The sequence below is a fragment of the Saccostrea cucullata genome, unplaced genomic scaffold, assembly GCF_032062105.1.
Source record: "Saccostrea cucullata isolate Sc308-1 unplaced genomic scaffold, CSIRO_AGI_Scuc_v1 ctg15, whole genome shotgun sequence".
NCBI lineage: Eukaryota > Metazoa > Mollusca > Bivalvia > Ostreida > Ostreidae > Saccostrea > Saccostrea cuccullata.
In genome coordinates this window covers 342,228-597,500 of record NW_026938676.1, presented here as the reverse complement: position 1 = coordinate 597,500, position 255,273 = coordinate 342,228, and the positions used below count along the sequence as shown (strand labels likewise).

Genomic DNA, 255,273 nt, shown 5'->3' with positions numbered 1-255,273 from the left:
CGCGTATCAACATTCCTGTCTCGAGAGGAGATCCCACGCAAACAATCAAAGCGGCCCTACAAGTACAAAGTGGGTGATAAAGTCCGCATTTCGAAAATATCATCCATTTTTGACAGGGAATACGATCAAAAGTGGTCTGGTGAAATTTTCATCGTGTTTCGACGTTTCCTGAGGAACGGCATTCCAGTGTACAAACTCAAGGACTACAATGACGAAGCCATTACTGGGACATTCTATCAACCGGAACTCCAAAAAGTGGATGTTAGAGACGAGGATACGTTTAAGATTGAAAAGATCCTCAAGACTCGTGGAAGAGGACCAAACAAGCAATATTTTGTGAAATGGCTGCATTGGCCAAAGAAGTTTAATTCTTGGATAAATGCTGATGATATGGCTGAATAATTTAATACAATTATCATTGCTTTCCTTGAAATTATTTGTATTCAGACTTATGTCGAAAATATTGCTCTTCATGTCTTGCAATAAAATATGAACAAAACCAATGTGTTGTTTTGATCAACCCCCGACTGATCTTTACTCGTTGGGACCTTCCATTTGATATGTTTTTTTCATTTGCACTTGATGAGCTCGATAGACCCCTGGGCTGAACATTACTTGTCAAGACCTTCCATTTGATAGGTCACAATAAACCCTTTGAGTTACCTTTTGATTTTACACTCGATGACCCCCGAACACCCCCGGGCTGAACTGTACTCGTCGAGACCTTCCATTTGATATGTCATACGACACCCTTTGGGTAACTTTTTATTTTACACTTGATGACCCCTGACCACCCCCGGGCTGAACTCTACGCGTTGAGACCTTCTATTTGATATGTCACACGATACCCTTTGGATAATTTTTGATTTTGCACTTAATGACCCCGGACCACCCCCGGGATGACCTCTCCTCGTCAAGTCCTTCCATTTGATATATCAGACGATACCTTTTGAGTAGCTTTGATTTGGCACTTAATGACCCCGGACTACACCCCGGGATGACCTCTTCTCGTCCAGACCTTTCCTTTGATAGGTCACGTGACCAAATATTCAAATGATGCCTTCTGATTGGTTGAAAGTTTGATGACGTCATTGGCGCGAAATTTGAATCGTGATCTATATGAGCGCCCTCCACTACTACTACTTCATAACAACTTCTTCATCCACGAATTCAAATCCCCACGAACTAAGAGTTTTGAATGAAACCACGATAATTTGACCCCACGAAAATATGTGATGTTACAGTAGATTAATCAACATTGTATGTTTACTTTTTCATTAATATTATTTACTTTGAAAACAAAAATAAATCAATCCGTTCAATCGTGAGCTTTTATGGAGATAAAAGTAATCTGTACATTTTATATTGGGAGAGTATATTATTTCCCATATACATTTATGGATGGCATCCAATAAATACCAATAAATTGTTGATACCGCCCTAGTCTTTGTATTCTAAGAAAATACATCATTTCGCAATAGATAACAACTCCCCCCACCAAACAAATCTGGGTAATACCTGCCTGTCTGTGGTTTTCTAAGACTATATGATTACCTATAATGAAGGAAATGGCAATTCCGAGCAGATTAAACCCAGATCCAATACTGGTAGCTGTCGTTCGTTCATGTACCGGAAACCAAACCGTGGAAACAAGAGGCGGGGCACCCATAGCAATAGGACCGGCAAACCCATTCAGTGCCTGCCCTATGTTGACAGTCCTGGTGAGGAAAATCTGCATGCAGTTTAAAATTTTCGTAGTTTGCATATGAAAAACTAGCAAGTAACTGTCTTTTCAGTGCTAGTTTCCTGGCTAGTGGTCGAGGATTTGCGTCAAATAGTATTTTGTAAATTTTTCGTAGTTTGCCTATGAAGTACTAGTAAGTAACTGTCTTAGCGCTAATTTTATGGCTGGTGATCGAAGATTTATGGCAAATAGTTTTTTTTTGGCTCTTTCTATCCGTCTGTTATGCTGTCCAGCAGTTTTTCATCAAAACCTTTAAATTTAAACTTTTGATATACAGACCTTCCTTTGGATACTAAAATATAAATGGGACATGGACATTGGAGTTTGACTTACATATTAGCAAAATTTTACCCTAATTTACCCTTGTTCATAATTTTTCAACGATTGGCAATGTGGTTTTAATTGTAAAGTTCAATTGACCAAATCTTTCTTTGGATACCATCATTTTTTCCTTGTTTTGTAAAACGTAAACAATTACATAACTATTGAAGAGTTGGTTCAAAGAAGTTCATAAATCATCTGGTTATTCTCTGTGACAAAATACTCTTTTGGATAACAACTCCTTGAGCTTTTAATCTCAACCTATATTGAGTTCATTGAACCTTCATTTGTAAAAACTTAACCGTGTCTGTAACCTTTGATGGGTACGTGCAAAGATATTGATATTTCTCATATCTATTTTTGCGACTTAGCCTTTCCATTGGTAACAAAATATTTTGACCTTAAGTCTTTGACCTTGGTTTATGAATTACTTTTGAAAAACTTAAAATATTAGCCATATTTTCAGAAAGATTGATGTAGGATTCACTCATATTCTCCTTATGACAAGACTTGTCTTGGTGAACTAAAACTTGGAACTCTTGATCTTGATGGTACATTGACCTACATTTGAAAAAACAAACTTTGGCCATAAGCTGCCATACGAGGGCAGAAGTGTTTCACATACACATCTTCTCTTAATGTCATTAGTACATTTATAAGGCATTTCGTCTGTTTTGATGGCTCAAATCAAATCACATTGATATTGATAGATTGATTAAATGTTTACCATGTGACATATGGGCGTTCGATTGTAATACATCGAATCCCCGTCCCGACTGCTAGTAGAAACATAGAAAGTAGGCAGGAAAAGCGTAATCCTGGAAAAAAAAACACGATTTGAGGAGAATCAAACACTATATTAAAAAATTAGGACAAATTAATTACAATCGTCAAATCCTAAAAACTTTACAAACCAGAAGCACCTCAACAATTTTTGTTTTAAAATATACATTCTGTTATGAATACCTTTTACGTCGGCGAACCAAGCTGCAAAAAACCCGGCCACAAGGTAACCTATTGGTCCCCAGTTTTCAAACAACGCGATGTCGCTATCCTCCCAATCGAGTGCGTCCTCGCTGGATTCCGCGATAGGTCCCCACGTGTTCCAGTAAGCCCCCTGAGTAAAAGCAAATAGTGAAAACAAAATCAAAATGTACCACCTCCGTCTGTAAATTTTCGTTTCATTGATTTGTTTCTCTTTTTCCGAGTCCATATTTTCCGATACCGAGCATGTAAGTTATGAACTTTTTCTCTGTCAGTAGTGATATATGGGGAACGTCACACACAGGAGCTACGGATACACAGGAATTCGTTATGTGGAAAATTGGAACCTAAGTACATAGATACGAAGTGTTATCTTAATACAGGTATTTTTTTGGCATAATGTACATTTAGTTACATTTCAAATCATGTTCGGCGCATGGAAAGGATCCATTATTCCATCTTTACATGCCGCGTTTTAATTTCTATTAAAATGACCTCTCCATTTACATTGATATATTGTTTCAGAGCAAGGGGGATCCAGCGGTTGGAACACCCCCATCCTATTTTTGCAGAGAAAGGGATTTTTTTAAATGTATATGAGTGTTTCTTTTAATAAACTGTTTAATTTAAAAGTTTTGACACCCTCCTCCTCCAACACTTTTTATTATCCGAAAGGTCAAAATATGCAAATTTACGAAAGCCCACTGAGCTCATTTTCGTAGGATAAAAGAAATGAATCTTCGCGTTATAACGCAAAACTTTCGCGAATAAACGCGTTACTTTCGCGTTATAACGCAAAACTTTTGCGACACGCGTAACTTTCGCGAGATATATAACGCAAAACTTTTGCGATGTAACGCGAAACTTTTGCGATATAACGCGTAACTTTCGCGATATAAAGCGTAACTCTTACACTTAACTTTCGCGATATAGCGCTTAATTTTCGCGTAATAACGCGAAACTCTTGCCAATAAAAGAATAACTCTCGCGTTATAACGCGACACTTTTGCGATATTACGCGTTACTTTCGCGTTATCACGCGAAACTTTTCACGATTAAACGCGTAACTTTGGCGTTATAACGCAAAACTTTTGCTGTTTAACCAAGACATTTGCTTAAGACTCAACTTTTTTTGGATTTTATAATCACGTTTATTCATTGTAATTATTATCATTGTAATGATAAGCGAAAGACTATTTTGATTTCGGACTATCACAAGCTATACTTTTAAGTTTTATTGCTATTGAATCTATCTTTACCGTCACAATTTGTCTTTCTCAACCCTTCAATTCAAAGTTTATGCGATTTTTCCAAAAATTGTGAATTTTAGGAAAAAATCACCCCTTTCCGACGTCATTTTTATACACCTTCTAAAGAATTTTAAATAATTTCACTTTATAAAGAACAAGATCTCAGAAAATTTACAAAGTGAGGTAAATTTGTCAATTGTGTCCCACCACATCTGTGAAAATTGGATAGCAGATTTTCATTTCACTTTAGTTGAGCCCCTGCGAGGTGAAATTCATAATTTCAGGAACTTTTATGAATCGTTCATGAACATTCATGATGTGTTCATGACTGGTTCATGACTGGTTCATAAAGATGGTTCATGAACTTTATTCATGAATATATTCATAAAATGTAGTTCATGAGCAAATGATGAATATATATGAATATTGGTAATTTTCATTTTAAAGACAGAAAAAATGTAGAGTTCAATGTATTATGAATGTTCATGAATTTTCATGAAGACTAAAATAATTGACAAAAATGATTGATAGAAAACACTCAATACTCTCATAATACAACTTTTGCATGCAGATGCAATTGTTGAACAAGCCCCTGGTATAATTTATAGTTAATAACATTCTTTCACCATCTGAAAAAATAAATCATGAAATCTCTAAACATTTCGTGTTTTTATTTGATTTTAATTAAACAAACAGTGCATCACCATTGACAGCATTTTTTTTTCAAATTCATTACTTGTGTTTCTTCATAATTTAAATTAAACAGTTATATTCATCAAGATTTACTTTGATTAATGTCGTTTTTCATCACACAACTTTGTTCGACCGAATTTTCTCTAACATCAAACTTTAAACAAGTTGTTCGAAAATGAAACATTCTGGAAAATGAACTTTGTGAGCTTCGTTAAAAACGTTTTATATATTTATTAACAACTAAAAAATTATATCACTTGTCTGTACCGTACCGTATTATTCCTGGATCGAAACGCTATATATACATTTCAATTTTGGTGCAGTTAACATGTCAAAAGTTTCCCTTGCTTCGTGCGTAACCGATAGAGCACAGACTGCATGGTTGTAAAGTATCTATGACATAATCCACATTCGTATTTTGTAGTTTTAATTCTCCTATGCATCTCCACAGCTCAGAATATTCTGTCTCAGGGCGAGAGATTGTTATTATCATGTCATAGGGGGCCGCTAATCTCAGCGAGATGGGTAGAGACTGAAAATTTGGACTGACGTCTACTACCCATCTCAGACTAGTCCCATACAACTACTACTGTTTCTTATAAGAATGATCTATAGTATGAATTATTGGAAACAGATTATTGTGGAACTCTTCAGCAGCGAAGGTTTAAATGAATAGCAAACAGCCATTATGCTGTTAGGAAAAATAAACAACTTTATATTTTACTGGATTTAAACATTTTAAAGGTAAGAAAGGAAATTTTTATAGTGATAGACACTTTAAGGGATGTTCAAAGGAAAAAGTTGAGGCGGGCAGATAATTTATTTCAGCCTGTATTTATTGAAACGAGCTGCCGAAGTCGGAGCAAAAAAGCCCGAATCACGTTGTATGGGACTAGTCTGAGATGGGTAGTAGACGTCAGTCCAAATTTTCAGTCTCTACCCATCTCGCTGAGATTAAGGGGGCCGCCATACTTGCTATACGAAACTAAAAGTCAATACATGTATAATTTATGGCGTAAAAAATTCGAATTCTTCATTGATAAAACTTATTTTGATATAAAAAATTGTATTTTCAGTGAAAAATTATTCAGATAGAGTTTGTAATTTTTTTTAAACAGAAATCTTGGAAATTCGAAACTAATGTATTTCTTAGCTCTACCGTACATTTTATAGGCGCAAACTTGAAAACGCGCGAGACGTTGGAAGTGGGAATTTGTAGAGTGGAAGAATCAGTATTTGTGATCTATTATTTGCATAGTCACTGTGCCGTTTTCGTATTGCATAATTTTATTTCGATCGGGTTCAATATTTTGTTTATACTAATTATGGTAGCCATGCGGTTTGCCTGGCGTTTTGGCCGTTAACGAGGCCCGATCTACTTGATCTGCGCATACGTTTTAACGTAGCGTCGACTCAGGCACGTCACAATACCCTTGACTGCCGTCACAATTGAACACAATAACGTCACAGTTAAAATGACGTCAAATTGCGCTAAAATGTTTCGCTGATCTTGCTTACCTGGTAGCGCTATAGAATATGCATTGAAAGCTGGCATTTCTATTATTTTTTTTTTAAATAATCAAATTAATAAACAACTTTGGAACCTAATTAATTTTGAGGGATTAATTTTTTGGTACAGATTCATTGATTTTATTCTGTTTTATTTCAATTTGTGAGTTTAAAAAACAAACACTGCAACTAAAAGTAAACGATTTTAGTCTTTCTCTGTGAACATGTTGAAGTGTTTATGCACACTCTTTTTATTGTGGACTTAAATATGCATGGATTATCTTCAGTTTTAAAAATAAAATATGTCTATAAATCATTTAAATTGAACCTCCGAAATATTTTATTTTTCTATATATTAGTAAAAATTGCAATTTTGTCGCCCTTACCCCCCCCCCCCCACCTTCCCTCCTCCCTCTACCCCTTTTTTCCACGTAAAACGTCGCGTGTTAAGAGAAAAATAAAGCATGGCGAGAAAATTATTTCATAATGTAAGAATTATTTATTTTTTTTTAGAAACTAATACATTATTGTAATCGTTTGTTGGCGTTATGTAAACCCATTGCGACCTATAAAATACGAAGTTGGATAGAATAAATCCAAATTTTGTGTTTTGACATGCCCCCTTTTCACTGCAATAAAGGCTACCTCCAATTTTCTTTTCATTTTTTATAAGAAGAATGAAAATTGCATGATATATGTGAAAAACAAAGAATTTCATCATGTATTTTTTTTTAATTTGTAAATTTCTTTGTTTATTGAATAGTTTTAGTATGTAATTGTGTATAAAAACACGAAAAATGGTCCATATCTTGACAGTGCCCCCATTTCACTACAATAAAGGCAAGATAACAAAATTTCATTCTAATTTTTCTAAGCATAAAACATACAAGTATATTTCTAAGAATTAAAAATTTTTATCATTCCGTTTTCGTAATTTTCAACTAGATCGGGCCTCGTTAAGTTTGGTGATGTTGGCCTCCCTAAGGAGTAAGTTTTATATTGTTTTACTTGAATTTATATCTAACTTGATCATCTGTATCTAACAGTATTATGCAATACATTTTATCATGTTTAAATTCTGCAACTACAATGTTTTGCAAAACCGCGCATTTCCAGCATGCGATAGGCATAGGCCAGTTCAGCTCACATGTTAAAGTTACGCATTTAATTTTGTATGATTGCTTATGATTTTTACATTTTGTCAAATTCTTATTATGCTTTTGTAATTTGTAGTTTTTCACCCTCTCACAAGGTGTGTCCAATAAACAGTACAGTCAGTGATCTTTGTCAACTTTTTAAGAAAATAACAGAATATGAAGAAGGAAGACTATATATAGGATCGATCTACTTCATAACTGGTGAGTGACAAAAAATGGAGGCAATCAGTGAGTCAGAAATCTGTCTGTAAATGTTACTGTCTATAGATAGTTTTCGATGGACCTAAATTTAGCAAGAGTTACTTCCCGTTGGCCGCCATACTGGAGGTCCAAATGCTCATATTTCTTCATTGTTCAACCAATTTTAAATTTTTTTATTTGCGATTTTGAATTAGGAATCATTATTTTTCTGAAGTATATAAATTTTTGAAAGCCTCCTTTATTTAAAAAAAATTATTTTATAAAGATTTTCCACCAAATATTTCTGCTATATTTTCTTAAACTTGGTAAGACAAAGAGGAAAATTCACCGAGTCGACCTCCAATATGGCGGCCAACGGGAGATAACTTTTGCTAAATTTAGGCCCATCGAAAACTATCCATTTGTAAAATAACAACTAATCAAAGCAAATTATGATAAATAATTTCTCTATTTTTAATGCAATTTTTGTCTAACTTTGCTTTGAGTTTGGATCCAACCATATAACATACATTGATTATAGACTGAGACTCAAAACATTCATAGGCCTGATTTATCTACAAAATGGCGGTTGAAGAAAATAGGCTTAAATTCCAATAAGAATGTTTTAATTTGGAAGTGTCTCTGATGCAAAATTAAATGAAACTAAAATGCAAGAAAATACAAAAAAGTCTTATGTTTTACAATCATGGGTACTTTCAGAAAATCTTTCTTTTTGAAGGAAAAAGAGAAGCAGTTCACAAATGTTGATGAGCAGAAGACAAGAAACTCGGCTGCACAAAAATCTGAGCTCTTGAAAAGGAAAGAAAAAAAGAAATGAAAATATGAATGATATTCAATCAAAGGATCCAAATGATGAAATTCTGGATATTCCACATGGAGAGACGATAAGGATTTTTGAATTGACCATCTCTGCTCAAACTGCTTGAAAGCACTGAAAACTGTTACCCTGGTGCTAAACAAACTTTTCTCCTAGACTGGAATTAAAAACTGTTCAATTTCTGGCATTAAAACACAATTTGAAACATGCTGAGGAAGGATCCCCCTCTCCTTTTGACCAAGTAAGGTTAAACATTCTGCAAAGAGTTGCATTTGAAATTTTGAATTGAAATTTTTTATACTTTTACCAGGAATGAACTACATTACTCATTTACTATGGTTTAATGTGTCAGAATTGTCTATTATAAGTTTTTTAACAAAGATTTTGTTGCCATGGTTGGAAAACAAACAACATTTCTGTGAAATCTTTCAAGATGCTGTATTATAAATCATCTACTGTTACTTTTTTAGCATGACTTCATGCATTTTCATGAATAAACATGAATAATAATATTGCATTTTTTGTTTACAAATAAGCAAGAATATTCATGAATGCTAATGGTTCATGAATTTTATTCATTCATGAACATTCCTGAAAAAATTCATCAAATTATTCATGAATAGTTCATGAAGATGCAATGAACTTATTATTGGACATTCTTGAAATGATGAATCTTCATGAATATGACTCTTCATGAATTATTCATGAAAAAAAATATTCATGAATATTCATCAATTTTCTTTCATGAATAAAAATTCATGATTTGAAAATGTCCAATAATAAGTTCATAGGATCTTCATGAACATTTCATGAATAAAATTCATGAAAAATTCAAGGAAATTCATGAATTATTCATGATCGTCTCGCAGGGGAGGTTGCGCCACGTGGTAACTCCATTCCATAATTGCTTACGAAAACGATGACAAATAAAATTTCAGAGTCAGCAAACTCTGCTGTGTACCTTCATAGTTTTGAGTTATAGCGCTAGTCCACGAACTTCTTTATAACCCCTCGGATATATAAATATTGGAAAAAAAATTTAGAGACCCTTCCTCTTCGAAAAAATTTTAATTACTAGTAACAATATCCAATTATAATTGTTATTTAAACAGCATCATCTGGCCCATAAGCTCATGAAATGATACATTGTTCACTCACTTTTAAGTTATGTTTCTACAGGATATAATTTTTAGTCCAAAATGATTGATTGTAGTGGAGATTTTCCTTTAAATATATTAAGTCTATTAAAGAATTTCTTGAATCTTGAAAAGATTGAGGGGCAATATGAACACCATCTATCCTTCTGTGTTCAATAAACCAGAAGTGAAAGAAAGAATTAGTTAGATTACACGATCAATACGTACTGGTTCCTACCGACAAAGCAGGTAACAACATTGTCTTCGTTTGTAAGGCTCATTATATGAATTGAATTCTAGATTAACTTGGATTTAATTCTACAAGCGGTAATCCTACTTATATTTACATCCACTGAATATTTTCTCCTTTAATTCTTAAGAAAATTCATTGCGTAAATCACTGCACGAACTACAGTAGGCATGTCGCCTATACAGATTTCTTGATCAGTGGCTGTTCCATCAATGAAACGTATAAAGGCGTTCGCATCATTAATACAATAATTAATCTTTTAAATCCTACTTTAATTGATTATTTAAACAGATATAAATGTAAACAATAAAATGCCTTTCTTTGTTTGTTATTACTGGAATTAACGGTAGCAGCTATTGCAGAAAAAAATTACATAACTCGCTTACGCGGGTTATGTGTTTTTTTTCTGCGACAGCTGCTTCCGTTAATTTCAGTAATAACAAAGAAAGACATTTTATTGTTTAAACACTCATACTTCCCTTTCTAAGGAAGAAATTCTTCAAAATCACCTGTCAGTTTTGAATACTTTTAATATTCCACAGAGCCAAAATGAATTTGAACTACCTTATATATATTGGATTCCGAAACTTCATGAGAATCCTTACAAACAAAGATACATTGCAGGTTCCAGTAAATGTTCAACCAAGCCTCTTTCTTTACTCCTCACTAAGATATTGACAGTAGTGAAGGAAAAACTTCAAGAGTACTGTGGAACTATATATTCAAGAAGTGGTGTGAATCAGATGTGGATACTAAAAAATTCTGAAGAACTTTTGGGCAATTTGAAATCACAAGACTTTACAAAAATCAACAGCTTAAAAACTTACGACTTTTCAACTTTATACACAACAATTCCCCACAACAAATTAAAATCTAGGCTTTTTGATATCATTGACAGCTGCTTCTTCAAGAAAATGGAACTCGTAAATTTACTTACCTTGTCATTGGTCATTTGCAAAATTATTTTGTTAAAATAAATTCTGATTGCACACATAAGTACTCTGAAGTTGACACCAAGAAGATGCTTGAGTTTCTGATTGACAATATCCATGTGGTTTTTGGAGACCAGGTATTCCAACAGTCTTTGGAATTCCCATGGGTACTAATTGCGCTCCGTTATCAGCAGACTTATTTTTATATTCATATGAAGCAGAATTTATGCAAAATCTTACGCGTTAAAAAAAAAAGAAAACACTTGCTGTGGCCTTCAACTCGACATTTAGATATATCGACGACGTATTGTCAATTAATAATGATAATTTCCATTCCTAAGTCGATACGATATATCCTGGTGAGCTTAAGATAAAAGATTCCAACAAAGAGTCCGACACTTCTGTTTCATACTTGGAAATTTTACTTGAAAAAGACATGAATGGTAATCTAACAACCAAGCTATATGATAAACGTGATGACTTTAACTTTTCTATCGTCAACTTCCCTTACTTATGCAGCAATATACCTTCATCACCTGCATACGGAGTATATATATCTCAGTTGATATGGTACGTAAGAGCATGCTCTACGTATGAACAATTTCTAAAACGAGGTAAATTATCGACAAGCAAGTTGATGAAACAAGAATATCAGCAGTCTCGTTTAAATTCATCATTTCGTAAGTTCTATGGTCGATACAATGACCTTGTCAGCAAATACAATTTAAAACTGAGTCAAATGCTGACTGACGTTTTTCATACCAATTGTTAGTCCATTATTTATACAATGAATTGACGACGGATTTTTTTGCCGTTATTTTCTTAATATCATGACAAGGAGCACACGGCGGGTGTGACCGGTCGGCAGGGGATGCTCACTCCTCCATGGCACCTGATCCCACCTCTGATGTTCCGGGGGTCCGTGTTTGCTCTGCTCTTATTTTGTATTGTTTTATGGACTTTGAGATCGAATACTGTTCGTTATCTCCATATCCTTCCTTGAATTTAACAATTGAAAAACATGTACAAGAAAGTTAAATTCACTTTATTAATTGGTAAGATTTCAAAATAAAAAAAATATAATTCTGATGACTAATGTATCCTATTGTCGCATCATTTCTCCAGATATTTTTTTTTTAAATAAGTTCCTGAGAGTTCCCGACTGTGTTCATGTACTTATCCATGCCAAGAAATCTCGTCCGGTTTACGCAGCGATGAAGTCAATAAAAGTGTAATTGATGCAAATCACCCGTATTCCCAAAACGCTGGCAAGACAATTTACGGCAGCAGATTTCAGGGGGGGGGGGGGGTTAGATCCTAGGTTTTCAGCTTTCTTAGTTAAAGAAAAATAAACTTGATACATTCCACCATTTATTTCTATCAGTGACATTTTTACATTAAAATATTTACATAGCCATCAGGTTACATCTAGGTATCACACCGGTAATTGTTTTCACTATAAATTTCCATATAGAATAAAAAATCGTAAAAAAAAAAAAGGTATTTGTTTACTTGAAAAAATATTTAGCAGGAGGTGTTAAACATTATTTGTCACAATAGCTGACACACCCTCACACACAAACGGTACCTACACGGCATTTTCTGACTTTTTCCATCTGCAAACAGGGCTACCCTCAAATCCTCATGTTTATAAACATTCCGAGTGCATCGCAGGAAACAGAAGTAGCCTCCTATGCCCGGAAAAAATATTTCCTGTCAAATTCCTTTATTTGTTCAAAAAGTACATAGAATTTACTAGGCACAGGTACCAAAGTTGTAAAAATGGCTTGGAAGAAAATAGAAAAACGTCTCAAAAGAAAGGAAAATTTGACAAGTTGATTTTGATTGGTCAATTACCGGTGTGATACCTGTACCCATTTAGTACTCCTGTTTAACCAGGAAATGATGTCTATTTCCGGAAATTTGGTACCCTTTTCCCCATAATTCGACGAGCGGTACTTCCACAACTGCCAAGTTCATCGAACTCGACGTTATTTTATACTAAGGAAAAAAACATTTATATGGAAATACGTAAAAAATTGAAAGACAGCTTATTTCTACTGAAGAATTAGTTTACTATAATTACTAGTTTTTAACTTTCCTTTTCTTTAATTTTTTACTTCTTTTTTTTTTTTTTTTTTTTTTACAGTATCTGATTTAGATGACCCCGCCCCCCCCCCCAAAAAAAAAGGTTTCTAAATAATTAGTTTTGCACGTATGTTTTAAACCCAGTAAAACTTAAGATCCCTCCCTCAAAACTTCTAACATTAATTGCCTCGCATATATGCCGGGAAAGGAATCACAGATTAACGCTAATTCGGCTTTTATTGGGTTCGTTCTCCTGATAGAATGCGTAGGTTTTCTTGGCATGGTGAAAGATCTTAAACCCCCCTTTTCTGTTTGATTGAATTCCATTGCTAATGCATCAAATTCTTTTGATATAATATATTTAGACATAAAATGACTTACACCGGTAATAAATTTGATTTAATGGACCGGGCGAAATGAATGAAACCTGCAGAACACCATAATATGCAGATAAAAGCAACACTCTCAAATATTTTCTGTGCCAAAATAATTAAATGTGAATATTTTTAAAAAATTCTTAAACGAGCTAAATTCAAATCACGACAAGGCCAAAAATCTTTTACATGTATCTCAACATAACTTTTCTGACTGATTTTTCTGACGGTGAAAGATCTTAACCACCCTTTTCTGTTTGTTTGAATTCCATTGCTAATAAATCAAATTCTTTTGATATATATATATATATATATATATATATATATATATATATATATATATAGAGAGAGAGAGAGAGAGAGAGAGAGAGAGAGAGAGAGAGAGAGAGAGAGAGAGAGAGAGAGAGAGAGAGAGAGAGAGAGAGAGAGAGAGAGAGAGACATTAAATGATCTACACCGGTAATAAATTTCATTTAATGGACCGGGCAAAATGAATAAAACCTGCAGAACACCATAATATACAGATAAAAGTAACATTCTCAAATATTTTCTATGCCAAAATAAATAAATTGGAATATTAAAAAAAAAAAAACACCTTAAACGTGCAAAATTCAAATCACGACAAGGCCTAAAAAATCCTTTAAAATAATACAGTGAAAAAAAATCAGTGAATTTGCATTTAGATTTAGCAAAATTGATTTGTCTGTTTTTTTTGTTGTTTGTTTGTTTTGTTTTTTGTTTTTTTTTTTTTTTTTTTTTTTTTTGAGAGAGGATCTCAAGCAAAAATGAAGAAATTATTATTTCGGTCTTCTTTAGAATATTTCTTTTAAACTCCCCATTATCTTATTAATGCAGACGAAATTCTACTGAGTTTATGATAAAGACATGGACATATAATCCTACACTTGGTTCAAAATAATATTTCTCTATAATTGATGACTTGATGCTATTGGTAAAAATTGAGGGCTAGCCAAGATAAGCATCGTAGCAGGCAGTTTGATATATACCTTAAGTGATAAAAGAAATGGTTGCTTTGCATACTTGAAATAAAAATACAAACTATTACAAAATTGTAAGTTACATGTATAAACACATAGATCGTCTCGTATCCTATTTTCGACCGTATTGTATTTTCGACCTATTTTTCCCAATCTGCTTCCCGTGCAGATACCGCATGGTAGAACATTATTTTCGGTTGCTACATTTAGAAAAATACCTTTGAAGCACAAATGTAGTGAAAATACCCAAAATAATTAATTCAACGGAATTCCCGCGACGGTTTTAGTCCGTTGTCAGAAATTCTAGTCTTTTTACTAATGCACATTTTATCTGTTGATTAATCAAAGCCGTAATCGGTTAATTACAAAGATTTTTTTATGACATTTTTTCCGAAAGAAAATTAAGATCTCTGTCAAAGAGACGCATGAATATTGAAATGAATGGGCGGATCAAACGAATTTTTTTCTTTCTTAAAAATGGGCACTTTCTTACAAATTTTTACTGAAAAATGCAACGTAATTTCATTGATTTTTTGTAGAAATGCACAGCTACTGACAGATGGGTTCAACCAACGAATAAATGTATTTGCAATCAAAGTATGCAACTTTTTCAATGTTTTTTTGAAAGACAGACAATCATATTTTTATTGTTTGGAATATCCAATGGATATTTATAGCCAATACTGATTTGGCATTGATACGATATTTAGGTCGAAAACACAAGACGCTAATATTTTTTTAAGGAAAACTGCACCCTCTCCATATTATGGCATATAAATAAAATAAACACAAAACTGCTATTTGGGTTATATCATTTTATTTATAGACACATATGCTAACATTTTAAGCCAATATTTTCTCAGATTCTATAAAGTTTGCAATAAATTAATAAATAACGTCTTATTATAATAAGTCTAAAATACAGGGGCGTAGCAACAGCAACCCCCCCACTTTTTTCCCCAGCCTTACTTATACTATACGAAATGTTAATTGAAAGGCTGGTTGCCCCCCCCCCCCCACTTTTAGTGATGTACCGAAAATGTAGTATTAGAATTGGTACTGAAAGTAGTTGTCACTGAGAAAAAGTTTACCTCTACCCCCCCCCCCCCCACCCCCACGAAATAGGATTTTCGACTTTGGGCAACTTTTCCTTTTTTTTTTCTTTTTTTTTTTTTTTTGCTTGTCAACTTTTTCAGGTAAGTAAAAAAATGTTTTCTCTGGCTGCCCCCCCCACTTTCAAAAACGATGCTACGCCACTGGAAAATACAATACGCCAGGATACAATATGTACATGTACTACAACTTCTAAATAAGAACTACATATGTACATGTCAATTCTTGCAGACATTTAATATTACAAAAATAAATATGTCAAGTGTAATAGCAAATTGGCTAATAAAACTTGAATGAAAAAAAAATTGACTAGTCATTGATTAATAATTTAAGGGGTCAACTGAGGTTTCTACTGTGCAATACTTTACCCTTCAGAGTAGAATACAATTTTTAGTTATTAGTAATAAAAAAACATTTTTGCTGAATGTTTGTCTGTAAAACATGTTTCTTCAGTGAAACAACAAAAGCATTGTCATAGATTTGTAAAATGATAATTAATATACATTATATATAAATACACTGTACGTATATTATAATATACATGTATAATACTAAATAACACCTGTAAAGAGGCATTAATTTTGTGTTAGAATACCTAGGGCACGGATGCACTTAAAATGCTTTCCAAATCACTTGGTTTCTATAGGCAAAAATTTGAGTTTTTTTAATTAAATTTATTTATTTATATTCCACATAAATTTTTAAAAATGTGAAAATCCATAAAAATATCAATATATAAATACTATCCTCATTAAAATATATTACGCACTGAAAACTGACTTGAAGGCAGGCAGAGAAAAAAAAATGCTATCATCCACTGTTCTAAAGAATATTATGCACTAAAATCTTCACTTACATCACCATCTTACTAGCAAAACATATAGAAGTAAAATCTTGAATTACAATCTTATACAATCTTATTAAGCAGTTACATTCTAACAAAATGTGAGCAATCAAGACACAATTATGAGTTTTCATTTACACATGAAATACTCAATTCATATATACAATATAGTACATTACACGAAAGACAAGAATACCATTATGTCTCTCACTATACAGAAAAGCTCTTAAGATGAATGACTAGGCTTCACACTTTTCTTCATTTTAATATTTTCCGTAAACACCTAATTTCATCTTATATAGTTGACATGCATGCATACTATATGACTAGCTGTTGACAAAATCTACAGAAACTATTCCACTTGGGTCAAAACCCTTGAAATATTATTATAGTGACCTGTTCCACATTATTGTGACCATTTAGCTTGGTAAGGAGATGTTTTAAGTAAAAAGTTTATATGTTAAAACTCGGCTGAAAAAGATGCCTGAAAATGTCACAAAAATCTTCCTCGTGTGAAAAAGGAAATTCACATACATCTGAAACCATATTTTACAATCAACAGTTTTAATCATAGTTTTTTTTTCATATCCTTTAAATATCCTCCTTTCCTTTGAGCATTTCTTCCCTTTCATCTAAAAATAAAACAACAAACAGATATTTTTTTTAAAAATCCTGAATTTGATGAAAACATTCATCAAATAACGAGACAAAAATTAACTTGGAAATTGAATTCCATAATTTGGTTTCCTATTTATGAGCAAAAGACGATTGGGAGGATTTACATGTATTATTAAGTAGTACTTCAAAATTTCAGCAATTTTAAATGTATGTTCATATGAGTTCCAAGGGACAACATCAACATGTATGCAAGTTTGGTCCTTTTTGGATCTATTAACTTGGAAAAGGATTTTCTTTTTTTAAAAAAATTTAAAATTATCAAGGAGTACCATCTATAAAACAAGTTTTTTCAGGGAGTTAAAGGGTAAAATACTTTTGATCTTTGGACCTCAAAATTAATGAGGTCTTCTCATTAGGCTATAAGTAGACAATACAGATACCCCCTACTTTCAGTGAAAACAGAGACGATAAGGTCAATCAAGGTTAATCACTGTACAAAATATACAAGCTATACACATGTACTGTGGAAGAGAGTTTGCAAAAAATAAAAATAGGAACTACTCATATTTCCCAGGACAGTGGGAAATACTGGTAATTCCTGGGAATTACTCAGGAAATACTGGGAAATAAGTAATAGCTACATATTTATACTTTTAATCATATTTGCTTGGGTCAAAACATGCATGCAGTACATCTTATCAACCAAGATATTAGTCTAGTCAATCCAGTAAAAATATTAACTAATTGCAACAGAATTTATTTCATCAAATTTAAATCATATTATATATGTGTTTGAATATATCAAAAGTTTAGAAAAATTTAGGAAGGGGAAATTGAAAAAAAAAAAATTATTATGATAATTTTGCTTTAAGATTTTATGTCACATTTCAGCTGCAGTACCTTCAAAGAGAGATAATAAATAATCTTCCTGTACGATGTAATAGCAGACAATTTTTTTCAGTTATTGTATTCTTGTAATGGAATAGGAAATAATCAGCCTAGCTGGTTAGTAGTGGTATCACATTTCATGAATCAAATATTTTGCTAGTACATGTACTTCTTTTTCAATAATCAACACAGTATATTCATATAGAAGTCATGAGTGTCCAGTGCATTCATAAAGAAGTCATGAGTGTCTTTTTTTCTGTATAAGTTACAAATGAAATTACATCCTAACATACCAGCACCCCCCCCCCCTTAAACACTATGACGCTGATAAAAACCCAAAGTCTCCAATTTGGAAGACCAAGTAATGTTTTGCATCAAAAAACAGAAATCAGTTTATTATTCAAAAGTTTAAACCCAATAGTGATCCCAACCAATCCTTAATGGGGAGAGGGTATGATTAGAACAAACTTAAATCTTCACTAACTAAAGAATCTTTCATAATTATTTCGACTACCTGTGGCTTTATTGCCCTATACATTTGAACTTACATTGTGGTCCCGCCCTATCCCCAGGGGTCATGACTTGAATAAAATTGAATCTACACTACCTGAGAATGCTTCCATATGAACAGGACTAATCATGGCTTTACTATTTTTGAAAAGAAGATTTTTTTTTTCTATGTTTCTATGAAAAACTTGGATTCCATGTTGTGGCCCCGCCCTACCCCTAGGGGTCATGATTTGAACAAAATTAAATGTCCACTACCAGAGGAATGTTTCCATATAATCATTCAAGCCTCTGCTATTCTTGAGAAGAAGATTTTTAAAAGTTGAATCTACATTCCTACCCCCGGGGGTCATGATTTGAACAAACTTGATTCTACACTACCTGAGGATGCTTCCATACAAATATGATCAATTATGGCTTTGTTATTCTTGAGAAGATTTTAAAAGAATTTTCCTACATAATTTTATTTAAAACTTTGGTCGGCCATTGTGGCCCCGCCATACCCCCGGGGGTCATGATTTGAACAAACTTGAATCTACACTACCTGAAGATGCTTCGATATAAATATGATCAATTATGGTTTTGTTATTCTTGAGAAGAAAATTTTTAAAGAATTTTCCTATACATTTCTATGTAAGTGGTCCCGCCCTACCCCTGGGGGTCATGATTTGAACAACTTAAATCTACACTATCTGAGGATGTTTCCCCGTAAGTTTCATTTTTTCTGGCACAGTTGTTCTTCAGAAGAAGATTTTTAAAACATGCCACCAAATTTTCATTACTTCCCTTTGAACAAACTTGAATCCCCTTCACCCAAAGATACTTTGTGGCAATTTGGTTGAAATTAGCCCAGCGCTTCTTGAGAAGAAGTCAAAAATGTGAAAAGTTTACAGACAGACGGACAGCAAGACAGACAGCTAGACAGACGGACGGACGCCGGACGCATTACTATAATCGTATAAGCTCTTCTGGCCTCTGACCAGTAGAGCTAAAAATGAGGTCTCAAAGATTTATAAATAAAAAGTTGGTGTGGCATTCCACCTCAAGCTAACCTTTACAACGTTTATAGAACATTAGTACAGCCAAGGCACCAAAAATCACTAATAAAACTCCAAGTCCAACCGTTACAGCTACTATTATAACAACTGGAGATCCATCATCTTTGTTTTCATCTATTGAAAATAGAAAAACTACATTTATTAGAGTGTTCCAATGAACAGATGTTGCAAGCTTTATAGTTTTACTAAAGATTACAAGGAATATTTTAAGGATGGTCAACTATTTATTTGCTACTTGCATTGTATTTAAGGCATTTGCCTGCAAAGAAAAACAGAATGCCCATAGCCCACAATGCTCACTTGAGTCAATATGATTCTGCTGATTATAACCAGCAGATTTTTTTCTATTATATATTTCTATGTAAAATGTTTATCCCTTTTGTGACAATCAGCACTCTACAACAATCCTTTTACTTAATGTGATCAGTCATGATGTACATGTGTAGATTTAATTTTTTTTTTAGTTTGTGTGGGAAGTCTGTAAAACTTGAACCATTGTGGCCCACCCCATCTCAGGGTCATGATTTGAATACACAGTATTCTTTAAAAAGCGTTCTGCCAGCAGTCATTTTACAGTAGACTTCAAAGGAAAATGCACAAGATTGTGGCACATTGTTATAGCTTTAAACCAACTCTCATTCGCGTGCGAGAAAATTTTGCACGGTTCGCATGAGTCTTGTCTCTAATCCTTCGAGACTGAATTAACAGACATTAGTTCCAGCAAAATGATCTTTAAGGGTACATACCTTTAGCAGGTACTTTGAACATCTGCTCCTCACAGTCACCAGCTGCATTACAGCATTTATATCCGACAGTTACACCTTTTGTACAGTCTCTTATCATATGGTAACCATTCACTGTTTGGCCTGTTTCTTTATTCTAAATGCGAGTGAAGATATTCATAAAGCTGATATGTTCCCCATCTATTATGATAATTTTAAAACATGTTCTTAATAAATGTTTCAAACTAAGTCTTTGATGAAATGTAGCTCAACTGGTGAAATTAAACAAACATTTTTATTTTATTGGTAGATTAATTTTATCTTTTATGCTACTGTAACAGTGTACACGTGTTCAGTAACAATTACAGAAAAATTTGTTTTAATTATTTATTCATTTACTTATTTATTTATTGTTTATTCATTAGCATCTAACATTAGAATACAACAGAATAGTTTCAATGCAAGGAAAAGATTGGAGGCATTGAGAATAAATCGTTCATCTTGCGTTCACCGTTCACTTTGCGCTTGCGTTTGCGTTCTGCGTTCACGCACCATTCTCCGTTTACACATTGTTCACCAAGTTGCGCTCAGCATTAACGCTTCGTTCACTCACCGTTCGCTCTGCGTTCGTTCTCGTTTGTTCAGCGTTCGTTCATCGTTCAGGTGGGAAAGTAGAACATTTCAGGGACTGTATAGTAACCATGGAAACATTGTTTATTGAAATCAAAAACAAAAACTCATGTATCTTAGTGTTGTCCACATGTGTAACAATAAGGGATGTCAAATTGGTCAATTTTTGATAATTGGTTACTCGGACATTTTTTCTGATCGAGTACCCCTGTACTCAGTAAAAGTGTACATACAAGTGTGCTAATTTTCTTGAGCCCTGTTAAGCTCTGTTAATTTTTCACATTCATAATTGTTTATAAACATCGAGTCCAATGGGAATTATTTTTGTACTAAATTTATTTATCACATAAACACAAAGTTAACGTCATCAAAATTGATACATCAAAAATTAGATATGGTTTTCAGATCTTGTTTAGGATCTACATGTATTTGATCAACCCAAAAGGAGTACAATCTGTTATGCAGGTTTGTGGTGGTTACACTTACGAAAGAGAAGAAACAGACGTTAGGATCGCTAGTCTAACATTTTTTCGATCATGGAGGTATATTGTTTTTGTCCTGTCTGTCTTGTTTTCGTTATTTCATATGTTAGTTTTTCCTCCAGTACACATTAAACTTACTGTATGTAAACTAGCTGATTTTCAATTTTTAAATCTTTTTCCTCCAGTACACATTAAACTTACTGTATGTAAACTAGCTGACTTTCAATTTTTTTATCTTTTTCCTCCAGTACACATTAAACTTACTGAATGTAAACTAGCTGACTTTCAATTTTTTTTTTATCTTTTTCCTCTAGTACACATTAAACTTACTGTATGTAAAATAGTTGACTTTCAAATTTTTTTTATCTTTAGTTATCTTGAAATATTTTGGAATTCTTCGCTTTTAAAGTGGGAAGCGGCATTTCTATGCATGTCCGATTTAACTGATGTATACTGATCAAATAATTTAAAAAGTATTTGGAGATAATAGACCATACTTAAACGATATTCACTGCAAGCAAATTAATCACTGAAGCCATCTTAAAATTAAGGACCACAATAAGCTTAAACAGCTGTATACCAGGTACTTCTCACTAATTACTGTGTATACCGGTACACAGCCACAGGCGATAACGGGCATTTTACAGGTGTGGATGATGACACACTAATTAGTGTATGCATATTTTCATTATTTTTATGCCCCCAGATTCATAGATCAGGGGCGTATATTGTTTTTGTCCACTCCGTCTGTTTGTCTGTCTGTTGTCAACTTTAACCTTTGCCATAATTTTTAAACAGTGAGAGATAGAGACTTCATATTTAGTATAAATACTCCACTAATTAAGATATTTCAAATGACACCAAGGTCAATCTCAAATATTGTTGTAATGCAGCTTAAACCGTGTTATGTAACTATCTAATAAGGGTCTGTCATCTTTATCATAAATAATAAGGAAACGGATTAGTATAAGTTTTTGAAACTTGTTTCCGAATCCTTTTTGATCTTTGTACTTCCTATCTGTATTTCTTGCTTGTCATGTTCAAATAAAATATGGTTTAAACTAAGGTCAATGACCTTGTGACCTTGACTGTGATCTACCGGGTATATGCTAAAAATAGCTTTTTCAAACTTTAGCCACTTTTGAACCATAGGAGATAGAGGCGTCATATTATGCATATGCATATTCAACTAATTAAGTTCTTTTAAATGACACCAAGGTCAATGACCTTGTGACCTTGATTGTGACCTATATGCTAAAAATAGCTTTTTAGAACTTTGTTGCCATCGGACACATAGTTTTTCAAAAACACATCATGTTTGATACTAGTAACAGAGTACCATTTTTAGTATTCGATACTCGGACGTTCGATCTTTGAATAAAGCTTGATACCTTTGTAAGCGTCCCATTTTCTCCGGTGAAACAAGTTGAAGTAACACATCCATCCTCTTCCATGGGTTTTGCAAAGCAAACATCTACAATTGTTAAAATCCTCAGATCAAAAGCACTCTGTGTGTGTCCAGAATTAGCTATGAAAATGATTCCAAATAAATTAAATTCCAAGTAAATTATTCCAAAATACTAATTACTCTCCAAACTTATCTTCGCTAGCCAAGGATTTCTGAGGTATTCTCCTCTCCTCATGAACCTTTGTCATACGGTGTTCATAGAAGTTGGGGTCTTTTTTTCGATCGGTAGACCAATCAGCAATTGTTTTTTTCTTTTAAATGACGATATTTGCTTTCGGGATACTTCTTGACTCATTAATCTCAGAGATGAAAAACGCAAGTAAACAACTATCCGTAAGATAACATGCGATTCTATGAATATAGATGGTGTCATCCAATATTTTCTAAATATGTGATTAAGAATCTATATTGAAGCTTCTGATTTTTTTTATAACTCAATTATTGCTTCTTAAATATTCTTGAAAAAAAAAACCTTAGACTTAATTTTTTTAAACACGCGTCCTTATTTCTGTTGATGACGCAATCTATGCGTACCCTGATTCGAGATCACGTGATGAAAACAATCCCGTCTTTTGACTTCACAGTATGCCAAATGTTCGTATCAGAAACCCTTGGCTAGCGAAGATGCTCCAAACTTTGCTTGCAAGGGAGGGGGTATTATAATGACACCAACATATTCCCTTGGTCTCATCAATATTTCCTTATCATTCTTGAATGAGGATGTGACTCTTCAGCTGGAAAGAAACTTGGATGTTTTGTGTCTAATTTGAGAAGTTTTTGGACAACACAACAGATGATGACTAAATTGACTAAATACAGATACATTTCAGTAGTTCTTCAATATATTTTCTTTTTAAAAAAACAAATTATTTGTACCTTTTACTGACAATTGTAGGAGATACTCAGATGTATCTTGTGTGACGTTGACGTAATTAATCACCAGAACATATTTAGAAATGTCACTTTTCTGCACATTCAGTAAAACTAAATTTCTTGGCTGCGATGCATTATTATGATTGTGGATGAGACGATTTTGGGCATCTCTGAAGATTTCAAACTTGTTTTCAGCCACAGTGTATCTGGCGAAGCTGGGATCCCCTAATACATCCTGTTTGTACCAAATATAGCTATCCACAGTACGGTCCTTCTTCTCGGGTAGATCAAAGGACAAAGTAACATTGTCACTTATGCAGCCAACGATGGTTTTTTGTATATCGGTATGTTGACTAACTACTGCAAAGAAAAATTAAAACAGATATTCTTAATGCTTTGAATTGATATACATGTATACATATATATCCAGAGGTCCATGGCCACAACACTCACCTGAGTCACTTTGCATCAGCAGATTTTTTAAAACCAGCGGCCATGACATTCACAATTTTGAAAGTTGCACCATTGCTCATTTTAACTATAAACTTATTATCATGCTTAGTTTGGTTACTTAATACCAACAAGAGGCCCAGGCGCCACATCGCTCACCTGAGCAAATCGGCTGGGAAAAAAGCAAAAATCAGAACAGAACTGACAAGAATCCCATGCGCAACATCGCTCACCTGAGCACTGTGGCTAGAAAAAAAGTAGAAATTGGTTTATTATTGAAAAGTTTAAATCCAATAGTATTCCCATAACCAATCATGGCTTTGCTATTCTTGAGAAGATGATTTCTAAAGAATTTTCCTATATATGTCTAAGTAAAAATTTGATCAGCCATTGTGGCCCTGTCCTACCCCGGGGGTCATGATTTGAACAAACTTGAATCTACACTACCTAAGGATGCTTCATTATAAATATGATCAATTATGGCTTTGTTTTTCTTAAGAATAAGATTTTTAAGGAATTTTCCTTTATATTTCTATGTAAAACTTTGGTTGGCCATTGTGGTCCCGCCCTACCCCGGGTGTCATGATTTGAACAAACGTGAATCTACACTACCTGAGAATGTTTACATATAAATATGATCAATTATGGTTTTGCTATTCTTGAGGAGAAGATTTTTAAAGAATTTTCTTATATATTTCTATGTAAACCTTTGGTCGGCCATTGTCACCCCGCCCTACCCCCGGGGGTCATGATTTGAACAAACTTGAATCTACACTACCTTAAGATGCTTCCATATAAATATGATCAATTATGGTTTTGCTATTCTTGAGGAGAAGATTTTTAAAGAATTTTCTTATATATCTCTATGTACAAATTTGGTCGGACATTGTGGCCCCACCCTACCCCCGGTGGTCATGATTTGAATCTACACTACCTGAGGATGTTTCCCTATGAGTTTAATCTTTTCTGGCACAGTGTTCTTGAGAAGAAGATTTTTAAAACATGCCTCTATTTTTTCATTAATTCCCAATTATCTCCCATTGAATGAGGGCGTGGCCCTCCATTTGAAGAAAACTTGAATCCCCTTCACCCGAGGATGCTTTGTGGCAAGTTTGGATGAAATTGACCTAGTGGTGTTTGAGAAGAAGTCGAAAATGTGTGTAAAGTTGACAGACAGACAGACAGCTAGACAGACAGACAGACGGACGCCTGACCAAATGAAAAGCTCACTTGAGCCTTCGGCTCAGGTGAGCTAAAAGGTTAACAAAGGGGAGACGGGGGGCTTGAATTTTAATACTATACTGGACAAAATGAGATAAGGATCATCAAATTAAATATGTTTTACAAATACTGTGTGATAGAAAACAGAATGCAGTTTTAACATGACTATCATATTTTATATTTAAACAGTGAAAAATTAAACAATGGATGTGAAATTGTTTGAACATACGCTATGAATTGTTCATTAGGGTCACTTTAGAATTCAGCATGTTGGGGTAGACCTGAAAATAAGATTTTTTTTTCAGAAGAGTCAAATTAAGTCACTAAAATGATTGCCAGTATTTTGTATGACGTCCCCGCAGACCCATGCTGCTCATCAGCCGTCCAAGGCTAGCCTGAGGGATCTGTTGCCATTCCACCGGCAATGCTGTCTGAAGCTCCCGTCGATTTTGGGGAAGTGTAAGACGAACTGAAATGTGTTGCTAAAAAACGTTCCAGGCATGTTCAATTAACTTCAGGTCTAGAAAACGAATTGGCGGGTCCATATGCTAAGTTGTTACACTTTCCAGGTACTTGTTTACGTTTGTTTACGATTCGGGCTCTATGAGGTCGAGCATTATCGTCCATTAAGATGAAATCCTCCCCCAGAGTACATGCAATACGTCTAACAATAGGATGGAGAATATCTTTTCGGTATTTTAAACCTGTCATGTTGCCTTCAATAATGTGCAGATCAGTTTTGCAGTCAATACTTATGCCTTCCCAAATCATCACCAAACCTCCATTTACTCTGTATTGCTCAGAAATGACACAATTAGCATATCTTTCCCAAATTGAAATGCAAACAAGTTTTCTGTCATCAAGAAAGTCAAAACATATTTTCGACTCGTCTGAGAAGAGATCAGAACACCAATGACGTTATTGCCAAATTTTTGAGTTTTGTTGCCCACTCTAGTGAGTCGATTTCTGCGGCACTCTAATTTTAATACAGCAAGTCGGCAAGCCTTGAGATTTTGCTTCTTGAAGTCTGTTTCAAACTGTTTGAGTAGAAATTTGTCCGTTGCTCTCTGATGCCCAGTGTTGAGCTTAAGAGCACTTTGGAAGCGGTGCGTCTCAGCAAAATTGGCCAAATAACGATCCTCATGGACTGCCGTACACCTTGGACGTCCAGATTTTAGCCTTTTTTGACAATTTTCTGTCTGTAAATATCGGTTCCATAACCGTTAATACCGCTTTGGAAAAGAAAAGTCTTTCTGCAACGTGACGTTGCGTTTTGCCAGCTTCCAGCATCCCAAGCTGCTGCCATGGATTGTTCGTCCATACTCATATGCCTCCTCATAGCGTCTTATCACCAGTTCTGGCCAGATATTCTGAAATTTTCTTATGTTCACGAAAGAAAACCCTCTTGAATACTTCTATGCTTTTCATTGTTCTACTTACTTTTTTAACGCCACGTACTTTCTTGACCAATATGTCCCAAAACTCATTAAACATGTGTGACTTAAATCGAATCGTGTTAATGACACGTTTTTTAAACTTCTTAAGCCTTGTTGTCACAGAAATTCATGGGTATGAAATATTATTCATGTGTAAAAATATTACCCCTACCTTATTTTGCCCAGTATACTTGAGAGGTGCCTTCATATTAATATAGCATATGACTTTGCTGTTCTTGATAAAAAGATTTTTTAACAAGAGGCCCATGGGACACATCGCTCACCTGAGCAAAATGGCTAGGAAAAAAAAGAAATCAGTTTATTATTAAAAAGTTTAAACCCAATAGTGGTCCCCAACTGTCCTTAACACCCTTATCCTCTGGGGTCATGATTTGAACAAAGTAGAATCTCCACTACCTGAAGATGGTCTCATAAAAATATGATTATTCATGCCTTTCCTATTCCAAAGAAGTTTTTAAAGAATTTTCCTATATATTACTATGTAAAACTTTGATCGGCCATTGTGGAACCGCCCTACCCCTAGGAGTTATGATTTGAACAAATCTGAATCTACACTACCTGAAGATGCTTCCATATAAATATGATCATTCATGCCTTTGGTAATTCTTTGTTAATTCTTGAGAAGAAGATTTTTAACAAATTTTCCTATATATTTCTATGTAAAACTTTGATCGGCCATCTTGGCCCCGCCCTACAGCAGGGGGTCATGATTTGAACAAACCTGAATCTACACCGGAGGATGGTTCCCTATAAATTTCCATTTTTCTGGCACAGTTGTTCTTGTGAAGAAGATTTTTAAAGAATTTTCCTATATATTTCTATGTAAAACTTTGATCGCCATTGTGGCCCCATCCTATCCCTGGGGGTTATGATTTGAACAAACTTGAATTTAAATTACATGAGGATGCTTCCCTATATGTTTCAACTTTCCTGGCCCAGTGGTTCTTGAGAAGAAGATTTTAAAAGAATTTTCCTTTATATATCTATGTAAAACTTTGTTCGGGCATTGTGGCCCCGCCCTACCCCCGGGGGTCATGATTTGACCAGATTTTAATCTACAGTACCTGAGGATACTTCCCTATAAGTTTCATCTTTACTGGCACCATGGTTAATGAGAAGAAGATTTTTAAAACATACCATCAAATATTCACTAAATTATATGAATAAGGGCGTGGCCCTACATTTGAACAAACTTAAACAAACTTAAATCCCCTTCAGCTAAGGATACTTTGTGCCAAGTTTGGTTGAAATTGGCCCAGTGGTTCTTGAGTAGAAGTCGAAAATGTGAAAAGTTAACGACAACAACGACAACGACGACAGACAACGGACAATTTTTGATCAGAAAAGCTCACTTGAGCCTTCGGCTCAGGTGAGCTAATAAGCAGTCTAAAGGAACAAAAAATGCATATCAACTATAATCATCAATATTATCATTAGTAATATTCAGCAATAATCAGTAGTGCACCATTTGGGGTCTCCAGGTAAATAACATTATAGTACTACTAAGACCACTCCCCCTTCTCAGGTAACCGTACGGTAAAAAAATTGGGTCTTTAAACACCCAATTTTATGTTAACGCCCCCAAAATCTACCTGATTCAAGATCAATAATTTACCGCCTGTCAATCATAAAAAAAACAATGGCTTCTGATTTGATTGACAGGTCAGCTACCTGTGCTTCTAGATGATCTGAGTTTGCATGTTTTAAAAACAATTACCTGGTCACGCGTCAAACGCTTTCATGTAACCGCATAGTATACACGCGGGTTAGAAAACTCCAATATGTTTGAATTTTATTTAAAAAAATAATTGAAAGTAGATTATTAAAACATTGACATTATATAAATGGTGCCTGTTTTGGAGGGTAACATTTGAAATTGACACCCCAAGGAAAACCATTGTCAACCGACGCGTCAGCGGAGGTTGACAATGGTTTTCCGAGGGGTGTCAATTTCAAATGTTACCCTCCAAAACAGGCACCATTTATTTTATTATACTGAATGTCTTATTTAAGGATGTCAGCAAAAAAAAAAAAAAAAAAAACGTCGATCGTCTTTACGTTCATGTATAGAAAGATTTCACACTCACCGGTTCACTATCTCCTTATTGTTTGTTTGATACTCGAATTAGAGTCATTTATCATATAAAGCTTCGTTATTTCTGGCTCGCAAGCATGTTTCCTACACTCGCAAGCATGTATCGTCTGTCGTTTGTTGTTTTCAAGTAAGCTTTATCGGACGCAAGCTTTTATTGACGTCAAGTTAATTCCGGTTCTTTCAAAACGCGCAACTGACGTTTTGAGAATTCTATGGTGAACCGTACGCGCATAATTTCCACGCATGTGGCATTACCGTTGTGTTACCCGTTGTCACGTGTGTTGCTAAGGCTCAGGGTAATCGAACGGATTGTTAACTGCGTCTAAACCAATCAGATTTTAGTATTTAACATAAAAGTATAATAATATAAAATATTTCTTTTCTATCTTCACTGCTGTTTGTTACTTGTAGGTGTTATATCGTCCACGTTATCTGTAGAAAAAAAGACCGCGTCCACAGAAACCGGCTCTATTTGCCGTAATTGGAAGTCCGACGATTTAAAATATTTTTTAAGAAATGGGATATAAGAAAAATATTCAGCACTAATAAACGGCATAGCATAGTTTTAAAAAGATGTTTTATTTTGTACTATGGCTACAATCCGCACGATGTTGTACAGTAATTGATGTCAGAATTAATGTTCGAATTTCCTCGCGTCTGTATATATACGTAATGAAAATGTGAAGATAATTAATAGTGATCGATTCTGAAAAGAAATCTTTCTAACAATAAAATTTTGTTAACTCACGAAGAATAAAAAATATGGAATATTTTGGAAACATTGTTGACCAGGGAAAAAAAAACATTCCGATCGCGGTAAATGCATGTTCACATGCACGACGGATAGATGGATCAATAATTTTTTTTTTCATTTCAATATTCAGACCTTTTAAACCAAGTGATTTCTTTTATTGAAGATTAAAAAAGATAAATATTATTGATTTGTAGTTTTTACTCGTGATTTTTTCTTTTATGTAAGGAAAACATTTTCTAAAACGATAAACATGTATCTTATTATTTTTTTTCCTTCAAAACATTACCATGATTACAATGAATGCGTTAAGTTTACAAATAAATTTCATATTACAATAATTATTTTACGTAGTTTCACTCAAAACCAGACACAAAACACGTAATGATGACCCCGATTACCAAACACAGACTTCCTGTGTAATGCTACGTATACACAGATTTTTGACATCTTGGGTATTGGGGGTCTCCAGGTAAATAACACCACTGTTACTTCGACCACTCCCCCTCCTCAGGTAACCATACGGTAAAAAAATTGGGTCTTTAAGTGTGTGCTTTAACATTCTTAAGATATTTAAACGATTAAAAGCTTTAGCATGAATATCAAGTATGTGGGATGACCATCTTACTCCTAAATGAGTTTGTGTTTCAACATTTTTAATAGTGGACCCATCTTCACCAAACACCAGAAAATGAATTATTAAATATTACAGAAGTAATTCAGTTTCTTTATTTCTTTAAGCCAACTGGCCCATCAGAGTTATACAACAAACATGATAGTAACAAAAAGAAAAAACATACAGAGAGAGTGAACGTAAAGAACACATACATGGGAATAATTCTATACATCAATTTTATTTTTTTCTTAACATTGTTGCTGCGTTCAAAAATTTGCCCAGATTTACGAGATCTTTAACATTATGGGAACTTAACAGCTGAATTAATTTAAAGACACTAGGCCTAGTATAATAATACTTTTTCAAAAATTTCTTTCTTATATCAATATACAATGGACATTTCAAAATAAAATGAAATTCATCTTCTATATCATGGAGATTACAACATGTACATAATCTATCATTTTTAGGTACGTTATGGTGTTTCAATATTCAACATGTGATTAGATAACCTGAATTTTGTTAATAGCTGTCTTAATTTTTTGTCAATAGGTTTTGTTAAATACCATTGCAAACAGAAATTGTCAATTAAATGTTGATATAAATTACACTTTGAAGAGTTTGATATATTTTCTAATATAGCTTGCCTAGAAACATCTAACAGTCGTTGTTTTATAATGAGATAAGATCTATCATTTAAATTATCTTCTGTCCAAAGTTGACCTAGACCTAAAAGGGACAATTCTTTTTTAATTTGTAAAATCCAAATGTCATTATGTAATACCATGCTTTCATAACAGGACTTAAGAATGCAATTTTTAGTTGTTCTCAGTTTGATCCAATATTTGAATATTCTTTATTTCATTGTAACTGCTAATGGAAAACGCCCGAGCGCCCGATTCTGTCTTTGTGTAACACAATCATTTCCGTGCGATATTTCAAGAAGATTTTGAGCTTACGCAATGTAATTTTATACCAAAAATCCTTAGGACCTCTCTCATCCCTCTCAAAGTGCCCCGCCCCGTTTGTTTTATTAGTATTTATAGTATTACATGTCGCTATTTTTAGCACAGGGGCATGAGGAGAGTTATTGCGTATAAAACAGGTTCTCGGCGGACTTTATGTTCTTATTACATCTATTAGAACTGTTTAAGGTAAGTCACTCCTGAAATTTGTTAAATCAAGGATTTTTTGAGAAGTATATTTTGGATAAGTACTCATAAAGTGTAACTCAAAATCGCAAAGAAAATAGGGGGTCAGTGTGCATCCTACTGATCTATGGTACATTTAAGTTGACCTTTTTGCACTTAAATTTCATCTCTTTGGTTAATTACTTTAACCCTTATTATATTTCATCAGATGAAAGCTTGGCAATAAATATAATGTTATTTTACGTAAAATAGTTTGAATAATATTTATCATTAAACAAATCTTGCAAATAAATGTGCGTAAATTATTGTGTGACCTTTTTGCACTAAAAAATAACATATTTTGGGTATTAAAAAGCTTAATAGGCAATAAAAAAATTTCTTATATCAAATTTTTTACGACTTAAGTGCTGATCAGTCACAAGTATCGAGTAGTTTAAAATAATGAAAGAAAAAGGTGGGGTCAGTGATGTTAATTTTGAAATATTTTTCAAAATATGTGATTTTCAGGCAAAAATTGGTGTAAATTTGATCTTGACCTCTTCAATATTTTTTCATTATTTGGAAAAGTTTGTTGAAGGAAGGTGTAAAACTAAAAATAAAAATTAAGACCTATATTAAATATGTTTAGCAATATCAAATATACTCCGAGATAAATTATGTCAGGCTAAATTTCCATTACATTAAATTTTATAAATGTGCAGATTTGCAGAATTTTCTGCTAAATATCCTTCCACCAAAAGAAATAGTCCCTCATAAATCTTGCTTCTTTGTAGATTTTTGAGCAGTTTTTTCGTTGAATGTTAAAAAATTTACATTGTTGTATTTAAAAATGTTATAAAAACCAAATTCTAATAAGTAGTTTTGAAGTAAAAGCTTCTGCGTAAACTTTTCTAAAAAGCTCACGAGTGACTTACCTTGATAAAGGCTAAATAAATCAAACACCATGGATTGTGTGAAATTTTGACAATACCGAACATGAATGTATCACGTTACTTCACTTCTGCATATACTTGCCACAGCATAGAGTGACTCCGTGGTCTTGTGGTATGTCTCTCGCTCCACATGTGAAAGGCCCCGGGATCGAATCTCGGACGATCCTTATTATTTTTTTTGTCCCCCGCTTGAAAAGTGGGGGATATTAATTTGGGTCTGTCCATCCGTCTTTCTGTCTGTCTGTATCACTTTCGTTTCCACATGATATCTCGAGAACCCTCTAAGCTTTTGCAATGAAACTTTGCATAGCAACTTCCTATGGACTAAAGAAGACCCCTATTGATTTTGAGGTCAAAAGGTCAAAGGTCAAGGTCATAAATTTGCAAATTCTGTCTAATAACACTTTCGTTTCCGCGCGATATCTCGAGAACCCTTTAAGCTTTTGCAATGAAATTTTACATAACACCTCCCTGTGGAAGATCCCTATAGATTTTGAGGTCAAAAGGTCAAACTTCAAGGTCATAAATGTATACATTCTGTTTGTGTGTAACACTATCGTTTTCGGCCGATATTTCAAGAGGATGTTAGCTTTTCCAATGTAATTTTATACCAAAAGTTCCTAGGACCTCTCTCACCCCTCTCAAAGTGTCCCGCCCCGTTTGTTCTACTAGTATTGATTATATTACATGTCGCTATTTTAAAGACCAAATTTTTTTACCGTACGGTTACCCGAGGAGGGGGAGTGGTCGAAGTAACAGTGGTGTTATTTACCTGGAGACCCCCAATACCCAAGATGTCAAAAATCTACATACACGTAGCATTACACAGGAAGTCTGTGTCTGGTATCAGGGCCAACATTCCGTGTTTCGTGTCTAAATTTGAGTGAAACTACTTGAAATAATTGAAATATTTCAATATAAAATTTATTTATAAATAATTTCAGCGATATCTTATGAAGAAAAAAATTATAAAGAAATATCGTTTTTATATTTTAAAAGATGACAAATTAAAGAAAAGAACACAGAGTAAAACTACAAAGTAAATATATCTTTTTTTAATTACCGGTAAACTTGTGTAAATATCAAAATTTAAAAAAACAATTTCATTCATAGGTAGGCCTATCTGTCGTGTGACAATGTACCGTACCGCGATAGGAATATTGCCTACGTTCTGATCAACAATAGTGTCGAAAATATTAACCATTTCCGGGTGTTCGTACATGTGATTAAAATTTTTTATTGTTTGCGAGATATTTTTTTTTTATACTTTTAAGAATTGATCTTTGGCTGTATATATTCATTTTTAATTTCGAATATTGGGTATTGACAGATGTTAGGAAATTCGAACTAAAAGTTACAATCTCGAAACTCGACAGCTGTTTCTGACATTTCAGAACTTTACAACGGAACATGGTATAGATTGTATTCATATATAAGTAGATAAAACATCGGATAAAGGAATTTTTTATCCGTGCCGTTTGTGCTAAATATCTTTTCCTATTTTTCATAATCCAATTTTAATCGGCAAATAGCTTTTCCGTGCACAGACTGGTCTAAATTCTACAGAGCAGATATCTTGGAGGACATATCGCTTAAAATACAATATAGCCGTTGAGATTAAAAGCAAATATTTTATGAAGTCATGTTTTATTTATCTACTCTCAACAGGGGCATGAAGGAGAGTTGTTACGTATAAAACAGGTTCTCAGCGGACTTTATTAAGGTCTTCCGTTTCCAACGGAAGACCTTCTACTGATTCTGTTGGTAAAGATTATTAAGGTCTTCCGTTTCCAACGGAAGACCTTCTACTGATTCTTTTGGTAAAGATTATTAAGGTCTTCCGTCTTCAGCGGAAGACCTTCTTGTTATTCTTAGGTTTCTTTTTCACTTTTATTATTAAGGTCTTCCGTCTTCAGCGGAAGACCTTCTTGTTAAGGTCTTCCGTCTTAACGGAAGACCTTATAGCGATTCTATTGTTTCTTATTATTATTATTATTATTTTTCTGACGCAATTTCTCAAAGACTACTGGATGGAATTACATGAAAGTTTCAGGACAGATGTGTTGTTAAAGGGATTTGATACATCTGAGAGATTTTTTGGAAAATCGCTTCCGGTGCCAAGTTACAGACCTTTTTCTGATTTTTAAAATGACATTTTGTCTACAGATTTTCTCAAAAACGGTAAAAGATATCAAGCTGAAACTTTCAGAGATTATAGATGATGATAAATACTATCCAGGACGCCACTTGTCGTTCGTCGTCATTACTTCCGGTTTCTACCGGAAGCCAATTTATAAAGTCCAAATTTTCAACTTTTTTTGTTTTTTAATATTTTTCATTTATTTTTGGTATGTTAATAGAAACCTTTTTCATAATGCTAACTATAAAATTTGTTTGAATATTGATAAAGCTTAAGTATAGATATTAGTATTTTAAAATCTGAAGCGGATCCAAGATGGCCGCTCTCTCTGTCAACTCTGACATTTCGCAATAGGGGTTTACTGAGGCAGCCGAGCGTTTGCTTGAACGAAAGTAACATAAGGACAAATGAAATGTAAAGGAATACTTGGATTGTCACGTCGTAGTTACGTTGCAATTCTGTGTCAAACGAAGTTCTTCCTAAACGTATTCTATAATTGGTTTTGGCTGGTTCTCAAAGTAGAAAAAGAAAAGACCAAATGAAATTCGATACCTAATATCTTCTAATTTGCACCACGGAAAAACAGATTTTTAATAATTGTTATAAGTAAGTTTTTCAAGAAAGAATGTCAATGAATACAGTAAGTATAAAACTTACACACTTTTTCCCCATGCACATTTGTGCCATATTAAACTAATAGAAAAGACAAAATAAGATAACCATTTCTTTTTTAAAGATTGCTTCATGGAGTTTATATTAAGATTATTGTCTCAAAGATCTTATTCAAGTTTTTCAGCACAAATGGTATCCAATTCCTTGATCGTCGTAAGGGGAGCCATGTTTTTCGGCGATACATTTCAACCTCATTATGAATGTTTAACTAATAGGGATAGTTTACTTTGACGATAAACAGGAAATTTGAAAAAAAAAGAAGATAAAATTCATAGCCGTTTCACTGCTTTAGTGTTACTAGCTTACATACTCTATGGCATTGTAAAATGTGTTAAATATGCTTTCTAATCGTCGAAGTTTAGGCTATATGAATGTTTTTTTTTTATTTCGTTGAAGCTATCACAGCTATTAAATAGAACATTCCAAAAAAGGCGCGAAGTTTAACTCGTGGCATTTGGCGCGAAATTATGAATAGTGACTAGCCTTCCATAATTCTAAGACAAAAGCACTGTTGTACAGAGGTATATACAAAAAGATTAAGAGCAGAGGTCCGAATAGCGTAATATTTAGCGAAATGGATTTTCATGCTCGCGACTTGGATTCAATCCCCCTTGTGTGCAATATTTCTTTTCACTTTTACAGCTCGAATTTTCGTTTTTTTTTTTCGGAATCGGGCGGAAGACCTCTCGTTGCTCGCAACGAGATCGTATCTAGTTATTCTTAGGTTTCTTTTCCACTATTTTTATTAAGGTCTTCCGTCTTCAGCGGAAGACCTTATTGTTTTTCTTAGGTTTCTTTTCCACTATTTTTATTATTATTGTTTTTTTTCTTACCGATTTTGTACGCGCGATTTCTCGAGAACGGCTCAATCGATTTTCATGAAACTTTTAGGTCTGATAGAACATCAAAAAATCTAGATATATATTTTTTTATTTGGATGACGTCACTTCCGGTTCGGAGTTTTCTGCGATTTAGTGATTTTAAGGGGGTCATTTTGTCCGGCAGTTTTCTCAAAAAGTACTTAACACAGAAGCTTGAAATTTTCAGTGACGCTAGAGCAACTTTTGGAGAAGTGCACGAAGTATATCACAACTACCGGAAGTACGAAGCGCCGACGCTCGCTATGGTCCGAAAATAGTCCTATCAAGAATTTCAAAATTTTAAGCACCTTTTCAACGATAACTTTTTACCTAGAAATATTTTGTTAAAGCATGTAGAACAAAAAAGGTGTAAAATTTCAAGATCTTTCAAATGACATTTTGAAAAAAGGCTGGCCCCTTAAATCAGGGGTCTTGAGGGGCCGAAAGTTTTTCCTTTATATCTGAAAAAGTATTGAGAATTTGTGATAGGTCAAAGAAGCAAAGTTGTTCAAAATGTCAAGCTTAATCTATTGAATTCGTCAAAATACGTCCGGCGTCGTCACTTCCGGTCAAACCGGAAGTAGTCGAAAAACGCGTATTTTTGCCGTTCTCGACAAGTTTTTTGGTAATATATGTCTCTGAGAGCATTAAAATTAATTTTCCGTTCGTCGTCGTCACTTCCGGTCAAACCGGAAGTAACAGAAAATGGCTTATTTTTGCAAAAATTAACATGGATTTAGAGGAATCAAACCGTTTTGGGACGTTATTTCTCATTTTTGTTAAAAATGAAAGCCACTTCCGGTCAAACATGACGGAAGACCTACTCGTTGCTTTGCAACGAGCTTTGCTCTAGTTATTATTATTATTGTTTTTTTTTCTTACCGATTTTGTGCACGCGATTTCTCAAAAACGGCTGGATAGATTTTCATGAAACTTTCAGGACTGATAGAACATCAAACAAAGCTGAAAGTAAATTTTTTGTTTTGATGACGTCACTTCCGGTTTTGAGATTTCAGCGATTTAGTGATTTTCAGGGGGTCTCATTGTCCATCATTTTTTTCGAAAATGCCTTAAGACAGAAACATGAGATTTTCAGCGATGATAGAGCAACGTATGCTCTTTTGTCACACACCACTCTTTTTCTCCGGAAGTGCCGCACGTCGGCGCTCGCTATGGCTCGAAAAAAGTCCTGTCGAGGTTTTAGTAATTTTTGACACCTTTTCTGCAATATCTTTTTACATGCTCACAATTTGTAAAGACATATAGAACAAAAGTTGTAGAGAATGTCACGATCTTTCGAAAAATATCAACGATAAGGGGCTGGCCCCTATAATAAAGGGCCAAAAGGGGCCGAAAGTTTTTCCTATTTATCTCAAAAAGTATTGAGAATTTGTAATACATCAAAGAAGCAAAGTTACTCAAAATGTCAAGCGTTATCTAATGGAGTCGTCAAAATACGTCCGGCGACGTCACTTCCGGTCAAACCGGAAGTAGTTAAAAATTGCATATTTTTGCTGTTCTTGAATAGGTTTTTGGGTAACATATGTCACTGTAAGCTTAAATCTTAATTTTCCGTCCGTCGACGTCACTTCTGGTCAAACCGGAAGTAGTCAAAAATAGCTTATTTTGAAGGTTTTAATGCAAAATTGAAATTATAAGTCACTGGAGTCTACTTAGCGAATGATTTCTTTTGTTCACGTCACTTCCGGCACATCCAGACAAAACCGGACGGAAGACCTACTCGTTGCTTTGCAACGAGCTCGGCTCTAGTTATTATTCTTTTTTTTTCTTACCGATTTTGTGCATGCGATTTCTCAAAAACGGCTCGATGGATTTCAACGAAACTTTCAGGACTTATGTAACATTACTTGAACCTTATGCATTTTTTTCCGATTTGATGACGTCACTTCCGGTTCGGAAATATTGCCGATTTTATGATTTTTGAAGGGTCAGGTTGTCTCCAGACTTTCTCAATAATGGCTCTAGATAGAAACATGAAACTTTCAGGTATGATAGACCAAAGTCTGTAGATATGCGTAACGTATTTCATTTTTACCGGAAGTGCAGTACGTCGGCGCTTGTTATGACCCGTAAAATGTCACCTCGCAAATTTCAAAAATTTTAACACCTTTTCTACTATTTCTTTTTACCTGGAAATATTTCGTTAAAACATACCGTAAATCTGGAAATTTTTACGTCGATTTATTTTTGCGAATTTGGGTCAAAAACCTGTTGATTAATTTTTACGCTTCAAATTTTTTGCGAATTGTCACTGGCGCTAAAAATAAAAATCACTGAAGATTCTCAAACCAGGTATTGTTTCAAATTAGTATGCACAGTTAGAATACCACCAATTTACTCGTAACGTGGCAAGAAATTGTAGAATCGCTCCGAAACAATTTTGATAAAATACATGTAAAAGGATTTGCACTGAAAATAACTTCGTAATTAATTATAACAAACATTTTAGAGGTTGTGTATGCCTTTTAATCTAAAATTTAATCCAAATGAAGTAAAAAATATAACTAATTTTTCTCAACGTTTATTTTTTTCTCACCTAAAATTTACACGCCGTGTTTACATTATGATTTGGAACTCTCTAGTAAATGCACTGAGTTCGAGTTATCGCCCGTGTTGATACACGGTTAGATAAAATAACAGTTCTCTCTTAAATAATTAAAAAGGGGCAAACCGCCTCAGTGCTTATCAAACCATCGGACAATATTGCATATAATAAGGGCAATTTACAGTCACGGGTAATTAACTTGTAGTTATAGTAGCATAAACAGGTTTCTTTTAAAATGACCAGTGCTTACCGACGCCTAATCTCTCAGTTAAAAAAAGACGATCTCTCAGAAAAAAAAATTCTTCACATGTTGATTTATTTTTACGAAAAATATTTTTGCGAATGCAATGCACGCGCAAATTTGCTAAAAATTTATCTACAGTAAAAATTTCCAGATTTACGGTATAGAACAAAAGAAGTGTAAAAATTAAAGATCTTTCAAATGATATCTCGAAAAAAGGGCTGGCCCCTGAATTTAAGGGCCTAGAGGGGCTGAAATTTTTTCCTTTATATCTCAAAAAGTATTGAGAAGTTGTCATACGTCTAAGAAGCAAAGTTGTTTAAAATGTCAAGCTGAATCTACTGGGGTCGTCAAAATGCGTCCGGCGACGTCACTTCCGGCCAACCGGAAGTAGTCGGAAAACGCGTATTTTTGCCATGCTTGACAAGTTTTTGGGTAACATTTGTCACAGGAAGCCTAAAACTCAATTTTCCGTCCGTCGACGTCACTTCCAGTCAAACCGGAAGACGCAAAAACTGGCTTATTTTTGGGTTCATTAACATAAATTTAGAGGATTTAAACTTGTTTAGGGCGGATTTCGCTCAAATTTTCAGAGGTTATAGACATTTATAAACTCTATCAGAATGCTGACTAAAATTTCAAAAAATCACTTCCGGTTTTGAGTTATTTCCCTTTAAAGGAAAATTTATAGGCTTTCGTTTCCAGACAAAGGCTCAGAGACGGCTGAAGCTGGAGCAGAAATTCTACTGATTTTAGATAAAAGAAGGATTGAAGTTGTGCACATCGGTTTTTGTTTTTCGATTTCTCTATTCAAAATGGCGCTATATAGGGGTCAAAAATTAGAACGCTTAAAAAAACACCAAAAATTACTCATATTTTGCTTTTCATCTAAACTAAAAATATTTTGTTAAAATATACAGAACATAATTTGTGCAGAATTAGAAGATCTTTCAAATGATATGTCGGAAAAAGGGCTGACCCTAAATCACGGTGTAGTACCTAAACGGTTGCTATCAGAAAAAATTGCGCGTTCTTTACTGCTATCTGAAAATTGAGCGGTTGCTAGTGGAAAAAAATGGACGAAATTGTAAGTATTTTTCTTCGCTGGCTCAGCAAAATGGTCAATAATTCAATTATTAAAGTTTAGCCGCTTGGTATTTCACCCTTACGGAACGTTACATACATTTTGAAACTAACATGTATATTTAGAATTTTAATGAATTGAAGGAATGCTGATATATAAGACAAAAACTGTCGAAAGCGTTGGACACATTTACATGCACGTAAGAAATATATTAAAATTGCGTCAAAAGTTTTAGATATGTGATAAAAATGAATCGACAGTTCGTTGTGTATTTGTAAATATTATTGGTTATTTTATATTATCATTGTCCGCTTTGATGGGTTTCTTACAAGCTAGATCGTTTTTATTAGGAGAATCTTGTGATACGGCTACTATTAGACACCGGCACCGGTTACTATTTGAATAGGTTTAAGTTTTCAAATTTCATAAAATCACATCCTCAATTCACATATGTTATGCAATTATAGTTCCTTAAGAAAACTAAATATACACCGTATATTCTTTCTTAATGATTGACTTGTCGTGTATCTTACTTTCGATCATATAATGACAAATTAATCGTATATTTATATGTATGTCGTAAATAGTGGAGTTTGTATGTACATGTACCCTGTACACATAGGCTTTGGAACAGGGGGAGGCTAAGCCTTCTCACTTTTTTTGCAAAGATACAGACATAATATAGGCACTGAAAACTTGGGCTAATCTTTTTTTTATTGGACCAGGTGTAGCCCCCCATCTTTCAATTTGCTTCCGACGTCTATGGCAATGCGCACACACAAAACTGTTTTGTGTTAGCCATTAAATCATGTTACCATTCAATTTATTATATTCCAGCTATGTTATTATGCCAGATTGATTAAATTTACGATATGGAATTTAAAAAAATCATAATTATCGATTCACAAACCAATAGAGATTATTTGTCTCAAATATTTACGCAACCCACCTCTACAAATTCAAACATAAACCTACAAATTAGCAATCTCTAAATCTGATTAAAAAAAAATATGAATTGAAAAATGAATAAAGCTCACATAAAGTTATAAAGTTTTGCTGTCCAACGTCGATAATTACTCAAGTACAAATTTTAATGAAAATACATGTATATTAAGTCAATTTACAAGAAATTCGACAGTAAAAAGAAGTGGAAAACATTAATATAAAAACCACGCTTTCTTTCGTGGCGGGGGGGGGGGGGGGGGCTTGTCTTTTCTTACCTATATACTAGTAATTTAAAGAACTCTTAAAAGCCTAATGGGGAGAAGGGGGTTGGGTGATGTTTTGAATATTGCATGTTAGTCGTTCAACGAACCAATGCATCACCGTCCTTCGAAAAAGAAATATGGAATTAGAAATATTTGACAAAGCCTATACTTTGACTTTTCTAGATATACTGTATTATACATGTTTAAGTGTACAATAACATGTAGGCTACAAAAATCCCCAAAGACTCTAACTTAAGAAAGGTTTTAAAGAAATCACGTTATATCGCGACTACCAATGAGTACCTCGCAGTTATCTAACTTACTACCGCTCTTTTGCGGGGGAGTCGAGAAAAGTCTACATTTCTGGGGGCAAATGACATTGGGTGCAAAACACAGTTTTATGTATGACGTTATCAGGACGTTACTTGGTGAGGGACAAGCAAAACTGACCCCTATAAAAAAATAAAATGGAGGCTTGTTACATAGACTTCTGCATATCAATGGAAAGATAAAATTGTGAATTTTGTAAATATCCAACTATAATACATTCATCAGTTACTACTAGAGGGTATTTGACACCTGAAATATGGGGGATATTGGGTTGTTTATGCATCCATTTTCAGTGCATCTCTGCATTTTTAACCCCCCTGCTCAACAAAAACAGAAAAAATCAGACAAAATAAGTTGTATGCATTTCACAGAACAAGTCCTAAGGCTTTCTTTTAGTGTGCTTTTAGGGTACATTTTCCACCTCTTGAAAGAGCTACATTACCTGCTAATTGACTCATGCAATTCTGCACATGTGAAAACCGGATGTTTTGGGAGTTATCTCCCCCTATTAAAAAGTCTCATAATTTTTTTTTTCTAAAAATGAATGCACTTTTTTTCTTTAAATATTAAGATAAGATTCTACTTTATGTGAATAAAAACAAAAAAGATGCAGTTTTCATCTAGACTCCTATAAATAGCAGGAAAATCCTTACCCAGCATGCTTCTCTCTGGGAAAAACCCCCTGGATTTTATACAAAACTGTGTTTAGCTACCATTGTTAACAGTAATGACAATCGAATGATTCGAACAATTTAATGCAGAAATCACGATGTTTTGCCAGATATTGAACTCCAAATAGTAGATCGTCAAATAAGGAAAGTTTAGAATATTTTATCTGCTTAAAAATGTGACGATTTCCAATGAAAATTTAACGAGAAGAGTCCGCTTAATTAAAAATATTGTTAAAAATGTGACAATTTAGGACTGGCTCCTCTCAAAAATATATTAGGCTGGTTCAGCGATTGCTTAGCGAGATATTCCACCAGGATTTTTTACTTATCTGTCCTTATTACCGTCTTCCTTGGAAGACGGTATTGTATAGTTGAAGTTTTTTACAGTCTTCGGACTATGCACTTCCTCTCTTTTGTGATTGGTAGAAAATGCATGATGAGAAAATTTTCAATTATTTCATTGGTTGAAATGCTGTTCAAGGCAAGGGAGATAACTTTCTGATAATCTAATTTTCGTACGACTTAACAATTTTGCAAGATTTTCAATCTTTAAAAAAAATGACAAAACGAACAACAAAATCGGCAGTGATTAATTCCTAATAACATGATTTTTTGTATAGCAAAAAATAAAAAGATCTCTTTAACTTCATTATAAATAAAATTTGATTTTTATTGCTCGCAGGCTTTAAAATTTGTCTTTATTCTTTTCCCCTTTCTTGTTTGAAGAAGGAAATGGAATCAGCCCAGGTTTGCCGCGAGTCAAAGTTTACGGAGATGACCGAGCGACAACCGTGGTAGGGCTAATGCCAGTAAAAAGCTAATGTAGAAATACAAAATCAAGAAATTCAAAAGAATTATACGGCCTGATAGGTGTAGATCAGTTTACAGTTTAAGATTGTTGCTAAAGACGGGAAGCTTTTTAAAAAAGCTCTACTTGTAAATGCTACAATGATCGATCTTGCATTGTATTGAATAGCACATTGCCCCCACCCAACAGACGATTCCTACCTCCTTCGCGAAAGAGTTCCGCTAAGTTAAGTAACCGCGATATATTATATGCTATTTCAAATTGATTTTCGTGAAGCTTTCTTTTTATTTGTGTAGCAATCCTTTTCGAAGATCAGCTCTACTTTGCAAAAATACGATACATTCGAGTTACAGACGCGCCCCTCCACATTTTGTTCCAAGCATAACCTTTACCTTCTAAAATGTTCATTGAAAGACCTGTTGACTTTCTTCCAAGCATAACTTTTACTATATTGAAAATTTTCATTGAAGCCCCCCTTTTTTATTGCAGTATAGTCAAAGAAGGGTAGGCGGTAGCGCGTGAGAAAAAATGGTACTGAAAGAAGTTTGACAATTTTCCTTTCTTTCCATGTCAGCCTTTTTAAAAAAGATTTGAATTTTTCTGCCCCCCCCTTTTCAAAATCGAAGTTACACCCCTGAGTTAAGATGGTAAAAGTCAACTGCATACTAGTATATAAACATCTTATTTCACATGCAATTTGGGATATTAAAAATGTATATTTTAGACATTTGCTGCCATAAGTTTGTTTCATATCGCTGTTAATAAGGAAAATTTTCAAATAGCAGCCGATGCGATGTTTTCAGTTATTAACCGGTGCAATATATGCTAAGACTCTGATAGCAACCGTAACTTTAAAATATCGTGTTTTATCCAAAAATCTCTTTTAGAATACCCTTTTCAATTTTTTAAAATTATTTTTAAGTATTATTATAGAGTGACGCATCTTCAAATACCAAAATACCCACAATCTGAATAATAGATGATTTAAAAAAGCATGAAAACTGGGTATTTATTGACTTAAGATTTGGTACAGGCTTCGGAAATTTTACTAATTCTAAATTATTAGAGGGTTATTCTGCAAATTACACATGACAACATCTATAGAAATACCTTACTTGTTCCGTGCACCCGGACTTTTTAGACACTATCTTGATTTGGGGTCATAATTTCACTGTTTTACAACTTGTTCTAAGAGTTTTCAACATTTTTATTTCTGCTAGCAGCCGTACAAATTTCGAATAGCAACATTGAACGCGGTTTTGTTCCGATAGCAACCGTTTAGGTACTACACCGTGTAAATTAAGGGATCTAGAGGGGCCAAAAGTTTTTTCCAGATATCTCAAAAAGTATTGAGAATTTGTTATACATCAAAGATGCAAAGTTGTTGAAAATATCAAGCTTAATCTAATGAAGTCGTCAAAATACGTCCAGCGTCGTCACTTCCGGCCAAACCGGAAGTAGTCGGAAAACACGTATTTTTGCCGTTTTTGACAAGTTTTTGCGTAACAGATGTCTCTGGGAGCTTAAAAATTAATTTTCTGTGCGTCGTCGTCACTTCCGGTCAAACCGGAAGTAGCAAAAAATGGCTTATTTTTGCATTAATTAACATAGTTTTAGAGGATTCAAAGCATTTTTGGGCGTTATTTCTCATTTTTGTTAAAAATAAAGCTACTTCCGTTCAAACAGGACGGAAGACCTACTCGTTGCTTTGCAACGAGCTTTGCTCTAGTATTCTTATTACATCTATTAGAACTGTTTAATAAAGGTTAAATTAGACAAAATGCATTGTGTTAAATTTTGACAAAATATCGAACGTGAATATATATACATGTATGTGACTTAATGTTTGTATATAATTTTCGCCATGATAACGCGGCTCCATGGTCTAGTGGTATGTCTCCCGCATGAAAAATTTATGAGGTCTGGCTTGTACAAACACATAAAGTCATCATTTCAGTGTGATAAATATTCCATATTAAAAGAATCATCTACACACATACAAAAGAATAATCAATCAAACCTTTATATCCATATTGGCATATTTTATTTGCTTCAGTATACATTTAATAATTCTACAATATCAGTCAAGAGGATCCGACCCCCCCCCCCGACCCCCTGCGAATGGTTTACTCCTTCCCTAAGCAAGGGACACAAATTCTCTGAATTAGCTTGTTAAAAAATACTCTTTTTTTTTTACTAAATGATAGTTTTCAGCATGTGAAATGAAAAATTTATGAGGTTATAAAATCATCATTACAGTTTGATAAATATTCCATATAAAAAGAATCTTCTATACACATAATAAAGAATAAGCAATCAAATCTTTATATGCATATTGACATATATGTATTTTATTTGCTTCAGTATACATGTATACATTTAATAATTCTACAAATTCAGTCAGGGGGATCCGACTTTTTCCATAAGCGGGGGACACGAATTCTCTGAATTAGCTTGTATTTACTGAATATGAGCCATTAATGGGTCATACTATGTTATCATGAAATAGTTCATAAAAATGAATACTACATTTTGGGCTAATTATTTTATGTTACTGGGGATGGAAGTGTTCACCAATAGCTAGGCTATTTTATGCCCCGGAAACCTGATAAAATTAGGGGGGGGGAAATTAACCTGTGTTTAGGCTGGCCCCAGGGTGTATGCACTGAAGGGTCGTTTTAATGCATAATTTTCAGTGGCGTAACTATCACGTTGTGATTTTTGATAGAAACAATTTTAGTGACATATGTTTTAGCTGACTTTAAAAATATACTCTTAATTTACTGTAATTACTTTAAACAACTTGAAAAACTTTAATTATGCTAATTACTATGTAACTCCGAATCCGCTGCATTTAATTTCCGGAAATATGCATAGCATTTCCGACATTTTTTTATTTCATTTCCGACATTTTTTGTTTTCATTTCCGACATATTTTTGTTTTCATTTCCGGAATTTACCTGTGCGGCAATTCAATGTTTTCTACGTAAAAGAAAATGGAATTTTAAAAGTATTTATGCCAAAATATTAATAAATTCATATGCATACATATAGCACTAAGTCTAGGTAAAAGAGTTTAATGAGCATAAAACGTGTTCACCATATTTAATGTGCACTAAATTAAATGTCAGTGACAGCACCATACTTATGTCCAAGCCACTAATAGATTTACAAAACTGGATTTCAATGATTTATTTATGATTTATTGCTTTAAAGTTTTCATAAGACTAGTAAAGTGATCAAATTTGTTACTATAGGTACTACTTATGTATTTGAAAGATGTCGGAAATGAAAACAATAAAATGTCGGAAATGAAAACTAAAAAATGTCGGAAATGAAAAGTTGATAATTACCTAAAATTCCGGAAATGAAATGCAGCCTCCGAATCTGGCAATTAATTATTTAATCAATTTACTCAACATGTCATGAGTTATTCCATCCAAGCCATCTGTCACTCATGCTCAGAATTGTGCTAATTGCCATTGTTATATGTTATTATTTATATGTTACACGAATCATTGTTAATCAGTTAACTCCTAGGCTTCGGATTGATCGGGTGCAATTTTTGGATTTCCAGAATTCACCCTACCGACCTAAGTTTATAATAAAGTGCTATTCCATCGTTAGCATTTTTATGTTTTATTGTTGCCGGAAAGTTTGACACTTAATTTTCCCCGGTGATAATTTGGTGGAGATATCCTAAGGGTATAACACCCGGTACTGCTGCTTATATTTTGTAGCAGTTGGATCCTGAGTACCATCAACTAAGCGAGTTCCCCCGAGACGACCTATCTTCAACAACACCATGCCAACCTGGAGAAAAGGACTTTACCGCTCCTCCCCAACATCTAACCAGCGCCATTGTCTTTCGCGTCCTTGGATCACACCAGGACCAGCACGAATTTTCTCGACACCAGGATCCTTTCCACGGTGCTATAGGTGCGGGAAATCCTACTTCCACGGCCACCTTTTCACGTGTCCAGCTACACGTTCCGAGTGTTTCGTGTGCGGAAAACTTGGCCATTATGCGCAAGTATGTTTTTCTTCTGCAACAACACCCACTGTTCCTCCCAAAGGAAATCATTTCCAGTGGCGTCCATCGATCACTCAACGATCAAAAAGGATCAAGCCAAAGGATCAGGACGGGCCTGCTTGAAGACAAACCTGGGAAACCCGTCTGTAGGATCGCCTGACAACAAGTCAGCAACAACATGCGATTCTACTGCAGGTGTGTGTTTTTCTCGGACTGCTACCAAATCTAGTCCGATGAGTGTTGCTGTTGCGGAGACGCAAAGGAAGAGCATACTTTGTCTGCAGACTAAGTCCGTAAGCAAACGGCGAAGGGATTCAAGAAGAATAAAGGATTATTACGATAGGTTGCGGTTAGTGAAATCCTTACCATTTCAAGAGCTAAGTTCAGAAGATATTTGCAATTTATTCAAATCAACAGCCCATACCACCAAACTAACTGCGTTGCAGAATGAAAACAAGCCCTTAAAGACAAAGATAAGTGAACTAATAACAAAATGTGAAAATCTCCAAACAGTGACAATCGCCCTCCATAATCGAATATCAACATTGCAAAGCAATCAAAAACCAACGAACAACGGAAATGGGAAATTCAACTCAGCTAAGCACGTTACCAAAAGACATCATTTTCTTCCGCTACCAACACCTACCAAGAATTACTGGTACCAACAACCCAGTGCTGCGCATTTCAGTTCCGGATATTCCTGAGACGAGGACGTCTCATTTTCCGAAGCGAGAGGGAATTATCACGTTGTGATTTTTGATAGAAACAATTTTAGTGACATATGTTTTAGCTGACTTTAAAAATATACTCTTAATTTACTGTAATTACTTTAAACAACTTGAAAAACTTTAATTATGCTAATTACTATGTAACTCCGAATCTGGAAATTAATTATTTAATCAATTTACTCAACAAGTCATGAGTTATTCCATCCAAGCCATCTGTCACTCATGCTTAGAATTGTGCTAATTGCCATTGTTATATTTTATTATTTATATGTTATAAGAATCATTGTTAATCAGTTAACTCCTAGGCTTCGGATTGATCGGGTGCAGTTTTTGGATTTCCAGAATTCACCCTACCGACCTATGTGTGCTAATTGCCATTGTTATATGTTATTATTTATATGTTACACGAATCATTGTTAATCAGTTAACTCCTAGGCTTCGGATTGATCGGGTGCAATTTTTGGATTTCCAGAATTCACCCTACCGACCTAAGTTTATAGCTACTCCATCGTTAGCATTTTTATGTTTTATTGTTGCCGGAAAGTTTGACACTTAATTTTCCCCGGTGATATAACTACAATGTACTATTAGGCACTTAAGGCACGTGCCTAAACTGAAGTTTTTCAGGGAAAAAAATTAAAACATAATTATAATAAAGAAAGAAAATCAATAGCCAAATATCATTTTCGCCGATATGAATTAAAAATGTCCTTGACAAGCTGTGGTACTGATAGATATTATATACATGTATATAATATTGCCAGGTCATGATGTGTATTTTTAAGGAACAATCAAACAAAAACTTTTGTCTTCAAAGTTGGATAATGCACATTTGTTAACAGTTTAAATTTCCAAGCTGGTGAGTCAGATGAATATAGAAATACATCTAGAAAAAAGCAACATTTAACTAGTATCGTTTTTCAAAACGTGTGTATGTGTGTGTGCCTGTGTGTGTGTGTGTGGGGGGGGGGGGGTTAAGAAAGAAATTGACAATATAACCTGGAAAAAAACTTTGACAAGCGAAAAGAAACCTCCTTGTTCTAAATGATTACGCCAAAAGAATATGAAAACTCTCCTAACTAAAGATTGCTCTGTAAAAAAAGTCGGAATGCACTTTTTTTTTTTTTTTTAGATTTTCTTCATTTTAAACAGAGATAGAATTTTGTTTTCATAGACCCAGAATCTGTTTCATAGAGCTCTCAAAATAGTGAAATTCATTTTCCGACCTCAGACCCCTTGCCGTAATTTGTGCCTATACTTTAACAAAGCCCTAGCTACACTACTGATTTTTTCATAATTAACATTGTTGAGATAATAATTGATCATATGATTTTCAACACGTTAAATTTTTTTTGATCTTTACTGATAAATCTATTTTTAGTTTTACACAGAATACTGAAATGAACATGAAACAAAATCCGATAGATGTCCGATTTACAACATATTTAGAAATGTACGTATTAGCCTATTTGACATACCTCTGTCTGCAAACACATAGAATACCACAAATAGGTACAGAAAATTCATGTTCATCGACATCATGTAGCTATCGTCGTGTATCCGAACTGTACTTGTAATCTTTCTCAACACTGTACTCAAGTCAGTTTAAGGATTTTGGGGTTTTCTAGAAGGGTAAATATAGTCATTATTCTGCCCTAGTTTGTCACTGTCATCGACTCAGTATCGACAGGCGCGGATCCAGAAATTTTTACCAGGGGGGTCCGCCTCAGTCATACAAAAAATACCACCCCCAGAAATTTCTTGACAAGCAAATAAAAAAAAAAAAAAAAAAAAACATAAACTCGCCCAAACCTATTGTTCTATTGACTCAAATATTTCACTTTTCATACCCATTTTAGGCCATTTCACACATATTCGCGTTTACCGGGGTGGGGGGGGGGGGTTGCGTTTCCCAGAGGGGGGGGCCATGGTAACCTTTTTCTTGTTTTAGTATATACTTTTTTTTCACCTGGTAAATTCCAGGGGGGGTCCTGACCCCCCCCCCGACCCCCCCCCCCTCTAGATCCGCGCATGATCGATAAAGAAAGAGGGATTGTTACTGCAGATTCGGTTTTGGTTTGGTTTCAATGTCATTAGGCCCCTAGGCCTAGCCTGTTAATATAAATTTTACTTCTAAAGTTGATTACTTTTGTCATTCAAGATTTTAAGGTTACATAAACATGAAGAGTGCACTGTCAGTAAAAAATATAATTATATTATATATATTATATATACATATATATATATATATATCGCTTAGAAGTTTAATACTCCTCTACGGCGGCTAAGAAGGGGTATTTATTTTCGGTCATATTGATCAAGGAATAGACGCACATTTTCAAATCCATACCCACGTTAAAGTTACTTGGACACAGATTTGAAGTTATTATTTTCTCTATAATATAACGACTTATATATTTTATATATATCAGTTGTATTTCAGTATACTTGCTAACGTCTATGCCTCTATGAAGTCAAACAAAAAGAATTCGTTGCAACACGCAGTGCGTGATGGAATCAGTTATTTAAAGGGTCATTACTCATTACCCCTTAACAAAGAGGACATGACTTTTTGTCATCAATTTCCTCAATAGATGAAAAAAAGAAACTAGAGTCTATCATGTTACTTACAAAGTACAAACTTTAAAATAATTTTAGAGTACACGTCATGCCAAGAAATCTCGTCCGGTTTACGCAGCGATGAAGTCAATAAAAGTGTAATTGATGCAAATCACCCATATTCCCTCCATTCCCCAAACGCTGGCAAGACAATTTACGGCAGTAGATTTCAGGGGCTGGATCCTAGGTTTTCAGCTTTCTTAGTTAAAGAAAAATAAACTTGATACATTCCACCATTTATTTCTATCAGTGATATTTTTACATTAAAATATTTACATAGCCATCAGGTTACGTCTATGTATCACACCGGTAATTGTTTCCTTATAGAATAAAAAATCTTTAAAAAAAAAAAAATCAGGTATTTGTTTACTTGAAAAAAATATTTAGCAGGAGGTGTTAAACACTACCTGTCGCACTAAATGACACACCCTTACACAAAAAACGGTACACGGCATTTTCTGACTTTTTCCATCTGCAAACAGGGCTACCCTCAAATCCACGTGTTTCAATGTGTTTATAAACATTCCGAGTGCACCGCAGGAAGTGGCCTGCTATGCCCGGAAAAAATAGTTCCCGTCAAAACCCCTTATTTGTTCAAAAAGTACATAGAATTTACTAGGCACAGATACCAAAGTTGTAAAAATGGCTTGGAAGAAAATAGACAAACGTCTCAAAAGAAAGGAAAATCAATTTTATATGTATGGACCTGCATTTGAATTTATACTAAGGAAAAAACATCCATATCATGGAAATACGTACAAAATTGAAAGACAGCTTATTTCTACTGAAGAATTAGTTTACTACAATTAATAATTTTTAACTTTCCTTTTCTTTAATTTACTTCTTTTTTTAACAGTATCTGATTTAGATGAACCCCCCCCCCCAAAAAAAAAGCGGGGGTGCAAAGGCTTTTAGATAATTAGTTTTGTGCCTATGTTTTTAACCCAGTAAAACTTAAGATCCCTCCCTCAAAACTGCTGACATTAATTGCCTCGCAAATGTCCCGGGGAAGGAATCACAGATTAACGCTAATTCGGCTTTTATCGAGCTCGCTCTCCGGATAGAATGCGTAGGTTTTCTTGGCATGCTGTCGTTTTAACGCGAAAGTATCACGTTTATTCGCGAAAGTTTCGTGTTATAACGCGAAAGTTACGCGTAATGTCACGAAAGTTTCGCGTTATATCGCGAAAGTTTCGCGTTAAAACGCGAAAGTTACACGTTTATTCGCGAAAGTTACGCGTTATTACGCGAAAAAATTATTTATTTTTAACCTTCGAAAATGAGCTCAATGGGTTTTTATACAAATTCAAGCAACTGAAAGAAAAGAAAATATTTAAGTATCGAAAAATATAACCCCCCATATGGGATATAAGAGTTTGATGTCAACAGGTTGCTTATTTGTCTTTCTTGTCATTATTTTTAGAGATTGTCTCCTTTGAAATCCGCTGTGTAATTTTGTGCACGAGTGTTGGGGACACTTACCTGGAACCCCCTATTTTTTCTTAAATTGCTCGATCCGCCCCTGATGCTATCTATACTTCATGAATCATACCTTCCAGGCACATAGCAACAGGAGGGGGGCAGGGGGACCTGCATTTTTCCCCCAACACTACTTTTACTATTGAAATTGTTCATTGAAAGGCTTGTTTCCCCCACCCCCTCCCACTGTTTACTAAAGTAAAGTTATATGAAGGAAATGTAGTAGTATGTGAATATATATGTAAGTATGTAGTATTGTATGCAAAAAAAAAAAAATGTGTATTTAAAGGAATTGGCATTGAAAAAAAAATTAGTGTAGTAAGCATAACAAACATATGAATTAAGGCTCTATCTCTAACGGTTCAAAATTTATGGCGAAGGTTTAAGTTGACAACGGACAGACGGGCCAAATACGATGGCCGATATCAGCCATGACAGTTTACATAAGGGTAGCGTGTCAGTGAAATGTTTCAAATGGCAGTCTAACCTTAATCTCAATAAAGTCTCAGAAACTGATCTTTCTCAATGTTAATAGTTCCCCCCTGTTGGTTGGTTGATCTTATCTTTTTGTTTTTATTTATTTATTCATTTATTTATCAGTCATTCCCGTATAATTCATAAAATGAAAAAAAGCTTTGTCGCCAATACATTTCAAAGCTATGGTTACTGATATTCAAATTATACCTGGACCCTTTATGTTAACATATTTTGTCACACAAAAAAACATTAGCTGTTATATTTTTTGTTATTATACTTTCATGTTAAATACTAAAATCTGATTGGTTTAGACGCAGTTAACAATCCGTTCGATTACCCTGAGCCTTAGCAACACACGTGACAACGGGTAACACAACGGTAATGCCACATGCGTGGAAATTATGCGCGTACGGTTCACCGTAGAATTCTCAAAACGTCAGTTGCGCGTTTGAAAGAACCGGAATTAACTTGACGTCAATGAAAGCTTGCGTCCGATATAGCTTACTTGAAAACAACAAACGACAGACGATACATGCTTGCGAGTGTAGGAAACATGCTTGCGAGCCAGAAATAACGAAACTTTATATGATAAATGACTCTAATTCGAGTATCAAACAAACAATAATGAGATTAGTGAACCGGTGAGTGTGAAAGCTTCCTATACATGAACGTAAAGACGATCGACGGTTTTTTTGTTGTTTTTTTTTTTTTTGCTGACGTCCTAAATCAAGAAGACATTCAGTATAATAAAATAAATGGTGCCTGTTTTGGAGGGTAACATTTGAAATTGACACCCCTCGGAAAACCATTGTCAACCTCCGCTGACGCGTCGGTTGACAATGGTTTTCCTTGGGGTGTCAATTTCAAATGTTACCCTCCAAAACAGGCACCATTTATATAATATTTTTTCTCCGAGTGTTTACACAAAAGGAAGCCCGGAATCGTGTAAAAGGCGATGTCGCCATCGTATACCTTGCAGTTTGAATGTACATTACCTGGTCGCATTTTGTTCTAAACAAACAAAAATTGTTTTGATTAATGAAGAAACATGTCAAAATCATAGAAATGAAACTTCCATTGATAAATGAAGAACGATTTTTAAGCAAACCTTTGATCATCGCTATCGCCAAATTTCACCTAACCTACCGTAACAGTGTTTGAATATTTTTTAAGATAATACAATTTATCGTTAGTACAGCTAAAACTGTGTTTTTGTGTCTAATATATGGCTACGTTTTCAGTACAGTGTAGAATATCTGTGACAAATACTTGAGAATTTTTTTCTTGAAATATCAACTTCAATTTTGACATGGGATAAAATATATATTTATACTTGCTAACTGCATCATTAAAAAGATAACTTTTTACGGAAAAATGTTTTTATTCATGAAAAATAATCGGGCTGTCCACATCACATGTTGGACGAACAGGACAGACAAAATCGGTTGTATCTTCCATCAACTACAATATAAATTGCAAATCTACATTTCTTGTGCTATATTCTAGGTAAGCAATTATGTTTAAACCTTTTGTCATATTTCAAAATCATTTAAACTCATTAAATTATGAAAAAAGTGACAAAGTGTTGGACGAACAGGGACAGACAAAAAGTCTATTTTTCTGTTCTCAGTGCTTTAAGGAAAAGTATTTTCAGCTTTGGAATTTGAAATATATGATGACCAAAGACATAGAATGCAAAAAAAATTGGGAAAAATTGATAAATAACACTAGTATGAAACTTTAAAATGTCACTTTTTATGTTGGACAAACAGAAGACAGATGTTGGAAAAACCTGGACGGACACTGAGGATTTAGGGAATTTTAATCTCTTTGTATTTTTTATTACACATAATAACTGAGGAAAAAACACAAAATGATCTATCTCCATCTAAAAGATATTTATTCAGGTAATTATTGACATAAATCTATATATAGCTGCTATGAAGTTCCTCTCAAGATCTTCAACTGTCTCTTTGGTAATATACTGTTAAAAGAAGAAATTAAGGAATTAATTAGAGGTAATCTGTAATCAACTTTTATAGATATGACCGAGATCATTAAAAAAATTTCACTCAAGTTTGCTGGACATTAAACATTAAGAATTCAATATAATTACCATAATAACATAGATATCTATAAAGTATTTGTCCTTGTTACGTCCGAATGGAAATCATTCTGTCCAGATTGAAAAATCATCGCTTTACTTTATATTTTGATGAAATTACGAAGTTATTTCAATCTATAATAACAATTACGGTAATGTAACATGATAATTCACAAGAATATGTGTGATGTTAATTAATTTTGGCGTCTAAATTTCATAAAATATCACATTCGGACGAACATTCGGACGAACACACATTCGCCCGTAACTTACATACTTCAGTGAGACGGACAACTATTTTTCCTTGCCTTCGTCCATCTTGTAAACAGACTGGTTTGCGGTAAACACGTGATGCAATCGTTTTCTACCATCTTATGACATGTATGTCGTAAAAGGGGCCCCAGAGAGGACCGTTGATTGAAAAAATCGGTATTTAATTTTACAATTTTCGCCCGTAACATAGGACAGACAAAGGAGAAGATTTAATTGATTTAACATATTTCACAGAAAAACAATGTTATCTGGATAGAAATGAATTTTATTATGCAAGAAAGTGCATATCTACAGCTGAAAAGCGGCAAGAAGCTTTAAACACGCATGCAACATCTGTCAATTTAATCATTTTTGGTCAGTGTAAATTGGACAGACAAGAGTTCGTCCGACACACAATTTTAATTTTAACTTTTATTAATTAAAGACAGTTTCCATGGCAACTAGAAAAACTGATTTTTATTGAAGAAACATCGCTAGTAAAATTAGCAAAAGAACTGTGTCTGTAGAGTAAGATTTAATAGGCTCATACAACCGTTTAATATAAGACCCTATGCAATGTCACATTTTACATTCCAAAAAAAGGGGAATGTTGAAACTAAAAATTGAATAATTTTTTTTATGAGTGACTTTGACTTATGAAATTGTGTTAAATATATTTCTAACCTGTAAAGTATATTATATTTGTGTCTCAGGTTTATTTATTTTTATAGAAAATTAGTAAAAATTATTTTTTCATAAGCCACCCTAAATTTACACCTGACTGAAAACATAGCCATATATTAAAACTTTAGCACAGAATCTTTTTTAGGCAAATCAATAAAACCGTGTTCAAAATTTTTAAAAATATGGATTTTTTTATAATGTCGCATATAAGAACCTAACCTACGTGACAGTGATTGTGAAGAAACAGAGGCTTTGTGAAGTACTATTTCAAGGCATTTGATTGACACCAGTGGGTATGTCTAGTAAACAAAAAACAAATGTAAGGAAAGTTAAACAACAATTCAGAAATAAATTAATTGTGTAAATACATTCTTTTTAAAGTGTGTTTGACACGTTTTACAAAGTATTTTTATCTCTTAATCTTCAAAACGAGTTTGTGTAACCTCCGTTACAATTTTGGAGCAATTTGTATACACTGTATTAACTTTTCTTTAAAAAGTGGTCAATTTATAATCAGATAAGGTCATTAATTTTCAAGATATATCCTTTCATTTTTCAAATCAAGTGGTCAAGTAATGTAATAATTTGTTTGCTTGGCAATATTCCTACTGGAAAATAGTGTTTATTTTATTATCCAAAAATTCTGTCATCTGGATTTACACATATTTAGTCAATATTCTTTATGTTTGCAGTTCAGAATTTCTTCTGTTAATTATAATTTAGTTGTATATTGATAAAGCTTCGAAGTTCAATATAATACCAGGGTATGACTTTTTTAGTAAATCGTTAAATCTATGTTATTTTCTGGATTTTCCATATGGAATACGTTGCAAATAAGTAGATCTACTAGAAACATAATTCATGACAAAAAAAGAAACAAAAAATATTTTGACCAGGGGTGTATATATGGGGGGGGGGGGGGGGGGGGGGGGGGTCCTGTCCACAAGCACCTGTGGTCTTGCACAGTATCTCGACATCACCAAATCAAGGCTTGTACATTTTGTCACGTTGCTTGAAGGTTAGACTACATAGAATGACATGTCTGATATCGGCCATCGTAGAAAAACAATATACGGTCCGAATCTATCGATTCGAGTGCATATTTAAAACAGGCTTGATCATAGGGCCTAACTTCCATAACATGAACGTTCAAGTACTTATGATAAGAAAGATAACTCCAATAAAAGATGCGGAGATGAAAGACCGCCAAAACGGCAGAGGTAAGCAGACTGGTAACTTTACATTCTACAGGGCACTTGGTATGAAAAAGCTGTATAGATTACTTAGTCAGGTAGATTAAAAGATGAAAAATATTTAGCCTATTTGCAGCAGCAATTCGTAGAATTTGTTAAAGACAGGGTTATTTATCTCTGAAGAGAATGGTATTAGTTGAAATGGCGGGTCATAACCGTAAGGTGTGAGTATACATGTAGGATCATTTTGATGTCATACAGAGTTAGGGTTAGGGTTACCAAAGAAAAGCACAAATCCTTATAGATATAAAGGCTAAAATCATGACACCTAGTGAAGTGTAAATTTAGGAGTTATCGCCCCAATATTGTGTTAGCCGAGCTGAGTACCTTCACACAAAGGCCGGATGCTCACCTGGTTATCGCTGTAATGATTTTTTGTGCATTATTTGAAGTAGTGGGGCATGTACATTGGATGACCTTGTTGTTTTGTGGTTAAAGAGGAAACCACACACACAAACTGGTTATTAATGAAACAAGCACCTGCAATACTACTTATATAATAGTGTTGCATTATGCATGTACTATGCCTAAATAGTAGGCAGGGTTTGACACATGGTGCACGAGCCGGAGGCGAGTGCACTATGTGTCAAACCCTGCCTACTATTTAGGCATAGTACATGCATAATGCAACACTATTGTTATTATTATGCTGACTGTTGTAATTATTTATGCGGCAATCCATTTGACTTTTTCCTGAAAACATCGGTGCTAACACAGCGCACCTGCAAGAACTGATTCAAAATATTCATGCTAAAATTGGTTGCATGCTTAGTTATTTTGATTACTAATATTTTCTCTAAATAAGCCGGGATTTTCTGTACCAAAGCAACTCATCTTTATTCTCCGTTGTGTAAGTAAGACTGATTTGTTTGCAGACGTCGATTCTCATTGATATTTTTTCTTTTACATCCTTCAATCAAGCGCTATATAAAAAAGCGTTTTAATGACCCCATGACATTAGTTCATCTGACGATCTGTATGTAATTAGTTTGAAACTTTGTTGTACACATTTATTTAAGGTTCCTTAGAATAATATAACGGTTTTCAAATAATATTTGTCTATTTTCTCCTTCTTGTGTCAATTGTATAAATTAAGTTTATATATGTAATAAAATTCCTCCAATCAGTGATCGTCTCTGTGGTGTAATCGATAAGGCATCGGACTGGCAACCGCATGGTCGTCAGTTCCATTCCCGGCGTGTGCATGGAACAATTTTATTCAGTAAATAAAGCCGTGCACTATTTCGACATAGTATGCTTACGCTATATAAATCCTTAGACCACTAGGGTAAACTGATCGCAAGTCGAACTTGACCGCGAGTCGAACGCATTTTTAACCTTGCTTACACCTTTCGATAAACAATAAATGGTAGGCAACTCTTGATTATCTGTCTTCTTTCTTACCCATCTAATCAATGAGAGTTGTCTTTCTTATGTCGAACTATTATATTAATAGTTCTAGATGCCGGGAAATTTGAAGGTTATTTGTCCGAATTTTTTGTCGTAAATGAATTATCGATGTTGTTTCCAAGCTCCAAACAATTACCAAATAAGCTAATCAATATTTTAAAATACAATTTCATGCATATATATAATTTTAAAATCTGTTTTTATATAGATTTGGATGCATAATTCGCAAATTAATCAACTAAACTTCATTTAAATTAATATTAGAAATGATATGGAGTCGAACACCGAAAATGATCGCAAGTCGATCAGTGTTCGACACCAGAAACAGTAGTAAAACTCCTCAAATAAGAGGAAATACACGCTTTAAAAGATTAAAAAAAATTAATTATTGGAATATATAAACGAATTAACTTTTTTAATGAATAATAGAAGATATAAATAACTTTTATTTTACCCTAAACAGGGGCGTAGCAACAAGGGGGGGGGGCAGGGGGGGGGGCCTGGCCCCCCACTTTTTTCCCAACCTTAAATATACTAAGGAAATGTTAATTGAAAGCCTGGTTGCCCCCCCCCCCACTTTTAATGATGTACCGAAAATGTACTATTAAAATTGGTACTTAAAGTAGTTGACACTGAGAAAATGTTTACGTACCCCCCCCCCCCCCCCCCCCCCCCCCCCCCCCCCCCCCCGAAATAGGATTTTCGACTTTGGGAAACATTTAACTTTTTCCTTTTTTTTTTTTTTTTTTTGCTTGTCAAATTTTTCAGGTACATGTAAGTAAAAAAAAATTTTTCTCTGGCTGGCCCCCCCCCCCCCTCTTTCAAAAACGATGCTACGCCACTGCTAAAGAAATTAAAAATACCACGAATACTTTAATTATTAGATGATTCAGACCATATTTTACGTGATCAAAATTTAGGACATTAGGCTATTTCTTTTGGCAGTGATGCCTAAAATCAAGTTTTAAAAATTTGTGGTTAAATCCTCACCATGGGATAGATCAAATTTTTCCGTTTTATAGTAATGTAAAAAATCTTGGATTCTTTTTTTTTTTCTCTATTGCCCCCTCCCCCGCCCTCTGGAGAATCTGGCCTGACAATGTTTTCATTGCTCTTTAGAGCCCAAGAATGTAACAGAAATTTCCTAATGTCAGTTACACGACAGTGAAAAGACATACATAGCTGAGTAACAAATCAAAAAGATCCGTAAGCACGAAGAATATTTTCAAATATAAATATTTATCTGTACTTTTAGTTTGAAAATGTTTACTGACAACTTTAGCTGCTACCCTACCCTAACGTTTATGTATCATGGTAAAAACGTCCTGCTGTACGCATTTTTTTAAAACTAGGAACCCCCCCCCCCCCACCACCACCACCACACACACACTTCTGATATTTCCAGGGTGGTGTTTGTGTAGTACTAAATATATCCTGTTCGCAGATTTGGATTGTAAGTAGATTTTATTTATTTAATTTTGAGATCGATCGCGTTGGGCTATCTTCACCTTTTTAAGGCAAGTTGTCATGATCTTCCCTTAAAAAAAAGCAACGATGTTGCAAGTATATCTGCGACAGTTCCTAGGGAAGGGGGGGGGGGGGGGACGAGATCTGTTGAGACTGATCTCAAGAAAATCGAGGCCGTGTCAAAAGATGAACATTTCAATCATTTAAAGAAAAACAAAAACATTGTAAACTTTTATGCACTATTGTTTTTCGTTTTATATATTCTGGTTTTATTTAAGGAATAACTGTCTTATTTTTCGAATTCATGAAGTGATCAATGGATTGGCTTGTGTGATAATTTGCATAAACGCCGAAGGCGTTTATGCATAAAATTATCACACAAGCCAATCCATTGATCATCTTCATGAATTCGAAAAATCTGACAGTTATTCCTTATATTTACATGCTTTGATTCCGCCAATCCACGGGCTCCAAGCCTGCTTCTCTCTAGGTGTTGTCTCGCCCTGCACGTGTTTTTTTTGGAACCGCGCCAAGACATTCATGAGGAAATCAATTACATTTACAATTGGTAATTTTATCTCGGACAAAGACATTGGAAATGTAAATATAAATATATATACTTGAATTGGTTTTAATTTAAAATAGTTATTCCTACCATAAAAGTTGTTGAATAATGAACAAAGTGAGTCTTGATCAAGTAGTAGTGCTGCTTAAATTCGTCTGAAACAAATACTTTATACAACGGTGAACAAATCATTTTAATTTTTTTGCCGTGACTTCAAATTAGATTTTCAGACATGTTTAACGGAAAATGAAAAAAAAAGTAAAACTGTGAAAAAAAAAACATACAGAGAGAAATAAAGTATAACCAACAGAAAGGCGGAGGGTGATTGAAAAATTGTGCAGTATAAATTTAACCATTCTACGATGATATAAACATATTTTACTAAATGTTTGGTATTCTGAATCAAAATCTATCTACAAGGGAAAGACTAGAGAGATTTTTTTAAAATAATTAAAATTCTCTTCAGAAATATGCCTATTTATTTTAATGTCATTAAAAGCCGTTTCCACCACTTAAGGTAAGTCACTGGTCAGCTTTTTAGAAAAGTTCACGCAGAAGCTTTTACTTCAAAACTACTTATTAAAATTCAATTTTTATAACATATTTAAATTCAACAATGTAAATTTTTTAACATTCAATGAAAAAACTGCTCAAAATTCTACAAAGAAGCAAGATTTATGAGGGACTATTTCTTTTGGTGGAAGGATATTTAGCAGATAATTCTGCAAATCTGCACATTTATAAAATTTAATGTAATGGAAATTTAGCCTCACATAATTTTACTCGGAGAATATTTTCCGTTTTGATATTGCTAAAAATATTTAATATAGGTCTTAATTCATATTTTTAGACCAAGTTTTACACCTTCCCTCAACAAACTTTTCCAAAAAATGAAAATATATTAAAGAAGTCAAGATCAAATTTACACCATTTTTTGCCTGAAAATCACATATTTTGACAAATATTTCAAAATTAACATCACTGACCCCACCTTTTTCTTTCATTATTTTAAACTACTCGATACTTGTGACTGATCAGCACTTAACTCGTAAAAAGTTTGATATAAGAAAATTTTTTATTGCCTATTAAGTTTTTTAATACCCCAAATATGTTATTTTTTAGTGCAAAAAGGTCACACAATAATTTACGCGCAATAATTTGCAAGATTTGTTTAATGATAAATATTATTCAAACTATTTTACGTAAAATAAGATTATATTTATTGCCATGCTTACATCTGATCAAATATAATAAGGGTTAAAGTAATTAACCAAAGAGATGAAATTTAAGTGCAAAAAGGTCAACTTAAATGTACCGTAGATCAGTAGGATGGACACTGACCCCCTATTTTCTTTGCGATTTTGAGTTATACTTTATGAATACTTATCCAAAATATACTTCTCAAAAAATCCTTGATTTAACAAATTTCAGGAGTGACTTACCTTAATATGTAATTTGTGCGACTCAGAATAAATGGCGTTCGACTTCATATCTAGCTGTTCGACTTGTGGTCGAATGTGTTCGACTTGCGATCTATTTAGTATCTCGGGCTTTTTCCTTTAATAACAACTGTTTCATTCGGTTGCGATAGTAAACAACATGCTTAAATGACGCTTTGGATACACATTTCGATACATCTCCGGGTTTATGACACGCATAATGCACCGTGTTGTCAACCTCGACGGCGAATATAAATGGGTGTTCGACTTGCGATCAGTTTACCCTATGCGAGAATAGTAGGGTATGGGTTATATAGAGACAAACTGACAGGAAGCATAATAACAGATAATACTGCCTAGACACCATATCATATGCTTTGCCATGATGGATTTCAAGATCAATGTGTGTACAATATACATGTATGTCGAGATTTTTATAATTCAATTCAATTCAATTCAATTTATTCTCTCAAAACCATGTAAATGGTACATGAGGTACAAAACATATAAAACATATATACATATAATACAGTGGGTCAAGCAGAAGGTGATAATTAAGGAGAACAGACAATACTATTAATTTTAGAAATAAATGTACATGTACATAATTGTTTCAAAGAATCAACATCATTTTGGCACATGATTTCACAAAACTTGATGATATTTGGATAAGAACAGAATTTTTGGTTCAAATAAACTTTTCTTAATTGGTTTAAAGCACTACATTCTAAAATATAATGATACTCATCTCCTATCTGGTTATTACTACATAAGCTACAAACTCTTTCATTTCTTTGAGTACCATTCCATCTACCTGTTTCAATTGGGAGGTGGTGATTTGTGGTTCTAAACTTAACAAAAGTTTTTCTGAATTTAAATGATAACATTGTTAAATATTTTTCGCACTCAAAATTGGTTTTAAAAATTCTATAATTTAAACTTTTTGAAGATTCTTGAACTTCACTATTCCACTTTTGAATATATTGATCTTTTAATCTTTGTTTGACTGTAGCAGTTATCCATTCTACATTATAAAAATGATGTTCGTGCTCATACCATATATTTGATAAACCACATCTATCAAAAATCTTTTGTACAAAGGATATCCATGAATTTTTCATTTCCTCTTTATCATGTTGTTTACATAAATACATATATACTATTCTACACAATTTGTTTTCTTTTCCATTCACAAGGTTTGCCCAATATTTTATCATTCTTGAGTAAATATTTATGTGTAATGGAAATCTACCAGTTTCTCCATAAATCATATAACTCGGAGTGCTACTTTTCAGATTCAATATATGTTTTAAATAACGTAAATGTATTTCACAGCCATATAACAATACTGGTAAAACTACTTTATCAAACAAATCCAATTGACATTCGAAGGGAAGATTAAACTGCCTAATTTTACGTATCACACCATACATTGCCTTTTGTGCTTGTTCACATAGGTGTTTTCTTGCTTTACATAATAAGAATGGTAATTAAATAAGAAGGTGTATCAAAATTAAATTATTATCAAAGATTATTTTTCCTGAAATGCTCAATTCATGTGTGTGTAAGACTGCATGGCACAATGGTTAGAGAGTCTAGAGTCGCAAAGTAAGGAGTTGATCCTTATGTCGTCCCAGGTTCAAATCCCACTGTAGGACGTGGAGACCCATCCTTCAGATGAGACCATATAAATCGAGGTCCTGTGTCGCAGTAGGTGCTGGCACAAAAAGTTTCTCAATTAATTCTGCTCAATGGCTCTCCATACATGTAGAAGCCCTCACTTGGCAGGTGGTGCATGGGGGTCTCCCTATGAATGAAAAATTCTTGAGAGGAGTGTAAAAGCTATATATGGCATTTCTGAGCTGAAAAATAAAAATACTAGATTAAGCATAGATTTAAATGGTATTTATTTTTTACGTTCAAATTCAAATTTTCACCTATTTTGAACTTAAATATCCCCACATTTCTATTAGTTAAATCGACTTTAAACTGTGTCTGATATTTATTTCTGAGTCGGAAATAAATCGGTTATTGGTTTAAATCTTTGATATCTATGAAACGCGATTGATTTAAATTGTGTAATTTACAGGAGAGTCTTCTCTTTATATAAAGTAACAAACCAAATAGAAAGATCTATTTGATTTTAGATAGTCGGAACTTAAGAAAAATACGCCATATATCACTTTAAACAACATACAAAAAATGGTAATTTAATTTTAAAGGAATGAATTTTAAAGGAATCTGGATCAGAACATTATCATAACCGGATTATATATGACTTTACATTCTCAAACATCTGAAAATTCATTTCTTTAGATAAAAAATTCATAATGTAATTTATCGTGATATAGGGAATTAAATTACTTTATGAACAGAAACAAAGATAAAGAAAAGATGCTTAGAGTCATGATGAAAGGGGAGAATATTCTGCATGTTAGCCACTTCATTGAAAATCTGAAACAGGAAATTGTTCACTTCAGACATTCTATATTAGCTTCAACACTCAGTCCTTTAAGCTAACATCTGTTAATTTACACAGTTCCTTTGTTACACACAGAGGCAGAAAACCACAGGTATGTACAAGATGTCTTCAATATTTACAGTTTTATGATATGGATAAATAAAATATCATTTGGCTTATATAATTTTTATTAGTTCAATCTGCACATAAAGGATTAAAACAGCTGATTTTTAGCTCTACTGGTCAGAGACCAGAAGAGCTTATGCGATAGTAATGCGTCCGTCGTCCGTCCGTCTGTCTGTCTGTAAACAATTTTTCAAAATGCTACTCCTCCTACAGTTTTGGTCTGATTTCAATATAACTTGGCACACAAGTAGACTACACAAAGATACATAATTCTGTGTATCGGTTTTTGATTTCGATGAACGGTGTTGCCTTGGTTACTAAAAATAGAAATTTCTGTGAATTTCTTTCAAAATGCTACTCCTCCTACAGTTTTAGTCTGATTTCAATGTAACTTGGCACACAAGTAGACTACACTAAGATACATAATTCTGTGTATCGGTTTTTGATTTCGATGAACGGTGTTACCGTGGTTACTAAAAATAGAATTTTATGTGAAATTCTTTCAAAATGCTACTCCTCCTACAGTTTTTGTCTGATATCAATATGACTTGGCACACAAGTAGACTACGCTAAGATACATAATTCTGTGTATCGGTTTTTGATTTCGATAAGCGGTGTTGCTATTGTTACTAAAAATAGAAATTTCTATGAAATTCTTTCAAAATGTCACTCCTCCTACAGTTTTGGTCTGATTTCAATATAACTTGGCACACAAGTAGACTACACTAAGATACATAATTCTATGTACATGTATCAGTTTTTGACTTTGATGAACATTATTGCTTTGGTTACTAAAAATAGAAATTTCTGTTAAATACTCTCAAAATGCTACTCCAAATACAGTTTAAGTCTGAATATAATATAATGTGGCATGCAAGTAGACTATACTAAGAACATAAAGAAACTTAATCAAGGATCATTATTTTTTTTTTATTGTTCTGGTAAAGTTTCAATTCCCAACTGCTTAAGAACTTTTCTCTTCCTTTGCTTTAAGTACAAACCAGTAGAGCTTCAGTCTCGACAGAGACTTCTGGTTTATCTAACATTGAGGAAAGAGAGATGGGAACCAATGTAAAAGGAGCAAACAAATCAGAAAATGGAGGTTATTGAAATGTTAATGATTTATATTCTATTATTTTATATTCTATATTAAAAAATATATTTCGATCCTTGTATGATCGCCACATTTTGTGCACATCTGTATTTCTTTAATCTTGTATCTCATTTATAATGCATATGGCTATTCAGGTGAATACTGTATAGAATTTGAAAGATCCTGATGTTTATATATTTAAGTATACCTTTGGTTGTATATGTGTGTAATGGTTTGAGCCGAGGATATATCGGCCTGGATAGCTCAGTTGGTAGAGCACCTGACTGGAGATGCAGGTGTCCCGGGTTCGATTCCTGGTCCAGCCATACATTTTCTCCCTTCCTGTTACAGATTTGGTGCCATTGACCACCCCTGGAATTGCAGGTGAAAGTCCTGCCAGCGTGGGTAATAAGAACTTGGGTTGTGTCTTCGAGGGCGAAGACCATTAAAGGGGTAGGAATGTAATGGTTTGGCCATGGATATCGGCATGGATAGCTCAGTTGGTAGAGCACCTGACTGGAGATGGAGGGGTCCCGGGTTCAATTACCGGTCCAGCCATACATTATCTCCTTTCCTGTTACATGTGTTTATTTGCAGGTGTCTTTTTTAGCTCTACTGGTCAGAGACCAGAAGAGATGCGATAGTAATGCGTCCGTCGTCCGTCTGTCTGTCTGTCCGTCTGTCTGTCTGTAAACAATTTTTCAAAAATGCTACTCCTCCTACAGTTTTGGTCTGATTTCAGTATAACTTGGCACACAAGTAGACTACACTAAGATACATAATTCTGTGTATCGGTTTTTGATTTTGATGAACAGTGTTGCCGTGGTTACTAAAAATAGAAATTTTGGTGAAATTCTTTCAAAATGCTACTCCTCCTACAGTTTTGGTCTGATTTCAATATAACTTGGCACACAAGTAGACTACACTAAAGTACATAAATCTGTGTATCGGTTTTTGATTTCGATGAACGGTGTTGACGTGGTTACTAAAAATAGAAATTTCTGTGAAATTCTTTCAAAATGCTACTCCTCCTACAGTTTTGGTCTGATTTCAATATAACTTTGCACACAGGTAGACTACGCTAAGATACATAATTCTGTGTATCGGTTTTTGATTTCGGTAAACGGTGTTGCCGTTGTTACTAAAAATAGAAATTTCTGTGAAATTCTTTCAAAATGCTACTCCTCCTACAGTTTTGGTCTGATTTCAATATAACTTGGCACCCAAGTAGACTACGCTAAGATACATAATTCTGTATATCGGTTTTTGATTTCGATGAACGGTGTTGCCGTTGTTACTAAAAATAGAAATTTCTGTGAAATTCTTTCAAAATGCTACTCCTCCTACAGTTTTGGTCTGATTTCAATATAACTTGGCACACAAGTAGACTACACTAAGGTACATAATTCTATATATCAGTTTTTCACTTCAATGAACGGTGTTGCCACGGTTATTAAAAATAGAAATTTCTGTTAAATACTCTCAAAGTGCTACTTCAAATACAGTTTTAGTCTGATTATAATATCCTGGCGTATTGTATTTTCGACCTATTTAGATGTAATTTATCAATTTATTGCAAACTTAATAGAAGCTGAAAAACTATGGGCTTAAAATGTTAGCATGTGTGTCTATGATTAAAATTATATAACCCAAATTACAGTTTTGTGTTTATTTTATTTATATGCAATAATATGGGGAGGGAGCATTTTTACCCACAAAAATATTAGCGTCTTGTGTTTTCGACCTAAATATAGTATCAACGACCAAACAGCATTGGCTTTAAATATCCATTGGATATTCCAAACAATAAAAATCCGATTGTCTGTCTTTCAAAAAAACATTGAACAAGTTGCATATTTCGGTTACAAATATATTTATACTTTGGTTTATTGCCCATCTGTCAGGAGTCGTGCATTTCCAAAAAAATTCAATGAAATTACGTTGCATTTTTCAGTAAAATTCTGTAAGAAAGTGCCCATATCTAAGGGAGAAAAAAAATTCGTTTGATCCACCCATTCATTTAAATATTCGTGCGTCTCTTAGATAGAGATCTTAATTTTCTTTCGAAAAAATGTCATCAAAAAATCTTTGTAATTAACCAATTAAGGCTTTGATTAATCAACAGATAAAATGTGCATTAGTAAAAAGACTAGAATTTCTGACATCAGACTAAAACCATGGAGGGAATTCCGTTGAATTAATTATTTTGGGTATTTTCACTACAGTTGTGCTTGAAAGGTATTTTTCCAAGTGTAGCAACCGAAAATAATGTTCTACCATGCGGTATCTGCACGGGAAGCAGACTGGGAAAAATAGGTCGAAAATACAATACGGTCGAAAATAGGATACGAGACGATATAATGTGGCATGCAAAGACTACACTTAGAACATAAAGAGACTTAATTAAGGATCATTATTCTATTTATTGCTGTTGAAAAGTTTCAATTCCCAATTGCTATAAGTACAAACCAGTAGAGCTTCAGTCTCGACAGAGACTTCTGGTTACAAGCTAGGTGTCGATCAGGTTACTGTTTAATAATATAGTCAGTGGAATTTTTCTAAAGTTAGATAATGAAAATTAAATTGTACATTAAATATTTATTGAAATTTACCGTGAAAGAGGAAGTTATGAAGATCAGTCTCAATTTATATTTTGGCAAGTTCATTAAATTTGACATGTATCAGGAAGCTATATTTATTATAATGCTGTTATCTTTCATTTTGGGTCATGCCAAGAATGTTATATGGCTTTATTTGTACATACAGAAATATACCTGTACATGTATTTCTTAAGCATAATTTACCCTGACACTTTTTTCCTAATTTATCAAATATTGACAGGTATTGAATAATTAAGGTCTTCCGTTTCAGACGGAAGACCTTATAGTGATTCTACTGTTTCTTTTTATTATTATTATTATTATTATTTTTTTTTTCCCCTTTTGTTTTTGACGATTTCTCAGAGATGACTGGACGGATTCAGGTGAAATTTTCAGAGATGATAGACAGTCAAAATATCTTTCAAATGCAGTTTTCAATTTTTCAAAATTCACTTCCGGTCGTCAGATATGTCCGATTTCCGGTTTTTTCGAAAAAAGTTTTGTCCGAGTCATATCTCAGAAACGGTAAGAGATGAAGACACCAAACTTATATGAGTAATAGATCTTGATAAGTAGGCAAAACCAATCGGGTTAAGATTTCCGGTCGTCACAGGAAGTGATCAAAGAAATGGAAAATTTCAACTTTTATTTTATGTAATGTTTTTTGAATAATATTATAGCATATTTTTTGTTGTTTTTAAATATTTCAGTACCACCGGAAACAAAAACGACAACTTCCGGTTATAAGAGAAAAACTGCATATTTTCAGTATTTTTCTTTCCCAAAAATATTTTTCATAGATAAAGTATTTGTCATGATTTTTGGACATGTTATTCAGACTGCAAATGTCTACAGTAACGTCAAATATCTTTGTAAAATTCACTTCCGGTCGCGTGATTTCCTTTCCTCAAAATGAGAACTTATCATAGCTAGATCTCGTAAACGGAAAAAGATTAAGACACCAAACTTATACAAATGGTAGATCTTGATGAGTAGGCAAATTCAGTTTTGATAAGATTGTCCGCCGTCACTTCTGGTCGTCACAGGAAGTGTTCTAGAAAATCAAAATTTTCAAATTTTCTTTTATTAAACTTTTTGGGCATGACGTTATACTATCTTATTTGTATTTTTAAAATACATCAGTACAACCAGAAACAAAAACGACAACTTCAGGTTTTAAGAGAAAAACTGCATTATTTTAGTATTTTTCTTTTTCCTAAATATTTCTTATACATGACTCATTTGTTACGATTTTTGGATATGTAATTCATACTGCAAATATCTACAGGAAGGTCAAATATCTTTGTTAAATTCACTTCCGGTTGCGTGATTTTCTGTCCTCAAATTGAGAAGTTATCATAGCTAGATCTCGTAAACAATAAGAGATTAAGACACCAAACTATTTCAAGTGGTAGACCTTGATGAGTAGGCAAAACCAGTTGGGATAACATTGTCCGCCGTCACTTCCGGTTGTCACAGGAAGTGATCAAAGAAATCGAAAAATTCAACTTTTCTTATAGAAATTTTTTGCATCACATTATAGCTTCTTATTTGTAGGTTTGAAATATGATAGTATCACCGGAAACAAAATCGACAACTTCCGGTTAAAAGAGAAAAACTACATTATTTGAATATTTTTCTTTCCCATAAATACTTTTTATAGTTAAAGTATTTGTAATGATTTTTGGATATGTTATTCAGACTGCAAATGTCTACAGTAATGTCTAATTTCTCAGTAAAATTCACTTCCTGTCGCGAAAATTCCTGTCCTCAAAATCAGAAGTTATCATTACAACATCTCGTTAACGGTAAGAGATTGAGAAAGCAAACTACTAGGGGTGGTAGACCTTGATGAGTAGACAAATCCTTTGAGTTTAAGATCATCCACCGTCACTTCCGGTTGTCACAGGAAGTGATCAAAGAAATCAAAATTTTAAACTTTTCTTTATGGAATCTTTCTTAGTAATTACCTTAATAGCTTTTTACTAGTAGTTTCGAAATATGTCAGTCCCATTGGAAACAAAAACGACGACTTCTGGTTATGAGAGAAAAACTGCATAAATTGAGTTTCTTACTCCCCCATAAATATCTTTTATGAAAATATCCTTCTTACAGATAAATAGAGGAGAACGGAAGACCTTCTTTGTTGCTGTAGCAACAAGAGTTTCTAGTTATAAAACTGTTCATGATTTAATGGATGAAAAATAGATTGTGACACATTGACAAGTAAAATTGATAAATTGATATATGTAGAACCTGTATGGATTTAATCATCAAAACTTGGGGAATATACCATATATTGATAACTAAATTATTTTATGATAAATATTTTACTGGTAATTGAATAAAAGAATTTTAACCAACTTTTAACAGTTTATAATTCAGTGAGTTTTTTTCCCAAAATCACTATGCAATATGTATATAATATATATTCAAATAACATATGATTTTAGATCAGGTATACCTTGTTTAAGAGGCCAATGTAAGTATCTAGAAACAATTTAGAATTACTTAAAAGTTGGCCATTTTTTTTTTCAGACAAAACATTTTACTGTAGGAAATTATAATAAAAGATTATATAGTCCCCCCATCTTTTGGTTCCATCACAGTTAAATAAAGGTATTGTCGTATGTTTGAGTCTGAAAGAAATTTGAACCTAACCCCATCCCCTCCCACCCCTACCCCACCACCATACACAAACGAAATAAAATTTTACAGTTTGGTTGGACAATCACCAGTAATTTTCCTTTTTTTTGGCTTGTCAAGTTTTGTTCTTTCAAATATTTTCAAAAACAATGCTGCATCACATACTAGCTGTTCATGTATATATTTTAAATATCATGACATAGTAAATTATTGTTGGAATTTTTCTGTGTCTGTATATTTTCTTTCTTTGACCTTCTTGTTAGATCTTTGATGCATGAAAAGTGCATAGTATATACATCCATTTTGCATAAAAAGTATTAATCATTAATATTTTATTAATTCAATTGAATGCCAATATCTTGGATTCGCCTTTAACAAAATCCATATAGCAAACGTCATAAACTTTAAAAATGCTAAGGCCTAGGGCACATTCACATGAGGATCGTAATTTGATTTGGAATTTTTTTAATGTTATATAAGTGTGATATCGATGTTTTACACACATCTAAGTTAGTAAACATGCCAACTAATATTTGATAAACATGGTTTGCAGAATGATATTCTTATGCAGTTGATAAGCTTGTTAAATTAATGTTCTGTGCTGTGTGATGGGGGCTTACAGTATTTTCCTTGAATTCTGAATTTATCATTAGAAAAAAACTTAGCTGAAATATACCTCCCATCTTGGGTGAAATATAAGCAAAGGAATTATTTTCTTTATGATCAGTTGATCCCCCCCACACTGTAACAGTCATTCTCCCATTTGCTCCAGGAGGGGGGTAATTAGGATAAAGTTCATCCAGGCTTTAGCACCTACCACTATTTATCAGAGTGTTAGGATTAACAAATCTCATTTGTAAACACTGTGTACAAGACCTTGTTTTGCCTGGGTGATTATGAAAATTCTGCCTCCCTTGAAGTTAGCATGAGAGGGATTTTTATTTGGTTTCTTTGCCAGCTTTATCATTTGGGCTGGTAATTGTTATATTTTCCCTCTCTCTTTGTGTTGGGAGTGTCAGTTTATGAGCTTGGATTTAAATAGGTTTACACCCTCAGGAGAATTTTTTGACGGAGATTTGATGTGATGTGTTATTAATGGTAGTTTTACATGTTGGAATGTTGGAATTGAAGATTTTCAGAGATGGTGAGTATTCTATAAGTATGTCAGTGTACTGAATAACAAAGCACTATAAAGTAAAAATGGAGCAAAAGAAATGGCTAATATCCTGGAACTTTTCATTAACAATTAGTAAATAGAAACTGTAAGTTTATCAAATATGTGCTGAGAATATTTGGATGGATGAAATTTTTCCTGTTCATGGCCTTGGAACAGTATATGTGCATTAAATTGTCCTTTATTAGATGCCGGTAATAGATAAGGTATAGAAAGTTAGGGGAGCATGGTAACACGGCAGATTTACCTATCTCAATAATGAGCTCACCTGAAGCTCATAATTAAAGGTGTTGTCACTGAACTTCATCTGTAAAAATGGAGGATGTGAAAATATCAGTGATGATTGCAATAAAATTTTAAAGGTATATATATAAAATTAATCTGATTTATTGTGTTTGTTGACTCAATTAATTATCTTCACAGAATAAAATGGACTGTTCTAATATAAACTAATTGTCAATTCATATGAATTTTAGATGTAGTAAGTCAATGAATTTATAGTTAGATCATGTAGATTGATTTTCAGATGGACTGATGTAAAATGCATGTTTTTCAAAAATCTGTGGTTGCATACTAATATGCAAAAAAATCTCGTATTATTTAATCAATTGACAGAAAAGAGCTATATAGCTAAAATATGAACAGAGAGTGTGACAACTATTGTAATCAAATTTTTTTTATTTCCTTTATTTTTTTGACAGGCTGTCATATGGCTTGTACAGAGAGCTGGTATTATGAAAATCCAGAACCTAATTATGACAAGACTCACTGAGGAAGTATTCAGGGCTCTAGACAGAAACTGTGGGCTAACATCAGGTCAGTATGCAGAATATTTGTATCAGTTGTACACATGCAGACAGATTTCAAAACATGTGAGGTTGAAGACTTGTGAGGGAACATGAAGAATGGGGGGCATCTCTTTGTTACAAGCCTAATTACACAGAAGAATGCATGCATGGTGGAGATTTCTGATGTGTGTACAACCTTTACAAAAGATAAATGTTTTTTCATGACGACTTATGTTTCATGTGGCCCGGCTATGATTCCTGCAGCTAAGGCTTCAAAAATAAGACTTCCATTCTTCATACTAACTTGTTTAATTATTTTCTTTTGCAATATATGTAGTTATGAAGCTGCATGTACCTGATAAAAACCGTTTAAAATTTTTCTACAGACCCTCCCCCATTTCAAATTATAAATGAACTCCCTTCATGGTTATGATTTGATATGCTATCTAATTATATACTTGTAAATGTGCAGACTCTCTTTTGGATTTACATCAAAATTACAACTTTCAACTTTTGACCATTTTAGCCATCACAAATATACTCAAATTTTTTGAAACGTTAAAATTATTAACATGATGAAATATTGAGGATTTCTCGGAATACATGTATACCAGCCTCTATCATTAAAGGACCTATACTTGGAGGTATGCCGCGTTAGAGTGATAATCCAATGGTAGCATGTAGCGAAGGAATAAGAAATCTTTTAGATAACTTAATCCATACAGGCCATATCGATGCATCCATTATTCCCAAGCCATTTTAAGCACCCGAGGACCATGTATCAAAGAGTAAGTAGATGAAGGGGGGCCTTGTCAGAGTATACTAAAAGACTTGTACATGTATGATCCCTGCTCTCATTTAAGCTCTACTTGTCTGAACTAGGGGTGCTTATTTGATAGTACAGTTAATTTTACCTGCCATGAACCCTAAATTACATACAGTAGATTAGCACATCAAAATCTACAATTTTATACAAAATAAATTTCCCAATTTACAAAATCATTTCCTTTATTGCATTTAGATCTGAGGTGCTTATAATGTACAGAAGTAAGTAGGATATACATGTATATTTATCATACATGAAAAAATTAATCACCTATATTTATCGGAAAGTGAAAAGCCATGCAAGCAGTACAAATTTCTGCTGAAATTGCAGAGATAATGAGAAATCCCTGCTAGATGTCTATGTTCACACGGCAGCCTAGCAGTGCCATTGATGTTTTCCTTCAAACTGATAGTTTTTATCAGGTGTAGGGAATTCTGACAAAATTCTGCAGCTCCTGACTACAATGTGTAATAAAAACCTTCATGGTCAGCAATTGATAAAAATATCTTGATTGTCATTTACTAATCTCCAGGAAATGAAAATCGACAGATAGATATATCTCAAGACTGCATATAAATACATGTATTACTTTATTTCAATAATTAACAGATAAGATTCATAAAGATACCCTCGGCCAGCCCGCTCGCCCTTTTGAAAAATGGGAGGAGTATAATGCAGGAATTGCAACTGTGTTGACATCTGCCAAAAATATTTCTTTTTACATTTTTTTTCTTTCAAGTAAGGCCAGGTAAAATTAATCTTTAGATTCTCATCCTAATTTGCAAAAAAAATGGGGCGGGTGGGCGGATTTTATTTTTTATTTTTTATAATTGTTAATTTATATATAGGCCTAAGTATCAACAAAACAATGGACGCCCCGTACACATTTTTTTCATTACCTTAATGCAAATATGAATATATTTAATTCTTTTCATATTCTTTTAAATATTTAAAGAAAATTTTTGCTTTAAAAGTTTAATATTTATTGTTAATTAACAAATTATCAAGTACACATTATACGGCACACCCTGAACAAAATGAGGTGGGGATACCAATAAATTGTGTATGCGTGACTTCTTATTTTGCAAAATCTATATAAATGTTCTAATAGTTATTCTACTGAAAAATCTAGGCCTTCTCTTAAGTCTGTCTACGATGTTGTAGATTTTTTTTTTATTTCAAAGCTAAGTCACACAGCTGGAGATCGTTATATAGGCCCTATAACTTGAATGACCAGGTGTCATTTTCCTCGTCTGTTTTTACTTAGTTACAATTTCTCTACATACTTGCTCCTGCCAGTGATGGTATCTATATGTGTTTATGCTATTTTTTCTTCTCTGCCTTCTCTATACTGACAAATTATCTTTTCCTTACACATTTAAACTGCTTTTATTGCCGATTTTCTCCATTCTTCACATGGCGTTTTTGCTATAAAAAGCGACACGCGACTTTTAATACAGACGGGAGATAACTCTTAAACTTTGACCCAAATTCTTACTGAATAAAAATACATGAAAATACCCAAAAAATCAAAATAAAATACATCGGGGCGGGACATTTTGAGAGGGGCGGGCGGGGATGAGAATCTAAAGATTAATTTTATATGGCCCAAACTCTATGCATTTATACAAGGAGAAAAAAAATGAAAGGAAAGGACATAAACAATATTAATTGTGTTTAAATATGCTTCATAAGTATACTTTAAACATTAATTATTTCAACTTGGTTAGACAATTCAGAAAATAAATAAAAGTAAAAAGAATCTCATTCTAAGGAGCCTAAATAAATTTATTACCCCCAGATCAGCAAAAATAAACGTGTAAAACATTATAGCGTCAATATTCAATAATTTTTACACTGTTAATTGAATTTTGAGGAAATTTACACACCCCCCCCCCCCCCCCACAAAAAACAAACAAACAAACAAACAAAGCATGATTACATGTTGTCTAACTGCTTCTAAATCTACCATCTTTCTGGTCTATAGAGTGATGATATCTAAGAAGGGGGGGTGTTCTTTTTAGGTCACCTGAGTAACTCAGGTGACCTATTGCTATCCGTTTTCGTCCGTCGTCGTCCGTCGTGTGTCGTGTGTTAACATTTGAACATTTTCAGCTTCTTCTCTATAACCACTGAACCAATTTCAACCAAATTTGGTATACAGCATCTATGGGTGAAGGGGAACAAAAATTGTGAATTTCATGGTCCCCGCCCCCCTGGGGCCTGAGGGGTGGGGCCAAAACCACTAAAATTAATGAAATCTTTAAAAATCTTCTTCTTTACTCCTGGACATCAAGCAAGGAAACTGTTGGCATGAATGTAATGAGCATTGAGTCCTCTACCAAAATTTTGAAATTCATGGCCCCAGGGTCAGGGGTTCTAGTGCTAGGGCGGGGCTCTATAGATTATATAGTGAAAATGCATTATTTCTTTGAAAATCTTCTTCTCTGCTCCTGGGTATTAAATAAACTAACTAAGCACATAGTTATGATGAGCAAGAGTGCCTCTTCCAGATTTGTGAATTTTATGGCCCCAGGGTCAGGGGTTCTGGTGTTAGGGCGGGGCTCTATATTTTATATAGTGAAAATGCATTATTTCTTTGAAAATCTTCTTCTCTGCTCCTGGGTATTAAATAAACTAACTAAGCACATAGTTATGATGAGCAAGAGTGCCTCTTCCAGATTTGTGAATTTTATGGTCCCAGGGTCAGGGGTTCTGGTGGTTAGGACAAATCTATTGATTATATAGTGAAAATGCATTATTTCTTTGAAAATCTTCTTCTCTGCTCCTGGGTATTAAATAAACTAACTAAGCACATAGTTATGATGAGCAAGAGTACCTCTTCCAGATTTGTGAATTTTATGCCCCCAGGGTCAGGGTTCTGGTGTTAGGGCGGGGCTCTATAGATTATATAGTGAAAATGCATTATTTCTTTGAAAATCTTCTTCTCTGCTCCTGGGTATTAAATAAACTAACTAAGCACATAGTTATGATGAGCAAGAGTACCTCTTCCAGATTTGTGAATTTTATGGTCCCAGGGTCAAGGTTCTGGTAGTAGGACAGGGCTCTTTTGATTATATAGTGAAAATGCATTTATTCTTTGAAAATCTTCTTCTCTGCTTCTGGGTATTAAATAAACTAACTAAGCACATAGTTATGATAAGCAAGAGTGCCTCTTCCAGATTTATGAATTTTATGGTCCCAGGGTCAGGGGTTCTGGTGTTAGGGCGGGGCTCTATTGATTATATAGTGAAAATACATTAATTCTTTGAAAATATTTTCCTTTGCTTCTGGGTTTTATTCCAATGATCCAAGTATATATATATATTGAAGAAAGGTGATGAAGAAAGGTGCATATAGCAAAGTGGGTTTTTTTATGCCCCCAGGGTCAAAGGGGGGGGGTTACATAGTCTGAAAATAAATTAATGCTTTGATTACATTTGCAAAATTTTGAAATATGTGGCCCGGGCCATGGGTCAGTGGGTGAGGTGCACAACTGGTTATAAAGTGGAAGTGCATTTTCTCTTTGTTACTCTGATCTATCTCTGGGGATTAAGTAAATAGAGTAAGCATGCTAAGTTAATAATTATGATAAGCAATGGCGCCTCTTTCAAAATTGTAAATTGTGAATTTCATGGCCTCCGGTTTAAAACATGAACCAAATATAATTGTTTGAAAGTTGTTGCACAATACTCAGGTGACCTATAAGGCCCGTGGGCCTCTTGTTCTATTTTTCCAACTCTACAACAGACAATACATCATGGAAAAAATCATGACAGCACTGTTCATTTTTTTACCTGCTTTAAATCACAAATTCTGTTTATCATGTAGTCTCAAAGTCAATTATATCATTGAAATGGGAAGGGACACTTGTTGACAAAGTCAAAAGTTGAGAAGAAAAATGTTTACACTGTAGAAATTTAATTGTAATTACTTTCATTTAACACAAGCTTAAAAGCTTTAAGCCTTTGTCCAAACAAGTGTATCCATCCAGAAGATTTTAACTAAATTGAAGATTACTTTTATTAGATTTTCCCAATGAATCGCTAAAACATCAACGGAGCATCACTGATTATTTATGTGTAAGATTTAAAATTGAAGTCATTGGTAAATCATTAAATGGACAACACAAGACTTTGATGAATGAAGGAATATAATATACACAGATTAAATAACATTTGAGTACACTCTGAATCAGAGCTTTCTCTTTTAGCCTCAGGAAAGTGACTAAGGGATTTAATCAACAGCAATACACCATCCCTGTGTACATTTAATTAGCTGCATGCTGCTTAATAGAAGGCTTCATTCCTGTATCGTATGGTATGTATCTGATTAATTCTTTATTAATTCTGTGTTTATTTATCTTTTCTAACACATGCTCATATGCTCAAGCTTTTTTAGTAAACTTTGCAGACTTTCTGTATGCCTATTAAAACTATTTGTATTGAAGTTTTCTACTCATGGGTCCTATGTTTTTTCACACGTAATTGTTATTCACATATTTTCACGAGAAATTTCCAAAGAAGAATTATATTAGAAATGGGATGTAAATAAGCCTAAAATTTCTTGTGATCAGATTGTGCATTGATATACCAATATATAAACAGTCTGTGAGTCAATTTTGTTCTAATCTGGACCCCCCCCCCCATCATCTCTTCTTTCTTTCTTTCACTCATCACATCTTTTCCATCTATCTTTATTTTTTGTAGGTTACATGTACTACATCTACGTTATTTTGAATTTGTGTACAGTGTACATGTAATCTTTAAAAAATGGAGTATGAAATATCCCTGATGTTAATGTTGTTAAAACTGCTTCTGAAGATTACAGGAGGTGGGAAGGGGCCTAGATCATGTGAGCCAACTACCCATCTCCCACCCCATTCCCTCTTTTGGATTGTCAGTAGTGTAAAAAAAGTGGGGGGGGGGGGGTCCAAAGAGGGTCCTGTTATAAAATAGAGAGGATTAATATCAGGGAGTCATGTATCTGATGAAAAAATTGCCAAGTGACTTAATTGTCCTAACTCCACCCACCCCCACCCTCTAACATCACCCCTGAAGAAACTTCTGGATCTGTAATATTACATTGCATTTAATGCTATAACTGGTAGCATTTATCTATATGAACATGATACTGGCACTTACAAAATATACTCGTATAATGATAAATTCTGGTAGATAGAAATAATAGGCCAAAAAAATTAACCCTGATAATGAGCTATACTTATGAGTAATACTGCTGCATGTTCATAAATTATGGTGGACAAATTGTGCACAAAGTACATGTATGCTTATATCTAATACAGTGGAGTAATTTGTATTTTATATATAATTTACACATAAAATATAGAAATGAAAAAACATCAGAAACCTATAGATAGTTTTAAATTTCTGTTAATTATCATGGTCATCTAATGGAAAACATTTCCACAAAAACTACCATATATGTAAAATATGATAAATATTAAACTTCAGTACAGTGTACATGTATTGAATCTAGAGTTCTTTGCTCTTTCAGTTGTCATTTGCACTGTACCTCTTTCGTTGACTTGCACACATAAATTTGAATGATCGTAACTTCACACCTTCTATTTTTTATTAATAATACTGTTATAGACAATTTATCATGGTGTTTCGGTCAGTTTATTAACATTACCCCATAGAATCACCAACAGGAAATATAATGTCCTGAATGAGGATGACAAATTCGTCTATTTTGATGTCCATTGTACTGACTTACATGACTTAGGAGGGGTGAAAATTTAGGTGGACAATTTAGGATGTTTACGTCAGTCATATAACGTGTTAATGATAAGGATTAAAGCAATATAGAAATAGTTCTTTCACTGTACATAGGTGACATGGAGATTTAACCTATCACACAGGTAAAGTTTACAAATTTGAAGATGAAAATTGTCATTTTGATTGGTCGATCCATAGAAAAGATAAGACTTTTCCTTAATTTCAGTTATCAGTGATAATTAATAAATAAATTATAATTAATGAGTATATAATGGAGAATGTATGTCTCTGCAGATGTCTGCTGAGTGTGATAAATTAATAATGAAAAATAATTTTCAAATGGAAATATGGGCCATATAACATGTATAATATATTTTGAAATTAGAAACTGCTTAAATTCATTCAGAATGCGTAAAAGGGTTTTGGCAATATTTATATATGTACATGTAGGTTAGCGGATGATAGTATCATGTTTTGAGTTTAAATCCGTGATTTATAAATATTGCTGTGAAAGGTTAGGCAGTAGGCTCTGTATCTTAATCAGGATAAGGATGATTTGTTACAGAAAGGGTCAATAGGTCAGAGACCTGGGGTGTAAGAAGCTAATGTAGAAGTCAAAGATGTTTAGAGCCCTAAAAGCTGTAAAAATGCCTTTATACACTGTAGGTGACGAGAAAAAAAGGGAACTTGTTAGAATTTAGGAACTGTGTTTTGTAAGTTATTCTTATTTTTACATACATGTAACAATTTCAAATATTACTTTTTATTAACAAAATATTCATTTGTTTGTTTGTTTTTTTTTATTTTTTTTTTTTTTTTTTCGTTACAAAAAAAAAAATAAAAAAAACCAAACAAACAAATGAATATTTTGTTAATAAAAAGTAATATTTGAAATTGTTACATTTATGCATCCTCACTTTGATATGCACTTTTGATTAATATTATACCTTCATGTGAATTATTTATATTTAGATATGATTTTTGAGAAATTTTTGTGAAAATTTAAAAACACTGTTACACTCTAAATAATGAGACCAATTTTAAAGCATATAGTTCATTAGAAATAGCAATTTTTAAGAGTCAACATTCAATTTGTTAAAGACATTGGGCATAATATATTCACCCCCAGAAATACTTGCACAAATGCTTGACACTTTAATTTCTAATAAAAACAGCATTAATTTCTAATAGAAACCATTATATAACTGATGATATAAAATTGAAAACTTAATTTATTCATTGAATAAATACTTCTTGAAAAATTTATTGTCAAATTGACTGTAACATTGCTTGAGATGCAGCAAATTTTCAATGTTACCAACAACTACAAACAGTTGTATTTTAGCAATATACTACCACAGGAGTCTGAAGTTTTTATCATTAAAAAAAAATCCGGAAAAAATTTTTTCCTGCTTTTTGTTTACAATTATTTTAAACTTCAGACTTATCCTATGATACTACACATAGGTATTATTAATGATGAGAAACAATTAAGGCATATTAACATTTTATTATATAATTGCTCTTTATATAAAAACATAGACCTAAATCGTTTTAGGTCTATGATAAAAATTAACACTCTCAAATAAATTACTGGGTAACAAGTTTTTTCTTATTTGCAAACATAGTTTTATTTGATTTCACACAATTCATTATTATAATAATGCAGTGGACCCTTAGATATCCGGATGCTTCAGTATCCGGACAACTTTTCATCAGAACAGAATTTTTGAAATGTTATTTTGTCTTGTTTAACTGGTAATTCAGATATCCAGATGCTTCACATATCCGGACAAAATGACTCGGAACCAAAGCGTCCGGATAAATGAGGCTCCACTGTAATTGTTTTAGTGTACATGTACTCAACTTCTACTCAATGTATCAGGAACTAAAATTTCACCTGTAAGTATCGATCTATCCACCAATCCAAGTCCTTTCTTTGCTGTATGTAATGTCAGTGTGATAGATTTTGAATTAATTCTTTTGATATTTATATATTTTATTTCTTTATTTGCATACCTTTTTTTATTTTGTTCATTGTTTACTTTTTTCCGCTGTCTTTTGTTGTGTGACAGCCAGTAGTGGAGTTATGGTGTAACAGTAACCACATAAATCAAAGGACATGACTCGCATAAAGTAATGTGGGACTTTTTTTATGAATATTATTGGGAAGGTCTTCTTTGTTAGTGTACAGAATAGTCACAGCATAGGATAGGGACAGTTGGCCAGAGGCCCTGCCTGGACATTACTGGACATGCTGATCGTTTGTTAAACATATGTCAGAGATGATGAAACAAGTTTTTTATGGAGGTATTTGTGCATTTTCTTGGAAGCCAACAACAAAGTTAATGTTACGTTAGACATTCTTCAGTTCAAGCAGTTTGGATTGTGACTTATTTTGTGCTCTGAGAAATATTGGTAAAATTGTTTTTGATTCAGTTTTTGAGAAATTTCTCGAATGGGATGAATATAAAAAACTTTACAGGTATGATTCAGTTTTACAATTTGCATCATGATTTTGTTCCAAAATACCAATTTTTCCTTTGAACATAATTGGTTCATTTTAACATTTAAGTTTCAGCTAACAAGTAATAAAAAGCAACTAAAAATTAGACTTTGAGTCTGAAAAGGATTACGTACGTTTACCTTTGCTTTACATAAATCTCGTTTAAGGTGCAAGCATTTGATTTTTTTCCTGCATTTTTTAATTTTGTAATAATTAGATTGCACTTTACCTGATTCCCTTTGAAAAACAACATTTTTATTCTTTAGGCATTGTACTAGCTGAGGTTGTTTTCCTCCTAAACATTTCCAGATGTTAACTGCATGAATATACATATTTAACTTATTTTTGGGTTGAAATGAATTTGAAAAATATTTACTTATGTATAAACATGTTTAAATTTGCTACATAACAAAATTTTGAACTCCCAGCTTGTATCTCAGATGGTACAAACATTTTCCCCAAAAGTAAAGGCCATTGTGACCATATTCAGGTTAAATGACTTTGGCCCATTAGCTGTAAATGATTGCCCATTAGATAACTCAGTTAACTGTCAAACCAGGTGCCCAGGGGTCAGTTCTTAATAACTTTTATGACTTGAATTATCCTAGGGTCATACACGATATTGATGAAATTGACAGCAAATTAACATTTTCAGTGCTTTTTGCTTGATCTTAGGACTGCAAATCTTGAAGGTTTGTGAGAATTAATCTAATTGCAAATATTTTCCTTTCATTAACTTTCTTTTTTGGTGTAAAATATTCAAGTGTTAAAGTTTATATTTCTTTCCTGGTAATATGCAGTGATCAATCATTCATGATTAATTGCTAAAAGTTCACCAAAGTCATTAGATGTCTTTTAAAGATGCATGACCGTGTGTTTATATTTGCGAGAATACACACTTTTTTTATGTTTTGATTTTAATTAGCCATAAACTTTGCCTTGTTTTTTTTATTTTCACCAGTACAAGCCAATGTTTTTATACATTGAAGAGGAAGTTTAGGTTTATATTTACACCTAATATTTAATTATGAATTGTGCACTGGATAATTAAAGACTATACATTTCAGGTATAATTATGGGCTTATAAATATATACATGTATGTAAATTATATATTGTATAAGCAGAAATTTTAGCGAGGATTCAATTCTGGCATTTTTTACAAGGGTGTTGTGATTGCTAAAATTTAATATGACCAATATTTGGATGAAATATAATTTTCTATTTTTCTGTTTTTTTAAAAAATGTTTTATAACTACCTGAGAAGAATTGATCTTTAAACCCATTATAGTATACCTACTTAACAGCTTTTGAATGTAATTTAAATATATCCTTATTATCAAATTTGTATTGATGTAAGATATTATGGTTATTCTTTCAATGGTAACTTTAAGTTACCTCCATATTGCTGCCAGCAGGGAAGAGTAGGAATGCATGCAAAGAAAAAGACAAAGAAATCAAAAGAGCATAAATCTCAAATTACCTGTTAAGCTCAACAAAGAGGAAGTTATACACTATATTGTATTACAGAAAACTTAGAATGAATGTTTACAACTAAAATACAAAGAAAAAGGAACATAATATAAGTATAAATCCTAACATATGTGTGACGTTGAGGAAGTATTCTCATTTATAAATTTTTACCTCCCAACATTGTTGTAGAAATAAGATAAGTAAACTAGGTAGAAAAACCTTTTCAGCCCATTATTATACGCCCGTCTTAAGACGGGACGTATTATGTTATAGGTTTCATGTCCGTCCGTCCGTCCGTCCGTCCGTCTGTCTGTCCATTCCTGTCCGGCTCATAACTTCAATACTATTAGGCCTAGGATTATCAAACTTTGTCAACTGATACTTCTTGGGTAGACGGTGTGTCGCGCGCATAGGTCGCTATGACCTTTAATTAAGATGCTATGGCCAAATATGGAAAAATCCTGTCCGGCTCATAACTAGTAAACTATTAGACCTAGAACTATCAAACTTGGGAAATGTATACATCTTGGGTAGAAGGTGTGTCGCGACTATTTCAAGGTCACTGTGACCTTTAATTTAAGTGAATTTTTTAAAAAACTAAGTTTTTTAAATTTTGAATTTCATAATCCTAAAAAATGTAAAGATATAGTTGTATCCTTATTAAAAAAGTGTTAAATCAAGAAAATACTTATTTTTTTCAGCATATACTTGACAGCAATCTATGACAAATATATTAATGTATGTTAGAAGAAATCCCATGTCTCCCATGAGTGTAATTATCAAGCACTGGTCAAGAGTTTTGATAACAGAAAGTTGCATGTCAAATTAGAGAGAAATTAATGAGTTTAGTGTGAGGAGCTAATTGGAGAGCATCGGTGTTATATATATCCCTTTGGGAATTAAGGCAGATGGGTAATCCTGTTGGATTAAAAATACCTCGTGTTGGCTAGCCAAAGTTTTAAAATGAATTTGATGAAAAGTAATTTACACTAATTTGATTTTGCATAATAAACTGATATGATATATAATATTATTAATTTAAAGAACTAATTTCATAGGATTGGAGTCAGCATGTCCATTTTCCATAGAAATCGCATATTAAAATCTTTCTGACATTAAATGTAAAAAAAAAAAAATCATTGAGTATTTTATATATTTTTAAAAATATTTTATGGAGAGTTCAGATTCATTCATCTATAGTAATGAGTAGACGAGCATCCAGTCAAAGATTAATTAATGAGTTCAATTTAGGAAGGCTAGCCAGCATCTTCTTATCTGTTACCCTTTGGGAATTAGACAGAAGAACTGCTGGTCAGTTGAAATAGCATATGTCATTTGATGGCCAGCCTTTTATTTTAAAAATTAATTTGGTATAGATTAAGTTGTTAAGACTACCGGTAATTTGATATTGTTTAATATGATGGGCATTTGACAAGGTCTAATACAACCAGTATAGAAATCTATCAATGATGCTATGATTAATGCCTACACCACAGGGGATGGATAAACAAATATTTTAAGGAATAGAAAAAATTATGGAAATTTTAGAATCAAGGTTGACATGATTTTCTTGCACTCTAAACCATTCAAGTTAATTTTAATTTTTTGACGGGCGTATCATGCTGTGGCGTGGCACTTTATTTTATATGACAGAGGTAATTTTTGAAAATATTTATGAAGCCCATTTTTACTTTCAATGACTGCATTTTATTGCTACAGATCAGCTTTACAACTTAAATTACACAAATTAAAGGAGATTATAATCTATTTGAAAAGAATTATGATTAGTGAAGGTGAAGCTTTCTCAAATGCAGATCAGATATGTTGGTACCTAAAGTTACCCCCCCCCCCCCCCCCCCAAAAAATGATGCCTATCAATTTTGCAATGTGACTTAAATTCAATCTAACATCATCAGTGATTATTTTTTGAATTTTCGCAAAAATTACATTGGTTGTTGGAAGTATTTGTCGCCAAGGACAGTACCAATTTTTGATGCACATTATATCATTTCTGTTCTTTGAAATCCACCTGCTCAAGTGTCTATAAAACAGACATTAGTTGATGTAAATTTCACATATTTTAGGGAATATTTCTTTGGAATTCTTAAGGCCTTTTCACAAGAAATACAAATGTGAAAAATAAAACCCTAGCACCACCTGTTAAAAGGTTATGACCAAGGTTAAATTTTTAAAGGTAGGACAGACTCTGGGATCAAGGTCCAAGGGTCAAGGTTGTTGGTTTCTGAAGAAAGGCCTTGTGTCAAAGATTACATATTAGAAGTATGAAAGCGCTGGTCCTTACCATTCAAAAGTTATAGCCAAGGTTAAAGTTTGTAAAAAGTAGGTCAAACTCCAAGGTCAAGGTCAAAGGGTCAAGGTTTTTGATATCCAATGAAAGGTCTTGTCACAAGGATTACATTTGTGAAGTATAAAAGCTCTATCCCTTACCGTTCAAAAGTTATGGCCAAGGTTAAAGTTTTTTTTCATAAGTACGGAAATGTCCAAGGTCAAGGTCACAATTGTTGGTTTCAGTTGAAAGGTCTTGCCACAAAGAAATGATATTTGAAATATGAAGTTCCTAATATTTAAAAATTTGGGCCAAAGTAAAAGTTCGGATTTTTTGTGTGTACTAATGGGTCAAACTCCAAGGTCAAGGTCAAAGGGTCATGGTTCTTGATATCAAATGAAAGGTCTTGTCTTGTCTTCAAGGATTAAATATGTGAAGTATGAAAGCCCTAGTGCTATCCCTTTAAAAAGTTTGGTCAAGGTTGTATTTTTAAAGTAGGTCAAACTCCAAGGTCAAGGTCAAAGGGTCAAAGTTCTTGGTATCCTATGAAGTGTCTTCTTACAAGGATTACATATGTGAAGTATAAAAGCCTTAGCCCTTACAGTTCAAAAGTTATGGCCAAGGTTAAAGTTTTTTTATAAGTATGGAAATCTCCAAGGTCAAAAGGTCAAAGTTAATGGTACTCAATAAAAGATCTTTTTAAAAAGAATACATATATAAAGTATAAAAGTCCTGGTATCTACTGTTCAAAAGATATGGCCAAAGTAAAAGTTTGGAAATTTTGTGTCAAAGTAGATCAAACTCCAACGTCAAGGTCAAAAGGTGAAATTTGGTGGTACCCAAAGAAAGGACTTGTCACAAAGAAAAATATATATGAAATATGAAAGTCATAGCTCCACTAAATCAAAAGTTATGGGCAAGGTTAAAGTTTTTGCAGACAAACAGACAGACAGAGAGACAGACAGACAGCTAGACAGACAGACGGACACGACAAAAATTATATACCCCCGAAACTTCGTTTACGGGGGGCATAATAAATAAATAATGGACAGTCTGTCCTGCTGATACTTTACCTAAACAGGTGCTTGTCCACAAACAGTACTGTGTTAGATCCACAGGCACTTGTTTTGGAAATAATTTTTAACCTATAGTTGAATAATAACACAAGGTATCTAACTCCGAATTACACTCAGTACCTCCCTCCTCAGAAACGCACTCATTTACAATTTCAGAGGAGATACAATGGCAATATGTTTATTATCATTGTCTATACGATAATTTATCTACACAACCATATATGACTTGCATGTCTTTGGTTTTGTTTATCTCCTAAACAGCGTACAACTCTGCTCACTGAGTGGAAAGTCAAACTAAACTATGAAACGGTATGTGCTAATCCCGCACAGAGATTTTGATTGGCTAAAAATCTGCATTTAAAATTACATTGATAATATGTGGTAGTGTTTTTATGGAAAATGAGACATAATCAAATTTTATTTATGCAATGCAATATTTAAAATCTGGAATTGAATTTTTTAACCACCTCATTTTTTAATTTTCGTTTTTGCCCAAGATTAGCACATACCATTTTGTGGTTTAGTTCGACTTTTCCACTCAGCCAGCAGGGTTTTGACGCTGTTTATGAAAAAAGACATGCATGCTGCATATGGTTGTGTAGATAAATTATCGTATAGACAATGATAATAAAGATATTGCCATTGCATTTCCTCTGAAATTTTAAATGAGTGCTTTTCTGAGGAGGGGGGTATTGAATGTAATTCGGAATAAGATACCTTTATTAGTACTATGGTTTAAAATTTTATTTCCAAAAAAGTGCCTGAGGTTGGATCCCCTTACACCAAACAGGTGCTTGTCCACAAATAGTACTGTGTTACCTCCTCTTACACCAAACAGGTGCTTGTCCACAAACAGTACTATGTTACCTCCCCTTACACCAAACAGGTGCTTGTCCACAAACAGTACTGTATTACCTCCCCTTACACCAAAAAGGTGCTTGTCCACAAACAGTATTGTGTTACCTCCCTTTATACCAAACAGGTTCTTGTCCACAAACAGTACTGTCTTACCTCCCCGTACACCAAACAGGTGCTTGTCCACAAACAGTACTGTGTTACCTCCCCGTACACCAAACAGGTTCTTGTCCACAAACAGTACTGTGTTACCTCCCCTTACACCAAACAGGTGCTTGTCCACAAACAGTACTGTGTTACCTCCCTAGTGGACATTACATGATCATTGGATTTTCTGTCTGTGGTGGTCAGTACATGATCATTGGATTGTCTATCTGAAGTGTGTCTGCTATGACACATTCACTGACTGCCCGGCAATACACATAACAAACGTAAGGTTATAGCTCCTAATCATCATAAAACGTCCATGTTAACCGGACGTTGACTGTGATATATTGGGTAATATTTTGTTATTATTCGTCTCTCTCTCTTTCGGTCCTCATGCAGTGTTCTGTAAATGATAAATATGACATGAAAGGAATAGCTCATAAATAAATGCTGTTCAAGTGTATTTATCTTTTTTAACATTTTCATTGCGGAACTAGATTTGACTAATTTTCATGTACATGTACCATCTTTTTCCAAGTAATATTTTTTTTTACTTTTAAATACAAGTCAGTTCCTTTATCCATTGGCTTTTAAGGGCACTTACAGAAATTAAAATAATTATGTTAATTAGAATGTAAAAGGATCTTATGCCCAGCATTAACTTTTAAACTTAATCCATTGTCCATTTTAAATGTATTCTTATTTTTTATATGCCAGATATTGTGGTTTTGCGATACAACTGATGAGCTACTTGATGCAAACTTGACAGATAGAAGTTAATACTTAAACAACAACTACATCCTGTATTTAAATTGTCATCATTTTTAGAGTGCATTTATTAAATTGTAATTAATTTAAATATTCTTTTTTTTTCAGAGTTAAACAATGAGCAGCCCAGAGTGGATGGTAAAGTTATACAACAATAACGCCACTGAAAACAATGAGGATTTTAACATAAGCCCTAGATAGGATGAATCTATTACGGATCACAGTCTCTCTGTTTGGTGCTGTGTTTTTGATTCTTTTTTGGTGCGATGGGTGTGGCTCTCTCCAGATTTCCTCAGGTGGGGATTTGAACCTTGTTGTCAACAAAATAAGAGGTCAGCTTTTACTGAGGCATTTAGGATTCAAACCTGGAAGATATGCAAGGGATACCTTTAATGCAGAAGTGAATGTTAGTGAAAGCTATCAAAGGTTAAATGGAACAGTTGTTTCAAATAGGACAGAAAATGTAACTAAAACTGAGTCAGTTTCTGTGCTAAATTCAACTTTAGTTCCAACATCAGAACCTGAGTCCACACCTGAGCCAACAAGAAAGAGTGAGCCAGAACCAACCTATGAACCAAGTTCAACTTCTGAACCTGTAGTAGAACCAAAGACAACAGCTGAAATTTTAAGTGAGCCACATTCCACACCAGAACCTGCGCCTGAAACCACCTCAGAACCAATTCCTGAACCAGAGGCATCCCTAAAAACAAAAAGTGAGCCTGAACCATCACCCAAGATAAACTCAACAGCAGAGTCTGTTTCAGAGCCGACATCTGAACCTAATCCATCTGCAGAGCCAGAGACTACAAGTGAACCTAAGCCTTCACATGAGCCAGTATCTACAGCAGAACCAAGTGTAGAACCTAAGCCAACACATGAACCTAAATCCACAGCAGAGCCTGTAAGTGAGCCAGAGTCAACAGCAGAACCAGTTCCAGAGCAAACTTCTGAACCAACTTCAGAACCAAGATCAACAGCAGAGCCAACTAGTGAACCTGTTGTAACACCTGAACCTAATCCAGAATCAAACACTTCACCTGAACCAACCTCTGAGCCAGAGTCAACAGCAGAGCCAACTAGTGAACCTGTTGTAACACCTGAACCTAATCCAGAACCAAACTCTTCACCTGAACCAACATCAGAGCCCAAATCTACAGCAGAGCCTGAGCTAACACCAGAGCCAAATCCTACAAGTGAACCAGAAATAACACCAGAGCCAGAGGTAACTTCTGAGCCACACCCTGAGCCAAATGCAACAGCAGAGCCTACAGGTGAACCTGTTTCAGAACCAACTGGAGAACCAGAACTGGTCTCTGAACCAACACCAGAAGCGGAATCATCCTCACCTGAACCAGAAGTTGAGCCAGAACCCGAGGCTGAGGGGGCAGCCTTTGCAGAGCCTCATCCAGTATGGGATGTGGCTATGAAAGAATGGCAATGGGGCTGGGAAATTCTTGTGTATTTCTTTGCAGCTTCGTTTCTACTTATTGCTCTCTTGAGCCTGCTAAGTGTTATAAGACTATGGAAAATAAAGCATTTGCTGAGTAAAAACTACTTCATGGTGCTAAACATTTTAATCATCTTCAAATGTGTTCTTCGGGCATTATATTTACTGATTGATGCTTACAATGTGCGTGGAACCTACCATCCTGTGTTGGCATATTTTCTCTACAGTACTGCCTTTCCATGTTTAACATCAGCGTTTAGTATTCTGTTTTATGCATTACTTCTTGCGACCAAAATGAAAATGTTGTCTTCCAAAATACAGAAGTCCTCAGTGCTTATTGGTATAATTGCATTCCACTTCATTCTCTCCATTTCAACAGATTTTGTCGTGGGATTTTTTACGGACGCTAAAATCATGCTTTTAATTTGCCAGTCCTTTTATATTTTATGGGGAATTATTTTATTCTTGGGATATATTTTCATTTTCCGAAGATTGCGTGAATCAGCAATAAAACGCCGAAAAACGCTTAAGAAGCATTCAATTTCTTATCCCTCTGATATTTCAAGGAAGTCAGTAGTTAGTTCCATGGGAAGTCTTCCAAGACCGAAAAAATCCAGAAATAAATCGACGCTGAATTCTGCAATTACTGTGACACTGGTTGCCGCCGCCTGTGGATTATTCTGCATTATTTTAGAATTTTTTGGAATTTTTTATGTCTTTCGAATGTTCACAGATGGGTACGTACCCGAACCTTGGCCCTGGTATGTGCACCAGTTCCTTTTGCGTGTGTTCGAATTAATCATGTGTGCAATAATGGTATATGTTGGTTCGCAACCAATAAAATACAACCGGAGAAATGACTCGAAGCCTTGTTATCTGTTTTGTTTTGTATTGAAAAAGTGCTGCTGTTCTAGTCAAGAAAATTCTGAAAACGACCAAAACACCTCATTTGGAAGTTCTCACTTCAAGAGTTTCTCAGATAGTGAGTATGATTCAAGTGATGCTAAAAGTTCAAAGAAACAGAGTAAAAATGTGATGGTTGAACAAAATGGAAATGGTCCCCAGCCCTGTAAACATACCCACATCGTGATCGAAGAAGGACTCGTGAGATTTCGTAGTGAGGATGAGCTGACGGACGGGGTATCGGACCGCGCCTCAAGCTTGCCCGACCTCCTCCATGGCAACGCCGTTTCTACCACAAATACTGGTATGTGCAATATGGCGTTCAGTTCTAATGGCAATGTTCCTGCTACAAATACGCCATTGCACCGAACGAACACCGAACCTTCCGAGATGATGGAGAAAAACTTGGGAAGTGTGGGGACCATTGGAACTATAGGGGCCAATATTCCATCAATAAATCTCGCTCACAGCTTGCAGTGGGAGTTTGACAAAGCGTACGACCGCAGCTTTCAGTTGGCAGACGACAATGACGACAAGCCACCAACATACGGGGAGGTGGAGATGCAGGAACAGGATGTGGATCCGCCCACTGATAAATCGGAATCTTCTGAGACTGATGATTCCTGTGGGCCTGTGTCCCCCACCCGACGCCCCCTCATCACAGGCGAGGATTCGTCAGCTGATGTTAGTCTATGAATATATTTATATGTTAATGCCATGTGAAATTGATTTTTATTTCCCATTATTTATTGATTTGAAATGAGATTTTTGAAAGAATTTGTGTTTAGATCTACACATTTTAATATATTTTGTTAGTTTCTTTTTTCACGTAGTAAATACGTGTGTCTGTGTGTGTGTGTGCATATGTGTATTTGTTTTATTGTTAAATACTAAGTATGTCCATGCCATTTTAAATTGCATCCTATGCACTCATCTACATAAAGTCTTAAAATGTGTTACTTACAAGTTCATTCTTAATTAAGTGCACAATTGTTAACAATGACTTTAATAAGAACTTGAATTTGAAAGTGTTTTTTTTAAAATGTATACTAGAATTGACTTTTATTAGAAAAGTAATTTTGTATCTACCTATAACAAGATGCAATAAAAAGTAAGACAGGAAGTTAGTATTAATATTTAAATGATGTGAGAGTGTGAAAAAAGTAACATGAAAAGAAATATTATCTTTGTCATTCAAAACATGCAGAAAAATCTTCAGAATTAAAATGATATTAACTATGTCTTGTAGAATTTTCTTTCAGAATGCCTGGTGCTTAAAGACGATTTTCCAGAAACTGAAAACTTAATAACTACATGTATGTGATAGTTTTGATATTCAGTCAAGGCATATAAATATCGTTGTATCTAGAGAGGCACATGGGCCTTGACGCTAGCCGGACTGTATTGGGGTTAGATTCTCAAGCTATGGTCATACTGGCCAAACCTCTTCCTCTTTAATATTGTAATTTTATCTAGATCTATTTGTGCATGCATGGGTAAAGAAAACTAGAGTGTTCCAAGGAACAAATGTGTCGCCTGCTTTTAGCTTCTTTAAAGATGTAACAAATGTAAGAGTGGTCAGCTATTTATATGTTACTAGGAAATCAGGATTTCATGCAAAACAATCCAGTAGCATGATAGTTCATAAATGTACAAAATATCCGCACATAGTATAAGACTGTGATGGAGTCTGTCAATCAAAAAATATGATAACCATCTCTTAAATGAATAATTAAGTTGAAATCATTATAAATATTTTTTGATCATTTTAAAGTTTTAATACGTGTTTCAAAGTCTAGATAAATGTTATCAACACTCGCCACTCAAAAGTCATATTATCTGGGGTATTCTTTATGAAATAGGTCAAGGTCAAGTGAATTATAACGTTGGTATTTTTCACAATGTTTTAAGACAATCAGTGCACATGCTAAATAGCAGAGAATTACCGGTACCCCATATCATGAAAAAAAAAATATGCTGTATATTGGCACTTAATTAACTTTAAGTAAAGTAGGTCAAAGGACAAGGTCAAGGGTCACGAAGTCGGTAACCATGGCAATTTACACAAATTAATACCATAGTGCCAAGCAATAAATATGCAAAATACAAAAACAAGTCCATATTTTGATTTAGTGGAGCTCATATTTCAGTTCTTGAGATACAAGGTATGACACTTTTACACAAAAATTTCAAACTTTTACTTTGCCATAACTTTTGAATAGGTATAGTGATCCCTTAGTGAACATTGACAGACAGACAGACGCCGGGTAAAGTGATCCCTTAGTGAACATTGACAGACAGACAGACGCCGGGTAAAGTGATCCCTTAGTGAACATTGACAGACAGACAGCCGCCGGGTATAGTGATCCCTTAGTGCTGCTCTGCTCCGCAGGCGACACGAAAAAAATTGATTTTTTAATCATGTACATGTAAATATAGACTCCCCCCCCACTGGCATATGGCCCCACCCTGGAGGCATTTCATTGAAACTTTTGACCCTTTGATCTTGACCTGGGGCTACTTTTAAAAACTTTTTTTTGGCCATTACTTTTTAATGTTCTTTCCTTTAAAAAAATCCTTGTCATGCATTGAGATTATATTACACACAATTTGTCAAAGTATTTTAAGATTTTACGTAATTTTGAGTTTATTTTTTATTTGACTTCTACTATTTTAAGCAGTCATTAAAAATGCAGTCTCTTGGCTCCTGGGGTACATTGATGATAAAATTCACAATTTATGTTTATCTTTTACCATATTTGTTTCAGTTCAATACTAAGAAGAAAATTTACCAAATAGTTTTCAAAAAAAAGTTCAAAATATACAATTGTCTACTAAAAACGAACAAGCATATTTGCACTATAGGTTCCCTCTGGTGTCCTGAAAATTATTAATATCGTTGATGTATATATTAATTATTAAACTAGAGAAATGCCCTTGCATGAAGACTGTAGAAATTACATTCTGTACATTGATATTGGGCCTATATAAGCCAGCTAGTGTGTTGGCAGACAAGTTTAACCACACTGGCCTAGCTGCACGTTTTTACTACAAACGTAGGGGTTCATCTCAAATTTCTGACAAGATAGAAACGCCCAGTGAATAGGTGTAGAAATCGTGCAGCTACATGTAGGTGTTTCCTCCTAAACAAAAATGTGGTAGCCCATTAAAGGACTTGTTTCTGTGAATATACAAATGTACCTGTAGTTTAATTACTTCTATTCATATGTCGACTTGCACTTAAAAAAAGCATATGCATTGATGCCTCTGCATGATAGACTTTTTTGGCGAAGGTTGAAGCTTATCAAGTGCATGTCATAATCAGTCGCGATGAAAAATGTTATTACCCAAACAAAGGACTTGTTCTCAATGAATATACTGTGTACCTGTGAAAAATACCGGTAATAGCCTAGGCACTAACCAAACATTCATGGCCAAGTTTAAAGGTTTTCAAATGTGGGTCAAGCTCCAATGTCAAGGTCAAAGGGTCTGTGTAAAAACCGACTCCAGTCAGGGCAGGCGTTGGCAATACGAAATACAATGGCCGATGTGAAATATGAAATTTCTATACCAATTTTTCAAAAGGTACATGTTCTGGCCAAAGGTTATTTTTTAAATGAGGTCAACTCGATGGTCAATGTCAAAAATTCACAATTGGTTGGTATCCAGAGGAAATTTTTGTCACATGGAAAACAGGTGTGAAATATGAAATCCTAGCACCAATTTTTCAAAAGGTACATGTTATGGCCAAAGGTTATTTTTTTTAATGAGGACAAACTCGAAGGTCAATGTCAAAAGTTCACAATTGGTTGGTATCCAGAGAAAATTTTTGTCACATGGAATACACCTGTGAAATATGAAGGCCCTTGTACCAATCTGACTAAAGCCAGACCTCTATTTACACTATTATTAGGGCTGACGTTCAAAAATTTGAATTTAATGGCTAACCCTACCCTACGGCTGATTTGTACTTTTTTGGTACCGATATATTGTAGCGTAATTTTTGCCCGGGGGGGGAAAATTCTATGGTCAAAATTTAAAATAAAAGGAGATCAAAGATCAATTAATGAAATCTGACCATGATTTTGTACATATAAAGACAAGTTCAAGGAATTCTTGAAAATAATGTATATTTGTGTAGGAATTTTATTTATTAGGTGAATATATTGATTTCATGGAAAAGGAGCGAAAAATTGAATAAGCATGCCCGTTTGTCTGTCTGTAAAATGAAAGGTTAGTCTTATAAAATTGATCTTATTTAAATTTGAAAGATATAATGCTAATGTACGCTAATGTACGTTATTCTTTACGTACAGTCACGTAATATTTAGTAAACAAAGTAAAAAAAAAAACAAGAACAACAACACTCAAAACCCCTACCACCCCCCGGAATATGACCATAAATTTCGCACTTTTTTAAATGTTATGTTTTTATTTAACCTTTTAAATCTGATTCTTTATTTTTTTTAAAGAAATCATTCGACGCCTTTTTAAAAGCTTTTAAAACAAAAATTCTTCTAGAGGTCATCTTTGCTTTCACACTGAATTTCAGTATTCTGGTCTCATCCAAAGGACAAAAATCAGAATATTTTAAGTCTAAATTTTATTCAATTTTCTTACAAAATAGGTTTTTATAAATAAATATTTTCTATGATTTGAATTTACGTTTAATTTGATGAATAAGCGTTAACTCATAAATTAAGCAGGTTACATGGTAGAGTTTTAGGGTCTTAAAAGATTTTAAACACGCATGGATGTTAAAGTTGCAATTCTTTGAAAAGGGGTGAGAATTAAATTAATGACGTAATACATTTGCTAGTGCTGTAATTTCTATTCATTGGTTTTCATGTATATCTTAATTGTTAACTGTTCAGGAATAGAGACTCTGTAAAAGAGATACACTGTAAAAGTACTTAAAACGGTGCAAAATGTTGATCACATGGTAATATTCACATTAAATGCATGTCGTGCATGGATTTTTTTTTTTCATCTGTTGACTGGAAACCTTATATCTTTGAATTTTGAAAAAAGGCTGATTGCCTAAGTACTTTGTCATTTCATTTAGAAGTCCTAAAAAGAATGTTTGAAACCCCTTGTTGTTTCTGTGGATGCTTAAAGATAGCGTCTTAGATTTCTGTCTCCATTGCAATTTGCACAATTAATTCTTGAAGCAAAACTGTCAATTCAATTCTTTCTCAAAAGAAAAAATATCGAAAAGATTTCTTAAGACAGAACAAACCATGAGTTTTCCAAGCAAAAACTTCAGTGGATTGCTATTACGGTTCCGTTTGATTCATATCTTCCTCTCTGGTACGTCTATTCAAAAGAAAAGATTAAGTACCGTAAGGACTTATCTGTAAAAATATGACACCCTTCTAAAGAATTATAGTAACAGAGTTCAATTTTTGGCAGTATGTACATGTAAATGGGGAAAAGTGTAAACAAAATATGTATCCCTTATTTTGAATAATGACAATTTTTAAATTGAAAAAATGAAAGTTACTTTCAAATGCTCATTACTTTAAATTCAAACTGAATATTAGCGTTATCTTTTTAATAATAGAAGCCAATTTGATATATTTAACAATATTTTGATCAAAGAGAGTGTGAGGATGTCTTAAAAAAAGTGCGGTTTATTTGATCAGAAATCATTGTCTTAGAAATCTTTCTAACGCTTAAGTAAACATTTGTTATTAACATCGCAATATTAATCATAAATTATTATACTGAATACATTTTATTGAAATTAACGCCGTTTCTATAACAAAACATGATTTTTTTTAAGGGGGGGGGAACCAGGCTAATATTTGATTAATTTTGCATTGTAAATTTAGATACCTGTAGCTATCCTATCACACACAAATTGGTATTCTTTTAAAATCAATAACTAATCTTTGAAAAAAAAATATAAGCTAGAAAAATAAATAAATTAAATAATCCCCCCTCTTTCAACTATCATCGCAAGTTAAAAAGAAATTTGACTTGAGAAATCTCTACGACCAGGCGAAAATGTATGAGGAGGGATGTCTCTTTTATAAAATATAACTTTCAGCCGTAGGGTATGCCGGTCCATTAAACTCGAAAACTAAGCATCTTTTTCTAGGATTGTCACTCCACTATATGCAATAGCGTAAATAGAGATCTGCCTTTAGTCAGATTGGCCCTTGTACCCGCTTTTCAAAAGTTATGTCCAATGTTTTGTTTGTTTTTTTTTTTTAAAGTGAGACAAACTCTTAAGTCAATGTCAGAAATATTCGTGGAAAGGTCATACCGCAGATCAGTATCGCTAAGTAATAGCACATATTATAAGGGCTGCGTTCAATATGATAATGGCTAACTTAGCAGGTATCTGATAGATACTGGTCGATGTAGCGTTTTTTTTTTGGGGGGGATAAAAATAATAGGCCTATCCCTATCAGAAAAAAAAAATTTTTTGGAAGAAAAAAGTTTATTCAAGCTAATAAATCTATTAGATATTACTTGTAAATTAATTCGAGTCTTGTGAAGTTTTTCCACTTATATCATTAAAGGAGGATTTCTTCCCAAAATATTCATTGTAAAATTGATGTTTTCACAGACTGAAGAAGACAAAGACCTACAGAATCACTAAGTGATAGTACATCAAGGCTGCGTTCAATAATGTAGCGGCTAACTCTGCTTATCTATTAGATACTACGCGCATTGGCGTTGGAAGCAAATTGAAAGTTGGGGGTAGGGAGTGCTGAGTGAAAGAGAAAAAAATCAAACCTACAAAAAAGGGGGATGCGCCAAATATTAATTTACAAAAAAGTTTATTCAAGCAAATATATTTATTAGATATTACTTGTCAATTGATATTTAATTTTCTAAACATTAAAATTAATTTGCATGTCATATAGGCAGGGACCTATATACTAGTATGTAGGTCCCTGATATAGGCGTTCGAACCGGAGGGGGGGGGGGGCTTGGCCAGTCCCGGGTTTTTTTTGGAAAAAAGTTGGACATAATATTGATAGGCATTAAAAATTTGGAAGTAAGTTTAATTAGCCCCCCCCCCCCCCCATTTTCAACAGGAAAGTTACCGTTTATGTAAAAAGGGGGAGGATTGAATGTTTGCAAAAAAAGGCACATTGAAATAATTGTAATCCTATCCCCCTCCCCACGAAATAGGATCCGCCTTTTTGTAGGTTTGATTTTTTTTCTCCTTCACTTAGCCCCCCCCCCTCCGAAATCTCGGACCTTTTCAAATATCAAAGGGATAGATCCGCCACTATATTTTGACGTTGAATTGTCTGGTTCTCTAGCAGTACGGGACATGTTGATAACGCACTTACAGACATGTTTTAGCACAGATGCTGTTTCCTTATTTAATACGTCCCTTGCTAAAGCTTTAGCACAACAGAAATAGAACCAGATTTTTCCTTGAAGAAGCCCTTAGGCTCATTCTTGTAAAATGCATAAGTCAGGGTCAGCGAACCAGGTTAGTTTTATTATCGAGGTCGTTCAAACGCTTTATATTGCTAAGTGTGTCATTTACCTTTGAAGATTGTAATCGACAATGTTGAACTTATGTTGCTGAGAAACGCTCAACGCACTTTGCTGGGATAAACAACATAGTTTTCGTATAAAATGAGGTGATTGTCTCTTTAATACACATGCAGAACTGACGTGCATGATATTTCATTTAAAAACTACAGAAAATGATGCTGAATAAATAGTAAATTTTTGCACAATTGAAGAATTCCCACACAGCGCGCCAAGTTACGTTTACTCGAATTTCCTCTGCTTGGCAAACAATCTTTAAAGATACGATTTTTTTTATCACGTGACATAAGTAATCAATTGTTCATTGATCATAAATGTTTTATTTTCATAAAACTATACACAGATTTCCTATTTTACATTGACAAGCCAATATTGTAAGAAAATATCGACAGAGAGACTGATTTTAGAATGCAAAAGTGTTCCTGAATTTTACAGAGATAGATAAGAAAAACATCCCAGAAAAAGTTCAGTCAAAGAATCAGCACCATGTTGGAGATATCAGATCTTTACAAGGTGACTGGCTCCAAGAAGGTCCAGGAGATGGAGAAGGAGCTGGCCATTGATCTCGAGGATCTGAAGAAGGACATTGAGGACAATATTGTGGACCACATACCGGTCAAAATGATCAGGTGATAATTAATTTTATAAGTAAGTAGACATATTGTAGCAGTATGGGATATATGGACTAGGGTGGGACGATTTATACCGATACTCCGATACATACCAATATTTTCCTCTAAGATACGGTTTACGATACAAGCATTAAAATATTGGTACGAAACGATACATGAACGACCTATCCAAAAATTGAAAATGAAAGTACCTGTCCTCAGAAAATGGCAGCTTGTACGAAGCGAAGAGATGATGTTCATATTGAAAACACACTTTAGAACTAATAATTAAGTCGTTGATTAGGGGTAAAACGTTTTCAATTTTAAGCAGCTTTGGAGGTTTGGACAAGAAAAGTTTAGTATGTAAAGCGTGCTATAACGTTACACAGATGTATCGTTTCCAGAACATACTAACAGCTCTTAACAAACTTGCAAAGCATGGATTCTCTAATTTCAAGAATTTGAAATTTTGAAACAAACTGAATTTTTTGTAAACTCAACTTGGTTAAGACTTTCAGCAATTAACAATAATGTAAATGTGATGCTTTTTAAATGAATTTTTAGTAAGTGTTCTTTGAACTTGTTAATAGAAATTTGGTAATATGTACATGTAATATTCTTGTTTACAGTTTTAGGCAACTGAAATTGATGAACTTCAAGTACAGTGTATTAATTTCAAAGCACAATTGATTTGATATAGAATAATTTGTTGATTTAATGTCAAGACAAAAAAAAATAAAATACTGTTTTTTTTTTATAGTTTCATAATATCGAGATACGTATCGTATTGTGTTAATATATCGCGATAGGTATCGTATCGCAAGAGCTGTGTATTGTCCCACCCCTAATATGGACCGTATATGTCGACCTGGGTAGCTCAGTGGTAGAGCAACCAACTACTAATGCAGGGGTTTCGGGTTCAATCCCTGGTCCAGCCATAAATTTTCTTTATGCATTTCTTCTGTCCTACTAGAAAACATTGGTTCAACTGAATTGGATCTAACTTCTGAGGTTTACTGATACTAAGAGGCAAACAAATGAATGATGATACAAAACACATATTCTGAAGAATGATATTGTTTTATTAGAACAATAATGATTTTTAAAGATTTTGTGAAGTAATATTATATAAGACAATATTTTCTGACAAAGTATAATTTTTAACAAGTTTAACCCCTTACCAATGGCATATATGTGTCATTTCTCGCAGAGAAAGGAAACTGATCATTGACCGCCTGTTACAGGTGAGGAGACATTCAAACTTTATCTACTAAAAATCTTCCTAGCAAACAATTATGGCAGTGTCACTTTGGAATGCTCTGTTTTAGGATTTTTAAAAAATATTATATATTTATACATGTTGTAATTTTTAAAAGCTTGTGTTAAACTTTGTGCACTATTTGACGATTTGCCATTTGAAATCAATCCAGGGGTAACAGTTTTCTATATGTAAAAATGCTAAATTCTACATGATACCTCCCAAAATCAGAAACACTTAAAATTGGTTTTTAAAAACATGTACAACATGCTCATAATTTTAAACACAACAATAAAATATTTTCTAATATATTTAACTAAGAAAAAAACTAGAATGAAACTCATTCTTGAATAAAAGGAATTTCCAGCATGATTATGGTGTATTTCGTTGCCACGGCAACTGAAATAATATTTTTATAATCATTTTCAGAAACTATACAATACCTGCTTTCAGAATATATATACAGTGGCATATACAAAAATTACAAGAAATACTCAAAAAAAAAAGAAATCTTAATATCAATTTGTCTAGAAATGCTTAAAATCTTTGCCATGGAAGGGGTTAAAGGTTTGTGAATTAGCCATCAGCGAAATTCACAAACACTTAGAAAAGCAGTTCTAAATTAACCATTGTTACATGTCTCTTTGAAGGTTAGTGAAGCCCAGCCATTAAAAATGCAGGCAGAGATAATGAAAGAAGAAATGATGTCAGCTGAAGAAAATGAATACTCCCCTAAAAGTCTCCCTCTCCTTTTACACCAGGTAAGAGGGCTAGTGTAACTGAAGCTCTCTGCATCAGTCATTGATCCACAAACCAAAGAGAATTTTTTAATCAAGTTTTACATACAGCTGTTTCATGTAATTCACTGTTTTATCTGTGTATTGTATGTGAATCCATTTTATTTGATTCCATCACTTTTATACAAAAATTATATAAATAAAGTTATAAACATAATAAAAAGAAAAAAAATATATTTGGCGAATATGAAAATGGAAGTTCCTCTCAACAAATATTTTTGGAATTCATGAATGTTTTTTTTCAATTTCAGTACTATATAGAGAAGATATACCAGCTGGTCCAGTGTAAACACTTACACATGCTGAGGTGGAAGCGCTTCTGTGAGCATACAAGTACTATCGAGTCTCTGTATCCCCATTACACTAAAAGACTCAAGTAAGCAACTACAGTAAAAATATTTTATACTTAAAAACAAACTACTAAACCAGGCTGAAGAAAAAAAAAAACCCCTTCTAAATCAGACTGGAATAAAAAACAATCTTCTAAATCAGACTGAAAAATGATTTTATAAATATGAAAGAGTGTTTGAATTGCAAAATAAGTATATTATATTTTTACTAGATTTTTATAAAACACATGCTGTTAATTTGTTTGTCATTATTTTGTGAATGATGGTGTTTATTTCCAGTCACATAATGGCGGAGTACCACGACAGTGTCCAGCGCGCTCACAGACTGAGCCTGGCTCGCGAAGACCTTCTGTGTGGGACCGAGCAGGTCGTTAATGAGGTCAAAATCGAGGACATTCTCATTTATCTCCGGTGGATGGTCTGTCACTTCCACTCCATGAAAAGAGTCAACCAGTATCTCAGGGTACATGTCTACATCTGTGTAAAAGATAAAGATCTTACCATTTATTGTTAAAATGATAATTTACTGCAAATCTGAAATTTTGTTTTCATGCAGAAAAAACTTTTTTATCTTTAGTTTTAATTACTATTTCTTAAACTTTGTAGTTTATCATGTACTTTAAATTAGCAAATACAGCAGGTGCTGTAAATGAAAGTGTTTAATGTTTATTTCTAGAAATTATTTCTTATAGGTGTTAAAATGGTTACCTCTAACACACAGAGCTGAGACATCTCCCCCAGAGAAAGAGAGGGAAGACCTGGTATGTATATGTATATTTATTTGTTCCTATTCATACATGTAACTCTTAAAATTTTTATACTTCTGTAAATTAAACACGGAAAATGCTTTTGTCATTATGATTTCTTTTAAAAAATTTCTTTATTCATGGATGCCTTTGTTAAAAAAAGATGAAATTTTATGGTTTTGAACAGGAGGAAGGGACCACCGCCTCTAAGATAGCCTCCAGATATGGTGACGATTCTCTGAGTGGACTGTTTCAACGGCCCAAGTCTGGAGTGTCTCGCCCGAGTTCTGCTGTGTCAGTCCAGGCCAGCGGACCCATTCCTACCGCCCCTCCCATCAACCCTGGTCTGCTGTCCACAAACCCTCTACCCTCCTCTGTATTTACAATGGCAGCCGCCGCTACCAGTAAGTTGTAAGATACACTTGCTGGTGTCTGTTGAAATTTTAGAAAATACATTGTAGAGCACATACATACCAGTTTTTACACATTATGAATGTGAAAATTTAAGCTTAATTGTTATTTAATAAGTGATTCCATGTAACAAGCAATACATTTTGTGTCATTTCTGTGTAGTTTAATGTATTTATGCTCCAGTAAAGTATTTTAATCAAAATTTATGTTTTAATTGTTTTAAGCATCATGCCTATGACCATATGATAGCTTTGACTGATTTATTTTACCAGGTGGTGGTATAGCAACAGATGAGTCGACTCAGGGACTGCCATTAAACGCTGTAGACTTTGAAACTCTTAAACCTCACCTCAGCTTCTTACTGAATATCTATGGCATCAACTATGTGAGTCAAACATACACTCCATCTCTTATTCTTTACTTACATTTTGGCCGACCATATTCACATTATTTGTGATTAGTTTGCATCATTAACACAACATGTATTAGGCAATTTACAATTAGGAGGCAGAAAAAAATAAATGATAAATTGCATGCTGTTGAAAAGTCCATAGAAAATAAAGATGTCACAAGAATAGGGGACTGCATTGTATTATTTGCTTATATTTTTTGACATGGAAACTGATATTATTCAAACTATTTTTTTTAGCAACAGAAAATGATTCTGTTAAGTACCACATGATATGCTATTCTAAGAATCTCTATATGTTTACATTTAAGGTCATGGTATCATTGCTTTTACTTTATTGCTGTGTTAAAGAAATACTGAAACCTACTGAACCCTCAATCAATTTACAGAAAGCTACTCTCAATTACTTTAAATAAAATTGTATTTTGCAGGATTTAAATTCCATCCATAATTCAGCTGATGAAATGGAAATGTATGCAGCAGTGAACAGAAAGTTTCAATCCCTCTTCAATCGTCAGGAAGTCATGAGAACGTTTAAGACCTACGACAGACTGGAGGTGATTCTTTAGGATACCACCACACAAAAGTGATGCTTGTTAAAGTGTCTGAGTGTTAGAATTTATAATCTGCAACAGTTAAATGTACTTAAGGTTTGAGTAAAGCTATGAATCAAAAATGTGTTATGGGCTCAGTTAATCGAAAATAAGGTGTAAATGTAGGTAGAGAATATTGAAATGAGGCCAGTATTGACCCACCTGGTTTGCTAGTTTTTCTTCGAGTTTCAGATACTTTTATTGTTGTTTAGAGTCAATATCCTTGAGGATGACTAAGCAAGAAACAAGGGAAAGAATAATTAGTATGTTAGGTGTACTTTTAATTCAGTCAGGTATAATAATGATATTGGTTGTTTTATAATAGCCTGGATATATTTCACATGGTCATGTACAGTACCTATATTGCCTGTTTTATAACAGCCTGGTCAGCAGGGGTGGGGATCTGACTCACCCTCCCATTGCCTGAGACAGGAGAGTAACTGGATCCCCTTTGTGACCCTCAAAAGCGAGAGTGACCCCCAGCAGGAGATAGAATGGACCAATCTCAGGCATCGTAACAACGTGGACGAAATCCTGCGATACATGGAGGCTTTCACATCCGTCAGTGACCCTCAGGTTTGTGTTTTGGTGAAATGAGTCACTGTATGTGTACTTTTATGTAAAAAAGAAAAGGGCTCCATACAACAATGCTTTGGCATGGACAACAATAAGAAATCATAAATACACTATATGTTTCATTAATGTATAGCACTAATTCATGAATATGCCAACAGCTAGATATTCAGTGATGGCGCTTTTTTTTTTAAGAAGCCAATGTATGTATATGAACAGTATGTAAGAATCTTTTTCTTCCATTTATCTGAAGGGTCTCTATTACGGCAGTGTCTCACTTTGATAATATTTTGTCTCATTCGCATTGTGTTAGTAATTTCAAGGTGATAATACAATGTAGCCAATAAAATGTGAATGAAAGAGGTTAACTTTTCATAATTATTGCTTTTCAAAATTCTTTGTGTTTTTTGTTACTACAGAAGGTTCAGGAGACGCTGAGAGACCACGCCACTATGGTACAGAATCCCCCGGAGCCACAGGAAGCCTCCGTCACCACCCACCGCTCACACAAGACGTACGACACCAAACAGACGTGGAGGAAAATCTACTCCAATCCCGACCTGTACGCAGAGTAAGGCAATCAGGATCCTCCTAATATAACTGTCAAAGTGTAGAGAGGGTCCATTTCAAAGTATATTGATGCTTACATATTGGCCGGTTCATAGAGAATAGAAATATCTATTCAGTATTGTCTTATTGTATTTCTATAGCAAAGTTAAATACTTGGACATTTTTTAAGTCATAAAGGAGGTGATTAATATTCTTTTGAGATTGAACACCCTGTAACATAGAAGAATGCTTATTTCATATTAGGGGTGTGAAAAAAAAAAATAATGAATGTATAGTGTAACTAACTTAATGTTTTTCAGTAATGACCTAGACGACAATCTCCAGGACGATGAAGAACTAGGCGGGACAGGAAGTAAGTCGGCCCGGGCTGTCAGTGCTCGGAGACGGAAGGACAGTTATGACTACAAAAGCACAGTTCAGATGCTGGGTGAGGGGCCACACAGTTTGTCACTCTTTTGTGTGGATTTTATACTGTGTTCCATTCTCATTTCATTGTCAAATTCTAATGAAATTTTCTTTTATAACAGTATAAATTAACTTTTTTTTGGAGAAATTAATTTTTGACAATTTTAGGATGTATTACATCAACTATAAAAATAATTTTGGGGCAAAACAAATTTGAAGGCTTATTCTGTGTATGTTTTATGCATTTAAACTTGTTGTGTAACAGGGTTTGAGGAGCTAAATGTGAAGTTTACAGGTATTTTATACAAAATATAGGTCAAGGAAAGGATTCTATAATGCATCTGTAGAAAAGTGATTAAAAAAAAACTCTGCTGGTTTAAGCTTTAGATTTCATGAAGTATACTTATTCTGATATAGAAGATAGACAAGATAAAAAAAAAACTAATTATCATTTAATCCTTACATTAATTTACAATTCATATAAAAAAAAGCTTCAATTAACAATTAATTATTGCATGATACATGGAATTACCAGTAAGGTGAAGGTTACATGTTAACAATGGATACTGGTATATAATGATAGGTTTATAAGCATGTGTATTCAAAATAGATATTATAGTAAAAATGGTAAGTTGAGGATACGGTTCACTTCTTAACCTTAATATTTAATTTTTAACCATATTCTTCATTTTTAGTGGACAATACAGCTCAAGATATTTGTAGTAAAGGTGAAAAAAGATATAAGTGTAACTTGACACTTTAGTGCAAATGGCACTTTTTTGCTAGAATTCTGAAAAAAGATCTTCAGTGTATATTAATCAGTACATTTTTGTATCCAGCTAGATATTTTGTATTTTCATGTTTGCATTTATAAGTTTAATGTAATTTATGAGCTATTTAAATCAGTTGTTGGGAAAGATAATGGTTTGTTCATGTTTTTTTTTTCATTTGTTTTGTACCTTGTCAAACTGGCTACACTTTACACACAATGCAAGTGTTGCTTTCAGACAATTGCTATGATTTTGCACTGAGTTTGAAACAAAAACAAAGGAATTCTATCTGTTATTTAAAAAGATATAATATTAGCACATTAGTTCGGAATACATACTAGCATATTTGTTGGCCAGAAAAGTAGATTTTTTATTGAAACAATCATACAATTTCTATATTTTATTAATTAAATTGAATTAGCTATGGGTATCCATTGTCAATTAAAAAAACATATCAGAATAGAAATATGTTTAAATGTGCTTTTAAATTTTTTTGTAGAAGTATAATCAAAAATAGTGTTATATGATATTGTTTAGTATGTCAAAATTATGATCTCCCTTTGTGGGTATGACTTACAGGTTTAGATGAGGGGGAGCAGGAAAATCAGGACCCCGCCTCCCTCCAGGGGGCGTTCTTGGCCTTCCTTCACCTCAGACACCTCAGGACCAGGGATCTACAGAGGACGGTAGGTGCCATGTCTAAAAACATAGTGTAGGAGATTTCATGCATCTGTTGTTTTAATAAAAAGTGTGAAAAAGAAATATCTATTTTTTACTTTATCGAATACATGTATTTTGAGTGAGATTCAAATTCAGTGGTTTTGCCTTAAAAATCAATATTTTTGGTAAGAAATAATTTTAGTGAATTTATACATGTAGAAAGAAACTAATTACCTCTACTGTGGAATATTGATATCAATATTTAAATGTTGGCAATTTCAACATCCTTCAAAAAATGGCAAAATTGAATCCTTGCTCAAATTTCTGCTTACATTTATAGAATTTATTCTTCTAATTAAGTGATCTTTATTCATTGATGAATTAATTCAGATAATTGTGATTTTTATTTTAATACCACTGCCTATTGATGATTATAATATAATTTTCAGGCCCTGAGTGTTTTTAATTACTTCCGTTCCGTTGAGAGAACTCTTACCATTAATGATGCTGGTCTGTCTCAAGAAGTGGGAGGATATAAGAAAACTAGGTAAATATGTGTGGTGATATCCAGAAAACTTGGTACACAGCATACATGTAAGTGTGGTAATATCTAGAAATATGGATTTATCAAGAATGTGGTAGTATCAAGAAAATTTGGTTCAATGTAAAAATGGTTATTTCCAATTGAAAACTACATTTGAAGTAAAATGAAATAGAGACTGTGTTTCTTTCCTATTAAAAATACCCTGTCCAGGTCTAGGAGAACTGGCTTTATGAAATTGCAGTAATTTCAAAGTAAACATTGTACATTTTTATTGTTTATTTCTGTCAAAAAATAAAACAGGAGAGCCTCAGAACATGATTAGACAGTGGCATATTTTAGCGGGGGTGGTGGCATTATTACCATAAAAAAATAGCTTTAAAAATTCCTTTTTGCAGATTTTTTGAGGATATGAGGAAATTGACCAGGTTTCGTCATAATGCATTGACTAGCCAAAAAATTTCTCAATGAATACATAGAATAATTGAGAGAAAAATATACTCAGTACATCAGGCAAAACACTGCTAATTGAAATAGTCTACTTAAATGATAATCACATTATAGAATTTTTGTAAAACTGTTTTTTTCATTTACATTGTACATTTTCAGTCAGCAGAACCACAGGAGAGCCACAGAACATGATGGGACAGTGGGCGGGGGTGGTGGCATTGGTTACCATGGATACATGCACAACACTCCTGCAGATTTCAATCACCAGTTAAACAAGACAAAATTAAATTTAGAAAATTTCGTACATCAGGCAAACACTGCTTATTGAAATAGTTTACTTAAAATCATATAGAATTTCTGTAAAACTGTGTGTGCAGCTACTTATATTTCTAAACATATCAATCTATACTTAATTTTACAAATCATGTCATTCTAAATTTTTGCATTCTCCCCAAATCTCTCTCTTTTTTTTAAATACTAATACTGGAAATTGAAATCCTCTACAAATATAATTTTCTTTCTTTCCTTGGATTTTAAATCAGCTAAGGATTTCCTAGGCTCTATAGTTGTAGAGTAAATTATGGATCTGAAATCTTTCTCTGATCAAGATGATTTTGGGTTTTCTATGACCTTCTCAATACATTTTTAGATCATTCTTTTAAATTCTTGTTTGTATTTGTCAGGTTGAGTGAGTCTGAGTTCATGGAATTCTCTGACATTGAGAACCATGATGATTTTTACACGGTAGAGGAGGGGCGAATCCATGTACAGGACCAGAGGGGGTACTACATTGTGTACGATGCGGCAGAAAATGACCTCAAGTAAGTAGGTCAGAGGTCACACATGTTGACAACATGAGTTTGGTTTTAAAAGTACAGCTTACTTCACTAATGTTGAATGACTTAAATCAAAGTGGTACAGCAAATAATGTTATGCTATGCCTGTCTGCAAATATTGGTTGATTTAAAATTTAATGTATATAATACTGTATTGAAGTGGCATTATGGTTAGTCAGACTGTTATAAAGATGTTTTATATACATTGACTAGTACTGATACACATTAATCAGTGTTCCAATAATAGGCATATGTATTTATTCATGTACATGTATGGATAAAGTATGTACAATATAATATGTGTTTTATTACTGTTTCATTTGAAAAAAAAATTATGCATGAGAGTTTGTATAGAACTCTGTTGTTCAAGACATATATCTTGAATTACTGATGTTAGGAAAATAACCCTAGCACAAAGAATGCATTAAATATCCATATGTCATATTGCACTAAATATCTAGTACATGTAAGAAACAATTTTTTTGTGCAGGAACATGGAGAAAGAGATTTTGTTGATAGCCTCCCACTATATAGAGAAGGATAGAGACCTAAGGAAAAAATCCAAGGTCCCTAAGTCAGCTCGAGAGTCCGCAAGGAAGAAGCTAGTATGTAATTCAATTCAAAATTTTGATTTGGCTATTTAGGAACCTGTATATTAATACTAGCTATTTTACATATGGTGATAAACTGTTTTAAGACAAGCACTGACTTTTGATTCCAGCATTCGGCCCCAGGAGATTTTGACATTGGGGAGTACTCGCATCAGGAAGTGGACAGGTTCGGGGTACTGATGGACCTTTGGAACAATCTCACCTGCTTCATGGAATGTAAAAGAGAGGTAGGGTATTAGTATTAAGGCTTAAAGCATTGAGATACAAAGACTAAAAAAAAAATGGAATTTAAAGGAGTTTAAAGCAATTCCCCAAAGAGGGGGTTAAGGAAGGACACCAGAATAATGGGGGGATTACATCATGGGGAAATTCCTCCACACCCATATATTACAGTCAACCTTGTGTGGCACTTGTAACTTGCAAATATGGGGGGTATTATATTGTAACTGCTAGTTATTGATCCACTCTATAATTATAACATCCCATTAATGGAGTTCCATGATGCTTCTTTCAGCTGTTGGACTGCTACGTCGAGGCCTATCAGCATGTATTTGACAAGGATGAGAAACGAGCCATGGCTCAAGTCATGATGAATCTCATTTACAGAAAGCCGAGGTTCGACTTTAAGGCCGACTACTTCATAAAGACCATCCGGGCAGAGTGTGTCATCCTACGACACATGACAACACTCATCAAGAACATCATGGATAAACAGGTTAATAGGGAGTCTAGCTCCTATTTAGAATTTGAAAAGATAAGTGTTTAATTAATATCAGTGTACTTAACATATTTGAAATTGAAAGGCAGTTGTGTGTTTTCATTTGAAAAGTACAGTTTCATAAGTAAGTCAACAGAGTAGGTGAATTTATTTTGAAATTCAGGAAATCTGATCTATTCCTGAGATGGGCCCTAATGATAGTATACTGAGCTGTGTGTTTGGTTTCAGATTGAGGAGCAGAGAGAGTACCTACAGAAGGTGTGTAGGGAGGGGGAGGAGTTTGGTCTGCCCCTATCAGTGGTCCCCAAACAACCCATTTCCATCAACCTCAGCAGGTATGTTACACTGCATGTCATTGGTTAGCTAGGATATTAATTTCAACAATATTTTATTAACTGATGTTATCGTGAATAGGACTGGGCAGCAGGCGCAGCCTATTTTAGCCCTCTCCCTCTCGGCTAGGATATTGAAATTATGAATGTATTACATTGCATGTCATTGGTCAGCAAGGATATGAAATCATGAATATATTACACAAAATGATTTCATTAGTCATCTTGGATATTGGAAACAAACATAAATCCGTTGCACTTTTTTAAAAAGTTTTGTAACATTTAAAATTGATTTTTAGGCCAGCTTTGAGGAACATATACATGCTGGAGTTCCATCCTTCCTTGTCCATTGCCAGCCGGGTTCCTGTGGCTCTGAAGTATGCCCTACAGGTAAGGCAAAGCTCCTCAGTTGATAAACATTCATCAGCCTCTGTTTTTGTACTGTATGCTAATATTTATTGTTTTATAGGAGTTGATACACATCCACCAGCCTAAGTCTGTGTACAGTATGGTGATGATAGAGAAGCGCTTGTTAGAGGTGGCCTGTAAAGAATGGGACCGCTCTGACAAACTGGACACCTACTTCACCCAGCAAGTCCAGAAAGACGTAAGATATCTTATAGGAGATAATATTTTACTTGAATGCATCATTATCAATAATCTATTCAATCAAAAGTAAAAATTGATACATAATTATTGACTTTATGGAGGATCTTATCTTTTATCTGTGTTGATTTTTTTCTATTCTAGTTATTTGCTGAGGTTTATGTGGAGGATCCAATCTTTATGTGTATGATGGCAAGAACTATGGTAGACAAAAAAGAAGAGGAGGGAACCAGGAAAAATCTCAGGGACAGACAACTCAGTATGATGGGTGCAGTCAACAGACTACTAGAGGTAAGGCTGCCTGAAGTAAGGACAGACAACTCAGTATGATGGGTGTGTCAACAGACTACTAGAGGTAAGGCCACCTTAAATAAGGAAAGATAACTCAGTATGATGGGTGACTTATTAATTGATTAAATAAAGAGGAAAATACTGTGTACTTCTCTAGTAAGTGTGATCTGTTTCATTAGAATTATTAAGTATGGTCATTGAATTTTTACTGATTCACATAAAAGATGGGAACCCTTTCTAGCAATACACATTTTTTGTGCCGTAAGACATAAATGATAAATATGTATTATTTTCAGACATTGACCTGCAGGCATCGTTTAATGGATGCAGCCCTGGAAACAGGCATTTTAGCTGGGGTAAGTCTCACATTCAAAGCTTAAAAGACTTTGATTTGTGTTCTTTGGTTAAATAAGTACATGTACTCATCTTGCCACTAATTAAAGTTTATATACACCATTGGAAATGAACTTCTGTCTGTTATTAATGTACCATTCAATGGATGAGTGCTACAATGTAATACAGAGAAAATGATCTGATCTCTGAAAAATTTAAAAATGTGCAGATCAGAGAGCAAATTACTGACACTGCTCTTGCCTATATTCATGTCTTAGTATGTCAGATGACTCAGAAATGTATTTATCTGACTACAGTGTAATACTGAAGATGTGAAAAAAGGGTCATGATTTCTTTCAGATATACAAGAAGCAGGCAGTGGAGATGGGATTCAGTGACTACCACATGTACATCAGGGCTATTCAGTTTGAATCAGCCTCCATGAAGGACGATGCTGGGAAACCGCCTCCTATCAGTATGTCAGATGTACAGGAGGACGATTCAGCCGTGTACAAGTCAGTGAAGTGTCACTATATCCAGATTTCTGCATGTCCTGCCCCAATATATTCAAATATGTCATCCTCCATGTACAAGTTAAATTTAAAAAAGGGGGGGGGTAAGAGTTTGAAGAAGTATGGTTTAGTTATGGGGAATTTCAGGATTTTTGGCTTAGCATCAACTACATAAACTCTCTCTTCCTTCCCACACATGTCAAAATACAAAATGGGGAGTGTTAAATTCAGAGGATTCTTGGATCAGGTGAATGTACTAATCTTTGCCTCTGTGCCAGTATGGGCACTGTATACAAAACAGGGGTGTGCAATTAGCATCGCCCGACGCCCGGGGCTACCACTTTTTGGGGTCGGACTAGTGATTTTCTGCATGGAGGTAGCCCGTCGGGCTAGTAAAAATTATAACTACACACGCAATACATGAAAAGCACAACCTGTATTTTCACTCGTTTTTGCTATCAAATTCCCAACCAGTGAAAATTTTTCTGACAACATGCTCCTACTCTCAATAAATCTCCATAATCTTATCTGTTTTGCAGCACTACCTGGCTTATTTACTTCCAAAAACGATCTTTTTTTCCTAATCCGAATTCCCTCTATTTTCTCGTTTATGGTAAATACATGCAGATATCTCATTAAATTATTTACGATCTCTCAATCAACTGAAAGATAAGTGTTTTATGACTCACATAAAATATATTTATAGTGTATTTAAGATGAAAACGAAATGATTTAAAAGCTAGTGCAATGTTCAGAAAAAGGGAAGATAATTTATCTAAATTCATTTTAATCTTCTTTCATTATAATTTATACATGATTTGATTTCATAGTGAGAATTAAACTTTGATTTTAAAAAGAATGACCTCAGTACCCTGACTTTTTCAACAATTAATTTCTTTTCAACGTATAGTTTTTTAATTTAATTTTTGCCCCATATTTGGGCTAGTAACTTTTCACTTGGGGCTAGTAACTTTAAAGCTGCCATTAGCCCGTGGGCTAGTTATTGATTTTTCTAATTGCACACCCCTGCAAAAAATGCAAGTTTAATCATCTTGAGGAAAGACTAAGATTTATAAACTTTATATATATCAAAGTAATTGACACAAAGGTGCTTCATATTTTGTACCTAACATCTATATTTTGTTTTGTATAGAATGAATGTCCCCCTCCAACAGCCACTAGCCATCAATGAGCTGGACGAGGCCCAGATTGGCAGATTCAGTTTTAGAACCAGGGAGGCCATGGAAGATGTAAAATTTATTTCATAATTTTATTTAATACTAAATATCATGTAAGTGGAAGTTTAAGCAAGACACAAATTTAGTGATTTCTCCTCATAAATTGCTTTTTTTGTAGCTAGAAATAATTTGAAGTTTTAAATGATCACTAAAGAAGCTTTTGCAAATAAAATGCTATTCAATTTTAGCGATCTCAGTACCTTCGCTTCTACTGCCAATTGAAAATTAAATTCTCGATAAAAATTCAGCTTATGCCGTACTTTTTCAAATATGGGAGTAATTTGTCTTCATCCTTCCAATACAGAAGGCTGTGATAAATCAAGACATTTGTTGATCAAAATTTTGGATTTAAGATGCAGAGTATAAAGATTACTACTATGTAAATGTTAATATTTATTATTTATCAGATATTACAAGGAAGTGGCCTTGAGAACCTGAAGGTCATTCTACAAGTACAGATAGTTCAGAAGAATTCCATTACCAGTGCTGTCCTTCAGGCCAGTGCATGTGTACCAATAGAAGAACCAGACTTACACAAAAGGTAGGCTTAATGTCGTTCTTACGATTTCTGATTATTCCTAGAGTGAGAGAAGAAAATACTAAACTGAATAGATATTTTATTTATTACTGACAATCCATCACAGTAGTGGGAGAGCCAGTCCATCGGAGACCAAGTCAGAAAAAAGTTCTGTCACCCAGATGACAAGTTTCTCTGGAGGGACTGGGGCCTCCACCCTAGGGGCAAAATTGTCACATGACCAGAGCTTGAGATTTGCCAGGTCCCCAGATGCCTTTGTTTCAATACAACTGGAAAAGGTGAGTTGTCACCCCTTTCTTAATCTTCAATATCGGCAAATTCATCATACATCATCATGGAAATAATCAGAAATAAGAAGTGGTTGTCAAAATCATTTTTAAACAGAATATAATATATATTTGATTCACTTTTATCTGAGACTACGTTTGAATCTCTCCTAGACTCCCAGCAGAGATCTGATGTTAAATGATTTTGTGAAGAAGAGAAATGAAATGAGACATGTTCTGATGAACCCAGAGGAGTCAAAGAAAGCCAAAAGGTGAGGTCTGATATAACTTTACCATAATATAAGTATTCATTTTCTGACTTTTCTTTTGGTTTGAGTTTATTTTTAGACTTTTGGTTAGAAATGCAGAAAGTTTTATTGAATTGGTCTGCAAAACTGCTAAAAGAATAGTGATATCTTCAGAATCAGAATATCATAATAAGATTTAACATGGTTAACAGTTGAACAGGCTTGCAAAAGCCAGTACTGCTGTATGAAGAATGAATCAGACTAACTTTGACTGTTTTTTCCAGATATTTAATCAAAGAGTTCTGTTACCGCTTCAACCAGAGAATGACCCAGTACAGTTTGAGGGGCCAGCTGATTGCTTACTATAACAGTATACTCAGATTGTTAAAGGACTTCCCCAACATCAGGTATTAATACTTTTACAGTAAAACTCAGTTGTAATGAAGTCATTAGGACCTATGAAATTACTTCGCTATATCCGTATATCGTTATATCGCTATAAGAAATTTGTTACATTTATATAACTGGAGATCCAAGATAACTTTGCTATATCCGTGAATTCACAATATCTGTGTTCGTAATAACCGAGTTTTACTGTACAATTACAATAGCATGCTCAGATTGTTAAAGGACTTCCCTAATATCAGGTATAAATACTTCTACAACTACAATAGTATAATCAGATTGTTAAAGGACTTCCCCAACATCAGGTATAAATACCTTTTAGGCTACTTGCAACAATAGGTATGATAAACCTGAGAATCTGTAAAATGATATATGATAAAAGTACGAGGGCCATTCAAAAATTATGCGGACTTGTTGCACAGAAAAAATATTTGACAACATAATCGGGCAAAATTTTACACATAATATAAAAGAATCTTTACTTATATGCCATTATGGTCTTCAAAATTTCATATCAAAGTGTTGTAAATTGATATCAATTTTGAGTGATTTCCAGGACATATCATTAAGTCACGGAGCAGCAAAATCGACGTCACAGGCATTATAAAAAAAATATGTGATTGAGCATTTATTTTTTCAACATTTTTCCAAGAGTACCTGTACAATTTGAGTTTATACCTTATCTACTCAACATCCAAACACCATTTCTTGTCAAGCTTAAAATCTATTAAACAAGTAAAGAATATTCTTTTTAGCTCACCTGAGCCGAAGGCTCAAGTGAGCTTTTCTGATCACATTTTGTCCGGCGTCCGTCTGTCTGTCTAGCTGTCCGTCTGTCTGTCTGTAAACTTTTCACATTTTCGACTTCTTCTCAAGAACCGCTGGGCCAATTTCAACCAAACTTGCCACAAAGTATCCTTGGGTGAAGGGGATTCAAGTTTGTTCAAATGAAGGGCCACGCCCTCATTCAAGGGGAGATAATTGGGAATTAATGAAAATTTGGTGGCATATTTTAAAAATCTTCTTCTCAAGAACCACTGTGCCAGGAAAGATGAAACTTAAGGGGAAACATCCTCAGGTAGTGTAGATTCAAGTTTGTTCAAATCATGACCCCCGGGGATATTGCGGGGCCAAAATGGCCGACCAAGGTTTTACATAGAAATATATAGGAAAATTCTTTTAAAAATCTTCTTCTCAAGAATGACAAAGCCATAATTCATCATATTTATATGGAAGCATGCTCAGGTAGTGTAGATTCAATTTTCTTCATATCATGACCCCCGGGGGTAGGGCGGGACCAAAATGGCCGACCAAACTTTTACATAGAAATATATAGGAAAATTCTTTAAAATTCTTCTTCTAAAGAATGACAAAGCCATAATTCATCATATTTATATGGAAGCATGCTCAGATAGTGTAGATTCAAGTTTGTTCAAATCATGACCCCCTGGGGTAGAGCGGGGCCAAAATGGCCGACCAAAGTTTTACATAGAAATGTATAGGAAAATTCTTTAAAAATCTTCTTCTCAAGAATGACAAAGCCATAATTCATCATATTTATATGGAAGCATGCTCAGGTAGTGTAGATTCAAGTTTGTTCAAATCATGACCCCTGGGGGTAGGGCGAGGCCAAAATGGCCGACCAAAGTTTTACATAGAAATATATAGGAAAATTCTTTAATAATCTTCTTCTCAAGAATGACAATCTTCTCAAGAATGACAAAGCCATAATTCATCATATTTATATGGAAGCATGCTCAGGTAGTGTAGATTCAAGTTTGTTCAAATCATGACCCCTGGGGGTAGGGCGAGGCCAAAATGGCCGACCAAAGTTTTACATAGAAATAGATAGGAAAATTCTTTAATAATCTTCTTCTCAAGAATGACAATCTTCTCAAGAATGACAAAGCCATAATTCATCATATTTATATGGAAGCATGCTCAGGTAGTGTAGATTCAAGTTTGTTCAAATCATGACCCCGGGGGGTAGGGCGGGGCCAAAATGGCCGACCAAACTTTTACATAGAAATATATAGGAAAATTCTTTAAAAATCTTCTTCTCAAGAATAACAAGGCAATAATTCATCATATTTATATGGAAGCATGCTCAGGTAGTATAGATTCAAGTTTGTTCAAATCAGGACTCCCGGGGTAGGGCGGGGCCAAAATGGCCGACCAAAGTTTTACATAAAAATATATAGGAAAATTCTTTAAACATCTTCTTCTCAAGAATGACAAAGCCATAATTGAATCATATTTATATGGAAGCATGCTCAAGTAGTGTAGATTCAAATTTGTTCAAATCATGACCCCCGGGGGAAGGGCGGGGCAAAAATGGCCGACCAAAATTTTCAAAGATATATATATATGTAGGAAAATTCCGTAAAAATCATTTTCTAAAAAATAGCAAATCCATGATTGGTCATGGGACTACTTTTGGATTTAAACTTTACAATAACAAGCCATTTTCTACTTTTTCCTACCCTTAGTGCTCAGGTGAGCGATGTGGCCCATGGGCCTCTTGTTTTGTTTTAAAACCAAAAACTGCAGGTATTTATGAGATATAGTTTGATATTGGTGACTCTCAATCACGTTCTTTACAGTCCCAATAAAGTTTTCATAATCTTCTTCCTGTCCTCCCATATAGCCTTTTTACAGAAGTCTAACAGTCTAAAATTTCAATTTGCTATTTGTGGATGAATGTCACAAATACCCTAGTTTGCTACATGTTTTATTATGCATAGAAAATTGATGAGTTAAATTTTGGATTCTGCATGCTTTTGCTTCAGATTTTTTGTCGTGCTCCATATCTCTCCATCAGCGATATCAACATATCGAAAATTTTAGTAGATTTTTTTTAAATACAGAAATTTTGCCCAAAATTTATTAGAATTGTTAAAATACATATTACTGTGAAATTTCATAACTATATGACTTCTATGTATGGAACTTTCTCCTTAAGTAAAATATATTTTGCACTTATTCATGTACCTTAAAATGATTTTTATCAAAACAAATGTTGTCAAATGCTTTACTCCAATTTCCATCTACAAAGAGAAAGAAATTTAAGAGGGAGTTATTTAATTGACAGGAAGACCTACTTCATGGTTGGAGATCCACATGAGAAGAAACAGGGCACCAACAACATAGAGGGCCTCACACCAGATCCAAAGTGAGTATTTATCAGTATGGCATATGACTTTAAATTGTAATTATAATGGGCAATTATATGTAGCATATAAATAATATGTGCCGGTACATTTCTCAGTCTTTTTATAATTCTGTTGTATGTGTTAATTCCTACAGCTTTTAAAATTTAACTTATTGAAAACCATGTTGAACTTTGTAAAATATAGTCAGATAGTGAAATCTTGTTTGGCAACCTTTTTACTTTTCCTGAGATTGCATTTAATTTACTGTTTTACTGTACAGTTGTTTCACTGTAATATAATGATTATAACTTTCTCATATAATTGCTACAGACTCTGTACATTGAATAAGGTATATATATTTAAAATTAATTGTAAAGAATTACTGTCGGTCATTTCTGAGTTCATAATACTCCATACAGACAGGACAAGAAGCGTCCGCGTCAGCTCTTAACCAATGACGGCCAGCACGTTCTGAATCTGTGGTTCATCCCTCATCACACAGAGGCCCTGGTCATGTTTAAGAATCTGTCAGACGACAAGATTGTGCGAGCTCTGTCCTTCTCTCTCTCCATCGTGGCCTCCATACACGACATGTTACAGTACCTGTGTGCTCACTCTCGGCTTGGTAGCTCCCACGCTCGACTTGGATCTCAGAGAATGGAGTTTGTCTCGGCAGACTGGGGAGGAACAGAGGGAATAGGTGGGTCATGTATTATTTTGCCTTGCATATTCATATTGTATAGTACATTGAAATGTACTGTAAATATGTTTATATTTCATGATTTTTTCTATGTTTATTCATACATTTCATTATGCTTTTAATATCAATGACACTGAATTTCCCATTATCATGTTTGTTTAATTTTAGAATATTATTCTTGAAAATCAAAGAAATTCATGGTAAATTATTTATGACATATAGTTTGAATAATCAAGGTTTAACTATAGTTCTTTACTTGACACTAAATGGGCTTAATCATGAAAATAATTAGTCATATGTACAGCACGCCAAATTCACAAAAATGATCTAAACATAGTTTCACAGTCGATAAACTAGGTTTATCGCTTTTAAACCATAGTTTACAGACTGTAAACTTTAGTTAACAATGTTAATCTATATTTTACATCTGTAAACCACAGTTAGCGCTATAATCTATGTTTCAGAACCGTAAAGTTTAACTATTCTGAACACTGACAACAACAATCATTTCGATTGCAAAACATAGATTATCTGATAAATACATTTTCTTGATTTATAAACACAGATACTTGTTTCGGGAATAAATTTTAACCCATAGTATTATAATAACACAAGGTATCTAACCCTGGTTTACAACGAGTACCCCCCTCCCTTAGAATTGTGCTCATGCATTTACACTTTTAGAGGAAATGCACGGGTAAACTGTTAACACCTTTGTCTTCTACGATAATTTATCTGCACAACCATATCTGCTGTTTATAAAATTACATCGGAAAAACATGAAAAATAAGACACTATGAAATTTTATTTATTCAATGCAATACTTAAAATCTGGAATTGAATTTTTAAACCCATGCATTCTTTAATTTTTCTCTTTGCCGGAGATTAGTACATACCGTTTTATGGTTTAGTTCGACTTTTCCACTCGGCGAGTAGAGTTTTGATGCTGTTTACGGCGATTAAAAAAAACAAAGACAAGCAAGCCATATATGGTAGGCCTTTCAACTGCCGCTAGGGGTCGGTGTTATGAACGATAACTCACTGCTGAAACTTGTTTAGAGCAGGCTCGGGGTATCTAACTGTTTACACGCAAGGCAGTTTTTAGCATTTCCCAAGTGTTTCTTTGCTCTCAGTAGAATCCAGTGGTTTTAAAATTTAGCACCAATGTCAAACTTATTTACTGTATAGTTGCAGACACCGGTTTACTGCATATAATTAAAATTTTTAATTAAAATAAAAAGTGAAATCTACCCTCCTTCTCAGTTCTAACCTAATTAAATTTTTATGCTCGGTCGTTCCCCTTTGTGCTTAGTAACACAAATAAGATGATCAATTGTTGTATTTACTTGTAAAAATATATATATTTACACAGGAAGCGAAAAAGCGCGAACACAAAAAACATGACATTAAATTTTATTCTTCATTATAATCGTCAAAGAGAGTTAAAACTATTGAATATAGTCTGTTCCCCATTCATTTGACCCTGTTATTTCAGGTAGAGTGAAGGCATTCTCTTTCTCTTGGTCAAAACTTTTTGTGTACAAAACAATGTAAGGAACCCTTTTGTGTATATAACAATACCAATGCTGAAGCAGCCTATATGTCATTCCTATAAACGATAACTCATAAATCGGCACTAAGTTGGTCATTTTTTACACCTGAGTTACCTGTCCTTAAACACAACATCGGAAAAGTCAATTATAAATGATTAAACTTTTTAATGATGTAATTAAAAGTATGCATAAGTTATTATCTTTTTTGATAATTTCATGTACCTATAAATCTATCTAAACAATGTTTTTTACCATATGTGCAACTTGAAAAATAAGTTGAAAGGCCTATATATGGTTGTGTAGATAAACAATTGTAGATGACATACTATTAGGTATAAACAGTTTGCCACTGCCTTTTCTCTGAAAGTGTAAATGAGCATGATTCTAAGGGTGGGGGGCACTCAGTGTAAATCGGAGTTAGATAGTTTGTGTTAATATTATACTATAGGTCAATAATATATTACAGAAACAAGTGCTTGTGTTTGTAAACTATGGTTTACAACTCTTAAATATAGTTAACTATCTGATAAATATAGTTTCATGATTTATGAAACTATGATTAACAAATCTTAACTATAGTTCATGGTTATAAATTATAGTTTACAGATGTGAATCTATGTTTATCAACAAAATCTATTTTTAACGTTTTATTACAGACAGATAAACTTAGATTAGCATTTGTAAACTATAGTTTACAATTGTTAAATATAGTTTTACAGATGAAAACTCTAGTTAATGAATTGTTAAGTATTATAGTTAATGCTTTGTAAACTGGAGTTTTCAGTTGAGAAATCTAGTTTATCAACTGTGAAACTATGTTGAGCTCATTTTAGTGAATTTAGTGTATGTGCCTTACATAAATTCAGGTACATAGTAAACATTAATACATGTATTTTTTAATGAATAAAAACCCTCTAAGACCCCACTCAGAATTTCAGATTCCTTATTTTAGTCTACTTGTGTGCCAAGCTATATTGAAATCGGACCAAAACTGTAGGAGGAGTACATGTAGCTTTTAAAAGGAATTTCAAAGAAATTTCTATTTTTAGTAACCATGGCACCATGGACATTTAAATGGATAATCAAGATACATATATATCAGAGACAGTGTATTTATTTGGCAAGGAAATTATAAGTAGAATAAACTGAACCAAATGTTTTTATAGAATTTAACTTAAAACATGAACATTTAATTGTATTAAGTAAAAACATTATATATATTTAAATGTAAATAAAATTTTCATCATCACTAAATCAGCAAGGCCATTGACAGTCAAAATTATAAATATTTAGGATAAAATTTGGATGCAAATAATTTAATTTTCTTGAAAATTACAACATGACTAGTACGTCATAATAAAATTAAGACTAGGGCCTTGGTTTGTTTTACACAAGGATTCAAATTCAGAAGACACTGCAAAAGTGTTTGACTGAGACATTGTGAGAGTTTGGTAAATTTATGTTCTCCTGGCAGTAGTTTTGTCCTCTGACTCTATGCACCAGATCTGTGTATCAGGAACCTATTGAAATGAAATTAGTCAGTTATGTTGAGTCATACAGTGGATGATATTTTCTCAAATGTAAAATCTATTTTTTCTTCTTATTACCTGTAGATATGATTTAAAAGTTTATCATAGTTGGAATTTTTGGAGAATATACTCAATCTCAAAATTACTGGTTTGTGGGGAAAATAATATCATAATAACGATCCCTCACTGCTCATTGACACTAAAAGCCTGAGTAAAGATATAGATTTAATTAAGTCCTACATTGGCATTAAGTGTAACCTAATGTAAAGTAAGGGATATTTTAAACTAAAACAATTCATTTCAAACTTGAGAAGTTTTTGATTTAAACAATACCTGGTCAGTTTGAGGAAGATTAGAAGGGTAACGAGGAGCCACAGGTTCTCATTCATCAGAGCTACTGCTCCATTATCAGTTACTGGTAACTGTGTGGTTGTTTCTGCAGCAATCCCAACGATTTTTATTTCTGGGGGTAAAGAAGGCATCCTCTAAAAAATATATTTAAAGTGCTATATAAATAGTTTAGATTATTTTTCGACCTCTATAAACCATCAACCTACACCCCAGATATAAATGTTTGAAAACATTTTTCTGTCAATTCAGGGGCGTCGGCAAGTATTTCACATTGGGGAGGTGAACTAGATCAATTAAAAAAGAGGAGTCATAACTAAATTTTTGTGACATAAAATAATTTAAATTTCTTGCAAAAGTCTTGATATTTCACCCCTTTCAGTCAATAGCCTAGAGGTATACTGTAAAAGCGCAAATATTTTTGTGGGATTAAATTTTTTTATTATGTTGTTAACAATTATGAACAAAATTAAATCCCACACAAAATTTTTAATGACTATATATTGAATAGGATTACATTCAAAACAATGAAATTGAATGGATTGCCAGTCAAACTATTTTTGATGACAAATAAACGAAATTTTATTCCAAAAGAAATATGTGCTTTTACAGTAGTAGAATTAAACATGCAACAACAACAAAATGAAATGCTTCACATGTTTCTTTTTTACTAAAATTTCTAAAAAACAACAACAAAAAAGAAAATAAAACAAGATGTGTTTGTGAAACACTGATGCCCCCATATGGTAACATAGCAAAGATTAAACTTTTCTTAAATGCAAATTTAATATTGGTACCAAAAGTAGCGTATTCTCACTGGAAATACAATTGTGAAATATGAAAGTAGACCAAGGTTAAGATTTTTTTCATGAGTACGGAAATCTTCAAGGTCAAAGTCAAAAGGTCAAGGTAACTGGTTATTGGTATCCAATGAAAGGTTGCCCATTGAAAGGTTAAAACATTTTAAAAGTAGGTCAAACTCCAAGGTTAAGGTCAAAAGTCTTGCTATCAAATGAAAGATCTTGTCACAAGAATTAAATATGTTAAGTACAAAAGCACTAGCCCTAACCCTTTAAAAATTATGGTTAAGGTTTGCTTTTTAAAAGTAGGTCAAACTCTAAGGTCAAGGTCAAAGGGTCAAAGTTCTTAGTATCTAATGAAGGGTCTTTTCGCAAGGATTACATAATTATGTTCAGTTTGAAAGCCCTATCCCTTCCCGTTCAAAAGTTATGGCCAAGGTTAATGTTTTTTCAAAAGTACTGAAATCTCCAAGGTCAAAATGTCAAGGGTGTTCAATGAAAGGTTTTTAAACAAAAAATACATATGTGAAGTACATGTATAAATGTCCTGGAATCTACTGTTTTAAAGATAAGGCCAAAGTAAAAGTTTGGGATTTTTGTGGAAAAGTGGGTCAAACTCCAAGGTCAAAAGATCAAAGTTGGTGGTACGCAAGGAAAAGTTTTGTCACAAGAAATACACATGTGAGATATGAAAGTCATGGCTTCAGTAAATCAAAAGTTATGAGCAAGGTTAAAGTTTTTGCTGACAAACAGACAAACAGACAGACACGATAAAAACTATATACCTCCGAAACTTCGTTTACAGGAGAATAAAAAAAAAACAACAACAACAAAACTGGGACATTTTTTAAAAATTAGCAGCTAGTTTTTATTATCCATACTGTATAAACCCTATTAACTGCTCAAGACGCTTAGAAAATTGCAAACGGGGCTGTTATTTTGGTATTCTCTTTATAATATTTAATGTCGTGTAAACAATAGCTTTCACACTTTGCCACTCCATTAAACAGTTGACCACAAATGCCTTTATTCTTGCTGCTCCATTGACCACAGATATTGCAAATACAAATTTTGTGATTGTGCATTTCTCAATTAAAAGTAATTTTTCTAATAATTTCATGTTGGGGGGGGGGGGGGGGCAAAATTTTTTGTGTGGCGACTGTCGCCGCTTTGCCGACACCTCTGCCATTATTTTGTACTTGGGAACAAAAGCCAGTTTGATTATTACATGTGTAAGGGATCCAAAGTCAAATTTTAATTTGTTAAATTAAGTTAATTAAATTTTAGCTTTCTCTTGAGAACAGCAATATCTTGATTTGCAATATTTAATTAATATATGGAAACATTGCTGTGTATAGTTTCAATCCTAGATGGATTTCTGCTATTTTTAAGCCATGCTTTGTTAAGCAATGTGGCCCATGGACCTCTTGTTTTACTATACTAACACGCAAAAGAAATGCAACAAACAGTAATCTACAAATGTTTGAATTTTATATCTGATGATTTTCAAAAAAAGAATACAGTAAGGCTAAAGTCACTTTTCAGAACAGAAGAGATTTGATAAAAATGTTAAATGTTTATCTTTCACCTTTACTAAGTAACATACATGTATGACTGTTAAAACACCCCCCTCCCAGCCATTCAATTACAACGTGCAAGACTGCCCTAAACAACAATTGCAGCTTAATTTCTACAATACAATTGGTTAATCAATATTGGGATCTGATCGAAGGAATTATTCTTTGCAATTTTAATGCCTGTTTTTCAGATGATTAGGTCGAATTTTCTCTAACTTAGTGCATTGTAAAGTAACTCTTTGACTTCTAGTCCAAGGAATATCATTTATGCATATGATACGTAAGACCCTGTTGAGGCGTAATGTAGTGTATTTTTGCATCATCAACTCTCCATCACCTTTACTTTCAGATTTTCCAGCTAGAGCAATGGAAATGCGTACTTAAGTCATTTTAAAGAAGCCTTAGCCTCATTACAGGAAACAAAAGATTTTATTTTTTGAAATATTGCTGCATTAATTAAGATGAACAGTACAAACCCTTTAAATTTTATAATATTGCCAAATGTTTTGTTAAACAGGCAATTTTTGATTTCTGTCAAGCAGACTCAAACTTGACTTCCGGTTATGGTATGAAAATCGTTCAACCGTTAAATTCCCGATATTTACCCAATTTAAGATATCCATAATTTTAAGATACCAAATTCTTTACTTTACATAATTATTTCCCTATAAAGTTGGGTGTTGCATTTCTTTTGCGTTTCAGTATATAATAATTTTAATAGCGATGAAAAAGATAAATCAAGAATGTGTAAATGATAGTATTGTTCTCCTGTCTACCTCCAAGTCAATTTTCAAAAGTTAACATATTTGAATGATTTTTCACATTTATATAGATTAGATATTTATAAATATGAATTTCCATAAAGCATTATTCATTTGGGAAAACAAAGAGAGATAACTATAATTTTGATCAAATTTGCAGTTTTCACAATAGAAAGCAATGGAAACTATGTATTTCTATAACATCTTCACTTCTCTTCTTGCTTGATAACATCTATTACAGTACTGTTTCAAAACAGTCACAGTTTTGATGTGAGGAGAAATGATAATTTTATGGCAATGACATTTATCATCTGCCTTTTTTTCATTCTATTAAATTACAATGATATGCTCCATGAATAATTCCATTGTAGAATTTGATTTGAATTTGAGGTGGAAACTATGATCTAGTGTTTAAATGGACATGGCACAGATTTTAATTTTTGTTCATAATGCTTTATGCACTGGTACCTGCCAGGTTCATGAAATTTAAGCCACGAGAGGAAGATTTCCATTTGTGTAAAAACCAAGTAATATAATATCTTTAATCTAAAATTTGCAGATTTATGAATGCCTCATATCATAATAATTTCTAAACAACTATTATTATATTACTCCTTACCTTTTTGTTAATGAATTAAACGTAAACCTTAGAATTCAACAGCAGGGCGTGGATTTATTTCCGTGTTGTTTCTTTAAAAGGCAGAAGCGATAAATAGATGACAATGTAAAATTTGGAATTATTTTTAGCTCACCTCGACGAAGTCGAGATAAGCTTATGCTATACCCCCGGCGTTGGCGTCGGCGTCCCAGGTTAAAGTTTTAGGAGCAAGTCCATTCCCAAGTAACTATAAGCCCTACCTGAACCAAACTTGCATGGATGATGCATCTAGGGATGTACACTGCCAGACTTGCTTCGGATGCTGGATCTGACCTACATTTTCTAGATGAGTGACCAGGTTAAAATTTTTGGAGCAGGTTAAAGTTTTTGGAGCAGGTCCATTCCCAAGGAATTATAAGCCCTACCCGGACCAAACTTGCATTGATGATGCATCTAGGGATGTACACTACCAGACTTGCTTCGGATGCTGGATCTGACCTACATTTTCCAGATGAGTGACCAGGTTAAAGTTTTAGGAGCAGGTCCATTCCACAGGAACTATAAGCCCTATTTGGACCAAACTTGCATGGATGAAGCATCTAGGGATGGATACTACCAGACTTGCTTCGGATGCCGGATCTGACCTACATTTTCATTACAGTAACTATAAGTCCTACCTAAACCAAACTTGCATGGATGATGTATCTAGGGATGGACACTACCAGACTAGCTTCGGATGCTGGATCTGACCTACTTTTTCATTCCCAAGTAACTATTGATAAGCCTCTACCTGAACCAAACTTGCATGGATGATGTATCTAGGGATGGACACTACCAGACTAGCTTCGGATGCTGGATCTGACCTACATTTTCATTCCCAAGTATCTATAAGCCCTTTTTGGACCAAACTTGCATGGATGATGCATCTAGGGATGGACACTACCAGACTAGCTTCGGATGCTGGATCTGACCTACATTTTCATTCCCAAGTATCTATAAGCCCTAGCTAAACCAAACTTGCATGGATGATGTATCTAGGGATGGACACTACCAGACTAGCTTCGGATGCTGGATCTGACCTACTTTTTCATTCCCAAGTAACTATAAGCCCTAGCTAAACCAAACTTGCATGGATGATGTATCTAGGGATGGACACTACCAGACTTGCTTCGGATGCTGGATCTGACCTATATTTTCCATACAAGAGACCAGGTTAAAGTTTTGGGAAGAGATCAATCCGAATGAACTTGAAGTTCTTGATATCTGCAGTATTAACAGTATACACTTATTTAATGACTACGAGGTAAACAGTCAAAATGTTGTCCCGAGGTAGTGGGGGGGACCTGGGAAACTGTTGCCTGAGGCCAAAGGCCAAGGGCAACAGTTTCCCAGGTCTCCCCCACTACCGAGGGACAACATTTTGACTGTTTCACTGAGTAGTCATTGAATAAGTGTTTTATTACCTAACCTACTATATAATTAATTAAATTGGAATAAAAACACACAAACAATCAATAAAAAAGTTTTCACAACTGTTTATTCACATACTTGTCTATTAATTAGCTGAATACATAATATAAGGATTAAATTAATATTTTTAATTTAAAGTAATACTTACATGTGACTTAATAAATTGATTGTTTGTGTGTTTTATTTAAATTTGATTAATTATAGAGCAGGTAAATAGTGATGTCGTGATCATCAAAACGCTTGAATATCACGATGACGCTTTAAACAGTCAACAGTTCATTCTGTGGCCCGGTCAACAGTTCACTGTTTCATGATCACGCAAAAACAAAAAGTAAACCGTGAAACAGTTCAAAATGCCTAATTATAATTTATATAGTAGGTTAGGTAATAATTATGAATATTTGTTTACACTATACATGTTTTTCATGCTACTCGCTTAGAAATGTGTATATGCCATGAAAGGGGTTAAACGGTTAAACACAACTTGCAAGAATATTGTTGTTGGGATGAATACTAAATATTAGGAAAATATGATGTGAGATTTGCATTACTTAAACTGATAACATTCGTCGAGGTGAGCTTCGTAATCTTTGATTACCTATGTTTAACGTTTAGTTTAATCTTTTTAACTATTTTTGAAATCACAGTTTGAGTTTTTAAAGTAACACGATTACCTGACTTGATGATAGTTTCCTTGTTTAATCACATTCTTTTAGGGTGCATGCATAAAAACATATTGCTCAGATTTCTGAAAATAAATTACTGATTTTAGGTAACCCCACGAAAACCAGAATAACTTAATTTGCAAGCATATAAATGCTGCTACATGATTATGTGTATATTTATTCGGAAACAACTTTTCTGTAACACATTCATCCCTGAGTGAGTAAATAAATTCTGAGGCAGGATATATAGTTTACGTATATTACATTCTCGTATTGTGTTCCATTCAATGATTTAGATTATTCAAAACTTGCATGCAAAGATTCTTATATATAATTTCTATATAATAAAAAACTTTCAAATACTTTTTGAAATACCGGTATTTCGACTGTGCTACAGGCCTTCATCAGTAGTGTTTATTTGACAAAAACAAACTGAAAGTGTTTTATTCTATTTACAAAAAGAGACTTTGGATTTCTATTAAATATATGATTATCTTTGTCTTAATTATCAGTAAAATACAATTAGCTAGGTATCAGTTTTCAGAAACTCCATAAATCTTTTGCAAAATGGAAAATAACCTGTTCATTGTCATACTAAACTTTTTATTTGTCAAGTACAGCCTAGTTTTGTAAGCTCAGTGTATTTAGTGATTAGTACTTGATTCCTCTAGTCTCTGATGCTATTATATTTTAGGTGCGGAGTTGCGTGAGATACAGAAGCAGATAGAGAACCTGCCCCACCCCACAGACCCCCGGACGATCGCGGACTTCCTGGCCATGAGACGAGACGTCATGTTCCTGGAGTTTGACACCGCTGTCAGACACTGCATGATGGATACATTCCTATCAACGGGGAACGTACAGTCATTCAGTGTAAGAAACTTGACATATATCATTGTTTCATTGCAAAAAGTTCTTCAGATATCATTCAGAAACGATTTGCTAACAGAAATACAGCTAGACGGATGGACAGACCGACCCAAATTAATATCCCCCACTTTATGTAGGTGGAGGACAGAAAAAAAATATTTGTCTTAGAGAAGCAGGTCTTCTGAATATACATTTGACAGCAACATATTGTTTTTCCCTTTCACTGAAGTCTGTTATATTGTAGTCCTTGAAAAACAACATCTACCATGCACTGCCAAACCTGAGTAATGTCCAGAGACCCACACTACAGGCCATGTGTCTAACTGTACCAGAACCACTGGAACCACGAGACTTCCAGGCCAGGGAACTGTTCCCATGGAGATCCTTCCTGGGAAGGTAGAATATTGAAGATTTTAAGCAATATTAAAGAAGTGAAAAAAACATAAATCTGTTAAACGGGGAAAGTTGCAGCCAGTTTGAATTTTTTTGGGATTTTCTACCATAATTGATCATAAACCATGATTAAAATAAAATTTATTTAATTAAAAGAAGCAGACATACTGTATTCTAATTAGATTATGAAGTGTTTGTTGTCAGTACAATGTATGTTCAATATGTACAGTTTACTATGACTTTACTAGGAATGGTCCGTACCCCCTGATGTACTACCAATGGCACATGATAGAACACTACATACAGCTGTGTCTCTCCGGACTTAAGGATGTCGACAGGTTTGGGATTTTTTTTTTTTGATAGCTTGTTTAAATGCTAAAAAATATGCAAAACAAAAAACTTTAGACTACCAGTAATTGCTTTTGGCTCTATCAGGTAAATAAATGAACATGTACATGTATATCTAAAAATATATAAGATTAAATTATACCTTGTTGACAACATGAAAATTAAGTCTTGTGCCACACAAATTAATAAATGTGACAATGTTTCTGATGATGTGTGGTATGTAATCTAGCTCCACTTTATTTTTAGACATGTTGCTAACGGTGAGATACTGGGGGTGAGCTTGTTGATGGAGGATGTTCTTCAGACAGGCTATCAGGATATCTCACATCTCAGTGATTCTGACGAGCTCGATACAGCGAGATCTGAGAAGAAAGAAGGCTCAGTGACGACATCCCGAGGGGCGAGCAGGCTGGACATACAGACACCCACGGGCAGCATTTCCTCAAAAGCAGGTAGGGGAGGAAGGGGGCTAGGAATTAGTCCAGATAGTGCTTTAAAGTTGATTTAGAATTAATGAAATTGATAATTTTGAATAAAAAATTGTATGTGTTTATATTCCTGATCAATGTAAAATTTTGTATTGTCTTGCACAAAAATTTCTTGTGAATGTAGTGTGTTGCATGTTTGCTGATAGTAGATGTATAAAGCATTAAATTTAGATCTTTGTTCAGTTCTTAGATTTGCATGAAACAGTACCTGTCATTTATCTGACCTCTACTTGAGATATTATAAATCTTTACTAATTAAGCACCCAATATTTTTGTAATTTGTAAGTAAATTAATTGTTAATCAATTTACAGCCACTAAGTACCTTATTTATATCCAAAAAAATTATCTTATGAAGATTGTAATCATTTTTAGATGCCTTAATTCATATTGAAATCATGAATATTTCCTTTTGAAAATTGATCTATTTGTAAATTGTCATTTGTAATTAATTTTATGCTACCTTGCTTCATAAATTTCTGACAACCATAGGCTGGACAGCTTTAACTGCTGTGGTTGAGTTTAGAAAAAATGCACATATCCACAGAAAAGGAGGTATCAGTAATTAACCGTGTTAATTAAACCAAACTGATTAGAGACTAAGGGCAGTAACTCTAGCTTGGTGAAGGAATTTCAATGACAATATCTCCTGTTTGGAACTCCATATTTTATTTATCATCTTTTCCTTGATATTTTGCATTTTTATTTGATTTTAATTGAAATTCATTTTTGTGTGTGAAATCTGATTCTGAAATGTATCGGTAATATATGACAACGTTTTTCACGTTATGAAATATGCATATGCTCTCTCTCTTATTTATATGTAGTACATGTACTCAGAAACTTATTAATCTTCTCCTCAATAGTCAAAAGATTAAGCCTTTGCTTTAGACATTATATAGCATTTTCATTCCTTTTGTGGTCATATCTAGGTAGAATACTAAATGTTTAGTACTGGCTGTAAGCTATAGTGCAGCATTACATTATATATATCAGTAGTAACTTTGTAGCTATGGGTTAGAGTTCTACAAAAAATAACTAATGCATCCTGAGTTAAGTATGATTTCTTAATTTTCCAGTAATGCAGACTTTTTGTATGTTTTTATGTTAAAGACCTGCATATGTAAAATTTTAACATTGTGTACTTGATGTTGTTAAGTAGTCTGGTTTATCAATCAATATATTTGTCATACACATTTCAGAGAGCCCTAAGAGCTTGTCTCGGACCAAGGAGCCAGTGGAAGCATACAAACTCCTGAAATTCTTCCTCATCCTCTGGAAGTGTCTGGAGCACGCTAAATACTCCTGGGGCAAGAGAAAGCTGTTTGTAGAGGAAATCAATAGACCCTCCCTCTTTAAAGAATACTGGTAAGTATAAGCATGACACAAAATGACCAAAGCTACATGTACATTGTACCAAATGGGATGGACTGTTTAAAAAGATGAGATTTTTGTGTGCAAGCATAAGGTTAGTTAATTCTATTCAGGACCCCACATCAGAATTCAGGCACCCTCTAATTTATACCCATGTCTGTTCATCTGTCAAATATGTTAGGTAACATATGTACGATGGGGGTTAGGTTACTAGTAGATTTAGGGCTCACAATGTCAAAAACCAAGATCAAATGATTGAACTTGTAAAAGAAATTTCAATAGTATTAGCTATGGTTATGTACATTTTCATATCCTTGAATATCTGATTTATTTTTAAAATTTTTTTTCAGCAAAGTTTACAAAACTGAGGTGCTATTACCAGTCTTACAAAGTGTTGCTCGAAGACTGGGTCAAGGTGAATTGTATGAGGGTATTGCCATGGAAACAGACCCACTTGTCATGCCTAAAGGTGCTTCTGAGATTGAAATCAGATCCAAACAGGTAAATAGAAATTTTTTAGGAAAATTTAGTATTTTTTAATACTTTTTGCTCTTCAAGTCTACGTTGAAATCATCTTTTCCTTACTTTTTAGCCCACCTGAGCCGAAGGCTCAAGTGAGCTTTTCTGATCACATTTTGTCCGGCGTCCGTCTGTCCGTCTGTCTGTCCGTCTGTCTGTCTGTCTGTCTGTAAACTTTTCACATTTTCGACTTCTTAAGAACCGCTGGACCAATTTCAACCAAACTTGCCACAAAGCATCCTTGGGTGAAGGGGATTCAAGTTTGTTGAAATGAAGGGCCACGCCCTCATTCAAGGGGAGATAATTGGCAATTAATGAAAATTTGGTGGCATGTTTTAAAAATCTTCTTCTCAAGAACCACTGTGCCAGGAAAGATGAAACTTATGGGGAATCATCCTCAGGTAGTGTAGATTCAAGTTTGTTCCAATCATGACCCCCGGGGGTAGGGCGGGGCCAAAATGGCCGACCAAAGTTTTACATAGAAATATATAGGAAAATTCTTTAAAAATCTTCTTCTCAAGAATGACCGAGCCATAATTCATCATATTTATATGGAAGCATCCTCAGGTAGTGTAGATTCAAGTTTGTTCAAATCATGACCCCCGGGGGTAGGGCGGGGCCAAAATGGCCGACCAAAGTTTTACATAGAAATATATTGGAAAATTCTTTAAAAATCTTCTTCTCAAGAATGACCGAGCCATAATTCATCATATTTATATGGAAGCATCCTCAGGTAGTGTAGATTCAAGTTTGTTCAAATCATGACCCACGGGGGTAGGGTGGGGAAATGGCCGACCAAAGTTTTACATAGAAATATATAGGAAAATTCTTTAAAAATCTTCTTCTCAAGAAAGACCGAGCCATAATTATCATATTCATATGGAAGCATCCTCAGGTAGTGTAGATTCAAGTTTGTTTAAATCATGACCCCCGGGGGTAGGGCGGGGCCAAAATGGCCGACCAAAGTTTTACATAGAAATATATAGGAAAATTCTTTAAAAATCTTCTTCTCAAGAATGACCGAGCCATAATTCATCATATTTATATGGAAGCATCCTCAGGTAGTGTAGATTCAAATTTGTTCAAATCATGACCCCCGGGGGTAGGGCGGGGCCAAAATGGCCGACCAAAGTTTTACATAGAAATATATAGGAAAATTCTTTAAAAATCTTCTTCTCAAGAATGACCGAGCCATAATTCCTCATATTTATATGGAAGCATCCTCAGGTAGTGTAGATTCAAGTTTGTTTAAATCATGACCCCCGGGGGTAGGGCGGGGCCAAAATGGCCGACCAAAGTTTTACATAGAAATATATACTAGGAAAATTCTTTAAAAATCTTCTTCTCAAGAATTACCAGGCCATAATTCATCATATGTATATGGAAGCATCCTCAGGTAGTGAAGATTCTAGTTTGTTCAAATCATTACCCCCGGGGGTAGGACGGGGCCAAAATGGCCCACCAAAGTTTTACATAGAAATATATAGGAAAATTCTTTAAAAATCATCTTCTCAAAGATAGAAAATCCATGATTGTTCATGCGACTACTTTTGGATTTTACCTTTTCAATAATAAACCGATTTATACTTTTACCTAGCCACAGTGCTCAGGTGAGCGATGTGGCCCATGGGCCTCTTGTTTATTTTCTTACATTATTACCTGTTATTATCTTACAGAATATAATTTAATTTCACGTTACAGCTTGTGAAGTTGTTGGAGACGTTTGAGTGCCACATGATCACAGAAATTCGTAAGAAGATAGATAAAGAAGCAACTCTAGCAACCGCCGAGAGAGTGCGAGTGGAGAGCAACCTAGCAACAGATCTGTGGAAGAGACCTGTAAGTTAATACTCGTTAACCAACATAACTTCTTGTAGATTCATGAATGACATTTTTCAAGGCAAAAAAAATTAATCACTAGTTTCTCAGGCACCACCTCATCAGGTCAAGAACTGCAGCATTGATCAATTTTAATGTCATCTAGAAAAGGGAAATAAAATTTTCTTAATTGTAAATGTATTAAGAAGCATGAAAATGTATTGCAGAATCTTTTGTCAGCATTACCTTTGGGCATTAATACTTGTTTTTGTCCCGTGAGCAGGTGATGAAGGAGAGTTTTACCCTGGCCAAACCACTGATTGCAGAAGATTTTGTCACAAAACTCAAAAAGAAGATGAACGAGACAGAGTCCGGAGATTTCACCATCCGCCATGACGACCTGAATGAGTGTGTCAGTGAGCTGGCGAGGAACATCATGACAAGGGAAAGGCATAACTTTGACAGGTACGTCGTTCTTATGGCAGAAGATGGTCAGTTCCTTTGATTTAAATTCTAACCGATGGTACTTGAAAGTTCCATGTCAGAAAATATGTTAGCCTGGCCCATTTTGAAATTTTTAAAAGGCTAAGTATTTAGATTTTTTTTTAATTTTGATTTTTTATTTTTAACATACACTGTTTTTTTGTTTTTTTTTTTCCTCTTTCAGCTACACTATGTATTATGAAAATCTGCTGAGAGTCCATCATACTCTTCTTTATTCCAAAGAGCAGGTACAGCTTCTTTTAATTTACCAACTCAACATTCATTCTGATATGCACTCTAGCTAAAACTCGACTTTAGCTTTAATTTTCTTGAACTGTTTGAGAAGTTTGTGTATTCATCGGTTAATTAGAGTGTAAAACTTTACTGTATGCTGTGACCATTAATGGACTCTAATATGTGTTTCAGGAGGTCAAACATCTTCAGGATGCCTTGAAAGCCGTTCAACACGACACAATGGTGGACGTCCAATGTCTGCTAGGAACACATGTCCATGACCTTCTGCAAGGTCAGTAGTCAATAACTTCTCTTCAGAAAAAACTAAAATTTTTATCCAAAAAATACTACGAGAAATTGTAAATCTAGAAATGTTTAATTTTTTTTTTACAAGATTAATATGCATGCAAGTATATTGATTTATGTTTGCACACAAAAGGTCATACATGTTGGGAATTGTATTTTTATAGAGGTGACTGCCCTGAGAGCTAAAATTCACGAGATGAGAGAGAGCTCTATGAGTATGGAGCAGGACTGTCGGGAACGAGTGAAGGAGGAATACAGAGACCTCATCAAAAACCTGCTGGAGGCCTCCTCAGTGGTCAAAAACAAACTGGACGAATTCAGGTACAATCCAGCATTTATTGTCTTGATGGTTCAAAACTGGACAAAATCAAGTACCACTTAACATTTTAATATTATCATAAATGGTAAAAAACTGCGTCCTTTTGATTTGTGTTTTTTCTTGTTTTAATTTAGATGAACGCAGAAAAAAGAAACTTTAAATGGCCTAACTAAATGTTGACTTCTTTTTAAGAAACGAGTTATTTGATGATGTTTGTGAGAAGATAGAGGAGACCAGGAGAGAGGCTTTGAGAGAAATGGACGAAGCCAAGGAAAGGAAGGACGGTAAGGTTCAATTAGTGGAGCATAATTAGATCTCTGTGTAGCTCTTATACTCAGACTGGAATTGAAATTGTTTTTAAATTTTGGCAAATTTTAATTTTATGTACATGTTTATATATATATATATACATTTAATGAAAAGAAAGTATAATTGGACATTTGGTTATGAGCAAGAGAAAATTAATCATTTTCAAAACTGTTCAAAGGAAACTACATACACAATTATGTTTCAAGAAATAATATCTTTACTGTTATTTCAAATTCTTTATTTTAATGTTTATAATGAAAACATGAAGTAACTTCCTGGATATATATTAAGATTTGAGAATTTGTAATTGAGATTTTTATTTGTATTTTCCAGATGATGATTTGCTACAGAGGTATTTAGCTAAATCTGAGAAACTGAGAGAACACGAGAGTACTAACTACAACCTGAGTCTAGTGGTCAACAAAATGAAAGTGGTTCAGAAATGGAGGCAACAGAGTCTTCTAACCAAAGTCCAACAATCTGTAAGAAAAACACAGAGTAACAAATCACTGTATCATTGTGCTGATCTGTTTGTCTGTCTGTCTTTATATGGTTTTAACTTGACCACACCTTAAACTTTTGTAAAGGTCATACATGTGTGCTTGATTTATGTTAAGTAAAGGTCATTTTAAGAGGTAGAATGTAATACTTTTATTTAATTTCAAACTTGCTGGCTTCTGTCAGGAGCAGTGTTTTACATGATATATCTTGTTAAATTAGACACTAAATCAAGTATAAACATGCACAAAGTATACCCAATTGTAAAACAAGTAACATTGATATTGGATAATTTCCATTTCATTAGACAGTATTGTAACCATTGTCTGTCTGTCTGTCTGTCTGTAGGTGGCTAACCTGAGGAAGCAGGCTGAGATCAGTCAGAAAGAGAAGACACAGGCGGACATGTTATATGAGCAAGAGAGGATCTCACTTTACCAGCAGCTGGACCAGATCAAGGACGCGCTGAAGGTCGCCGAGAAAGAGTGTCACGACATCAGACAGAAACTAGAGAAAGAGGTCAGTCAGGCCTAAAGTAGGTCAGGTATTTGAATACGTTGACAATTGTTGCATTGATGATAAGTTGAAATGATGTGACAGAAGCATATTTTTTGTAGCAATTAATACTGAACAAGAATCTTGAGTTGATACAAAAAAAAACCTACAGAAGCTTGATGTGTCGCTAAGCATTTATTGTTTTCTGCAACCAGTGGAAATTTTTATTCTGTTTGGATTACATGTGTAAGTGGGTCTTTTAGTTAATAAAATTGAATTTTACAGCTAAAAGAGAAACAAGAGAAGACACATGAAGCCCAACAAAGAGCTCGCAGTCAAAAACAACTAGAGATGGCTAAACAGGCTAATATAGAAAAACTTGTAAGTCATCAATACATAGGGCTCATAGTCAGAAAGAACTAGAGATGGCTAAACAAGCAAATATAGAGAAACTGGTAAGTAGTCAATACATAAAACTCATAGTCAGAAACAACTAGAGATGGCCAAACAAGCTAATATAGAGAAACTAGTAAGTAGTCAATACATATTAGGGTTCATACTGTGAAATCACTAATTTTCGTTGGGTTTAATTTTCGATGTTTTCAAGGCAAGGAGAGACCACGAATTTATGACCACCAGGAAATTTAAAATTTAATATACATTACTACTAAACATTCTCCATCCATGAAATCAAGTCCCCACAAACCAAGATTTTTTCCTCAAACCTTGAAAATGTTACCCCATGAAAATATGATTTTACAGTAGTCAGAAATAACTAGAGATGGCCAAACAAGCTAATATAGAGAAACTGGTAAGTATTCAATACATAGAACTCATAGTCAGAAACAACTAGAGATGGCCAAACAAGCTTTTATTTTTTATTATATAGGATTTATTCAATACCAAGAAAAAAATATATTTCTACATTTAATGTTTTTGTCTTTGTTAACAGGAGGTGGAGTTGAAGGACAGAGACACTAGACTCCGGATTCTGTCAGACGAGCAGGACAAGGTGATTCGCATGCAGCATATGCAACAGGACAAAATCCGCAAGGACATCGACACTGTCAGAAAACAACTCAGTCACGAACGGTCACTCAAACTGGACGCATTTACCAGAGTGGACGATCTGCAAACTCAGGTGCTCATGTCACTCTTTATGTAGATTTTAAAACAATTCCTCAGTAAAATAAATGAGTTTACTTTAAAAAGCATAAGAGTACATGTTTATACATATAACAACATTACAAAATTGATGATGCATTAAATGTTAGAAATTTGCACATTCACATGGTTAATTGCATTATAGATTAATGCAAACTGAAGAAGTCATCATTTGATTGTACCTGTGAATTTCATCTGATTCTAGAGAAGCTGTAGCTTAACTGTTTTTATTGACAAAGACATTAATCTTTCATATTTTTAACCTGTTTAGGTTTGTTTTAGATAAACTTTGTTATATTATATTATAGGTGTATGATTTGGAGAGTTGTTACATTAGCCGAACCCAGTCCTCAATGGCAATGTCACCCGCACCATGTAAGTTTGGTCATTGATCGTCAAATACACATTCCTAAGACCAGACCTGTGCTGGCTCATCAAGGGATTGCACCGCTTTTGTCTACTTAATTAATGGGGAATAAAGGATGTGAAATGCTTATACCATATAATAGATTTTCTTTGTATGAATTTCTCAGAGAGTCAAATTTCTACTAAAAAATTTACATGATTCTGTATGATTTGTATAATTCACTTTTTTCAACTTGGGTTTAATGAAAGCATTGTTAAGGTCATACGCAACGTAGTTTGAACATTATTGGTTCTTCCCTGGAGTTGAAGAGTTCCACTAAAAGAAGGACCTGTGTGCAATACTTTTAAAGCTTATATATGGATTTGTACACCTCTTCTAAAACAAATTTTTATGGGGAAAACATCTGGAATTTATGTTTTGTAATTTTTGTAAATTTTTCTTTTGAATAATGCAAAAGTTTTCATAATTAGATATCTTCCAAAAACCCCTGGTAATGCATGCTGATTTTTTGTCTATGAACATCTGATGGCACTATCATCTTAAATTAAGAATATCTTGAAAAGGTATCAGTAGGTAAGGTACGTTGCATATGTCCTTAAGATGTTTAGCTGAATTTTAATCCCCATGCAAATAGAGTACCATGATTTGATAAACCCTTCAAATATTTGGAAGTTAGCGATGATTGTTACATTTAATTACAGCTAAGACTCGATCACGCATTCAGTCCGCTCAGAGAACGAGAAGTCACAACACCCCTACATCTAACTGGCCACCCCCTGTTATGTGGCCTGCCAACCGCAGCCTGACCCCAGGGGCTCCGGGGGGACCACCAGTCAGTGAGGAACTTTATCTGGAGGAGAGGAAAATACAGCGACCTAAAACTGTAAGTCCAGGGAATAAATCTGTAAAACTCACTTTATATGATGAATTTATAAATCTGTAGACCCATGTATCAAATTAGATAAATCAGTGGGGATTTTTTTAGTAACAACTTTTTGGATCAATGTAGTAACTATGATAATTATTACATTAAATTTAAATGAAAATAATGTATGTGTAGAACATACATGTACTTTGTAAAATGACAAGATGTTGTCTTTGTAGCAATAGCAGATATTTATCCAGTAGCTAAACTACTATACAATTTAAATGGATCTTTCTCTTTTTTTTGATATTTTGTTGTGAACTTTTTAGAGTATTTTGCAGTTGATACATACTAAATTTTCCTTATATGATAACCTGTTTAGGTCCATGGGAAACTTAGACATTCAATTTCAGAACAGGTATATAATTGTCAGGTGTACTGAATGGATTGTATAGATCTTAACAGGGTGTCTGTATATTAAAAATGTACATGAGTTTGCATGTTATTGTCATGTAATGCTATAATATACATGTAGCTTATAACATTGTCAGCATGGCATAACATAAGAGATCTGATTAGCTTAAAATTAGCATGCATGTAAGTTAATGATTAAACCAAATATTTGGCATGCGTAACAGTTTTCAAAGACATGTAAACAATATTTTATATATTACAGTATCTTACTTATTTTATTTGATTTTTCCCCTACATCATAGGTAAAGCATGACATTACCTTAAAAGAACCAAAAATTTTCCTGTTGATGACATTGTTTTCTTTTGAAGTGCATACTGTATGTGTTCATGTACGTAAATTGACCTATACATGTATTCAACATTTTTGCAATCATTGGATACTGAAGGGCCACCATAATCATGAGTATTTAAGCACTACATACAATGTATGTACATTCTGTGTATTATTATTAACAATATTTATGAATTACATGTTGACTGCACTAAAGCTGCTGAAATGAATTAATAATAAAGTCCTTTTTTTTTAAGTTCACATACAGTAATAGGGACTACCTTGTTAGATTTCCACATTGTTGTCTTTTGTCTTCTGTCATTTAGAAATTGTATATTTGACTTTGCCGGCTTGGCTTAAAAGATCTTGAAACAACACAGTGAAAGCCATTCAATAAAAAATATAATTTCATATTCACCATAGTTCCATAGGTAGAGATTAAAGTAATAAATTATCCACTCGTCTTGTTTCTCAGGCTCATGTTTTAATGGCTAAAAAATACCGCTGAGTGAGTATGATTAACTCTTCTAATGTTGATTTCTGTTCCTGATGTTCAGATTTAATTTGTTCTTAATGATATATGAAATATATTACCCTTTTGAAATTGATTTATAGCAATACTTTAAATCATAAGTAGCGATTAGTGGTTTACATATGATAAAAATTTCAAAAGGAAATGAAAAATATCTCTAGTCACTGAATAGAGTTTAGAGCTATTTTAATATCCTATGTAATCTTAGGATTATATGGTGCTGTAAAACAATAATCTGAAACTTTTATTATGGTTGTGGATTTCATTTACACATATTTATATCCACTGAAAATTTTTTCCTTTATTTCTTATGAAGACCATTGCCATTAATCAGTGCATAAATGACATTAAGCAAGCGATGTGCATAGATGACTGCTCCATCAGTTATGCATACAATGACATATTCATCTATAATACATGTACAATATTTAAAAATATTTAATTTTACTATCAATTGAATGTTTTTTTCTTACAGATGTAAATAAAACAAAAAATGCCTTTCTTTGTTAGTACAGGAATTGACGTGGCAGCTAATGCAGAAAAAATAAAATAACCTGCTTATTTGGGTTACTGTAGAAACATAAATTTTCATGGGGAAAAAATTTCGTTGTTTTGTTATCCACAATATTTTTGTGGGGATTTAATTTCGTTGTTTTGAAAGTAACCCTATTCAATATATAATCATATAAAATTTCGTGTGGGATTTAATTTCGTTGATAATTGTTAACAACGAAATAAGCGAAATTTAATCCCCCATGAATATTTCTGCTTTTACTGTATGTTTTTTTTTCTGCAACAGCTGACATTAATATCCATACTAACAACCAAAGAAGGAATTTTATTATTTAAATAAACATCATTCTTGAAGGACATTTGTGCAAATTAGTCTATGTTCTTCAAGTTCTTAAAGGCTATTCAATGAAAAAAATTTCAGTCAGGTCTAATTTTGCTCTGGATAATTACTGTATATTTCTTTTTTCCACAAAAATTATATAATTATGTTATATGCAAGTGCACAAATTCTGTGTTCTCTTTCAAAAGACCACAATAAATGAACTTGCAGATTTTAATAGAGGAGAGAGAGGGAGATAACAAAAGTAATCTATCATTCAGAAGTGAAAATATTTATTTCTCCAAAATGATTGTGTAAATTTGATTTGAATAATTTGCATCAATGTCCCTATAGAGCCAAAGTAATGTTCTTCTAATTGCATGTACAGTTTTTAATTTGTTATGATTTTAAAATATAAACATATACTCATTAATGTTCTTTTATATTTCATGATTTGACTTATTTTTTCCATCTTAAAACCATGCAGTTTGTTTTGTCACTGAATACAAGACAGAACATAAATTCATTTGATACAGGCACTTGTTTTAATGCAAAAATGTTATTGAGCTGTTAATAATGTTTTTAAGGGATTTCTTTTTTCTGAACATGAATGATATACTGTATTAAGGACGTTCGATCCTGAGATTTTGAGTAGATTTGGGTCATGTCCTTTATTTTTAAAATTCTGCATCATTTTTAAGTTCTAACATTAAATCTGAATTCTACAATGCAAATTGAACTATATTCAATGAAAAAAAATGCGATTAAATTTCATTCAAGTAGAATTAATCTAGGGACTATATTTTGTGGCGGAAGGTTTTTAAGACAAAAATGACCAGTTTTTCCCCTTTTGAACTATAACAGTACTTTTAATTTTGGATTCATATTTCTCCATGCTGGTTGCACACAAAGCTGTTTTTTGCAGTAAAACATGTTATGCAGGTTATGAAATATCTATTAAATTATTTCTTATGAATTTTTTCAACAAAGTGTGACAAATATAGTAAATATATTCTGAAAATCCGAGGAAAAATTGAGTCAATTTTAAAATTGACACTTTTTTAGTAATATTTGAAAATTAACATCATATACTCCCACTTTTGATGTTCTTTTCTAAATATTCAAGATAACTTTGACCTATTTGCTTAAAATCAGAAAAAGTTTAAGACTTTAAAATAATTTTCTTGCTTTTTAAATTTTCAATGCCAGAAAAATCACATTTATTAGTGCAGAAAGGTCAAATAATTGATTATGCGAAGCAATTTGAAAATTTTTCTTAATCACAATTTTAAAGTGTCTTTTTTTTTAAAGAGACTTAGAGTTCATTTTGTTTCATGCATTAACTGGATAAAAATATTGAAGGGAAAATGTCGAAGATGTAATTTTCAATTAGACACAAATTTCAGTGCAAAAAGGTCCTATTAAATGTACTGTAGATCTAGCGCCAAAAGAAGCATATTGATCCTTGTTTTTTGATTTAAATTTTAATTAAGCTATTTATGTAGAAACTAAAAATATACTTGGCAAAAAAAAGTTTAAGACTATAAATATCAGGATCGAACGTCATTAAGGCTTCTGGTTCTAACAAAGATAATATTTAAAGCCATATCTTGAATTGTCCTTCAGCTAACTTCTAATAGACTAGCAGCATTTCATTTAAACTTTTTTTAAAAAGATAGATGTCTTAATTTACAGGATGGCTCTTAGGTTGCATTGTTGATAACATTTAGTTGTTACAGCTTCAGTTAACATTTCATAGGATAAATACCAATGTAACAATGTTTAATCATTACTGTTTTATACTTCTTGATTAAGACATCTTGCAAACTTTTTGAGATGATAAACAAAAATTTATAGCAACAAGCTTTAGGAAAGAATGTTTTCTCCTGTTAATCTTATTTTCAAAAATATTTAAAAGCATAGATGATAATATTAGACATGAAGGGCTAAAAAAAATTATAATAAGATTTTCTTAACTTCTCTAAGAGTGAAGAACAGATATGATCTTGTCTAATTCTAAAATGTGAAGTAATATTAATTTCTTTTTTAAATTTTTGTTAGGTTGGTGGTAGACTGCGGAGTAGAATTGCAGAGCAGTTGCTGAATGAACTAGAACTTGACTCTCATAGAACTGTAGTACAGTTAGAGGAACTCCAGTTAGAGAACAGACCAGGTTCTGGACGCAGAGATACAGCATACTGAAAACGAGACTGTTATCTGAAAGAGAGGCTGTTGTTCATTGTCATATAAAATTAAATTTTGCTATGATTAGGTGCAGTTTAGTCTTGTATTTTTTTTTAATAATAAGTAGGATAAAGTTTGTATGATTGTGTTGTTTTTTATCATAAGAAAAGTGTAGTAGTTTTTATATTTTCTTTAAGATTCAACATTTAACTTTGGGTAAATGATTGTAAAATACCATAAACAAAAAAATTGTTCTTGTTTCAAACTGTATGAGAACAAAGCAAATTGTTATGATTAAGGGATTATATTGTGTTCCCTTTCGCATTTGTATGAAACAAATCTTAAATACATGTCCAATATCTGTGATAAAAATCCGTTTTTAACTAAAAATATACAAATAGGTTTTTTTTTTATTAAACTTTTGATTTTTTACAATGTTTTATGTTTATGCATATTGTAATTCTTGTATGTGATAAACTTTTCTCTACCATGGAATTGATTATGCCAAATAATATTTATATAATTTTATTTATTGCAAGAAATGTATTGTTTTTGCTATATTTATTATTCCATGTTAGAGAGAACTGCTGTTCGATTAAGTTTTTTTGTCCTGTTACACAATCTATTTCAGAGTCTCTATTAATTCCAAGGCTAAAGTGTACATTAATTAATGCACAAAAATTGCGACTTGTAATTCATTACAAAAATATCCGTCCACTCTTTATATATTGATAAAAATTAGTCAAATAAATTTATATTTTATTGATGATTTTGTGTACTTTAGTCTGATTTTATCAGAGTTAAGAAGATGACCAAGGTTTAATATATTGTTGTTTAATGTCATGCAAAAGATTCTGATTAAACACAAAACTTTGCGCTAAAACGCAATTACTTTTGTGTATAAATGCAATAATCCTTACTTTTATAAGGATTCGGTTTTAAATACAACATTACTGTAGATGAATAAAAGATTAGTCATCAGTCAGCCAAACCTTTAATTACCAGGATCTAGAACTTAATCTAAAGCACGGTTTAAAAAAAAATAAATTGGTTACAATGGAAGCAAAGAGAGTTTCAATAGTTTCTAAGAGAACTCAAGACCACTCCTAAAGTCTACCTGATACTTTTGAATATTTTTAGCTGCAAAGCTGAATTATCATTTCCTTTGTGCTTTTGTGTGTACAGGCGATTTTTTGTTTAAAAATTAATACCAGTCCTCTATGCAAATTCTGCATCTTTTTTGCAAAATGTTCCAGTTTTTAGCTCACCTCAACGAAGTTGGGGGGAGCTTATGTGATACCCTCGGCGTTGGTGTCGGCGTCCCAGGTTAGGTTAAGTTTTTTGGAGCAGTTTTGTTTTTAATTACTTCTGTGTCCTATACTGATTAGACATGCATGGAAGATGGTTTTAGTGTGTTTTATTGTACCAGACAAAGTTTCAGATGCTGCAATTTCAGCAAAGGAATTACCAGGTTAATGTTTTTGGAGCAGGTTAACATTTTTGGTGCAGTTTTTGGTGTGGGTTTCATTTCCAAGTAACTATAAGCCCTATGTTGACCAAACTTGCATGGATGATACATCTAAGGATGCATACTACCGTGCTTGCTTCGGATGCTGAATCTGACCTACATTTTCCTTGAGTGAACAGGTTAAAATTTTGGTGCAGGTTTCATTTCCAAGTAACTATAAGCCCTATGTTGACCAAACTTGCATGTATGATACATCTAAGGATGCATACTACCAGGCTTGCTTCGGATGCTGAATCTGACCTACATTTTCCAGTTGAGTGAACAGGTTAAAGTTTTTGGTGCAGGTTTCATTTCCAAGTAACTATAAGCCCTATGTTGACCAAACTTGCATGGATGATACATCTAAGGATGCATACTACCGGGCTTGCTTCGGATGCTGAATCTGACCTACATTTTCCAGTTGAGCGGACAGATTAATGTTGTTGGTGCAGGTTTCATTTCCAAGTAACTTTAAGCCCTATGTTGACCAAACTTGCATGGATGATACATCTAAGGATGCACACTACCAGGCTTGCTTCGGATGCTGAATCTGACCTACATTTTCCGGTTGAGTGATTAGTTAAAAGTTTTTGGTGTGGGTTTCATTTCCAAGGAACTATGAGTTCTTTAATGACCAATCTTGCACAGATGATACATCTAAGGATGCATACTTCCAGGCTTGCTTCGGATGCTGAATCTGACCTACTTTTTGTGGATGAGTGAAAATGTTAGTTTTGAGGCATGTTTCATTTCCAATAAACTATGAGCCCTATAATGAGCAAACTTGCATGGATGATACATCTAAGGATGCACACTAATGGACTTGCTTCGGATGCTGAATTGGACATACATTTTTCAGATAATAGACAAGGTAAAAGTTATGGTTGCAGGTCTATTACCAAAAACTATAAGGCTTATATAACATTGTATAAACCAAACTTGCACAAATGCTGCATCAAGAGATGAAAACTCTCAAATTTGCTTCAGATGCTGGATTTTCATTACATTTTCATGAAGAAGAAGTAGTTTAAATTTTTTATGTAGGTCTATTTCAAAGTATCAGATCAAAATTGCTTTTAAAAATATTTTCATTTTTGGAATGTATACTTTTTGTTGGTTAATTGTGTGACTTTGCCTTACTTAAAGACAACATTCGTTGAGGTGAGCTCTGTAATCTCTAATTACCTATGTTTGAGAATTGTGATAAAACAATGGCATCTGTACAACCAGAATATGTTAAAGGTACTAACAGCCAACTACACTCTTGAAGCTGAACACAATTCATAAAAAGAATTTGTCATATTTAATTGGTCTTTCACTACATCTGAGTGCCCCTATGTAAAGCCACTCACATAGTCACAGTTCAGTGTAATCAATTGGCATCACAGTGTAGATGGACTATGCTATACAGCACTGGGGATCAGTAGCGACAAAAATAACTATGAGTGACCTGGTACTTCTACTTATATAGGAGAGTAAGAAACCAAAGAAACATACAACAGATAAATAGGTCAGAACAGTACAAAAACAAAATCACATGACTGCAACAAAGGTAATCCAATTCATGCCAATACCTGGACAATTGGGCAGTCAATTGGGACAAATGCGAACAGGATACTCTGATGCTGATATCCCAGATAGTATTAATTATTGAAAATGGCATATGCCTATATCTGAGTTGTGTTCAGCTTTAATGTCAATTGTTTAGTCAACCCATTTTGGCTCTTTTAGGGTCAATTGAATAGTGCTTGTGTATGTATATATCATCAAAGCTTCAGAAAACTTACATTTTTTCACAATCTAGGGATTCATTGTACACAATCGAAATCAATCAGAATTTTTTGTTTTTGTTTTTACCCTAATGAGTATTTTTGGTAGTGTTAGTTTGGTGGTTTTTCAGCATTTTAACAGCTAATTCCCCCAGTTGTTTGATGTCGTTTGGAATATCCTCGTCTTCTTGAGCTTCACGGGGTACAATCTTCACAGATAGATCTTTTATTTTCTGTCAAAAGAAAAGAAATAAAAGTTAAACTACATGTATAACATATCTGTAGATATATATGAATAGATATTGCATCCATAACAATGGTGATATTAGTTTTAATCAACAGCTATACCTAAATGTAAAAATAATGTTCTCAATATCAATGTAACAAAATTAATGTTTACATTTGCCTCAATGATAACAATGATGGACAATACCCTTATTAATTCGATTGAAAAAACAAAGTAAATACCCTTATTAATTCGATTGAAAAAACAAAGTATGTACCCCATTCTCAATATTGAGTGAAACAAGATTCGTATCCAAACACCCGTGAACTAGATCTCGCTCATGCAAGAATTTCATAGCCTCGGCCAATCGAAGGATGATGAATTTCATGTCCGGTACAGTAAGCTTGTGATTGTGCATGTAGTCAGAGAGCGTGACGAACAGTGGGGCGTTTTTACCGATCACAAAGAGCTCGTTATCGCAGAGGTCGGTCAGCGTCTCTGTGGTAGCTGTAAAAAAAAGTTCTTTATGTAAAGGATAATAAAATTAGAAAACCAGATGCGAAATGTAAATGGACACGTTATTCTCAAGAATGATTTACATAATGATATAATATTTATTTTTTAAAAGAAAATGTTGGCAATTGCTATAAAAAGGTTCAAAAGCCAAAAAATTCTATCAAGTTGTAACACTTCATATTTTTAATCTTCATATTCTGAGTAAATAAAGATGTTCTTTCCCAATAATTTAAAACTCCTCCTTATTTTGCTAATAGCGAAGTTCTACAAAAAATGCCTAATGTATTTAAAATTTACAGTTGTTGGTTATAATTGTGCTGCTATTACTTACACAGACATCGAGATATTGTTCTCTTTTTGGATGACATTCTTGTCTCAACCTAAACAAAATAATATCCATTATTAATATTTAACTGTGTATCTATATAAAGAATCGTCTTTTTAAAACGTATCTAATAAAAATTTTACTGTTAAAAGACACAGTCAACAAAATGAAGCTTTCTACAGTTACATACACGTTTTTTACTTATTACTTGCCCTTTTCCTTAGGTTTGCAAAGGAATAGAGGAATGGATTTAAAGCTGAATTGATCGGGAGGATAAAAACGGCGACCCAGGCATACACCTCTCCAGATATCACGTGACCCTTTAAGGCAAGTAACCCTGAAGTACATAGAAAACAGTAATATTTCTTTTATTACATAGTACAATGACACCAGTTTCTATGAAAATCATAATACTTTATGTGTTCTACCAAAATATTTGAAAATTCACGTGGCATATTACCCATAATTCCAACTGGGAACCAGCAGACAAAGTCAGACAAAACCACAAGAAATAGCCCTCGGGCGATAGCCATATCCTGGTTCCTCTTTGTGGATTTTATTTTGGTAGTTGTTTGTGAAATCTCTGTGTATATCAGACATTGTCCTAATGCAATAATCACAAATAGAAGGAAATTGAGTATGATGAAGATTGCAGTGGAGTACTCCCATCCAGCAGGTCTGTCTCTGGTTAGAGGTAAAGCCAGGCAGACGACAGAGCGAGAGTAGAACTCTCCTTGAAAGTATCCTCCTGGAATCAGCGGAATGGCTGCCATACCCACGGTAGTACTCCACAAGACGCCAATACTAAATATAGCTCTCTTTCTGGTGAACCTAAACTGTCCAAATGGAAATTTGACAGCGATGAGGCGATCAACGGTAATCAAACATAGCAAACAGACCGAAGTCTCACTCGAAATAGTAGCAAGCATACCAGCTATTTGACAAGTTATACTGTTTCTCCAATGCAAATCATTCCAGATATATCTCCCGCGATAATGTCCATCAGCCGAGGCTATGATTATTAAGTAGACACCCATTAGAAAATCGGAAACGCTCAAATTCGTGATGAAAATTCCATGGCCTTTTTTCAGAGTTTCTGAGTCGAAAAACACTTTGAAAATGAAGACTCCAAGATTTCCCAACAAGGAACTAAATCCCATGATCCACAAGAACGTAGAAAGGATAGTATTTTTCATGAGGTCATCACAAGAAGAGAATTCATCAGCATTTGGTAGGCATTCCTTGACTGACTGAGGCTTCAGACAACAGAATGCATAGGAGTCTGTGTACAACTTCTCCAGTTTCGAAAGCCCATAAAAGATTTCAGATGAAAAGTCTCTAATTTTATTGTTTCGTAGATCCAACACTGATAATCCAGACAAGTTTTGAAAAGCATAATCCGAAACATAATGAATATTGTTTGATGACAAATTCAGTAGACTAATGTGTTGTAGGCCCACTAAAGTATCCTGTTTAATGGACCACAAATTGTTACTTATTAAAACTAATTTAGGTAAAGTCTTCAATCCTAGAAAAGCCGTATCTTCTATTTTATTTAGATCATTCCCCTCTAAGTTCAGCACTTTCAGAGACACTAGTCCAGTGAAGGCATTGGAATATATATGGGTTATTTTATTATTTCTGAGATCAAGTATCAAAAGATTTTGCTGGTTGACAAAGGAATATGGCTTTATTGATGTCAAATTGCAGTCTGTAATAAATAATCTGATTAAATGAATGAAATGATGAATAGATGGCAAACCATTGCTATAATCATTTCCACTAATGTTTAAAAACCTCAACTCTTTTGGAAGCCTTTCCGTACTAATATTCTGAAAACTTCCAAGCATTCCAGAAAGGCCATCACAGATATTCTCTCCCGGGCACGTGATATTACAAAGTAGTTCGTCGTCTCTGATAGGGCAGTGGGGGATATTGTCACATAACCTTTGTGGATCTAAGCAGACTTTGCTCTTTTTACATCTGAATAACCCTGGACAAGATCCTAAAAGCAAACAGTGGAAATTTATAAGAAAAATATGGAGATAACAAAGAAAATTTAAGCTCAGAAGTCCATAAAACTATACGAAATAGGAACAGAGCAAACACAAGCCTCCAAAACCCCAGAGGTGGGATCAGGTTTCTCGGAGGAGTGAGTATCCCACTATATATCATGTTAAATTAGAAAGCTGTATAATAGTTTTCAATTTACCACACTGCATTTCGTCGACTCCGTTTTCACAGTGCTTCTCACCATCGCAGATAAATCGCGGAGGAATACAAAAACTTCCGGGACATTTCATATAACCTACAGGACACTGTGTGGAATCTAAAAGATAATAATAAATTTTACAAAAGGCTTTTATGTAGACATATATTCCTGTTTATCTTCAGGTGTATAAATTTGACTGAAATATTACCGCAATCGTCCAAATGGGACAAATCTCGACAGCCAAATATATCCCCGTTTTCACTGTAATCAAGAATACATCGTGTTGACATTGCCACAATCTTTCCCGTCCGACAAAGAAAATCTTTGTTAACATCGTCTGTCTCTGTAAAAAAATCAAATAAACTTATTAGTGTTTTTTTTACAACGGAAGTTATATTTGATTTGTAGCTTATATTATTTTAGTTTATCTTTACACGTAAAGATGAACGCGACTCGTGAAGGCAAACGCCATTATCGATGTTACTATCTACAATATTAGTACCCGGGTATACTCTTCGCATTTGTCACACCTGACTGCTTTATTGTCATGGGAATCGGTGTGGAATGGCGATCCGTGTTCGTGCTGGGTATCTTGTATTACTTTTGATTTCTTTTTATTGCAGTTACGTATATTTGTGTGCTTGTATGTGTACTGCACTGACACATGCAACTGTTAGATGTTCTTTTTTTTTGGAATCTCACTCTCATGCATTAGAAGACGTACAAATTTTTGCTGCTGCCTATTGCTGTATAGCGTTCGTCCGTCTACATCGGTGACATTTGATTACACTGAAGAATGACGTAGTGAGTGGCTTTATATAGAGTCCTTCAGATTTACCGAGAGACCCATCGAATTTGGCGGAAAATTCCTTTTACGAATCGTGTTCAGCTTTGAGATAAAATTATATGAGCATTCGAAAAAGTATAATTTTCCTTCATTAACGCAACTAAACCATATATCCCTTACACTTTTTAAGGTGGATTGTATAAGCTCCATAGTAATATTATGCAAAACGAATCATTTTAAAGAGAGGAAATTGTACTCTAACAATGGATACAATGGTAACGTTTACCTTTGTGTTTGCTTTCTAATCAAATTGCCTGAGCTTCATTTGAATGTTATTTATCACCAGGTTACAAGACAGACATATACGTAAAAACTCAATTATGAGAAAAAATACCTTGCGTGCAAATAAGAGGCCCTATGTTTACTTTCACGAATTTGTTCTCCCCCGGGCGATAGAAGAACAGTTTCTGGATTGGTAGGAGTGAATGGTTAGTGATAACACCCGAATCCTCCCTTACCTCTGTGGCCTCAGCACCGTACCATTCACCCATAGTGGAATTACAATTGCACCTGCATGATTTTAAGGGAAAAAAGTATTTTTTTATGCCGAGACTTCATTTCTATGAAATAATTTTCAATTTTAGAATTAGTGATTATTTTAAAGTAGACTCATTACCGGTACATGTATGAAGATACAGAAGAATAAGGGTTTGCCGAGTCAAAGAATACTTATTACTATGTTCAAAGGGTTTGGATGCCCTACACATTATTTAATTGCGAAGGAATTTAATTTGATTAAAGTTTCTAACTACTCACTTTACTTTTCCTTCTTCACATTTATTCACAAATGGACATGAACAGTTTTCAGCAGCACTATCCAAAGATTTTGTGTGAATATGAGCTCCGTTTTCGCCTTCCCAAAACACGTCTAATTTATGGTTGATGAAATGACAACGTATTCTTAAAGCCTGACTGCATTTATTGGTATTCTTTAGCACTGATATTTGTCTTTTATTTGCAGAGTACTTTAACTTAGCATCAACTTCAAGTAGACTAGAGAACAATGTTTCTTCCTCGGAATGGTGTATTATCGTCTGCACTGTGACGTAATTGTCAGACTTTTGAAATCGACACTCGGCTCTCGTAGGGCTCAAACCTAAAATATTAAAACCACCTGATTTTATTCCCATTGACTGTAGTTCAAAGGAAGACAAAAACTCTAAACTTAAAAAGTACGTATAATTTATAAAAATCACAACTATAAATTAAATTTAAATGAAAATATTTGAAAAGATTAATTTTCAAAGAGAAAAATTTATTTAAACATAAAGTATTTTTGTAAAACACCGGAACATTCCAACTTTTATCGACATACTCTAAACTTAAACTGGGATTTGTGACTTTGTCATATAACTTTTTCAAACAAAAAGAACTGAAGAGCAGGTTTTATAAAGATGAAACCACCTTCTAAGCCAAGATGAACGAGATATTCCTTATTCTTCCTCCCTCCCAATCCTCTCCAATCTCTGTATCTACCTTCTAAGCCAAAACGAACAAGATATTTAAGGAATCACTGTCTAGTTAGGAGGGTATGTCAGGGGCATCAACAATAGTGGGAAACATGGGATAATTTGCATAACGGGCGAAGCCCGTTATGCTTAAATTATCCCATGTTTTCCACTGTTGATGTCCCTGACATACCCTCCTAACTAGACAGTGATTCCTTATATTTCCATTTCATTGCGAAATAAACTTGTAGATTTAGACTTTAAAAAATGTAGAGACAAATTTGAATTACATGAGGACTCCCATGTCGATTTCAATAGTCCTCGCCCACTGATGCCAGACACAAAAGAAGCCGCACGAGATTTACATGCATATTTGGCCTCCTTAGCGTTAAGCACAAAGACAGATGCGCACGAGATTTGCATGCGTATTAGGCCTTCTTAGCTCCTGACCTATCGACCTGCCTAATTTACATTCCGGTGGTATTATCAAGAAATCAACTCCGCTTTCAAAGGGTTATCACAGATAAAAAAAATTAGAAATGGAAATATTACCAATTCTCTCTCCATCCCAATCCCCATCAATCCCTGTAACTACGAGGGGCGTTCAATAAATAATGTCATTGGGGCTCAGAAAGAAGCAAACGACGCTTTTCAATGATTTAGTCTTCATAATTTTACTTATTAATCTCTTTTAATTCAAACACATGTCCGTAACATTTTTTATACAATTTCTGATTGTTTTTAGAACTCATTTTTGGGTATGACCCTTGGTATACTGGAAAATGGCAGATCCAATGATTTCTTGGATTTGTTTTTTTCCTTCTGAAAGGTTTTTTTTCCAAGTTTGGAAATAGAAACAAGACAAAAGGTCAAGGATCTGGCAAATATTGTTAATGTGAAAAAACATTAACGTTATGTTTATCCCGAAAACCCCTTTACTCTTTAGGGCATGCGGGTTTGAACGTTGTCATGAAGAAATTCAATGTAGTGGATTCATGATTCTGGGTCCTTTATCTGGTAAACCTTTCGATTTCATTGCAAAAACACTGCTTTCTAGACATCTCCAGATATTAAACTGTCTCCCGGAATACGAATTTGAACAACAATACAACTAATATTTAAAAAGATTACATATAAATCTGTCTTTGTGCTCATGCATACCTTTGCTCTTGACATACCTTCGCCATTTTTATCAAGTACATCTTATGTTAAATTTTGTTTTAATGGTTTTAAGCAATAGATTCATGTTCCAATATCTGTTTGAATATAAAACAAAGGTGGATCACTACAATTACTGATATTTTAAAATAATTGCTAAGACTTTTGTACACGCTGTCGTTTTAACTCATTTTTCAAAATACAAGGTGACATTAGAGTACCAAGCCTAATTACTGTTAAACGTTTCTTAAAATCAGTGTAAACTACTCCCGATATGATGTCTATTAAATTTGCTATGTGTCTTAAAGTCAATCATACAACATCAAATATTATTTGTTGAAAATTGGCAAATAGTACATAAGTTGTTATAATTTTTGTTGGTAAGGAGAGTACCCATTTTTGATGCCCATTATATAACTTTTTATCATTGAAAGCCACCTGCTCATTTGTCTATAAAACAGGCATCGGTTGCTGTAAATGTCACATATTTCAGTGAATATTTCTTTGGGATTTTTAACAAGTTTTACAGCAGCTTTAATGTAGCTTTTATTTTCACTCTAGTTTACTGATTCTTTACCATTCATTTATAATGCAGTGTCTCGAATAGCCATTGTTTCCCAGCTTTTCACGAAAAAACTATGTGATGAAAAGTGGTCTCATAAACTGTTATAAATTCATTAGAGATTCAATAATGAGAGAAAGTTAAACTTTATGTCATATGACGACTATGTTGTATGTCATCGAGCTAATGACATTATTTATTGAACGTCCCTCGTACCTTCTAAACCAAGACTAACGAGATATTCCCCATTCTCCCTCCGTCCAAATCCCACCAATCTCTGCAATCTTATTAAAATTAGATGTCAGATTGCATACTCGTTTCACTAATATCTAACAACATCCCTTTGAGGGTCACACCAGAAGAACAGCTCTAGACTTACATGTGTATTTGCTTTAACATTGTACGCTGATTTTGCAGGCGACGAATTGATTAGTTGATAGAATTTGACCTCTGACGTGACCCTCAATGGGATGTTGTTAGATGTTATTGTAGTGAGTATGCGAGCGGATCTAATCTTATTTTAATTAGATTGCCAATCTCTGTTACTACCCTCTAAGCCAATTCTAACGAAATATTTCCCATTCTCCCTCCCTCCCAATCCCTACAAATCTCTGTAACTACCTTCTAAGCCAAGACTAACGAAATATTCCTTGTTCTCCCTCCGTCCAAGTCCCCACCAATCTCTGTTACTACCTTCTAAGACAAAACTAACAAAATATTTCTCATTCTCCCTCCCACCAAGACCTATCAATCTCTGTATCTGCCATCTAAGCCAAGACTAACAAGGTTTTTCCCATTCTTCTGTCCAATTCCCATCAATATCTGTAACTACCTTCTAAGCCACGACTAACGAGATATTCCCCATTCTTCCTCTGTCAAAGTCCAACCAATCTCTGTAACTACATTCTAAGCCAAGATTAACAAGATATACCCCATTCTCCCTCCGTCCCAATTCCAATCAATCTCTGTAACTACCATCTAAGCACAGATTAACAAAAAGTCTTCATTATCAGTCCGCCCCAGTCCCCACCAATCTCTGTAACTACATTCAAGCCATGACTAACGCGATATTCTCCCTCCCAACCTACCAATTTCTGTAATTACCTTCTAAAGCAAGACTAATCTCGTAATCTCTGTAACTAACTTCTAAGCCAAGACTAACGAGATATCCCCCATCCTTACGCCGTCCTAAGCCCCATCACTAAGATAAACAAGATTTTTCCAATTCTCTCTCCGTCCCAATCCCCATCAATCTCTGTACCTACCTTCTAAGCCCAGACCAACGATATATTCTCCAATCCCCTTCCGTCCAAATCCCCATCAATCTCTATAACTACCTTCTAAACCAAGACTGACGAGATATTCCCCATTCTCTCTACATCCAATCCCAACCAATCTCTTTAACTACCTTCAAGCCAAGTCAAACAAGACATTCTCCATTCTCCTCCGCCCAAACCCCACCAATCACTGTAACTACCTTCTAAACCAAGACTGACGAGATATACCCTATTCTCCCTCCGTACCAATTCCCACCAATCTCTGTAACTACCTTCTAAGCCAAGACTTATGAGATATTCCCCATTCTCTCTCCGTCCCAGTCCCCACCAGTCTTTGCACGTCTCCTGGACATTGTCCTCACAGTTCTGAGATTCGTCCTCAGCGAAGAATCCACTACAGTCGATAAAACCATCACACACCTTAGAGGGATGGATGCAGGTCTGATCGTAACATTCAAATCCATGTTTACAACCTTCTGAAAGTTGAAAGAGGTTTGTATCTGTATCTATACCTGTTAACCGTGAAAACCCTAAGAAGTTTCTTTAAAAAAATGTTTTGATAGACACAAGAATCTCACCACATTGTTTTTCATCGCTTTCATCGACGCATTCTGGTTTCATATCACAGAGGTTTTTGGCGGGAATACACTGACCACTGGAGCATTTCCATTCATTTTCTGTACATGGTCTTGGAACTGTGTGTGTATTTTATTGAAAATAAAAGAGAAGGTACCCTTAAGTAAACCATAATAAGGCAGATATTGCAGAAATTGACACGATGGAAATTTGCATCATATTTGGTTGCAGACAATTAACACATAAGTTTCATTTCTCAAGAAGAATCTTTTCAATCTTTAAGGCAATATATTAATAAGCACTACCAAAATTTACAACTATTCAATATGTTTAATGTTTTATGTTCTTCAAAATTATGATGTTTAATAATATATCGTTTAATTTTTCCACAAAAGATGGGCGTATTTGGTATATGTTCTGCAGGAATCATTTGAAGGAAACATTCATGGTTTAAATGTCCATGATTTAGTTGGCTGACCATAGCTGGTCAGATTGTAAAAACAACCATAGTATTTTTTCACTTAGTTTGAAATACCCTGCCAGATTGTAACATTTATGACAGTTGTCTTAGGATGTCAATAACACAGTAATGCTTTACAAATATAAACAACTATAGGGCAAAAGGCTTAAATGATACATGTAAGTGTACATATACAAGTGTACATATACATCAAAATTTATTAAGGAATCACTGTCTAGTTTTGAGAGTATGCCAGGGCATCAACAATAGTCGGAAACATGGGATAATTTGCATAACAGGCGAAGCCCGTTATGCTAAAATTATCCCATATTTCCCACTATTGTTGATGTCCCTGGCATACTCTCAAAACAAGACAGTGATTCCTTATATTTCCATTTCATTGTGAAATAAAATTGTAGACTTAGACATTAAAAATGTAGACTAATAGATTTAAATTACACGAGGACCTCCATGCCAATTTCAATAGTCCTCGCACACTGACGTCAAAGACAAAGGCAGCCGCACGAGATTTTCTTGCATATTTGGCCTCCTTAGCGTCAGACACAGAGACAGATGCGCACGAGATTTGCATGCGTATTAGGCCTCCTTAGCTGCTGACCTATCGACCTGCCTAATTTACATTCCGGCAGAATTATCAAGAAATAAATGCCCAAAACTTTCAAACAGTTATCACAGAGAAAAAAAAATTAGAAATGGAAATATAATAGAATAGACGATTGGAATTGATTTCGCTCTCGGTTCAACTGAACCAAAATTTACGTAATTCAAAATTTAATAAATCTGTACATAAAATGAAACTGACAAAAGATTGTTTGCAATAAAAAAAAAATAACGCCCCATGCTAGATGCAAACGAAAATATTTTTCACTTCTAGTCAATTTTACTGAGCTATTATGATCACCGCTACATAAAAAAGAGGATTTTGAAATGACAAAGAAGCACCAGATTTACACAGTTGAATGGGGGGGGGGTATGTCTCTGGGTCTTCTCTCCATTTTTTTGCAAAGGTATGTTCGTTTCTTTGAATTAACACACACTCAATTAACGTTTCAAAATCATTGAGAGAAGACCCAGAGATAGAATTTTTTAGAAAAACGTATTTAAAAATGTATATTTTTAGCAAATCAAAACTCAGTTTCGGTAAAATATTTTCCTTTCCCATTTCACAGGAACCCGATCGATAAATTAAAAAAAAGTTAAAATTTCATGTGACTCGTTGATAAAATTTCACTTTTCAAGTAAGCCCAGATTCCTGTCGAATGCTAATCAAATGTGTGCCCTTTCTTTCTAGAATATGTCGAAACTATGACTCTCACAGAAAAGTTTTCATCAATATGCATTACAAAATGAGGACATAAACTTACTGCAATTGGTTTCATCGGAGTTATCTGGACAATGGCTGACAAAGTCACAATACAGACTGATAGAGATACAGTCACCACTGCTGCATTGGAACTGAGTCTCCGTACATGTTGTAGCTTTGTTTATGAAAAAAATTAAATTAAAAAACATGAAAAATAACAAGACGCCCTGTATATTACAAATATATAGAAAAACTAAACAAAAAAGAAAACTACTGGTATGACCTGGAATGGATGATAAATTAAGAATATACTTATATTATTTTTTTAAAAAAATGATATAAGCTTACAGCAGTTGTACTCATCTGATCCGTCAAAGCAGTCCTCTATTCCGTCACACACAAACAATCTGCTGATCAGTTCTGTGTTCTCACACTGGAACAAAATGTTATCCAGATCTGCTGACCTTGAAACAAGAGAACCATTTCCCCACCAATTCTCTCGACTGATAGTTTCTGAAATATGAAGTTAAAGACAAAGAAAAAGTTATACTAGTTAATATGTACATTAATTTTTTTTTACAACATAATCAAAACACTCAAATTTAAATCTTTGCAATCAATGGTTTCGAAGCAATGATGTAAAAACAATGTAAATTTTCAATTGGATTATTTTGACATATCTACGATATGAAACTGAAAGACTCACGCAAATCAAGGTCATTTACAATATTATACGAAAATCTTAATTTCTTACAAAAAAAACTTTATATATTTACTTGCTATGCAATTCTCTTTGTCAATTGTTTTTAAAAATATCACCTTGATTGCAAATCGTGATACATTTTTAAGTTATAGGCAATACCAAAAAAAAAAAACAACTTTGTATAAATATAATTATCAGTACACAGTAAGAATTCTTCTGCCGATATACAATATAAATTAAACTAATTGTAGAAAACCTTTAATTTTCTATAACTTCAAAACGTCAAGATATATGGAATTCCTAAGTGTTTCCAAAGGTATTTATTGTGTAAAATAATTGATAAAGAAAATAGGGAATTAAAGACCAAAATTATAAATAAAAGGATTTTTGAATTGAAAGGCTAAGTGCTTCAAGTGTAAATAATATCAGAATAAACGGGATATATGTAATATATTTACCTAAACTTTGATGGAGGTCTACTTCACACATATAACTCTGGATTTTATTGTAAGCACATGCAGTGTCATGCCAATCACTCAATGAATGTATGCTGTAAAAGTTGATACTGGTACATCGCTCATTTTGGACGCCATTTGGTTGTCTGTTCTTAATATCATCATCTCGATACCTATCAAATAGAACAAATGAGCAAAGGATACTTTTAATACTTTCAAGATTGTAGATATGATTTCAAGCTAGACAAAACAGATTGAAAACTATGTAATATATGCTAAAATGCTAGAAGCACTGTTACTGAAAAAATAATATAAAGAAAACGCAACACGTTCATGCACAAAGAAACAATAATAGAATAGATCTATATTTCAGTAAAATCTGGCTTTATTTTATTACCATGCAGTGAAAGTTAAAGGGTTTCCATCTGTCCAGAGATATTTCAGCTCATGTTTTCCTTCTGAGTATTTCTTTTGAAGACCTGGAAAATATTACAATTTAGTTCGGCATTGACTTGATTGCTTGCACACTGTAGCCATCCGATTGAAGCTTCCACTGCTTAAGGTTTACGTACCTATGTAAATTTCCCAGTCGCCTGTGATATTTACATCGCTCTTGACAAGAAAATGAACGTAGGAAAGTTCCCTTTTTGAAGAGATGCTAACAAGGCTGCCATTGAATTGTTCACACTTCCGTTTCGCTTCCGGCCAAGTGATACCCATGCCATCAGTGAATATTCTATAGCAGCTTCCATTGTGGTAATGCCAATCATTTAAACATTCTAAAATAAAAAAAAAATTATTCACTTCTAATCAATGATTGCTGTTATAAAGAAGAAAAAATCAAGTCATTCTTCCAAATTAAAATTGCATACCTTTATTCCTAACATCTGACCATGTTTGGGTAAAATTCATAAACGTATACATTCCCAAAAATCCTTGACCCTGAGTATTCTCATTTCCAGAGCGAAACTCTACTCTCATATGGTGCCATCTCGATGTAATATTCCTATAAGGTCTATTTTCCTTGCAGAATTTTCCTAGTAACACCTCCCTTCCATTCAAGTCGATATCATAAATTGCAATATATGACTTAGAACAAGTGTCGTCTCCATTAATAACATCTAAATTAACAACATTCAGTTCTACGTATTGTCCAAATGTTCCAGCTATGTTCCATGTACACGTTTCTCCTGCTTCGTATGGAGCGGGGTATCTGTCTGTCGCTATATAGGCTGTCTGCAATGTACAACTGATTATGCACCCTTCTGTAGCCATCCCACATCCGGGTCTCTCTGTATATGAGAATGCATTTGTTTAGAATGTTGACGAAAGATTATCTTACATTACTATTAACAGTTTTCATAGATTAATTCAGATATTGATAATGTTAAATTGTATGACCTCTTCTGACATTATTAATAAACTTGTTGCTTAATTGAATTGGCAAAGAGTAATGTTTGCTGAAAGAACGAGTAACAATTATTTGAAGTTTACCAACTGAGAAATGCTACCTGATTTTGTAGCTTCTATTTCAAAACTCTTTTCTAATTGTGATACAGACATCTGGAAACAAGACACCAGTGAAACAGATACAGTTCTCCCAGAAGAGATAAAGACGGTATCCTGGAATTTATCTTGTGTATCCGCGGTGATCTCTAAGGTACTCAAATCGTCATGTATAACTATTTGGTCTTTGCACCTTCCTGGATTTATATCAAACATCCCCAACTAAAATGTAAACAAGTGTCACTATCATCTAACGTCCTACAAGAGTCGTCTAATATACAGAACAACATACATATTTGCTTCATTCAGAAAAAGAAAGGATCTTTTAAACGTTCTTGTTAATTTTAACTAAGAAATATTTTCCTTTATTATAGCTCGAAATTGAAAACAAAAAATGAAAACAACACTTAGATAAATACATGCATTTGAATTAAAAAGAAAAGATATTCACCTCTTTCAATTCTATTTCTGTTGTTGTTTTAGCGAGTTGTAAATAGACCATTTCCAGCCTGACAAAATTAGAATACCCGGCATATATACTCCAGGTACAATTCAGTCCTTGTCCATAACTAAAGGGGAACCCTGGTGACCGGATAATGGACTGGTTCGTCCTTGTTAAATTTATTGAAAATGAACATTGAGCTATATCCATTGCCTCTGAAAAGAATTTAATTTTTTTGTAGTTCATTTAATGTGTTTTACCACATATCAATTTTCATTTTATTCTAAAATTTCATTTGAATTCGATATAGAAATACTACAAACTGTGACACATATGTTCCGTATTTGGATATTTCACTCCAAAACGATTTTAAGAAAATAACATAAAAATTTGATGATAAACGTGACAACTTCATCATTTCTATCGTCGACTTCTCTTGTATATCTAAACCAGCATTTGATGTTTTTAGACACCTGGTTTGTATTGTTAAAAAGTTTGTTTGATGTTATACATACCTGTGGAGAATGTTTCACTTTTAAGTGGACGTCATCATTTACCACAGAGGGACTGGAAATTTAGACTTATGCATGGTTTTCAGGGGCTTATTTTAAAAATGAAATTATGACTTAGATCTAAATTTTGAATTGTTTACAAACTTTTGTAAAATTAATGATTGTGTTTAATATTGCTAACGTGAAATTATCTTACTACTTTTTTTTTTTAAATTAAAACAATTTTAATATATGTAAATTAGAAACTTGTGAACAGAATTAAATTTTGGTTTTAGTCGCACGTTCTTTTGTAAAAAAAAGACCCCATGGCCATCCGGCAGTGAGGATAGGAATTATTTTTGTAAAATAGCCTACTGCGGGACATCGGTTTATGAAGTCTCATCTGGGGGACCATCTTCCATGTTCTTCAGTGGGATCTGAACCTGCGACATAAGGATCAGCTCCTTACCAATCGGAGTATGGAGCAAACGCTGAACAACCTCTTCTCGGGGGGCGGGATCAATGAGCATTTCAGCTTCATTATTGTTCGTTGATATGGTGTTTCAAACTTTCGTATTTGTCATTTGTGATTTTACTCTTGTTTTTTGTCCTGTTTTTGTTTTTCATGAAAAAGTACCGGTATTTTCTTAATTACGTAATTTCCCCTTTTGTTGGTTCCTTAGGTTTTCTTTATCTATTTCTCGATGTATTTTTATCTTCGTTTAGATTTTGAATGCTTGTTTTTATTGTTTTCTATTGTACCAGTATTTTAAATTATCATCCACATGATCCTTATTTTTTATGGGTAAAAGAAGTTACACTGTACTTAGTTTTGCTTGCTTTTGTCAGAACTTTTTGCTTTTAGAATTGTTACGCGTTTTTAAATTTTGAAGAGTAACCATCCATATAATTTACTAAGTTTAATCTAAAATCTTTTTAATAATGTAAGCTTTATTTCAATATTTAAAACTGCTAACTCAGAGTTTTGCTGTTTAAAATATTGGTGAATATAAACTGACCTTTGAAGCAAAGGCGATGTGCTGCCTGATTAAGGATTACACCTGTTTGTACCCAAGCCGATTGTCTGGTTGGATGGTATCTATCTCCAAAACTTAGTGAACATTCCGTACGGTCTGAATATATTTGAAACGATAATGCAGTACCGTTATTACTTAAACAAAACTGCCTACAACCCTCGATAGTGGAGATATTCCGTACAACGTAAGGAGAATTATCTTCTTTTTCAAGCCAGAAGGAAAATCTTTTCAGTTCCTCAAATCCATAGTCCACGGTACCTTTATGACATCTGATATCCCTCTGTACTGCAAATGAAATTTGAATTTTCATATTTAAAATAAGTTCAAAGAGCCAAACAAATAAGAAATTCATGACTACTTTTAGGCTACTTAATATTAATACCAACATCAATGCTCGATTGTACATATAAAACGCATGACTCTTTTCTCAGAATTTTAGTACAAGTTTTTCAAATAAGGTCAAATATGTTTGTTTTCAAACTTATATACTGATTATTAATTAAGTCTAAATGTGTTTAAAAGGACCTTTTTCAAGCTCGTTTATTAAATTTCTAATGAATATTCTGTTGGATATAAAAACAAGTTAGTTGTGGATCTTTACATTGTTTTTGGCAGCCTATGATTTCTGCCTTGAGACACGCTTGTTGGTCGTCTGCTACGGATGGATGTATTCTGATGTATCTTGCCAGAATATCCCCATGAAACATAAACGTCTGTGGTGTAGTAGCTGCTACCGTATTATCAATGAGAAAAGTCTGGAAAAAAATAATAAAACAAACTCGAGAAAAACATAAATTCATTGAATCAAAAGCCTGCGTTTTACTCACCGATGATCTAGAGAAGTTAATATTTTTGTACCATTTATTTACAGTAACCTTGAGAAATGAATTATTTCTCTTAAAGTTAGCATGTTTACTTTTACAACTCCGGGGGAATCTTCATAGCGATTTATTGTTTTTCTTGTAACACCATAAGACACTGTGAATGATTGGATGTATTTTGTCTCCTTTCCCGATACCCAACCTTGTACTGAAATCCCCTGCACGACTGTCGGAACAATCAAATCAACCTGCAAACAACAAATAGACCAATCAAATTTCGATTTATATATAACAAAGATCTTTATCAGTGTAATTGTTCAACTTTCATCACCGGAAATTTCTGAAACTCTCTATAATTGTTTCTCACAATACTGAAATTTATGGCAATTGGCCTTTTTCCATGATTCCTAGCTGGAAAGCGAATTTGTTATCTTACGTTTGCATTGTCATCAAAACGAAGTTTGTGACGATGAGTACAATCGTCTTTCAAAAAAATATCCTAATTTTACGGGACATTTGAATTGTAGGTAGCATAAAAAGAAAATATGATGACTAAAGAATAGATACCGGGTGTGACCCGTCAGCAGGGGATGTGCACTCCTCCTGGCACCTGATCCCACCTCTGATGTTTTGGATGCCCAGGTTTGCTCTGCTCCTACTTTGCATTGTTTTATAGACTTTTGATCTTGAATACTGTTCGTTATCTTCAAGTGTTTCATTACATCTAAGCATAGAATTAATCTTATATAGTAAATAAAAACAGACCCATAACAAGTTGCCTTTAAAAGATAGCTATTGGCGACCAATAAAGGACAGTATATATCTCATTTACTCACAATACAATTTTTGCCTAAAAGATTCAGCCTATCGATTTTACCAAAGTCACTGTTGATTATTTTTACTTATTAATTTTGTGAATTAAAACACACTTTGGCAAAGTTCACTATAGTTGCATATATATCGAAACAGATTGAAACACCCATACGATGACGTTTATGTCACCAGTAGAAAAATGTGCTGTTGCAAAATTGTCAAAAAATTGCTGATAATATATCATGAAGAAAATAGAAAAGGTACGCCTATAAATAAGTATGATATTGCCAATTAGCAAGACATATATTGATAGTCACATACAGAAAACCAGGGTGATTTATCCTTCTTTGTTGCACACCATCCAGGGTCTGAATAATACAATCGACCTCGAAATGAGAGTGGCATTACTTCAACCCCTTCCGTGTCATCAGATGATGATCCCAGCTGATAGTCATAGATGTTACCAGAGGCCATTCCTAACGGTCTCCCACAGCTTGTAGCTAAAACAGAAATTTCACACGGATATACTTTGAATTTCTTATTTTGATATTGTCTATTAAATTACAGATATTCAAAGAGAGAAATTGTCTGCATTATGATAGTTGTTAAACTTGTGCATGAAGAATTGCTTTATGTGATGAAATACGGAAATAACGAAACGAACAGTAGTCAGACTCAAAATTATATTTAAAGAAAAGTAACTGAGAGCAGAAATGGAATCAGGTGCCAAGGAGAAGTTAACATACCCTGTTGATCAGTGTGCAATTTAAATACAATTTGTATGAAAAAGACTTCAGTCCGCATTTGAAAGCTTGAATTCTTTTAAATGAGCCTTCATAAATATACACGAAGTGAATCCAAAACAGCTATCAAGCTAAAATAAAACTTAATTTATTATTACAGATTGCAAGCAGAGCAAGGTCCTTCGAAAAAATCAAAGATGGGTTAAGGTGCAATGGATGTGCAGCTCTTAAAAACAAACCCCTTTAAAGTATCTACTCACATCTTCCTAAAATAACTATCTCGTTAATTTCTATTTTATAGAAATTGCCTGGACTATGATCTGGTTGTGTGAAATCAAAGTTCCGGATGGTGACGTATTGACCCACCACCGGACGCCTGCACTGATACCGGAACACTCTGGAGTATCCTGGGAGTCTGATGTCGTCACATCGAACGGCGCCATAGTTAATGAAATCCCACTGATTCTTACTGACGTAGGTCCCAAGGTATCGCAGATTATGAGGCATGTAAGCTAAAACATTGCTTGCAAATGTTTAAAGAAACAATCTTTTTCTGAACATTCAGTCAAATTTGAAATACAATTATAGTTAGTCAAAAAGAAAGCTTTTGTACATTGAGAAAAGATAAATATAAATTTGAAAATATATGACCACAAAAAACGCAACAAAATTTTAAGAAAAGGGAGATTAAATAATTATATGTATAAAAATAATGAAGATATGATTTCTTTATTTTCTTAAAAGGACTAAGGTCAAAGATGAAATAAATTAGAAATTTAGCTTACTGGCATATCTGTAAAGGAGTATAGCATGAACTTCAATATGTTCCTGCAGATTTACTTGATACCACGGCTTCAACAAAGGTCGGTTAGAAAGAAACGAATTCTTAGTACCTTAAATTAAAAAAAAACACTAGATTAATGTCTTTATAAATAAGTTAACTTGTGAAGGGAAAAAGAGATCAATAAACAATTTGAGCTAATTACCAATGAAACCGTCTACTGCATAATCTGCATTGTTTCCGCCATCCTGTTGAACACTTGTGAAAGGTTTGAATTTTCCAAATTCTCTCAAGTCCCTTTCTTCCTCTATAAAATCAACAGATATCAATTCCTTTAATGTGCTACAAAGACGTAACCCTGATACGGTTTGAAGCTATTTTAAAGAAAATGAACGTAATGATGGCAATTAGCAATTAATTGAATGCATCTTTGCTTATTTCTTGCTTAAGTATTGTTTTGAAAATATTGAATAAAGATGATATGCACCTCAAGACTGTAGAAAATAAAGGCATTATAAAATATCTGGTAGGCTCTGTAAGCTTTGCTTGCAATCTACATTGTATAATTGACTTTTGACATAATCGCTGTTAGATTCCACGAGTGACATTTTTGGTGATTCTTAATATTAAAATTTGTAAATGTACAAACCACACTTTGGGACATTGCATTTTTCTCTGACGCTTGGATACTCCACCAGGCATAAAGGTTCCCCTGATTTGTAAGAGTAGTATTCATAGGCACGGCAGTAATTCTCGTCAAACTCGTGATACGCTCTCCTGCTGTTATGATAAAATGTCTCAGACGACTCTGTCCAAATCAAACACGTCTTTCCGGAAGCGGAAGTATTGGCTCTACCATTGTATGAGTTTCCGTAGTCCGTATCATAATAACATTCACGTTCTGTAAAATAACATAATAAAACATAATTTCATTAGTATGGTGCACTTCAATAAATAACGAGAATGGACTTATTCCACGTTTGAATAACCAAATTAGAACGTTTTAAAATGTTACACAAATGCAATTTTAGACTACAAAAAAATTTTTAAAGACAATGACGTTTTAGGTATTTTTCATGGTCTATTATATATGGATCAAGAACACGATTTTTTCTCTTTTTAAAAATCAAGTCAAACAAGCTGAGCTAGGATGGCTTTAACTAAAATTTTCGTTAAATATAACAAGGGTCATTAATAGGTTCGTGCAATGTGATTTGTGGATTATATTCGACTATTTTCACACACATTTGGCACTGTTAATAGGTTAAAAAATATAAGTATTATTTGCAAAAATCTGTAACTTGTGAAAGATATACCGAATGTCACTAGTCATGCCCGTGGAAACAGTTTCAAAAGAGTATGCGAGGGGAGGGAGGCCCCCCCCCCCAAAAAAAAATCTTAATGACCAAAGATGCTGCATGTGTCCACAAAGGCAAGGTATGGTTATCTCCAAATTTGACCCTTTATTTGGTGTAAAAACCAGAAGACAGTTAAAAATTGTGATAGAAACAAGCACTCATTTTGATTTAAAACTTACACAGAGGACACAAAAGGGTTAAAAGAAAGACAATTTCCCAAATTTTCTCAATACTGGTGGAATTTCTTCAAATTTGAGATAGTTTTAACTTGAAAAAACATAGCACACAAGCTATATGAGATTTTATGCACAACATGCTTCTGATAAAAGTGTATGAAATATATTAAGGCAGATAGTGAAGCTTGTGAAACAAAATGTGCCGTAAAATCTATGAAACTTTGCATAAAAAGAAGAAAATTAGGATATTGACATATTGTCTGACCTTCCTGAACACTATAAATCCCGTAACAAGAACAAATACTTATTTTGTGACGGGGGTGATAATAATTTTTTTATTGATAAACTGTTGTCATTTGAAAAGACACCCTAAACTAGAGACCAAAAGGGGTCTTAGCCTATCTTGTCCTTTGGTAGAGAGCCTAGCTGGCATACAAACTGAAAATATGTTGTCATTAACACTCTAGGCATAGAGGCTGCATTACTAAAACTTATTAGAATAAAAATGCAAATAAGAGTCACTTTAGATCAATTAAAGTTTTTTTTTAATAAAAATTGCCCATGGATAAATAGGTTAATGGCACCTTGTGCAATTCAATTAAAATACAATGCAGAAAGAACATTTCAATTTGAGACATAATTACGATTTTAGGGACTTAAAATAATGGTCGTTTTGGAGCGTGATTCGTTTATGTCAGATTTCTAGTAAAAGATAAGCATTTGTTCTATAAAACAATGCAAATGGTTATTTAGAAATATCACATCCCATCAGGTATTTCTAATCTGGAAAAAATATCAGATATGAATTATATAATCATACATATAGATAAACATATAAAGTATTTGATTCTATATTGTTGTGCAAAGAAGATTGCAAAACAACATACATGTATTTGAGAAGTGGTGTAATTCAGTTGTGGATGCTAAAAAATTCCAACAAATGAAAATTTCGTATATCGCCGACGTATTTTCAATTAATAATAGTTTTTTTTTTTTATAATTCTTATGTCGACAAGATATATCCCGGTGTGCTTGAAATAAATGATACCTATTATTAGTCCATTATTTACACACTGAATTGACAATGGATTTTCCGTTATCTCTCGATAATGACATGGAGCGCATGGCATGTGTGTCCGGTCGGCAGGGGATGCCCACTCCTCCATGGCACCTGATCCCACCTCTGACGTTTTGTAGATCCGTGTTTGCTCTGCTCCTATTTTGCATTCTTTTATGGACTTCTGACTTGAATACTCGCCATATAATTCATCACAGAATCTGACATATCTGTACATATTTGGATATTATACCGTATAAGTGGAAATTTTAGCGAGACGCAAATTTAGCGATTTAACCTTAAAAATGGGTAATTTATTTTTAGCGAGATGTAATTTTAGCAATTTTTAAAAAGCTCTCTAAAGAACATATTACAAATATTTATTAATTAGGATATAAAAATACTAATACGGTAAAAAAAGATGTTTATGGTGTCTAACAATGAAGCTTTGTGATAAACATGATGACTTTAACTCTTCAATCATCAACATTCATTACTTATGCAAAAATATATCCTGATCACCTGCTAACCGGGTTTAAATCTCTCAGTTGATTTGATAAGCTAGAGCATGCTGCACTTGATATGTACAATTTCTAAAACGAGGTAGGTTATTGACAAACAAGTTGTTGAAATAAGAACATCAGCTGTCTCGTTAAAAGTCATCATTTTGTTAGATCTTCGGTCAACACAATGACCCTAGCAGCATATACAATCTTCCATTAAGTCAAATACTTACTGCCGTTTTTCATTAAGTCAAATACAATGAATTATCGCAGTTTTTTATGGTAATTTTAAGGTCATTATTTAAACAATGAATTGTTTAAATGACTTCCCAGCTTGAATACCGTTTGTTATTTCCATTTCTTTCAAATAGTTATTTTGTCGATCATGAAATGGAAGAACAGAGTTCCAAGTAGCCTGTAAACTGGTTTTCTTTTAGAAGAACTAGGGTGTGTGACCTTTCGGTTTAGGCCTATTTGAAAGCCAAGGAAAATTTGGATGTTTATAAATAGGTGTCGTATATATATTGCTCACTATGCCTATTAAATGGGTCCACACAAGGAGAATTGACACCTATATATAGATTTGTTGACCCACCTTTAAAAAATGGTTAGGTTAATTTTTTAGGTAATTGGATTTATTAAATTAATTCCTGTCAATATGATTAGCTGCTTTTAAATTATTGTTGACAATCCAAAATTTATATAGTTTAAATGACTTTAAGTAAATTGTAAACTTGAGCTTGAATACTTTACTGTGGAGTTTGCTGAATAAGTCGTTTAATTATTTCCATATTCTGTATTTCTTTCAAATATTTTAAAAGTTTTATATTCTGCACCTTTTACTTCTGAACCTCTCTTGTCATGTATATATACAATAAACGCTATAAAACATATCAAAGTGGGAGTTTAAATAGTTTACCTTTTGGTATTTGTGGGTATTGTTAAATCTATATAATTAAGTGTAATTACCGTATGGTTTATAATAGCAATACGCTATGCCAACTGAATCATTAAATGCCGTTGTATTAAACAAGGGCAGTGTCCCCTTATACTCCCATTTATCGTTCTCATTGTTCATGTAGAAATAATCCTGCTGTACAAACATAGATTCTACCTCCTGGCAACCGTCTGCTGACTGACTCTGTAAAATAAAAACGGGAAAGATAACTAACAGTAATCGATCCCAGACTATTTTTCAACAATATAAATCTATAAAGAGGGCAAATACGTATAACATGGACCCCTGGAAAATTCAGAGGTGGGATCACGAGTGCCTAGGAGGAGAAAAAAAATCCCCTGTCGACAGGTCATACCCTCCATGAGTCCTATGTATTACCAGGTAGACGGAACATTACGTTGTTAAAATCAGTATATATATAAATAAAGGTCTAACAATAGCTATGGAACAAGTCAGCGAACCAATGATAAAAAATATTTGCCAACGAAATCTTTATAACATCATAGAACGAGGTGGGTTCTTGAAATCCCTGGAAGATCAACTTATCTGTTAGTAACCTGTCTCGGTTTAAAAACGGTTTGTTCTCGAAACGTGTTCTTGAGTATCGGATGAGTTGGAAGAAGTAAATTAAGTAAATATTTTGCCATCTATATACTAATTCAGAAGAAATTATTAGGTAAAGTTTTAGTAAATATCTATGTTGTTGATATACCGAATTTTCTTTGAAGCCGAAGTAACTTACAACAGTCAATAAATGAAAGCATTGAGGTATGTTATGACAAATTGTAAAGTAAAACTTATATTGACGGTATATTGTGAATAGCAATTCATTGGATAAAAGATTACTTTATATAGGTCATTATTGTCCATGATATAAAAATTATCAGCATTTACCTGAAACAGAACAAACGGGAATTCTGATGGTAGTTTTATTGATGTCCGGTAATCTTCATCTTCTCTACAACAAAATTTCAGCATCAGACTCATGTTGTTTCCGGTCTCCCCTGGAATAACGCCCCCTATATCCTGCAGTGTAAACTGATAACCAGATATTGTCAAGCTGCCATTAGAAAACCCTGTGAATAAGAATAAGATATAGTTCATTCTTATAAATAAAAGATCTCGTTCAATTGAAAAAGGGAACATTTCCTGTCAGGCATTTTATTGACGAAAAATAATTAACTTATAGATTTTATTAATTATTACATTTTCTGATTAAGTAGGGAAGATTGCATCCACTGTTAGAAAGTGCTTTAAAGTTAAAGGTTCACCTTTAATCAACCGGAGAATTTATTTTACCAACTGGTAAAGATTTAAAGTTTTACCAACTGTTCTAACCTGGTACATGCTATGACACCAGAAAAGACAAATTCTTTTTAAGGAAAAATCATATACGAAGGCTGTTCAATAAAGAAAGTCCTCAGTTCTCAGAAAGAAACAAAAAGCTTTTTAATGATTTAATCTTAATGATTTCACATAAATATTGTCTTTTAATCTAAACATATGCCCGAAACATTTTTATCCAATTTCTGATTGTTTTTAGAACACATTTTTGAATATGGTCATTGGAATACTGGAATATAGCAGATCCTATAATTTCTTCGACTTGTTTCTTCTTTCTGAAAGGTGTTTTTTTCAAGTTTGGAAAATGAAACAAATCAAAGGGTTAAAGATCTGGCGAATATTGTTGGTGCGACAAAACATTGACGTTCTGTTAACCCCCCCCCACCCCCCAACCCCAAACTCCTTTACTCTTCAGGGCGTGTGAGTTTGGAAGCTGTCATGAAGAAATTAAATGTAATGGATTTCTGATTCCTGGTCCTTCCTCTCATAAACATTCTGATTTTTGGGGGGCAAACATTTTGCTTCCTAGACTTCTCCAAAAATTGAACTGCCTCCCCAAATGAAAATTTGAACAACATGACCTCTAATATTTAAGAAAAAGGCATATAAAACTGTCCTTGTGCTCTTGCAATTCTTTGCTCTTCACAGACCTTTGCTGTTTTTGTCAAGTGCATCTTATTATTAATTTGTTTTGATGGTTTAAAGCAATGGATTCAAGTTTCAGTATCTGTCTGAATTTCAGACAAAGATGGAAAACTACAATTTCTGATTTTTTAAAATAATTGTTTAGATATTCTTACACGCTGTCGTTTTCACTCTTTTTTCAAAACATAGGGTGACCATTGGGTATCAAACTATTTGACAGTCAAATGTTTCTTTAAAACAATGTGAACTATCACCAAAATGATGCCTATCAAATTTGCTGTGTGTTTTAAAGTCAATCAAACATCATCAGTGATAATTTGTTGAATTTTGGCAAACAATACATTGGTTGTTGCAAGTCCTTTTCGCCAAGGAGGGTACCCATTTTCGATGCCCATTATATAATTTTTGTTCATTGAAATCCACCTGCTCATGTGTCTATAAAACAGACATTGGTTGCTGTAAATTTCGCATATATAAGTGAGTATTTCTTTTTGGTTCATAACAAGTTTAAAAGCAGCTTTAATGGAGCGTTTAATTTCACTCTACTTTGCTGATTCTCTACCATTTATTTCTAATGCAGTGTCTCGAATAGCTTTGTTTTCCAGCTGCTCTTAATGAAACTATGTGATGAAAAGTGGTCACATAAACTGTAATTAATTCATTAAAGATTCAATCATGAGAGAAAGTGAAGTTTAATGTCAATGATTTCTATGCTGTATGTCAAAGAGGTCAGGACATTATTTATTAAACAGCCCCTGTATCTGTTTTTTTTGCTTTCTTTTGTTTTTATTGCACGAGGCAAAACATCATGAATACAACGCATTTAATTTCACTTACAGGACCTGTGTTCTGTAAACATACTGACGAGATATTACTAATAATAAATTCAACTAGCTTACCTTGAGGGCATATGTTGCTGAAACTGTATATACAGTACTGCCCTTTGGGCCACTCAGTTGTTGTTTCATTGTCATCTCCTTGATCACTGGTTCGATTTTTCACACAAAAGTTCATTTGAATAGCACGATAATAGTAAGGTCCCAGTATGTTTGGCTCTATGATGCCATTGAGGAGGTCTGGGTCTTTAGTGTTCCAGTACTGTCGTTGGGCGGAGTCCGGGAGAGTCAGGTTAATGTAAGATAAGGTCCAGCCTCTGTCTTCAGTCTCAGGACAACCGAACATTGAGGCAGGGAGGGCATATGTCCCATCTGGCCAGTTGCTGTTCTGAAAACCTGCAAATAAAGGTTTTAAAAGACTCTTAAATCTTGAAATGTTAAATTTTATAGACTTTTAATGTAATTCTGTGATATTTTTTCCTTTAGATATATAAACAGTTGAGCATTCTTAATAAATATTTAATACATATTTTTATTTACCATTTTACTAATTATTTCTTTGATTCTTTAGCTTTATAGCCCTCGTTAATCTAAACGTCCGCAATCAAACTCGAAAACGAGAGTGAGGGTACACACTACACAGCATCGAAAAAATAGCGAAAAGTGATCCACTTGTGCACCCAGCCTCCATGATAGCATTATGCCTAAGGATTGTTTTCTCTGGCAAAATTTCCAATCGGGAATGTTTTATTTGTCATCATGTATTTTGATACATCTTTGCAATGTTCATCTTTCGTCTATTATTTATTAAAGGGTTATAATATATCTGATTAATTTATATTAATGGGTACTTTTTAAAAAGAAAAAAAAAACAATTGGGGAGTGCATTGCTATAATATATTGTGCTTGTTTTGACATCCATTTTTGATTTGTTAAAGATAAATCTTACTATAGTTTGAGCGCAGAGTGTATTCTATGATATATTGTTGCTTTATTTGATTGCAAACACCAAGGTAACATAAAGTTTGAAGATAACAGACTAATGGCACACAAGCCAATGTAAAATTTTCTGAATGTGATATATTCTTTAAAATTCGTTACATTTAATGAATTTAGAAAAAAACCCATTATCATTAATTCACCATTTACACTTCCAATTCAGCAGCTGACCTAAATTCAATTTACTGTTGAGACACCAATTTTTTTGTTGTATGGTCATAAATTTACATCTACAAAATCTGTTATAATGCTCGAGTATAAAGCGACCCATTAATATTGCATTAGACCATGCAATCACCTTTCGGACCCTGACCGTGCTTGGTACTATTGAAAACACGATTTAATAGATCATTATTTCAGATATTTATGTTCCATCTTATTTTCAAATTTTCGAATAAATAATTTCAAGAACTGCGATATCGGTTTATCTGATGAAATAATGTCAGATATCATCGGTTTTGTCACATCAAATGTCTACTGATTATATCTATCTTAAGATATTTGAACAATAATTTTCTGATGGTTATCATAAAAATCAAATTACATTGAAGAACGTTTAACGAGCACCATGCGTACGGTCATTGACACGTGCGCATTTTTTTTATTTTCATTTACATTCAATTTAGCAGATTTTTAAAGTGTTCCAACTTTTCATAGTATAATCACTGACGGAAAAATGTTGTCAAGAGATATTGTGATTATTGCAGCACGGAGAACGGGGCTCCTCTATACATATAAGTATAGGGATTGAGAAGTTTTTTCTTCAGAATTAAAGGTTAACTACACTGTATACATAAAAAAGATACCGTATAGCGGGTTATTTAAGCGGGGTGTTAATATTGGCTTATTTTGGCGTTTTGATTACAGCCCGCTAAAATTTTAAACGCTAAAATATTCAGTACTCTTCTAAGTGTTCATTTACAAAGAGCTGAAAACTTGTGTCCGCTAAAATAAATTAGGCCAAAAAATTATTGGCATACCTTAGAGCAGGCAAAACGCCAAATTTTACACCCGCCAAGAAAGCCCCCTATACGGTAATACATCAAAATGTTCTTTCCCTTTATAAATTACAATATACACAATGTATTAACTTCCATGAAGTACATCTTTTTAATATATAAAGTTGCTTATCAATTATCCTTAAAAATAACGACAGGTCCCTTAATTTAGAACATTAAATTTTACTTATCGCATAAAACGGACGGTGCACAGGTTGCGTTATATACCTATTTAGTCAAAATATATTTTGCCGATAGGTGATCTATGTGTCTGATTTTAATTTATATTTTATGCAGTGTGGCAACGCACTTTGAAAAAATTACGCACTTTGAAAAAATTTTTCAAAGTTATTTTTCCTCAACGCACTTTGAAAAATTTGTTCAAAGTGCGTTAAGAATGCATATAAACATTTTTTACCATGGAGGCATTTAACGCACTTTGAAAAAAATATATGTATGAATATAAAAATTCTTGACTTAGATTTTAGTAATGGAGGAAATCAAATTGTAATAATTGTATCTTTCGAAAAACATAATTAAATTTACATGAACTCATTTAACCTCATTGAGAACAAGGAGAAGACGAGTGCTCTCACAGGTGCATGTACATAGCCGTCGGTAGCAAATAAAAGTTGACCCCACAGTTAAGCCCCAATTTTTAATGCATACATGTATAAATTATGTATATCTTTGCAAAATATTAATGTGCCTACATGTAACCCCACTTTCCGGTACTGATGCCTATGCTACACCCAAATGCATGTATATGTGTTTGCATAACTGGTATGACGTTGAAAACTTTCAATAAATTAAAGTTTACATAAAATACATGCAAACTTGAAAAAAAAAATTAAGTACAGTAAAGCATTTAAGCGAGAAAGAATTTTCAAAGTATGAAAAAATCAAAATCGCTCACTTTCACATCCTGAAGTGACCTCTTCACAGAAGAGTTATCAAACAGGTTCAATTATTTACCATACCTAAGATTTGCAGGAATGTTGATCCATTTTTTTCAAAGTGCGTTAATATGGTCCATATTAACGCACTTTGAAATGAAATTTTATTTTTTCAGAGTGCGTTGACTTGGTCCCAAAATTTAACGCACTTTGAAAAATTTTTTCAAAGTGCGTAATTTTTCAAAGTGCGTTGTAACAATGCAGCCATCAGTTATTTAAAGAATTGATAAAGTTCAAAAGGGTATCGTTTTTGATCAATTTTCATCTTACTCGAAGCTAAGACTAGCCAAGACTAATTCCCAATGTTGTTTTTTTCCCGGGCGACAATTCATAACTATATCAAATGTTCTCTTGTTTATAATAGAAACACCTTAAAGGGCGAAACTCGTTATACTGTACCAAAAGGAAAATGTGTAGAAGAATGCGCATATTTTGTTTTGTTATCTGTGGCATATATTAGTATTACGAGTTACCCATTCATTGGAGAAACAGTTGTCTATGATATCAAAATATATAAATTTTTATTTATCTGACTTCAACGTTTTCAATAAAAGCTATTTGAAATTTTAGAGGATCCACGTCTGATTTACACCGCTTCTAGAATATTATAGCCCAGAACGTCTGTAGTTTTTTTCCTTCTAGAAGTGTAAGAAGAATAAATAAAAGCTTGTTAGGACCTTTTTTGGACCCAGCAATGTTATTAATTAGGTTTTTTTATAAAGTGTTGGAATCTAGTACATGCATAGGGTAAACAATCTTACCTTGGTTCAATGGTATCACTTAGTATACCTTGTTCACTGTTAAAATTATTAAGCATCAAATGTGACCATGAATAATTTCTTCCGTAGTTTGTTTGTTTCAAAATGCAGCTTTAAGAATGATTCTTACAAACAAAGACGCTATCGCTAATTACATGCCTTGTCTATCATTATTGTTGATATAGTCACTCTAGATAACTTTTACATCCCCTCCAGGTTAATAAGAAGGAAGGGGATATAGATAGATTGTATTGCATTTTGCCTGTTTTTAACGAATCTTTAATATGTATCACAAACACAAAATTCATTCTGACATGTTCGGGCCTTCTTTTTCATATTCAGCCCTATGTTTGACAGAATTCATAACTGTACTTAAAGTTCAAAAATGTTGAATGATTAGGAACATTCCGCTTTTACATAGGTACTATAAATTAATGAAATCTATGTCGAAATATACCGAGTATACAACCCTTATCTATCTTTATGTATTGAAATTCATGAGACAATTCAGGATAGCATACCCGAAGCTTCTCCATCATATCTGGCATGTAGTGCAAAACTTGACTTTAGTACACTTGTGAAATAACGTATATATAAACGTATGAATTCTTTTTAATACACATATCTCATAAAAAACGAATATGTTATTCTTATTTCTGCAAACAGAATAATAAATAGATTTTTTTTTCATTTGTTGATATGTTATTCCATAACTGTGCACCTTGATTGTGAAGCTACTTTTTTACTCAAAATTTTCTTTTCGTTGATGATTGCAATTAAAGCACAGAGTGTGAATCATTTCTATGTAGCACAAAGAGAACCTAGGGATTTCATACCTTTAAAATTAGTTTGATAATAAAATGCACCTATTCAATGTAATCCATTACAACATTTCATCATCAATACTCCAGCTTTTCAAACAACTGTGGGTTAATGGTTCTCATCGGAAGCTGCTTCAGGACTAGTTTTTGAAGATACTCTGTTTCAATGCTAGTTCTTGTTACATATCACAAATCAGGGGATAAAGATAATAGTTTATCCAGGGCAGAATAATGTACAAATTAATAAAAACAAATACTAATTACTCTCTCTTATTAAGAGATCTAAAGTTTCAACTTGTGTAAATATTAGAGCACCATAGCTTTGGTCTCGCACAAATGTTACATTTATTCAGGGGACAGCTTTTTCTACATAAATATTCGCAATGGACCAAATTTCTAAAGAATATTATGGAACGTTCATTAAGCAATATTTTTAAAGAGGAAATACAAATTTGGTTAATTAAAACTTCCGTAATAGACCTAACAGCTATATTTTATTAACAGAAAATCTTAAGCATGTTTTCCTGCTGTCTAGATGTCTAAACCAATGTTTTTTTTTAATTGTATGTACTCACGTTTTTCACAGAAAAATCCATAATAGTTTGAGGAACAGTTACAATGGCAGCTAGTTAAATCCAGGGTACCAGCGTTCTGACATTCAACGAAGGGACAAACTGTAGAAACAACAAAATATCTCTAATTATCATGCCTCATGCATAAAAGTCTACAATACTCAATCAAAATCTCTAATAATCATAATTTATCGTCATCAGGCATAGAAGTTTTGGGTGTTTTGTGCCTCACAATTTTCCAAGGCTTTTGATGGTTTTTTAAAAATAAAATTATCTCTTCATTGTACTGAACATATTTAACATTCTCGCTATCTCTCTCTTTGATGATAATATAAAACTTTGCATATTTCTATGAAGTGATAGCGATATTCAAATATATATTATCAAAAATTCATAAAAACCTACCTGGTTGTTCCCATTCGGACACAATATAGCCAGATCCAAGATAAACGAGCCCCAAACTCAGAATTACTGCCAGCATCTTTAAATTCTGTCCTCAGGACAATTGTTCTGAAACAGAACCAGAGCAGAGAAAATTTACCGAATAATTGTTCCACTTAAATAAATTGCTCGTTTAAAACATTGTAATTAAATGTGTATAGTACTAAATACATTTAACGAAATTCACGTCCAGTGGAGCCAATACTATAGTGATGAATAATTTAATGACAATTTTGTCAATAACATAATGAGCATATTTCTCATAGGAGGGGTGATATAACAATTCAAATTTTATCTGCAAGCTGCGGTTGGGTAAATCCAATGTTCCATTAACTTAAATGTGTGGCTAATACAAAGTGTGGACGATGTTCAACTGCTAAATGTAGAAGGTGCGTCCAATGCTGATCTTTCTTACCTCAGAAAATGGTCTAAGTAAAGTCGCATTTAGGTTGCAATCCATTTCAAAGGAGAGGAACTACTATGTAATACAGGGCAAAAGATCTATTTAATTTAAGAAAACTTTTGCTTATATTCTTTTTCTAATTTCAAAGCTTGATATTTATATTTAAAATAATGTGCATTTAATTTGGTCACAAAAGCATATTAAGTCAAACGGGTTTCGGGATAAATAAAGTTTTCATGCTTTATTTTATGTTTTTGTAGATAAATGTTTATTTAGATCAACAACTTAATGCGATTAATAATGAAAAAAGTTAAATGCACAAGCGATTTTCCAGTTGTTACTTCTTTTTTTTTTTTTTTTTTTTTTAAAAAAGGTAAATATGCTCTTACGGTCTTATTAAAAGAAAACATATACATGTATTATATTCATTGATAATTACTTACATATCTTGTTACCTATAACTTAATTTTTGTAATGCATGCATTCAGTTTCAAAAGACCATACTAAATATTACATTGATTTGTGACTTACCGTAAAGTTTAAGCATAATATACAAACCCATGTGCCATCTTCTCTAGTATCAGTTGACATCAAGAAAGTCTTGCACGATCACACTCTCAAAAATGATACATCATCATCTCTTATAAATATCGACAAGTTGGGGGTTTGTGGTTATAAGAATGAATTTGAAATGATAATCAAATATGAAGTTAATAAATTTTAAGTGTATAGATTAAAGCACATGTTGAATGATTTTCGGAAGTCCGAATTGCGCGATGTAGTACGTTCAATTGTTTGCAATAGTTACCCCTTGAGGATTTTTTTCTCTCACCTAGCCAAATCTTTGTATTTGAATTAAAAAGCACTGTAAAATGGGTAAAGTCGTAAATAATTTTTTATTCGTTGAAAAAAAAAAACCGTGCATATTAAATAAAATTAAAGGACAAATCTATTGTACACATGGAATTGCTTATACTATTTTTTTCTTTTTCAAATCAAATTTTTACAACTCCCTTCCCCAAAAGTGGGTTTCAGTACATATTGTAAAGCTGGATAACAATAATTTGGGTTTCAGTACAAATTTTACAGTTGGATCCGGAATATAATGAAACTTGAAGTCATTTCATAGCAATTTTTGGAAAATCATGTGCAAGGTTAGATGTACTATTCATAGTGCATTTTCATTTTTATAATTAAGAGTTTTTAATGTTTTTCTTTTATAATGAATTGCTTTTTAGAGATATATTACGAAACATCTAATTTGGATCAAGGAATTCAATTTGACTACATTACGCAGTAATGCAATTAAATATATTCTCAACTGGCACATAAACCCAAATTTTTGAGATTAAAAACATATTTTTGTATCTGTTTAATTAGCTTTTTAAATCATTTAAATTCCCTAAGGATGGGGCATATATTATAATGAATGTCGTTATAATTTCATCCACTCTATGATTATCTATCTAAATGATGATAGCTGGGGAAAAACAGAAACAATATATTCTGTATTATAAAATACGTGTTTTATATGATTGTATGTAACTGGTCCTAAGTATCTAATGTTTTACTGACTATTTTTAGGATTTTGATATTTTACGTGCCAGGAAAATGTCAGGACCGGTGCCATAACAAAAACTGGGAAATTGCCGCCTCCACCTGGAGGCGGCATTCAATGGTTAATTTTAGATGCTTGCAAATTGAATTAAGGAGCCGACTGGGGTTTCCATTGCACAATACTTTGCGCATCATTGATAAATGAAGCGTATTTACTGTTTTAGAGCAACTTTTTTCACTTAAAATTTAACAAAATTAAGAAATTACATGTTAAAAGTCTTAATTACAATTTTTATTACTGATTTTTAAAAAGAATTTTTTTAACTGGTTGGTAGATTAATTGACGTCGTAATAGTGTGATTTGATGAAGTAAATGAAGGGGAAATAAAAATGTTATAAAAAGTTTTAAACATATGCTTTTGAAATTTAAAACATAAAAATTTGAGAAACTCTTGGTCATTTTCTTATTTCTTTGTACTAACCCTTTGTATCAGTAATATTTTGCAGTACTACATAAAAACAAGAAAATGAAATGCGCCCTATTGAAATCAGTGGTATAATTTTGTGTTTCTAACATATACTGTACATTACTTATCAACTATTATAATCTGAACAAAGAGTCTGTTGTAGTATTTGAATAATTTGCTTTGAAATGCGAAAAATTGGCATATGTATATTCCTATAGTAAATGTACCTGCATTTTCAGACGGTCCGTCTAAAATACCTGGTCGGTAGATTTTCTTCAAACTTGGCATGTACACTGAAGTCAATGTAAGTAATATACATTATAGAATTAAAGAGTTTCTCTATTGTAGTTTTCGCAAAATAAAACCCCAGTCGACTCCGTTGAATCTCAAACTTACAGTTTATCAACAGAACACCACTTTTAGTAACTTTTTATGGTTCATTTATATTTATACAATCCGATGAAAACATTTTATCAGACTGATAAGATCTGTTTTCATTTCGTGAATTTTAAAATCTTGAACACTTTTTTAAATGTAGAGTGATGTTTTTAATCGATATTGCATTGTGCCTTGATTTCTGATTTTGGCATTTATATTATTTCGGTTGGCAAGTATCGAAAATAAACTTTCGTTCGAGACGGCACATTTCCAGTTTTAAATTTCGTAATGGTTCTGACGTTTTCCTGGCACATAAAATATCAAAATCGTAGAAAAGCCAGAAAAACGTAAAATATTTCGGACTTGTATATAACCTGTCTTGAACATGGCGAAAGCGCTCGCAGCAAATATTTTATTAACTTTTTTGATTTTTATCTTTAAATAAACACAACAATACTGCACCGGTCTTCCACTTTGTTTACGATATAATATATAAAGCTTGTGAAATATATAAAGCAAAAGATAAAATAAAAAGAAAAAATATAAAATAAAAGTTTATTGCACAGTTTCGATTATTCAAAATTGTATGGCAACTCTGACATAACTTTTGAACCAACATTTGTACAATTTACAACAGTTTCTCATATTGTCAAGAAATGACTGGCATATTAAACAAGGAGCACGATGACATTTTTTGCGATTGGGTCATTTCCACAAAAATGGCATTGCATTTTTCTGGTGAAAAATGTTCTATGTCCTGGAAGAAGTATATATCTATCCAAAAATAAAATATGCAGCATTTCTCAACTGAATTTAAGAATGCGTGATGCACAAATTGATATTTTCTTTAATCGCTAGAATTCGAAGTACATAACTCTAACATTCAGTGCTTTGTGATATTTTCTTATGGTAGTTCTTGAGCATTTTTAGAGTGATTTCCCCCAGTTGTTTTATATCTTTTGGGATTTCGTCATCTTTTTCAGCTTCTTTAGGCACAGTTCTGATATACACGTCTTCTATTTTCTACAACAAAATTTGTTTTGAACATCTGAGCATATATTATTTAAACATATTTCAGTTCCTTAGAACATAATTTGCCAAGTTAGAAATTCCTTTTAGCGTAATAGATATATACAGAGATAATTCGAACTCGTACTTATGAGCAAAGTATTAGTGGTCAAATGACAGTAAGTGAATATATACAACTTTTTTAATTATTAAGCTGGCAAAAAATCATAGTCAAACTTAAATGTATACCTTGTTGACAACATCAAGCAAAACAAGATCTGTGTTTAAGTTTCCATGAACGAGATCGTATTCATGTAGAATCTTTAGAGCTTCAGCCAATCGGTAAACAACAAGCTTCATTTCCGGTACAGTAATTATTCCCTTCTGTAGCTGATTGGATAAAGAGACATACACAGTGGAGTGTTGACCAATCACAAACAACCTGTTGTCACACAGCACGCTAACTGCTTCCGCTGTAGCTAAAAACAAAATAAATACGGCTAAATATTTATTTTTCTGTATAATACTTGATTTGAGATTTCTTTCTTTGCTCAAAGCTATATATGGCGTATCTGATCTAAAAATAAAAATACGAGATTAAGTGTACTTTTATATAATCTTTGTTATTTACGTTCAATTTAAATTTTTCACTAATTTTAAATTAAAATATCCCCACGTTTTAAAAGTAAAATTGTCTTTTAACTGTGCCCTATATCTAGATAAGAGTCGGAAATAAATCGGTTTTGTTTTAAATCTCTGATATATATATATTGATATTGATATCGATTGATTTAAATTGTGTAATTTTCCTTAAGTCCTATCTTTATAAAAAGTTACATAACAAATAGAAAGATCATATGAATTTTACTTAGTCTGAACTTAATATAAAAAATACGCCATATATGACTTAAAGAAAGATATTTAAAAAAAATATTTTTGATGATTTAAAAAAAAATCTATGATTCATCGTCCTTTTAAATTCTTTAAATTAATGTCTTAGAAAAATTCTAAAACGTGCTAAAAATAGACTTGCAGTGGTCCTGCATTGATGTTTTCTTTTTTGATGACATATTCGTCTCAACCTACAAATATATGTAATGATGTCCAAAACAATTTTTAAAAAAATTCACCTTCTATTACTATATGTTAGTAATATTTTATAATTAATATGTAGTATTATTAGTATTACATGTAGTATATTTAATATTCTGAATATTTTATCTTATTGAATAATATTAGATATACAAAAATAAAAAAAAAATTACATTTTTAAAAACGCTGCAATGGATTGTTTTCTTCTAAATAAAAAGCGTCCTTATTCAGGTGTACTCACCCTTTTTCTCAAATTAGCAAATGAATACAAGAATGGATTCAAAGCGGAATTAATTGGGAGTATAAAGACAGCGACCCATGCATAGACCTCTCCTGATACCACGTGGCCTCTTAGAGCCAATAAACCTGAAAGTCAATAAACTGCTTAGAATCATAATTATTAACTAAAATATAAAATATTCATTTATAGACATGTAACGAGATACGGGACCAGCACATTACCCATAATTCCAATGGGAAACCAACATATGAAATCGGTGAAAATGACAAGGAAGAGTCCACGGGCAATGACCATGTCTTGGGTTTTCCTAGTTGATTTTATACTGCCAGTTGATCTTGATATTTCTCTGTATATCATACACTGTCCCAACACAATGACCACGAATAGTAGAAAATTGAGTATGATGAAGATTGCAGTGGAGTACTCCCATCCAGCAGGTCTGTCTCTGGTTAGAGGTAAAGCCAGGCAGACCACAGAGCGAGAGTAGAACTCTCCTTCAAAGTATCCTCCTGGAATCAGCGGAATGGCTGCCATAGCGACGGTAGTACTCCACAAGACGCCAATGCATGAGAGAGCTTTCCTTCTGGTAAATCTAAACTGGCCTAATGGAAATTTGACGGCTATTAAACGATCTATTGTCATCAGGCATAGTAAAAGAACAGATGTTTCGCTTGAGATGGTAGCAAGCATGCCAGCTAGTTTGCATGTTGCGCTGTTTCTCCACTGAATGTCATTCCAAATGTAACTCCCACGATAATATTTATCAGCAGAAGCTATAATTATCAAATATACTCCCATTAGAAAGTCTGACACACTTAGATTAGTTATGAAAATACCATGGCCTTTCTTTAAAGTTTGTTTATCGAAAAATACTTTAAATACAAATACTCCAAGGTTTCCTAACAAAGAACAAAATCCCATAATCCACATACAGGTCGAGAGGAATTCGTTTCTCATCAGGTCATCGCAAGATGAGAATTCATCTGCCTTTGGTAAGCAAACATTCACAGTTCCTGGTTTTAAACAACAAAATGCGTATGAATCCGTGAATAATTTTTCCAGTTTAGATAGACCATAAAATATTTTGGCTGAAAATTGCTTTATTTTGTTTTTTCTCATATCTAAAACTTTCACTTCAGACAAGTTTTGAAAAGCAAAATCCGAAACATATTCAATATCATTGCCAGAAATATTTAGTAGGTGAACGCTCCGTAAACCAGCAAAAGTACCCTCTCCTATATTCCACATGCGACAATTTGTTAAATAAAACTTTGGTAGTTTTTGTAATCCAACAAAAGCAGAATCTGATATTTCAGTTAAAAGATGATTTCCCTCCAAGTTCAAAACTTTTAATGATACCAGTCCAGTAAATGCATAACTATATAAATGAGTGATTTTGTTATTTCCGAGATCAAGTACCTGAAGATTTTTCTGATTAGCAAATGAATATGGTTCAATAGCTTTCAATCCGCTATTTGTTATAAACAACCTTACTAAATGAACCAAATGTAGCAAAGATGGCAAACCATGCCTAAAATCATTTTCACTTATGTTCAAAAATCGTAATTCTGCTGGAAGCTTTGCAGGACTTGTGTGCTGCAAATCTCTACAAACGCCCGACAGACCGTCACATTTACACTCATCCGGACACGTGATCTGACAAAGAACTTCATCATCGTGAAGAGGACAGTGGTGAATGTTGTCGCACAGCCTTCCCGGATTCAAACAGACTGTGCTGTTTTTGCATCGATATAAACCAGGACATGTTTCTGAAAAGAAGAAATATTCTAATCTAAAGACTTAAATGACGATTTTGTATTTTAGGATTTAAAGAAAACAAAAGACAATGTTAGATTTACCACACTGCATCTCATCCACACCATCTTTGCAATGCTTCTCGCCATCACAAATCAAACGTGGAGGAATACAAAAACTTCCCGGGCATTTCATATACCCTGGTGGGCATAACATGGTTTCTGAAAGATAAAATGGTTTTTTAGATTGAAATTTAATCAATCACATTCCAATCACTGTCTGAAATGCTACAATAAGGCATTCAACAGGTTCTCATTTTCTTTTTACCCTTTAACCTCTTGTTGTCTTTCTTTTAAAGCATCATTTGCCTTGTTCGGTGACTATGAAGTACTTAAACTAAAATATACACACATGTAGTTGTCGAAGCCACAATAAATTAACAAGAAAGTAATTATTATACTCTGGTCAGTCTATAATGACAAGAACACCAGTGCTATCCAAAATCATTACAATGGTTGTCCGGTAAAATCGTGGGCAGGTTGTCTAAAACATAACATAATCAAAATTGTATTTTTTTTAATTTTTCGTCAAATGGATAAACACGAAAAGGTTCAAATAAAAATATGGGATCATATATCATGCGTGTCTTTGCCTAAATGAGAACATCACAGTGTCTAAATGGACTTTGTGTTTCTTTATTTGATAAAAAAGAAATGAAGGAAAACTTCATTTAAATTTGAAAAAACGCCGATACATATCCTTTATTCCTCTCCTTAAATTCATTGTATAGATTATCAAAGATTGCAAATCTCACATCGACGAATTTATCTAAAGTACAGCAAAAATAATATAAAAAAAAATTTGTAGCTAGTGTGTATTCCAAGTTCAATATCCATATGCATGCAAGTTTGGTTTAGGATTTATAGTTACTTGGAACAACCGCTTCAACAACATTAACCTGTCACTCATTTGAAAGATGTGGGTCAAATCCAGCATCCAAGCAATTGTGGTAGTATACTTCCCCAGGTGCTTCATCAATGCAAGTTTGGTTCAGGTGGTCTTTGTAGTTACTGGGGAATGGCTCTTCTCTAAAACCTTTAACCTGGTCACTGATCCAGAAAAAGTAGGTCAGACACTGCATTCATAGTAAGTCTGGTAGTGTCTATCTTTGGATCCATCTTCCATGTAAGTTAAAGTTACTTGGGAAGAACTTGCTCCTAAAACTCTAACCGGGACGCAGACGCTAATGCAAACGCCGACGCTGGTGGCATAGAATCTACTAATAAATCCCCTTACATTAGTACATTATGGATGTTTATGTATATATACAACTTCTGATGTCATACTAGTCACGTTTCCAAAAACTACCAACGGCCGACAGCTTTTGAAACAAATAACCGCTGCCTTGCCCGATTTTGATCTCTTGTTTTCGTCGACCGACCAATTTTGTTTCCATGGTTCCAAGTTATGATTTTTTCTGTGTCGGTGACCGATTTCTTCAATTGAAGGAATTCCTCGACCAATCTTCAATCATCGTCGGACCATCGGCGGTCAGTTTTTGAAGTCGGTTGTCCGTTGTTCGACAATAAGGGGTTTCCAAAACTTCGACCGACGGTTAAAATCAATTTAACTTCTTGCTCAGTGATCGATCATCGATCATTTTACCTATTTGGGATACTTCACACAAACAAAATTTTGATGCATGGACTGATAAATATTTATTAAATGGAAATGACATAAAGATAAAGATAAATCCGTAAAATGTTAAGAAATCGTAAAATTTTCTTTGCTGCATAGTTATGCGCCTTTTTATCTCTTTCTTTGTAATTTTTTAAGATTGTGTGAAAAATATGTATAAAAATCTGTGTAGAATTCATATTTTCTGAATTGTCCTATAAGACACTCTAGCTTTTCGGGTGGTCTTATTGCATGCAATCTTAAGGTATTATACTGACATACCACAATCATCTAAATGTGACAAATCTCGGCATCCTATGACATCACCATACACGTCATAATCAAGAATACAGTGAATTGAAAGTGGTTCAATTTTCCCAGTACGACAAAGAAAGTCTTTTGAAAATTCCCTAGTCTCTGTAAAAAGAAGAATTTTAATTTGCTAATTTGATGTTTCTGTGTAGAGACATTTTCTCTCTCTCTCTCTCTCTCTCTCTCTCTCTCTCTCTCTCTCTCTCTCTCTCTCTCTCTCTCTCTCTCTCTCTCTAAAAAATAACAACATCGAAGTTTAAGTATGAAATATAAATCAGTCAGCCAAAATAAACGACAGTTTATAACTCCTAGCTTTATACATGCGCATTTTGATATTCTACAGTTGATTGAAAAACAATGTTTAAATTATACCAATAAAGGAGTACTGTAGAAAATTTTTTCAATTAATTTATTAAAAACTTTATTTGTCCTTTATAAATGTATAAGCATATAGTAAAAAAAATCCGCGTAGTTCAAACAGAAATTGAGATTCCGCTATATCTGTACATAAAAAATTTCAATGAATTAAAAACTTTATACCTTTATTACAATTAAAAACAGTTCAGATCTTTCTATATCTGTAATAAAAATAACCATACCTTCAGCGCATATAAGGGGTCCTATTTCTAATTTCACGAAGCTATCTTCTCCTGGACGATCTATAAATAGTTTTTGGACAGGTAGCAATGAATGGTCAGTTATAACTCCGGCATCTTCTCTTACGTCCGTAACTTCAGCACTGTATAATTCATCTAATGTTGGGTTACAGTTACATCTGAAAAAAAAAAATTTTAAGCAATTTAGAACATCTGATAGTTTTTTATATATACGAGGGTCTCCTATTTTGTACTGTGAAGTATGACCTATGTCTGAATAAATTCCTACATTTTGTTTATTGGTATGTAAAAAATCAGGTCCATATAATAAAATCTTGAAAATTTACAACGATTTTTACTATGAGGTCATGGAATTCACGGAGCAATCACTTGACGTAAGGCGACGTGACAACCCGATTTCAACCGGTAAAGTTCTATAAATCTTTCAATTCTTCAGATTTTTCTTATCTATTTTCTACTTTAAAATTGAATATCTATATCAAGACATATTACTTTTCTTTTATATAATGTCTTTTGTACTGATTCAGATATTATTGAGATCTTTAAAAAAGTCTATGCAGTTAATCGATCAGGTATGGAAACTATGCAAAACCATATAGGCGCAACGCAACGTCCATGCGATACGGGGGTATTGAAGTATCGATGGAGGCAATCATTCAAAACGTTAATCCTTCCATTCTTATGTAGCTACAACCATTTGAAAACTTGTCCTTTGTAGGTGTAGGAAATTCCCGGCAGCATCTTGAACATTTTAATCTCTTTTTAGACATTTTCCAGTCTGCATACATAATTTTTACATAAAAAATGACGTTCCGATTTTTGGCTGTGTTTTTAAGCGTTGATTTAAAAACGGCTATAAAACAGTCATATACCCTCCAATTTAGTTCAAAATTTTTCCCAGTGACGTTTCATGAATACTATAGCGGCAGGTAAAATATCATTTTGCGGTACAATTGTGCAATTTTTAATTTTAATAAAGATTCTTTGTGATGTAAACGTGCCAGAATTAGCATGCTCCGTGAAGCAAGATTTATCAAAATAAAAAAGCTGTATATTTTTCAATAATCATCGGATAGCAACAAATTCTTGTATATTAATGGGAAAAAAGGTAAAGATTTTATCTGCAAAGTTTGTTTTTAGCGCGCTCACAATAAAACTTGTCCGCGAACTTTTCTAACACCCCTCGTATATATTTCTTTGAAGCATTAGAATTTTCTGTTTAAAATCAAAGGAGTGATTGATTAAATGTTTTTTAAGTCTCATTTGAGAACTTTTCACTCCTACTGAAACACCTCCATAAACAGTTAATGAGCTTTTAATTTACTTTTAAGAATCTTTAATAGACACTAAGGCTGGAAAAACGTTTTATCATGCTGTGATCTGCGAAAAGAATATACATATACTTCCAAATGTATACATGTATATACATCAATCTCTAGGTCCACAGAGCGGTGTAACCTTTACCTACCTTGTCTTTCCTTCTTCACATTTATTGACAAAAGGGCACGAGCAAGATTTTGATGAAGGCCCCAGACTTGAATAGAATAACTGTCCATTTTTCCCTTGCCATCTGATGTCTTTTGAGTATACATAATGACACGAGATCCTTACCGTCTGGCTGCATTTATTTGTCTTTTTTAGTTTCCATATTTGTTTATCATGTGCAGTGTATCTGAGTTGTTTATCTACGATTATTAAGCTTGAGTATATTGTCTCCTCCTCGGAATGGTGTATTAATGTTTCCACAAGGACACTTTTATTTAGTTCACGAAATCGACACTCTACGATCACTGGAGAAATATCTAAAAACAACAGGATACAGATAAAACAGATCTCCCATTAATAATACCATTTAAAAGGCTTGAAATATTTTTTTTCTAAAGGGTCCACTTTAAGTACACTAAAATGATTTCTGAACTATTATTTGCAAGTAGAATTATAAAACAGTAAGCAAGGTATCCATTCAGATTTTATATGTTATGAATGACACTATAATTATCAAATTACCCCTAAAGCCAAGACTAGTCCCAGTCCCCACCAAACTCTGTAACTACCTTGTAATCCAAGACTAATGAAATATTCCTCATTCTCCTTCCGTCCAAATCCCCACCAATCTCTGTAATTACCTTCTAAGCCAATATTAACGAGATATTCCCCATTCTCTCCCGTCCAAACCCCCACCAATCTCTGTAACTACATTCTAAGCCAAGACTTACGAGATATTCCTCATTCTCTCTCTGTCCAAATCCCCATCAATCTCTGTAACTACCTTCTAAGCCAATACTAACGAGATATTCCCCATTCTCTCTCTGTCCAAATCCCAACCAATCTCTGTAACTACCTTCTAAGCCAAAACTTACTCTCTCTGTCCAAATCCCATAATCTCTGTAACTACCTTCTCTCTCTGTCCAAATCCCCACCAATCTCTATAACTACCTTCTAAGCCAAGACTTACGAGATATTCCCCATTCTCTCTCTGTCCAAATCCCCACCAATCTCTGTAACTACCTTCCAAACCAAAACTAACGAGATATTCCCCATTCTCTCTCTGTCAAATCCCAAACAACTCGTTAACTACCTTCTAAGCCAAGACTAACAAGATATTCTCCATTTTCTCTCCGTCCCAGTCCCCACCAATCTCTGCACGTCTCCTGGACATTGTCCTCACAATTCTGAGATTCATCTTCAGCGAAGAATCCACTACAGTCGATAAAACCATCACACACCTTAGAGGGGTGGATGCAGGTCTGATCGTAACATTCAAAGCCATGTTTACAACCTTCTGAAAGTAGATATATAATCATAATTTACATGTGTTAAAAATATAAAGGAATGAGGAATCGTAACATTCAAAACCAATGCATTTGTCTGTAAAGTGAACATTTTTTTTACAAAGGACGTATGTGTGATACTATGAAATCTATTTCTATATGTATTTATTCGTTTTTATTTATTTTTCCATATCGTTTTGAGAAATAAAATCTTAAAATTTGATTAAACAAAAGTTTGATTACGCATCTGGGTTGAGTTGCCTGAGTAAAATTTTATTCTATGATTTCATTTGATCTTTAATTTGATTGGTAATTTCCTATTTTTTCATCAAATAATACATTTTCATTATAAGTATAAATTTACCACGCTTTACCTATGTATGTCAGAGCAGTAATACGTTTTAAAGAAAGAAGTATATTTATAATCCAGTGTCTATCATACGCATCTTATGGTATGTAACTTAAATATTCGATTATGTGTATCCTTACCATATAAAGATTTGATGTACGTACTAATTTTGATTGCAAACGTTTTACTTCATTGTATTTTTGCATTCAAAGTTGTAAGTGAAATCATACTGAGTCTGAAAGATTTCAATTTTAATTGTTTACAGTACACATTTTTTTCATAGAATTCATTTTTTCTTAAACGTTTGCTGTAGGTAAATTATTTCATGTGTTATTTTCACAATTTCTGTAACTTTGACTTATTATATACTTTGTTTATTTTAGCTCAATGCCTTTATATCTTTAATAAAAGCTGAAAACATAACATCTGCCTAACTGCTCGGTTACTTATGATCTCTTGAAATTAAATATAAACCTATTCTACATACCACAAAATACCTCATCACTTCCATCAAAACAGTCCGTCTTCATGTCACAGCGGTCAGTTGCAGTAATACATTGATCATTCTTGCATTTCCATTCATCGTCATTGCATGGTCTTCTTACTGTGAGAAATACATTTGAATCGTAATAAGCCATAAATAGGTACCCTACTGAAACAACTTAGAAAGTCTATGCAAACATAAAATTTCGTTACTTTTCTGATCTTGTTCTTGTTTGTCAAAAAAGTTTATTGTGGAAATAAATATTACAAAGAACAAGGTACAGTTTCAATTAGGGATGTCAACGAATATTCGAATATTCGAATATTCATTCGATGAGTTGATATTCGAATGTAAATTCATGACTCGAATATTCGTTTTTAAGCATTAAAAAGAAAGAAAAACCTGGCAAGTTTCATTATAAATTGAATCTAGTTTGTAAAAAATTAAATGACACTCCTCTTGGATTACCTTAAAGGTGTAAATAGTGTATCTGTTTAAGTAATTCATTCATTTGTTCACTTAATTAGTGGTCTAATTGTGCCAAGTACTTACAATCAGCTTGTATTGTTGTAAGGACACAGTTTTCCAGTAAACACATGAATCCCTTGTTTATGTAAATATCATTAAAATAAATTATCAGGAAAGTAATCAGCAAAAAGTGTTAATTTTTCTCCATTAGTTAATTGTTCTGCTTGGTAAAAATTTATAGGAGTTATCAGTGTTGACTTTATTAAGACGGTCAACTAATTTGAAACATACCAAAAGAATCTTTAGAATTTTCAAAAAAAAATCATTACATTTTGGATGTGTACAGTACTGTACATGTACTCTTCATATAATAGATAATTAAAAATATATAATTGTGTAGCATTTATCAAACTCTACATAAGTTTTTATTCCAAGATAATGGCATAAAACCTATACTGATTGACATATATATTTTATAATGCAAGATATTTATTTTATCGAATATTCGAATATATTCGAATACTCCTATCGAATATTCGAATATCAATTATTAAAAATTTTGACATCTCTAATTTCAATAGAAATTAAGCCCGGTCTTTTTCTAAAATATGAAAGTGATATGAAAAATCTAACTTTATTCTTTCTGATTCATAGGAATTCTATGCAATAAAAATACTCAAACCGTTTTGCTCATATCATCTCCTAAGTGCTTATTGTGGCGTCATTAACTTGTGTGTTTTCCCGTATTTTCTTTATAGTTGCAGAAGACATAAATTTTCAGTGATATTTTCTTGCAGAAAACATACAGTGCCACCGTCGCCCACAAAGATTTTGAGATATGTCCTTTTTCGAAACAGTTTACATAATATATCCAAAAACGGTGGCAGACCCTATTTTCTAAAGGAAAATAAGCACAGAAATTAGTTGTTCTGAGGCTTTTCTGCATTAAACTTAGAAATGTGCCAACTTAATGACGTCATATTTCCAAAATGGTCCTAATTTATGCCATATTCTTTAATGATTTATCATATGCATCCACTCAACTCCTGTTCAAATTAAATTTTTAGGGTACAATAAAGCACAAAACTGCACCTTTTTCTTTGATAAAAAATTCAAGCAATGTCAAACAATGTAGCAAAGGATTTGTTTTAGACATTCAAATGAATTACTAAGACATGAGATCAGTGCATACGTACTACAGTCTGTTTCATCAGAGTGATCGTCACAATGGTAAACAAAGTCACAGTACAGACTAATGGAAATACAGCCTCCATCAGTACATTGAAACTGCTGACCTGTACACATGGAAGCTGTGGTGAAGAGCCATAATGCTGATTTAAACGAAAGATTATTCTTGCTTAAAGGTCAATAGAACCACCATAATATTTTTTACGAAATGTTAACTGAAAACGAAGTTGATGAAATTTCTGTAATAACAACTAATCTCTTAGACTAAATTTGATCGTACTGAGAGTATTCTCTTGAGAATCAAAGAAATTGGAGTATAAACACCATATGCAGGTGATAGCAGAATACATGCGTTGACGATGACAAGATGGAACCTTTTGTCATAAAAATTAGTGGTTACTTAATTGGCCTTTGTCAGCTATATTCAATAAAACATCCCAATATGTAGTAGGTGTGGCAGTGTTTTTATTTCACGTATACCGAATGGAATAATCTACTGTTAATTGATTAAACGTCGCCTATATAAGTAAATGTCGAGATGAAGGCCATGTCGGACAAGCGTTTTCTTCTTATGACGTTTTGGAATATTAAAACAAAATACAGAACCAAATTAAAGGAAAAAGATTAAGACCCTTAAACCATTCGTGATACCTACAGCAGTTGGACTCATCCGATCCATCAAAACAGTCCTCCATTCCGTCACACACAAACAATCTGCTGATCAGTTCTGTGTTCTCACACTGGAACAAAATGTTATCCAGCTCTGCTGACATTGAAACAAGAGTTCCATTTCCCCACCAGTTCTCTCGACTGATAGTTTCTTTAAAATAACAATATTTAATGCATATATATATATATATATATATATATATATAATATATATATATATATATATATATATATATATATATATCCAAGATAAACAAACAAGTTTACGTTTAATTTTTTACACTAAGCAAAATGGAAACATTATATATATATATATATATATATATATATATATATATATATATATATATATATATATATATATATATATATATATATAGCATCCAAGATCCGGTGACAGGTTTTAACTGCTATAACGGTCATTATAACGACAAAAGAATTTACGAAAAGCTGATTATTGACGAGAATGTTGAAACCCCTGTAACATCATCTATTTGTCTCTGTTATCTGTACCTTGCCTCAATTAACAATTTTTTTTGTACTCAGTAAACCCTTTTAATTAACGGACAAGTCGGTGGATATAACACCATGCAGAAGACAGCAGAGTATAACAAGTTATATAAAGAAGGACGACTATTGAAATGTTGCATTCATCCCGTTTGTTATAAAATTTAGTTGGTAATTAGCCTTAGACGTTCATAGTAAAACGACGTTAAATATGAAACAGATTTGACAGACTTTGTGGTGTCTTTTTATTATCTCTAGCTTATTGTGAAATATCAAGTCAATATATGAATAGAAATAACGATTGTTAAGGTATGACACTCGTGAAATGTTAAATCTAGAATTTTTTGAGAAGTAAAATTATGAAATACAAGAGGCCCATGGGCCACATCGCTCACCTGAGTAACTTGGGTGATGCAGTTCTTTACCAGATTCCCCCCCCCCTTGCTATACCTATCGTGCCCCACTACCCCCTTCCCTTTCATGATTTTAAAACTTTAGAATCTACCCTACCCCAGAATGCTTCCATATAAGTTTCAGCTTTCCTGGCCCAGTGGTTCTTGAGAAGATTATTTTTAGCTCACCTGAGCCGAAGGCTCAAGTGAGCTTTTCTGATCAAAATTTGTCTGTCGTCGTTGTCGTTGTCGTTGTTGTTGTTGTCGTCGTTGTAAACTTTTCACATTTTCATCTTCTTCTCCAGAACCACTGGGCCAATTTCAACCAAACTTGGCACAGAGTATCCTTGGGTGAAGGGGATTCAAGTTTGTTCAAATGAAGGGCTGCGCCCTTTTCCAAGGGGAGATAATCATGAATTTGTTAAAAATTAATGGCATTTTTAAAAAATCTTCTTCTCCAGAACCGCTGGGCCAGGAAAAATGAAACTCATATGGAAGCATTTAGTGTAGATGCAAGTTTGTTCATTCATGACCCCCGGGGCAAGGGTGGGGCCAAAATGGCCGTAAATATTACATAGGAATATATAGGAAAAATCTTTAAAAATCTTCTTCTCCAGAACCACTGGGCCAGGAAAGATGAAACTTATGTGGAATCATCCTTAGTGTAGATTCAAGTTTGTTCAAATCATGACCCCCGGGGCAAGGGTGGGGCCAAAATGGCCGACCCAAGTTTTACATAGGAATATATAGGAAAAAATCTTTAAAAATTTTCTTCTCCAGAACCAATGGGCCAGGAAAGATAAAACTCATGTGGAAGCATCCTCAGGTAGTGTAGATTCAAGTTTGTTCAAATCATGACCCTGGGGCAAGGGTGGGGCCAAAATATACAAGTTTTACATAGGAATATATAGGAAAAATCTTTAAAAATCTTCTTCTCCAGAACCACTAGGCCAGGAAAGATGAAACTCATGTGGAAGCATCCTCAGGTAGTGTAGATGCAAGTTTGTTCATATCATGACCCCTGGGGCAAGGGTGGGGCCAAAATAGTTTTACATAGGAATATATAGGAAAATTCTTTAAAAATCTTCTCCTGTGAGAACCACTGGGCCAGGAAAGATGAAACTCATGTGGAATCATCCTCATTTTTAATTTTTTCAAATCAAAACCCCCGGGGCAAAGATGGGGCCAAAATGGCCGATACTTGTTTTACATAGGAATATATTAGAAAAATCTTTAAAAATCTTCTTCTCGAGCACTGTGCCAGGAAAGATGAAACTCAAAATTAGGTAGTGTAGATTCAAGTTTGTACAAATCATGACCCCCGGGGCAAGGGTGGGGCCAAAATGGCATCATGTTTTACATAGTATATTAGAAAACTCTTTAAAAATCTTCTTCTCGAGAACCACTGGGCCAGGAAAGATGACATGTGGATACATGTAGTGTAGATTCAAGTTTTTTCAATAAGCTAGGATCAAACCTTTTTATAGGGATATATAGGCAAACTTTTTAAAATCTTCTTTTCAAGTACTTCAAAGCTATGATTAGTGATATTTATATGGAATCATCCTCAGGTAGTGTAGATTCTAATTTGTTCAAATGATGAACGCCTGGAGGGGGGGGGGATAAATTCAAGCCCGATGTGCTCAGGTGAGCGCTGTGGCCCCTGGGCCTCTTGTTAAAGATTTGTTCTATATATTTCTTTGTAAGACTTGGATTCCCTATTGTGGCCCCGCCCTTCCCCTGGGGGTCATGATTTTAACAATTTAATATCTACACTATCCAAGAATGCTTCCACATAATTATCATTTTAACTGTTTTGGTTAAGATTTTTAAAGCTTTGTTCTATGTATTTTATGTAGATGTAACTTTAGTGGCCCCGCCCTATCCCCGGGGTCATGATTTTAACAATTTAATATCTACACTACCCAAGGATGCTTCCAATAATATTTCCTGGCCCATCATTTCAGAAGAAGATTTTTAAAGATTTGTTCTATGTATTTCTATGTAAAACTTATTGTGTGGCCCCGCCCTGTGTGTCATGATTTTAACAATTTAATATCTACACTACCCAAGGATGCTTCCACAAAAGTTTCAGCTTTCCTGGCCCAGTGGTTCTTGAGAAGAAGATTTTTAAAGATTTGTTCTATGTATTTCTAAAAACTTGGATTCCCTATTGTGGCCCCGCCCTTCATGATTTTAATAATTCAATATTACACTACTGAAGGATGCTTCCACATAAGTTTCAGCTTTCCTGGCCCAGTGATTCTTGAGAAGAAGATTTTTAAAGATGTGTTCTATGTATTTCTATGTAAAACTTGGATTCCCTATTGTGGCCCCGCCCTACCCCCGGGGGTCATGATTTTAACAATTTAATATTTACACTACCCAAGGATGCTTTCACATAAGTTTCAGCTTTCTTGGCCCAGTGGTTCTTGAGAAGAAGATTTTTTAGTGACCCCACCCTATTTTTGTCTTTTCTTGATTATCTCCCCTTGTAAGGGGACTTGGCCCTTCATTTTAACAATTTTGTTTACCCAAGAATGCTTTGTACCAAGTTTTGTTAAAATTTTGGTTCTAAAAATAAAATGTGAAAAGTTTACAGACATCTATATTATCAGAAAAGCTCACTTGAGCCTTTGGCTCAGGTGAGCTAAAAAAAGTAGGGGTCAGAAATCATAACGGAATATAATCTCCAAGTAAAAGTATGTGAGGCTAAAGTTCCAAGAAATTAAATTTAATAAATGTGCAGAATTTTCTGTTAAATATTCTTCCATCTTTAAGAAATAGTCCCCCATAATTTTGCTTCTTTGTGGATTTACATTGTTGAATTTAAAAATTTATTTAAAAAAATTTTAATTAGAATAAATAGTTTTGAAGGAAGAGGTGAACTTTTCTAAAAAGCTGACGAGTGACATACCTTATAATTGATATGATGTATTCAGTATTTCTGAATATCGAGTTCAAACTACGTTTTCGAACTCTTTCGTCACCGCATGTAGAATTCCACTCTAAAAATTGTTTCATAGGAATACAAAAAATGATAATTATGGAGCATACATTTGAACTTACTTCTATTATATTCAACATCAATTTCGCACATGTAGCTTTGGATTTTATTGTAAGCACAAGCTGTGTCATGCCAATCATCCATTGAACGAATATTATAGAACTTTATACTGGTACATAGCTCATTATGAACCCCATTGGGTTGCCGGTCCTTAATGCTGCCATCACGAAACCTAAAAATTAAAAACAGAAAAATATTTTAATACGATATTGTGCTTAATCTCATGCACACTGAGGGCCATAGAGCAGTGATAATTAGGCAAGTGTCAAAAAATATTTGAAGTTTTTGCAATTTTGAGAAGACAAAAGTTCAAATTAGAAAAAAATAAACTAGATACGATCTCGTTGCGAGCAACGAGAGGTCTTCCGTCTGATTCAGGAAAAAAACTTGTAAAATCGAACTAAAAAGTGATTCAAAATTTTGATCACAAGGAGGAGTGAATCTAGGTCGGCAACGTGAATGCGCCTTTTTTTCTCTCTTTTCTCCCCAACGCGTGAACCATTTAGCTATTGGAAATACTGCTTTAAATATACTTGTGTATACTTTTGCAACAGTACACCTGTCTTGGCGGGCCATATTCATAATTTTGTGTCAAACGCCACGCGTAAATATTCGCACCTTTTCTTTGTACTGATCTATTAAAGAGGTGCAATAGCTTCAATGAAATTAATTAAATAAAACATTCTTATCACCTTTATTTTATTTCGGCGTTAGGAAAGTATATATAACACATTGTACACATTACATATCGTATCTAGTCCAGTAACACTAAAGCAGTGAAACGTAAATTAAGTTTTTTAAGATTGACACTGAATTGCAACGTACTACTACGTGAGAGTCCAGGTAGTTTTTTGCATTTCATGTACATTTATGTCAGAATGGTTTAATCAAACGCTCAGCTTCCTCCATAAGCCCCTACTCGCGAAATGTCGGAGTTGACAGAGACAGCCGCCATCTTGGGCCCGCTTCAGATTTTCAAATATTAATATCTAAAGTTCAAACCAATATTAAAACAACTTATATAGTAAGCATCAATAGAAGTGTCTCTATTAATAGTCCAAAAATAAATGAAAAATATTGAAAAACAAAGAAAGTTGAAAATTTGGACTTTTTGAATTGGCTTCCGGTAGCGACAGGAAGTACTGAAGACGAACGAAAAGTTGCGTCCTGGAAAGTATTGATCATCATCTATAAACTCTGAAAGTTTCACATTGATATCTTTTACCGTTTTTGATTTAATCGTGGACAAAATGTCGTTTTAAAATCAGGAAAATGGTCAAAACTTGGCACCAGAGAGGAATTTCCAATAACTGTCTTGGAACTTTCAAAGTATTTTACAACACATCTTTCCTGAAAATTTCATGTAATTCTATCCAGTAGTTGTCGAGAAATCGTGTCAGAAAAATAATAATAAGAAGAAGAAGAAGAAGAAACAGAGCAATAACTATAAGGTCTTCCGTGAAGACGGAAGACCTTAATAAAATACACATGCATTTATCTAAATAATGGTAAAATCCCGTATAGCGGTTTATTTTAGCCGGGTGCTAATTTTGGCTTATTTTGGCGTTTTGATGATAGCTAAAATTTTGATCGTTAAAATAGTCAGTACTCTTTTTAGTCTCTATCTGCAAAAAGCTGAAACCTTTCTTCTGCTAAAATAAATTGCGCAAAAAATATTCGCATACTTTCAAGCAAGCAAAAGCCAAATTTTATACCCGCCAAGAAAACCCGCAATATGGTATTAATGATGATCCAATGTGAAAACAGTTTGGAAAAAAATGTAGGTTGTCTTCCATCGGGGGGTTCGAATTCACAGCGGGATGTGGAGACTGGTCTTTCGGATAAGATGGTATAAACCGAATTCCTGTGTTGCAGTAGGCTTTGCACGAAAAAGATCTCTCACTGCTCTATGGCCCTCAGTGTGCATGAGTATAGGTATAAATTTTCAGACCACGACTGGCATATTGGAGCGTCTCCATATGAGTGAAAAAAATCTCGAGAGGGACATTTAACAACAATCAAACAAACAAAATGTACCAGGCAGTAAAAGTAAGGGGGTTCCCATCTGACCAAGTATATTTTAGTTCATCTGTTTCTTTAGAATATCTTTTTTGCAGACCTACAAAAACCAGTCAAAAGGTGAATATTATTGATATTTGACCAACGTTGAGTTTGAAAATATATCAAAATTGAAAGACATCTGACAAAAATACCAATATATATCTCCCAGTCACCGCTCACGCTTTTATGGTTGGTTACCATGTAATGTACATATGCGAGTTCTTGTTTTGAAGCTATGCTGACAAGGCTTCCATTCTTTTGAATACAGTGTTGATTTGCTTCAGACCATGTGATACCTACGTCACCTGTGAAAATTTTGTAGCAACTACCATTCCTATAGTGCCAAATTCCCGGACACCCTGTAGATGTATAATAATAAAATAGTATTAAAATAAGCCAATCAAACACAAGAAAATTATTGTAAATAATATAATGTTTCAAACATCATTGGATCATTTTCAATTTAATTATCTATAATTGAAAAAAAAGGATGACAAATGTTTCTTTATCTAATTTCGCTATATCAACCTACCTTCATGTCTGATAATTTGAAAGTTTTGGGTAAAATACACCAACTCGTAGAATCCCAAAAATCCCTGTCCAGGAATCTGGTCCGTCCTTGATCGAAATTCTATTCTCATAAAATGCCATCTAGAAGTAATAATCCTAAACGGTCTATTTTCTTTACAAAATCTTCCTATCAACTTTTGTCTTTGATTCAGGTCCGTGTCATATACCGCAATATATGAATTTGAACAGCTTGCTCCACCATTTACAATGTCTAGGTTAAGTATCGTCAGTTGTACGTATTGCCCAAATTTTCCGTCGATTTTCCATGTGGCAGAATCCCCTTTTTTATATGGAGCTGGATATAGATCAGTTGATATGTAAGCTGATTGCATTCTACACCTAACCGTACGCCCTCCTAAGGCCATTCCACACCCTGGTTTATCTATAAAAAAAAATCAAAGATATCATGCAACTGTGTATTGAGAATAAACTTAAACAAGATGACAAAATTCAATCAAAACCTACAACCGTAGTATTCATATATTGTATTTACTGTCTTTACTTCTTATGTTTTTTCATCAATACCTGATTTCGTGACCTTTATTTCAAAGATCTTTTCTAGCTGCATTGTAGACATTTGAAAACACGATTCTAGAGATACAACAACACTTCTTCTTGAGGATATAACTACTGTGTTACGAAATTTATCCTGTGAATCTGATGTAATTACAATGCTGTTGGTAGCTTCTTGTATAACTATCCGGTCTTGACACCTTCCAGGATTTATCTCGAGCATTCCAAGCTGCGATAAGGAGACGATTTAATTTTTTATTCACTAAAATCCTTCATCATATAATCATGACACACATAATGAAGATGATTTAAGAAAGTGTTTTACAGAAAGAAATATATATTGGTACTTCTATTAACATCAGTACAATGCATCAAACTAATATAAATCATTCACATGATCTTTAAAAAACTAAATAAACTTTACCGAGCTCTGACTGATCTTATTATTACCTCATTTAACTCCATTTCTGTTGTCGTTCTAGGCAGATGCACGTAAACAATTTCCAGTTTTATGAACCCTGAATCCCCGGAATGAACATTCCAAGTACAATTCAGCCCCTGTCCATAACTAAATGGAAAACCTGGCGACCTAATATATTCTTCTTCACTTTTCGATACGTCTATGAAATATGTACAAGGATTGACCTCATAAGCATCTGAAAAGTAATTTTTTGTGGCCATAGTTTATTTTCTCATATATTCTATAAGCAATTTTATATTTTTATTCATGTATAATGATAAATGGTTTGCTATATAAGTTCATATCTTTGACCCCAGAAAAACAAACACTGGGGGTACCCATAGACATTAATTGGTTTTCTTACTTGGTTTTTGACCCTTGAAATCGAAAACAATATAATAATGGCCTTTCTAGGACATACGTGGAGAAAAACTAAGAAAAGGGGTTTTATTTAAAAACTATAAATCGCAACGTGTAAATATATGTATTTGACATTTTGACATCAAACGGGTCAGTCTAAGGTCAAAGGATTTGTGATAAAACTTTCACTTACAGTGAGAGAATTAAGGCAACCTCTTTAATGAAATATTCATAAATTTATTTTGCTCCTTTTGATTTTGACTTAGGAGAAACTTTGCAACTAATGTAAAAAGGTACTTACCTTTAAAGCAGAGTCGATGTGAAACAAAATTAAGCTTTACACCCGTCTGAACCCAGGCAAACATTCTTGCAGGGTGATATCGGTCTCCCAAGCTTAAAGAACATGCTTGATCCGATGTGTACTTTTTAAAGGACAGAGAGGTGCAGTTGTTCTTCAAACAAAACTGTCTACAGCCTTCTATACTTGATATATTTTTATAAGATTGTTGTGTATTCTCTGAGTTAAGCCAGAAAGAAAACCGTCTTAATTCTTCAAATCCAAAGTCAATCGTACCATTTCTACACTTTATATCTCTCTGCACTGTAAACAAATTGAATGCATGTTTAAAGTTTACTTCATTATTCTTGATATCAAACTGTAATAACTTCTTAAATTGGGAATAATTTACATGAATGACTTAGAGAATTAGAAGAGAATACAAATTTGTTAAGACATATTTTTATCAATAAATATGGTATAAGAAAAAGCTTCTTTTTAATCATCGTATTGTAAAATTGATATTATAACCCTGCTTAGAAAGAGGTGTGGGGGGAGGATGGTGGTGGGGGTCTTCGTCTGTCTGCACGTCAGTCCATCCGTCCGTTACACTTGAGGTCACACATATCTTCTTACATAATGCCATTATGTAAGACTTATTTTACTTGATCCGACACATATTTCCCATAGCAAAACAAACCCAATGCCATTGATTCTTGAATACTGAAGGGCATCCATCTTTAGAAATAATCTTTCACAGAATCTCTATTACACAATGCCATTGTGTACTCTTACTTTTTGATTGGAAACTTATTCGTGTTATTACGGATCTCCCATTTGAAAACATGGACTTTAAATTTGCCATTACAAACAAATGGAAGTGGGTATCATTTAATGAGCTCGCTGCTCGCGGTACGACATGTTTCGGTTCAAATTTACTCCTGCTAGGTTACAAATAAATGTGTTGTTAGAGATAAATAACGATACTTTACACTGTTTTTGGCAACCAATCACTTCTGCCTTCAGACATGCCTCCTGACCCTCTGCTTGTATTGGATGTATTTTTATGTATCTTGTCAGGATTTCATTGTGCAGTAGGAAGGACTGGGGTGTGCTTATCGGTATGCTATCATCAATGTTGAAAGTCTAAAAAGACAAAAACTAGATAATGCTTCATATGATATAGATAAAACAGTGAGTTATAGTATTCAATTATACTTACGACATTATAATTACAAAAAATTAACTAAAACAATTCCTACAGGACAGACAAATGAAATTACAGGTAGACACTGGTATTAAAGAATCTTCGTGTTTATATGATGTTACACATGTGATGCAATTAACTGAACATTAGATCGTGAAGCAAAGACAACTGTTAATAGAAATTAATTAAATCGCCCGAAAAAAAAATTACATTTATTATTCATAACATCATAATCCTCAATATGTAATTGAAGGTTAAATACATATATATATCATTTTACTTTCACAATTCCAGGTGAATCTTCATATCGTTTTATCTTATTTTTCGTTACTCCGTAGGACAATTGGAATGATTGAATGTATCTGGCTTCCTTTCCTGATGTCCATCCCTGGACCGATAATCCCTGGACAACCGTCGGGACAACTAAATCAATCTAATCAACAGAAAGAAGGTGGACCATTTTATTGTTGCTTCAACAAATAGTCTATTATTAAAACAAATACCATTTCGTAGGCTATTACTTGTGCACTCGTTTTCCCGATCATAACAAGGAGCACACGGCGGATGTGACCGATCAGCAGGGGATGCTCACTCCCCCAGGGCACCTGATCCCACCTCTGATGATTTAGAGGTTCATGTTTGATCTTTTCTCGATATGTACTGTTTCATTGGATTTTTGTTCGTTATCTTCATTTTTACCTAGATTTTGAAATAAAAGTATTTAACACATTAGTTTTAAATATATTTTTTCATTGACTTTAACACATTCTAACTAATAAAACATATTTTGACAATCATGCTTGAAAGTTTCCTTTTTTCTGTCACGTGATCCTGGACTTAACAGTCTAAGCCATAAAACATAAAATTTATTAGATTCATATTATAACAAACCATAAACCATGGCGATCTTTCTGTTTTCTGAGCACACCATCCTGGGTTTGGATGATACAGTCGTCCTCGAAGTGGAAGAGGAAGTATTTGTCCACTCTCTTCATTTATAGACGAGGCTTCTAACTGATAGTCATAGATGTTACCTGAGGCCATACCCAAGGGCCTACCACAAGTTGTCTCTGCAACCCACAATAATTCATGTAATAATTCGCTTATAACTTTGCTTGCAACTCTTAATAGTGGAATTGTATTACTTTGACTATACTGTATAAAAGTGTCGGATGGGGCAACTATGCAACTGCCATTTCTCCTCATTCTATATGTCTGAATGTTACGGTATTTGGACTGCGTGGTATATCGTAGCACGCAAAATAACTTCTCAATGGAAGTTTTCAATCTTTTTTAATCCCAAGTCCGACATATAATTCCTTTTATTTACTCAGAATGTCACATGCAATTTACATTACAATGTCTTTTTTCTTCAATATAAATGTAGCACTTTGGGCTGTACGGACCGTTGATATCTGCCTGTGTAGCTATAGCTCAGTGGTAGAGCACCTGATTAGTAAAACAGGGGTCCCTGGGTTTGATTCCCGGGCCAGACAAAACTTTTCTATGCATTTCTTTTCTACTTCTATATTTGATGTCAAGTGTGGGGGCCTTATGCAGATTATTTGTAGTTAATAAATATATGGAGATAACGAACAGTATTCAAGCTAAAAAGTCCATTAAACAATGCAAAATAGGACCAGAGCAAACACAGACCTCCAAAACATCAGACACGGGGTCAGGTGCCATGGATGAGTAAGCATCCCTTGAATAAGTAATCCTGACATTGCCTGTGAACTTGTGTCGTCGAGGTCGGATATAGTGATAACCCCAGGACTCATAACAAAGTTTCAACAAAAACTAAACTCGCCTTGGTTTAATTGATATATTGCAGATAAAAAATAAGTTAAACGTTATTTGTTAAAATCTGCACTGTTCAGGCTTCTGTATGGTATTACATACAACTTACATACGATGTCATAAAACGTGAGAGCCTTGTCACGCCTGGTTTGAAGAGGGTATAAACCATGCACTGAAAAAGTATTTGCACCCGTCCCTTACAGTATCATAGTTATAGAAGTATAATAGTTTTCAAAGTGTATTATTAAGCCTTAGAATGAGAGAGGGTATATTCACCTTTTCCTAGAATTTTAATCTCGTTGATTTCCATTTTGAAAAAGTTGCCTGGATTATGGTCTGGATGTGTGAAATCAAAGTTCCGTATGGTGACGTATTGACCCACCACCGGACGCCTGCACTGATACCGGAACACTCTGGAGTATCCTGGGAGTCTGATGTCGTCACATCGAACAGCGCCATAGTTTATGAAATCCCACGGATTCTTACTGACGTAGGTCCCAAGGTATCGCAGATTATGAGGCATGTAAGCTTGATGAAAACAATGATACGCATGGGGTAACAAAAAAATTCGAAATAATAATATTGCGTGTGTGTGCTTATTCCTTAAATTCAGTTGCTAAATTTCAATTTTCTATTGTAAGTTAAATATGTTGATACATTAATGGTCTAGTAGATGTTCTTTTAATCTTTCAAAGATCACCATTGAATTTTTTTTTTATCATATACATGTATGACCACAACAGAAGAATCATGATAAAATGTTTAGAAAATTCGTATATTACGTTATGAGCATATAATTATTCGAGACATTTTAATGATATAATGCATGTTGTAAATTTAAAAAATGCATTTTATTTCAAAGAACACAATAAAATCTAACAGAATACTAATGCGGAATAAACTTACTACTAAGACGGTAAATAATTATAGCGTGAACCTCCACGTGTTCCTGAAGATTGATTTGAAACCATGGCTTCATCATGGGTCGCTTTGAAATAAATGAGTTCAGGGTATCTGCATTATGATAAAAAATATATTTATATAACACAAAATTAGATCATCTTCATTGTGGTATCATAAAAAAAGTCATCATTTACCTATCGAACCATCAACTGCATAAATTGCCTCGAAGTTTTCGTCATGTTGAACACTTTTATAAGATGTAAACTTTCCATATTCCTTCAAGTTTTTATCCTTATCTAAAACAGATTATAGTATCATACCCAACAACAATTTTTTTTCATAATTAATAAAGAATAGAGCGCTATGTTTAACAGCCCTTTTTTTTATTTTACCACAGATTTAAGGCATTAAACTCACCACATTTTCTAATTATGCAGTATTGTCTCCAGTTTGGTAACTTAACAATGCAGAATGGTTTCCCCGATTTGTATGTATAATACTGGTAAGCTCGACAGTAATTTTCATCGAACTCATGATACGCCTTCCTGCTGTTCTTGAAAAGTTCAAAGCTAGATTTTGTCCAAGGTAAGCAGGCTTTCCCTTTCTTTGAAACATTGGCTCTTCCGTTGTAAGAATTTCCAAAGTCCATGTCAAAGTAGCACTCACGGCGCGCTGTAATAAACAAAATTCTGGCCACTCATTCCTATCATAGTAGTGTAGCTTTCATAGAAAAATAAATTAATTTGTATGTGTTCTGCAACATGTCTGTACAAAGTGCATCACCGCACAATCATATTGATAATATATATGTATTTTACTTTCGAAATATTTATAGATAAGTCACCAAAAATAGTGCTAAAAAGATACCAAACCAAATAGATTCCACATATTGAGCTTGTAACAGTAAATTAAATGAGGTCATATACATGCAGCAGCATACCAAAGATTTACCCAAATTAACATTTGATATTTTATCGAACACAAGTTTAAAATCTTTTATATCATATAAAAGCAATGTATTACATATAATTACCAAAAGGTTCGTAGTAGCAATAGGCCACGCCTACAGATTCATTTAATGCTGTTTTGTTAAAGAACGGTAACACTCCTTTGAAATTCCACTCATCGTTTTCATTGGTCATATACAAATAGTCCCGCTGTACGATCATAGACTCCACCTCCTGACAAGAATTAGCTGATGAACTCTAAAAATCATACCATACTCAACGCATGAAGATTAGTATGGATCAAATCTATACATTTAATGAAACATTACCATTGATAATCCTGCAAGCTTTAGTAATTCTTATCGACTTACCTGGAAAAGAACAAATGGAAAGTCTGATGGTAGTTTTATTGGTGCCTGGGTATCGCCATCTTCTCTACAGCAGAACTGCAGCATGAGACTCATATTGCTTCCGGTCTCCCCTGGAATAACGCCCCCTATATCCTGTTTTGTAAACTGATAACCGGATATTGTCAAGCTGCCATTAGAAAACCCTGTAAACAAATAAACAAACATCGACTACTCATTTTTAATTCAATTATATTTACAGTGCACAGTAAGAAAATGCAATGTATTCTATAACAAAAACCGACTAGGTTAAATGTTTAACTTTATTGCTTGGATAATAAAGTAAATGTAATAAATAAAAAAAACACATATATACCCCTTTTCAATTCAATTCTTTCAGTTTATTAATATATCAAATAATCCAATATGCCCCATCATTTAGAATAATTCTAAAATTACAGTGTTAACGAAATATATATGATCAGAGAGTTTGCGAACTATCTCTATATTTACAAAACGTTCATTCAGATCAGAAAGAAACTTTGCCATATAGGGTATAGTCATATGCATGTTCTATAAACATTATATGTAATGTAATGCTTTGCTCATTATTGTGAGGTCACAATGTGAAAATGACGTCAATATGTAGATCCCTTGTGACAAACATTAGTTGACTCAGTCGTGCTCGAGCAAGGAACGGCTGTAAATTTTAACGTGATTAACTTGGGAATTCCTTTGCAATGGTAAATATTAATCTGTACACTGTTTATGAAGATAAAAGACTTGCCAGAAGTTCAATATATTTGATTGATTGTTTTAGAAGGCAGGGAGATGGTTAAAAGGATGTTTGGTCTCTTACCCAATGAAAGCAAGTTGGTGAAGAGATGTGGCCTTTGTTACAGAAATGTTAGAAATGTGTTATGATACCACAGAATCTGACACACCTGTTTCATACTTGGATATTTAACTTGAAAAAGACGTTAATGGCAATCTAACAACCAACCTCTATGATAAACGTGATGACTTTAACTTTTCTTTCGTCAACTTCCCTTACTTATACAGCATTATACCTTCATTACTTGTATATGGAGTTTATATCTGTTGATACGGTACGCAAATGCATGCATGCTCTTCGTATGAAGAATTTCTGAAACGAGGTAAATTACTAACAAACAAGTTGATGAAACAAGAATATCAGCAGTCTGGTTTAAAGTCATCATTTCGTAAGTTTTATTGTCGATACAATGTAAGCAAATACAATTTGTCGCTGAGTCTAATGCTGACTGACGTTTTATACTAATTGTTAGTCCATAATTCATACACTAAATTTACGACGAATTTTTCTGTTATTTTCCGATCATGACAAGGAACAAAGGCAGAAGAGACCGGTCGGCAGGGGATGCTCACTCCTCTATGGCACCTGATCGTATCTCTGTTATTTTGTAGGTCTTTGTTTGCTCTGCTTCTGTTTTGTATTGTTTTATGGACTTTTGATGTTGACTACTGTTCGTTATTTCCATATGTTTCATAATGAAAGATCGCCAATTTACAGTTGTAGTTGAATATCTTAACAATAATATACTGATAAGCAAATTAAACAGGGTAACAAAGAATTTGCGAAAAATGTTTGACTGCAAGACCGAAATTACGAAAACTGGAATCTTGCTGTTAGTGCATTAAAACCAGTGCTCAGAATTACTCAACTATGAAACGTATTACGCGACGCAGGGAAAGTGGTTGAAAGTTAAAAACACGTTCATGGTAATATCATAACAAAAATTGCTTTAAAAATAAGATTCTAATATATTTTATGGATTTGCACTATTCGGCTTAGAGAGATAGCAGATACGAGCGCTGAGGATAAGATAAATCTACTTACTGGTATATGAAAAGATGGATTTGGTTAAAAGGAATTAAAGATGCAGACCGATGGGAGCTTAACTTTAATCTGGACAATTCCCAGAGATAAATCATTTAGTCGGACAAAGATAACGAACGCGAGCTCTAAGGATAAAAGTAATTAAAGAAATATTAAAATATGCTTATAAATGTAGCTCAGTGGGACTTTTTTGTCTCTTTCTGGTTGCAGTGCAACATTAAAACCAATTATAAGTAGTTATATTTCTAATAAGCTATATTTTGTAAAATTATTTATTGAAATTATAAATATTAGAAATAGATTGTTTAATTATAAAGAGTATTATACAGGTTGGGTAACACGCAGGGAACCTGTAATGCGCTGAAATGTGCAGGAAGAGGATAAATAAATCCGAAAATCGGATAAACTTTGTCTGGTCAGGACCAGGGAATTGGAGGAAGGTTTTCCCTGGCCCTTCAAACACGTTCATGGTAAGACAAATAATAGAAAACCCAAAAACAAATTTACAAAACAAATAGAAATCCCAAAAACAAAAATTTCCCCACAAGAACATTTTAATTGTTACGAAAGTAATAATGACAAGTTTGTCAACGTTCTTGTAACAATTGATGCACTTGAAGTATATCTTTTCTCAATTAACAATATTATTTTTATAATCAATAGATTTAATCAAAAATTGACTTAATTTTGAGTGTTAATCCACATAGCATATCGCAAAAATAGTTCCTGGAATAATTGTTATCTATTTTTCGTTTTTGTCTGACGAGATATTACTACCAATGTTTACAAACAGACTTACCTTGAGGGCATATGCTGCTGAAACTGTATATACAGTACTGCCCTTTGGGCCACTCAGATGATGTTTCATTGTCATCTCCTCTATCACTAGTTCGATTTTTCACACAAAAGTTCATTTGAATAGCATGATAATAGTAAGGTCCCAGTATGTTTGGCTCTATGATGCCATTGAGGAGGTCTGGGTCTTTAATGTTCCAGTACTGTCGTTGGGCGGAGTCCGGGAGAGTCAGGTTAATGTAAGATAAGGTCCAACCCCTGTCCTCAGTCTCAGGACAACCGAACATTGAGGCAGGGAGGGCGTATGTCCCGTCTGGCCAGTTACTGTTCTGAAAACCTGCACAAAAAAGATGTTATTTCAATAGTTTACCTTGTAAAATACTGTAAAACAATCATGTTAATGTACAAGAAACAAAAAAAGTAAACGACAACTGCATGTTATAAGGAATATTGAAAAATATAGAGATAACGAACAGCCTCAAGTCCATTTTAACAATACAAATCAGAAAAAGACGGATATCCAAAACATGGGATCAGGTGATCACATGAGATTAGTGAAGATTCTCTGCCAACCGGTCACACCCGACGTGTGCTTCCTGTCATGACCATGGAATAACAGAGAAGTCCGTAGACTAGTCAATGTGTAAATAAAGGAAGATGGGAAATGCAAAAATCTAGATGTAGAGAGCAAACCATCCTTATACAATTCAAGTGAATATTTTTATGATTTTGACACTTATAATTTATGAAATACTAAATATTGGTTCTGATTACATTGACCTGTGATATGCAATTAAGATTTCAATGATATTGAGAAATCAATCGACACCATTAAACAAAAGACCCATTGACCTTACCGATTACCCAAATAATACAGATAATACAATATAGTAATGAAAATGTGAAGATAATGAATAAATAATTTTCGTTTGACATATTTCTTCTACGTGTTATTTCACATGGTCGCCATCTTTGTGGTCAACCTACAAATTTTTCCTCTTTGTCTTACCAAATTTAAATGGATGAAGCAGAAACATTTTGGGGAAAATCTTTATGGAATAAAAATTATGAAAAAAGGAGGCTCTAACATATGTATAATTTTCAGAAAAACAATGCCTCCTATTCCACAATCGCCAGTATATAAAGTTTAAGTGGGTTGAATAATGAAGGAATATGAGCATGTTGACCATCAACGGGAAATAGCCTTGTTTATTTGGACCCGCTGAAAACTATCTATAGTAATCGATCTTTAAAAAGCCTAAAAACAATATAGATAGGTGAAAATGGCAAACGACAATGATCCCTGAAAATTTTAAAAGTAGAATTAGCTGTCTAGGGGGAGTAATTATCCTTAGCTGACCAGTCAAACCTGCCATTAGTCTGATCAGTTAGAAGGAAATTTCCGTAGTCAATTTAGTACAAAAAACAACGGTCTAACAATTGGTATGAAAAATGCCATCCAAAATTCGACCCCATCAATAGTCAGCTTTCCTTATTTACGAAGCGATAATCCCAATATCACCTGCTTATAGTATTATTGTGTTTATGCCTCCTATCTTGGTTTTAGCTCCATTCTTCAACCCTCGAGGTGGTATGGATTATGAAAGTCGCAATTGTGTACCTTATTACCATTAATGACATATGCTAAGATTGGCTGAAATTCAGGAATTTAATCTGTAAATGTTAAATTTTCATTTGATACTGTATATGATTTTCAACGCCATTTTAAACAGCATTTTTAAAATGAAATATACGATGTTTGAAAGAAGATTATTCAATGATTTGGATACTCACTCTTTTCGCAGAAAAATCCAAAATAATCTTGTGGACACACACATCGACATGTTGTTTGATCGAGTAATCCTTTATTTTGACATTTAACAAATGGACAAACTGAAAAAAAAAATATTCATAAGAATTATTGCAACATCCTGTTAACCTATAAAGAGTCCAAGCAATAATAATAACTGGTGTTTATTTATTTAATTTAGATGGCTATTCTTGCAACAAGTTTTGGTGAACAAAGAAAAACTGCTGCTTCAAAATTTGTCAACTGAATAACAGTGTGCTAATTTCAAAAAATCTAACTTGAATTATTAATTTATCCATGTGTTTGAATTTAATAGGATAATTTGAGAATTACATTTAGGTCATGAAACATTTATGTTGGAAGTACAACTGTAAAGAAACATTTTTTTTACCTGGTTGCTCCCATTCGGATACAATGTAGGTCGCTCTAAGATGGAAAAGTCCAAAGATCAAAACCACTGTCAGCATTGCAACACAAAATCTGTAGAAACTAATCGGAACATTTATCTTGCTGCTGAGGGCAATTTGTCGTGTATTTGAATGAGATAATAGTCGGATGATTTCATGTAATATGCTGTTTGCATTAATAGATCTTGGAGTTGATTAGTATTATAGTCGTGATATAGCAGTCCCATAGAGGAAAGAGATTCAAAACATGATTTGATAATTAGTTCAAATTGACTTTCAAAGTGGCATTGCACATGTCTTATACAAGCATGAAATGAAACATATGGAGATTACGAACAATATTCAAGAAACATTTTCCATTGAAGATGTAAGGACAAAATTATATTTGTTATAGATTTTGACAATGACTGTTTCTAATGCCGTGTGCAAACATTTTAAAATTCCCCATTTATCTACGCATTTTCTCCAATGAAAATTTGATATTGAAACATTATTAATGTAATTATACATAAACATTCAAGTGAACATTTATACTTACATTTACAAAATATAATCGGGACTAAACCAATTTTCTTGTAGCTGAAAAATATGCAAATCACGGCAGTGTTTCTTAGTCACATGGCTCATGTTGCATTGAATGAACCAATATCACACAGTGGCCAAGTCATTTACTTTCCGCATGACGATTTAATTTTACATATGTAACTAAGTTACGTTGAATACATAGAACAAAATATGTGATGGTCACACTTTGTATATCAGATTATTTTTTTTTCTTAATTTTTTAAATTGATCTTGTCGCCTTTGTGAAAAAAATTTATCATGCGACTTTTTTTACTATTGATTCTCCATAACCATTTTTTTTTCGATAACTCACAAAAATTCTAAACTTGACCACAACATTTATTTCAAAATATAATTCAAATATTTTTTTTTATTTTTTCTTTAATTAAACTAATAACTCAAATGCTGATTGATAAAATATCATTTTAAAAAACATATTTTTTAATTATAGTTTGGTTTTACATGTTTAATTCATCCTGAAAAAAAATTATTCGTCTCCATAAAATTAACAAAACAAGAGGCCCAGGGGCCACAGCGCTCACCTGAGCACATCAGGCTTAAATTACTCCACCCCCCCCTCAAGGCGTTCATTATTTTAACAAACTAGAATCTACACTACCTGAGGATGATTCTATATAAATATCACAAGTCATAGCTTTGAAGTACTTGAAAAGAAGATTTTAAAAGGTTTCTCTATATATCCCTATATAAAACTTGGATCGGCCATTTTGGCCCCACCCTAGCCCCGGGGGTCATGATTTGAACAAACTTGAATCTACACTACCTGAGGATGATTCCACATGAGTTTCATCTCTCCTGGCCCAATGGTTCTTGAGAAGAAGATTTTTAAAGATTTTTTCCTATATATTTCTATGTAAAACTTGGGACGGCCATTTTGGCCCCACCCTTGCCACAGGGGTCATGATTTGAACAAACTTGAATCTACACTACCTGAGGATGATTCCACATGAGTTTCATCTTTCCTGTCCTAGTGGTTCTGGAGAAGAAGATTTTTCTTATATATTCTTATGTAAAACTAGGGTCGGCCATTTTGGCCCCACCCTTGCCACAGGGATCATGATTTGACCAAACTTGAATCTACACTACCTGAGGATGATTCCACATGAGTTTCATCTTTCCTGGTCCAGTGGTTCTTGAGAAGAAGATTTTTAAAGATTTTTCCTATATATTCCTATGTAAAACTTGGGTCGGCCATTTTGGCCCCACCTTTGCCCGGGGGGTCATGATTTGAACAAACTGAAATCTGCTCTACCTGAGGATGATTCCACATGAGTTTCATCTTTCCTGGTCCAGTGGTTCTGGAGAAGAAGATTTTTAAAGATTTTTCCTATATATTCCTATGTAAAACTTGGGTTGGCTATTTTGGCCCCACCTTTGCCCCGGGGGTCATGATTTGAACAAACTTAAATCTGCTCTACCTGAGGATGATTCCACATGAGTTTCATCTTTCCTGGCCCAGTGGTTCTGGAGAAAAAGATTTTTCCTATATATTCCTATGTAAAACTTGGGTCGGCCATTTTGGCCCCACCCTTGCCCTGGGGGTCATGATTTGAACAAACTTGAATCTACACTACCTGAGGATGATTCCACATGAGTTTCATCTTTCCTGGCCCAGTGGTACTGGAGAAGAAGATTTTAAAAGATTTTTCCTATATATTCCTATGTAAAACTTGGGTCGGCCATTTTGGCCCCACCCTTGTATATCATTTGAACAAACTTGAATTACACTACTTGAGGATGCTTCCACATGTGTTTCATCTTTCCTGGCCCAGCGGTTCTGGAGAAGAAGATTTTTTAAAAATGCCATAAATTTTTCACAAATTCATAATTTTTTCCCCTTGGAAGGGGGCGTGGCCCTTCATTTCAACAAATAATTCCCCTTCACCCAAGGATACTTTGTGCCAAGTTTGGTTGAAATTGGCCCAGTGGTTCTTGAGAAGAAGATGAAAATGTGAAAAGTTTACGCCGACGCCGACGACAACGACGACGACGACAGACGACGGACAAATTTTGATCAGAAAAGCTCACTTGAGCCTTCGGCTCAGGTGAGCTAAAAATATTAATGCTACAATTTAAATGATTTGTTTCAATGTCGTCATTCAGTGCAGAGATAGAGAGTAGAAGAATAAAACCTTTTAAACAAGCATGTCGAATATTATACTCACTGTTTACTTTGTTATGGGTGATTTATTTCACAATTGGACTTTATTTGTATTAATTCTGTGCGTGCTATGAACTTTAAATAAGTGCTCTTAAAATGTAATGAATGAGTGTACTATTATTTAGGACAATGCTCAAGTAAGTGTGTCATATTTTCTTGATCATGACACGATTACAAACAATAAACACTTTTAATACAATGTTTATAATTCTTTCATTTTGTTACCAGTACAAATGAAAATACCTCTCACGTGCATTGCTTATTTTTAGTGGGGTTTTTTTCAGTGTTAGTGTGTGAAGCACTGACTTTTTACAGTTGACGATTTCTTTTAACAATTTACTTCCCAGACGTAATCTATAACAACATATCAACTAACATCACTAGAAAAAAAATAAGGCAGCTGCCAAGGATGGGGCCCTGACTAAGCTCCTTCTAAACAATGATAATTATGTCCCTATAACATCACGCAGGATGTTATAAATTATATAGAAAAATTAAGAGTATAAATATTTTCAAAAAAATATATTTATACAGTATACATCTTGAATTAAGGTAAAGATTATAATTTCAGTGTAGTTGTCAACCAAGGGAGCCATAAATACGTTTCACAGTCTATTCATTCCCCCCTTTTTGACAGCACTACTGGAAGACAGGTCCCTTCCCAGTAGTATTTATACAAGAATAAATAATTTTCACATTATTTTGAAAAGATTTTGAAAATTCCTATGCTCGGTGTTAACGTCAAGAAAGCGTAATACTGAAGTGTAGAAACATATTTATTTTTTTTACATGATTGTATATATTGTATTCAGTTTTACTTAAGACTCTAATCTACATAACAATTTATGTTTATAAATTCTATATGCCACAAACGTAATATTATGTAAATTTAGGGATCTAAGTTTATCATTTTTTTTTTCATGGAAAAAACAACAACAATATGTTTCCACTGAACTTTAAATGATAAAAAACTGCTTATAGTATTTCATATATTAGACACATTATCAAATTCAAAAATAAGATGTTTCGCATTTTCTATTTTGTTACAATGTACACATATAGAAGATGTATCTTATTTTCACTTACTCACATAAGCATTGTTACATATTATATTATTCAATAATTTGTAGCTAAATTCTGCTATGTGTCTATCTCTTATGTCAATAATTTTACATTCATAAATATTTTTCCAACTCGACTCCTCAAATATTCCAAAATCTTAAGATAATATTGCTTGGGCATTTTTACACCCTGTATCATGTACGGAGGCTCAGAATTGATATTAGATGAGGAAACCTTTCTATCGGTCATAGGTATGATGCTAGGGGCCTTAACATGTGAAGTTTGGGGGTTAAGGGTTGGGTGGTTGTCGTTTTCGTCCTAAGCAACTTATTTGTGCTTTGAAATACCCACTTATTTTCGTTTAATTTCATTTTGCGCAAAATATTTATATGGTAAAAGAGCTTCCGTACATTGTCTTAGTGTAGAAGTAACCCGACAACTGCAAAAGTCGGCGATCCTCGTAAAAGTCCATTAATCGTCCAGGCTGACTTTCGTCATTGTCAACTTGCACATTTCTGTTTAAGATCTCTGTTAAACAGCAGTAATAGACACCCGCAAAATTTCCTTTAAAATAACGAAAATTGTCAATCCTTCAAAATAACTTGTTTTACAGTAATTATAAAGTCTAGAGATAGACATCACATTAATTTCAAAAGAAGAAAAAAAACATGTTCCTTGTGTTTAAAAGCTTCCTTGCTGGAGGTTTGGTTGCTATTTAAGGGGGCTGACCGTGGTTTTATTGTGTGAAAACTATAATAGCGAAACTCTTCATTTTATATCATATTTAACTTACATTATCTACAGTGTACATGCCAAGTTTGGGGGAAATTTACCGTCCAGGTATTTTGAAGGACCGTCTCAAAATACTGGTACATTTACAATAGGATTATATAGGAAAATGCCAATTTTTAGCACTTTAAAGCAAATTATACAACTACTACAATAGACTTTTTGTTCAAACTATAACAATTGATGAGTAACACTATATTATACAATATATGTAAGAAAGACAAAATTCCACCGTCTTTTTACCGGAGGTGGCATCTAAAATGCCAAAAATTAATAATTTTCCTGTTTTTATAGAGTACTACAGAATATGAAGGGCACTAAAGATTTCTATGAAAACATAATGAATATAATGGAGATATACTCGAATTTCTATGTTATAAATTTCAAGAGCGCATATTTCTTACTTTTTCTTTAATAACATTTTTATTACCCCTTTCTGTAAGAGCTTCGGGTGATCATAACGTCAAAAACACACTGTAATGACGTCATCCTACCTATCAATTGCAAAATCGGTTAAATAATCAGTTATATAAATTTGCAATTACATTTTTATACCTATAATTTCTTAAATTTGTTTAATTTTAAGAATTAAGTGAGAAAAGTTGCTTTTAAACAGTAAATACGCTTCATTTTACTATGATGCGCGAAATATTGCGCAATGGAAACCATAGTTGGCCCCCTTAAGTAAAGTGTTTAAGTCATTTTTAGGAGTTTATTAACTACATTCAATGGTAAAACAGGGGGAGGTGTTGACCCGTGACACATTTCCACCAAAAAACAAAGCTGAGTCAATCCGGTAACCCTATGCCAATCAGATTGTTTATTGTATCGAATATTGGTCGTATAAAAATGATAACGTCATAAAATGTACGAAAATGATTTCAACTGTGTGTTGTGTCACTTTGGTGATTTTTCAGCATTCTCAATGTTATTTCTCCTAGTTGTTTCATGTCATTTCGTATATTCTCGTCCATTGCAGTTTCATGTGGTTCTATTTTTATAGATAGATCCTTAATTTCCTTTGAAAAGATAAAAAAATAATATAGTATGAAGCAATTATGAAAGCTACGAACTTTAAGTTATACAAAAGGATGGAGTATACTACTAGCAATTTATAAACTAAAAAAGACATGCAGGTCGATTGGTAATTTAAACGTATACTGAATGCAACCTTGAAAAAAACCCATTCAAATCTATTCTTGGAGCTGGTAAAAGGAATACACTTATTGCTATGCTTTGTGAACTTGGTAGAGTACATGTACCAATGTATTGTTCAATAATCTAAAGTTTAATATCCTATTGACATATATTAGAAAAATTATTTTTAGAATGGGTAGGAAAAGAAAATAGTGCAGAAAAAAATTACAAGTTCCTTAATTTGCAAACATGTATAAAAATTTGAAGTTGTACTTAATGTAGCCTCATATTTGTTGATAAAGAGTATTTTCCTAACAAAATAGCTTGGTAATTATAATTTATCAAGAAGATTATTTTTTGTATTATAATGCCATAGAGAAGTCTAGAATTCCCCTACTTTCATTTTTATAGGTTCCCGCAGACAGACGCATTTTGCCAGAAAACGAATCTGACATGCCATCTTCAGATTTTTACCAAGGAAAGACAACTTGATGTGCTTTGATTTGAGGGGTCACACACTACTGAACAAAAGTAAGGGACATCGCTATGAGTTGAAACGTTAATATTGTTGTCTATGTGAAAACTAGTGGTTTGAAACCATATGCCAGAATCATCTTTATTACATTGAGCATATGATGAATTTAAAAATCTTAAACAATCTGACATCAATAATAGGTAGAATACTATTTAATTTTCACGAACAAATTATACCTAAATTTACTTATCTGTAAAAATTAAATATGACCATGTTTAAAGGATTACCCAGAAAACTTATCAAAAAGCATTTTTGCCAATACTAGAATACAATACACCACGAAGGCCAAACATATGAAAAACTCAAATATAATCTATGCTTTTAAGTTTCCTTTTTTTACACGTAAGATCTACCAAGAATTAAACATACATGTAGCAGATATGAATATACAAATGTTAATGGGCAAAAGATTGCTTTAGAAAGATAATGAAGAGAGGAAAACTTTCTTCCTCTTCCTCAGCGATTATGTGATTTTTTTTTATCAAAATTCTTCATTAGGAGAACAAAAACCTCTTGAAAATATTAGAAAAATGTATTTCTAATTCAGCTGCTCTTCAGTCTACTCCTTAATTTAAATCATATGTAAATTGTATTTTTTACGCTCTACTTTAGCATTAAGCTTTAAAGATGCATTATCATAATAATGTACTATAATACCCCCTACTAGTACTACAATATATGCATCATCTATACCTAAACATGTTTATGTCTGTAAAAGTTCTCTTAGTTCACCTATATTTTAGGCCTTCTTATGTTTATTTCCTTTATGCCAATATGGACACTGGATTAGTAATAAAACATGTCTTATGTTATATTTACCCCATCCTCAACATCCAGTGAAACAAGACTCGTATCCAAACACCCGTGAACTAGGTCACGATCATGAAGAAACTTCATAGCCTCAGACAATCTTAGAACGACAAGCTTAATTTCCGGTAGTGTAAGAGTGTGATTCCTCATGTACTCAGACAAGGTGACAAAAAGGGGAGCATTTTTACCAATTATAAACAAATCATTCTCACAAAGTTCTGTATAAGTCTCTGTCGCAGCTGAAAATCATAAATGACATACAATTGGTTGGTTTACAAATTGTTTTCTTTTCGTAACAGAGACAAATGCAACATTTGAATTTGAATTTAATGAAACTTGATTAATTTCTTTTTAGCAAATCAAAGAATGAAAATCTTATGGTTTCAAACTAAAGCAAAAAATAACTGACTGTCGATTTACGCACAATGAGTTCCAGAAACTGTTCTCTTTTGGGATAACACCGCCAATTCAACCTACCAAAAGATTTTTCACTAATGAAATATACGATGATAATCAATAGTATTTAAGACCGTCTATTCAAACAAAACAAATCAGGAGCAGAGCAAACACTCGAAACATAAGATGTGGGATCAGGTGCTATGAAGGAGTGAGCATCCCCTTCCGACCATCAAAACCGCCGTGTGCTCCTTGTCATGATCGGTTAAATAAGGAAAACTTCGTCTACAGTTTAGTGTACAAAAATGGCCTAACAATTAGTACGAAAAAAAACTCTGTTAGAATTTTACTTTGATGATACTGTATTTGCTGACAAAGTCATTGTATCACTATAGAATGTACAGAATTATGAAAATGATTATTTCAATAACACGGAAAAACGAATTTAAATGATTTGTAGATGTAACAATTAAGACTATAAAAAAAATTCTGTTCGTTTTCTAAGGTCTTTAAAGACGATTTTACTCACCCTGCTCCTTATACTAGAAAATGAGTACAAAAATGGATTCAAAGCCGAATTAATAGGAAGAATAAAGACGGCAACCCATGTATATACTTCGCCCGAAATCACGTGTCCATTTAGTGCCAGCAGTCCTAAAATGAGTAAGTTTAAACAACAAATGTAATGTACAGTTAATTGGTCAAGTAAATGCAATATTACACAAGAATGAAAAAAGATAAGTGGAATTGTCACGAGTTTTTGTCTACCCATAATTCCAATAGGACACCAACAGAGGCAGTCAGACAGAACTATCAAGAATAATCCACGAGCGATGACCATTTCATGGGTCCTTCTGGTCGAATTCACCTTCGAAGACGTATTTGATATCTCTCTGTATATTAAGCATTGTCCCAATGCAATAATTAGAAAGAGGATGAAATTGAGTATGATGAAGATTGCTGTGGAGTATTCCCACCCTGCAGGTCTGTCTCTGGTTAAAGGTAAAGCAAGGCAGACGACAGAGCGGGAGTAGAACTTTTGTTTGAAGTATCTACCTGGTATCAATGGGATTGCAGACAACAAGACGGTTGCACTCCACAGGATCCCAATACAATAAAGAGCTCGGGTTCTAGAGAACCTTAATTGACCAAAGGGAAATTTGACAGCTATAAGACGATCAATTGTAATAAGGCACAACAGAAATACTGACATTTCACTCGAGATAGTTGCGAGCATGCCGGCTATTTGGCACGCTGTACTCTCCCTCCATCTTACATCATTCCAGATGTATTTTCCCCGATAATACTGATCAGCAGATGCAATAATTATCAAGTAGATTCCCATTAAAAAATCTGATACACTTAAATTTGTGATAAAAATTCCGTGACTTTTCTTTAATGTGTGAGAGTCAAAACGTACTTTGAAGATGAAAACTCCTAGATTTCCGAATAAAGAACAAAATCCAGTGATCCACATGAATGTTGAAAGGATATCATTTCTCATCAGGTCATCACAGGATGAGAATTCATCGGCAGTTGGTAAGCATTCCTTTACTGATGTAGGTTTCAGACAACAGAATGCATACGAATCTGTATATAGTTTTTGAAGTTTAAGAAGCCCATTAAAGATTTGGGATGAAAATTGCTTCACTTCGTTTCTTTGCATATCCAAAACTATTACATTAGATAAATTTTGAAATGCAAAGTCGGAGATAAAGCGAATGCGATTTGCAGATAAATTCAGTTGTCTAACATTTTGTAGTCCCACTAGAGTGTTTCGTTGAATATTCCATAAACGGGAATTTGTTAGAGTCATTTCAGGTAGACTTTGCAGTCCAAGAAATGCTTGATCTGCTATTTCAGTCAAAAGTTCGTTTCCTTCCATCTGTAAGTCTTTCAGTGAAACTAGTCCAGTGAATGCATTGCTATGTAATTGAGTTATTTTATTATTTCTGAGATCAAGTTTTAGCAAATTCCTTTGATTAATAAAGGTAAAGGATTCAATAGAAGTCAACCCACAATCTGCCATAAATAATCTGATTAGATCTTTCAAATGTTTCAGAGAAGGCAAACCATTGCTAAAGTTATTTTCACTGAGGTCTAAATATCTCAGCTGACTTGGAAGTTTTATTATGCTTTTGTTTTGAATATCTCTACAAATGCTTGAGAGACCATCACATTGGCACTTATCAGGACACGTGATGAAACATAGAAGTTCGTCATCGCCAAGAGGACAATGGGTAATGTTGTCACATAGCTTATTCGGATTCAAGCATACTGTGCTATCTTTGCATCGATACAACCCGGGGCAAGACTCTGCAACAAGTACATAAGAAAGTTTCAAACCTATAAGTAAACCACAAGTTCAGTTAAATCATGTATAGATATACATATATCTAAATATTTTGTAAAACATTTTGAGACATAAAATATGTACTATATTATGTATGTAGTCAATAGGAAAGCATCAAATTCATGTATTCTAGTATCGTCGTCCCTTGATAAAAGAATTTCTGCTAGACTGATTTAAAACAAGAGGCCCATGGGCCACATCGCTCACCTGAGCACTGTTGCTAGGAAAAAGTAAAAATTGGTTTATTATTGAAAAGTTTAAATCCAAAAGTAGTCCCCTGACCAATCATGGCTTCGCTTTTCTTGAGAAGGTAAATTGTAAAAAAAAAATTTCCTATATATTTCTATATAAAATTTTGGTCGGCCATTGTGGCCCCGCCCTTACCCCGGGGGTCATGCTTTGAACAAACTTGAATCTACACTACCTGAAGATGCTTCCAGATAAATACGATCAATTATAGCTTTGTTATTCTTGAGAAGAAGATTTTTAAAGAATTTTCCTATGTATTTCTATGTAAAACTTTGGTTGGCCATTTTGGGGTCATGATTTGAACAAACTTGAATCTACACTACCTGAGGATGCTTCCTTATAAATATGATCAATTATGGCTTTGTTATTCTTGAGAAGAAGATTTTGGATGTTTCCCCATAAGTTTCATCTTTCCTGTCACAGTGGTTCTTGAGAAAAAGATTTTTAAAACATACAATCAAATTTTCATTAATTCTCAATTATCTCCCCTTGAATGAGGGCGTGGCCCTTCATTTGAACAAACTTGAATCCCCTTCACCCAAGGATGCTTTGTGGCAAGTTTGTTTGAAATTGGACCAGTGGTTCTTGCGAAGAAGTCGAAAATGTGAAAAGTTTACAGACAGACTGACAGACAGCTAGACAGAGAGACGGAACAGACGGACGCCGGACAAAATGTGATCAGAAAAGCTCACTTGAGCCTTCGGCTCAGGTGAGCTAAAAAAATCATATCAATTAATTATGAGAATTTTTTTTTCAAATGCAAATCGGTTAAAAAAACCAGGACTTTTTTTATGCAATTTTCAACGTTTTTCTGACAAAAAAAAATTTACACCATTGAATTGATGGATTTTATATGATGACCATTCTACTATACTGCATTATACAAGTTTTATCAAAGATATAGAAAAAAGACATATATTGTATACCACAGTTCATTTCGTCAACACCATTTTTGCAGTGTTTCTCACCATCACAGATCAACCGCGGAGGGATACAGAAGCTTCCGGGACATTTCATATAACCTGAAGGACATGCTATTGACTCTGAAAGACAAAATGTTTTCTATTAGTAAAACAATTTTTGAAGAAGAAGTAACAAATTATCTCGAAGATTTTATAGATACTAACAAAACCTACCACATTCGTCTAGATGTGACAAATCTCGACAGCCTATGATGTCACCATATACGTCATAATCAAGAATACATCGCCGAGAGATTGGCACAATCTTTCCTGTTCGACAAAGGAAGTCTATGTTTACATTATCTGTCTCTGAAAAAAAATACATTTAAAATAAACTGATCATGTTTTACTATGCAAAAGCTATTACAAAATAGGAATGCTGTCAAAGTGTTTTTTCCCTTAATAATTATCCAAGGTTATTTGAAATCTTGTCTCTTACTTGAAATTTGCTGTTACCATTAAGCATTTTAAGGAATAAATTCTCCAATGCATATGGTAATTCCTTAGAGTAAAAGATAGGCAACAAGATACTTTGATACTAGTAAACGTGACGTTTTCATCTATGACGAATAATTTATCAAATAAGCTTGTTACTATATACAACAGTCTCAAAATATTAACAAGAGGCCCATACTATATACTTTTTATGTAAAGTTTAAATCCAAAAGTAGTCCCATGACCAATCATGGATTTGTTATTTTTTAGAAAATGATTGAGAAGAAGATTTTTAAAGAATTTTCCTATATATTTCTATGAAAAATGTGGTCAGCCATTTTGGCACCCCCGGGGGTCATGATTTCAAAATTGATCTAAAAATGAACATGCTTCCATATAAATATGATGAATAATGGCTTTGTCATTCTTGAGAAGAAGATTTTTAAAGAATTTTCCTATATATCACATTATAGTATAATATATGATGTTTCCATTAAATATGATGAATTATGGCTTTGTCATTCTTGGAAGATTTTTAAATAATTTTCCTATATATTTCTATGTAAAACTTTGGTCGGATATTTTGCTACACTACCTGAGCATGCTTCCATATAAATCAAATTATGGCTTTGTCATTCTTGGTTTTTAAAGAATTTTCCTATATATTTCTATGCAAAACTTTGGTCGGCCACAATTTAACAAACTTGAATCTACACTACCTGGCTACTTTGTCATTTTAGAAGAAGATTTTTAAAGAATTTTCCTATATATTTCTATGTAAAACTTTGGTCGGCCATTTTGGCTTGTTATACAAACTGTATTAGCTTATATATATATATGATGAATTACTTTGTCAATAAAGAATTTTCCTATATATTTCTATGTAAAACTTTGGTAAGTATTTATTGAACATTAGCATGTTTCCATATAAATATGAAATTAGCTTTGTCCTTCTTGAGAAGAAGATTTTTTAAAGAATTTTCATATATTTCTATGTAAAACTTTGACTGTTGGCCCCGCCCTTACTGCATATGAAATGACACTTGATGTTTCATTAAATATGAATAAAAAGAATTTTCTTATATTTCTAAAAACTTTGATTTTGGCCCCGCCCTAGACAATTTACACTACAATGATTTTCATCTTTCCTGGCACAGTGGTTCTTGAGAAGAAGATTTTTAAAATATACCACAAAATTTTCATTAATTCCCAATTATCTCCCCTTGAATAAGGGTGTGGCCCTTCATTTGAACAAACTTGAATCCCCTTCAAAATTAAAAACAAAAACAGAATATATTAAGCACACATTGTAATTTATATGACATTTCAGTGGCTATTTTTCAATAAGTCTCATTCAGACGGAGGTTTGTGATTACAATTTAGGCTACACTTTAGGAGAATCTACATAAGTACATTTACATGTTGCCTTGATTTATTGAAACAAATCAATCTCCTCTAGGTAGGTGATTTCAATTTAGGCTACACTTTAGGAGAATCTACATAAGTACATTTACATGTTGCCTTGATTTATTGAAACAAATCAATCTCCTCTAGGTAGGTATTAATCTCGAAAAACAATAAAAACAAGCCTTGACTCTTACTGCGTATGAAATGGCATGGACCATTGAATATGAGTTCTAAATTTGAAAACTTTACCCAGTTTGCTTAAAAGATCTAAATTAATTATGTTTTGACAGGCAAAATTAAAACAGAAGCAGGATATATTTGCTCTAGATTTTCGATCTTCAAAAAAATTGCAATATTATTAATTGTTCTTGAAAATGTAAAAATTAACCAACGATACCCTTCCAAAATCAAATACATGTATCTTTAAATTGATAAAATAATTTAATAAACCAACCGAACGTACCTTCTGAACATTCAAGAGGTCCAATATTTAATTTAATGAATTTATTTTCCCCTGGACAGTGGATAAAAACTCTCTTGATAGGCAGAAAGGAATGATTGGTTATTATTCCGGCATCCTCTCTCACTTCTGTGGCTTCGGCACCATACCACTCACCCAGCGTGGAATTACAATTGCATCTAGGTGATAAAAGGAAGCAAAGTTATTGTAATAAAAAATATATTCCTGTATTTAATGGAGTTAATCATGAAATGGGATTTAAAATGTATATGTGGTCAGAAATTATTCTTTTCATTTCAAAAGTTTATTTTGTTTTTCATGAGGAAAAAAACAAAACATTTAATCAATCTGTATTTATGTCATTATTTTGCTAGCTAATTGCATACTTTGATTTTCCCTTTTCACATTTACTGACAAAAGGACAGGAACAGTTGTTCTGTTGATCCCCTGATCTTGTGTGAAGACGTTGTCCATTCTGCCCCTCTAACATGACATCGATGTTAACGTAGATGTAGTGACAACGAACTCTAACTTTCTGGCTACAGTTATTCATTTCCTTTAGTTTTGCTATCTGAGCTTGATTTGCTTTGTACTTAAGTGTGATGTCCACCTCAGTTAAACGGGTGTATAGTGTTTCTTCTTCAGAATGGTGAATTACTGTTCGCACACTAACATGGTCATTGGCTTTCACAAATTGGCATTCGACTTTAGACGGACCTATGCCTAAGATTGAAAAAAAAATATTGAATGCCATTTTTATATGTATATTTTTACTTTCCTTAGCATTTATTACTTAAAGCTTTGCTTAATTCATTGCCTTAATAAATAACATTGCATGGAATTTCATATCCATGAAGTTCAATTTGAGTACTTTATGCATATTGAATCATTTATGCGGAGAAAGCCAATGCAAGAGAAAATGAACTTGGGAGATACCAATCAATCCCATGTTAACAAGGTATTCCCCATTCTCCCTCTTGCCCAGTCTCCACCAGTCTTTACACGATCTCCGGACATTGTTTTCACAATTCTGAGATTCGTCCTCAGCGAAGAATCCACTACAGTCGATAAAACCATCACAAACTTTAGAAAGGTGAAGACATGTTTGATCGTAGCATTCAAAGCCATTGTTACAATTCACTAAAATTGAAATATAAATAAGATATAATGATGAATTCTAAAACACATGTTAAGACAAGTGACCAATTGTGCTAAAATAAAAATATTCCAACAAAAGCTTGACGTCAAGAACACGACTAAACTTTAAAAAAAATTAAAGTCAATAAAAACTTTAAATCTATACTCATCACTGATTAGTAAATTAAGAAACTGCAATTTATCCTGAATATTCAAAATAACGGTGTTTGAAAAATCGAGCTGTATTCTTAAAAAAATTGCCTACCGCAATAATCCTCGTCGCTTCCATCAACACAATCCACTTTCATATCACATCGGTTGACAGCCGGAATGCATTGACCACTATAACATTCCCATTCCTTATCTGTGCATGGTCTTCTGACTGAAAACAATCCATTTAAAAATATTAAGTTGCAATTGCAATGAAACACAAGGTTTTGCTTAAATACAATATTGCATAAAAAAATTTATTAATTAACTTAGATCAATAATTATGATAATTAATCAATAAATATGGAATGTTTACATGAATTTTCCTTTACGTCTGAACATAAACATACATCAACACAATTTTTCTTATATTTATAATATATGAAACACTCCTTTTCACCAAAGCTAAAATATTGTTTTGGTATAATCTTTGTATATTTGATCTATTTAATCCAACTGCATGCCACGTACTTATACAAGTTCAGGTCATTCTTTAATCCAGCTAAAGGTACATGTACTTTTGAATATTCAACAGCTTGCCTTTTCACAACTAAGTATCAATTTCATATTTCATATTATAATTTCTTTAGTAGTTTTACTTACTACAATTGGTTTCATCGGAGTTATCTGGACAATGGCTGACAAAGTCACAATACAGACTGACAGAGACGCAGTCACCACTGCTGCATTGGAACTGAGTCTCCGTACACGTTGTAGCTTTGTTTATGAAAAAAAATTATTTTAAAAATAATTTGAAAAAAAACAGAAAAGTACTCCAAAAAAGAAATCCACTATTTTTTTTAAAATTCAATTAAATTTAAAATATTGTCATTAAATAAAAAAATATAAGGCCATCTTTAAAAATTGTTTGGTTGCCCTCTTCCAACCGCCTGACCAAAAATGGCCCGACCCAAAACTGTTTTTAATATCCTTTTTCTGAAAAAAAAAAGATTCCCCAACCTACTTACCGACCCAAATGTTTTGCCCTACGTCGGGAGCGGGCAAGCGTGCATTATTTCAGAAATGACCTTAAAGCTTACAGCAGTTGGACTCATCCGATCCGTCAAAACAGTCCTCCATTCCGTCACACACAAACAATCTGTTAATCAGTTCTGTGTTCTCACACTTTAACAAAATGTTATCCAGTCTTGCAGATGACTGTGACTCGAGAGAACCAATTCCCCACCAATTCTCTCTAAGTATGGTCTCTGACAGATAAAAATGTGCCATTGGTCATAGTTATTATTCAAACATCCATCCGTTATTCAAATGGGGTAAATTACCGTAGCCATAACGTTAAAAGGTAAATGCACATAAAAAAAAAACATTATTTTTTTCTAATTTTTTTTTCAGTAATTAATCCTGTTAATTAATACTTCAGTATTTAAAAAACCCTACAATATACACATCAAGCCAATGCCAAACAGCACAATATTGTAAATGATAGGTGTAGACTTGCCATTTTGTTTTACGATCTCAATTTCACACAAATAACTTTTGATTTTATTGTAAGCACAGGCAGTATCATGCCAGTCGTGGATAGAGTGAATACTGGAGAATCGGATACTGGTACATAGCTCATTATGAACCCCATTGGGTTGGCCATCTTTGATGTTGTCACCACGAAACCTAAATAGAGATGAAACCCAATTCTAAATTACAATCAAGGGCAATTACAAAACACCCCTTCATTCCAATGTAGCCAATCAAAAGCAGAAGTTGGGTAAATTTTAATACACAGCACCCCTTATGACAGTACATATACCCTTGATTGGGATAGCCAATCAAAACCAGAAAATCAATATTCCGATATTGTCCACATTGGTTTACCTTAAAATTATTCTGGAAAAAGATCGAATTTAGATGATTGGACCTTTTCCGTTATCTATAAAATGTGAGAAAATGATCAAACTCCAAATTTTACAAAACCTTGTTTATAGTGATACATTTTAGTTGTTTTCTCTGTGATAACTCTTTGTAAGTAAGTTGAGTTGATTTTCTGAATGTTTTCACCAAGTGAAAAGTCAAGAAATGCTTCGCCCTTTATTCAAATTATCTCACTCTCTAACTATCGTTGATGCCCTGGTATGCCCAACAAACCAGACATTAATTCCTCAAAACAATGTATTCTGTCTTCATGACATGTTATGCAAATAAAAAATCAGACCTTTTAAAAATTTTCTTTCCTATAAATTCCTTTTCAACAGTCGGTCTAAAGTCAAAAGAATTTAATTTCAATGCCCTGACTTTTGATTCAAACAGATTTATAAATACTACATTGATCCCAAGTTTGAATACATTGCTTTACCAAGCAGTAAATGTTAAAGGGTTTTCATCCGTCCACATATAGTTCAGTTCGTCGTTTTCTTCAGAGTAGATCTTTCGAAGACCTGAAGAAATAAAGCAAAATAAAAAATTAAAACATGATCAATAACTATTATAATCCGATTTGATTACAATAATTATTTTATATCATTGAACTATAGAATAAGTATAGATTACAAGAATAATAAAGATGAAGAACACACACCAATGTATATCTCCCAGTCTCGAGTGATGTTCATAGCGTTTGTTAAAAGGAAATGAATGAAGGAAAGTTCCTGTTTTGAATTGATACTGACAAGGCTTCCATTCTGTTGAATACATTTCTGTTCTGCTTTCTGCCAAGTGATACCTTCATTATCAGTGAATATTCTGTAGCAACTACCATTGTTGTAGTACCAGTTGCCGGAACATTCTGGAAAAAAAAATTGTAAATTCGTTTCTTAAATTGCACTAGACCTTGATCAGTTGATTACATTAGAGTCAAAACAAAAACATTTTCTCAAAATAAAACACATAACCAAAATGGTAATTCGTTAATTCGTCTAAACGAATTTAGATTTCTATTATAAACGAAAATTATATTCTTTTTTGCATTTCTAATGAATAACTTACCTCCATTTTCCATATCCAAATATCTTTGGGTAAAATTAACAAAAGTGTACAATCCTAAAAATCCTTGTCCCTGTTTTTCTCCATTTCCTGAATGAAACTCAATTCTCATCCGGTGCCATCTTGAAGTTATATTCCTATAAGGCCTGTTTTCTTTGCAGAATCTTCCTAGTAACTTCTCGCTCTCACTGAGGTCAATATCATAGACAGCGATGTAGGAATTGGAACAGGTGGCATCGCCATTAATAACGTCTAAGTGGAGAATTTTGAGGTCTACATATTGCCCAAACGTCCCTTCTATCCTCCATGTGCAGGTTTCTTCTGCTTTATAAGGTGCAGGGTACCTCTTAGTAGCTATGTAGGCTGACTGCAGTGTACAGGTAACTGTACACCCTTCGTCTGTCATTCCACAACCCGGTTTACCTATATCAATAATTTAATCATATCAAACTCCTTATGAAAGCCTCTATCAAAGTGTTAATTACGTTTATGATTTTTAAAACACGAATGTAACTCTTGCATCATAAGGTCAAAATATTCTCTTGTTACGATATATAACTAAATCAATTCAGTAAATTTTGATCTATATTTACTTAATACTATCGTTGTTTCACATTAAAGGAAACAATAGTGTATATACAACCCTATGCATGTACACACTGTTTTGAAAACACAATCTACGTAATAGTTTTCGTCGATCTTTTGTTGGTAGGGGAGTTAATTTATGAGCTGTTCCAATTTAGTCCCTAAAACAAGTTTGTAGAATTAAATATCTATGGTTTAGTACCTGACTTTGTGACTTTAATTTCGAAATTCTTTTCTCTCTTTTCTGCAGACATTTGGAAGCAAGATTTCAGTCTCACTGACAAAATCTTCCCAGAGGAGATCACAGTCGTGTCTCGATAGTCCCTCTCTGTATCAGTAGATATCTCAATGGTGTTGGATTGTTCAGTTATAAGTAAGCTTTCTTTGCATTTCCCGGGATTTATATCGAAGATTCCGAGCTATTAAAAAATTAACAATGTGGATAAATATAAAGAGATCGAAACTGTAAGGAAAAGTAAACCATGAAATCATAAAAAAAAAGTATTTAAAATTGCATTTTTTATTCTTTTCCCCCTAAATTTGTTAATTTAATTTTAAAAAGCGTCCACAAATATAAAATACCTCTTTCAATGCTATTTTTGTAGTTGGTTTTGCTAAATGTAAGTACACTATTTCCAGCGTTACAAAGTCCGAATCTCCAACAAATATATTCCAAGTACAATTAAGACCCTGACCATAACTGAATGGGAAGCCAGGAGATCTGATAACAGCCTCCTTTCTTTGTTGAAGATTAATTGGAAAAATACATGGAAGGATAGGATGTGCGTCTGGGAAAAAGTATAAAATACAAATGATTTTTATGAAAATACATACTGTATACAGGGAAATGTTCAGATTTATAAAACTAGAAATTTAAAACGGAGCAAAATTGTTTGTGCGTGTGAAAGGGCGAAAATAATCCTGTATACAGTATTTCAGATTTATACAGAGAAATTGACCTAATTAATGATTTAAAAAACAGTTTCGATCAATCTTTATAAGGTAAAAATAAGATATAATATTATTTATTTTTCTTTGAAATTGATTTACTCTTGAAGCAAAGGCGATGTGAGGCATAGTGTTGAGAGGAACCAGTTTGCACCCAGGCCACTGTTCTTGTAGGATGATATCTGTCCCCAAAACTTAACGAACACCTCTGAGATGAAGTATACTTCTGGAAAGAGAGGGCCGTGCAGTTATTTCTTAAACAAAACTGTCTACAGCCTTTGATGCTCGATATATTTTTAGCATCAAACGGAGAATTGTCCTCTTTTTCAAGCCAGTAAGAAAAGCGTTTTAGTTCTTCATATCCAAAGTCAATAGTGTCCCTTTTACATTTTATGTCTCTCTGCACTGAAAAGAGAAATCAAAATCCATGATTTTATTTTAGACGAAAACACAAATATTTTCAAAATTAAACATGTTATTAAATTCTCTTTAAAATGTTTTTTTAATGATTTTATGCCAAAGAATTGTAATAACAGTTCTTATTTGAATAAGAAGTCTATATATATGGGACAGAGATTAATTTTTTGTAATTTTTATAAGGATAGAAAACACAAATATTTTAAAAATTAAATATATCCCCTTATCATTGCATTTACATTTTGATACAAATTGAAGGCATTTGTAGAAGGAAAACTGCTTTTGTTTTAAACTTAATTGTAATAAATTTGATATTAAAATATATGGACTAAATTCTAAATTTCTTTATCAATACTTGTATAACCTATATTTAAAAAAATTATGCTTCTTTGAAATAATTTTCCTGTCGTATATAAAGCGTAAATTGCAGAAAGTGAAGATACTGTGTAGTCCTAGGCCTCTCATCTATTTAATTCATTTTTTTTTTCAAATGATCAAAGCAAGATTTTATTATCTCAGAGAAATAAAAAAAACAAGTCTAAAACAATTTCAAATCACCGTTTGAAAAAGAATTACGCTTTATTGTTTAAATTTCATTTTTTAACTAATTTCAGATAAATACTAAACATTGTTTTTGGCATCCTATGACTTCTGTCTTGAAACAAGCCTGCTGACTATCTTTCACTATAGGGTGTATTTTGATATATCTTGCCAGGATGTCTGTATGAAACAAAAACGTCTGTGGTGTGCTCACTTCTATTGTTGTATCAGTAACAAAGGTCTAAAAAGCAAATAAATGAAAATTAACATTTAATTTATATATATACTAGTTTATTACAGAAAGTCTATCTCAAAATTCCTTTAAACAATACAAATTAGGAGCAGAGCAAACACGGACCTCCAAAACATCAGAGGTGGGATCGATAATATTGATGAAATGCATTGATGATTGTTTAATACCTGAAAGACTGAAATCCTTCTACCAAACGATTTCAATGATCTGATAAACAAAAGAAATGGAACACCTACCTTTACAGTACCAGGAGAGGCCCTATAACGTGTCATCGTATTTCTCGTCACTCCGTAGGACACTTGGAATGACTGGATGTATCTAGTATATATCCCCGAGATCCACCCCTGTATTATAACTCCTTGGATAACAGTCGAGATTATCAAATCAATCTGCAATGCACAATACCTACATAACAAGATGTTTACTAGTATATGTTAATCTATTTATTATTTTCATTCTGTGTATAAATTTGGAATGCAAGAAGAAATTAATAGAAACTGCTTTTGCCAAAGTATGCTAGAATAAATACAGGTAAGCAGGTCTCATATGGAACATTATCCCGTTTCATAAAAGGTAACGATAGGTGAAAATGCATTTATTTCTTGTTTTTTTTATAGTCTCTGTTGCTTCTTGATGGACAGCATTTTAATGTTTAAGCATCTAAAATGCCATTTTAGTAAATCACCATGAACCAAGGTTGTTCGTCCTTCTTTGAAGCACACCATCCTGGGTCTGGGTGATACAATCGGCCTCGAAATGAGAGTGGCATTACTTCAACGCCTTCTGTGTCATCAGAGGATGATTCAAGCTGATAGTCATAGATGTTACCAGAGGCCATTCCTAATGCTCTCCCACAGGTTGTAGCTTGGAGGCAGAAAGAATTCAATTTGAGTCTTTAGAACATATTTTAAGAGTCATATACCAGCTGTATACTGTATAGTAGTATTACAAGTTTTATAGTCAAAAGAAAAATGATTCTGTTACATGTGCATTATAGTACGAGTAACAAGTGAAAAAAAATAAGAAGATAAGCAGAGAAAATTTTTTAAAAGAACCTAAAACCAATACAAATCTGTGAACAGGAAAATACCACTACCACTAGAAATTTCAGAGGTGGAATGTGGTGCCAAGAAGAAGGATACATTCCTATGGGCCGGATCTGAACTAACAGAAGATCTTACACAACAATAATGTTTACTAAGTATCCGTAGATTAACTAGAGAATGTTTACTTATCCTAGACACCTTATCCACCAATAGGGTACTTAGAGTCGGTGTTTGCCTTGATTATGATTTGTATTCTTTTTGCATCGCTAACACCAGTAAAAAAGGAGTATGATGAAGTGTTCACGGATGAGAGGGAACACAGATCTAAAGCATATAAAGGCCAAAAAGGATACTTTGAGTGATTGATTAAAAAAGGAGAAACTGCCTCATGGTAAATTTCTTTTCGTATTTTCGATTACTCATTGAACAACTATTGTATTGCACATATACATGTAAGATGAGGAATTTTAGAATGATTGTGAAGTTGAGTTAAACATTGACTACTTTTTACAACAATCAATATTAAGTCCTGAATTCTGCATATTTAGTGTCAGTGATATGGAATAAAATAAAAATGACTTATGCAATGATTATGCATTTTCTCAAGTTTGCAAGTGTACAATTAACATATTAGTTATTTCCCAATCTCTTGATCTTGATATGGAGTTTTATTTAGTTATTTTATGTTTATATCTTTAACCTCCTCAAATTAGAAATGTTATCTTGACAGTCTCACGAAAAAAACACACTCATACTCACATTTTCCGAGAATTGTAATCTCGTTGATTTCCATTTTGAAATAGTTGCCTGGATTGATATCTGGATGTGTGAAATCAAAGTTCCGGATGGTGACGTATTGACCCACCACCGGACGCCTGCACTGATACCGGAACACTCTGGAGTATCCTGGGAGTCTGACATCGTCACATCGAACGGCGCCATAGTTCATGAAGTCCCACTGATTCTTACTGATGTAAGTTCCCACATACCGCATATTATTCGGGAAATATGCTACACACAAAAAAATAATAATGCAATTTTTTAGTGTATTAGTGTAGGTTAAAATTGTTTATCCCATATCTAATTTTTGTTTCTTTTTCTTTTCTGTATTTCATTATTTTTATGAAAAAAGTTAAATAGTTAGGTATACGAATTTAAAGTAATTTGATGAACGGCATTTACACATTGAAACTCGAATGATGGTGATCTTCAGTCTACATACAAAATAATCCTATTTAAATAAAATTCTTACTTGCATAACGGTAAATAATGATGGCATGAACTTCTACATATTCCTGAAGGTCAATTTGATACCAAGGTTTCATCATAGGTCGACTGGAAACAAACGAATTCAGGGTACCTATTTTGTTGAAAAAAATGCATGTATTATTTCAAAACCATAATGATATGAAATTTTTCTTTGCCAAATGAAAGATGGCAGCTTCAGATATATCTAAAAAAAAAAAATTGGATTTTATCTGATGGTTAATTTATTGACCCCAAGCCTCCTTAAAATTTTGTATTCAAACAGTATTTTTAGATATTTGCTTTTAAAATCTAAAATATTTGTTTATGAATGGATTCGTATGATACATATATATATACATATGATATATGATACGTAAAGAGAAAAGTGCTAAAATAGTTTGTACCTACTGCCCAATCACAGTACTGAATACTAAAATTAAATGAAATACTGTTATGTATAATAAAGAAAAGATTTGCATGTATAAATACGTCCGATACGATCGAGGTCATTGAGAACTAGTTTGTGATCCTGACGAAAACATCCTAAACATAAGGTTTGATGATTCTTGGTCTTACTCTAGGCAGTATATGATACATGTGAATTTTGACTAGTCTTGCCATAAAATACCGAAAATTGGTGGAATCAACAATGTCTTCATTTGCTACGTACACACAGAATCACAAAAGAGATAAAGTTGGATGGTTCTAGATTTTCTGCTGTGGAAGATACAATTCAGAAATGATTTGACCAGGAGCCAAACTGATTAAATTCCAATACACACTTAATGAAGCTTGCTACTAGTATTAGGGATGCGACATTCTTCCTCTCTCAAATTGCATTAAGTGGCAAACATTTAAAGGTACTTGGACACAGATTTGAAGTTATTATTTTCTCTATAATATTACGACTTATATATTTTAATAGCATTGCACACAAAAATTAATTAAAAATCTTATTTCGTTTAAAAGATATTGAAATTTCAATTTTTTTCGGCGGGTTTGATTGACATATCCTTGCACTCTCACAAATTTAATTTTATTCTTAATCCTTAGGAAAAGTGGCAATCTCGTTTTGTATAAATGAAAAATATTAATACTATAATCCAGAAAATTCAGAGTAGACACGTTCGAGAGCAAAACAAACACACAATATATTGTCAGTCCGTGCAGTTGTGGTAAGCAGACTGTGACGATTGAACGCACCCGATGAATTCTAAATATAAACAATAACAGAACTGAGCCCTGTTTACAAAAACTGTGTACATAACAAAATGCTTAGTGATCTGTACGTATCTCTTAGTTCATTATTGTGAAGGTGTTTTGCTTTCTAACATTTCTATGGAATAAAATTATTTTTCTTGATAAAAGTTTTAATATTTCTCATTAAAACACATCAAAATTGCCACTTTTCCGAAGATTAAGAATAAAGTTAAAATTTGTGAAAGTGCAAGGATGTGTCAAAAACCCGTTTGAAGTTTTTATAACTTTTAAACGAAATAAGATTTTTAATTAATTTTTGTGTGAAATGCTATTAAAATATATAATTCGTGATATTATACAGAAAAAATGAGAAAATATTAACTTCAAATCTGTGTCCAAGTACCTTTAATGTTGAAAGTTGACAGACGGAATCATTTAATAAGTTATCGGTGGTCATATGATATATGAGCAGTAATCATATACTAAAAAGAGCAGTGCAATATTTTCGCGGGTTTATCTGAAAGGTTAACAGGCACGTAGCAACAGGGGGGGGGGGGGGGGAGAAGGGGGCTGCCCCCTCCCCCCACTTCGGAATACTACCTTTACTATTGAAAATGTTCATTGAAAGGTTGGTAGTCCCCCTCACATTTTACCACAGTATAGTGATATGAAGAAAATGTAGTATTGTATGCAAAAAAATTGGAAATGATGGGGAGTTGGCCTTGAAAAAATTTGCTAAAAATTTTCGAGTTTGGGCAAGTTCCCTTTTTGTTCTTTTTTTTTTTTTGCTTGTCAACTTTTTAGGTAAGTAAAAAAAAAAAATTCGTTGGCAAAAACTTTTATTAACACTATTTTACAATGTGTTTTAAAGAAGCAAGTAGAATAGAAAATTTCAAAAAGTTTCTGACGGTAATCTGACCAGATGTTGATATTGAAAATATAGGATCAGCAACTAAAGATTAATTTTCTGAACATTTTCTTAACATGCCTATAAATCCATCCACAGGATAATCCGGATAGTTGTCTCCAGCGTTTGGAACACTTCTGAAAGGTTTAAATTTTCCAAATTCTTGTAAGCCCATCTCTTCAGCTAAAAATATTAATTGACTTTCGTGTAACATTAGCAAATATTAAAGATAGTAAAGGGATTTCATTTCGACAATAGCTAAATACCAAAACATCTTCAGCAAAAGAGAAATATACCATGTTTTCAATTTTTTTTGATAAATTTGAAAAACTGAAAAAAATTTGAATACATAATACATACAGTTTTTTTTTATTTAAACTTGAAGAAATTTGATTTCAGTTATTTTGAAAATTTATTAAATTCTAAACTCTAATCATTCCAGCCATCCATAAATAATCACAGAGAATTTCACCATTGATGTCAATTGGTTTTCGTATTTTTCTCAATTTTGTCAACATGAATACCTACCACATATAGGGACGTTGCATTCTTCTTTGACATTTGGAAACTCAACAAGACACAATGGTTTCCTAGATTTGTAGGTAAAGTACTCGTAAGCACGACAGTAATTTTCATCAAACTCATGATAAGTCCTCTTATCATTGTGAAAGAAGTCGAAGTCTGAGTCAGTCCAAATCAAACACGCCTTTCCGGAAGCGGAAACACTTTTTCTGCCATTGTATGAATTCCCATGGTCAGTATCATAGTAACACTCACGGTGATCTTAGAAAATATTATATCGTCATATTTAATATTTAATCTTACTTTTAAAAGTTGATTAAAATAACAGTCACCGTGACAGAAATTGAATATAATACTAGTATTATAAAAAAGGAGAAGATTAAAATACCCAGTAATTAAACTCTGACTTGATTGTCAATTTTTTATGAAACCTCATCAAGAATGGGAAACCATACTTAATACATAAGTACACTGTATATCAAGATTTAAGAATAGTTACTAGTACCATATGGTTCGTAATAACAATATGCCACGCCTATAGAACCATTTATTGCTGTTCTATTAAACATAGGCAACGTCCCTTCAAACTGCCAATCGTCGTGTTCATTGGTCATGTAAAAATAATCCCGCTGAGTGATCATTGACGTCACTTCCTGGCAGCCATCAGCTGACATACTCTACAAAATAGGGTGTAGTATAACGGACAATCCTTTTGAACTGCTATTTGATTTATACTAGGTAATCTATAATCCGATAAAATACAATACATGTACATGAATCTGAAATAAAGTTAGAAATAGTACAACAGCCATGCAAATGTGGTGGTTTGCAGAATTTATAATACCAGTATCCGTTTGTAGATGTCCATGAAGACGTGCAAATATAATAAACTTGGCGACAAAAACTCCATATACAGTACATGTGTATATCTGATAATGGTACTAGTATATAGATACACAAGTAAGGGAAATTGACGATTGAAATTATGAAGTTTTCACGATTATCAAATTAATATGTTTTACGGTGTGACCGTTGGGGCGAGCGCAGTTGTACCATCAAAAACACTTCAGATCAGCCACTTCGAACGTCAAGCCGCACGAGACATCTCGACTAGCTGTGACGTCATACGACGTCACAAAGCTCGTCGGAGCTTATCTGTTTGAAACTATAGAACTAGTGCAATTTTGTCGAAAGACATTGCAGAGTTATTTCTTGTTTCTTTGAAAGATTTCTACAAACTGAAAGCCTGATATATGCATTACGTTATTATTTATTTATTTATTCGGCAATATTCGCGCAAAGGACATTGGGTAGTGCAGGAATTCTGGGAATGTTGCACAGAGAAATTTGGCTGACGTATGTACAGATTTCAATCCGAATTTCCTCTGTTCTTACACGTTAGTCTATTGAGCTCGCTTCGCGAGCGTCGCTTCGCGACGCTCGCTGCGCTCGCTATTATTATTCACATGTAGTTGTATGTCTGTCCCCAATGCCTTTCTTAATAATAATAATGATAATACTTTATTTATAGAAGGTAACCCGATTAGTGCAAGCACTAGTCTTCCTCAGGGCCTTCTTTATAACATATATACAATGTTTTATACATTAAGACAATAATTACAAACATGAAACAATAAAATACAAACACTTTGTTACAGCAGAATAAATTAAATATTGGCATTTCATTGAAAAGAAAGGAAAACATAAATTTCATGTAGAACCAGTACGTTTCATATAAAGTAAAAAATTTTCAACACTACTTTTAAATATTGCAAGGGATTGGGAATTCCTAATACTAATAGGCAACTCATTCCAGATAATAACCCCTGAATATTGTAAAGAATTTTTGAATAAATTTGTTTTATATTTTGGTAAACGAAGTTCTGAATGGACATTTAAACAATAAAATGCTTTCTTTGTTTGTTATTACTGGAATTAATGGAAGCAGCTGTTGCAGAAAAAGTACATAACCCGCGTAACCGTTAATTCCAGTAATAACAAACAAAGAAAGACAATTTCTTGTTTATTTTTATATCTGTTTAAATAATCATTTAAAGAAGGATTAAAAAGTTTAATTATTGTATTAATGATGCGAACATCTTTATATGTTTCATTGATGGAACAGCCATTAATCAAGAAATCTGTACAGGCGACATGGCTAATGTAGTTCATGCAGTGATTAACGCAATGGGTTTTCTTAAGAAATAAAGGAGAAATTATTCAGTGGATGTAAATATATAGAGATAACGAACAGTATTCAAGATCAAAAGTCCATAAAACAATACAAAATAGGAGCAGAGCAAACATGGACATCTTAAACATCAGAGGTTGGATCAGGTGCAGTGGAGGAGTGAGCACCCCCTGTCGACCGGTCACACCCGCTGTGTGCTCTTCCACCTCTTCCACCTCTTGAGCATATCGCTCTGATTTGCAGACATCACAAATACAATTTAAAATCAATTGATCGAATCTTAAAATACAATCAATTTCATCATACCTCATATATTTCAAATACATCTTAGTATATATGAAGGTAACAAAAGAAGTTTAAAAATTTCTTAAAGGTTTTGATAGTTTAATCAATCAGTTATTTTCATTTGATTTTAAATAGTTGATAAAAAGTATTTTAAAAGGGTATACCTGAAACAGAACAAACGGGAATTCTGATGGTAGTTTTATTGATGTCCGGTAATCTCCATCTTCTCTACAACAAAACTTCAGCATCAGACTCATGTTGCTTCCGGTCTCCCCTGGAATAACGCCCCCTATATCTTGATGTGTAAACTGATAACCGGATATTGTCAAGCTGCCATTAGAAAACCCTAAAATTGGAATTATTGACATACTTGCTGTTTGGATGGCAAATCTGTATGATGGACCCTTTTATCAAAGAATAATATTCAGTGAAATACATTGAGATAAAGAACAGCGTTCTAGCTAAAAGGTACATTAAACAATATACATATCAGGAGCAGAGCAAACTCGGACCTACAAAACATTACAGGTGAGATCAGGTGCCATGGAGGAGTAAGCATCCCCTGCTGACCGGTAACATCTGCCGTGTGCTCCTTGTCATGACCAGAAAATAACGGGGAAATCCGTCGAAAGTTCAGTAAATAATAGTCTAATAGTTACTGACAAAGTCATTGTATCGACTATAGAACTTGCAAAATGATGAATTTTACCGAGATCCTCTGGTGATATTCTTGTTTCAGCAACTTGTTTGTCAATAATTTTCCTCTTCTTAGAAATTGTTCATACGCAAATTAGAACATGATCTTGCGTATTGAATCAACTGAGAGATATAAACCCTGTATATATGCAGGTGATAAAGTAACGTGTATTTTGCTGGATAAGTAAGGGAAGTTGACGACTGAAAAAGTTTATGTCATTACGTTTATTATAAACTGAAAAATTTGTTATCAAATTATCATTTTTATTTTTTTCTAGTAAAATATCCAAATATGAAATAGATGTGTCAGATCTACTCTGTGGCAATTTTGATTTCATGCTTAAACACCCAATTTTATGTTAACGCCCCCCAAATCTTCCTGATTCAAGATCAATAATTTACCGCCTGTCAATCATTAAAAAAACAATAGCTTTTGATTTGATTGACAGATCAGCTACCTGTGCTACCTGATAATCTGAGTTTGCATGTTTTGAAGACAATTGCCTCGTCGCACGCCAAACTCTTTCATGTACCCGCCTTGTAGTGTTGTCACGATGATCGATTTATAATCGATGATCGGTCGGAAAGGCTGTCGATTTTAGACAATCGATTGGAGATTTAAACAATCGATTAATCGGTGTATTTCAGCACATATCTCTTTTATAGTTTTCTCATTTTTATTTCAAAAACAGGCTCTTGTTATCAAAATATATATCTTCCAAGTGTTGTCCTTTAATACCTATTTTAAAATACATGTACTTAAAATCTGTTTAAAATAAATCACAAGATAATGATAATTGTATTTCTAAACTGAAGAAACTAAACTACAGTCAAGGGACATAATTATTCGCCACTTCAAAATGGCCGCCGAAATTTTACATAGCGCACCTTGATATTAATTTTAGGAGATATATAAAAGTTTTCAGTATTTGGGGGAATTCACTTTTCATATCATACGAATTCACAAGGATTTGTGATATTAAGTCATAACAGTTTAAAATTAATTCCACATATAAACCGGTATTTTAGATGATCTTGTAAATTAAAACCTGATCTGTCAATGCTTATGTTTCCCAAGCCAAGTAATTCCTAATCATGCAAAAATCTGTATTAGGCCTACTGAAATTGTTATTCAAACTGCATATATACTTGTATATACACGCGGGTTAGAAAACTCCATACGTTTGAATTTTATTACAAAAAATAATTGAAAGTACTTATATTATTAAAACATTAAAACATTGACATCATAAGATATTTCCTTTCTATCTTCACTGCTGTTTGTTACTTGTAAGTGTTTTATCGTCCACGAAACCTGTAGAAAAAAAGACCGTCCACAGAAACAGGCTCAATTTGCCGTAATCATTGGACGTCCGACGATTAAAATTATTTTTAAGAAATGGGATATCAGAAAAATATTCAGCATTATCGTCATATAGTTTACAAAAGATGTTTTGTTTTGTACAAAGGCTACGATGATGAATATGCACGATGTAGTACAGAAATTTATGTCAGAATTAATACTCGAATTTCCTCTAGCGTCTGTCTATATACGTAATGAAAAGGTGAAGATAATTAATAGTGATCGATTCTGAAGAGAAATATTTCTAACAATAAATTTTGTTAACACACGAACAATCGAAAATATTGAATATTTTGGAAATTGTTGGCCAGAATTTTTTTTTTTTTTTTTAAATCCAATTGTGGTAAATGTTCACATGCACGACTTTTTTATTATGGTGATTTCTTTTATTGAAGATTTAAAAAAATAAACGTTATTTCTTCGAAGTTTTTAGTCGTGATTTTTTCTTTAATTTAACGAAAACATTTTATAAAACGTATATCTTTATATTTCTTTTCCCATTCAAAATATTACGATGAATGCGGTTAGTTTACAAAATAAAGTTCATATTAAAATAATTATTTTACGTAGTTTCACTCAAAACTAGACACAAAACACGTAATGTTGACCCTGATTACCAAACACAGATTTCCTGTGTACTGCTACGTGTACACAGATTTTTGACATCTTGGGTATTGGGGGTCTCCAGGTAAATAACACCACCGTTACTTCGACCACTCCCCCTCCTCCGGTAACCGTATTGTAAAAAAATTGGGTCGTTAAGGTAACGAAAAAAGTTCGTTGATTTGTAATCACCAGTTTGATAAAGACACGGGTACTTAAACTACCTACCTACATGTATTGATAAAGATCGACATTCCACACTACTGAAGAAAAACTTTTTTAACTTATAACAAGGGCGGATTCAGGAGGGGGGGGGTTTCGGGACCCCCCCCCCCCCGCTCATTGATTTTTTTTTTTTTACAAGTGTCATTTTATCATTTTGTTGCATTGATAAGACTCTAATAAACATAAACCCTTTGTTTGTACAACTGTGAAATATACATCCACTACATAACAGGAAATCACTTTCCGCTTGAACGCACACAATACACATGTAATCAACAGAGAGAGTGCCTCAGAGATCGTGCATCTAGTGAAGTCACAAGATCACAGTACAATGTAGTTAGGTACCAACAACAGAAAACTGCATAGTTACGGTGCTGCTCAGTAATATTCTTTTGCTGATAAAATGCATGATTTTTAAACTATGAATAAACTATTATTCAGGGTTTTTTTTTTACCGTTTTTAAAATTAAATTAATATATTTTTTTTTTACAAAACCAGGTTGGCTTAGCAAACCCCTCTAGTTTTGACAGATTCTCCAGTTATGTAAATTTTTTCTTCAGTTAAGAGAGTTTGAAATTTCATTAATTGTATACACGTGTGTTTATATTCCAAATCATATTGACAGTATATACTCAAGTAAGTTGAAAAGCACTAGTCAGTGATTCTGAAAATGATTCAATTTTTAATTTTTTTTAGTGTTTAAAAATTTTGCACATTAGTTGTATCTTGGAAGTCAGCTTGACATAGGACCAAATTAATTGTAGGTGCATTTAAAGTAAACTGAGACAACTTGAAGTCAACTGCTTGCATTCCTAAAATTGTCAGATTTAACATTTTTTTTAAGCAAAATCTAAAGTCTTGTATTAAAGTTAAATTAAATTGAAAACATTTTATTAAAAAAATTGTGATGATCGGTCTTTAAAAAAAGCTACAAAAAGTACCCCCAAAATGCTGGAAAATGCACCATTTAGAACCATTTAAAACAAAATTTTCTCGGGGGACACCCCCTCCCATGCCCTCCCCCTTCGGGCCTCAAAACCCCCCCACATGAACTTCTGGATCCGCCACTGTTATAAATAAGTGTTTCTCTTAACTTTTAACAAAGTGAGTTGCACAAAAACGTGCCTCAATGATATATGTTGTATATTCTATTGAATTCCAAATGGAAATAAAATCACGAATTTTCTTACCTTGAGGACACTCGTTGAGGTTGTATATGCAATATTCACCTTTCGGCCATTCCTTAGTTGTATCATTGTTCTCATCATCAAAATATGCTAGATTTTTCACACAAAAGTTCATTTGAATAGCACGATAATAGTACGGTCCCAGTATGTTTGGCTCTATGATGCCATTGAGGAGGTCTGGGTCTTTAGTGTTCCAGTACTGTCGTTGGGCGGAGTCGGGGAGAGTCAGGTTAATGTAAGATAAGGTCCAGTCCCTGTCCTCAGTCTCAGGACAACCAAACATTGAGGCAGGGAGGGCATATGTCCCGTCTGGCCATTTCGTTCTCAATTTAACTGTAAGAAATGAGATTCACAAACACTGTGTAAAACCAGTCTTTAAAAGATTTGAATCCTTTGAATTCAGGATTTAATTTTTAAAAATATGGGGAAATTTTTAGCTAAATATATACAGTGAAATATGAAATATGGAGAGAAAAAACGTACAGAATTCAAGTTCAAGGTAGATCGGGGGCAGAGCAAACACAGACCTCCAAAAACTACAGAGACGGAATCAGGTGCCATGGAGGAGAAAACATCCCCTATAGACTCTTTATACCTGTCGTTTGCTCCTTCTTATAATCGGATAAACGGAAAATCCGTGGAATTCGCAGTGTGTAAATAATGTCCTGACAATAAGTATGAAAAAACTTCTGTCATGATGATGCAGCATCTGACCTAATGATGGGTTGTTATAATTTAAGGTACTTGGACACAGATTTGAAGTTAATATTTTCTCTATAATATCACGAATTATATATTTTAATAGCATTTCACACAAAAATTAATTAAAAATCTTATTTCATTTTAAAGTTATTAAAACTTCAAATTTTCTGGCGGGTTTGATTGACACATCCTTGCATTATTTGAAGTTTTAATAACTTCTAAATGAAATAAGATTTTTAATTAATTTTTGTGTGAAATGCTATTAAAATATATAAGTCGTAATATTATAGAGAAAATATTAACTTCAAATCTGTGTCCAAGTACCTTTAAGGTCAATGTATCGACCCTAGAACTTGCTAAATGACGACTTCAGGCAAGGCTGTTAATATTCTTGTGAGTGAGAGAGATGTGAGACTGATGGGATGGCATTTTTAATGCCATGATAGAGTACATGGATCAGGAATTTAATGACAGGTTTAAGAGATTATGAGAATGAATGTCCGGATATTTCATGTATAACACAGAACGGGCCGCTAATAGAACAGTATTGTCTGCATGAGCATCCAAAATGTCGAATTCTAGTCCAAATATACTTCAGTAATACATGTATTCTTTTTAATGAAAACCTTTTAAATAATATCTGTTTCATATAAATACGCCGCCCGCGTGACGCAGTGGTTACAGCGTCTGCTCTAGAGTCGCGAAGTTAAGGGTCGATCCTTATGTCGCGGGTTGGGATCCCACTGTGGGACGTGGAGACCGGTCCTTCGGATGAGACCGAATAACCCAAGGTCCCAACAAGTTTATCGAAAAAGCAGCTGTCTCTGATATAAAAAAGTATAGACCTTTTATCGTGGGGGATAGTTGTATAAGGTTTTGCAAATTTCTCTGATCAGAAAAGTAGCCTCAAACTGTTTTAGTTTTAGGCAACGCGACTGAAGATCATTAAATTTTATTCTTTATTTCGGATTCTACCTGATAACGCATGTACACAGTCAAGAACATAGTTTTTGTATGCAATGTTCATTATCACAACTGAATATTTGACTGGAAACTTGGATTTTCCTCTCCTACTTTATATCCAGCATATAGTCCCCCTTCAAAGTTATATATATCTCATAAACTTAAACTTTTCCAAAATGCTGTAAAAAAAAAAAAGCACATATGACTTCTCAAAACTCGTAGACTATATTTAATATTTCAGAAAACTAAAAATTTAATAAAAATGGCCTTGAAAATATCCATACTTAGTAATAAAGTCATGAAGAAAAATATTTTATTGAAAAACATTTTAAATCTTCCCACAAATGTTGTGAAGTACATGCTGGAATATTTGATTGACGATATCACTATCAGAAGATATCTCGTGCTGTTGTTTTCAATTCAGCATTTCTATACATTTAGACATAAAGTATTTTCATTACTAGTCAACTTGATATTTCCCCAAGAACTCCATTAGATGCCACAGGTTCCGCCACATCTGGCTCATACTTGGATAATTTCAGGGAAGCAAATTTGTAAACTAACGAACTTTGTGATTTGTGACACCTCCAAATTGTGTTTTCTTATCTATCCTTATTTATGTCGAAATACGCCGTTATCACCTGTTTGGCATTTATCCCTGTCGATATTCAAGAGCATCTTTAATATATATAAATATAATTTTCTACAATAAATTTCTTAATTAATCACAAGACAAGCTACTACCAAATAAGCCGGTGTTACACGGGCATCAACGACCTTGTTTAATATAAATATTTCGTAAATTCAATGATCGTTGAAATGGCCTTGTTTGCAAGTACCTTTCACTAGGTCGAAAATGGTGTTTTAATACAAATTTCTATTAATAATATGTTATTACTTTCATACCGATTTGTCCAAGATTTACTACTAGTTGCCCACTCACAGCGAGTGTGACAGGGAACGATTTCTCCTACATAGCACCTGATCCCACCTATTGTATTTCCAGAGGTCCATACTTGTTCTGCTCTGAACAAATTGTATGATAAAAATCTATTCTAAAATGATATCCACTATTCCATTCATTTTAATGCTTACCTTTTTCACAAAAATATCCAAAATATCTTGGCGGACAGTTACAACGGCACGTGGTTCTGTCAAGTACGCCATCGTTCTGACATTTAACGAATGGACACACTGTAATAAAAAACACATTAATTGTTGGAGAACGTTTAATCCTTTTTTTTTAAGTGTTCAAAAATATATGACAAATGATACTTCTATAAATGCAAATGCACATGTATATAAAAGTACTAAATATATAAATAATATAACTGTTGGGCTATAAAGTATTTTTCATCAAATTAATTTGAAAAATACAGAATCAAAATACATGTATGTATACGGTGCAAAAATATTGAATTGTCCCAATTCAAACTGAAACTGATTTACATAATGCGTATATTTATAATTAGTATAGTTAAAACTTTATTGAATGGTATTGAAATACAAAGAAATTTTATTTACCTGGTTGTTTCCAATCAGACACAATATAGGTAAATCCAACACTTATAAGTCCCCAGCTCAATACAGTCGCCAACATCATTTTATTCCCCATTGTCAATTCAGTTTCTATACCACTGCAAGAAGGATCTATGGATTAAATTCTTACCAAGAAGATACTTATAAATGAAACGGAACATTTAACTTTATAATTAACAATACTAACATTTCCTGCAATATGGTGTCTTTGAATTCGTTTTCTGTAAAATGTTGTGCAAATGACAACCGACAATAAAGTGTGAATGGCCTGGAAAGTGGTGCCAAAGAAGATTCATCAGTCCAGAACAAGTTAACCGTGTACATTGATCATGTATTCACAAATCCAAATTAATTGGCTGATGATAGATCTGATCGCCTGCTTCTTTACCATTTCTCTCTCGGCGATGACGCGATGCCAGTACATTTGTCAGCTTTAGTTTCTCTCTGTTAACGCTCCGTGACCTTAACATAACCAAGTTTAATGTCTTATTTAAAATCCGACCCCTGGCGCGTAGAACCGGGTTGGGGGAGGGGGCAGGGAGACTGGTCCTATTTCCAAACATCAACTTTTCCCATTCAGAATGTTTACTGAAAGGTTGGTTACCACAGGCACTTCTTTGGTATACGAAACAAGTGCCTGTGTAGTAACACACAATCACCCTCTCAATCACTTTTCAGTAGTACGGCCAAATAAGGTTGTAAAATTGGAAACTAACACCCCTTTCCCACAAGGATATTTGGCCTTCTCTCCATTTTTTTTTTTTTTTTTTGATAAGAAGATATTTTTTCTCTGGTTGTCCAATCCCCCGGTTTTCAATCAAAGTACTCAGAAGTACAGAGAGCCGGGCTCATTTACAGAGTAGAATGGATTTCTTACATGAATCACGTTTATATTCTGATGAAAAAATTATTTTAAAACTATCAATATAAATGATAAGACACTGATAAGACACTGACAGTGAGTTTTTCAATCCTAATACCACGGTCCGATTTTGTCAGAATCAGAATTAATCTTGTACCGCAGCTGAACGTAAACAAACAGGCCAGTCTGGTTCCCTCTCCTGCTTTACCTCGTATGTGTAGAGAACTACGGTAACACTGATTATCAAAAATCCTTACGCTAATGAACCATGATGAACTATGTTCTTTGACTTATGAAGTTTTCAAAGTCATTACTACTAATGTTTATTTTATATAGATAAAACTTCGTTTTATTTTTGTTGCTTTATTTAGCGTTTGTATTATCTCAAAAGCGGTTGAGAGTAAGAACTATATTTTTGCACGTAACTTTAAAATGGCGACTATTGGGTTAACATCCTGCCTTGAACAGGATCACATAAGCCGGCAATTGCTCTTTGAGCAATAAGCCCGGCTAAAAATGATATTAGAAAGTGTATGTTGTAGATGCAGAACAATTATTTCAGTAGTGGTTGAAAGTGCATTTCAATAATAAACAAAGGTGTGACCGTGTCAACCACTACTGAAATACGACCACTGTTGAAATACTTATTTCAATAGTGGTTGAGTGCATTTCAATACCTAACATAGGTTGCAACAACTATTGAAATAATGTTCACTTTTGTTATAAAGATTTCAATAGTAATTAAAATATACATTTCAAAAGTGATATAAATATTGATTTCAACAGTGTTTTAAACAATGATTCTAGAAGAACAAGTAGTAGTAATTTTTATAGTAAACTCAATTAAAGTTACAAATGTCGGAGAGGATAAGGAACAATTTTTCCTTACATTTTTTAATAGTTTAGTTATTTCAATAAGTCTGCAATGTGGTTTTTGTGTTGGGTTAATTATCAGCAACTATCAAAATAATTATTTAAATCATTTTTGAAATCATTATTTCAATCACTATTGAAAACTTTATTTATGTTTGAAATGCAATATCAGAACCTGTACTGAAAGCTTTTATTCAAAAGTGAACATTATTTCAATAGTAGTTGCAACCTATGTTTGATATTGGAATGCAATCTCAACCACTATTGAAATGATTATTTCAATAGTGGTAGTTATTTATTTCAATAGCGGTTGTTACACATGACTCTTCAATTGGATATCACCGACTCTCTTATGCCTTGTTTATGCCACTTACACTTGAAAATCTACATAGAAGTGCAGATTTGGGGGTGGGGATAAATAATTTGACTCAATGCAAAATATTTTTAAATTCAACTGAGCTACATGCATAAACTGTAGGTTATCATATCTATAATATTCAAATATATACTAAACAAGAGAGGCCCATGGGCCACATCGCTCACCTGAGCACTGTGGCTAGGAAATGGTAGAAATTGGTTTATTATTGAAAAGTTTAAATCTTAAAGTAGTCCCATGACCAATCATGGCTTTGCTATTCTTGCAAAGAAGATTTTTAAAGAATTTTCCTATATATTTCTATGTAAACCTTGGTTGGCCATTTTGGCCCCGCCCTACCCCGGGGCTCATAATTTGAACAAACTAGAATCTACACTATCTGAGGATGCTTCCATAAAAATATGATCAATTATAGCTTTTCTATTTTGGAGAAGAAGATTTTTTGAAGAATTTTCCTATATATTTCTATGTAAAACTTTAGTCGTCCACTGTGGCCCCGCCCTACCCCCGGGGGTCATGATTTGAACAAACTTGAATCTACACTACCTGAGAATACTTCCATATAAATATGATCAATTATGACCCATTCTTGAGAAGAAGATTTTTAAAGAATTTTCCTATATATTTCTATGTAAAACTTTGGTTGGCCATTGTGGCCCCACCTCACCCCCGAGGGTCATGATTTGAACAAACTTGAATCTACACTACCTGAGGATGCTTCCATATAAGTTTCATCTTTCCTGGCACAGTGGTTCTTGAGAAGACGAGTTTTAAACCATGCCACCAAATTTTTATTAATTCCCAATTATCTCCCCTTGAATGAGGGTGTGGCCCTTCATTTGAACAATCTTGAATCCCCTTCACCCAAGGATGCTTTGTGGCAAGTTTGGCTGAAATTGGCCCAGTGGTTCTTGAGAAGAAGTCGAAAATGTGAAAAGTTTACAAACAGACAGACGGACAAACAGACTACAGACAAAATGTGATCAGAAAAGCTCACTTGAGCCTTCGGCTCAGGTGAGCTAAAAACACTTCTGAATCTAAATTAGAACACAGTATGCACTATAAAAGGTGGACATTATAATATCAGAGCTCTCATATATTTTCTATTGAGAATATGATGGTTCCCTTAAGAGGGAGTACAGTGTATTAAGGTATTCAATGTTTCATGGCTATATTATTTGATACCTATATAAAAGAATGGTCCTGAACCAATATTTTCAAACAAGGTAGCATACTCCACTAAAGTAACTTTTAAAAGTTTGATTGCCAAATTAATTGCACCTGGAATTTTACATTTAAGGATATTGGAAGTTAAAGTGATATTAAAGGTGCATGGACACAGATTTGAAGTTAATATTTTCTGTATAATATTATGACTTATATATCTTAATAGCATTTTACACTTTTAAACGAAATAAGATTTTATTTATTTTTTGGTACAATGCTATTAAAACAAGCTAATTCAGAGAATTCGTGTCCCCCGCTTAGGGAAAAAGTCGGCTCCCCCTGACTGAATTTGTAGAATTATTAAATGTATACGTGTATACTGAAGCAAATAAAATACATGTATGTTAATATGCATATAAAGATTTGATTGCTTATTCTTTATTATGTGTATAGAAGATTTTTTTATATGGAATGTTTATCACACTGTAATGATGATTTTATAACCTCATATGCTGAATACTATCATTTAGTAAAATAAAAAAAGTATTTTAAAAAAAAAGAACAAAAAAAAAAGAAAGGTTCGACCGAGATTCGATCCCGGGACCTCTCACATTTGAAGCGAGAGACATAATCACTAGACCACGGAATCGCTTTACGAGCTGTGAAGTATATGCAGAATTGAAGTCACATACATGTATATATTCATGTTTTCATGTTCGGTATTCTCAAAATTTTACACAATCCATGGTGTTTGATTTATTTAGCCTTTATTAAACAGTTCTAATAGATGTAATAAGAACATAAAGTCCGCCGAGAACCTGTTTTATACGCAATAACTCTCCCCCCTGCGCTAAAAATAGCGACACGTAATACTATAAATACTAATAAAACAAACGGGGCGGGGCACTTTGAGAGGGGCGAGAGACGTCCTAGGGAGTTTTGGTATAAAATCACATTGCATAAGCTCAAAATCTTCTTGAAATATCGCCCGAAAATGATAGTATTACATACATACAGAATGTATAATTTACGACCTTGAACTTTGACCTTTTGACCTCAAAATCAATAGGGGTCTTCATTAGGCCACAGGGAGTTGCTATATAAAATTTCATTGCAATAGCTCAAATGGTTCTCGAGATATCGTGTGGAAACGAAAGTGTTTTAACAGACAGAATTTGCTTATTTATGACCTTGACCTTTGACCTTTTGACCTCAAAATCAATAGGGGTCTTCCTTAGTCCATAGGGAGTTGCTATGCTAAATTTCATTGCAAAAGCTCAAAGGGTTCTCGAGATATCGTGTGGAAACGAAAGCGTTACAGACAGACAGAAAGACGGACGGACGGACGGACGGACGGACAAACCCAAATTAATATCCCCCACTTTTCAAGCGGGGGACAATATATAGGACATAATATTATACAGAAAATATTAACTTCAAATCTGTGTCCATGCACTTTAAGGTATTGTAAAAGGTAATTTGGGCTTCATACAAATCTCTTTGTGAAAATATGCATAAAAATCTCTTTATTAAATATCACAGGCCTTTAGATCGCTTAGAAAAAAAATTGAGGTTTTGAAAAAAACACAATTTTTTTTCAAGCGATCCAAAAGCCTGTGTTAAATATGAAATAAAATAATTCACATGCCACAAATATTTCAATTTTTAAAGGAAAAATTCTTCCTTTTATCAAGGACATATAACTCTCCAAAAAATGTTCAATATGTTATCCCTAATCATTCAGGTGTATTTGGTTTAAGTCATCTAGCAGTACATATCTCTAACTAATTTAAATTGTTCAATATCCCTTCTTGATACATTGAATACCCTAAAACAAGCCATTTTTTCTCAACAGAGAATACATTCTCATACAACTATATTATTGTTTCAATATTCTTGACATACTTTATTAACAATGTGTAAATTAACAAAGTTTCTGAAAACTGAGGTAGTCATCTCGAATATATGATGAGTTGTCTCCTCGGAAGAAGGAAATGTAAGAATATCTTTTAAATTTTATAATTTATCACGAAATGAAACAAACATATGTAGTCATGAACATCAAGTACATATTTGTAGGTACATGTACAAAAGTTATGATACATTTAATGATGGTCAAAACTCTACATCACATCTGTTAATACAATGAAATATAAAATACAAAGTCTGCTTTGCTCTGATTTCTCAATAACTCTAGTAATTCTAGCCTGCAGCTTGTTCCTGCTTCCTCTTTGCTTTCTTGACAGCCAAAAGTTCTGCCTGCAAGTCATCAAAGTTGATATCTGGCAAGAGCTCCGTGACCACTCCGTAACCCAAGGTCACAGTTCCATCGGCCCCGCTACCCCTTATGGTGAACCTCTGACCTGTTTTTAGGCCCATCTTCTTCTGCATCTTCACATTCACTTTGCAATCCTCACCAGGCATTGCCATGTCCTTGTCAACAAGTTCAAAGTAAGTATTCATGTTCCAGGTATAACTAAACATATTGCCATAAAAGTTTTTCATGAAAGCTTTCGAGCGACCTCCCTCTTTTTCTGAGCTAAAGAACACCTTAGCTTCAGCATGATTACTGATTGGATACGTGCCAGGTTTGACCACGAAGACCCCCCTCTTCAAATCCTCTTTTTTCCCTCCTTTTATCAAGCATCCCACCTGGTCTCCGGCCTGGGCTTGCTCCAGAATTTGCCGGTACATCTCCACCCCGATGATCTGCGCTTTGGAGATTTTGTTGAAGCCTATCACCTCACAGTCGTCCCCTTTCTTTATTACCCCTGTCTGCATCTTTCCAGTGACAACAGTACCCCGACCTGTGATGGACATCACATGTTCCACAGGAAGAAAGAAGGGTTTGTCTAAATCTCTTAATGGAACAGGCAGGTAAACATCACAAGTGTCCAGAAGTTCCTTTATTTTCTTTTCTCCAATCTCTGGATCTCTGCCCTCCAGAGCACATAGGGCAGAGCCTTTAATGAATGGGGTTTCATCTGCATCAAAGCCATACTGCGCTAAAAGTTCTCTCACTTCCATTTCCACCAGCTCTAGCATTTCTTCATCTGAGGCATCTGCCTTGTTGATAAAGACCACCATTTTCTCCACACCGATCTGTTTGGCCAGTAGAATGTGTTCTCGTGTCTGGGGCATGGCGCCATCAGTTGCTGCGACCACCAAGATACAACCATCCATCTGTGCAGTTCCTAAACAAATGATTAACAAAACATATTAACATTTTTCAACATTCACCAGTAAATGTAAATTATCATCATGTTCTTAGCATTTCAAAAGAGTGAATGCATAAAATATTCATAGTGCATGCAGTGCTCAATGAAAATTAAATATTATCATATACAGTATATTAGAGGCTTCTCTTTTGAGAGAACAGCTTAGCTGCAGAACTGTAGCTCTCTGTTTGAGAAAATTCAGACAGAAAAAGCAGAGAGCTACAGATCTATGGATTGTAAAAACCTTCAATTTATGCCGCCACATTTTTTGTCGCTCACTTTAGGTATTATTTCTTATAATTTAAGCTTTCCCCTGTTTTAAGAATGTTATCCAATAATTAAGCATACATTTTTACTCCTATTCTTGATACTGTACTTACCTTACAATGTTCCCAAATAGCCCTTTATGGTTTTGGAATGTCATTTTAAAAAATATTCATTCCAATGTCTGCGTTAGAGATTGTGTGTAAAAATATCTTTCAAAGCACAAACACTTTCCCAAAAATGGGAGTAAAATACATGGTAAATTATCGGATACCATTCATATAGCGATGAATGGCATTAAATTATTTAAATGCAAGAAAATATACCTGAATTGACGACAAAAATGCGGCGGCGGTACCGGGTGCGTCGATTTACCCAAAAGGACCCAAAAGGAACCCAAAAGGACCCAAAAGGAACCCAAAAGGACCCAAAATGAAATCAAAAGGACTCGAATTAATATATTATAATACATTGAAAATTAATAATTTGAATTAAATTATGAATATTATATTATAAATTTACCTAAAAATTGGCAAAAACATACATTTATATTGTTGCAACTTTTCTTAAAGAAATAACATACGACTTTTATAACACATCAATCATTAAATCTGGTCAGATATGCTTTGATTTCTTTTAGCTGAATTTAACAAACTGCACTGTATTATTCTATTTCTCCTTCTGTTTTATTATATCTTATTATATGATATTTGATAAATAAAGAAATAAGTTTATTTAATGACATGTTCCTAGGCATATGGTTTCGGGGATGGGTGGGGGTGGGGGTTGGGGATGGGGGGGGGGGGGCTCCCACCTCAACCCAAACACGCACTTTACCCTCAAAAATTTAATAAAATATGAAAGTATTCATTATATATCCATTTAATCTCTTTATTTCAAGTCCTTTTGGGTCGTTCTTAATTTCCTTTTGGGTCCTTTTGGGTTCTTTTGGGTCCTTTTGGGTAAATCGACGCACCGGCGGTACCTAATAGTACTATTCAAGTCATCTCAAATCGAGCAAATTCGGGATGGATTACATCACTGTACATTGCATTTGCAAATTCGTTTTTGGCAGTTCTTTCATTTGCATGTTCAAAACAAACATTACCTGTTATCATGTTTTTGATGTAATCTTTGTGTCCAGGACAGTCTATATGACCATACTTTCTTGCTTCTGTCTCGTAGGTCACAATGGTTGAGTTTATCGTGATTCCTCTTTTCTTTTCCTCGGGGGTAGAGTCGATTTGATCGTATGTCTTCATTTCAGCCTGGTTGCTCTGAGACAGAATCTTTGTTATAGCTGCTGTTAGGGTTGTTTTTCCGTGATCCACATGTCCAATTGTCCCTATGTTCATCACAGGTTTGTCTCGGACATAAACTTTCTTTCCACCGGTCGACTGAACTGGGGGCCCGGCATATCGATTTCGGGACGTCGAAAACGAACTGGTTGAGCATACTGCGTTACAGGCACATACTTTTGTTATCAAGGAGTTGTTCAATGCAATCTGTCTTGTTGAGAAGTGGCGAAGAGCCGTGGAAAGTGGCAGTAGTGTGGTCAACATGATTGTTCTTGAATTACATAAAATGTGCTTTCTGCGCCTTAGTCTTCCGAACGCTTGAAAGGTTAGACAAACGCTTTTCGTTGAAAACGATAAACCAAGTAACAAGATAGCCGAACTCAAACTCACAACCATGTTGAAAACGCAAAATTTTATATTCGAAAGCAATACTTATATATAAGATTTATCAAAATAATGAATTTTGATAAATCAAACAGAAAAATAATTTGATTAATTATTATAATTCATTTTTAAAACTCCTCACTCTCAAAGTCTCCTCTACTTTAATTTTCTATACATTTTAACCTCTGTATGAAACATGTGCATGGAAATAACGAACAGTAGATCTATTAACGCTCAAAAGTCCATTAAACAATTAAAAAAAATAAGAGCAGAGTAAACACGGTCCTCCGAAACATCTGACGTGGGATCAGGTGCCATGAATGAGTGAGCATCCCCTAGCTGCCGACCGGTCACACCCGCCGTGTGCTCCTTGTCATGATCAGGAAATAACGGAAAATCTGTCGCCAGCTCAGTGTGTAAATAATGGACTAACAATTAAAGACGCCAGTCAGCATTTGATTGATACTTACAATTTGTATGAAAAACGTCAGTCAACATTTTCCGGACTCAATGATACATTGTATTTGCTGACAAGGTCATTGTATCGACCACCAAACTTACGAAATGATGACTTTAAACGAGACTGCTGATATTCTTGCTTCATCAACTTGTTTGTCATTAATATACCTCGTTATAGGAATTGTTCATATGTAGAACATGAGCAACCTGTAGCTTGCGTATCGAGACAACAGAGAGATATATAAACTCCGTTTGCAGGTGATGAAGGTAATTGCAGATATTGAGCTGCTGATGTGAGTGTATTTTGATGAATACTTCGATATCTCAGTTTATTCATTGTCCGCCCCATCAGTTCGAGATTAAGAAAATTGAATGTAGATTATGTCTGTTTTATTTATTTTAAACTGACTTGACAAATAATATACATGTATTCAAATAAACTATACGTTAGAAACTTATAAATGCATGTAATGGTATACACATATTATCAGACATCTTCTAGAATGTTTTTTGAAGATTGACTGATTGTCTGATATATACGTTCCACACAGGATTTTCCACTGATGTATATACACAGTAACACACCATATAGCGGTGAAGGACTTCAAGTTTAGCTCTTAGCTATATTCGGCACTCAGGACCACTGAGCATTGGGGGGTTCTTTATTGTGCCATGCTACGCATACCGAGATACAGAGTTTTCATACAAAAAGACCTGTGTCTGGTGCAGTCACTCCCTCCGTTTACGTCTTAGGTTTAAAAGGGCACCCCCCACGCAGCTGGGAACGAGGGTCGAACCTGCCAGGGATCCCCCTATCACAAAGCCAGCGTCCTAGGAGTAAGCTACCATGCACTTAAACCATAAACTGAGACCGGTTAACATTCCAAAAACAAAATTCATGGGTTGTTATCATTGAAAACTCTGTTTATAATACTTTAA

General features: G+C 33.6%; 8 protein-coding genes and 1 long non-coding RNA gene across 14 annotated transcripts in view; 3 read left to right on the top strand and 6 right to left on the bottom strand.

Annotated features, from left to right (window-relative positions):
- The window catches only part of LOC134250889 (solute carrier family 49 member 4-like), a 30,621-nt gene extending 27,213 nt beyond the window's left edge, over positions 1-3,408 (bottom strand). The window contains exons 1-3 of the mRNA XM_062733248.1: positions 3,032-3,408; positions 2,793-2,883; positions 1,555-1,718 (exon numbers count right to left, since the gene is read on the bottom strand). Of these exons, the coding sequence (XP_062589232.1) occupies positions 1,555-1,718; positions 2,793-2,883; positions 3,032-3,278 (502 nt within the window). The 5' untranslated portion in view covers positions 3,279-3,408. The remainder of the gene's footprint in view (positions 1-1,554; positions 1,719-2,792; positions 2,884-3,031) is intronic.
- Positions 3,409-7,465: 4,057 nt separating this feature from the next.
- Positions 7,466-9,188, top strand: LOC134250863 (uncharacterized). Its single transcript, XR_009988619.1, has 3 exons — positions 7,466-7,488; positions 7,735-7,859; positions 8,578-9,188. It is a non-coding gene; the product is annotated as an uncharacterized LOC134250863 (long non-coding RNA).
- Positions 9,189-17,002: 7,814 nt separating this feature from the next.
- LOC134250868 (uncharacterized) lies at positions 17,003-26,039 on the bottom strand. Its single transcript, XM_062733213.1, has 7 exons — positions 25,920-26,039; positions 25,693-25,810; positions 23,661-24,017; positions 22,708-22,790; positions 20,229-20,361; positions 19,477-19,596; positions 17,003-17,043 (listed from the first exon to the last, which is right to left on the bottom strand). The coding sequence occupies exons 1-7, from the start codon at positions 26,037-26,039 to the stop codon at positions 17,003-17,005; spliced, it is 972 nt and encodes a 323-aa protein (XP_062589197.1).
- Positions 26,040-71,284: 45,245 nt separating this feature from the next.
- LOC134250872 (proline-rich transmembrane protein 4-like) lies at positions 71,285-91,576 on the top strand. Of its 4 annotated transcripts, XM_062733220.1 has the most exons (4): positions 71,285-71,490; positions 72,222-72,336; positions 77,348-77,454; positions 88,094-91,576. In XM_062733220.1, the coding sequence occupies exon 4, from the start codon at positions 88,188-88,190 to the stop codon at positions 91,029-91,031; it is 2,844 nt and encodes a 947-aa protein (XP_062589204.1). In that variant the 5' UTR covers positions 71,285-71,490; positions 72,222-72,336; positions 77,348-77,454; positions 88,094-88,187; the 3' UTR covers positions 91,032-91,576. The 4 variants fall into 4 exon arrangements, with proteins under 4 accessions (XP_062589204.1, XP_062589203.1, XP_062589205.1 ...); XM_062733219.1 differs by lacking the exon at positions 77,348-77,454; XM_062733221.1 differs by lacking the exons at positions 71,285-71,490; positions 72,222-72,336; positions 77,348-77,454 and adding an exon at positions 80,935-81,360.
- Positions 91,577-97,804: 6,228 nt separating this feature from the next.
- On the top strand, positions 97,805-142,343 carry LOC134250887 (uncharacterized). The gene is made up of 53 exons (XM_062733246.1): positions 97,805-97,948; positions 98,301-98,488; positions 99,639-99,714; positions 100,379-100,489; positions 100,777-100,901; positions 101,155-101,338; positions 101,568-101,636; positions 101,809-102,025; positions 102,305-102,417; positions 102,873-102,998; positions 103,416-103,610; positions 104,027-104,178; positions 104,477-104,604; positions 105,932-106,038; positions 106,462-106,559; positions 107,163-107,270; positions 107,693-107,824; positions 108,330-108,444; positions 108,561-108,677; positions 108,965-109,165; positions 109,397-109,503; positions 109,800-109,890; positions 109,970-110,107; positions 110,251-110,397; positions 110,694-110,753; positions 111,091-111,245; positions 112,396-112,492; positions 112,888-113,021; positions 113,125-113,296; positions 113,459-113,556; positions 113,817-113,939; positions 117,029-117,109; positions 117,509-117,789; positions 127,785-127,963; positions 128,205-128,356; positions 128,602-128,691; positions 128,948-129,153; positions 130,390-130,555; positions 130,912-131,062; positions 132,782-132,919; positions 133,182-133,363; positions 133,566-133,629; positions 133,808-133,907; positions 134,086-134,242; positions 134,433-134,524; positions 134,883-135,031; positions 135,396-135,566; positions 135,828-135,923; positions 136,495-136,683; positions 137,015-137,081; positions 137,775-137,956; positions 138,321-138,356; positions 142,109-142,343. The coding sequence occupies exons 2-53, from the start codon at positions 98,346-98,348 to the stop codon at positions 142,247-142,249; spliced, it is 6,909 nt and encodes a 2,302-aa protein (XP_062589230.1). The 5' UTR covers positions 97,805-97,948; positions 98,301-98,345; the 3' UTR covers positions 142,250-142,343.
- Positions 142,344-145,582: 3,239 nt separating this feature from the next.
- On the bottom strand, positions 145,583-176,847 carry LOC134250886 (uncharacterized). Its single transcript, XM_062733245.1, has 32 exons — positions 176,617-176,847; positions 176,215-176,313; positions 171,171-171,503; positions 169,177-169,358; positions 168,294-168,465; positions 164,880-165,131; positions 164,436-164,537; positions 164,235-164,342; positions 163,710-163,961; positions 163,028-163,206; positions 161,989-162,141; positions 161,674-161,827; positions 161,055-161,357; positions 159,554-159,759; positions 159,108-159,324; positions 158,469-158,888; positions 158,169-158,375; positions 157,994-158,075; positions 157,600-157,769; positions 156,787-156,951; positions 156,500-156,613; positions 154,657-154,773; positions 154,351-154,554; positions 150,390-150,729; positions 149,968-150,143; positions 148,995-149,129; positions 148,787-148,903; positions 147,035-148,579; positions 146,787-146,911; positions 146,587-146,629; positions 146,011-146,240; positions 145,583-145,740 (listed from the first exon to the last, which is right to left on the bottom strand). The coding sequence occupies exons 1-32, from the start codon at positions 176,690-176,692 to the stop codon at positions 145,597-145,599; spliced, it is 7,122 nt and encodes a 2,373-aa protein (XP_062589229.1). The 5' UTR covers positions 176,693-176,847; the 3' UTR covers positions 145,583-145,596.
- A 3,151-nt stretch (positions 176,848-179,998) lies between these two features.
- On the bottom strand, positions 179,999-210,974 carry LOC134250885 (uncharacterized). 3 transcript variants are annotated; one of them, XM_062733244.1, is made up of 32 exons: positions 210,375-210,657; positions 209,968-210,066; positions 208,178-208,510; positions 205,524-205,705; positions 205,239-205,410; positions 204,623-204,877; positions 204,400-204,501; positions 204,209-204,316; positions 203,579-203,830; positions 202,394-202,572; positions 201,783-201,935; positions 201,288-201,441; positions 200,320-200,619; positions 199,649-199,854; positions 199,211-199,427; positions 198,648-199,067; positions 198,268-198,474; positions 198,092-198,173; positions 196,057-196,226; positions 192,075-192,239; positions 191,428-191,541; positions 189,767-189,883; positions 188,738-188,941; positions 187,628-187,961; positions 186,142-186,317; positions 185,513-185,647; positions 183,658-183,774; positions 182,020-183,567; positions 181,799-181,923; positions 181,499-181,547; positions 180,715-180,938; positions 179,999-180,480 (listed from the first exon to the last, which is right to left on the bottom strand). In XM_062733244.1, exons 1-32 carry the CDS (start codon positions 210,448-210,450, stop codon positions 180,334-180,336), a joined length of 7,122 nt encoding a protein of 2,373 aa, XP_062589228.1. In that variant the 5' UTR covers positions 210,451-210,657; the 3' UTR covers positions 179,999-180,333. The 3 variants fall into 3 exon arrangements, with proteins under 3 accessions (XP_062589228.1, XP_062589227.1, XP_062589226.1); XM_062733243.1 differs by lacking the exons at positions 179,999-180,480; positions 180,715-180,938 and adding an exon at positions 210,929-210,974 and having other exon boundaries at positions 181,372-181,547; positions 210,375-210,463; XM_062733242.1 differs by lacking the exons at positions 179,999-180,480; positions 180,715-180,938 and adding an exon at positions 188,596-188,663 and having other exon boundaries at positions 181,372-181,547; positions 188,806-188,941; positions 210,375-210,661.
- Positions 210,975-215,668: 4,694 nt separating this feature from the next.
- On the bottom strand, positions 215,669-245,509 carry LOC134250867 (uncharacterized). The gene is made up of 32 exons (XM_062733212.1): positions 245,419-245,509; positions 244,990-245,088; positions 242,233-242,562; positions 238,319-238,500; positions 236,184-236,355; positions 235,685-235,939; positions 235,238-235,339; positions 233,054-233,161; positions 232,561-232,812; positions 231,441-231,619; positions 230,992-231,144; positions 230,590-230,743; positions 229,648-229,950; positions 229,180-229,385; positions 228,800-229,016; positions 228,016-228,435; positions 227,609-227,815; positions 227,387-227,468; positions 226,538-226,707; positions 226,119-226,286; positions 225,682-225,795; positions 225,134-225,250; positions 224,668-224,871; positions 224,118-224,454; positions 223,735-223,910; positions 221,604-221,738; positions 221,394-221,510; positions 218,634-220,181; positions 218,395-218,519; positions 217,894-217,942; positions 217,479-217,708; positions 215,669-216,006 (listed from the first exon to the last, which is right to left on the bottom strand). Exons 1-32 carry the CDS (start codon positions 245,507-245,509, stop codon positions 215,869-215,871), a joined length of 7,140 nt encoding a protein of 2,379 aa, XP_062589196.1. The 3' UTR covers positions 215,669-215,868.
- Positions 245,510-250,718: 5,209 nt separating this feature from the next.
- Positions 250,719-253,822, bottom strand: LOC134250879 (elongation factor Tu, mitochondrial-like). Its single transcript, XM_062733233.1, has 2 exons — positions 253,302-253,822; positions 250,719-251,905 (listed from the first exon to the last, which is right to left on the bottom strand). The coding sequence occupies exons 1-2, from the start codon at positions 253,753-253,755 to the stop codon at positions 250,914-250,916; spliced, it is 1,446 nt and encodes a 481-aa protein (XP_062589217.1). The 5' UTR covers positions 253,756-253,822; the 3' UTR covers positions 250,719-250,913.
- Between the last annotated feature and the right edge of the window lie 1,451 nt (positions 253,823-255,273).

Coding starts and splice junctions, on each gene's coding strand:
- LOC134250868 (XM_062733213.1), bottom strand. CDS start 26,039: ATGACAGGTTTAAAATACCGAAAAGATATTCTCCATCCTATTGTTAGA. Junction 25,811..25,919: donor GACCTCATAGAGCCCGAATC/GTAAACAAACGT, acceptor AACGTTTTTTAG/CAACACATTTCAGTTCGTCT. Junction 17,044..19,476: donor GTTCTATAAACGTTGTAAAG/GTTAGCTTGAGG, acceptor TTTTATTTTTAG/ATGAAAGGGAAGAAATGCTC.
- LOC134250872 (XM_062733219.1), top strand. CDS start 88,188: ATGAATCTATTACGGATCACAGTCTCTCTGTTTGGTGCTGTGTTTTTG.
- LOC134250887 (XM_062733246.1), top strand. CDS start 98,346: ATGTTGGAGATATCAGATCTTTACAAGGTGACTGGCTCCAAGAAGGTC. Junction 108,678..108,964: donor TCATGGAATGTAAAAGAGAG/GTAGGGTATTAG, acceptor TGCTTCTTTCAG/CTGTTGGACTGCTACGTCGA. Junction 134,525..134,882: donor AGCCAAGGAAAGGAAGGACG/GTAAGGTTCAAT, acceptor TGTATTTTCCAG/ATGATGATTTGCTACAGAGG.
- LOC134250886 (XM_062733245.1), bottom strand. CDS start 176,692: ATGCTGGCAGTAATTCTGAGTTTGGGGCTCGTTTATCTTGGATCTGGC. Junction 168,466..169,176: donor TCCCGTTTGTTCTGTTTCAG/GTAAATGCTGAT, acceptor TTTATTTTACAG/AGTCAGTCAGCAGACGGTTG. Junction 159,760..161,054: donor ACATCGCCTTTGCTTCAAAG/GTCAGTTTATAT, acceptor AATTCTTTTCAG/AGGCAATGGATATAGCTCAA.
- LOC134250885 (XM_062733244.1), bottom strand. CDS start 210,450: ATGCTGACAGTGGTTTTGATCTTTGGACTTTTCCATCTTAGAGCGACC. Junction 202,573..203,578: donor GATTAAAATTCTAGGAAAAG/GTGAATATACCC, acceptor TGTGGGTTGCAG/AGACAACTTGTGGTAGGCCC. Junction 186,318..187,627: donor TGTGAAGAAGGAAAGACAAG/GTAGGTAAAGGT, acceptor TTTTTTTTTCAG/ATGTAACTGTAACCCAACAT.
- LOC134250867 (XM_062733212.1), bottom strand. CDS start 245,509: ATGGGGAATAAAATGATGTTGGCGACTGTATTGAGCTGGGGACTTATA. Junction 245,089..245,418: donor GTCTGATTGGAAACAACCAG/GTAAATAAAATT, acceptor TTTTTATTACAG/TGTGTCCATTCGTTAAATGT. Junction 217,709..217,893: donor AACAGTTTCTGGAACTCATT/GTGCGTAAATCG, acceptor TATGATTTTCAG/CTGCGACAGAGACTTATACA.
- LOC134250879 (XM_062733233.1), bottom strand. CDS start 253,755: ATGTTGACCACACTACTGCCACTTTCCACGGCTCTTCGCCACTTCTCA. Junction 251,906..253,301: donor CATCAAAAACATGATAACAG/GTAATGTTTGTT, acceptor TCATTTGTTTAG/GAACTGCACAGATGGATGGT.